Source organism: Dendrobates tinctorius, unplaced genomic scaffold (genome assembly GCF_039654945.1).
Source record: "Dendrobates tinctorius isolate UK_male_01 unplaced genomic scaffold, ASM3965494v1 ptg000483l, whole genome shotgun sequence".
Taxonomy (NCBI): Eukaryota; Metazoa; Chordata; class Amphibia; order Anura; family Dendrobatidae; genus Dendrobates; species Dendrobates tinctorius.
The window spans coordinates 430,630-718,987 of NW_027362144.1; the positions used below are offsets into that span (position 1 = coordinate 430,630).

The 288,358-nt window shown below is 48.4% G+C and overlaps 2 protein-coding genes and 1 long non-coding RNA gene across 3 annotated transcripts; 2 read left to right on the top strand and 1 right to left on the bottom strand.

Moving 5' to 3' along the window:
- Window positions 1-596: 596 nt before the first annotated feature.
- Window positions 597-128,638, top strand: LOC141077948 (T-cell leukemia homeobox protein 3-like). Its single transcript, XM_073564731.1, has 3 exons — window positions 597-1,344; window positions 85,898-86,132; window positions 127,426-128,638. The coding sequence occupies exons 1-3, from the start codon at window positions 954-956 to the stop codon at window positions 127,613-127,615; spliced, it is 816 nt and encodes a 271-aa protein (XP_073420832.1). The 5' UTR covers window positions 597-953; the 3' UTR covers window positions 127,616-128,638.
- LOC141077949 (uncharacterized) lies at window positions 30,861-32,257 on the top strand. Its single transcript, XR_012227627.1, has 2 exons — window positions 30,861-31,644; window positions 32,160-32,257. It is a non-coding gene; the product is annotated as an uncharacterized lncRNA (long non-coding RNA).
- A 36,763-nt stretch (window positions 128,639-165,401) lies between the features above and the next one.
- On the bottom strand, window positions 165,402-213,616 carry LOC141077945 (matrix metalloproteinase-21-like). The gene is made up of 9 exons (XM_073564728.1): window positions 213,399-213,616; window positions 211,972-212,007; window positions 211,245-211,462; window positions 196,859-197,609; window positions 196,460-196,599; window positions 195,037-195,178; window positions 178,009-178,260; window positions 167,753-167,925; window positions 165,402-167,545 (listed from the first exon to the last, which is right to left on the bottom strand). The coding sequence occupies exons 3-9, from the start codon at window positions 211,386-211,388 to the stop codon at window positions 167,252-167,254; spliced, it is 1,896 nt and encodes a 631-aa protein (XP_073420829.1). The 5' UTR covers window positions 211,389-211,462; window positions 211,972-212,007; window positions 213,399-213,616; the 3' UTR covers window positions 165,402-167,251.
- Between the last annotated feature and the right edge of the window lie 74,742 nt (window positions 213,617-288,358).

Below are 288,358 nucleotides of genomic sequence, written 5' to 3' on the forward strand. Positions count from 1 at the left end.
TTAAGGACAATGTCAAGATCTGGGAAATAAAAATGTGTACAGGAGCATTCAGACCAAACATTTACATGACCTTAGAATCCAGTGATTATGAAGTACCAACCTCTCTCTGCCTCTCCACTGGTTCTCCACTCAGCACCAACCCAACATATAGCTCTCGTCCATGAGAATTTGTGGTTACATGAACAGGCTGTGACCTAATCCTGGGATACTTGTTGGACACTAAAGGAGAACCGGTCAGTCATTGAGACGGAAAGATATTCATGAACAGTAGTTTATATTAAGCCGCACATTCTCTATACAATATCGAATAATGATGACATTGAAACTGAACCAAGCCAAGTGGTAAACGCTCCACCTCCAGGACGCTGTGGCTTCAGTCATTGTCCTGTAGAACAGTTGGTTTCCTGCATTGCTTCGTAATACAATGGAAACCCAAAGATGCTTCAAAAATTCTCTTGTGACATCTATTAAAAGGCTACTTCTGGACAATTAGGCCATTAAAATAGTCTTTCAAGATTCGGCCTAATCAAAAATTCTCACTATTCTGGCTGGAGGTGAGCTACTCATGGTCGAGAGTAAGGCTGGATTATTGTGAAACATGCTTATCGCCTCAACCACGAACCCCAAGATAAGTCTGTATTCCATCAATGACCTTCACAGAGGAGATCCCTGGCCTGCACCCAATGAGATCTTCAGTGCACATCATTACCAGTATTAATCCCACCAAAATAATATTCTCCTGCAACAGAGTGGAGTAACTCCGTGCACCCCTTGACATCGTCATCTGTATTCTCACTATGTCCTAATCCCCCACAACTACACATCTAAACTTTGTATGAATCCAGTGGTTCCATGGTATAGATGCAGAGCCAGCGTCAAACTCCCCACTTTTTCCACCAAACAGATTAGAAGTGTGCCAGACATAATGCAAAGAACTTCATAACTCAAACTTCATGGATCTTATGGACATGGCCCAAAACTCCACAACTCACCATGAACCCATCAACTTTGGAATTGACCAGATCCTATATAGCCCAGAGCAGACTGCAGGCTACCAGTATACAAGGACGGAGGAGCAGGAGCTTCAGGGAGCTGGAGCCTACAGCGCCATGTTTGCTCCAGCCAGCTCTTCCTACAGCCTCAACATGAGGATGGACGTCAGTATGAATGTCAATGTCCGACAAGCAGGGGTGATAAGAGTGCCAGCTCACAGGCCGCTGCCGCAAGTTGCCCCTGCACAAGGATCCCCAAACCTCCCCACAATGACGAGGATGTCAGGATTCTCTGCTATCTCATTCCCATGGATGCAAACCAGCAAGAGACCCCCAAAGGAAAGGATGACAGGTGAATGGGAAATGGGATATGGGGAGAAGAGAATGCAGATGAAGGACATACATACTAATAATATATTAACATATCTGGGTGTTATCTGCTGTAGTCGGGGATTATATTCTGTATATATGAATATATTGGGGTGTTATCTCCTGGAGTCGGGGGATTATAATCTGTATATATGAATATATCGGGGTGTTATCTGCTGCAGTCGGGGATTATATTCTGTATATATGAATATATCGGGGTGTTATCTCCTGGAGTCGGGGGATTATATTCTGTATATATGAATATATCGGGGTGTTATCTGCTGTAGTCGGGGATTATATTCTGTATATATGAATATATCGGGATGTTATCTGCTGTAGTCGGGGATTATATTCTGTTTATATGAATATATCGGGGTATTATCTACTGGAGTCGGGGATTATATTCTGTATATATGAATATATTGGGGTGTTATCTCCTGGAGTCGGGGGATTATATTCTGTATATATGAATATATCTGGGTGTTAACTCCTGGAGTCGGGGATTATATTCTGTATATATGAAGATATCGGGGTGTTATCTGCTGCAGTCGGGGATTATATTCTGTTTATATGAATATATCGGGGTATTATCTCCTGGAGTCGGGGATTATATTCTGTATATATGAATATATTGGGGTGTTATCTCCTGGAGTCGGGGGATTATATTCTGTATATATGAAGATATCGGGGTGTTATCTGCTGCAGTCGGGGATTATATTCTGTTTATATGAATATATCGGGGTATTATCTCCTGGAGTCGGGGATTATATTCTGTATATATGAATATATTGGGGTGTTATCTCCTGGAGTCGGGGGATTATATTCTGTATATATGAATATATCTGGGTGTTATCTCCTGGAGTCGGGGATTATATTCTGTATATATGAATATATTGGGGTGTTATCTCCTGGAGTCGGGGGATTATATTCTGTATATATGAATATATCTGGGTGTTATCTCCTGGAGTCGGGGATTATATTCTGTATATATGAATATATTGGGGTGTTATCTCCTGGAGTCGGGGGATTATATTCTGTATATATGAATATATTGGGGTGTTATCTCCTGGAGTCGGGGGATTATATTCTGTATATATGAATATATCGGGGTGTTATCTCCTGGAGTCGGGGATTATATTATGTATATATGAATATATCGGGGTGCTATCTCCTGGAGTCGGGGGATTATATTCTGTATATATGAATATATTGGGGTGTTATCTCCTGGAGTCGGAGGATTATATTCTGTATATATGAATATATTGGGGTGTTATCTCCTGGAGTCGGGGGATTATATTCTGTATATATGAATATATTGGGGTGTTATCTCCTGGAGTCGGGGGATTATATTCTGTATATATGAATATATTGGGGTGTTATCTCCTGGAGTCGGGGGATTATATTCTGTATATATGAATATATCGGGGTGCTATCTCCTGGAGTCGGGGATTATATTATGTATATATGAATATATCGGGGTGCTATCTCCTGGAGTCGGGGGATTATATTCTGTATATATGAATATATCGGGGTGTTATCTCCTGGAGTCGGAGGATTATATTCTGTATATATGAATATATTGGGGTGTTATCTCCTGGAGTCGGGGGATTATATTCTGTATATATGAATATATTGGGGTGTTATCTCCTGGAGTCGGGGGGATTATATTCTGTATATATGAATATATCGGGGTGTTATCTCCTGGAGTCGGGGGATTATATTCTGTATATATGAATATATCGGGGTGTTATCTCCTGGAGTCGGGGATTATATTCTGTATATATGAATATATCGGGGTGTTATCTCCTGGAGTCGGGGATTATATTCTGTATATATGAATATATCGGGGTGCTATCTCCTGGAGTCGGGGGATTATATTCTGTATATATGAATATATCGGGGTGCTATCTCCTGGAGTCGGAGGATTATATTCTGTATATATGAATATATCGGGGTGCTATCTCCTGGAGTCGGGGGATTATATTCTGTATATATGAATATATCGGGGTGTTATCTCCTGGAGTCGGGGGATTATATTCTGTATATATGAATATATCGGGGTGTTATCTCCTGGAGTCGGTTATTATATTCTGTATATATGATTATAACGGGGTGTTATCTCCTGGAGTCGGGGGATTATATTCTGTATATATGAATATATCTGGGTGTTATCTCCTGGAGTCGGGGGATTATAATCTGTATATATGAATATATCTGGGTGTTATCTCCTGGAGTCGGGGGATTATATTCTGTATATATGAAGATATCGGGATGTTATCTGCTGTAGTCGGGGATTATATTCTGTATATATGAATATATCTGGGTGTTATCTCCTGGAGTCGGGGATTGTATTCTGTATATATGAATATATCTGGGTGTTATCTCCTGGAGTCGGGGATTATATTCTATATATATGAATATATCTGGGTGTTATCTCCTGGAGTCGGGGGATTATATTCTGTATATATGAATATATCTGGGTGTTATCTCCTGGAGTCGGGGGATTATAATCTGTATATATGAATATATCTGGGTGTTATCTCCTGGAGTCGGGGGATTATATTCTGTATATATGAAGATATCGGGATGTTATCTGCTGTAGTCGGGGATTATATTCTGTATATATGAATATATCTGGGTGTTATCTCCTGGAGTCGGGGATTATATTCTGTATATATGAATATATTGGGGTGTTATCTCCTGGAGTCGGGGGGATTATATTCTGTATATATGAATATATTGGGGTGTTATCTCCTGGAGTCGGGGGATTATATTCTGTATATATGAATATATCGGGGTGCTATCTCCTGGAGTCGGGGATTATATTCTGTATATATGAATATATCGGGGTGTTATCTCCTGGAGTCGGAGGATTATATTCTGTATATATGAATATATTGGGGTGTTATCTCCTGGAGTCGGGGGATTATATTCTGTATATATGAATATATCGGGGTGCTCTCTCCTGGAGTCGGGGATTATATTCTGTATATATGAATATATTGGGGTGTTATCTCCTGGAGTCGGGGGATTATATTCTGTATATATGAATATATCGGGGTGCTATCTCCTGGAGTCGGAGGATTATATTCTGTATATATGAATATATCGGGGTGTTATCTCTTGGAGTCGGGGATTATATTCTGTATATATGAATATATCGGGGTGTTATCTCCTGGAGTCGGGGATTATATTCTGTATATATGAATATATCGGGGTGCTATCTCCTGGAGTCGGGGGATTATATTCTGTATATATGAATATATCGGGGTGTTATCTCTTGGAGTCGGGGATTATATTCTGTATATATGAATATATCGGGGTGTTATCTCCTGGAGTCGGAGGATTATATTCTGTATATATGAATATATCGGGGTGTTATCTGTTGGAGTCGGGGGATTATATTCTGTATATATGAATATATTGGGGTGTTATCTCCTGGAGTCGGGGGATTATATTCTGTATATATGAATATATCGGGGTGTTATCTCCTGGAGTCGGGGGATTATATTCTGTATATATGAATATATCGGGGTGTTATCTCCTGGAGTCGGGGATTATATTCTGTATATATGAATATATCTGGGTGTTATTTCCTGGAGTCCGGGGATTATATTCTGTATATATGAATATATTGGGGTGTTATCTCCTGGAGTCGGGGGAGTATATTCTGTATATATGAATATATCGGGGTGCTATCTCCTGGAGTCGGGGATTATATTCTGTATATATGAATATATCGGGGTGTTATCTCCTGGAGTCGGAGGATTATATTCTGTATATATGAATATATTGGGGTGTTATCTCCTGGAGTCGGGGGATTATATTCTGTATATATGAATATATTGGGGTGTTATCTCCTGGAGTCGGGGGATTATATTCTTTATATATGAATATATCGGGGTGTTATCTCCTGGAGTCGGGGGATTATATTCTGTATATATGAATATATCGGGGTGTTATCTCCGGGAGTCGGGGATTATATTCTGTATATATGAATATATCGGGGTGTTATCTCTTGGAGTCGGGGATTATATTCTGTATATATGAATATATCAGGGTGTTATCTCCTGGAGTCGGGGATTATATTCTGTATATATGAATATATCGGGGTGCTATCTCCTGGAGTCGGGGGATTATATTCTGTATATATGAATATATCGGGGTGTTATCTCTTGGAGTCGGGGATTATATTCTGTATATATGAATATATCGGGGTGTTATCTCTTGGAGTCGGGGGATTATATTCTGTATATATCAATATATCGGGGTGTTATCTCTTGGAGTCGGGGGATTATATTCTGTATATATGAATATATCGGGGTGTTATCTCCTGGAGTCGGAGGATTATATTCTGTATATATGAATATATCGGGGTGTTATCTCTTGGAGTCGGGGGATTATATTCTGTATATATGAATATATCGGGGTGTTATCTCCTGGAGTCGGGGGATTATATTCTGTACATATGAATATATCGGGGTGTTATCTCTTGGAGTCGGGGATTATATTCTGTATATATGAATATATCGGGGTGTTATCTCCTGGAGTCGGAGGATTATATTCTGTATATATGAATATATTGGGGTGTTATCTCTTGGAGTCGGGGATTATATTCTCTTGGAGTCGAGGATTATATTCTGTATATATGAATATATCGGGGTGTTATCTCCTGGAGTCGGAGGATTATATTCTGTATATATGAATATATCGGGGTGTTATCTCTTGGAGTCGGGGGATTATATTCTGTATATATGAATATATTGGGGTGTTATCTCCTGGAGTCTGGGGATTATATTCTGTATATATGAATATATCGGGGTGTTATCTCCCGGTGTCGGGGATTATATCCTGTATATATGAATATATCGGGGTGTTATCTCCTGGAGTCGGGGGATTATATTCTGTATATTTGAATATATCGGAGTGTTATCTCCTGGAGTCGGGGGATTATATCCTGTATATATGAATATATCCGGGTGTTGTCTCCTGGAGTCGGGGGGATTATATTCTGTATGTATGAATATATTGGGGTGTTATCTCCTGGAGTCTGGGGATTATATTCTGTATATATGAATATATCGGGGTGTTATCTCCCGGTGTCGGGGATTATATTCGGTATATATGAATATATCAGGGTGTTATCTCCTGGAGTCGGGGGATTATATTCTGTATATTTGAATATATCGGAGTGTTATCTCCTGGAGTCGGGGGATTATATCCTGTATATATGAATATATCCGGGTGTTGTCTCCTGGAGTCGGGGGGATTATATTCTGTATGTATGAATATATCGGGGTGTTATCTCCTGGAGTCGGGTGTTATATTCTGAATATATGAATATATCTGGGTGTTATTTCCTGGAGTCCGGGGATTATATTCTGTATGAATATATCGAGCTGATATATCCTAGAGTCGGGGGATTATATTCTGTATATATGAATATATCGGGGTGTTATCTCCTGGAGTCGGGGATTATATTCTGTATATATGAATATATCGAGCTGTTATCTCCTGGAGTCGGGGGATTATATTCTGTATATATGAATATATCGGGGTGTTATCTCCTGGAGCCGGGGATTATATTCTGTATTTATGAATATATCGGGGTGTTATTTCCTGGAGTTGGGGGATTATATTCTGTATATATGAATATATTGGGGTGTTATCTCCTGGAGTCGGGGATTATATTCTGTATATATGAATATATCGGGGTGTTATCTCCTGGAGTCGGGGGGATTATATTCTGTATATATATGAATATATCGGGGTGTTATCTCCTGGAGTCGGGGGATTATATCCTGTATATATGAATATATCGGGGTGTTATCTCCTGGAGTCGGGGGATTATATTCTGTATATATGAATATATCGGGGTGTTATCTCCTGGAGTCGGGGGATTATATTCTGTATATATGAATATATCGGGGTGTTATCTCCTGGAGTCGGGGGATTATATTCTGTATATATGAATATATCGGGGTATTATCTTCTGGAGTCGGGGGATTATATTCTGTATATATGAATATATCGGGCTGTTATCTCCTGGAGTCGGGGGATTATATCCTGTATATATGAATATATCGGGGTGTTATCTCCTGGAGTCGGAGGATTATATTCTGTATATATGAATATATCGGGGTGTTATCTCCTGGAGTCGGAGGATTATATTCTGTAAATATGAATATGTCGGGGTGTTATCTCCTGGAGTCGGGGGATTATATTCTGTATATATGAATATATCGGGGTGTTATCTCCTGGAGTCGGGGATTATATTCTGTATATATGAATATATCGGGATGTTATCTCCTGGAGTCGGGGGATTATATTCTGTATATATGAATATATCGGGGTGTTATCTCCTGGAGTCGGGGGATTATATTCTGTATATATGAATATATCGGGGTGTTATCTCCTGGAGTCGGGGGATTATATTCTGTATATATGAATATATCTGGGTGTTATCTCCTGGAGTCGGGGATTTTATTCTGTATATATGAATATATCGGGGTGTTATCTCCTGGAGTCGGGGGATTATATTCTGTATATATGAATATATCGGGATGTTATCTCCTGGAGTCGGGGGATTATATTCTGTATATATGAATATATTGGGGTGTTATCTCCTGGAGTCGGGGGATTATATTCTGTATATATGAATATATCGGGGTGTTATCTCCTGGAGTCGGGGATTATATGCTGTATATATGAATATATCGGGATGTTATCTCCTGGAGTCGGGGGATTATATTCGGTATATATGAATATATCGGGGTGTTATCTCCTGGAGTCGGGGGATTATATTCTGTATATATGAATATATCTGGGTGTTATCTCCTGGAGTCGGGGGATTATATTCTGTATATATGAATATATCTGGGTGTTATCTCCTGGAGTCGGGGGATTATATCCTGTATATATGAATATATCAGGGTGTTATCTCCTCGAGTCGGGGGATTATATTCTGTATATATGAATATATCTGGGTGTTATCTCCTGGAGTCGGGGGATTATATTCTGTATATATGAATATATCAGGGTGTTATCTCCTGGAGTCGGAGGATTATATTCTGTATATATGAATATATCTGGGTGTTATCTCCTGGAGTCGGGGGATTATATTCTGTACAGTATATATGAATATATCGGGGTGTTATCTCCTGGAGTCGGGGGATTATATTCTGTATATATGAATATATCGGGGTGTTATCTCCTGGAGTTGGGGGATTATATTCTGTTTATATGAATATATCTGGGTGTTATCTCCTGGAGTCGGGGGATTATATTCGGTATATATGAATATATCGGGGTGTTATCTCCTGGAGTCTGGGGATTATATTCTGTATATATGAATATATCTGGGTGTTATTTCCTGGAGTCCGGGGATTATATTCTGTATATATGAATATATCGTGGTGTTATCTCCTGGAGTCGGGGCATTATACTCTGTATATATGAATATATCGGGGTGTTATCTCCTGGAGTCGGGGGATTATATTCTGTATATATGAATATATCGGGGTGTTATCTCCTGGAGTCGGGGATTATATTCTGTATATATGAATATATCTGGGTGTTATCTCCTGGAGTTGGGGGATTATATTCTGTATATATGAATATATCGGGGTGTTATCTCCTAGAGTCGGGGGATTATATTCTGTATATATGAATATATCGGGGTGTTATCTCCTGGAGTTGGGGGATTATATTCTGTATATATGAATATATCGGGGTGTTGTCTCCTGGAGTCGGGGGATTATATTCTGTACAGTATATATGAATATATCGGGGTGCTATCTCCTGGAGTTGGGGGATTATATTCTGTATATATGAATATATCTGGGTGTTATCTCCTGGAGTCTGGGGATTATATTCGGTATATATGAATATATCGGGGTGTTATCTCCTGGAGTCTGGGGATTATATTCTGTATATATGAATATATCGGGGTGTTATCTCCTGGAGTCGGGGGATTATATTCTGTATATATGAATATATCGGGGTGTTATCTCCTGCAGTCGGGGGATTATATTCTGTATATATTAATATATCGTGGTGTTATCTCCTGGTGTCAGGGGATTATATCCTGTGTATGAATATATCGTGGTGTTATCTCCTGTGTGACGCCTCTGGCTAATACGTCCAAGAGTGGACCCTCTGGATCGCGGATCCGGAGCCCCTGGGCCGAGCGCACCTGGTGAAGACCGACCCCTGTACAGGGATCGTTAGGGGCAGGACCGCAGGGGGCGGAACCGCGACAGCCGGAGCCAGCAGGGACGACTCGGAGGACAGGCAGACAGAGCAGGAATAGCGGGGTGGAAAGGCGGAAGGTAATGGCTAGGAGACTACAGGAAAGGTTCAGCGGGGACCACGGGGAGGAGACAGACAGACGGAAATGGACCAGGAACAGGGCAGACAATGGAAACGGCAAGGATAGGCAGGGTACACTGGAAAAGGTATGGCCGATGAGTGCTGCAAGTCACAAACAATCACCAGGCGCCCTCAGAATAGAGCGGACGCCTGATATATGCGGAGACCGGAAGTGCGCCCTACAGACCCTCCCCTAGCGACGCCCCCTACCAACAGAAGAGGCCGGGGGAACGCGCGTGCGCGGCCTAAGGCCGGCGCGGTTACCCGTAGCAGAGCGGTGAGCAGCGCGGAAGAGCGCGCGGACAGGGGGACGCAGGTGAGAGGAAGCTGCGGCGGGCACCGCCGCTGAAGGGGCATCGGCGGGCACGGCCGCCGATGTCACAGTACCCCCTCCCATATGTCCTCTCCTTCTGAGGTTGGTCAGAAATCTTTTCATGATAAGGGGGGCATCGACATTCTCTCGGGGCTCCCAGGACCTCTCCTCTGGGCCAAAACCCTTCCAGTCGATAAGAAAAAGAGTCTTACCCTTGACCCTTTTCATAGCCAGAATGTCCTTTACTTCAAAGACATTGTTAGAACAAATTGGCGAGGGAGGGGACATGGAGGTTGGTTGGAACCGATTCAAGACCACAGGTTTAAGGAGCGAGATATGGAAGGCGTTAGGGACCCGGAGTGATGCCGGCAACCTCAATTTGTAGGCTACTTTGTTAATGCGCCCAAGTACTTCAAAAGGCCCGATGTACCGAGGACTTAATTTGTAAGCAGGGACTTTCAGGCGGATATGTTTGGTAGAAAGCCAGACTTTGTCCCCGGGATGGTACGGGGGTAGATCCCTTCGTCTTTTGTCCGCGTGTTTCTTAATTCGGATGTTGGCTAGCTCGAGCGCCTCTCTGGTCTCCTTCCAAATTTGCGAAAACTCCTTGGCGAGAGTGTCTGCTGCAGGAACTCCAGACGATGCGGAAAAGGGCAATGGAACCCCAGGATTTAGCCCAGTTACCACAAAGAACGGTGTCTTGGACGTTGATTCGCTGGAATGATTATTATGAGCGAATTCCGCCCAAGGTAGAAGAGAGACCCAATTATCCTGATGGGCGTTAGAAAAGTGGCGTAAGTAGGTGGTCAGAATTTGGTTAATCCGTTCCACTTGGCCGTTGGTTTGAGGATGATACGCTGAGGAGAAGTCGAGAGACGTGCCCAGGAGCCGACAGAGGGCCCTCCAGAATCGGGAAGTAAACTGGACCCCTCGATCGGTCACGATTCGCAGAGGAAGACCATGTAGCCTGAACACGTGGTGGATAAAGATCTCGGCCAACTTTGGAGCAGATGGCAGTCCGACCAAGGGAATAAAGTGGGCCATCTTGGAAAAGCGGTCTGCGACGACTAAGATGGTAGTACATCCAGCAGAGCGAGGCAGATCAGTCACGAAATCCATGGCGATTTGCTGCCAAGGGGCCTCTGGCACAGGCAACGGATGAAGGAGACCGGAGGGCAGAGTCCTTGGAACCTTGTTCTGAGCACAAGTTCTGCAGGAGGCTACAAAGTCCTTTGCATCCTGGTGGAGAGAGGGCCACCAGTAATACCGGGAAAGAAGCAAAAGAGTCTTCTTAATCCCAACGTGCCCAGCAACCTTGGAAGAATGTCCCCAGCGCAGTACTTCCAGACGTTTGTTTGAAGGGACGAAGGTCTTGCCAGGCGGAAGGGTAGAGAATCTCACGGGGGCCACGGAGATAACTTTAGCCGGCTCGATAATATATGATGGATCCTCCTCCTTCTCCGGTGGCTGCAAAGACCTGGAAAGCGCATCAGCTTTGATGTTCTTACTGCCGGGCTGGAAGTGGAGCTTAAACTCAAAACGGGAAAAATACAGAGCCCACCTGGCTTGTCTGGAGTTGAGTCTCTGGGCAGATTGCAGGTAGGCCAGGTTCTTGTGGTCCGTGAAGATAGTAAAGGGATGCACTGCCCCCTCGAGCAGATATCGCCATTCCTCCAGCGCCATCTTAATGGCCAATAATTCCCGGTCCCCAATGGAGTAGTTGCACTCCGCCGGAGAAAAGGATTTGGAGAAGAACCCGCAGGGGACTAGACGTCCAGATGGAGCCTGTTGGGAGAGAACCGCCCCAGCTCCAGTGGAGGAGGCATCAACTTCCAGGATGAAGGGCCTACTAGCCACTGGACGGTGTAAGATCGGAGCAGAGGCAAACGAGCGTTTCAGGGCAAGAAAGGCGTCCTCGGCTTCGGAAGACCAGACGTTAGACTTCGTCCCCTTACGGGTCAGGACCGTGATGGGCTTGGTGACTGTAGAGAAGTGGGGTACAAACTGTCGGTAATAGTTAGCGAAGCCGAGGAAACGCTGGATGGCCTTTATGCCAACTGGACGAGGCCACTGGAGTACCGCGGACAGCTTCTCCGGATCCATCTTAAGACCGGAATCCGTGATGATATACCCCAAGAAGGGTAACGCTGTTTGCTCGAAGAGGCACTTCTCGATCTTGGCGTAAAGACGATTTTCTCGAAGGCGCTGCAGGACCATGCGTACACTTCTCCGATGGGAGGAGAGGTCGGTCGAGAAAACGAGGATATCATCCAAATACACCACCACGCAGGAATAGAGTAGGTCTCGGAACACCTCATTTACGAATTCCTGAAACACCGCTGGAGCATTGCAGAGACCGAACGGCATGACCAAGTATTCATAATGGCCGTCCCGGGTATTGAAGGCCGTCTTCCACTCGTCCCCCGCTCGGATTCGGATTAAGTTGTAAGCTCCCCGCAGATCCAACTTCGTGAAGATTCTGGCCCCCCTCAGCCGGTCGAAGAGTTCAGGAATCAGCGGGAGCGGGTACCGGTTTTTAACAGTGATGTTGTTCAGGCCCCGGTAATCAATACAGGGTCGCAGGGACCCATCTTTCTTCCGGACGAAGAAGAAACCTGCGCCCGCAGGGGACGAGGACTTCCGGATGAACCCCTTGGCCAGATTCTCCTGTATATATTCCGACATAGCCGAGGTCTCTGCTGGGGACAAAGGATAAGTTCTCCCTCTGGGAGGAGTGGCTCCGGGAACTAGGTCGATAGGGCAGTCATAGGAGCGATGAGGGGGTAAGGAGTCCGCCTCCTTTTTGCTGAACACATCGGCAAACGTGTGATAGGGTGCGGGTAGGCCCGGAAGGTCGGCAGGCTTCGAGCATGGACGGGGACGAGTGAGGGCCCGTAGGCAGTGCTCCTGGCAGGAGTGCCCCCAACGGAGAACTTCCCCAGAGCGCCAGTCAATCACCGGCTCGTGCCGTCTGAGCCAGGGTAGCCCTAGAAGAACAGCATGGGCTAGTTGTGGCAGGACATAAAAGGCTATCTTTTCGAGGTGGAGAGCTCCGATTTGGAGGTCTACTTCGACGGTAACCATGGTGATGAGTCCGGGTAAAGGTTTACCATCAACGGAGGAAATAGCGCGAGGGTTCTTCAATACCAACACCGGAATCTGGAGTTTGTCAACCTCCTCCTGGCGGATGAAATTACCGGCAGCACCCGAGTCCACATACGCCTCCACAGATCCACGCTCCCGACCTGTAATTAGCAAAGCTGAAAGGGTAAGGGGAAGAGAGGAATTTTGATCACCTAGGGGGTCCTCTCTTACCTGACCTAGGTGGAGGCATTTCCCGACCTCTCTGGCTTCTCCGGACAAGAACGCACAAAATGGTTGGCACCTCCACAGTACAGGCAGAGACCCTTGGTCATCCTCTCCCTGCGGCGTTGCTCGGACAGTCTGACACGATCAATCTGCATAGGCTCAGGAGCGGTACTAACAGGAGATACAGGGAAACGGGGGACAGGAGCCTGATACAGCCTAAAGGACCTTCTCTCTCCGACTGCCTCTCGAGCGCGCTCCTGAAAGCGTAGATCAATGCGAGTGGCCAGCGAAATAAGGTCCTCCAGAGTGGTGGGGGTGTCTCGCCCGGCAAGCTCATCCTTGATCTTACTGGAGAGGCCTCTCCAAAAGGCTCCCACAAGAGCCTCATTGTTCCACCCCAACTCAGAAGAGAGGGTCCGGAAGCGGATGGCGTATTGCCCCACTGTGAGGGAACCCTGGCGGAGGTTAAAAAGGGCCTCCGTGGAGGATGCTAAGCGACCCGGTTCATCGAATACCTTGCGAAAGGTTTCCAAGAAGGTCTGTATACTTAACACTACGGGGTCATCTCTCTCCCACAAGGGGTTCACCCAGGACAGGGCCTCACCCTCGAGATGGGACACAACGAACGCCACCTTGGCGCGGTCAGTGGGGTACTGAAGGGGGGCAAGCTCAAAATGTAGCCTGCATTGATTTAGAAAACCCCGGCATAACTTGGGATCTCCGCTGTACCTGGGGGGTTTACCCAGACGGGGAGCCGGAGTAGAGACTACGTCCGGGGAGGAAGTTGCAGCGCAGCAGAGGATTGCAGAGCAAGCAATCGATCATCCACGGATGCCATGTAACCTAAGATGTGGGATTGAGCGTCGCGCTGCTGCGCGAGCTCCTGCTGGAGGCTGACTAAGAGGGGAGCGTGCCCGGGGTCAGAGGTCTGCAGGGCGGACAACCGGGTGTCCATAGACTTCATAAAGGACATTATCCGGGTCTGATTTTCACGAAGAAAAAGCAATTCCTTTTGTGTGGCGGCTGCGGCACCGGCGGGATCCATGGCCTGGTGATACTGTGACGCCTCTGGCTAATACGTCCAAGAGTGGACCCTCTGGATCGCGGATCCGGAGCCCCTGGGCCGAGCGCACCTGGTGAAGACCGACCCCTGTACAGGGATCGTTAGGGGCAGGACCGCAGGGGGCGGAACCGCGACAGCCGGAGCCAGCAGGGACGACTCGGAGGACAGGCATGTGATGTACAATGCCCGAAGATATGTTTTCTGTTGCAATGTGCTAACAAATCCTCCATCCTAGGACATTGTAAACTCTCAGTAGTAGGAATTCCTTCCCCCCAGGTTTTATCAACCCTGCCACTTCCTCTGGAAGAGCAGGAATGTTAATTAGCTAGACCATCTTCCTCACACCATTTGCCTTCTCTCCTCTTCAGAGCGGGAAAAACTTCTTTGTTTGAAACGAATAAAACTATGAGAGACTATACCATAAGAACCAAATACCCTAGAGATATGAAAATCATATTTTTGTAACCTGAGCGGTCCCAGCTTCGAGACCGCGTATGTTTCGAAGTTCTACCCTGTCCAGAACATGAGATAGGATTTGCGCCCAAATGGACGGTCATATCGCATAGATGTTTGATGTTTTCTTGATGGGCTCATTACGCTGGGAAACATGATACCACTGATGAGTCCATACCAGCTTCTACCATAAAGTTATAGCTAATCTAAGTTTTGTAGCCAAAACATAACTTGGATAAGAGAGGTGGGATCAACCCAGAATGCACCTCTCTGTGATGTCACATAGGAAAGTCTATAAGGCATTTCCTGGGCAAACCAGCTCAGAACAGCTCAAGTCGTCGTGGTAGAAAGATCCAGATGAGCGGAGAAGTGCAGCTCCGCCTCCACCCACCTTAGCCGCATGGTCTGCCTAAGGAACAATATGGAACTGTGAGTGTAATCTCTTTGTTTTCTCCACTTTTATTTTATACCTGTACTGTACATATTTTATGTCTCAATTTTATAGCAACTTTTATCTGTAATCACTGTCCTCTTTCGGAAAATAAATGAAATAATTATTTAGATCTGTCTCCATGCTCTAAGACTCGAACTATACGCCTTTGATAGATAATCGCTACTAATTCAAAGGGTTTGCCACGGACCCTCTTAATTTAACACTGTGAATTAAGTAACCGTGACTGGTGGCAGCGCGTTGTGTACGGCTATTACGGCTTGCTGGCAGTACAGAAGGGTCTTATATTGCTGAATAAGGGTCTGCAGCCACAGCATTGATAATTCCCTTACTGCAGAAGCCTAATTGCCGGTTCACAACAGGCAGCCCGTCCGGCGACCAATTATCCTAGGTGCAGTTCCCTGACTGACCTGAGGGTAAGGGGGGCGCCGGAGAGCTGTGAGTTCCAAAGTGGAACTGAGAAAGTGGGATATACATAAATCCCCGCAGTACTTGGAAGATTGATAGCAGTGGTGGGGCATCCAAATTAAACTCCCCCTGCGGCAAATTGTAGAGCGAGATTAGCTTGCTGGATATTTTTGTCACATGGTGCCGGTGGTGGGATAACTAAGATAAGCCCCAACGGTGCCTGTGATAGCTGTGTGCCGGCATTGTGTCACGTCCCTCCGTCCGCTGATACACCCGTGTCAGGGGTGGGATTGTGACATAGTGGTGACACAGGGTCCGCTGTCCGTCGCGTTTTGGTGGCAGCGGGACCCCCGTTAGTGTCGCCCGTAAGTAGACGAACGGCGGTGGGCTGTTCGTCACATATTGGTGGCAGAGCGGTGGGATAATCCTAGAGCATTAGTGATTTGGTTTGAGCAATCATTCCTCTCACTAAAAACCTGCACGGTTCCTGCGGGAATCCTGCATCATAGGTTTTGGAGAACAGACTCAGTGGTTACTAGTTCTGAGACATTTGTGTGTACGTACAAGTATTCCCTCCCATTTCTTCGTTTTTCTTTTTCTATCTTTTATTTGGCAACCATGGCGGCAAAAGGAGAACCTTGGTACAACCGGCAGACAAAGGAAGTTCTTGCTGGGTTATGCACGTACCAAGGCCTTGACGCCACGAACAAAAACAGAGCTCAAATGATCGCGGCTCTAGTGCAGCTGGACAACGACCAGAATCCAGCGAGCGCAGAAGTTGGCCCAAGTGGCAATGGGGCTGCAGCAGAGGCTCCACTCCTGAGCGCTGGCCCCACATTCAACCAGGACGGGGTGGACCCCTATCTGCAAATGGCCTTGGACGCACTCCCCGCCGAAGACAGTGATGGGCGGGTGAGGCTGATCCAGCAATATCGGCAGGAGGCCCAAGCCGAGCGTCAAGCCCAGGCTGAGAGAGCTGAGCGCCGAGCGGAGGCTGAGAGAGCAGAGCAGCGAGCCGAGAGGGAGGCGCAGAGGGCCCATGAACTGGAGGTACTCCAGCGGGGTGGGAATGCCCCCACAGCCCGAAGCAGTGAGCCCAGCAGCGTCCAGACTCCTAAACCCCGGCCAGAGCATTTTCCCGTGATGGAAAAGGATGGGGACTTGGACACATTTCTGCGAGCCTTTGAGAAAGCCTGCAGACAGTACCAGCTGCCTAGAGACCAATGGGCAAGGTACTTGACCCCAGGGCTAAAAGGCAAAGCCCTGGAGGCATTTGCTTCTCTTCCGCCAGAAGCCGATGACGACTATGACGCCATAAAGCAGGCGCTGATCGCCAAATACCGGCTGACACCTGAGGTATACCGAAAGAAGTTCCGACACCTCCAACGTGGCCCACACGATAGCTACAGTGATGTGGTGCAAGGACTCAGGACCCACTTTGACCAGTGGATCCATGGACTGTCCGTTGAAACCTTTGAGCAGCTACGGGACCTGATGATCAAAGACCAGTTCCTGCATCTCTGCCCAGCTGAGGTCCGACAGTTCATCCTGGACCGCGAACCAACGAACGCGGACAAAGCGGCGCAGATCGCCGACAACCACGAGGCCAACCGGAAGCCTGAGACGCGGAGGCCAGTCGCCACCAGCTGGAAAGGGGGTAAGCCAGCAACCAACCCCAATGCCCCAGCTAGCCGTCCCTCCGGAGGCCCAGTCCCTGTTGCCAACAGCAGGCCGGCTACTGACAGTCGCCTGTGTCACCACTGCCAGCGGCCTGGTCACTTCTTTTACACCTGTCCGAATAGGCCGAAGAACCCCCCAGCCAAGGCCCCCGGGCCCAACGCCTCTGTTCTTTTGGTGGGAGGTGTGGTTGGGAGGGCTGACGACAACGTTCAACCTGTTCAGGTGGGGGCCCGTCTTGCTACAGGCCTCAAGGACACCGGGGCTGAACGAACCCTCATCCGTCCTGGACTGGCGGCCCCTGAAGAGTTTGTTGAGGGGAAAACCCTGACTGTCACCGGGATTGGAGGCACCCGTTGTCCCTTGCCAGTGGCACGAGTTTTTCTTGACTGGGGTGCCGGGAGCGGGTTGAGGGAGGTGGGAGTGTCTGAAAATTTGCCCACTGATGTTTTATTGGGGACTGACTTGGGGAGGATGGTTGCATACTATGTCCCTGACACCCTTCCCCAAACTGATAATAAGGGTAACGTTAACCCTGATGATGTTGATGATGGGAAACTGAATGTGTTACCTGCTAATGCCTTGATGAGTAATGATGCAACTAACAACCATTCTTTCCCCAGGTACGATGCTGATGCTGATGTGAATGTACCAAAGCAAACTGATAACCATTCTTCTCCTAGGAAGGATGATGATGATGTTGATGTATCTGTGCCGACTGAACCCGTTAACCCTTTCTTTGAAGCTGTAGATGTGTCCACAGGTACCGAAGTGCTCAGCCCCGTCACTCTGCGGAGTGAGACGGCTGAGGAACCCCTGGCAGGAGTAAGCAACGGTGCTCAAGGAAATGGGGAGGTGCATGGGGACCATGAGGAAGGTAATGCCATGCAGCTGACCAGTGCCACCGAGGAAGGTAACTGGCCCATAAGTAGCACTGCTCCTAAAGTGTTGGGGGTGGATGGGGAGGTAGAGCCCAGGGCAGCACCAGCTGGTGGGTCTGAAGAAATCCCCAGGGAGACAGCATACATAGCAGCTGTCACACGCAGTCAGAGTGCCCAGATCGCAGGTAACGCACTGTCTTCTGGACCCTCTGCTGCTACAGGAGAGACTGAACCAGAGGTGAACCCAGAGCCGGTTCCAGAGGGTCCCAGTAAAGAGGGGACCCTGACGTCACTTCTGGCAGCCTCCAGCATGGAGTTCCAGGCTGCTCTGCACTCAGATGCCAGCCTGGAGAAATTGAGAGGTCTCGCCGAGACGCCCACCTCCAAGTCTGATAAGGAGAGGGTGTTCTGGGAACGAGGAAGGTTGTACCGGGAGACAGTACCCGGAGATCCTAAAAAGGAGTGGTTGAGGGAAAGACAGCTGGTCGTCCCCTATCAGTTCAGAACTGAGTTGTTGCGGATTGCCCATGAGATTCCACTCGCTGGACACTTGGGGATCAGCAAAACAAAGGCACGGCTGTCTCAACACTTCTATTGGCCCAAGATGGGGACAGATGTAACACACTACTGCCGCTCCTGTGCCACCTGTCAAAAAGTGGGTAAGGCGGGGCCTGCTCTTAAGGCTCCCCTTATTCCTTTGCCGGTGATAGAGGAGCCTTTCCAGAGAATCGCGGTGGACATTGTAGGACCGCTGTCCGTCCCCAGCAGCTCCGGAAAGCGATACATTCTCACCGTGGTAGACTACGCTACCCGGTACCCAGAGGCAGTAGCTCTGTCTTCAACCAGGGCAGATAAGGTGGCTGACGCACTGGTGACCATCTTTTCGAGAGTAGGATTTCCCAGGGAGATGCTTACCGATCAAGGGCCCCAATTCATGTCTCACCTAATGGAGGCTCTCTGTGAGAAAATGCAGGTGACGCAGCTGGTATCGAGTCCGTATCACCCACAGACTAACGGTTTGTGTGAACGTTTCAACGGTACCCTCAAACAGATGCTCCGCATACTGGTTGAGACCCAAGGGCGCGACTGGGAGCGGTACCTCCCACACCTGCTGTTCGCTTACAGAGAAGTTCCGCAGGCTTCGACCGGGTTCTCCCCCTTCGAGCTCCTGTATGGCAGGCGAGTCCGGGGACCCCTTGGGTTGATAAGAGAATCCTGGGAAGATGAGCCAAACCCCACAGAAGTGTCCATCGTGGATTATGTCATGCGCTTCCGTGACAAGATGCAGACCTTGACGCAGTTGGTGCATGACAACATGACGCAGGCTCAGGCTGACCAGAAGCGCTGGTACGACCAGAACGCCCGGGAGCGGACCTACCAGGTGGGTCAAAAGGTGTGGGTGTTGGTCCCGGTACCAACGGATAAGCTTCAGGCAGCCTGGGAAGGCCCGTACGTCGTCCACCAACAGCTCAACCCGGTCACCTACGTGGTCACGCTTGACCATGCTCGGGGTAGGCGCAAGGCCTTTCACGTCAACATGCTGAAGGCGCACTACGAACGTGAAGCTTGCATCCTACCGGTCTGCAATCTGCCAGAGGATGGGGAGGAAGATTCCCTCCTGGACATGCTGGCCCAGGCCAAGGCCAATGGGTCCATTGAGGACATGGAGATAAGTGGTTCGCTCACCGTGTCCCAGCGGTTGCAGTTGATGGCCACCCTGGAACTCTTCCGGCCCGTGTTCACCAACCGTCCTGGGAGGACGGAGTTAGCGGTTCATGAGGTCGACACCGGGAATCATGCCCCATTACGGCGAACACCTTATCGGATCTCTGAAACGGTGCAACAAGTCATGCGCCAAGAGGTCGATGAGATGTTAAGGCTGGGAGTGATTCGACGGTCAAAAGGTGCGTGGGCTTCACCTGTAGTCCTCGTGCCTAAAAAGGATCGAACCACCCGGTTCTGCGTGGACTACAGGGGGCTCAACGCCATCACAACCTCTGATGCCCACCCGATGCCGCGCATCGAGGATCTGCTCGAGCGGTTGACAAACGCCAACTACATATCCATCATGGATTTGAGTCGGGGATACTGGCAGATTCCCCTGAGCCCTGAGGCACAGGAGAAATCCGCCTTTATCACCCCCTTTGGACTGTACGAGTCCACGGTCATGCCCTTCGGCATGAAGAATGCCCCTGCCACTTTCCAGCGGATGGTCAACCACCTGCTTCGGGGACTGGAGGAGTACGCAGTGGCGTACTTAGACGATATTGCCGTCTTCAGTTCCACCTGGGAGGAACACCTTCAGCACCTCCAGGAGGTGCTCAAGCGTCTTCACCAGGCAGGCCTGACCATCAAGCCGGGGAAGTGCCAGATAGGCATGCGCGAGGTCCACTACCTGGGGCACCGGGTAGGCGGGGGTTCCATGAGTCCGGAGCCAGAAAAAGTGGACGCAATCGTGTCCTGGCCCACCCCCAGGACCAAGAAACAGGTGAAGTCCTTCTTGGGCACTGCAGGGTACTATAGGCGGTTCGTACAGGACTATAGCGCCCTTGCCAAACCCTTGACTGACCTCACCAAGCAGAGGCTACCCCAAACAGTCAACTGGACAGATGACTGTGAGGCGGCTTTCCAAGCTTTGAAAGCAGCCCTGTGCAACTCTCCAGTGTTGAGAGCAGTCGACAGCAGTCGCCCGTTTCTGGTACAGACCGACGCCAGCGAGTTTGGCCTCGGTGCTGTGCTTAGCCAGGTCGACTCGGGGGACCAAGAGCACCCCGTGTTGTACCTGAGCCGGAAACTTTTGCCGAGGGAAGTGGCATACTCGACCATCGAGAAGGAGTGTCTGGCCATGGTGTGGGCACTGCAGCGTTTGCAGCCCTACCTGTATGGGCGCGCCTTCACGGTGGTAACCGACCACAACCCTCTGAGCTGGTTGCACACAGTGTCCGGAACCAATGGAAGATTGCTCCGCTGGAGCCTTGCCCTTCAACAGTACGATTTTACTGTAAAACACAGGAAGGGCCGTGAAAACGGCAATGCCGATGGGTTGTCCCGCCGGGGCGAACCCGCTGAGGTGCGCATGGCAGATTACCGAGAGGTAATGCCTCCTTAGCGCCCTCTTAAGGGGGGAGGTGTGATGTACAATGCCCGAAGATATGTTTTCTGTTGCAATGTGCTAACAAATCCTCCATCCTAGGACATTGTAAACTCTCAGTAGTAGGAATTCCTTCCCCCCAGGTTTTATCAACCCTGCCACTTCCTCTGGAAGAGCAGGAATGTTAATTAGCTAGACCATCTTCCTCACACCATTTGCCTTCTCTCCTCTTCAGAGCGGGAAAAACTTCTTTGTTTGAAACGAATAAAACTATGAGAGACTATACCATAAGAACCAAATACCCTAGAGATATGAAAATCATATTTTTGTAACCTGAGCGGTCCCAGCTTCGAGACCGCGTATGTTTCGAAGTTCTACCCTGTCCAGAACATGAGATAGGATTTGCGCCCAAATGGACGGTCATATCGCATAGATGTTTGATGTTTTCTTGATGGGCTCATTACGCTGGGAAACATGATACCACTGATGAGTCCATACCAGCTTCTACCATAAAGTTATAGCTAATCTAAGTTTTGTAGCCAAAACATAACTTGGATAAGAGAGGTGGGATCAACCCAGAATGCACCTCTCTGTGATGTCACATAGGAAAGTCTATAAGGCATTTCCTGGGCAAACCAGCTCAGAACAGCTCAAGTCGTCGTGGTAGAAAGATCCAGATGAGCGGAGAAGTGCAGCTCCGCCTCCACCCACCTTAGCCGCATGGTCTGCCTAAGGAACAATATGGAACTGTGAGTGTAATCTCTTTGTTTTCTCCACTTTTATTTTATACCTGTACTGTACATATTTTATGTCTCAATTTTATAGCAACTTTTATCTGTAATCACTGTCCTCTTTCGGAAAATAAATGAAATAATTATTTAGATCTGTCTCCATGCTCTAAGACTCGAACTATACGCCTTTGATAGATAATCGCTACTAATTCAAAGGGTTTGCCACGGACCCTCTTAATTTAACACTGTGAATTAAGTAACCGTGACTGGTGGCAGCGCGTTGTGTACGGCTATTACGGCTTGCTGGCAGTACAGAAGGGTCTTATATTGCTGAATAAGGGTCTGCAGCCACAGCATTGATAATTCCCTTACTGCAGAAGCCTAATTGCCGGTTCACAACAGGCAGCCCGTCCGGCGACCAATTATCCTAGGTGCAGTTCCCTGACTGACCTGAGGGTAAGGGGGGCGCCGGAGAGCTGTGAGTTCCAAAGTGGAACTGAGAAAGTGGGATATACATAAATCCCCGCAGTACTTGGAAGATTGATAGCAGTGGTGGGGCATCCAAATTAAACTCCCCCTGCGGCAAATTGTAGAGCGAGATTAGCTTGCTGGATATTTTTGTCACATGGTGCCGGTGGTGGGATAACTAAGATAAGCCCCAACGGTGCCTGTGATAGCTGTGTGCCGGCATTGTGTCACGTCCCTCCGTCCGCTGATACACCCGTGTCAGGGGTGGGATTGTGACATAGTGGTGACACAGGGTCCGCTGTCCGTCGCGTTTTGGTGGCAGCGGGACCCCCGTTAGTGTCGCCCGTAAGTAGACGAACGGCGGTGGGCTGTTCGTCACAAGGCAGACAGAGCAGGAATAGCGGGGTGGAAAGGCGGAAGGTAATGGCTAGGAGACTACAGGAAAGGTTCAGCGGGGACCACGGGGAGGAGACAGACAGACGGAAATGGACCAGGAACAGGGCAGACAATGGAAACGGCAAGGATAGGCAGGGTACACTGGAAAAGGTATGGCCGATGAGTGCTGCAAGTCACAAACAATCACCAGGCGCCCTCAGAATAGAGCGGACGCCTGATATATGCGGAGACCGGAAGTGCGCCCTACAGACCCTCCCCTAGCGACGCCCCCTACCAACAGAAGAGGCCGGGGGAACGCGCGTGCGCGGCCTAAGGCCGGCGCGGTTACCCGTAGCAGAGCGGTGAGCAGCGCGGAAGAGCGCGCGGACAGGGGGACGCAGGTGAGAGGAAGCTGCGGTGGGCACCGCCGCTGAAGGGGCATCGGCGGGCACGGCCGCCGATGTCACATCCTGGAGTCGGGGGATTATATTCTGTATATATAAATATATCAGGGTGTTATCTCCTGGAGTCGAGGGATTATTTTCTGTATATATGAAGATATCGTGGTGTTATCTCCTGGAGTTGGGGGATTATATCCTGTATATATGAATATATCGGGGTGTTATCTCCTGGAGTCGGGGGATTATTTTCTGTATATATGAATATATCGGGGTGTTATCTCCTGGAGTCGGGGGATTATATTCTGTATATATGAATATATCGAGGTGTTATCTCCTAGAGTCGGGGATTATATTCTGTATATATGAATATATCGGGGTGCTACCTCCTGGAGTCGGGGGATTATATTCTGTATATATGAATATATCGGGGTCTTATCTCCTGGAGTCGGGGGATTATATCCTGTATATATGAATATATCGGGGTGCTATCTCTTGGAGTCGGGGATTATATTCTGTATATATGAATATATCGTGGTGCTATCTCCTGGAGTCGGGGATTATATTCTGTATATATGAATATATCGGGGTGCTATCTCCTGGAGTCGGGGATTATATTCTGTATATATGAATATATCAGGGTGATGTCTCCTGGAGTCGGAGGATTATATTCTGTATATATGAATATATCGGGGTGTTATCTCCTGGAGTCGGGGATTATATTCTGTATATATGAATATATCAGGGTGATGTCTCCTGGAGTCGGAGGATTATATTCTGTATATATGAATATATCGGGGTGTTATCTCCTGGAGTCGGGGATTATATTCTGTATATATGAATATATCAGGGTGATGTCTCCTGGAGTCGGAGGATTATATTCTGTATATATGAATATATCGGGGTGTTATCTCCTGGAGTCAGGGGATTATATTCGGTATATATTTAAATATCAGGGTGTTATCTCCTGGAGTCCGAGGATTATATTCTGTATATATGAATGTATCGGGGTGTTATCTCCTGGAGTCAGGGGATTATATTCGGTATATATTTAAATATCAGGGTGTTATCTCCTGGAGTCCGAGGATTATATTCTGTATATATGAATATATTGGGGTGTTATCTCCTGGAGTCGGTTGATTATATTCTGTATATATGAATATATCGGGGTGCTATCTCCTGGAGTCGGGGGATTATATTCGGTATATATTTATATATCGGGGTGTTATCTCCTGGAGTTGGGGGATTATATTCTGTATATATGAATATATCCGGGTGTTATCTCCTGGAGTCGGTTGATTATATTCTGTATATATGAATATATTGGGGTGTTATCTCCTGGAGTCGGGGGATTATATTCGGTATATATTTATATATCGGGGTGTTATCTCCTGGAGTTGGGGGATTATATTCGGTATATATTTATATATCAGGGTGTTATCTCCTGGAGTCGGGGGATTATATTCGGTATATATTTATATATCGGGGTGTTATCTCCTGGAGTTGGGGGATTATATTCTGTTTATATGAATATATCTGGGTGTTATCTCCTGGAGTCGGGGGATTATATTCTGTATATATGAATATATCGGGGTGTTATCTCCTGGAGTCCGAGGATTATATTCTGTATATATGAATATATCGGGGTGTTATCTCCTGGAGTCGTTGGATTATATTCTGTATATATGAATATATCGTGGTGTTATTTCCTGGAGTCGGAGGATTATATTCTGTATATACGAATTTATCGGGGTGTTATCTCCTGGAGTCGGGGGATTATATTCTGTATATATGAATTTATCGTGGTGTTATCTCCTGGAGTCGGAGGATTATATTCTGTATATATGAATTTATCGGGGTGTTATCTCCTGGAGTTGGGGGATTATATTCTGTATATATGAATATATCGGGCTGTTATCTCCTGGAGTCGGGGGATTATATTCTGTATATATGAATATATCGGGCTGTTATCTCCTGGAGTCGGAGGATTATATTCTGTATATATGAATTTATCGGGGTGTTATCTCCTGGAGTCGGGGGATTATATTCTGTATATATGAATATATCGGGGTGTTATCTCCTGGAGTCGGGGGGATTATATTCTGTATATATATGAATATATCGGGGTGTTATCTCCTGGAGTCGGGGGGATTATATTCTGTATATATGAATATATCGGGGTGTTATCTCCTGGAGTTGGGGGATTATATTCTGTTTATATGAATATATCTGGGTGTTATCTCCTGGAGTCGGGGGATTATATTCTGTATAAATGAATATATCGGGGTATTATCTCCTGGAGTCGGGGGATTATATTCTGTACAGTATATATGAATATATTGGGGTGTTATCTCCTGGAGTCGGGGATTATATTCTGTATAAATGAATATATCGGGGTATTATCTCCTGGAGTCGGGGGATTATATTCTGTATATATGAATATATTGGGCTGTTATCTCATGCAGTCGGGGGATTATATTCTGTATATATGAATATATTGGGCTGTTATCTCATGCAGTCGGGGGATTATATTCTGTATATATGAATATATCGGGGTGCTATCTCCTGGAGTCGGAGGATTATATTCTGTATATATGAATATATCGGAATGTTATCTCCTGGAGTCGGAGGATTATATTCTGTATATATGAATATATCGGGGTGCTATCTCCTGGAGTCGGGGGATTATATTCTGTATATATGAATATATCGGGGTGTTATCTCATGCAGTCGCGGGATTATATTCTGTTTATATGAATATATCGGGGTGCTATCTCCTGGAGTCGGGGGATTATATTCTATATATATGAATATATCGGGGTGTTATCTCCTGGAGTCGGGGATTATATTCTGTATAAATGAATATATCGGGGTGTTATCTCCTGGAGTTGGGGGATTATATTCGGTATATATGAATATATCGGGGTGTTATCTCCTGGAGTCGGGGGATTATATTCTGTATATATGAATATATCGGGGTGCTATCTCCTGGAGTCGGGGGATCATATTCTGTATATATGAATATATCAGGGTGTTATCTCCTGGAGTCGGGGGATTATATTCTGTATATATGAATATATCGGGGTGCTATCTCCTGGAGTCGGGGGATTATATTCTGTATATATGAATATATCGGGGTGCTATCTCCTGGAGTCGGGGGATCATATTCTGTATATATGAATATATCGGGGTGTTATCTCCTGGAGTCGGGGGATTATATTCTGTATATATGAATATATTGGGGTGTTATCTCCTGGAGTGGGGGGATTATATTCGGTATATATGAATATATCGGGGTGTTATCTCCTGGAGTCGGGGGATTATATTTTGTATATATGAATATATCGGGGTGCTATCTCCTGGAGTCGGGGGATCATATTCTGTATATATGAATATATCTGGGTGTTATCTCCTGGAGTCGGGGGATTATATTCTGTATATATGAATATATCGGGGTATTATCTTCTGGAGTGGGGGGATTATATTCTGTTTATGTGAATATATCGGGGTGCTATCTCCTGGAGTCGGGGGATTATATTCTATATATATGAATATATCGGGGTGTTATCTCCTGGAGTCGGGGATTATATTCTGTATAAATGAATATATCGGGGTATTATCTCCTGGAGTGGAGGGATTATATTCGGTATATATGAATATATCGGGGTGCTATCTCCTGGAGTCGGGGGATTATATTCTGTATATATGAATATATCGGGGTATTATCTTCTGGAGTCGGGGGATTATATTCTGTTTATATGAATATATCGGGGTGCTATCTCCTGGAGTCGGGGGATTATATTCTATATATATGAATATATCGGGGTGTTATCTCTTGGAGTCGGGGATTATATTCTGTATAAATGAATATATCGGGGTATTATCTCCTGGAGTGGGGGGATTATATTCGGTATATATGAATATATCGGGGTGTTATCTCCTGGAGTCGGGGGATTATATTCTGTATATATGAATATATCGGGGTGCTATCTCCTGGAGTCGGGGGATCATATTCTGTATATATGAATATATCGGGGTGTTATCTCCTGGAGTCGGGGGATTATATTCTGTATATATGAATATATCGGGGTGTTATCTCTTGGAGTCGGGGATTATATTCTGTATAAATGAATATATCGGGGTATTATCTCCTGGAGTGGGGGGATTATATTCGGTATATATGAATATATCGGGGTGTTATCTCCTGGAGTCGGGGGATTATATTCTGTATATATGAATATATCGGGGTGCTATCTCCTGGAGTCGGGGGATCATATTCTGTATATATGAATATATCGGGGTGTTATCTCCTGGAGTCGGGGATTATATTCTGTATATATGAATATATCGGGGTATTTTCTTCTGGAGTCGGGGGATTATATTCGGTATATATGAATATATCGGGGCGTTATCTCCTGGAGTCGGGGGATTATATTCTGTATATATGAATATATTGGGGTGCTATCTCCTGGCGTCGGGGGATTATATTCTGTATATATGAATATATCAGCCTCAACAATGCAGACGAGCTGAAGGCTGCTATCAAAGCAACCTGGGCTTCCATAGCTCCTCAGCAGTGCCACAGGCTGATCGCCTCCATGCCACGCCGCATTGATGCAGTAACTGATGCAGAAGGAGCCCGACCATGTACTGAGGGCATTTACTGATCATACATTTCAGTAGGCCAACATTTCAGATTTCACAATCCTTTTTCAGGCTGGTGATATAAAGTATTCTAACTTACTGAGATAATGACTTTTGGGTTTTCATTGGCTGTAAACCATAATCACCAACATTACCAGAAATAAACCCGTGAAATAGATCACTCTAGGTGTAATGACTCTATAGAATAGAGGAGAGTCACTTTTTGTATTGAAGAACTGAAATAAATTCACTTTTTGATGATATTCTAATTTAGTGAGATGGACCTGTACATTATTGTTAAATTATTAAAGGCTTGGGATAAATGTCAAATCATGACAGGCAGCGCCTGCTGCAGGAGCCTCCATTATCACTGGCATTACCAGGCGGTCGTGCGACCATGTCCTTCTGGAAGTTCGACTCCTTCGGGCGGTTCTACTCCAGGATCCGGCAGCGACACTGGCGGATATCCTATTCCCAGACCAGCTGGTTTTTTAGACCCACCATCACCACGTCCAGCCGGAGGACCAGGAGGGGGAAGAGATCCAGACCGGATGCTTCTGCGCTCACAGGTAGGAGTCGAAACATAGTCGTCAATATCTCTGACTACTCTCTTTCACCACTAGAACTAGAAGTCTTAAACAAAGGGTTATCTTTCTGCCCCACTCCTAAATGGGATTCCTTCCAACTTGAGAAGGATCTCCAAACGTTCTATCGTAACATCAGACTCAAAGTACACTTCGAAGGGAACCCTTCAACTGGGGACCACAGACTTAACCTTACAGCTAACCAGAGGATTACTAATCAATTGACTATAGACAACTTGGGCTTGAGGAATCCTAGCACCTTCATCCCACCTAAAACTCATCATGCAGCTGAAACATTCATCAATCTGGTTGATAGAGATATCAAGGAGATTATCCATGACCATCGTATTGGCTTACTCCCTGTCCGCCATAATTTATCACCACTTCATAAACAGGCAATTACCTCACTTCAGAATAACAAAAATATCATTATTAAACCAGCGGATAAGGGTGGAGCAATCGTGGTTATGAATAAAACTCAGTACATCCAGGAGATTAGGAGACAGCTGACCGACACCTTGACCTATAAACGAGTCCAGATTGACCCCACATTTTCCATACGTAGGAAAATAGACAACATCACAAACGAATACATAAGAAATGGGACGATTGATACCAAGACCAAAACCTTCCTATCTAACATACATCCAATCACCCCCGTCATATACATACTTCCCAAAATCCACAAGGACCTCCATAATCCACCAGGACGCCCTATTGTGGCCTCCACTGACTCGGTCTTAAGTCCACTGTCTGTATTTTTAGAAAAGCTGTTGACTCCACATGCCCACATGACCAGATCATTCCTTCTAGACACTAGCTCCTTTCTTAAAAAATTGAAGGATCTGGGACCCATTCCACCTAATAGTATCTTGTGTACATTGGATGTTAACAGCTTATACACCTCCATTGAACATGACAAAGGTATAGAGGCAGTTTCCCTTACCCTCCAGGAGGCTAACACCGATACCAAACAAAGAAACCTATGTATTGATCTACTAAACCTGGTACTACGTGAAAATTACTTTCTCTTTGAAGATGACTTTTATGTACAGATACGGGGTACTGCGATGGGCTCGAACGTAGCCCCCGCATACGCAAATCTTTATATGGATAGGTTTGAGAGAGACCATTTATACCCCAATCCCACCTTTCAGCAACAGGCTCTCGTATGGTTAAGAACTTAAGATACATCGATGATATCTTCTGCATATGGCACGGCCCCCAGGACAGCCTCCTTGACTTCTTTAACTCCATCAATCAGATTAGACCTGAACTCAAATTCACACTATCCCATGACGCCAATAACATCAGCTTTCTGGACACAAGAGTAATAAAAGATGACCGGGGATATTTAACTACAGACATTTTTTCAAAGCCTACAGATGTCAATAGTCTCCTCCTATATGACAGCTGTCACCCACAAGCAACTATAAAGAGTTTGCCAAGATCACAATTTAAGAGAGTCAACAGAATTGTCTCCGACCCCACAATTAGAGACACACGTTTAATCGAAATGTCCAATAAATTTGCCAACCGAAATTACCCGAAAAAATTACTCACTGATGAACTACATAGAGCCCGCACTGACATTACATCGCCCAGTGACATGACAAAACCTGTGAGGCTTCCCTTTGTCCATTACCACCATCCCTCCATACTAAGGGTACATAATTTGATCCGCAAACACTGGCCACTATTGACAAGATCATACCCCAGGGTTGAGTCATTCAAAAACCCCCCTTGATGTGTCTGCGGAGACCCCCAAACATACGGGACAGACTGGTACGAGCGGACATAGGGACTAAGGAAACCATCCATTCGCTTACCCTCACTGGTCAAAGGAGGACAGGTACTTATCCCTGTCTTAGCTGTATGTCATGTTCAAATGTCACCAGAGGCAATGTAGTCACACATCCCCGGACAGGCAAATCCTACCCCATAAAGGACTTCTACACTTGTGATTCCAACTTTGTTGTTTACGTGATTAAGTGCCCTTGTGGACTGTTATATGTAGGGGAAACAACCCAGGCAATTAGGAGGAGGATCTCTAGCCATAAATCTGCAATCAGATGTGAATACACCTGGCTACCCCTACCGGCCCATTTCAAAGAAGCCAGACATAACATCTCACAATTACGCTTCCAAGTGTTAGAAAAAGTACACAGACCCAGAAGAGGGGGTAACCACATCAAACTCTTGAAAGAGCGTGAAACTTATTGGATATACACACTCGACACCCTTGCTCCTAGGGGTCTTAATCGTGAAATAGAGTGGCATAACTAACAATTGCCATTCTTTCCTAGGTCACCTAATGTATACAAATAACAGGGCACGACATAACCCTCTGGTAAGGTTAAGCATACCATTAGTATTTTGGCCATAAGTTTCCTTTCCCTTTCTTTGATTGCTTTCCTTTAACCTTAAGTTTGGACTCCTACTTGTTTTCTGATGTATTATGATCATAATGTCTATCATCATATACACTGTGCTCAACATATACCATATATATCATCAGACCTTCGGCATACTAGCATCCATACCCAGTAACATCTTTATGGCCGATACATAATGTATTTTAGCTTATATTGACCATAACACTGGTTCAATGTTGTTGAACCATTGTCCCACACTATTTACTATGATAAAATAAGTTTTTTATCATCACATAGTCATGTGACCTGTTGCGATCACATGACTTTTTCAACCAAAAACATGGCCGCCACCATGAGCCTCACACTTCATCTGAGCATGTGCGGTGATGTCACATCCTGTCCTGAGACCAGCAATTGTCATTTCCTGTCACATGGACAAAACATGTTTAAAAGGAGCTATGAACATCGCTCAGGTCACTCCTCCTTGCTACACCTGAGTGTTAACACACTCCACCGTCTCGCCACCACCGTGAGTGAACCATGATGACCCAGTCAATTAAGTACATTTTTTCCACCTATTTACACAGGCTAATGTTTATGCAACTTCCCTCCACCCCACATAGAGCGACCGCTCTGACCCTGGCTAACCTAAAGGCATAAGTGACCATTACCGAATTCAGGAACTACTACGGGTAAATATCTATAACCTTATCACTAGACCACTTTCACCAATGGGGATGATACTAGATTTCTCTAGCCGGTTCTATGACACCAATACAACCATGCTATTAGTCACTTATATTTAGCAAAAATTCTTTATCACCAGGCATTATAAGGAACCATTCATTCTAATTTAAACATACAGATCCCTCTATCCAGGCATACTCGCTGTCCCTGATCATAAGGACCACATCCTTCATGAACCACTACATTGTTCAAGGGTTTGCATGTCCTCTTGTTATTTTATGCTTCAATATTTTTTCCACACGTCTATTGACTTTGTATAATGATGCAATTATCTGTGCCCTCCGATCTCTCTCTCAGGACTTATATGTTAATACTTTCACATTTACCATAGTCTTGGCATTCCTCCTATGACCATCACCAGATGTCAGACATGATATACTAGACATATATATTATGTTGTAAATATAATGTAAATATGTAACAACAACACCTGATTGTATATATCTCCGTTTTTTTTCAGCGACTTATGTGATCAAGGTCTTGAATGACCGAAACGTCATTCTGTCGCAATCACTATAAGAGCACTTGCTTTCAATAAATTTCACTAATAAGCAAATACTCCTTAAGTGTATGTGTGCAGTGATTCTAATACACATGTCTAGTGATGGGCGAGCACTAAAATCCTCAGGTGCTCGTTGTTCGGGTCAAGCAAACTGGAATACTCGGGTACTCGGACAGAACAACGAGCCCAATGTAAGTCTATGGGTGACCCGAGTATTTTTGCCGCAATCTCCCCGGGGGTCCTTTTAAGGTCTAAAAACGTCTGAAAATGATGGAAACACTACTCAGATGACACGGGGACATCATGGGGATCGCCCCTGGAAGCATTCCTGACTCCTGGGTCACAGCTTTATATAATGTTGTCAGAGTTTCTTGCCATTTTTACTGGTGCACCAAAAAACCTACCAAAACGAAACCATAATGGCTTTTCCAGGGAAATATGTTAAGGTTCATCCTTCCCAGGTTAATGACTTTTATTTATGCCAAAATAATTAACCCAAAACAAAAATGTTCCTCCCCCACTTGGGCTTAGTTCAGACGCAGCGTTTTTGAACCGTTTTTCAACTTTTACATTGCTTTCAACCAACACAAATGCATTCGCTGTGAAATGTCATTGTAACATTTACCAACCCTAGCTGGCTATGTGGTGTGTGACACATAAGCAGACACATCTTGTTTCATTTATGAAGGAGGGACTCTTAAAGTCACAGAGCCTATTTTTAAAGGGTGTCGGGGAGCATTAATCTTCTTAAAAAGCCATTATTAATCAGTGGGTCTCCTAAACTGTTATTTCCTATGCAGTGAGTGGCTGGGCTGCCAAGAATTACAACGCACCCCAATACCCCTTTCACGAGAGGGACAGTAGGGCTTCCTGAAAAAACGTTGCATTGAATGCAAGGCCTTCCCCAAAGTTACATGCATCCCAATAAGCTTCTTGGTTTTTCAGCAAGCCTGCAAATGATACTTCAGGCTGCGCCCTCGTTCATCAGGGAGTGAAGAGCAACGGGTGGGAATCATTATGTCCCTTCTTAAAGGGGATCCCCAATCCTGGGCCTTCTCCCTGCCGGTCGATTCACCATCGTTAGAATCCGTGGATTTTTTTTGCGGCTTTGGCGCTAGTGTATGGGGATCCTGATGGCGTCTCCCTGGCGGAAATTCGACTCCGTAGGTGTAAACAGGGAGCCTGGGTTGCTGAGGAGTACTGCTCAGAGTTTAGGAGCTGGGCCACTGGCATTCAGTGGAATGACCCTGCACTTAGGAGTTAATTTGTGTCTCCAAAGTTGCAGAGATAGACGCCTTAGAGAGAGACATACACAAAATGTGCCCCCTATAGTCCTCGCTAGGGAGGAGGACCCACCAGTGCGGATGGAGGAACCCAGGCAGCCCGGTGTTGTTAGTACAAAAAAGGGGTTGTCTGCGGTTCGCCGTGGTGGGGGGTATGCTTTTCCTGTGGGAAGCCGGGCCATTTCATGGGTGCCTGCCCAATGCGTGCCAAGTCTCCAGATGAACCCATGCAAGTAGGAGGAGCTAGTTTGTGTACAGGGCTGTCTACGGTTCGGGGAGTGGTGGCGGCATGTTTTTACTGTGGGCAGACTGGTCATGTCCTTAAGGTTTGCCCAACGCGCGCCAAATTATCTGTGCCAGCTAAGAAGCCGCATTCCCCTGGTCGCTTGGAGGGAGACGACCAGGGAGTGTATATTTACTCCATTTTGCCCTCCCAAGGTACTGTGTCAGCAGAGGTGTTGGCTGGTGGGGTACCGGAGGTGATACCGGTGCTTGTGGACAGCGGAGCAGGAGAGTCAGTCTGGTGGATGCTCGCTTTGTCCAGACTAATGGCCTGAGGTGTAGGACGCTGGCCCAACCTATAAGCGTCCAGGCCATTAAATCTGTTCCACTGAGCCAGGGGAGCTTGACCCAAGTCGTAGAAAATATCCATCTGCGTATAGGACATCATGAGGAGTCCTTGCCATGCTACGTCTTGGAGGGAATGCCAGTACCTATCGTTTTAGGCCTTGGCTGAAAAAACACAACCCGGTAATAGATTGGCGGACTAGGGAAGTAGTCAGCTGGGAGCAGTCGTGTGAGGGCTGCTGCCTCGGGGCTACTGTCCCTGCTGTCTCTCTACAACCATCCCCTTCCTCTCCAGTGGGAGCAGCAGATGTGCTGCAGGAGAGTAGGGGCAAGTCTCAACCCTCGCCATTAGTCAACCCTGAGAGGCGCAGACCTCGTAGTGGGAGGGGTTGGAGGGTGGTGTACCCCTTGGTGAATTGCGGGGGTGTAAGTGTGGTGACACAGGGGGATGCCTCTGATGTCAGTTCCAGAAAGAATTCACCATATTGTGACAAACGAATGTGCGGCAATAAATGTTCAGGTCCGGACCTGTGTGTGAACAAACATGCATGGGTGGACACCAAAAAACATCCAGTGGAGGTGTGTTGCGGAGACTTACCAGCTGGAGTTACCCACAAACTTGCCCATACACCACTCGTTCCCCAGATTGGCGCTTTGGAGAAGTGTGGTGCCTCCGGAACATACATTGCCAATACCAGCGGTGTTCATTTGTCATAAACCTGAAGTTCAGGTAGTTGTTGGGGTGAACTCTGGATCTGGGCGTCCCCACTGTAGGTGTTTTTTTTAGGTGAAGAGCGGTCTTGAGGGTCCAGAGGCCATTCATTGAGAGAGGGTACTGTCATGATCCAGGTTGGATTATGACAGATTTTGCACAAGTAACCTTTTTTTGCCTTTAAGCTCTTTGCTTAAAGTTAGTTTTGCCCCCGGTGGCCATTAGGGTCATTACACTGTGGTTGTTTTAGTTCTAGTTTTGCCCCCGGTGGTCGTTAGGGTCATTGCACTCTGGTTACTTTAGTTGCCCCCGGTGGCCGCTAGTGTTATTGCACGTGATAATGAAGCAGGTGTGATTCCCTGGCTGCTACCTATAAAGGAGTTGCAGGTGGTCTCACTCACTGTTGGTGATATTGCTCATTTCCAACCAAGTCTGTTGAAGGAAGGAACTACAGAGAGGAGTTCCTGGCAGCTCAGGGGAGCTCTGGTGTAATAGCTTCAGACGAAAGCTGAATTCAGGTGTCGAGCTTCAGGGGTGAAGCTCAACTTTGGTGTCGTACTCTGTTGCTGGGAGCAATAGTAACAGAGCTAAGCTAAGTGGTGTTTTTCCCTGTTTGTTACTTTCCTTGTGTGTGTATTAGTGCAGTGGTGAGATTAGTTTCTGCACCGTCCAATTCACTAGAAAGGGATAGGTGCAGGGCGAGCTAGGGATTTGAGGTATCCAGCTCGTCACCAGGTGCGGAATCTGCCTAGGGATCGTCAGGAGTGTAGGGACACTGATTCAGGGGAGTGCAGCAGGTCTCCACGTCCCCGTTCCCTGTTGCAGGGCCCTACATTGTAACGGTTTCCCCTGTGTTTCCCTTAACTCTGTTTAAATTCGCCCTGCTGGAGGCCGTGTATCCAGGTTCACGTGATATTACATCAAATAGGCAAAATCAGGAAGCGTATACCCATGTGTGGGTGTGAAGAGGTGCATGGGAATACACCTCCCAAAAAGACACTACATTGGAGGTTATGTCTCACTGTTATCATTTGGTGGTGTTGAGAAGTCTGGCCCAATCCAGCCCTTGTTCATTTCTATAAGAGTCAGCCTGTCAGCATTTTCAGTTGACAGGCGGATGCACTTATCAGTTATAGTTCCATCAGCAGCACTAAAAACCCGCTCTGACAAAACGCTAGCGGCAGGACAGGCCAGGACCTCCAAGGCGTAGAGCCAGTTCATTCCATGTGTCCAGCTTGGATACCAAATAATTAAAAGGCACAGAGGAATCCTGGAGGACGTTGGTACGGTCAGCAAGGGACTCCCTCAGCATCCTCGAAAACATTACATTCCTTGTGAGATTACCCCACGCCTCAGGGCCAGGGCGATGGGAGTGTATGAGAAAACTGTTCCAGAACTTTACCAGTGTTCCCCTGCCTCTGCTGGATTGGAGTTGTCTCTCTCGCCTGTCCTCCTTGGTTGGCCAATGAACTGATATCTCTGCCGCCAGCATTTTAAGATGGGAATTTTTTTAATAATCCTGTGTGAGGAACGGGCGGACCGCTGCCACCAAATTGCGATGGACAGCGGACCCTGTGCCACCAATATGTCACGATCCCACCAACGACACGGGTTTGTCAGCAGACTGAGGGACATGACGCACTGCCGGCACACAGCTATCACAAGCACAGTGGGGGCTTATCTTAGTTATCCCACCACTGGCACCATGTGACAAAACACAGCAAGCTAATCTTGCTCTAACAATTTATCACAGGGGGGTATTTTGGTTGCCCCACCACTGCTAACAACCTTCCAAGAACTGCGGGGATTTATGTATATCCCACTTTCTCAGTTCCACTTTGGAATTCGCAGCTCTCCGGCATCCCCCTTACCCTCAGGTCAGTCAGGGAACTGCACCTAGGATAATTAGTCGCCGGATGGGCTGCTTGTTGTGCACGGGCAATTAGACTACTGCAGTAAGGGAATTATCAATGCTGTGGCCGCAGCACCTCATTCAGCATGTAAGACCCGTCTGTACTGCCAGCTAGCCTCGCCAGTCGCACACACCACGCTGCCACCAGCCACGCTTTACTTAATCAAAGAGTTAATTAAGAGGGTCTGTGGCAAACCCCAAATTAGCAGTGATTATCTAAAAAAGGAGCATAGTTCGTTTCTTAGAGCATGGATTCAAACTGATAATTTTACGATTTATTCCCCAAAGTCGGGCAGTGATTACAAATACAAAAGTTGTAATAAATTGAGACATTAAATATGTACAGTTGCAAATATGAAAACAACATGGATTAAAAAGCAGAAAGTAACACTTACATGTGCCTAGGTGGTATCAAGCAGACCATGCGGCTCGAGGGATGGGCAGCAGCCAAACATCCCAAGACATGGGGTAGGTCTGTTCAGCATCAGAACTCCAGCTTAACTGACTGGGATATGGTAGGGAGTACCCTATAGCCTAGGGTATGTGACCTCACGAAATGGGCGGTCTGGAGAGGTCCAACCTCCCTCTCTCCAAGTTATGATTTGGCTACAAAACTTAGAATAACTATATCTCAACGAGAAAAGCCTGTACCAACACACATAGGGCATCATTGTTTGTGATTTACCGAATAGAGTCCGAAAACACCAAGCATGCCATAATTAAGACCCTCCATTTGGGAGCAATCCATATCTCAGTTTCTGGAGAGATTAGGATTTTGCAAGAGCCACCGTAGGGAAGCTGGGTCCGCGCAGATCACAGAAATGTTCGTTTCGTTTTTCTGTCAAGGCAAGGCTCCAGCGGAGCAACCTTCCATTGGTTCCGGACACTGTGTGCAACCAGCTCAGAGGGTTGTAATCGGTAACCACCGTGAAGGTACGCCTGTACAGGTAGGGCTGCAAACGTTGAGTGCCCACACCATGGCCAGACACTCCTTCTCGATGGTCGAGTATGCCACTTCCCTCAGCAAAAGTTTCCAGCTCCAGGTACAACACGGGGTGCTCCTGGTTCCCCAAGTCGACCTGACTGAGCACAGCACCGAGGCCAAACTCGCTGGCGTCAGTCTGTACCAGAAATGGGTGACTGCTGTCAACTGCTCTCAGCACTGGAGAGTTGCACAGGGCTGCTTTCAAAGCTTGGAAGGCCGCCTCAGTCATCTGTCCAGTTGACTGTTTGGGGTAGCCTCTGCTTGGTGAGGTCAGTCAAGGGTTTTACAAGGGCGCTATAGTCTTGAACAAACCGCCTATAGTACCCTGCAGTGCCCAAGAAGGACTTCACCTGTTTCTTGGTCCTGGGGGTAGGCAAGGACGCAATTGCGTCCACCTTTTCTGGCTCCGGACTCATGGAACCCATGCCTATCCGGTGCCCCAGGTAGTGGCCCTCGCTCATGCCCATCTGGCACTTTCCTGGCTTGATAGTCAGGCCTGCCTGGTGAAGACGCTTGAGCACCTCCTGGAGATGCTGAAGGTGTTCCTCCCAGGTGGAACTGAATATGGCGATGTCGTCCAAGTACGCCACTGCGTACTCCTCCAGTCCCCGGAGCAGGTGGTTGACCATCTGCTGGAAAGTGACAGGGGCATTTTTCATGCCGAAGGGCATGACTGTGGACTCGAACAGTCCAAAGGGGGTGATAAAGGCGGATTTCTCCTGCGCCTCAGGGCTAAGGTGAATCTGCCAGTATCCCCGACAGATCCATGATGGATATGTACCTTGCTTTTGCCAACCGCTCAAGCAGATCCTCGATGCGCGGCATCAGGTGGGCGTCAGAGGTTGTGATGGCGTTGAGCCCCCTGTAGTCCACGCAGAACCGGGTGGTTTGATCCTTTTTAGGCACGAGGACTACAGGTGAGGCCCACGCACTTTTTGACCGTCGAATCACCCCCAGCCTTAACATCTCATTGATCTCTTGGCGCATGACTTGTTGCACCTCCTCAGAGATCCGATAAGGTGTTCGCCGTAGTGTGGCGTGATTCCCGGTGTCCACCTCATGAACCGCTAACTCTGTCCTCCCAGGTCGGTTGGTGAACACGGCCCGGAAGGGTTCCAGGGCTTCCACCAACTGCGACCGCTGGGATATGGTTAGCAAACCACTTATCTCCATGTCCTCAGTGGACCCATTGGCCTTGGCTTGGGCCAGCATGTCCAGGAGGGGATCTTCCTCCCCATCCTCGGGCAGGTTGCAGACCGGTAGGACGCAAGTTGCACGTTCGTGGTGCGCCTTCAGCATGTTGACGTGAAAGGCCTTGCGCCTACCCCGAGCATGGTCAAGCGTGACCACGTAGGTGACCAGGTTGAGCTGTTGGTGGACGACGTATGGGCCTTCCCAGGCTGCCTGAAGCTTATCTGTTGGTACGGGGACCAGCACCCACACCTTTTGACCCACCTGGTAGGTCCGCTCCTGGGCATTCTGGTTGTACCAGTGCTTCTGGTCAGCCTGAGCCTGCGTCATGTTGCCATGTACCAACTGCGTCAAGGTCTGCATCTTGTCACGGAAGCGCATTACATAATCCACGATGGACACTTCTGTGGGGTTTGGCTCATCTTCCCAGGATTCTCTTATCAACCCAAGGGGTCCCCGGACTCGCCTGCCATACAAGAGCTCGAAGGGGGAGAACCCGGTCGAGGCCTGTGGAACTTCTCTGTAAGCAAACAGCAGGTGTGGGAGGTACCGCTCCCAGTCGCGCCCTTGGGTCTCAACCAGGTCTCGATATCAGGTGCTTCACCTGCATTTTCTTACAGAGAGCCTCCATTAGGCGAGACATGAATTGGGTCCCTTGATCGGTAAGCATCTCCCTGGGAAATCCTACCCTTGAAAAGATGGTCACCAATGCGTCAGCCACCTTATCTGCCCTGGTTGAAGACAGAGCTACAGCCTCTGGCTACCTGGTAGTGTAGTCTACCACGGTGAGAAAGTATCGCTTTCCAGAGCTGCTGGGGACGGACAGCGGGCCTACAATGTCCACCGCGATTCTCTGGAAAGGCTCCTCTATCACCGGCAAAGGAATAAGGGGAGCCTTAAGAGCAGGCCCCGCCTGACCCACCTTTTGACAGGTGTGACAGGAGCAGCAGTATTGTGTTACATATGTCCCCGTCTTGGGCCAATAGAAGTGTTGAGACAGCCGTGCCATTGTTTTGCTGATCCCCAAGTGTCCAGCGAGTGGAATCTCATGGGCAATCCGCAACAACTTAGTTCTGAACTGTAGGGGGATGACTAGCTGTCTTACCCTCCACCACTCCTTTTGGGAATCTCCGGGTACTGTCTCCCGGTACAACCTTCCTCGTTCCCAGAACACTCTCTCCTTATCAGACTTGGAGGTGGGCGTCTCGGCGAGATCTCTCAACTTCTCCAGACTCTCATCTGAGTGCAGAGCAGCCTGGAACTCCTTGCTGGAGGCTGCCAGAAGTGACGTCAGGGTTCCTTCCGCACTGGGACCATCTGGAACCGGCTCTGGGGTCACCTCTGGTTCAGTCTCTCCTGTAGCAGAAGACGGTCCAGAAGACAGGGCGCTACCTGCGATCTGGGCACTCTGACTGCATGTGACAGCTGCTACGTATGCTGTCTCCCTGGGGATTTCTACAGACCCACCAGTCGGTGCTGCTATGGGCTCTGGGCTCTACCTCCCCATCCACCCCCAACACTCCAGGAGCAGTGCTACTTATGGGCCAGTTACCTTCCTCAGTGGCACTGGTCAGTTGCATGGCATTACCTTCTTCATCGTCCCCATGCACTTCTCCATTTCCCTGAGCACCGTTGCTTGCTCCTGCCAGGGGTTCCTCAGCCGTCTCACTCCGCAGAGCACTTCGGGGCTGAGCACTTCGGTACCTGTGGACACATCTACCTTTTCAAAGAAATTGTTAACAGGTTCAGTCGGCACAGATACATCAACATCATCAATATCATCATTCCTCGGAAAAGAATGGTTACATTGCTTTGGTACATTCACATCAACTTCAGCATCATTCCTGGGGAAAGAATGGTTGTTAGTTGCATCACTACTCATCAAGGCATTAGCAGGTAACACATTCAGTTTCCCATCATCATCATCATCATCAACACCATCATGAGGGTTAATGTTACCCTTATTATCAGGTTGGGGAGGGGTGTCAGGGACATAGTATGCAACCATCCTCCCCAAGTAAGTCCCCAATAAAACATCAGTGGGCAGGTTTTCAGACACTCCCACTTCCCTCACCCCGCTCCCAGCACCTCAATCAAGGAATACCCGTGCCACTGGCAAGGGACAGTGGGTACCCCCGATCCCGGTGACAGTCAGGGTTTTTCCCTCAACAACTCTTCAGGGGCTGCCAGTCCAGGACGGATGAGGGTTCGTTCAGCCCCGGTGTCCTTGAGGCCTGTAGCAAGACGGGCCTCCACCTGGACAGGTTGAACATTGTCGTCAATCCTCCTAACCACACCTCCCACCAAAAGATTAGAGGCGTTAGGCCCAGAGGCCTTGACTGGGGGGTTCTTCGGCTTTTCCGCACAGGTGTAACTGAGGTGACCAGGCCGCTTGCAGAGGAAACACAGGTGACTGTCAGTAGTAGGCCTGGTGTTGGCAACAGGGACAGGGCATCTGGAGAGACTGCTAGCTGGGGCACTGGGGTTGGTTGCAGGCTTACCCCCTCTCCAGCTGGTGGTGACTGGCCTCTGCGTCTCTGGCTTCTGGTTGGCCTCGTAGTTGTCGGCGATCTGCGCCGCTTTGTCCGCATTCGTTGGTTCGCGGTCCAGGATGAACTGTCGGACCTCAGCTGGGGCAAAGATGCAGGAACTGGTCTTTGATCATCAGGGCCCGTAGCTGCTTAAAGGAATCAACGGACAGTCCATGGATCCGGGTCGCCCTCCCAGGGCCGGTATCAGTGTGATGTGTCACAGCGGCGGTGACCCGGACCGTGGCCCTGGGCGCCCAAGTAATAGAATCATAGAATCGTAGAGTTTGAAGGGACCTCCTGGGCCATCTGGTCCAACCCCCTGCTCAAAGCAGGATTCGCTAAATCATCCCAGTCAGATGTCTGTCCAGCCTCTGTTTGAAGACTTCCATTGAAGGAGAACTCACCACTTCTCGTGGCAGCTTGTTCCACTCATTGATCACTCTAACTGTCAAAGTTTTTTCTAATATCTAATCTGTGTCTCCTCCCATTCAGTTTCATCCCATTGCTTCTAGTCTTTCCTTGTGTAAATGAGAATAAAGTTGATCCTTCTACAATGTGACAGCCCTTTAGATATTTGTAGACAGCTATTAAGTCTCCTCTCAGTCTTCTCTTTTGCAAACTAAACATTCCCAAATCCTGCAACCTTTCCTCATAAGACAGGGTTTGCAGACCGGTCACCATTCTAGTCGCTCTTTTCTGAACTTGCTCCAGTTTGTTGATGTCTTTTTTAAAATGTGGTGCCCAAAACTGGACACAATATTCCAGATGAAGTCTGACCAAAGAGGAGTAGAGGGAAATAATGACTTCACGTGATATAGACTGTATGCTTCTGTTAATACATCCTAGAATTGCATTTGCCTTTTTTGCTGCTGCATCACACTGTTGACTCATATTCAGTCTGTGATCTATTAGTATATCCAAGTTTTTTTCACATGTGCTGTTGCTTAGCCCTATTCCTCCCATTCTGTATATGCTTTTTTCATTTTTATTGCCCAGATGTAGTACTTTGCATTTTTCCCTGTTAAAAACCATTCTGTTAGTGCTGCCCACTGCTCCAGTTTATTTATATCTTTTTGAATCCTCTCTCTCTCTTCTCTAGTATTAGCTATCCCTCCTAGCTTTGTGTCATCAGCAAATTTAATCAGTTTACCCTCAATTCCTTCATCTAAATCGTTGCTAAAGATGTTGAACAATACAGGGCCCAGGACAGAGCCCTGTGGTACCCCACTTGAGACATTCTTCCAACTGGATGTGCAGCCATTTACGACCACTCTCTGGGTCTGATCACTAAGCCAGTTATGAATCCACCTAACAGTTGCCTTGTCCATTGCATACTTAGTCATTTTTTCAATAAGGATTGTATGAGATACTTTGTCAAATGCTTTGCTGAAGTCAAGATATACTAAATCTACAGCATTTCCTTGATCCACCCAATCAGTTATTCCATCATAGAAGGAAATTAAGTTAGTCTGACACGACTTATTAGTTACAAACCCATGCTGACTCTGTTTAATCACTTCATTCTTATCCAGGTATTGACATACATGTTGTTTAATTATTTGTTCAAAGATCTTTCCTGGTATAGAAGTCAGACTCACCGGCCTATAGTTGCCTGGGTCCACCTTCTTCCCCTTTTTGAAGATAGGAACAACATTGGCTCTTCTCCAGTCTTCTGGGACTTCTCCTGTTCTCCAAGAATTTTCAAAGATAACAGAGCGGGGTTCAGAAATTTCTTCTGCTATCTCCTTCAGTACTCTGGGGTGTAATTCATCTGGACCTGGAGACTTGAATTCATTTAGGTTAGCTAAGTGTTTCCTCACTATCTTTCTGTTTATAGATATCCTGGATTCTTCTATTCCCTTAATAGGACAGTGAAGAACAGTTGATGTTACATTTCCTTTCTGAGAGAAAACAGATGCAAAATAGGAATTTAAAAGTTTGGCCTTCTCAACATCCTGTCTTACCATTTCATCATTTTCATCCTGTAAAAATCCTATAGCATCTTTGACTTTTCTTTTACTTTTGACATATCCCCAAAATCCTTTATTATTGCTTTTGACATCTCTTGCAAGCCTCAATTCATTGTCAGCTTTAGTAATCTGATTTATGCCCTGCAGGTTCTGCAGACAACATTATATTCTTCTTTAGGTATGCATTTAGGTATCCATTTTATAAACATTTTTTTCTTCCTTTTTAGCATGTGCTTAAGTTCTGTGTTCATCCATCCTGGTTTCCTTAAATGCTTCCTATTCTTCCCTTTTTTCGGAATTGTTAACAATTGTGCTTTGAGAATTTCATTTTTCAAGATTTCCCATCCTTCCTGGACATTTTTGTCTTTAAGGATATCCAGCCATTGGATCCCTCCAATTCTCTTTCTGAATCCCTTAAAATCTGCCTTTCTCAAATCTAACCTTGACGTCTGAGTCTTCACAGGTCTTCCTCCTCTAGTTATCCAACGGCCAAAACCCTGTGATCGTTGAGCTCGCAGAGACTCTTCACTTATCCCAGAAGGCACTGGGAATATGCAAATGAGCCGAGCAGGGCGGCGTCCGGTCTCTTATACCCCGATGATGCTGTGCGGCCAGCCAATCACTGCACGACCACAAAGATGACAAAGATGGCTGTGGTGTTTCAGTGCCTGGCAGACAATCTCTGCACCGTGATTGGGTCTCTAAAGTCCGGCAATAATGCTGGGCAGAGACCCGAGTTCCCGCCGAGTAATCCCGGAAATGCTCAGTGCTCGTCGAGTACACCGAGTACCGTGATACTTGTGATATACAATGTCTGCAAGATTTGCTTTCGGTTGGAATGTGCTAAAAAATCCTCCATTTTGTCAGTAGCTGCCTGCCAGTGTCTCAGTTACATTGCACACTGCAGCAGCTTCCCTTCCCCCCCAAGTGTTATAAACCAACTTCCTGTCACACCATTTGGCTTCTCTCAGCCTCAGCTGAAAGGGAAAAAGTGCGGGAAAAAAAAAAAAAAACTCTTTGTCTGAAATCCGGAGTTAGAAGTAAACCTTTAAGAGCCTGCCCTGCGAAAACCGTACAAAGTAAAGATATGAAAATCATATTTTGGTAATCTGAGCGGTCCCAGCTCCGCTACAGTGTCACTTCCGCTGTTCTACCATGTCCAGAACATGAGATATGATTTGCTCCCAAATAGAAGGTCGTACCTATGGCGTGCATGGTATTGTTTGATTCTATTCGGTAAATTGCAACCATTGATACCACTGATGAGTCCATACTAGTTTCCCTCGCAAAGCTATGATGATTATAAGTTTTTAGTAAGATTTCTAACTTGGAAGAGGTGGGATTAACCCAGAATGCACCTCTCCGTGATTTCACATAGGAAAGTCTATAAGGCATTCCCTGGGCAAAACCAGCTCAGAAGAGCTCCAATCCTTGTGCTGACAAGAACTCCAGATGAGTGGAGATGTGTGGCTCCGCCTTCTTTCTCCGCCGCATGGTTTTGCCTAAAGAGCCATGAACAACCGTGAGTGTACTTTCTATGTTCATCCATCCTTTATTTTATATTTGTACTGTACATACTTTATGTCTCAACTTTATAGCAACTTTTATCTGTAATCACTGTCCTCTTTCGGAAAATAAATGATTTAATATTTAGCCTGTCTCCATGCTCTAAGAATCGAACTATACGCCTTTGTTAGATAATCGCTACTAATTTGTCGGGTTGGCTTCGAACCCCTCCCTTGAGTCTATAACTTAAGCGGAGAAGCCAGGAGCTGGTGGCAGCTTGTTGTGTACGGCTATTGCGGCTTGCTGGCAGTCTAGAAGGGTCTTATATTGCTGAATGAGGGGCTGCGGCCACCGCATTGATAATTCCCTTACTGCAGAAGCCTAATTGCCGGTTCACAACAGGCAGCCCGTCCGACGACTAATTATCCTAGGTGCAGTTCCCTGACTGACCTGAGGGTAAGGGGGGTGCCGGAGAGCTGCGAGTTCCAAAGTGGAACTGAGAGAAAGTGGGATGTACATAAATCCCCGCAGAACTTAGAAGATTGATAGCAGTGGTGGGGCACCCAAAATCCTCCCCTGCAGCAAATTGTAGAGCGAGATTAGCTTGCTGGATATTTTTGTCACATGGTGCCAGTGGTGGGATAACTAAGACGAGCCCCCACTGTGCCTGTGATAGCCGTGTGCCGGCATTGTGTCACGTCCCTCCGTCCGCTGATACACCCGTGTCGATGGTGGGATTGTGACATAGTGGTGACACAGGGTCCGCTGTCCGTCACGTTTTGGTGGCAGCGGGACCCCCGTCAGTCGCCTCTGTATTTGACCGAACAGCGGTGGGCTGTTCGTCACATATTGGTGGCAGAGCGGTGGGATAATCCTAGAGCATTAGTGATTTGGTTTGAGCAATCATTCTCACTAAAGACCTGCACAGTTCCTGCGGGAATCCTGCATCATAGGTTTTGGAGAACAGACTCAGTGGTTACTAGTCCTGAGACATTTTTTGTGTACGTGCAAGTATTCCCTCCCTTTTTCTCCATTTTTCTTTTCTATCTTTTATTTGACAACCATGGCAGCAAAAGGAGAACCTTGGTACAAACAGCAGACAAAGGAATTTCTTGCTGGGTTATGCACGTTCCAAGGCCTTGACGCCACGAACAAAAACAGAGCCCAGCTGATTGCGGCTCTGGTGCAGCTGGACAACGACCAGAATCCAGTGAGCGCAGAAGTTGGCCCAAGTGACAATGGGGCTGCAGCAGAGGTACCACTCATGAGCGCTGGCCCCACATTCAACCAGAGCACGCTGGACCCCTACCTGCAAGCGGCCTTGGCCGCACTCCCTGCCGAAGACAGTGAGGCACGGGGGAGGCTGATCCAGCAATATCGGCAGGAGGCCCAAGCCGAAAGAGAGGCTGAGAAAGCCGAAAGAGAGGCTGAGAGAGCCGAGCGCCAAGCAGAAGCTCTGAGAGCCCATGAGCTGGAGATGCTCCGACAAGGGGGGCATGCCCCCAAAGCCCGAAGCGGTGAGCCCAGCAGCGTCCAGACTCCTAAACCCCGGCCAGAGCATTTTCCCGTGATGGAAAAGGAAGGGGACTTGGACACGTTTCTGCGAGCCTTTGAGAAAGCTTGCAGACAGTACCGACTGCCCGAAGACCAATGGGCCAGGTACTTGACCCCAGGGCTAAAAGGCAAACCTCTGGAGGCGTTTGCTTCTCTTCCGCAAGCGCATGATGATGACTATCGCGCCATAAAGGAGGTGCTGATCGCCAAATATCGGCTGACACCTGAGGTATACCGAAAGAAGTTCCGACACCTCCAACGTGGCCCACACGATAGCTACAGTGATGTGGTGCAAGGACTCAGGACCCACTTTGACCAGTGGATCCATGGACTGTCCGTTGAATCCTTTGAGCAGCTATGGGACCAGATGATCAAAGACCAGTTCCTGCATCTCTGCCCAGCTGAGGTCTGACAGTTCATCCTGGACCGCGAACCAACGAATGCGGACAAAGCGGCGCAGATCGCCGACAACTACGAGGCCAACCGGAAGCCAGAGATGCGGAGGTCAGTCACCACCAGCTGGAGAGGGGGTAAGCCTGCAACCAACCCCAGTGCCCCAGCTAGCCGCCCCTCTGGAGGCCAGGTCCCTGTTGCCAACAGCAGGCCGGCTGCTGACAGTCGCCTGTGTCACCTCTGCAAGCGGCCTGGTCACTTCTCTTACACCTGTCCGGATAGGCCGAAGAACCCCCCAGCCAAGGCCCCCGGGCCCAACGCCTCTGTTCTTTTGGTGGGAGGTGTGGTTGGGAGGGCTGACGACAACGTTCAACCTGTTCAGGTGGGGGCCCGTCTTGCTACAGGCCTCAAGGACACCGGGGCTGAACGAACCCTCATCCGTCCTGGACTGGCGGCCCCTGAAGAGTTTGTCGAGGGGAAAACCCTGACTGTCACCGGGATTGGAGGCACCCGTTGTCCCTTGCCAGTGGCTCGGGTTTTTCTTGACTGGGGTGCTGGGAGCGGGTTGAGGGAGGTGGGAGTGTCTGAAAATTTGCCCACTGATGTTTTATTGGGGACTGACTTGGGGAGGATGGTTGCATACTACGTCCCTGACACCCCTCCCCAAACTGATAATAAGGGTAACGTTAACCCTGATGATGATGATGATGATGATGATGATGATGATGGGAAACTGAATGTGTTACCTGCTAATGCCTTGATGAGTAATGATGCAACTAACAACCATTCTTTCCCCAGGTATGATGCTGATGGTGATGTGAATGTACCAAAGCAATCTGATAACCATTCTTTTCTTAGGAATGATGATAATGATAATGATGATGATGTATCTGTGCCGACTGAACCTGCTAACCCTTTCTTTGAAACGGTAGATGTGTCCACAGGTACCGAAGTGCTCAGCCCCGTCACTCTGCGGAGTGAGACGGCTGAGGAACCCCTGGCAGGAGCAAGCAACGGTGCTCAAGGAAATGGGGAGGTGCATGGGGACCATGAGGAAGGTAATGCCATGCAGCTGACCAGTGCCACCGAGGAAGGTAACTGGCCCATAAGTAGCACTGCTCCTGAAGTGTTGGGGGTGGATGGGGAGGTAGAGCCCAGGGCAGCACCGGCTGGTGGGTCTGTAGAAATCCCCAGGGAGGCAGCATACATAGCAGCTGTCACACGCAGTCAGAGTGCCCAGATCGCAGGTAACGCACTGTCTTCTGGACCCTCTGCTGCTGCAGGAGAGACTGAACCAGAGGTGAACCCAGAGCCGGTTCCAGAGGGTCCCAGTAAAGAAGGTACCCTGACGTCACTTCTGGCAGCCTCCAGCAAGGAGTTCCAGGCTGCTCTGCACTCAGATGCGAGTCTGGAGAAATTGAGAGGTCTCGCCAAGATGCCCACCTCCAAGTCTGATAAGGAGAGGGTGTTCTGGGAACGAGGAAGGTTGTACCGGGAGACAGTACCCGGAGATCCTAAAAAGGAGTGGTTGAGGGAAAGACAGCTGGTCATCCCCTATCAGTTCAGAACTGAGTTGTTGCGGATTGCCCATGAGATTCCACTCGCTGGACACTTGGGGATCAGCAAAACAAAGGCACGGCTGTCTCAACACTTCTATTGGCCCAAGATGGGGACAGATGTAACACACTACTGCCGCTCCTGTGCCACCTGTCAAAAAGTGGGTAAGACGGGGCCTGCTCTTAAGGCTCCCCTTATTCCTTTGCCGGTGATAGAGGAGCCTTTCCAGAGAATCGCGGTGGACATTGTAGGACCGCTGTCTGTCCCCAGCAGCTCCGGAAAGCGATACATTCTCACCGTGGTAGACTATGCTACCCGGTACCCAGAGGCAGTAGCTCTGTCTTCAACCAGGGCAGATAAGGTGGCTGATGCACTGGTGACAATCATTTCAAGAGTAGGATTTCCCAGGGAGATGCTTACCGTTCAAGGGCCCCAATTCATGTCTCGCCTAATGGAGGCTCTCTGTGAGAAAATGCAGGTGACGCACCTGGTATCGAGTGCGTATCACCCACAGACTAATGGTTTGTGTGAACGCTTCAACGGTACCCTCAAACAGATGCTCCGCATACTGGTTGAGACCCAAGGGCGCGACTGGGAGCGGTACCTCCCACACCTGCTGTTCGCTTACAGAGAAGTTCCGCAGGCCTCGACCGGGTTCTCCCCCTTCGAGCTCCTGTATGGTAGGCGAGTCCGGGGACCCCTTGGGTTTATAAGAGAATCCTGGGAAGATGAGCCAAACCCCACAGAAGTGTCCATCGTGGATTATGTCATGCCCTTCCGTGACAAGATGCAGACCTTGTCGCAGTTGGTACATGACAACATGACGCAGGCTCAGGCTGACCAGAAGCACTGGTACGACCAGAACGCCCGGGAGCGGACCTACCAGGTGGGTCAAAAGGTGTGGGTGCTGGTCCCCGTACCAACGGATAAGCTTCAGGCAGCCTGGGAAGGCCCGTACGTCATCCACCAACAGCTCAACCTGGTCACCTATTTGGTCACACTTGACCATGCTCGGGGTAGGCGCAAGGCCATTCACGTCAACATGCTGAAGGCGCACCACGAACGTGAAGCTTGTGTCCTACCGGTCTGCAACCTGCCCAAGGATGGGGCATCCCCTCCTGGACATGCTGGCCCAGGCCAAGGCCGATGGGTCCATTGAGGACATGGAGATAAGTGGTTCGCTAACCGTGTCCCAGCGGTTGCAGTTGGTGGAAACCCTGGAACCCTTCCGGGCCGTGTTCACCAACCGTCCTGGGAGGACGGAGTTAGCGGTTCATGAGGTGGACACCGGGAATCACGCCCCATTACGGTGAACACCCTATCGGATCTCTGAAACGGTGCAACAAGTCATGTGCCAAGAGATCGATGAGATGTTAAGGCTGGGGGTGATTCGATGGTCAAAAAGCGCGTGGGCTTCACCTGTAGTCCTCGTGTCTTAAAAGGATCGAACCACCCGGTTCTGCATGGACTACAGGGGGCTCAACGCCATCACAACCTCTGATGCTCACCCGATGCCGCGCATCGAGGATCTGCTCGAGTGGTTGGCAAACGCCAACTACATATCCATCATGGATTTGAGTCGGGGATACTGGCAGATTCCCCTGAGACCTGAGGCGCAGGAGAAATCCGCCTTTATCACCCCCTTTGGACTGTACGAGTCCACGGTCATGCCCTTCGGCATGAAAAATGCCCCTGCCACTTTCCAGCGGATGGTCAACTACTTGCTTCGGGGACTGGAGGAGTACGCGGTGGCGTACTTAGACGATATTGCCGTCTTCAGTTCCACCTGGGAGGAACACCTTCAGCACCTCCAGGAGGTGCTCAAGCGTCTTCACCAGGCAGGCCTGACCATCAAGCCGGGGAAGTGCCAGATAGGCATGCACGAGGTCCACTACCTGGGGCACCGGGTAGGCGGGGGTTTCATGAGTCCGGAGCCAGAAAAAGTGGATGCAATCGTGTCCTGGCGCACCTCCAGGACCAAGAAACAACTGAAGTCCTTCTTGGGCACTGCAGGGTACTATAGGCGATTCGTACAGGACTATAGCGCCATTGCAAAACCCTTGACTGACCTCACCAAGCAGAGGCTACCCCAAACAGTCAACTGGACTGATGACTGTGAGGCGGCTTTCCAAGGTTTGAAAGCAGCCCTGTGCAACTCTCCAGTGTTGAGAGCAGTCGACAGCAGTCGCCGTTTCTGGTATAGACCGATGCCAGCGAGTTTGGCCTCGGTGCTGTGCTTAGCCAGGTCGACTTGGGGGACCAAGAGCACCCCGTGTTGTACCTGAGCCGGAAACTTTTGCCGAGGGAAGTGGCATACTCGACCATCGAGAAGGAGTGTCTGGCCATGGTGTGTGCACTGCAACGTTTGCAGCCCTACCTGTACGGGCGCGCCTTCACGGTGGTAACCGACCACAACCCTCTGAGCTGGTTGCACACAGTGTCCGGAAACAATGGAAGGTTGCTCCGCTGGAGCCTTGCCCTTCAACAGTATGACTTTACTGTAAAACACAGGAAGGGCAGTGAAAACGGCAATGCCGATGGGTTGTCCGGCCGGGGCGAACCCGCTGAGGTGCGCATGGCCGATTACCGAGAGGTAATGCCTCCTTAGCGCCCTCTTAAGGGGGGAGGTGTGATGTACAATGTCTGCAAGATTTGTTTTCGGTTGGAATGTGCTAAAAAATCCTCCATTTTGTCAGTAGCTGCCTGCCAGTGTCTCAGTTACATTGCACACTGCAGCAGCTTCCCTTCCCCCCCAAGTGTTATAAACCAACTTCCTGTCACACCATTTGGCTTCTCTCAGCCTCAGCTGAAAGGGAAAAAGTGCGGGAAAAAAACAACAACTCTTTGTCTGAAATCCGGAGTTAGAAGTAAACCTTTAAGAGCCTGCCCTGCGAAAACCGTAAAAGTAAAGATATGAAAATCATATTTTGCTAATCTGAGCGGTCCCAGCTCCGCTACAGTGTCACTTCCGCTGTTCTACCATGTCCAGAACATGAGATATGATTTGCTCCCAAATAGAAGGTCGTACCTATGGCGTGCATGGTATTGTTTGATTCTATTCGGTAAATTGCAACCATTGATACCACTGATGAGTCCATACTAGTTTCCCTCGCAAAGCTATGATGATTATAAGTTTTTAGTAAGATTTCTAACTTGAAAGAGAGGTGGGATTAACCCAGAATGCACCTCTCCGTGATGTCACATAGGAAAGTCTATAAGGCATTCCCTGGGCAAAACCAGCTCAGAAGAGCTCCAATCCTTGTGCTGACAAGAACTCCAGATGAGTGGAGATGTGTGGCTCCGCCTTCTTTCTCTGCCGCATGGTTTTGCCTAAAGAGCCATGAACAACCGTGAGTGTACTTTCTATGTTCATCCATCCTTTATTTTATATTTGTACTGTACATACTTTATGTTTCAACTTTATAGCAACTTTTATCTGTAATCACTGTCCTCTTTCGGAAAATAAATGATTTCATATTTAGCCTGTCTCCATGCTCTAAGAATCGAACTATACGCCTTTGTTAGATAATTGCTACTAATTTGTCGGGTTGGCTTCGAACCCCTCCCTTGAGTCTATAACTTAAGTGGAGAAGCCAGGAGCTGGTGGCAGCGCGTTGTGTACGGCTATTGCGGCTTGCTGGCAGTCTAGAAGGGTCTTATATTGCTGAATGAGGGGCTGCGGCCACCACATTGATAATTCCCTTACTGCAGAAGCCTAATTGCCGGTTCACAACAGGCAGCCCGTCCGGCGACTAATTATCCTAGGTGCAGTTCCCTGACTGACCTGAGGGTAAGGGGGGCGCCGGAGAGCTGCGAGTTCCAAAGTGGAACTGAGAGAAAGTGGGATGTACATAAATCCCCGCAGTACTTAGAAGATTGATAGCAGTGGTGGGGCACCCAAAATCCTCCCCTGCAGCAAATTGTAGAGCGAGATTAGCTTGCTGGATATTTTTGTCACATGGTGCCAGTGGTGGGATAACTAAGACGAGCCCCCACTGTGCCTGTGATAGCCGTGTGCCGGCATTGTGTCACGTCCCTCCGTCCGCTGATACACCCGTGTCAGTGGTGGGATTGTGACATAGTGGTGACACAGGGTCCGCTGTCTGTCACGTTTTGGGGGCAGCGGGACCCCCGTCAGTCGCCTCCGTATTTGGACGAACAGCGGTGGGCTGTTCGTCACAATACTAGGGCGAGTAACGTGTAGTGGCAAGCACGTTCGCTCATCACTACTTGTGTCCACTAGAAAGGTTTGGCTTCTCTCAATAGCATAGAATTGTACGCGACTTAAGTATTTTATGTACCGTATATACTCGAGTATAAACCGAGATTTTCAGCCCATTTTTTAAGGCTGAAAGTGCCCCTCTCGGCTTATACGTGAGTCATCTGCGCCAGGGGGTCGGCGGGGGTGTCAGATCATACTTCCCCCCCAGCACGGTCTCTGCAGCCCCTCCGCTTCTCCCACAGTTTCAGGCTCCTTCCTACAGCGGGCACGTGGTACCGCTCATTAAAGTCATGAATACGCGCATATTCATGACTTTAATGAGCGGTACCATGTGACCGCTGAATTAAGTAGCCTGAGACCGTGGAAGAAGCAGGGCTTCAAAGACCGCGTCAGGTGGGGGTAGGTATATGCGATATTCACCTGTCTCCCGGTCCACCGCTGCGTGCTGCTCTGTCCTCCATGTTCTCTGGCTGTGATGTTCAGGTCAAAGGGTGCGATGACGTCATAAGTGCGCGCCGTGCCTTCTGCCTGAACAGTCACTGACAGAGGACCCAGAAGACAAAGCGGCAGTCGTGGACCGGGGACAGGTGAATATCACAGGTGCTGAGGGCCCTGAGCCAGCAGTGACACCGACACTTGTCTCCCATAGTGCACCGGTGTCCCCACCTGCTCAGGACATCGGCACCTGGCCCTCGGCGACGAGAGGTGAGTATGTCTTTTTGGGGCATAATCTATGAAGCATTTTATGGGGCAGCATATGGGGCATAATCTATGGAGCATTTTATGGGGCAGCATATGGGGCATAATCTATGGAGCATCTTATGGGGCATCTTATGGGGGCATAATCTATGGAGCATCATATGGGGCCTAATCTATGGAGCATCTTATTGGGCATAATCTATGGAGCATCTTATGGGGCAATAACCTTTATGGAGCAGCATATTGGGCATATTATTCTATGGAGCATCTTATGCGGCCATTATTAACATTTGTGCAGCCTTATATGGGGTGCATTTTGTATGGAGCATCTTATGGGGCCACCATGAACTGTATGGACCATTATATGGTGCTCCTGATTCAATATGGATATTCAAAAACATTTAACCTACTGATGTCTCAATTCATTTTATTTATTGGTGTCTATTTTTATTTTTGAAATTTACCAGTAGCTGCTGCATTTTCCACCCTAGGCTTATACGCGAGTCAATAAGTTTTCCCAGTTTTTTGTGGCAAAATTAGGGGGGTCGGCTTATACACGAGTATATACAGTAAGTCTTTTCTAGTAGTGAACATATCAAAGTGAGCTGTAGGGCAGAACATAAGACCTTTATCCAGTACTTTCATCTCAATATGAGAGAAGGTCCATGAGCTTAAACTGATCACCTTTTTATTTCTTCTATTTGTTAGGCGTCGGGTTCCTGCAGCGGTTCAGCAGGAATCCAGAGCCTCACATTCTGCGGTCTCCCATTCGCAGAGGAGATTGCTCAGCAATCCCGGCGTCCCAGACTCCCTGTCCAGACCTGCTCTGTGGGTCTGGCTACTGCTGCCACCTTTGGCTCAGCAATGACAATGCAGCCTGCTCAGCAGCAAATCGCTCCAGAGGCTGTCCCTCCATCGCTCTACTGAGCATGCTCACGAGACGATCTCCCATTGGAGATCGGGAGTCACATGCCCAGGTCCTTCTCCTGAGCTGATTGGTCCATCACAGGGATCTGGAAGCTTCTGGAAGGTCCCGGCTATAAAAGGTTTGCATGGCCGCTCGGCCATGCGCTAGTATAGTCTCTAGTTGCTACTGTGTGAATGATGATGGATGCATGATTCTGGTGACTGACTAATTAAGATCCCCTCCCTCTGATATTACGTGTGTGGATAGGGACTTAGTCCTAGAGTCAGCGCCAGTCAGTGGCTCGCTACAGGCCACCTTGTACATCTACACAGTACTAGCGTCCGACAGTGCACCCCCTCTTGGGCATTGTTGTACAGCGGCTGGTTCAGTCGCCGCGCTGCAGTCAGCAGCACTTGTGGGCGTCCGCGGTAGTGACGCCGCATGCACAGTAGGTCTAGATGGACTCTGACCCTCTGCCTGGGGCCCAGCTCCTGTGACCATATACAGTGTGTGCACTTCTCTGAGACCTGTGATTCCAACAGGCTCAGCATTTATGTTAATGCCTTAGGCATCTCTGTGAAGCTAACAGAGAATGCCCAGTGCACACCGGGTGACGTTTAACCCGTGTGCGATATGCCGCCATATTGTTCGGCTGCCATTATATAGCAGCAGTTTAACACCTCTGCACGGTGGACCCCGGGTGGAGAAAGCACTTTCTATTATTTTATATTTAGTGCGTTCCGCCGTCCCTAACATTATACTAGCGCCAGGGTCTGGCTAGTAATGGCGGACCAGCAGCAGCTTCTGCAGTACATTCGGCAGCTGGAGGGCAGGTTGGCTACTCTCGAGAGTGCCACCTCAGCTGCGAAGTTTACTGAGGCTGTTGCCCAGGCAGTCGCAGAGGCTGTCTCACGTGTGTCCACCTCCATGCCTGCACCGACAGTTTCCCGCCTCCCGTTGCCCGATAAATTTTCTGACGACAGCGCCTCCTGCAGGGGTTTCGTGAGCCAGTGCTCTATCCAGCTTGAGTTACTGGCCGCACGATTCCCTACAGGACGGGCCAAGGTGGGGTTTCTCGTTTCCCTTCTGTCGGGCAGGGCGTTGGTGTGGGCCACGCCACTGTGGGAGCGTGGTGACCCAGAGATTCGGACCGCTGCTCGGTTCCTAACATCTCTGAAGCAGGTCTTTTTGGGGCCACGGGTAACTCACGACACCTCTCTCCAGCTACTAGCATTAACACAGGGATCCCTCTCGGTTAGCCAGTATGCCGTCTGTTTCCGGACATTGGCTTCCGAGCTGGAATGGCCTGATAAAACCCTCATCCCTGTGTTCTGGAGAGGTTTGGCGGAACATGTTAAGGATGCTCTATCTACCAGGGAGTTTCCCGTAAGTCTGGAAGAGCTGATTGCCATTTCCACCCACATCGATCTCCGTTTTTCGGAGCACGGGCTGGAGCGTGCTCAATCCAGACGGAAGGTTAGAGGTTAGCTTGGCTCCCAACCTCCTTGAATCTCTAGAACCACCTGAGCCGGAGAGTTTACCTCCAGAGCCCATGGAGGACTCCTGCACCGGTCTCAAGACGCGTCCGGCACAAAGCTCCACACGCTGTTACCAGTGTCGACAGTCTGGTCTCCTGGCTAACAGGTGTCTGCAGCAGTCGAAAAAACGATTGCGTCCACTGGTAATTGGTGGGGGTCTATTCGCTATGGAGACCTTCTTCCCCAAACTGGCACTCCAAGGGACAATAGATAGCGGTGCTTCCTCCTGGGAGGTTCAGGTCACGGTGGATTCCGGGGCAGAAGGGAACTTTATGTCTTCGTCCTTCGCCCAACAGCACGCTATCCCGTTGGTACCACTTCCTCACCCAGTGCCCATCAGGGTGGTCAATGGGGCGACCTTATCATCCCAGATCACCCACCAACAGCACCCCTTAGACTCTCAATTTCACCGTCTCACCAGGAGACGCTTTACCTGCTCATTATGCCAGAGGGCATCGATCAGGTGCTCCTCGGGGTTCCCTGGCTCCGTTGCCATTCCTCTCATATAGAGTGGTCCTCAGGGAGAATACTGGGATGGAGCAAAGACTGTGTGGGAAGGTGCATGGGGGGAGGCGTCCAAGTAGCCTCTGCGGAGGTGCCTGCGAATCTTTCCGCGCCCCCGACTGGGAATATGAAGACCGTGGTTCCGGTCGCCCTCGAGTCAGTGCCGCCGGGCAAGACCTTTGTCCCGCCTCACCTGCAGTCCAAGGTACTCGCGTGGGCACACGCGTCCAGGGTGGGTGGTCACTTTGGCTACAAGCAGACCACAAAACTCCTGGCAAGGTCTTATTGGTGGCTGCACAGGGTCTGGGACACTAAAAAATACATTCAGGCATGCGCCTCTTGTGCTTGGAGAAGCTCCTCTAAACAGAGGCTGGCAGGGTTACTGTATCCCTTGCCAGTGCCAGGCCGGACAATGGAGGTTCGCGACAGCTTGGGTCGCACCCCGCATGTCACTCAAGCCTCTAAAGTGAGAATGAAGACGCCCGCCGACACACATCGGCGCCCCGCTCCAACTTCTGCTCCTGGCGACTTAGCCATCCCTGACGCCTTCCACGTGTCCCTTCTCAAACCTGTTCACATGCCCTGGTTTTCCGAGTCATCTGCCGGGACATCAGACTTGTCTTCGGATGAGCCTGAGGCCTATGCCTCTGTGGGACACAAGGTGGTATGTGGCAAAAAACTTTATTTGGTGGATTGGAGGGCTCAGGGGGGGGGGCCCTAGGGGGGAGGTAATGTTAGGCGTCGGGTTCCTGCAGTGGTTCAGCAGGAATCCAGAGCCTCACATTCTGCGGTCTCCCATTGTCTCTCGACCGCAGAGTAGATTGCTCAGCAATCCCGGCGTCCCAGTCTCCCTGCCCAGACCTGCTCTGTGGGTCTGGCTGTTGCTGCCACCTTTGGGACAGCAATGACAATGCAGGCTGCTCAGCAGCAAATCGCTCCAGAGGCTAAGATCCTCCGTCGCTCTACTGAGCATGCTCACGAGACAATCTCCCATTGGAGATCGGGAGTCACATGCCCAGGTACTTCTCGTGAGCTGATTGGTCCATCACAGGGATCTGGAAGCTTCCGGAAGGTCCTGGCTATAAAAGGTTCACATGGCCGCTCGGCCATGCGCTGGTATAGTCTCTAGTTGCTACTGTGTGAATGATGATGGATGCATGATTCTGGTGACTGACTAATTAAGATCCCCTCCCTCTGATATTACGTGTGTGGATAGGGACTTAGTCCTAGAGTCAGCGCCAGTCAGTGGCTCGCTACAGGCCACCTTGTACATCTACACAGTACTTGCGTCCGACAGTGCGCCCCCTCTTGGGCATTGTTGTACAGCGGCTGGTTCAGTCGCTGCGCTGCAGTCAGCAGCACTTGTGGGTGTCCACAGTAGCGATGCCGCATGCACGGTAGGTCTAGACGGACTCTGACCCTCTGCATGGGGCCCAGCTCCTGTGACTATATACCGTGCGTGCACTTCTCTGAGACCTGTGATTCCAACAGGCTCAGCATTTATGTTAATGCCTTAGGCATCTCTGTGAAGCTAACATAGAACGCCAAGTGTACACCGGGTGATGTTTAACCCGTCTGCAATATACCGCCATATTGTGCATCTGCCATTATATAGCAGTAGTTTAACACCTCTGCACGGTGGACCCCGGGCGGCGAACGCACTTTCTATTATTTTATATTTAGTGCGTTACGCTGTCCCTAACACTATTGCTGTCTAGTGAATACCTAAAATCACATTTGCGAGGGTTGAAACGCGGTTCCCGTTCAGGGTCCGGGGTAGAGACAGAAGAGGAGGCCCCCGATATGTCACTGGCCAGGGGATCTGGTGAGATAGATGAAGTGCGATCCCTTTTTGTGTGTTGACTTGGATCTCGTTTCCACTTATAGACATTTCTAATGGAAGAATCCTGTTGTTCTCTGGCAAGTTTTGTAGATAGATTTTCTTGGATTTCTTTTTACCCATATGTCCATTTCTTTCTTCATTTGAGCTTCAGTTGACTGCAATTGTTCTGGAGAAAGATCCAATTTGGCACAATTATAAGTTTCCTCCAAATTGTTGTCAATGTCTTGCATTAATTTCAGATTACATTGGATTGGTAGTTCCATTAATCTTTTGGAGGCATGGTTACAGACTGTTTCCCAGTCCTGACGATAAAGGATGGAGTCATTCTGACTCTTAAACCCTTGGTATAAGGTGTATATTAATGTCGTTTTGAAGGAAAGCTTTGTTCCACCCTGGGCAGTGGAGTCGGAGCCCATTTTGGAGGAGTCAGAGTTGGTATAAAATGGACCAACTCCTAAAATATATAAGAAATTGGGTACAGAAGTTCAATGCAGTTTGTGGGGAATATTTTTTCATAAGAATTTGGGAAAGTTATAGAATGTCCTATAAATGTCTGTCCTATTCCTGATCTAAGGTCTAGACTTTTTGCTGAGATGAATCTGGGCTGCAGTTTATGTTCATGATAAGTAGTGAAGCTCCTCCTCTACAGATAAGGGGAAAAATAACACACACACAGGGAAGGAATGCCTGCATTCATCTCAGAACTTCTGGAGTGAACAGGAAACCAGGATTAAGGTAAGTACTTCTTAAAGTATATCTAAAGTTTCAATAAATTGTGCATAAATCAATAGTCCAATATATGTTGTCTCTGTATGCTTGATGTTTTAGTTTGTTTTTCCTCTTAGCTCATGTTTGGAGAAATTAGCTGCTCTGATTACTTATATAAACTATACATAGAATATAAGGGGAAAACTGTGTTCTAAGGCTAGTTTCACACTAGCCTTCAGCAGAGGGCTGCATAGTTCCTCCGTTAAGCCCCGCCCGCTGCTACACCTCTTCTTTCAGCTCCGCCTACGTCGGCATGCATTCCGCGTACCCTATCTTTAACATTGGGTATGCAGGTCATGCGAATGTATGCGGATGCCTGCGCATGCGTTGTTTTGACGCTGCACCGACCGCAACAAAATGCAACATCTTGCATTCGACGCAGCTCGGTGCAGAGTCAAAATGACGCATGCGCAGGCATCCACATACAGTTGCATGGCCTGCATACCCAATGATAAAAATAGGGGCCACATGCTGACATAGGCGGAGCTGAAGGAAGAGATGCGGCAGTAAGTGGGGCTTAACGGAGGAACTACGCAGCCCTCCGCAGCCATGTTGAACGCTAGTGTCAAACTAGTCTAACATCTCAAATTTGGAAATACAGTAGCAGGATCGAAGAGGACATATATATTTGTGTGTGTGTTCTGGAATATGATTCAGCACAAACATGCTCCCTTTCTCCTCCCCTCTTCATAGACTGTGAAGAAATATGATGTGAAGCATTTAGTGAGCTGTACCCTGACAAGCCTGACATTGAAAGTTCAGAGTAAAGCTATCTAACAACACGTTTTACAATCTTTATACTCATCATCTGTCCTATTGATTTATGCAAAGATTGTTTTATTTCAATCCTAAATTATACAATGCATGATTCCCTATTCTTGCAAAAATTACAATATACCTTATTTTTTAAGAGGACAAAATTATTTTGAGAGCGAATTTGCATAATTACAAAATGTCTAAAAACCATCTTATGAAGTTAGCTGTATTTGAGCATTTCACAGTGACTTAAGATAAAAAACATTGTGTGTCAGTGTATAAGTCACCCAGATGAAACCAAATGCTGTGATGCTAAATCAGTGCATACTCAGGCAGTGATAAAAATTCTCCTTCAAGAGCTTCCAATCTAAAAAGTCATTTACAACGCTGCCATCCAGAAGTTTACAAAGTTGTGATTGAAAAAGATCACAGCAGCACCAAGAACCCAGAGCCCAGCACTTCCCGCCAGGCAAAGGAGGAAGAAAGAGCATCTCAAACATCAGTTATAAGATATTTTGTAAGTGACAAAGTTACTGTAACAATGACAGCAGATTTGTTTAAAAGACAGCTCATCGAGCTTGTTGTGAAGGATGGTGTACCATTAGCATTATCTGCACAACCAGTGTTTACAGCTCTTAATGGAGAAATGGCTGCAAACTTGGTGTTTCTCTGGAAAGAGAAAGTATTAGAAAATTAGAGATCGAAGAAGCCCTAAACGAAGAGGAAGATCTTCAATAGACTCTCAAGAGATGCTTTGTGTTTGTTAAAATGGATGTCTGCACACGTCACAGTGAACTATTTTGCTATCAGTGTTCGATATATTTGTGACAACAAAAAAATAGTTACTAAGACGCTGGCAGTAAAAGAGACTAAAGCTCATCACAGCAGCCAGTTTCTCCAGACCTTAGTGGAAAAAGTTCTGCAAGATTATGAACTAAAAAAACAAGCAGGTTCTTGGTATGGTAACTGATAATGCTTCAAACATAAAGTACAATTAAACTGATGACTGAGAATAATGAAGGTGAACAGCAGCTAGAAGAACATTTCACATTCAGTATGTTGGAGATGAAGGCCACAGTCCTGTTCCCATAACGGAGGAACAAACTATTAATATTACCACAGAAGAACAGCAAAATGTTTCTTTACAATTATATGGTCTTGTTGAAGCTGCTTCACACCTCTTTCCTACTCATCACATGTGCTGTGTTGTGCACACGCTGCAGCTGGCAATAAGAGAGAGTCTGCAAGAGGGACATGCTGGAACTCTGATTAGCAAAGTGAGGAAATTGGTTATTGCCGCCAGAACGCCTAAAATTCATTCCATCTTGAAGAGACGTGCTGGATAAGAGGCAATTGTGGGGCAGCACCTATTTAATGATTGAGCGATTGCTTGAGCTGAGACCCTTCCTTGTAGATATGGCCAACGCTCAGGTAACACTACATGAAGGTCAATGGGCACAGGTGGCTGAACTGAGGGAATGCTTCATCACCCATTTACAGTGACTAAAAAGTTACAAGCTGAGGGTGTAACTCCTGGCATTTTTATAAAGGAGTGAAAGATCTTGTTTTGCCTGTCCAAAGAGGAGATTTAATCGCAGATGGCATTGCTGCGTCAATGAAATGGAGAGAGACACAGCTATTAGAAAATAAAATTCTTCTGGCAGCTGTTTATGTGGACCCGAGTCATCGTATATTGCTGGATAATCAACAGCTTACTAAAGGAAAAGAAGTTCTGATTGAGGTAGCAGTTAGGATGAGTGGGCTACAGGACGGCCAAGAGCAAGAGGACTCAGGTCCTGCCAGTGCTGCTGCTGCCGTTCCTTCATCCTCATCAAATAAGAAGTTTGATTTTGGCAAGTATTTTTATCAGTTATACGTAAACATGATCCATGTATGATGGAGTCAGAGTCGTGGAGTCGGAGTAGAAGTCTCTGTCATGGAAATGGAGAAGTCAGAGTCAGAAGTTTGGCTTACCGATTCCACAGCCCTGGTTCCACCATCTTCGCTCTTTTATACAGGAGATTCGTAATGGGATTGCATGTTGATTCAAGCTGTAAACCAATTGCTGCAGGTGTAGCGGTGCTGCCATTACCAAATACTTGGTGGACTTGTCCTTGCAGGATATTTCCCTGGCTGTAAGATTCCTGTCCAGAGAGAAGAGCCTGTGCCGATCACAGTAAGGTTAATGTTGTAAAACACTTGCTGGATGATGCAATAAATACAGCTCTGGAAAAAATTAAGAGACCCCACATCAAAATGCTGTCATGGGCAGCCCATTCTCCAGACCTGAACCCCATTGAAAACCTCTGTAATGTAATCAAGAGGAAGATGGATAGTCACAAGCCATTAAACAAAGAAGAGCTGCTTAAAATTGTGAGCCAGAAGCAGTGTGAAAGACTGGTGGGAAGCAGACAAGACGCATGAAAGCTGTGATTAAAAATCATGTTTATTCCACAAAATATAGATTTCAGAACTCTTCCTGAGTTAAAACATTAGTATTGTTGTTTCTAAATTACACTGCTCAAAAAAAATAAAGGGAACACTTAAACAACAGAATATAACTCCAAGTACGGTAAATCAAACTTCTGTGAAATCAAACTGTCCACTTAGGAAGCTACACTGATTGACAATCAATTTCACACGCTGTTATGCAAATGGAATAGACAACAAATGGAAATTATTGGCAATTATCAAGACACCCTCAATAAAGGAGTGGTTCTGCAGGTGGGGACCACAGACCACATCTCAGTACCAATGCTTTCTGGCTGATGTTTTGGTCACTTTTAAATGTTGGTTGTGCTTTCACACTCATGGTAGCATGAGACGGACTCTACAGCCCACACAAGTGGCTCAGGTAGTGCAGCACATCCAGGATGGCACATCAATGCGAGCTGTGGCAAGAAGGTTTTCTGTGTCTGTCAGCGTAGTGCCCAGAGGCTGGAGGCGCTACCAGGAGACAGCCCAGTACACCAAGAGACCTGGAGGGGGCTGTAGCAGGGCCACAACCCAGCAGCAGGACCGCTACCTCAGCCTTTGTGCAAGGAGGACAGGAGGAGCTCTGCGAGAGCCCTGCAGAATGACCTCCAGCAGGCCACAAATGTGCATGTGTCTGCACAAACTGTTAGAAACTGACTCCATGAGGATGGTCTGAGTGCCCGACGTCCACTGATGGGGGTTGTGCTCACAGCTCAACACCATGTGGCCCTACAAAGAAATGCCACCCCACACCATTACTGACCCACTGCCAAACTGGTCATGCTGAAGGATGTTGCAGGCAGGAGATCGCTCTCCATGGCATCTCCAGACTCTGTCACGTCTGTCACATGTGCTCAGTGTGAACCTGCTTTCATCTGTGAAGAGCACAGGGTGCCAGTGGTGAATTTGCCAATCCTGATATTCTGTGGCAAATGCCAATTGTCCTGCATGGTGTTAGGCTGTGAGCACACCCCCATCTGTGGACTTCGGGCACTCAGACCACTCTGGTGGGCATATTCTCTTCCCCTTCTGGATATATCTTATACATGGGCCCTTCAGTACTGACCTGACACTTCATTCTATATGGACTACTCTCCCACTGATTTTCCAGCTTGTCATGTGGACCATTCTCCCGCACGAACACTCGATCCCCAACCTGAAGATCTGTGCCCCGCAGAGGAAGCTTCTCAGACTCCTGGAGCCGTGTCTGAACCAAACGGTGTAAGGTCTGTAGATGGTGACAGTGTTCTCAGACCCAAGTAGACACCCCCATCCATGGGTAGTCCACTCCTGGATCCAGCTCCAGTTCCGTGACTTCTCCTGTTCGCCCGAACAACAATGAGTAAGGCGTGTAACCGGTGGCTTGATGGACTCGATTGTAGTAGATCCACATGAGTTCAGAGACATTTTCTGGCCATCTAGTCTTCCTATCATCTTCCAAGGTCCTCAGCATCTGGATTAGTGGTTGAATCACTCACAAGCCCCGTTTTTCTGAGGGTGGTACGATGTGGTGTGTGATCGGGCGAACTGATACATACGCTGCAATTCAGCCTTTACTCTTCCCAAGAAACAAGTTCCTTGATCCAAATGAATCCACCATTGGCATCCATGCACCTGAATAAAATGCTTACAGATGGCGTATGCAGCGGACTCGGCCACCTGGTCCCAGGTGGGCGTCACTACCGCAAACTTCGTGAAATGGTCTACCATCACTAGACAGTGGTCATATCTTTGGCCCGATAGTCAAATAATTGATGGTCAACAATTACAGGGGAGCTGAAGTTACTATCATCTGAGTAGGAGCTCTTTGTTCCGGGGACTTGGCCAACTCACTGGCCCGACAGAGTCTACAAGCCTCCTCAACCGCTGCTCTTAGCCGTGGGAGATAAACGAACCGCTGTAGCCACTGGAAAGTGTTTTCAAGACCGAAGTGAGCCCCTTTTTCGTGGGGTTCAGTAGCCACGGTAGACAGCACCGTCTCTGGAATCACTACCTGCCAGGAGGCCCCAAATTCCCTCGGTAGCTGGACCTTCTGATATAACAGCTCTTTTCTCATCTGGAGGCGCTCCCACTGTCGGAGCATCTTCAATGCTTCTGGAGTCAGAGCACTCCGCTGTTCCGGACTAGGAAGCTCATTCACCGTCACCCATTGTCCGAATAGAGCAAGTTCACGATCTTCCTGCTGCAACTGAACCCACTCATCCTGTGATTTTCCCAACACTCCTTCTAGATCTCCTTCTAGATGGGTTGGGAGTTTGTATTTGGTCCAGCATAGCCGCCACCGTCCCAGCGATCTTTCGGAACCGAGGAACCTCCTCTTCCTCTAGCATCTTATCTTTACTCTTTCCCGGTGGTGCATGTCTCGCTCTGGACAGGGGTCAGCGTGAGTGTTCTCCGCTCCCCTTTTATAGGCAATTCTGTACTGGAACTTCATCATCTGGGCCACCCAGCATTGTTCCAAGGCCCCTAATTTGGCATTCTCCAGATGCGCTAATGGGTTATCGGTGCGCACCAGCACCTCCGAGCCGGACAGGTATTCTGCGAATCTCTCCGTCATGGCCCACACCAACGCCAGCAACTCCAGATTAAAGGAGCTGTAACTATCCGGTTGTGTTCGGAATCGTGAAGGGATCAACTAGCATAGGCGATCACCCTTTCTCTCTCGTCCTACACCTGCAACAACACAGCCCCAAGTCTGTGCAGGCTGCCATCAGTGTAGAGAATGAACGGTATAGAGAAGTCCGCATAAGCCAGTACCGGTGCTTCGGTCAGCGCCTTCTTTAAGTCACAAAGCGCCTTCTCTTGCCTCTCCTCCCCATGGATGGCTCGACCCTTGGCATTTGGGGAATCCCCCTTCAAGAGTTCGAGTAACGGTTGCACCACCTGGGCAAAATTCTTCACGAAGTGACGGTAGTACCCCGTCAATCCCAGGAATGCCCTGACATTGTTTAAGTTCTCCGGGGTTGGCCAATCTCGAATCACTGCAATTTTCTCCTGTGATGGCTTCCTTCCCTTGGCGGAAAAGACATGACCAAGGTACTCAATCTGATTCCGGAACAAGTGACAGTTTTGGGGTTTCGATTTTGGCCCGTACTTCTGTAAACGACTCAACACTTGCTCCAGTCTCCGTAGATGATCTTCAAACGTATACGATGATGTCATCCAGATAGATGAGCGTGGCCTCAAAGTTCAAATCACCTATACACCTCTCCATCAGTCGCTGGAACATACCTGGGGTGTTGGCCAGGCCGAACGGCATCCTGTTGAACTCAAAGAGGCCCATGGGGAGTATAAAGGCCGTTTTCGCCCGATCCTTTTCTGACATGGGCACTTGCCAGTAGCCACTGGCAAGATCCAGCGTTGAGAATTTGGCCCTTCCCAGGCCAACAGGGACTCCTCAATCCGGGGAAGAGGGTGTGAATCCCGTACAGTATAGGCGTTAAGCTTGCGGTAGTCTACAGAGAAACTCAGTGACCCATCCTTTTTCTGCACCAGCACAATGGGAGCTGCCCACGGACTCTGGCTCTCCCTAATGACACTCACCTGCAACATCTGATCGAGCATTTCTCTCAAGTCCGGATATAACTGGGGGAGAATCTGCCGGTAACGTTCTCGAATGGGCGCTGTATCTCCTGTTGGTATTTTGAGAGTGATTACCGTGGTGCAGCCGAAGTCATCCTCATGATTCACGAAAATGGACTGATATCACCCCAGTAATGCGTCTACTTGGTGTACTTGGGTGGGAATGAGTTTAGACAGTTCAGCGTGCATCTGCTCCAAGATGCGCCAACCCTCTTGGATATTTTGAGATTCGGCCGTCAGAGAGGTAGTGACTTTCACCGACCATGGGTCTTCCGGAATCCCTGCCAACTGTATAACCTGGACCGATATGACCTTTTTGGGCATGCCCACTACCCGCACGACTTCATCCCTGCGAGGGATGACAACCTCCTGGTCTGTCAGATTGCAGTTGTTCCACTACCGAGGGTTCCAATTGGACTTCCACCCCCTCCAGCGGGGCATGTGCTCGGATGGGCAGGGTTAGTACATTCTGTCCTGGTAGTAAGGTGAGTTGAGTGGAGGCAGGCACAATCACTTTTCCTAATGTCTCCCCTTGACTAGAGAATTCCTGCACCTGAGCCGTATGAATTAACTGTTTGAACACCCGCCGCTGGAGAGTGTGTGGACTCCACTGGTTTAGAGACAAAACATACAAAAAACAAAATGAGAAAAACCCTGCTGTAATCAAATAAATAAAAAGCAAAAGTGCATCTAAGTAATTCAGAGTTCTTAGTAATACTGTATTTGATCAAATATAGCATAAAAGCCGTCCCACCATCGACAAGGTGACTCTGTGATCGGGATGGTCCTACACTGTCTAATATTAAAAACCTTATCATGTGTCAAAGTTGACGTCCGTGTGTGAATAAGGGCAGACAAAAGGACCGGGTCCCAACCAGTGGACTCCAGTCAGGGGAAGCCTTTAAATACAATTTCCCGCTCAGGAGATGGAGGCCACACCTCAGCTTACACAGAATACAAAAATACAAAGAAAAAAAACACAAAAATTGAGCTTGGTTTGCGTTGGTACACATGCAGCATATAAACGCATGTTCACATTGGCCATAAAGCTTACAAAACCTACAAAAGACAAAATGAGACAAGTGTGAGGGTTCACAACTGGGTGCAGTTTTCAACGCTTTATCATAGAATCATAGCATGGTAGAGTTGGAAGGGACCTCCTGGGCCATCTGGTCCAACCCCCTGCTCAAAGCAGGATTCGCTAAATCATCCCAGTCAGATGTCTGTCCAGCCTCTGTTTGAAGACTTCCATTGAAGAGAACTCACCACTTCTCGTGGCAGCTTGTTCCACTCATTGATCACTCTGTCAAAAAATTTTTTGTAATATCTAATCTGTGTCTCCTCCCATTCAGTTTCATCCCATTGCTTCTAATCTTTCCTTGTGCAAATGAGAATAAAGTTGATCCTTCTACAATGTGACAGCCCTTTATATATTTGTACACAGCTATTAAGTCTCCTCTCAGTCTTCTCTTTTGCAAACTAAACATTCCCAAATCCTGCAACCTTTCCTCATAAGACAGGGTTTGCAGACCGGTCACCATTCTGGTCGCTCTTTTCTGAACTTGCTTTATGCACAGTTCTGCAGATTACTGTCTCCAGCCGTGTGCTTGGTCCTCCGGCCCTGTGGTCCTGCCAACCCTCAGATGATTTGGGGTAGGCTTCTCCAGGACTCCTTTCTTACGTTCTTTCCCTGGCCGTCTCACTGCATTGGTTCCCACTTCTCCTGCCCTGCGCCTTCACACACAGTGTCCCAAGCCAGCAGACTCGAATCTTGTTGGGCGATATTGGTCAGACCCCTGGATCCTATATGTCTGCCTTTTCAGCGTATGTATGCGGAGTTGGCTGTAGCACTTGCAATGCCTACTACCTCCGGTTTCCTAGCTGAGTTTTTAGTTTCTCCACTTGTTTTGGGGCTGGTCCCCTAACTGCGACCTGGTCCCTCCACCGACCTCGCCGATGGATGCGGGCCCCCCGGATGGACCGCTCACTATCCGTGCCCCTAAGACCTCTTCTTTTTTTCCACTACTGGAGCTTCCTTCTCCTCACTCTTTTTTCTCTAGCTCCCTCTGACAGGGAGCTGCTTTCTGCATGTTTTACTTCATCTCCTTCCTTTCTCAGACTACTCACTTTCCCTCCTAATTAACTCCTCCCCTCTTGTTTCCATGACATCTCTACTCTCCACCCACATCCTCTATCTAGTAACCATCTCCATCTCCCATAAGGTACGCCCAGGTGCCCTGACTGGAGTGGTGAGGTGTTGGATGCTGGTGTTAGAGTCCTGCGTAGTGCCCCCCCTGACCTGAGAGTGGGATACCACACCATTGGATGAGGTCAGTATCTCTGTGGTGACTGAACACTCAGGGGCGCCACATAGACACCATATTCATGGGACTTTCACTACTCTTTCCTTTCCATTTTGGCTTCGGGTGACGTCCCCCAGGCTCGGAGCCCTCTAGTTTAATGGGCGTCGTGGTCGGGGGCCGGCCCGTCGTGGACATTCCCTAGCCATATGTCCTATCTCTCCGCAGTTGTGACAAGTGAAAGACCTTGGGTGACGGATCCTTCGGGCCTCGTTACGGACATTTGCCTCACCCTTGCTTCTGGCTGTGCACTGGCCGACCTCAACTTTCTCTTTCATCTGAGCCACCTCCCCTTGAATATTCAACAGTTCCTTTCTCATCTCTTCAACCCATTAGGGTTCTGCTACCAACTGTACTGCTGCCTCACCACTCTGGACCTTCCCTACCGGAACAGTCACCCCCTGCTCCTGTTCACGTGAGCGGGCCTCTCTCCCTATGTCAGAAAAAGTGACACGAGGGTCTCCCCACACCCACTCCCTGGCATGTGAGCATCACCACTGAATACAATGGGTGTGTATTTGTCCTTAAAAAATGTACCTCATACGGACACAAAAAAATGGTCGTGAGAATGGGGCCCAACAATCTTTGGGTGGGGGAGGAAACCAGAGAACCCTGAGGAAACCCACACAAACACAAGGGGGAATATAAACTCCTTGCAGATGTTGTTCTCGGTGGGATTTGAACCTAGGACCTCAACACTGAAAAACAAAAGTGTGTTAAATATACTTCCATATATTTATTTATTCAGGGCTTGTTACCAGATGTGATTCTCTAAAGGAAATTAAACAAAGTTTCTTATAAAAAAATGTTTTGGTTTATTTGGATTGCCCACCAAAAAAGATTATTACAGAAAAAACATAAAAATAGGTGAAATGATTAGAAAGAGCTTGTCCATTTGTTCATAGCAAAGCTTGTTCCACTTCTTTCCCTGGGATCCTGCATGGTAAATGGCATCTGTCTCTGTTAGGAGCTTCTCTGGAAGCAACACGTGATTAACTCACATACCAGCTGTCCATTCAACGTAGTGTCCGAGTAAGATATCCCCTCCAGTGTGTCTCATGGTAGTGAAAGAGAGAGCGACCCCCCCTCCTTCCTGCAGGCCATGAATTATATACGTCCCTCAGAGCACGTGGTCTCTATATATGGGGCTGACATTTACCATGAGCTAATGTGGCGCCCCTGAGGCTTCAGTCGCCACAGAGGTACTGCACCTCCTCCTAAGGTGGGTACCCCACCATCCAGGTAGGGTGGGAACTCCCTTCCGCATTCCAACACCTGCACCCCACACACAGGATAGTTCAGCAGGGACCCATCCATGCTTTATGCTGGAAAGGTCATAGGGTGCCTTTTGTGGTCCCTGGCTTCGTAACACGAGAGGTGCTGGGGAGGCGGGTGGAGTTAGCTATAAAAGAGAGGGTAGGTGTAGGATTTGAGTTCAGTCCGCAGAAGAGGGCGGGCGGAGTAGGAGAGGAAAGCCACTCAGTGAGGAGTGGGGATCCCTGGAAGAAGGGATGGAGGAAGGAGTGCTGCAGCTGCCTCAGTGACCTGAGCCAGCTGGCACGGGAAGGAAGAGAAGGAGAAAGAGAATTAGACCGGAGACTACAGATTCCACAAGAGAGAGAGAGAACAGATTGGAACGAAGGAGAATAGAAGGACGGTGGGAAGCAGGTTGAGAGAGAGAGAGAGAGAACCCTTCCAGTCCAGAGGGCAAAGGCCGGGGCCCGGTCCCCGAGGTTGATTGGATCTCTATGTCCGGCAACAGACACCGGAGGAGTAGTGAGCCACTAACGTCTTGCTCCCATCATAGACTTGGGACACAACAGCAACTGAATAGAGAGCTGGGACGCAGAGTGGAGTCCCCGAAGCAGGCTACAGCTGTCTGTCATACAAGTAAAGACTAGGAACACCTAGAGAGAGGCATTCCAGGGTAACTAAGTACTGGAGTGCTTCGCACCTAAAGGCGCATTGGAGGAGTCGTTCAGTGAAGGTACATATTGGCGGAGTGTGGAGGAGAGAATCCTATCCTGCCTGGAGGTTGGCTGGAGCCCTGACCTGGAGAACACAGTACGGAGGCAGTTGTGTGAACTGCAAACAGTGAGTAAAGCTTTGGAACCGCATACTCTGGTGTCCTCCAGTTATTCCCGCACCGCTACACCTGGGTACCAGCCTCCATACCATTCTGTGCCTCTCCTCATCCATTGCACCTACACTGCCCTGGGACTCCAGCTCCACCTGTGGGGAGCTACACCATCTTTGCTGCACCACACCATCAGTCCCAGTGGATCTGCATGCAGCGTTGGCTCAACATCTTACTTGCCAAACACCATGGGTGGCGTCACGAACTATCCAAATAAACTATTACACCATTAACATCACCGCCATTGATATTGGGTGCCCAGGGCCACAGACTGGGTCACCGCTGCTGTGACACACATTCCCCCTTGACACCGACCCGGTGCCGAGTACCCCGCTGCCCTGCGTTTGAGGGGCGACCCACTAAACTTACAGAAATAACATACGTAGTATCAGCGAAAGGCAATGTGGTCAGTACAGAACTGAGAATAATAAAAATATAAATCCATAATATTTAACAAAGTGCTAACCACTGAGACACCGTACAGGACTTGCCACTGTGCCACCATACAGGGCTAGCCACTGAGCCTCCGTATATTGCTATCCACTGAGCCACCCAACAGTGCTAACCACTGAGCCACCGAACAATACCAACCATTGAGCCACCGTACAGGGCTAGCCACTGAGCCTCTGTATATTGCTATCCACTGAGCCACCCAACAGTGCTAACCACTGAGCCACCGAACAATACCAACCATTGAGCCACCGTACAGTGCTAACCACTGAGCCACCGAACATTACCAACCATTGAGTCACTGTACAGTGCTAACCACTGAGCCATCGATCAGTACCATCCATTGAGCCACCGTACAGGGTTATCCACTGAGCCACTGTACAGTGCTAACCACTGTGCTGCCCATGTATGTTTCGTTTGTGTGTTATACTGGGTGGTAGATTGGAGAAGGCTTGGACTAGCTCACAGAAGAACAGGACAATCCTCAGGTGGGCCCCTGTGCAGGAGTGGGTCACCACCTTTGTATATGAGCAGTACTTGGCACTATACACTTGAATCACTACGCACAGACAGGTGGCATCTTATTCATCTAACAATCTATCCAGTTCACTTTTATATAAATCTGTGATTGAGGAAAATGTCCTTTTGCATTTAGCTGAAAAGTGGGGCCCTGGAGTTGGTGACTAGTGGGCCCTTGGCACCCCAGTCCGACACTGGAGTATGTCCTCCCATATCCCGTCTCTTTCTCTGACATGCAGTGGGGAAAAAAAGTATTTAGTCGCCACCAATTGTGCAAGTTCTCCCACTTATAAAGATGAGAGCGGCCTGTAACTGACATCATAGGTAGACCACAACTATGAGAGTCACAATGAGAAAACAAATCCAGAAAATCACCTTGTCTGATTTGGAAGATTTATTTTGCAGATTATGGTGGAGAATACGTATTTGGTCATTAGCAAAAGTTCATCTCAATATTTTGTTATATATCCTTTGTTGGCAATGACAGAGGTCAAACGAATTCTGTAAGTCTTCATAAGGTTGGCAGACACTGTTTGTGGTATGTTGGCCCATTTCTCCATGCAGATCTCCTCTAAAGCAGTGATATTTTGGTCCTGTCGCTGGTCAACACGGACTTTCAAATCCCTCCAAAGGTTTTCTATTGGGTTGAGATCTGGAGACTTCTTCTTATGAAGCCACTCCTTTGTTGCCCTGGTGGTGCATTTGGGATCATTATCATGCTGAAAGACCCATCCATGTTTCATTTTCAATGCCCTTTCTGATGGAAGGAGGTTTGCACTCAAAATCTCATGATGCATGGCCCCATTCATTCTTTCATGTAAATGGATCAGTCGTCCTGGTCCCGTTGCAGAGAAACAATCCCAAAGAATTATGTTGCCACCACCATGCTTCACAGTAGGTATGGTGTTCTTTGGATGAAACTCAGCATTCTGTCTCCTCCAAACACGACAAGTTTTGTTTCTACTAAACAGTTCTACTTTGGTTTCATCAGACCATATGACATGGGGAAGAGTCTTGAGGAGATCATTTGCATATTCCCAGTGCCTTCTGGGATAAGTGAAGAGTCTCCGCGAGCTCAACGATCACTGGGTTTTGGCCGTTGCAGCTGAAAAGAGGAAATCGGAAAACCTGGGGAAGAGTCTTGAGGAGATCATTTGCATATTCCCAGTGCCTTCTGGGATAAGTGAAGAGTCTCCGCGAGCTCAACGATCACTGGGTTTTGGCCGTTGCAGCTGAAAAGAGGAAATCGGAAAACCAGGGGAAGAGTCTTGAGGAGATCATTTGCATATTCCCAGTGCCTTCTGGGATAAGTGAAGAGTCTCCGCAAGCTCAACGATCACTGGGTTTTGGCCGTTGCAGCTGAAAAGAGGAAATCGGAAAACCAGGGGAAGAGTCTTGAGGAGATCATTTGCATATTCCCAGTGCCTTCTGGGATAAGTGAAGAGTCTCCGCGAGCTCAACGATCACTGGGTTTTGGCTGTTGCAGCTGAAAAGAGGAAATCGGAAAACCAGGGGAAGAGTCTTGAGGAGATCATTTGCATATTCCCAGTGCCTTCAGGGATAAGTGAAGAGTCTCCGCGAGCTCAACGATCACTGGGTTTTGGCCGTTGCAGCTGAAAAGAGGAAATCGGAAAACCAGGGGAATTTTGGCTCATCTTACATCGTTTTTAAGAAATCTCAAGATGGAAGAGGCCAGGAGCCATTTGGTGAGCTGCATTTCTTGCTACATGTTCACAGATTTACCAGTGGAAAAGCCAAACTTCACATGCCACAAATGCAGCTTGTGTCCCTGTTGGAGAAAAAGTTGCAAAATCTCGAAGAGAGGTTAGCTACGTTGAAGATCATTAAGGAAGGTGAAGAGTTCTTGGACAGAGCAGAATTATCTCTTCATGTTACAGAAAGAGAAGAAATTCGAAGTGCACCTGAAGAAACAGAGGAATGGAGACATGTGACCCAGAGAAGCAGGAGGATCAGGAGGCAGTCAGCACCCATACTTCTCAGGAACCAGTACCAGGCTGTCACGCAGGAAAACGATGAAGAAATACATCAGGATAAGACTTTGCCAACAAACAGCAACCTTGTACGCCTTCAGAGTCCTCCTGTATGGAGAAAGAAAAATGTTGTGAAGAAGAAACGGAGAGTGGTGGTCATGGGGGATTCACTGTTGAGAGGAACAGAGGCCGCTATCTGCAGACCGGATATAACTTCAAGAGAAATGTGCTGTCTTCCAGGTGCAAAAATTAAAGATGTGACTGACAGGATATCAGGACTCTTCAGACCTACAGATGACTACCCATTCCTGCTACTACATGTGGGGACAAATGACACCGCAAGAAACGACCTGGAAACCATCTGCAGAGACTTTGAAGACTTAGGCAAGAAAGTGAAAGAACTGGGAGCACAGGTGGTCTTCTCTTCCATCCTCCCAGTGGATGGCCATGGAACAAGGAGGTGGAATAAGATTCTGCAGGTGAACAACTGGCTACGTCGATGGTGCCGTCAGCAATGATTTGGATTTCTGGATCACGGAGTGAATTACTTATACGATGAACTACTTGCTAGAGATGGGGTGCACCTTACGAAGACTGGAAAGCATGTATTTGGAAGTCGCCTTGCTACACTTGTAAGGAGAGCTTTACACTAGAACAACATGGGAAGGGAAGAAAAAGACCAGAAAAAGCCATACACCTGACAAATGCTATTGAGAACTCTGCTAATAGAAGTGGAAAGGAAGAACAAAGACAAAAGAATCTAATTAATACAAATATTGGAGAAAGAGAAACCAATCACAAACTAAAATGTTTCTATACTAATGCACAAAGCATGGGCAACAAACAAGGAGAATTGGAACTACTAACACAGGAACAGAAATATGATGTCATTGGAATCACTGAAACTTGGTGGGACAATACACATGATTGGAATACAAGACTAGAAGGATACAACTTATTTGCAAGAAACAGACTTGATAAACGAGGAGGGGGTGTCGCATTGTATGTTAGAAACACGTATATCTGCACAGAGATTGAAGCTTCAGAGACTGGGAGTTCTGTGGAAACTGTTTGGGTAAGAATACAAGGACAGAACAATGGAAAGGACACCATTGTAGGCATTTACTACAGGCCGCCTGTGCAAGCCGAAGATATGGATGAACTCTTTATGCATCAAATGACCAAGTTCTCCAAAAAATATGACATAGTTGTCATGGGAGATTTCAACTATCCAGACTTTTGTTGGGAATCTCTCTCAGGCAAAACTAACAGGTCAAGGAAATTCTTATCCTCTCTTGCTGACAACTTTATCTTCCAAAGGTAAGGGAGAAAACAAGGGGAACTGCTACCTTGGATCTAATCCTTATAAACAGGGAGGAAATGGTTGAGGAGGTAAAAGTGGCTGGGACCCTAGGAGGTAGCGACCATGCTATTTTAGAATTTTGGATAACTAGAGGAGGAAGACCTGTGAAGACTCAGACGTCAAGATTAGATTTCAGAAAGGCAGATTTTAAGGGATTCAGAAAGAGAATTGGAGGGATCCAATGGCTGGATATCCTTAAAGACAAAAATGTCCAGGAAGGATGGGAAATCTTGAAAAATGAAATTCTCAAAGCACAGTTGTTAACAATTCCGAAAAGAGGGAAGAATAGGAAGCATTTAAGGAAACCAGGATGGATGAACACAGAACTTAAGCACATGCTAAAAAGGAAGAAAAAAATGTTTATAAAATGGAAAGAGGGAGGCATATCTAAAGAAGAATATAATGCTGTCTGCAGAACCTGCAGGGCACAAATCAGATTAGCTAAAGCTGAAAATGAATTGAGGCTTGCAAGAGATGTCAAAAGCAATAATAAAGGATTTTGGGGATATGTCAAAAGTAAAAGAAAAGTCAAAGATGCTATAGGATTTTTACAGGATGAAAATGATGAAATGGTAAGACAGGATGTTGAGAAGGCTGAACTTTTAAATTCCTATTTTGCATCTGTTTTCTCTCAGAAAGGAAATGTAACATCAACTGTTATTCACTGTCCTATTAAGGGAATAGAAGAATCCAGGATATCTATAAACAGAAAGATAGTGAGGAAACACTTAGCTAACCTAAATGAATTCAAGTCTCCAGGTCCAGATGAATTACACCCCAGAGTACTGAAGGAGATAGCAGAAGAAATTTTTGAACCCCTCTCCATAATCTTTGAAAATTCTTGGAGAACAGGAGAAGTGCCAGAAGACTGGAGAAGAGCAAATGTTGTTCCTATCTTCAAAAAGGGAAGAAGGTGGACCCAGGCAACTATAGGCCGGTGAGTCTGACTTCTATACCAGGAAAGATCTTTGAACAAATTATTAAACAACATGTATGTCAATACCTGGATAAGAATGAAGTGATTAAACAGAGTCAGCATGGGTTTGTAGCTAATAAATCATGTCAGACTAACTTAATTTCCTTCTATGACGGTATCACTGATTGGGTGGATCAAGGAAATGCTGTAGATATAGTATATCTTGACTTCAGCAAAGCATTTGACAAAGTCTCTCATACAATCCTTATTGAAAAAATGACTAAGTATGGAATGGACAAGGCAACTGTTAGGTGGATTCATAACTGGCTTAGTGATCGGACCCAAAGAGTGGTCGTAAATGGCTGCACATCCAGTTGGAAGAATGTCTCAAGTGGGGTACCACAGGGCTCTGTCCTGGGCCCTGTATTGTTCAACATCTTTATCAACGATTTAGATGAAGGAATTGAGGGTAAACTGATTAAATTTGCTGATGACACAAAGCTAGGAGGGATAGCCAATACTAGAGAAGAGAGAGAGAGGATTCAAAAAGATATAAATAAACTGGAGAAGTGGGCAGCAACTAACAGAATGGATTCTAACAGGGAAAAATGCAAAGTACTACATCTGGGCAATAAAAATGAAAAAAACATATACAGAATGGGAGGAATAGGGCTAAGCAACAGCACATGTGAAAAAGACTTGGGTATACTAATAGATCACAGACTGAATATGAGTCAACAGTGTGATGCAGCAGCAAAAAAGGCAAATGCAATTCTAGGATGTATTAACAGAAGCATACAGTCTAGATCACGTGAAGTCATTATTTCCCTCTACTCCTCTTTGGTCAGACCTCATCTGGAATACTGTGTCCAGTTTTGGGCACCACATTTTAAAAAAGACATCAACAAACTGGAGCAAGTTCAGAAAAGAGCGACCAGAATGGTGACCGGTCTGCAAACCCTGTCTTATGAGGAAAGGTTGCAGGATTTGGGAATGTTTAGTTTGCAAAAGAGAAGACTGAGAGGAGACTTAATAGCTGTCTACAAATATCTAAAGGGCTGTCACATTGTAGAAGGATCAACTTTATTCTCATTTGCACAAGGAAAGACTAGAAGCAATGGGATGAAACTGAATGGGAGGAGACACAGATTAGATATTAGAAAAAACTTTTTGACAGTTAGAGTGATCAATGAGTGGAACAGGCTGCCACGAGAAGTGGTGAGTTCTCCTTCAATGGAAGTCTTCAAACAGAGGCTGGACAGACATCTGACTGGGATGATTTAGCGAATCCTGCTTTGAGCAGGGGGTTGGACCAGATGGCCCAGGAGGTCCCTTCCAACTCTACGATTCTATGATTCTATGATTCTATGACATTCTCCCAATACTCTTATAGATAGTACAAATGCTCTCTAGCATACCTCAGACGGGCCCGGACATTTACTGGCTTAAGCAGGGGGACATGTCTGGCATTGCAGGATCTGAGTCCCTGGCAGCATAGTGTGTTACTGATGGTAGCCTTTGTTACGGTGGTCCCAGCTCTATGCAGGTCATTCACTAGGTCCCCCCGCGTGGTTCTGGGATTTTTGCTCACCATTCTTGTGATCCTTTTGACCCCACGGGGTGAGATCTTGCGTGGAGCCCCAGATCGAGGGAGATTATCAGTGGTCTTGTATGTCTTCCATTTTCTTATTATTGCTCCCACAGTTGATTTCATCACACCAAGCTGCTTGCCTCTTGTAGATTCAGTCTTCCCAGCCTGGTGCAGGGCTACAATTTTGTTTCTGGTGTCCTTCGACAGCTCTTTGGTCTTCACCATAGTGGAGTTTGGAGTGTGACTGTTTGAGGTTGTGGACAGGTGTCTTTTATAGTGATAAAAGGTCAAACAGGTGCCATTACTACAGGTAATGAGTGGAGGACAGAGGAGCCTCTTAAAGAAGAAGTTACAGGTCTGTGAGAGCCAGAAATCTTGCATGTTTTTAGGTGACCAAATACTTATTTTCCACCATAATTTGAAAAATGAATCTTGTTGTGACGAGCGTCAGCTTACGCTGAGTTGTTTTTCTTTAGAGAGTGGACCCTCTGGGCTGTGGCACCCACCCACCTTGGGCGAGCTGACCTTTGGAGAAACCACCCCCTATACAGGGAGTGTCAGGGGCAAGACCAAGGGGGTGAGCCACCACGACGGCTGGAACCAGACGGCCGGCTCACGGAAGCAAGACAAGGCGAAGCAAGACGTAAGTTGAAGATAACTTCATTACGGAACACTTCAGGGTAACAACAGGTGCAAAATGTAAACACACAGGGAACACATAACAAGGTGCGTGCAGGGCACGCCAAGATCCAAAGCATGGTATGTGCAAGATGGTAGGCAGAGGCTCGGTGACATCGGACTCCGGATAGCAAGCTACGATCAACCGGGACATCAGGTTCTGTAGCTCTGATGGCGATTGGCAGGGTCCGGGAATCCGGTAAGCAAACCAGGGTTCCGATGACGTCAGACTCCGGACAGCAAGCAAGGATCAACCGGGACATCAGGTTCTGTAGCTCTGATGGCGATCGGCAGGGTCCTGGCATCCGGTAAGCAAACCAAGGTTCCATGCAAGAAGACAAGATAAGTTAGAGACATGATGCCTGTTAAGGAACACGCCAGGGTCAGGTTCAAGGCAGCGTCCTGCACATGTAGAGAGGCATGCCAGGGTCAGGTACAAGAACGGAGGCCTGCGCGTGCAGAGGACACGCCAGGGAAGGTACAGGGACGGAGGCCTGCGTGTGCAGAGGACACGCCAGGGACGGAGGAGTGCGCTTGTAGAGGGACACGCCAGGGACAGGTACAGGGACAGAGGCCTGTGCGTGTAGAGGGACACGCCAGGGATAGGTACAGGGACGGAGGCCTGCGTGTATAGAGGGACACGCCAGGGACAGAGGCCTGCACGTGCAGAGGACACGCCAGGGACAGGTACAGGGATGGAGGCCTGTGCGTGTAGAGGGACACGCCAGGGAAAAGGATAGGACCTGTGCGTGCAAGAGGGCACGACAGGTTACATGGCAAAACCTGCGCGTACTATTATAGAAGCACGGGGAGGTATGCCAAGAGGCAGGCGAAGACCTGCGCGTGCTTTAGAGAGCACGTAGGGCGCAGTGCAGACACAGCGTGAGGTGCAAGGAAGCACAGAGAGCACAGCTGGGGCACTGGCTAGCTGATCGGGCTGCGGCACTGACAGACGGGCAAGACTCCAGCGAACCCGGCTGAGGCATGGCAGGCGACACAGCTGTCACTGACCGACGAGCACGGCTGAGGCACAAGCAGGCGGGCATGGCTAGGGCGGGCACGGCTGAGGCACAAGCAGGAGGCTAGGAAGGCCAGGCACATGCAAAGGGCACACGAAGCAACAAAACATGGCAAGACAAGAAACAAGGCAGAGCTTAAGCAGAGTACGGAACCAGGAACAGAAGCATAGGCAGAAACACAGAACGGAATCAGAGGCAAGGAAAGACTACAAGGCAGAGCAGAGACAAAACATGGCACGACGGACAAACATAAGACAAGGCACGGGACGAGATGGAGTATGAGCACAGAGCGTGTGCAGAGATGCACGACAGGGCAGAGTGCAAGGGCACAGAATAGAGGGAGCAACCCAGCAGACCAAGCAGCCATGCAGGGAAGCAACACAATACTCAGGCCCTGACCATAGGAAGAGGCGGTCTGATATAGGGCATTAGCACCTCCACTTCCGGGTCAGGACCAGGGGAGAACTTCCAGTTCAATCCTCCAGGATCACAGAGCGCAGTCACATGATGAGCGATTTCAGACATGCAGAGATGATTGCAGAATCAGACAGTGCTGGAACCTAGGAAGGACACATGATCAGGGGTTCTTGGAACACAGAGATGATCACAGAAGGCAGAGAAGAAACGCAGGCATCTCGCAGCCAAACAGTCATGAGGTGAGTGTGCACACTGCTCTAGGGAACATACAGGATAGCAGACATGAGATGCGCGTGCACACCGCTCCTGGGGTCATGAGGCAAAACAGACATGACAGACATGGCGACACTTGCCAAATCAGACAAGGTGATTTTCTGGATTTGTTTTCTCATTGTGACTCTCATAGTTGTGGTCTCTACCTATGATGTCAATTACAGGTCGCTCTCATTTTTATAAGTGGGAGCACTTGCACAATTGGTGGCTGACTAAATACTTTTTTCCCCACTGTAGCGTTCTGACCTCTCACATCCCATACTGTCACGTCCTCCCGCTTCCCTTCGGTTCCTTTGACATAGCATCCTATCCACTCACATCACGTCCTCTCTCATTTTCCCACATCAAGTCTCTTCCTTTGACATAGCATCACTTCCTCTCACATCCTGTCCTCTCTCATCCTCCCACATCACATCTCTTCATCTGACATAGCCTCCCATCCTCTCACATCCCGTCCTGTCACGTCCTCCCATATCCCATCACTTCCTTTGACATAGCATCACTTCTTCACACATCCTGTCCTGTCTCATCATCCCACAACCCGTCTCTTCCTTTGACATAGCATCACTTCTTCACACATCCTGTCCTGTCTCATCATCCAACAACCCATCTCTTCCTTTGATATAGCATCCCTTCCTCTCACATCCTGTCCTGTCTCATCATCCCACATCCCATCTCTTCCTTTCACATAGCATCACTTCCTCTCACATCCTGTCCTGTCTCGTCCTCCCACATCCCATCTCTTCCTTTGATATAGCATCCCTTCCTCTCACATCCCATCCTGTGTCGTCCTCCCACATCCCATCTCTTCCTTTCACATAGCATCACTTCTTCACACATCCTGTCCTGTCTCGTCCTCCCACATCCCGTCTCTTCCTTTGACATAGCATCACTTTCTCTCTCATTCTGTCCTGTCTCGTCCTCCCACATCCCATCTCTTCCTTTGACATAGCATCACTTTCTCTCACATCCTGTCCTGTCTCGTCCTCCCACATCCCGTCTCTTCCTTTGACATAGCATCACTTCCTCTCACATTCTGTCCTCTCTCATCCTCCCACATCACATCTGTTCCTCTGACATAGCCTCCCATCCTCTCACATCCCATCCTGTCACGTCTTCCCACATCCCATCTCTTCCTTTCACATAGCATCACTTCTTCACACATCCTGTCCTGTCTCGTCCTCCCACATCCCGTCTCTTCCTTTGACATAGCATCACTTTCTCTCTCATTCTGTCCTGTCTCGTCCTCCCACATCCCATCTCTTCCTTTGACATAGCATCACTTTCTCTCACATCCTGTCCTGTCTCGTCCTCCCACATCCCGTCTCTTCCTTTGACATAGCATCACTTCCTCTCACATTCTGTCCTCTCTCATCCTCCCACATCACATCTGTTCCTCTGACATAGCCTCCCATCCTCTCACATCCCATCCTGTCACGTCCTCCCATATCCCATCGCTCCCTTTGACATAGCATCACTTCCTCTCACATCCCGTCCTGTGTCATCCTCCCACATCCAATCTCTTCCTTTGACATAGCATCACTTCTTCACACATCCTGTCCTGTCTCATCATCCCACAACCCGTCTCTTCCTTTGACATAGCATCACTTCTTCACACATCCTGTCCTGTCTCATCATCCCACAACCCGTCTCTTCCTTTGACATAGCATCACTTCCTCTCACATCCCATCCTGTGTCGTCCTCCCACATCCAATCTCTTCCTTTGACATAGCATCCCTTCCTCTCACATCCTGTCCTATCTCGTCCTCCCACATCCCATCTCTTCCTTTGATATTGCATCACTTGCTCTCTCATTCTGTCCTGTCTCGTCCTCCCACATCCCATCTCTTCCTTTGATATAGCATCCCTTCCTCTCACATCCCATCCTGTCACGTCCTCCCACATCCCATCTCTTCCTTTCACATAGCCTCCCATCCTCTCACATCTCGTCCTGTGTCGTCCTCCCACATCCCATCTCTTCCTTTCACATAGCCTTCCATCCTCTCACATCCCGTCCTGTCTCGTCCTCCCACATCCCATCTCTTCCTTTGACATAGCATCACTTCTTCACACATCCTGTCCTGTCTCGTCCTCCCACATCCCGTCTCTTCCTTTGACATAGCATCACTTTCTCTCTCATTCTGTCCTGTCTCGTCCTCCCACATCCCATCTCTTCCTTTGACATAGCATCACTTTCTCTCACATCCTGTCCTGTCTCGTCCTCCCACATCCCGTCTCTTCCTTTGACATAGCATCACTTCCTCTCACATTCTGTCCTCTCTCATCCTCCCACATCACATCTGTTCCTCTGACATAGCCTCCCATCCTCTCACATCCCATCCTGTCACGTCCTCCCATATCCCATCGCTCCCTTTGACATAGCATCACTTCCTCTCACATCCCGTCCTGTGTCATCCTCCCACATCCAATCTCTTCCTTTGACATAGCATCACTTCTTCACACATCCTGTCCTGTCTCATCATCCCACAACCCGTCTCTTCCTTTGACATAGCATCACTTCTTCACACATCCTGTCCTGTCTCATCATCCCACAACCCGTCTCTTCCTTTGACATAGCATCACTTCCTCTCACATCCCGTCCTGTGTCGTCCTCCCACATCCAATCTCTTCCTTTGACATAGCATCACTTCTTCACACATCCTGTCCTATCTCGTCCTCCCACATCCCATCTCTTCCTTTGACATAGCATCACTTCTTCACACATCCTGTCCTGTCTCATCCTCCCACATCCCGTCTCTTCCTTTGACATAGCATCCCTTCCTCTCACATCCTGTCCTATCTCGTCCTCCCACATCCCATCTCTTCCTTTGATATTGCATCACTTGCTCTCTCATTCTGTCCTGTCTCGTCCTCCCACATCCCATCTCTTCCTTTGATATAGCATCCCTTCCTCTCACATCCCATCCTGTCACGTCCTCCCACATCCCATCTCTTCCTTTCACATAGCCTCCCATCCTCTCACATCTCGTCCTGTGTCGTCCTCCCACATCCCATCTCTTCCTTTCACATAGCCTCCCATCCTCTCACATCTCGTCCTGTGTCGTCCTCCCACATCCCATCTCTTCCTTTCACATAGCCTTCCATCCTCTCACATCCCGTCCTGTCTCGTCCTCCCACATCCCATCTCTTCCTTTGACATAGCATCACTTCCTCTCACATCCTGTCCTATCTCGTCCTCCCACATCCCATCTCTTCCTTTGATATTGCATCACTTGCTCTCTCATTCTGTCCTGTCTCGTCCTCCCACATCCCGTCTCTTCCTTTGATATTGCATCACTTGCTCTCTCATTCTGTCCTGTCTCGTCCTCCCACATCCCATCTCTTCCTTTGATATAGCATCCCTTCCTCTCACATCCCATCCTGTCACGTCCTCCCACATCCCATCTCTTCCTTTCACATAGCCTCCCATCCTCTCACATCCCGTCCTGTCTCGTCCTCCCACATCCCATCTCTTCCTTTGACATAGCATCACTTCCTCTCACATCCTGTCCTGTCTCGTCCTCCCACATCCCATCTCTTCCTTTGATATTGCATCACTTGCTCTCTCATTCTGTCCTGTCTCGTCCTCCCACATCCCATCTCTTCCTTTGATATAGCATCCCTTCCTCTCACATCCCTTACCATCTCGTCATTCCACATTTCTCATGTAAATAGGTACACTATTTATGACCATAACATGATTAGCATAATGCATTTTTCACCAATTTTCCTCTCTTACTAATTCTCTAAGTTTAGACTACCTGATATGATTTCTCCCATATGGAAATCACAGGAGGGATTCCTACTTGCTTGTCTCTTTGCAACACATGTTCAGAAGCAACAGCAGCATGCAAGATATTAATCAGCAATTCAGAACACTATAGCTGTGCATCCAGTACTGAGATGCGATGAAACACTTACCAGATCTGATAGCAGCATGGAGGACATTATATATCAGTATTGAGCTATGGAGCTGTGCATCCAGCTCTGAGGTAGAACAAGTCACTTAATAAAAGTGTTGCCAGCATGGATGACGTTATATATCAGTACTGAGCTATGGAGCTGTGCATCCAGCTCTGAGGTAGAACAAGTCACTTAATAAAAGTGTTGCCAGCATGGATGACGTTATATATCAGTACTGAGCTATGGAGCTGTGCATTGAGCATTGGGATGGAATAAAACACATATTAGAAGTATTGTCAGCATGTAGGACTTTATACATCAGTACTGAGCTATGGAGCTGTGGATCCAGCACTAAGGTGGAGTGAAATACTTCATGGCTTCATGAAGGGACATTATATGTATTGTAATGTGGCTGCCGGATATATAATGGATGGGACATAGGTATAACAGAAGTGAATGTCCTCTGTTATGTAAACCTGGAGTAATGCTCTAGTATACATAGTACTAAGAGGGGTTAATTGGACATGATAGGGCTAGGTTTTAATGTGAGCATCTAAAGAGTTAGGGCGGGACAGCTGTTCACCATATCTCCACTCCTGGGTGGTGTTCATGTGGCGCCCCTGAGGCTTCAGTCACCACAGAGGTACTGCACCTCCTCCTGAGGTGTGGTGCCCCACCATCCAGGTAAGGTGGGAACTCCTGACCACGCTCCATCACCTGCACCCCACACAATAGAGTAGTTCAGCAAAGCCACAGTGCGGCTCCTTGCTTAGAGAGTAGCAGAGCACCTTTGGTGGTTCCCTGCTTGGAACACGAAACGTGCTGGGAGGTGGGTGGAGTTTAGAATACATAAAGAGCGGGAAGGTTCAGTCAGGCAGTCAGTCAGTGAGTGGGAGAGAGAGAGTCACTCGGAGAGGAGTGAGGATCCCTGGAAGAGGGATGGAGGAAGGAGTGCTGCAGCTGCCTCAGTGATCTGAGCCAGCTGGCACAGGAAAGAAGGAGAAGGACATTGGACTGAAGCCTGAGCTTCCATAGGAGAGAGATTAGTACGGAATGAAGGACTAAAAAGGGAACACAGAGGATGTGGGTTAGAGGAAGAACCCTGCCTAGAAGTTCTAAGCACAAGGCCGGGGCCCGGTCCCCGAGGTTGTATGGACACTTATGGTTCTGCAGCAGACACCAGTGGAGTAGTGGGCTGTAAATGCACTACTCCCATCTAAGACTTGGGGCACAACAGCAACACGGATAGAGAGCCAGGACTCAGGAGTAGAGAGTCCCCGAAGCAGGCTTCAGCTGTCTGCCGTACAAGTAGAGTTCTTGGGAACATCTGTCAGGAGGAACTCCAGTGTAACTCAGTACTAGGAGTACTTCATTTAAAGGCGCTATAGAGGAGACGTTCAGAAAGGCAGATGTTGGCGGAGTGTTGGAAGGGAGCGTCCTATCTTGCCTGGAGGTTGACTGAGCCCAGGACCCGGAGGAGGACCCGGAGGACACGGCCTTGAGGCAGGCATCTGTGTGAACGGCAGACTGTGAGTAAAGCTTTGGAACTACATGCCCTGGTGTCCTCCACTTATTCCCGCATCACTACACCCCGCACTACTACATCTGGGCACCGGCCTCTACACCGCCTGTGCCTCTCCTCCATTGCTACATCTACACTGTCCTGGGACTACAGCTCCACCTGTGGGGAGCTTCACCATCTTGGCTGCAACCCACCACCAGTCCCAGAGGATCTGTATGCAGCATTGGCCTAACACCTCGCTTGCCGAACACCACAGGTGGCGTCACAAACTATTCATAAACTTTATTTCATTGTTCATTCACCCCCTTTTTGCCATGATGCCCCAGGGCCACGGGCCGGGTCACAGCTTCCGTGACAACTCCCATTGAGATCAACGGGCCCTGTACAGAGTATCCCGCTAGGCCCTGGTGGGGCGCTTCATTCACATTGTAAAATGAGGTGTTTGTCTCTCACATCTGTGTGTGAAGGTGTGCAGACCTCCAGGATTGTGTGCCTTTGTAAATGGACTAGGAAGCTGGACTCTCACTGAAGTGAACCCGCACTATTGTATGGACGGTTTATGTTCCACTTTGTGTCGGACAAGGGCTGTGTTTGAGTTTTGCTATGATGTAATGTTATTTATGAGAACTGAACTAAATCAGCCAGACTTTTCAATAGAAATGATTCCTGTGATACCTCATCTCGCTCCTCAGTGAGTAGCACTGCTACAATATGTACTGAGCTGTGCAGCTGTGCATCCATCATTGAGGTGAATAAGACTCTTACTAGAAGCAGTGGCAGCATGGAATATATTACATTGTGACTTCTCTCTTCCAGTGGAATACTATTCTATAGTGAATCGTCGGAGTGTCAGATCTTTCCGTTCTTCCATCTGTAGATTGCTGAAATCTCTACTTAGAACGTTTGACATCATTATTTATAGCAGTGAATGAAGGTGATGGGAGCGTAGAGGAATGGTTTAATGCTTCGTGTACAGATCGTCCGATGGGATTCACGTGGAGGGGGTGGATCAACTCTTCCATGGCCGAGTGGACGTATGATAATGATGGTAGACGGTAGAGGGTTAATGAGACCTTACATCATACTTGTTTTCTTATTTCAGCTACGCTCCCGGCCTTCTCGTCTCGGAGGATCGGCCATCCATATCAGAACCGTACGCCCCCAAAAAGGAAGAAACCCCGAACTTCATTCAGCCGACTCCAGATCTGTGAGCTGGAGAAGAGATTCCACCGACAGAAGTACCTGGCATCTGCCGAAAGAGCGACTCTGGCCAAATCGCTGCATATGAGCGACTCGCAAGTCAAAACCTGGTTCCAAAACCGCAGGACAAAGTGGAGGTGAGAGGACAGGAGGGTACGGGACATGGAGCCACCATTATTGATGACCTCTCACTGTAGGACATATTGACACATCTTTATGTGGTGGTACCTACTACACCGAGCCGTCTAGTGGCGTCACCGGGATGGCAAGCAGCAGACAGGGGCTGCTCACAAAATGAGAATATCACCAAAAAGTGCCCCTCCTCTATCCTATAGAGTCATCACACACAGAGTGATCTATCTCACGGGTTTATTTCCGGTACTGTTGATGATTATGGCTTACAGCCAATGAGAACCCAAAAGTCATTATCTCAGGAAATTAGAATACTTTATAACACCAGCCTGAAAAATGATTGTAAAATCCGGAATGTCGTCCTCCTGAAATGTCTGTTCAGTAAATGCACTCAGTACTTGGTCTGGCTCCTTCTGCATCAATTACTGCATCAATGCGGCGTGGCATGGAGGTGATCAGCCTGTGGCACTGCTGAGGGGTTATGGAAGCCCAGGTTGCTTTGACATGTGAGATAGATCACTCTGTGTGTAAAGACTCTATAGCAGACCTGGGCAAAGTGCGGCCCGCAGACCACATCTGGCCCTCTGACTGTCTCAGTCCGGCCCGCTGACCGGGACAGCGGAGTGGCTGGAAAACTGCAGTCCACGGGCCGCACCGTACTCGCTCACTGTCTCCATAGGCGCCACTGACTGCACTGGTGGAGGAGGGGCCTCCGGCCAATTCCTCCACTAATCAGCATGTGAAACAGCTGACGCAATGACTAGAGTTGAGCGACTTTTGCTTTTTTAGGGTCGCGTTTCGTTTCGTGAAACCCGACTTTTCCAAAAGTCGGGTCGAGCAAGATCGTCCGATTATAGGGAAAAGTCGGGGTCGTCCCGAAACACGAAACCCAATGTAAGTCAATGGGGAATAAAAGTCGGCAGTGAGAGGAGGACAGGAAACACACCTACAGTGCCCATTTGAATGCCAAAAGCATCAATTCTTCTTACTTAAGCTTGTCAACCTTAATTAACTTCATAATACAAGTTACGCACTGAAAAATGGGGGTTATTTGGCTAAATTTGTGGGGGGGGAGGGCTGGCTGCAGGTTTTCATGTGCCCTGGGCGAAAGAGCGCCCCTTTAACACATACCACAACTCATCATGCTCCGATACGGCAGAGAAATAGCGGTATAGTACAATGAAAAATACCTCACTTTTTACATTTCATGACGAGGCCCATCTATTTCTCCATACAGAATCATTGGTCCCATATAATGTTTGAAACAGTATATGATGAGCTCCACATAATGCTACAGTATATGTTGGTCCCCATGGATGAAGCTCCACTGTCTTATGGGCCCAAATAATGCTCCAAACATAATGGGCCCCATTTCTACTGCTCTAGTGTATAATGGGCCCTGTAAATGCTGCTCCAGTGTCTGATGTCCACCTTTGGAATGTTCCAGTGTATGGTGGGCCCCATCTATCATTCTCCAGAGTATAGTGCTCCCCAAAAATTGCTGTCCCAACATAGAAAACAATCAAATAAGTCTCCTCGCTAGGGAATCTCTGTACTTGTCTGGACAGGTGCTGTAGCTTGCTTAACAGCTCGCCAGCCGTTCTCACGCCCAGTATGGATTGCACGTGATTGCACAAAGGTTAGAAAGGGTACCGTATCCCTGGATAACATGTATGGATAGCGTACACATTCAAAATATATGTCTCAGGAGGCAGGCTCAGACGGTGTTAGGCCCAGTATGGATTGCACGTCATTGCACAAAGGTTAGAAGGGGTACCGTATCCCCGGATAACATGTATGGATAGCGTACACATTCAAAATATATGTCTATACAGCATGAGGCAGGCTCAGACGGTGTTAGGCCCAGTATGGATTGCACTTCATTGCACAAAGGTTAGAAAGGGTACCGTATCCCCAGATAACATGTATGGATAGCGTACACATTCAAAATATATGTCTATACAGCATGAGGCAGGCTCAGACGGTGTTAGGCCCAGTATGGATTGCATGTCATTGCACAAAGGTTAGAAAGGTTACCGTATCCCTGGATAACATGAATGGATAGCGTACACATTCAAAATATATGTCTATACAGCATGAGGCAGGCTCAGACGGTGTTAGGCCCAGTATGGATTACACGTCATTGCACAAAGGTTAGAAGGGGTACCGTATCCCCGGATAACATGTATGGATAGTGTACACATTCAAAATATATGTCTATACAGCATGAGGCAGGCTCAGACGGTGTTAGGCCCAGTATGGATTGCACGTCATTGCACAAAGGTTAGAAGGGGTACAGTATCCCCGGATAACATGTATGGATAGCGTACACATTCAAAATATATGTCTATACAGCATGAGGCAGGCTCAGACGGTGTTAGGCCCAGTATGGATTGCACGTCATTGCACAAAGGTTAGAAGGGGTACCGTATCCCCGGATAACATGTATGGATAGCGTACACATTCAAAATATATGTCTATACAGCATGAGGCAGGCTCAGACGGTGTTAGGCCCAGTATGGATTGCACGTCATTGCACAAAGGTTAGAAGGGGTACCGTATCCCTGGATAACATGTATGGATAGCGTACACATTCAAAATATATGTCTATACAGCATGAGGCAGGCTCAGACGGTGTTAGGCCCAGTATGGATTGCACGTCATTGCACAAAGGTTAGAAAGGGTACCGTATCCCTGGATAACATGTATGGATAGCGTACACATTCAAAATATATGTCTATACAGCATGAGGCAGGCTCAGACGGTGTTAGGCCCAGTATGGATTGCACGTCATTGCACAAAGGTTAGAAGGGGTACCGTATCCCCGGATAACATGTATGGATAGCGTACACATTCAAAATATATGTCTATACAGCATGAGGCAGGCTCAGACGTGTTAGGCCCAGTATGGATTGCACGTCATTGCACAAAGGTTAGAAGGGGTACCGTATCCCCGGATAACATGTATGGATAGCGTACACATTCAAAATATATGTCTATACAGCATGAGGCAGGCTCAGACGGTGTTAGGCCCAGTATGGATTGCACGTCATTGCACAAAGGTTAGAAAGGGTACCGTATCCATGGATAACATGTATGGATAGCGTACACATTCAAAATATATGTCTATACAGCATGAGGTAGGCTCAGACGGTGTTAGGCCCAGTATGGATTGCACGTCATTGCACAAAGGTTAGAAGGGGTACCGTATCCCCGGATAACATGTATGGATAGCGTACACATTCAAAATATATGTCTATACAGCATGAGGCAGGCTCAGACGGTGTTAGGCCCAGTATGGATTGCACGTCATTGCACAAAGGTTAGAAGGGGTACCGTATCCCCGGATAACATGTATGGATAGCGTACACATTCAAAATATATGTCTATACAGCATGAGGCAGGCTCAGACGGTGTTAGGCCCAGTATGGATTGCACGTCATTGCACAAAGGTTAGAAGGGTACCGTATCCCCGGATAACATGTATGGATAGCGTACATATTCAAAATATATGTCTATACAGCATGAGGCAGGCTCAGACGGTGTTAGGCTCAGTATGGATTGCACGTCATTGCACAAAGGTTAGAAGGGGTACCGTATCCCCGGATAACATGTATGGATAGCGTACACATTCAAAATATATGTCTATACAGCATGAGGCAGGCTCAGACGGTGTTAGGCCCAGTATGGATTGCACGTCATTACACAAAGGTTAGAAGGGGTACCGTATCCCCGGATAACATGTATGGATAGCGTACACATTCAAAATATATGTCTATACAGCATGAGGCAGGCTCAGACGGTGTTAGGCCCAGTATGGATTGCACGTGATTGCACAAAGGTTAGAAGGGGTACCGTATCCCCGGATAACATGTATGGATAGCGTACACATTCAAAATATATGTCTATACAGCATGAGGCAGGCTCAGACGGTGTTAGGCCCAGTATGGATTGCACGTCATTGCACAAAGGTTAGAAGGGGTACCGTATCCCCGGATAACATGTATGGATAGCGTACACATTCAAAATACAGTGGGGCAAAAAAGTATTTAGTCAGTCAGCAATAGTGCAAGTTCCACCACTTAAAAAGATGAGAGGCGTCTGTAATTTACATCATAGGTAGACCTCAACTATGGGAGACAAACTGAGAAAAAAAAATCCAGAAAATCACATTGTCTGTTTTTTTTTTCATTTTATTTGCATATTATGGTGGAAAATAAGTATTTGGTCAGAAACAAGCAAACAAGATTTCTGGCTCTCACAGACCTGTAACTTCTTCTTTAAGAGTCTCCTCTTTCCTCCACTCATTACCTGTAGTAATGGCACCTGTTTAAACTTGTTATCAGTATAAAAAGACACCTGTGCACACCCTCAAACAGTCTGACTCCAAACTCCACTATGGTGAAGACCAAAGAGCTGTCAAAGGACACCAGAAACAAAATTGTAGCCCTGCACCAGGCTGGGAAGACTGAATCTGCAATAGCCAACCAGTTTGGAGTGAAGAAATCAACTGTGGGAGCAATAATTAGAAAATGGAAGACATACAAGACCACTGATAATCTCCCTCGATCTGGTGCTCCACGCAAAATCCCACCCCGTGGGGTCAGAATGATCACAAGAACGGTGAGCAAAAATCCCCGAACCACGCGGGGGGACCTAGTGAATGAACTGCAGAGAGCTGGGACCAATGTAACAAGGCCTACCATAAGTAACACACTACGCCACCATGGACTCAGATCCTGCAGTGCCAGACGTGTCCCACTGCTTAAGCCTGTACATGTCCGGGCCCGTCTGAAGTTTGCTAGAGAGCATTTGGATGATCCAGAGGAGTTTTGGGAGAATGTCCTATGGTCTGATGGTCTGATGTTTGGTAGAAACACAACTTGTCGTGTTTGGAGGAAAAAGAATACTGAGTTGCATCCATCAAACGCCATACCTACTGTAAAGCATGGTGGTGGAAACATCATGCTTTGGGGCTGTTTCTCTGCAAAGGGGCCAGGACGACTGATCCGGGTACATGAAAGAATGAATGGGGCCATGTATCGTGAGATTTTGAGTGCAAACCTCCTTCCATCAGCAAGGGCATTGAAGATGAAACGTGGCTGGGTCTTTCAACATGGCAATGATCCAAAGCACACCGCCAGGGCAACGAAGGAGTGGCTTCGTAAGAAGCATTTCAAGGTCCTGGAGTGGCCTAGCCAGTCTCCAGATCTCAACCCTATAGAAAACCTTTGGAGGGAGTTGAAAGTCCGTGTTGCCAAGCGAAAAGCCAAAAACATCACTGCTCTAGAGGAGATCTGCATGGAGGAATGGGCCAACATACCAACAACAGTGTGTGGCAACCTTGTGAAGACTTACAGAAAACGTTTGACCTCTGTCATTGCCAACAAAGGATATATCACAAAGTATTGAGATGAAATTTTGTTTCTGACTAAATACTTATTTTCCACCATAATATGCAAATAAAATGAAAAAAAAAACAGACAATGTGATTTTCTGGATTTTTTTTTCTCAGTTTGTCTCCCATAGTTGAGGTCTACCTATGATGTAAATTACAGACGCCTCTCATCTTTTTAAGTGGTGGAACTTGCACTATTGCTGACTGACTAAATACTTTTTTGCCCCACTGTATATGTCTATACAGCATGAGGCAGGCTCAGACGGTGTTAGGCCCAGTATGGATTGCACGTCATTGCACAAAGGTTAGAAAGGGTACCGTATCCCTGGATAACATGTATGGATAGCGTACACATACAAAATATATGTCTATACAGCATGAGGCACGCTCAGACGGTGTTAGGCCCAGTATGGATTGCACGTCATTGCACAAAGGTTAGAAAGGGTACCGTATCCCCGGATAACATGTATGGATAGCGTACACATTCAAAATATATGTCTATACAGCATGAGGCAGGCTCAGACGGTGTTAGGCCCAGTATGGATTGCACGTCATTGCACAAAGGTTAGAAAGGGTACCGTATCCCCGGATAACATGTATGGATAGCGTACACATTCAAAATTTATGTCTATACAGCATGAGGCAGGCTCAGACGGTGTTAGGCCCAGTATGGATTGCACGTCATTGCACAAAGGTTAGAAGGGGTACCGTATCCCCGGATAACATGTATGGATAGCGTACACATTCAAAATATATGTCTATACAGCATGAGGCAGGCTCAGACGGTGTTAGGCCCAGTATGGATTGCACGTCATTGCACAAAGGTTAGAAAGGGTACCGTATCCCCGGATAACATGTATGGATAGCGTACACATTCAAAATATATGTCTATACAGCATGAGGCAGGCTCAGACGGTGTTAGGCCCAGTATGGATTGCACGTCATTGCACAAAGGTTAGAAAGGGTACCGTATCCCTGGATAACATGTATGGATAGCGTACACATTCAAAATATATGTCTATACAGCATGAGGCAGGCTCAGACGGTGTTAGGCCCAGTATGGATTGCATGTCATTGCACAAAGGTTAGAAAGGGTACCGTATCCCCGGATAACATGTATGGATAGCGTACACATTCAAAATATATGTCTCAGGAGGCAGGCTCAGACGGTGTCAGGCACATTATGGATTTGATGGCCCAGATTACACAGCGGAGGAGCAGGGAGAGGTAAAGATTGCAAATGCTGGGGCCCTGGCCAAGCAAGGGGGGCCCACTCGTGGGCGTCGGTACTGGCACTGGGCCCCTCATAGTACAGCGGTGTGTCTGACGGCGGGTGTGCACCACCGCCGTCAGAGACACTTGATTGCACTATGAGGGACCCTGTGCCAGTGCCCGCGCCCAAGAGTCGGCCTACCCACCTGTCCAGGGCAACGGCACTCGCACGGTGTCGTGCGCTAGGTGGTGACCCCGGCCATGGGGGGGGAGGCAGCACAGTTAGGGAGTTTTAGAAAGTGGCATATGTTGATGTTGGACATTCAACTGATGCAAAAGGCGAAATAGGTGAAGTACCAGGAAGAGGTGGACCAAAGCAAGCCATTTTTCTGTCACCCTATGTGTCATCAGGGGAAGGTGGGACAAAATCCTTGAAACCCATGCGTGGTTCATTTTAATGAAGGTTAGATCATCCACATTTTGGGTTGACAGACGGGTCCTTTTTTCTGTCAGGATTGATCCAGCTGCACTGAAGACTCTTTCCGATAGCACACTTGCAGCTGGGCAAGCGAGCTCCTGTAAGGCATATTGGGCCAATTCAGGCCAGGTGTCCAGTTTAGCGGCCCAATAGTCAAAGGGGAATGACCTGTGTGGGAGAACATCGATATGGCAGGAAAAGTAGTTTGTAACCATAGTTGACAACTGCTGTCTCCTGTCACTTTCCATCGATGCTGTATTACCAGTTGTGTGAGCGGTATTTGAAAAATCAGTCCACAACATTGTCATGAAACCCCTGTCTCCAACGCCACTTCTGCTGTGTGCACCACGAACACCTCTGCCAAGCTGCCCCCGGCCCGTACGGCTCGTGTGAGAACCATCACCGCTGCTGTGTGCTGGGAATGCCTCAAGCAACCGATTTACCAGAGTTGCTTGTTTATTAGCCAATATTAGGTCAAGGTTCTCCTGTGGCATGATGTTTTGTAATTTGCCTTTATAGCGTGGATCCAGGATGCTGGCCAACCAGTAGTCGTCATCGTTCATCATTTTGGCAATGCGGGGGTCCCTTTTTAGGATCTGCAAGGCATAATCTGACATGTGGGCCAATGTTCCCGGTGTCAATGATGCACTGCGAGTGCTGGTTGGAGGAGCACTTTCTGGCAAATCCACATCCCTCCAGTCACGCACAAACCCTGTACCAGACCTTGCCACGCCAACATTTTCACTTGCCCCACGAGATGCATCCTCCTCCCCTAAGTAATCATCCCCATCATCCTCCTCCTCCTCCTCCTCTTCTTCCTCCACCTCGTCCAGGAGAGGTCCCTGAGCAGACAATGGCTGAATGTCATCAAGGATTCCCTCCTCCTCTTCCTCCTCATCAACATTGGCTGCAGACGCCTGCTCCTTAAGGTGCGTCAAAGTTTGCATGAGCAGACGCATAAGTGGGATGCTCATGCTTAGGATGGCGTCGTCTGCGCTTACCAGCCGTGTGCATTCCTCAAAACACTGAAGGACTTTACAAAGGTCTTTCAGCTTCGACCACTGCACACCTGTCAACTCCATGTCTGCTCTCAAAGTGCCTGGCCGTGTATCCTCCCACAAATGCATTATGGCCTGCCTCTGCTCGCACAGCCGCTCCACCATGTGCAGGGTGGAGTTCCACCTTGTTGCAATGTCGATAATGAGGCGGTGGTTGGGAAGGTGGAGCAATCGCTGCAGCTTCTGCATACGAACGGAGTGTACAGGCGACCGGCGGATGTGCGCGCACAGTCTTCGCACCTTCTGGAGCAGGGCTGTTAACTCCGGATAATTTTTGAGGAAGCACTGCACCACCAGGTTCAAGGTGTGAGCCAAGCAAGGTATGTGGCTGAGTTTTGAAAGGGCTATGGCTGCCACAAAATTACGGCCGTTATCACTAACTACCTTGCCTGCCTCAAGATGTACACTGCCCAGCCATGACTCAGTTTGTCGCTTCAAGTACTCGGCCAGCACCTCGGCGGTGTGTCTGTCGCCCAAACACATCATCTGCAACACAGCCTGCTGACGCTTTCCACTAGCTGCTCGATAGGGGGACACATCGTGTGCAACAGTGGCAGCTGCAGATGGAGTGCTCGTACGACTGCGCTCTGTGGACGAGCTGTCGCTTCTGGAGGAGGAGGAGGAGGAGGAGGGTCGAACGCCTACAGCCAACTGTTTCCTATACCGTGGGCTAGGCAGCACTGTCCCCCCACCGCTGTCCCCTGTGGACCCTGCATCCACCACATTAACCCAGTGCGCAGTGATGGACACGTAACGGCCCTGGCCATGCCGACTGGACCATGCATCAGTTGTGAGGTGCACCTTTCCGCTCACTGACTGCTTGAGTGCATGGACAATGCGGTCTTTCACATGATGGTGGAGGGCTGGGATGGCTTTGCGAGAGAAGAAGTGGCGACTGGGTAGGTCATAGCGTGGTACTGCATAGGCCATGAGTTCGCGGAAAGCTGTGCTTTCCACCAACCGAAAGGGCATCATCTCAAACGAGATTAGTTTGGCAATGTGGGCGTTCAAACCCAGTGTACGCGGATGAGAGACTGAGTACTTTCTTGACCTACTCATAGTGTCTGGGAGGGTGAGCTGGACTTGAGAGCTGCATATGGTGGAAGTAGCGGTGGACAGGGCGGACTGAGAGAGGGTTGATGATGGTGATGGAGTTGGTGTTCTTTCTGATGGCCTAGAATCAGTCTTTCGTTGATATAACAGTGGGATTCCCTGACTGCTGTGGCCTTGCAACGACACCTCAACATTTGCTGCTGTGCTAACCGGTGGGCTTACAGTGGGGGAAACAATGTAGCGTTGCTGACTACCTTCGTTGTGATCAGTTGCACATGTGGCACTTGAGGTTTGGTGTTGTGTCCACGCTTGCAAGTGCATGCTGGTTAAATGTCTAAGCATGCAACTGGTATTCAAATTTTTCAGATTTTTCCCTCGGCTAAAGGTCTTTGCGCACTTCTTACAGATAACCTTGGCCTGATCATGAGGATTTTGTTCAAAAAAGTGCCACACTGCACTCTTCCTACTTTGGCAGACATTTTGCGGCCTAGCACACTGTGATCTTTTGACCCTCTGGACAAGCTGTCCAGCAACTCTTTTGATGTTTGGAACCTGTCTTTGGAGTGCTCCGGGCCTGCCAGATAACAGCTGTTGCGATGTCGATGTCTGCTGTGGATGCTCCTCATCTGAGCTATTGGAAGCAGCACCCTCTTCCCCCAATGGATGCCAATCTGGGTCAACAACTGGGTCATCCATCACCTCCTCTTCTATGTCATGTGCACCTTTCTCTGTGTCACCGTGTATGGTGGTATAGTGTGCGGGAAGGGGCACCTGAGTCTCATCAGGGTCAAAATCTGGCTCTGTACACTGCGAGGACAATGTAGTGCTCTGAGTGAATGTACCAGCAGAATCATCCATCAGCGGCTGTGCATCAGTGCACTCCATGTCAGATTCATCTTGGCCTGGGTAATTCACCATTTGACTTGATAATCCAGGCATGGTATGTGAAAACAGCTCCATGGAGTAATCAGTAGTATGGCCTGCGTCATCCTTCAATCTTGGTTGGGGTGAAGGACACAAGGAAAGGTGTGGTTCATGAACATGAGCCTCCAATGACGACTCAGTGCTTTTACTTTTTACAACTGAAGAAGAGGAGGCGATAGAGCTGGAGGCTGAGTCAGCAATGTAAGACAAAACTTTTTCCTGATGCTCTGCCTTTAAAAGCGGTTTGCCAACTCCTAGAAAACTAAGCGTTCGAGGCCTTATGTAGCCAGACGATGATGCAGGGTCAGCACCTCCTGCATTCGGTCCTATTTTGCTCTTGCCACTACCATCAGATCCACCACCAACACCATCATTACCAGCTGCCAACCCCCGCCCAATTCCACGGCCTCTTCCACCAGCCTTCCTCATTTTTGGTAGAAATGTAGACAAAATCCAACAAACTATATAGTAATGTAAAACAAGGTACAAGGTGTCTATAGGACAGGGGAGTTTTAGAATCTCTGCATACACTTTTGGACACTGGACACTTGTGGATTGTGTGCGGCCCACTGATATCTGAGCGCTATGTGACACGCTCGATGGCACAGCTGCCTGTGACCAAAGTGACGAGAGGATAATGGAGATTTTGAATCTCTGCGTACACTTGTGGACAGTGGACACTTGTGGATTGTGTGCGGCCCACTGATATCTGAGCGCTATGTGACAGGCTCGATGGCACAGCTGCCTGTGACCAAAGTGACGAGAGGATAATGGAGATTTTGAATCTCTGCGTACACTTTTGGACACTGGACACTTGTGGATTGTGTGCGGCCCACTGATATCTGAGCGCTATGTGACACGCTCGATGGCACAGCTGCCTGTGACCAAAGTGACGAGAGGATAATGGAGATTTTGAATCTCTGCGCACACTTTTGGACAGTGGACACTTGTGGATTGTGTGCGGCCCACTGATATCTGAGCGCTATGTGACACGCTCGATGGCACAGCTGCCTGTGACCAAAGTGACGAGAGGATAATGGAGATTTTGAATCTCTGCGTACACTTGTGGACAGTGGACACTTGTGGATTGTGTGAGGCCCACTGATATCTGAGCGCTATGTGACACGCTCGATGGCACAGCTGCCTGTGACCAAAGTGACGAGAGGATAATGGAGATTTTGAATCTCTGCGTACACTTGTGGACAGTGGACACTTGTGGATTGTGTGCGGCCCACTGATATCTGAGCGCTATGTGACACGCTCGATGGCACAGCTGCCTGTGACCAAAGTGACGAGAGGATAATGGAGATTTTGAATTTCTGCACACACTTGTGGACAGTGGACACTTGTGGATTGTGTGCGGCCCACTGATATCTGAGCGCTATGTGACACGCTCGATGGCACAGCTGCCTGTGACCAAAGTGACGAGAGGATAATGGAGATTTTGAATCTCTGCGCACACTTTTGGACAGTGGACACTTGTGGATTGTGTGCGGCCCACTGATATCTGAGCGCTATGTGACACGCTCGATGGCACAGCTGCCTGTGACCAAAGTGACGAGAGGATAAGGGAGATTGGATTGCTTTTAAAAAAGCAGTTTGCGGAGCAGTGGGTAAACAGCAATGCCAACGTGTCAGGAAGCCTTAAAAGGCAGCCCAACAACCAACACCGCTGATCCACCACAATATAGCCTCCCCTTGCACTGCACACACAGTGCAGTTTTTTTGTCTTCTTCCCTGCCTAACGCTCTCCCTACAGAATCAGCAGCAACCTCTCCCTATACTAAGATCGGCAGAAGTAAGATGGCGGTCGGCGTGCACGCCCTTTTATACCCCCTGTGACGCCCACCAAAGCAAGCCAATCACTTGCATGCCCTTCTGAAAGATGGTGGTGACCCGTGCCTATGTCATCACGTTGCCCACAGTGTCCGTGGATCCTGATTGGCTGAAAAAGAGCGCAAAACAAACTTTTGAAACGCGACTTTGGCGCGTAAGTCGCCGACTTCGTGGCCGACCTCATCCTAGGGTCGGGTTTCGTTTCATGAAACCCGACTTTGCCAAAAGTCGGCGACTTTTGAATTTTTTCGACCCGTTTCGCTCAACTCTAGCAATGACGTCATGTCATCGTGCCAACTGTGTGCTGCAGTGCAGAGAGTCAGCGCACCAGAGACACGGAGACAAGCAGAGAGCCATGGAACAGGACCGAGGTGAGTATGTGGTGTTCATTATTTTTCATGTGTATGGGATGTTTGGGTGGGCATGAGGAGGCTATGGGGGTACTAAGCTTTACAAGGGGAGGCTATGGGGGTGTCGGGCTGCTCAAGGGGAGGCTATGGGGGGCCTCGTGCGGCACATTGGGAGGCTGTGTGGGGCTCATGCAGTGTATATAGAGAGGCTGTGTGGGGGCTTCTGCAGTATATATAGAGAGGCTGTGTGGGGGCTTCTGCAGTGTATATAGGGAGGCTGTGTGGGGCTTCTGCAGTGTATATAGGGGGGCTGTGTGGGGCTCATGCAGTATATATAGGGAGGCTGTGTGGGGGCTCATACAGTATATATAGGGAGGCTGTGTGGGGCTCATGCAGTATATATAGGGAGGCTGTGTGGGGCTCATGCAGTATATAGGGAGGCTGTGTGGGGGCTTCTGCAGTGTATATAGGGGGGCTGTGTGGGGCTTCTGCAGTTTATATAGGGAGGCTGTGTGGGACTCATGCAGTGTATATAGGGAGGCTTTGTGGGGATCATGCAGTGTATATAGGGAGGCTGTGTGGGGGCTCATGCAGTGTATATAGGGAGGCTGTGTGGGGCTCATGCAGTGTATATAGGAAGGCTGTGTGGGGGATTCTGCAGTATATATAGAGAGGCTGTGTGGGGGCTTCTGCAGTGTATATAGGGAGGCTGTGTGGGGCTTCTGCAGTGTATATAGAGAGGCTGTGTGGGGCTCATGCAGTATATATAGGGAGGCTGTGTGGGGGCTCATACAGTATATATAGGGAGGCTGTGTGGGGCTCATGCAGTATATATAGGGAGGCTGTGTGGGGCTCATGCAGTATATAGGGAGGCTGTGTGGGGGCTTCTGCAGTGTATATAGGGGGGCTGTGTGGGGCTTCTGCAGTATATATAGGGGGCTGTGTGGGACTCATGCAGTGTATATAGGGAGGCTTTGTGGGGATCATGCAGTGTATATAGGGAGGCTGTGTGGGGGCTCATGCAGTGTATATAGGGAGGCTGTGTGGGGCTCATGCAGTGTATATAGGAAGGCTGTGTGGGACTTATGCAGTGTATATAGGGAGGCTGTGTGGGGATCATGCAGTATATATAGGGAGGCTGTGTGGGGCTCATGCAGTGTATATAGGGAGGCTGTGTGGGGCTCATGCAGTATATATAGGGAGGCTGTGTGGGGCTCATGCAGTGTATATAGGAAGGCTGTGTGGGACTTATGCAGTATATATAGGGAGGCTGTGTGGGGGCTTCTGCAGTGTATATAGGGGGGCTGTGTGGGGATCATGCAGTATATATAGGGAGGCTGTGTGGGGCTCATGCAGTGTATATAGGGAGGCTGTGTGGGGCTCATGCAGTATATATAGGGAGGCTGTGTGGGACTTATGCAGTGTATATAGGGAGGCTGTGTGGGGCTCATGCAGTATATATAGGGAGGCTGTGTGGGACTTATGCAGTGTATATAGGGAGGCTTTGTGGGGATCATGCAGTGTATATAGGGAGGCTGTGTGGGGCTCATGCAGTGTATATAGGGAGGCTGTGTGGGGCTCATGCAGTATATATAGGGAGGCTGTGTGGGACTTATGCAGTGTATATAGGGAGGCTGTGTGGGGCTCATGCAGTGTATATAGGGAGGCTGTGTGGGGCTCATGCAGTGTATATAGGGAGGCTGTGTGGGGCTCATGCAGTGTATATAGAGAGGCTGTGTGGGGCTCATGCAGTATATATAGGGAGGCTGTGTGGGACTTCTGCAGTGTATATAGGGAGGCTGTGTGGGGCTCACGCAGTATATACAGGGAGGCTGTGTGGGGCTCATGCAGTATATATAGGGAGGCTGTGTGGGACTCATGCAGTGTACATAGGGAGGATGTGTGGGACTCATGCAGTATATATAGGGAGGCTGTGTGGGGCTCATGCAGTATATAGGGAGGCTGTGTGGGGCTCATGCAGTATATATAGGGAGGCTGTGTGGGGCTCATGCAGTATATATAGGGAGGCTGTGTGGGGCTCATGCAGTATATAGGGAGGCTGTGTGGGGCTTATGCAGTGTATATAGGGAGGCTGTGTGGGACTCATGCAGTGTATATAGCGAGGCTGTGTGGGGCTTATGCAGTATATATAGGGAGGCTGTGTGGGGCTCACGCAGTATATACAAGGAGGCTGTGTGGGGGGCTCATGCAGTATATATAGGGAGGCTGTGTGGGGCTCTTGCAGTATATATAGGGAGGCTGTGTGGGGCTCACGCAGTATATACAGGGAGGCTGTGTGGGGGGCTCATGCAGTATATATAGGGAGGCTGTGTGGGGCTCATGCAGTGTATGTAGGGAGGCTGTGTGGGGCTCTTGCAGTATATATAGGGAGGCTGTGTGGGGCTCATTAAGTGTATATAGGGAGGCTGTGTGGGGCTCTTGCAGTATATATAGGGAGGCTGTGTAGGACTCATGCAGTGTATATAGGGAGACTATGTGGGTCTTATGCAGTATATATAGGAAGGCTGTGTGGGGCTCATGCAGTGTATATAGAGAGGCTGTGTGGGGCTCATGCAGTATATATAGGGAGGCTGTGTGGGGCTCATGCAGTGTATGTAGGGAGGCTGTGTGGGGCTCATGCAGTATATATAGGGAGGCTGTGTGGGGCTCATTAAGTGTATATAGGTAGGCTGTGTGGGGCTCTTGCAGTATATATAGGGAGGCTGTGTAGGACTCATGCAGTGTATATAGGGAGGTTGTGTGGGGCTCATGCAGTGTATATAGGGAGACTGTGTGGGTCTTATGCAGTATATATAGGAAGGCTGTGTGGGGCTCATGCAGTGTATATAGAGAGGCTGTGTGGGGCTCATGCAGTATATATAGGGAGGCTGTGTGGGACTCATGCAGTGTGTATAGGGAGGCTGTGTGGGTCTTATGCAGTATATATAGGGAGGCTGTGTGGGGCTCATGCAGTGTATATAGAGAGGCTGTGTGGGTCTTATGCAGTGTATATAGGGAGGCTGTGTGGGACTCATGCAGTGTGTATAGGGAGGCTGTGTGGGTCTTATGCAGTATATATAGGGAGGCTGTGTGGGGCTCATGCAGTGTATATAGGGAGACTGTGTGGGTCTTATGCAGTGAATATAGAGAGGCTGTGTGTGGCTCATGCAGTATATATAGGGAGACTGTGTGGGGCTCATGCAGTGTATATAGGGAGGCTTTGTGGGGCTCATGCAGTGTATATGGGGAGGCTGTGTGGGGGCTCATGCAGTGTATATAGGGAGGCTGTGTGGGGCTCATGCAGTGTATATAGGGAGGATGTGTGGGGCTCATGCAGTGTATATGGGGACGCTGTGTGGGGCTCATGCAGTATATAGGGAGGCTGTGTGGGGCTCATGCAGTGTATATGGGGAGGCTGTGTGGGGCTCATGCAGTGTATGTAGGGAGGCTGTGGGGGCCTCATGCAGTGTATATAGGGAGGCTGTGTGGGGCTCATGCAGTGTATATAGGGAGGCTGTGTGGGGCTCATGCAGTGTATGTGAGGAGGCTGTGTGGTTCTCATGCAGTGTACATAGAGAGGCTGTGTGGGGCTCTTGCAGTATATATAGGAAGGCTGTGTGGGGCTCATGCAGTGTATACAGAGAGGCTGTGTGGGTCTTATGCAGTATATAGGGAGGCTGTGTGGGTCTTATGCAGTATATATAGGGAGGCTGTGTGGGGCTCATGCAGTGTATATAGGGAGACTGTGTGGGTCTTATGCTGTGTGTATAGAGAGGCTGTGTGTGGCTCATGCAGTGTATATAGTGAGGCTGTGTGGGGCTCTTGCAGTATATATAGGGAGACTGTGTAGGGCTCATGCAGTGTATATAGGGAGGCTTTGTGGGGCTCATGCAGTGTATATGGGGAGGCTGTGTGGGGGCTCATGCAGTGCATATAGGGAGGCTGTGTGGGGCTCATGCAGTGTATATGGGGACGCTGTGTGGGGCTCATGCAGTATATAGGGAGGCTGTGTGGGGCTCATGCAGTGTATATGGGGAGGCTGTGTGGGGCTCATGCAGTGTATGTAGGGAGGCTGTGGGGGTCTCATGCAGTGTATATAGGGTGGCTGTGTGGGGCTCATGCAGTGTATATAGGGAGGCTGTGTGGGGCTCATACAGTGTATATGGGGAGGCTGTGTGGTTCTCATGCAGTGTACATAGAGAGGCTGTGTGGGGCTCTTGCAGTATATATAGGGAGGCTGTGTGGGGCTCATGCAGTGTATATAGGGAGGCTGTGTGGGGCTTATGCAGTGTATATAGGGAGGCTGTGTGGGGCTCTTGCAGTGTACATAGAGAGGCTGTGTGGGGCTCATGCAGTGTATATGGGGAGGCTGTGTGAGGGCTCATGCAGTGTATATGGGGAGGCTGTGTGGGGCTCATGCAGTGTATATAGGGAGGCTGTGTGGGGCTCATGCAGTATATAGGGAGGCAATATGCAGTGTATATGAGAAGGCTGTGTGCGGCTCATGCAGTTTATATAGGGAGGCTGTGTGGGGCTCATGCAGTGTTTATAGAGAGGCTGTGTGGGGCTCATGTTGTATATAGGGAGGCTGTGTGGGGCTCATGCAGTGTATATAGGTAGGCTGTGTCGGGCTCATGCAGTGTATATAGGGAGGCTGTGCGGGGCTCTTGCAGTATATATAGGGAGGCTGTGTGGGGCTCATGCAGTGTATATGGGGAGGCTGTGTGGGGCTCATGCAGTGTATATAGGGAGGCTGTGTGGGGCTCATGCAGTGTATATGGGGAGGCTGTGTGGGGCTAATGCAGTGTATATAGGGAGGCTGTGTGGGGCTCCTGCAGTATATATAGGAAGGCTGCGTGGGACTCATGCAGTATATAGGGAGGCTGTATGGGTTTCATGCAGTATATATATGAAGGCTGTGTGGGGCTCATGCAGTGTATATAGGGAGGCTGTGTGTGGCTCATGCAGTGTATATAGGGAGGCTGTGTGGGGCTCATGCAGTGTATATAGAGAGGCTGAGTGGGGCTCATGCAGTGTATATAGGGAGGCTGTGTGGGGGCTCATGCAGTGCATATAGGGAGGCTGTGTGGGGGCTCATGCAGTGTATATAGAGAGGCTGTGTGGGGGCTCATGCAGTGCATATAGGGAGGCTGTGTGGGGGCTCATGCAGTGTATATAGGGAGGCTGTGTGGGACTCATGCAGTGTATATAGGGAGGCTGTGTGGGGCTCTTGCAGTATATATAGGGAGGCTGTGTGGGGCTCATGCAGTGTATATAGGGAGGCTGTGTGGGGCTCTTGCAGTATATATAGGGAGGCTGTGTGGGGCTCATTAAGTGTAAATAGGTAGGCTGTGTGGGGCTCTTGCAGTATATATAGGGAGGCTGTGTGGGATTCATGCAGTGTATATAGGGAGGCTGTGTGGGACTCATGCAGTGCATATAGGGAGGCTGTGTGAGGCTCATGCAGTGTATGTAGGGAGGCTGTGTGGGGCTCTTGCAGTATATATAGGTAGGCTGTGTGGGGCTCTTGCAGTATATATAGGGAGGCTGTGTAGGACTCATGCAGTGTATATAGGGAGGATGTGTGGGGCTCATGCAGTGTATATAGGGTGACTGTGTGGGTCTTATGCAGTATATATAGTAAGGCTGTGTGGGGCTCATGCAGTGTATATAGAGAGGCTGTGTGGGTCTTATGCAGTATATATAGGGAGGCTGTGTGGGTCTTATGCAGTATATATAGGGAGGCTGTGTGGGGCTCATGCAGTGTATATAGTGAGACTGCGTGGGTCTTATGCAGTGTATATAGAGAGGCTGTGTGTGGCTCATGCAGTGTATATAGAGAGGCTGTGTGGGGCTCTTGCAGTATATATAGGGAGACTGTGTGGGGCTCATGCAGTGTATATAGGGAGGCTTTGTGGGGCTCATGCAGTGTATATGGGGAGGCTGTGTGGGGGCTCATGCAGTGCATATAGGGAGGCTGTGTGGGGCTCATGCAGTATATAGGGAGGCTGTGTGGGGCTCATGCAGTATATATAGGGAGGCTGTGTGGGGCTCATGCAGTGTATATGGGGAGGCTGTGTGGGGCACATGCAGTGTATGTAGGGAGGCTGTGGGGGGCTCTTGCAGTATATATAGGGAGGCTGTGTGGGGCTCATGCAGTGTATATAGGGAGGCTGTGTGGGGCTCATGCAGTGTATATAGGTAGGCTATGTGGGGCTCATGCTGTGTATATGGGGAGGCTGTGTGGTTCTCATGCAGTGTACATAGAGAGGCTGTGTGGGGCTCTTGCAGTATATATAGGGAGGCTGTATGGGGCTCATGCAGTGTATATAGGGAGGCTGTGTTTGGCTCATGCAGTGTATATAGGGAGGCTGTGTGGGGCTCATTAAGTGTATATAGGGAGGCTGTGTGGGGCTCTTGCAGTGTACATAGAGAGGCTGTGTGGGGCTCTTGCAATATATATAGGGAGGCTGTGTGGGGCTCCTGCAGTGTATATAGGGAGGCTGTGTGGGGCTCATGCAGTATATATAGGGAGGCTGTGTGCGGCTCATGCAGTGTATATAGAGAAGCTGTGTGGGGCTCTTGCAATATATATAGGGAGGCTGTGTGGGGCTCATTAAGTGTATATAGGGAGGCTGTGTGGGGCTCATGCAGTGTACATAGAGAGGCTGTGTGGGGCTCTTGCAATATATATAGGGAGGCTGTGTGGGGCTCCTGCAGTATATATAGGGAGGCTGTGTGGGGCTCATGCAGTATATATAGGGAGGCTGTGTGCGGCTCATGCAGTGTATATAGAGAAGCTGTGTGGGGCTCTTGCAATATATATAGGGAGGCTGTGTGGGGCTCATGCAGTGTATATAGGGAGGCTGTGTGGGGCTCATGCAGTGTATATGGGGAGGCTGTGTGGGGCTCATGCAGTGTATATAGGGAGGCTGTATGGGGCTCATGCAGTGTATATGGGGAGACTGTGTGGGACTCATGCAGTATATAGGGAGGCTGTGTGGGGCTCATGCAGTATATATAGGGAGGCTGTGTGGGACCCATGCAGTGTATATAGGGAGGCTGTGTGGGGCTCTTGCAGTATATATAGGGAGGCTGTGTGGGGCTCATGCAGTGTATATAGGGAGGCTGTGTGGGGCTCTTGCAGTATATATAGGGAGGCTGTGTGGGGCTCATTAAGTGTATATAGGTAGGCTGTGTGGGGCTCTTGCAGTATATATAGGGAGGCTGTGTGGGATTCATGCAGTGTATATAGGGAGGCTGTGTGGGACTCATGCAGTGTATGTAGGGAGGCTGTGTGGGGCTCTTGCAGTATATATAGGGAGGCTGTGTGGGGCTCATGCAGTGTATGTAGGGAGGCTGTGTGGGGCTCTTGCAGTATATATAGGGAGGCTGTGTGGGGCTCATTAAGTGTATATAGGTAGGCTGTGTGGGGCTCTTGCTGTATATATAGGGAGGCTGTGTAGGACTCATGCAGTGTATATAGGGAGGCTGTGTGGGGCTCATGCAATGTATATAGGGAGACTGTGTGGGTCTTATGCAGTATATATAGGAAGGCTGTGTGGGGCTCATGCAGTATATAGAGAGGCTGTGTGGGTCTTATGCAGTATATATAGGGAGGCTGTGTGGGTCTTATGCAGTATATATAGGGAGGCTGTGTGGGGCTCATGCAGTGTATGTAGGGAGGCTTTGTGGGGCTCATGCTGTGTATATGGGGAGGCTGTGTGGGGGCTCATGCAGTGCATATAGGGAGGCTGTGTGGGGCTCATGCAGTGTATATGGGGATGCTGTGTGGGGCTCATGCAGTATATAGGGAGGCTGTGTGGGGCTCATGCAGTGTATATGGGGAGGCTGTGTGGGGCTCATGCAGTGTATGTAGGGAGGCTGTGGGGGCCTCATGCAGTGTATATAGGGAGGCTGTGTGGGGCTCATGCAGTGTATATAGGGAGGCTGTGTGGGGCTCATGCAGTGTATATGGGGAGGCTGTGTGGTTCTCATGCAGTGTACATAGAGAGGCTGTGTGTGGCTCTTGCAGTATATATAGGGAGGTTGTGTGGGGCTTGTGACGTGATACAGAACCACTTAGCACCCAGAATATGTTGTGCAGTTATATGTATGGATAATAGGTTCTATGTGAGATGCATGTCCCTAATGCATCAGCATTCCCCTTTTGTCCGCCCTCCCCCCACCTTTGTAATTTCCACAGTAAACATCGGCAGGCTCCGTCCACCTTTGGCTTTTGTAATGTATGTCTGGCCTGCCGCTTTTCTATTGGCCTGCCCTCTGTATCTGTGTTATATATTCTGTGTCCTGTGAGTAAAGTGTTGTCAGACTGGAAATACGTGGAAAAGCAGTGATCTTTTATATGCGCCCATGTAAACAAGCGATTCCAGCCAGCGTCATTCATTTAGACTCCAGCCAACGCAGAGCGGACCTCCGAAAACAAGGGGTGGTACTGAAAGAGGTACCCCAGCTTGGTAGACCCCGTTACACTGGTGGCAGCGGTGGGATATGATACCCCTTCTACAGGAAGAAAGGAATGAATGGAAAATAACTACCAGAAGTTAAAGAGGACTACACTAAAAGATCTGGTGGAAGCCCGAGGGTTGATCGCCAGCATCAAAACAAAATCGGATTTGATAGCAGCAATCATGGAACACGACAGTGCAGCGCCCCCAATCTGAATGTGGAGGAGACCGAATTCCAGAGGGAGGTAAAGAACAGACTGGCGTTCTATGGCCTAAACCCTGCGGTAGAGATCATATGAGAGGTGATGGCTGATGTGCGTACTGATCTGAAGGAAAAGATGGCCGAGCGGACCAGGATAGAGCTAGCCAAGATGGAGATGGCAGAGCGGACCAAAGTGGAGCTTGCCAAGATGGAGATGGCAGAGCGGAGAGAGGAGAGTCAGCGAGCAGGGGGAGCTCTGGCCTTCGACCAGGTACCTTCAACAGTAAGCCACAAAAACATCCTGTGTAATGCCTTCTGACAGTTGGGGGAGGCAGAGGAAGACATTGATGGCTTTCTGCAGGACTTTGAGCGGCAGTGAAGCCGGAGGAACGGGTTCAGATTCTGGCCAGCAAGCTGACAGGCCGGGCAGCGGACGCCTATCGCACGGTACCTGATGAGGACTGTATGGACTATGAGCGGATCAAAGAAGTGATCTTGGCCCGGTATGCACTGACACCAGAGGCCTACCGCCAAAAGTTCCGCGGACTTATAAAACGCATAACCGATACCCACGCCGAATGGGCCTGTAAATTACGGCAGTCACTGCTACAGTGGGTACAAGGGAGCCAAGCAACCACTAAGGAGGACGTCCTCCAGCTCTTCCTGTTAGAACGATTCTTTAATGGACTAAACAAAGAAACACAGGAATGGCTTCGGGACAGGCAGTCAACAACTCTTGAGGAAGCCGCTTGTCTGGCTGATGAACATCATGATGCCAGGAGGCCGCAGTTCTCCGGATCAAAGGTGGTCACTAGGGGCCCGCCCATGGACCTGGAGGGCCCGAAACCACTGAAGATTGTAGGGGGACCAGCTAGAAACCCGGCCTACCACAGTTCCCCTGGGGTGCGATGCCACACCTGCCGTCAGCTGGGCCACCTGCAAAGACAATGTCCCAACCGGACTCATCATACCCAGTGGCCAAAGGCGGGAACAGCTACCTTCAGCCGGGCTGCTGTACACTGTCACCAAGGCGAAGCTGACCCGGCATTGGGGGCTACGACTAACCAAGGGGTGGAATAGATGGAGGAAGTGCTGCATGAAGTAGACCCCGTGCAGGCAGCCCGGGCAGATAATCGACAACAGCATCGACAGGTCGTGTGGGTTAATGGGAAACGTATGCAGGGACTAAGAGATTCCGGAGCAACTTTCACCCTTGTGAAGCCTCATCTCGTCAGGGACCAAGAGAAGACAGACTGGACAGTGACAGTCCATGTAGCAGGGGGAGCTATACATCGACTACCCACTGCCAGGATTCACCTGAACTGGGGAGTCGGGGATGGCCTTGTTGAGGTCGACTTGATGGAGGATTTGCCTGCAGACGTCTTGCTGGGAAATGACTTGGGGCCCATGTTGTCTGCATTCTCGGTGGCCCCTCTGGCTGAGACCTATTCTGTGACCACCAGGAGACAAGCTCGAGCTGCGTAGGCGGAATCACACTCAGAGGAGGCCCAGGTAAGACATCCCAGCCCTGCACGTATTCCCATAGCCAGACACATTTCTTGGGCCACCCCAGATGAATTTAAGAGGGAGTTACTTGAGGATCCTTCATTAGTGGGATATCGTGGGAAGGCACAGGAGGGGAGAGGAGTACTGGAAGGGGAACAGTTTGTATGGAAGCAGGGACTCCTCTACCGGATCACAGAGCAGCACCACACAGGGACGAGCCCCACTATAAAACAACAGCTGGTAGTTCCCAAGAAGTATAGGCAGGAGCTATTGCGAATCTCTCATGATATACCCTTGGCCGGGCACTTCGGCGTCAGTCGCACCAGGCATCGTCTGACACAAAACTTCTTTTGGCCGGGGGTAACCTATGATGTTGGTCAGTACTGCCAGACCTGTGACAGTTGTCAGCGCATTGGCAAGAGGGGGGATCGATGCAAGGCCAAATTACGCCCCCTCCCCATTGTGGAGGAACCATTTAGCCGAGTAGCGGTCGATCTGAAAGGGCCGTTAGCCAAACCCAGTCTGTCCGGGAAAAAGTATATATTGACAGTGGTAGATTATGCCACACGGTATCCAGAGGCGGTTGCGTTACTTAACATACTGGCAGAGAGGGTGGCAGCCACCCTGCTCCAGGTTTTCTCATGGGCTGTATTTCCCCGGGAGATTATCTCGGACCAAGGTACCCAGTTTACAGCAGAGGTGACCAACCAACTGTGGAAGCTATGCGGCGTAAAGTCCATTAGAAGCGCCCCGTACCACCCGCAAACCAATGGGTTGTGTGAACGCTTTAACGGGACATTAAAACAGCTCATTGGGACTTTTACCAGGACCTACAGGGACTGGGAGAAATTCTTGCCACACCTCCTGTTTGCCTATCGGGAGGTGCCCCAAGAATCCACAGGGTTCTCCCCGTTCGAGCTGGTATACGGGAGACGGGTAAGGGGACCCCTAGACTTAGTGCTGGAACACTGGGAAGGGGAGGGCCTCATAGAAGGGGTACCTATTGTACCCTATGTGCTGGAATTCCGGGACCACCTACAGGAGCTGACGCAGGTTGTACGTGAGAACCTGCAGGCGACTCAGCGGCGCCAGCGCATATGGTACGATCGGAGGGCCAGAGAGCGCACTTTGGAAATAGGACAGAAGGTCCTGGTGTTAGAGCCCACTAAGCAGAATAAGTTTCAAGCTGCATGGCAGGGGACCTACCAGGTAGTGGGGAAAATAGCCGACACAACCTATAATGTCACCGATTGCGACGACCCCAGGGTTATCCGCATGTTTCACGTGAATATGCTGAAGCCCTACCGGGAGCGCCCTGAAGAGGTAGTGGCCATCTGTGCACCTGAAGCAGAGGATTTAGCCGGACTTCCCTTGCCGGATGTCTTAGGGGAAAGGACTCAGTCTAAAACATGGGACCAGGTACACTTGGTTGAAGACCTAGGCCCCCGGGAGAGACAGCAGGCGGAGGCGTTGTTGAGGCTGCGACAGAGGATGTTTTCAGAGAGACCGGGGTACACTCGCCTGGCACAACACAAGGTTGAGACCCAGGATCAGACCCCCCTGTGACAAAACCCCTTCCGCGTCCCTGAGTCTGTACGACAGGGGATGCGACAAGAGATACAAGAGAAGTTGCGTTTAGGGGTCATTGAAGAGTCAGATAGTCCCTGGGCATCCCCCGTAGTGTTAGTGCCCAAGAAGGATGGGACTACACGGTTTTGTGTAGACTATCGTAAGCTCAATGAGAAAACAGTGACTGATGCATACCCCATGCCGCGTGTGGATGAGTTGTTAGACCGGCTGGCGGGGGCAAAGTATTTGACCACCATCGATCTATGCAAAGGCTACTGGCAGATTCCCCTTAGTCCTGACGCTATTCCCAAGTCGGCATTTGCACCCCGTTCGGCTTATTCCAGCTTCGATTTATGCCATTCGGGATGAAGAATACCCCGGCGACCTTCCAAAGGCTGACTGACCGGCTTCTGGATGGTCTCCAGGACTATGCTTGTGCCTACCTGAACGACATTGCCATCTACAGTGCGACATGGGAAGAGCATCTAAATCACCTAGAGACAGTATTGGACAGGATCCACCAGGCCGGAATCACCCTGAACCCAAACAAGTGTCACGTGGGCAAAGCAGAGGTTCAGTATTTAGGGCATTGGGTGGGAAGTGGGAAACAGCGACCAGAACCAGCCAAGATTGAGGCCATAGCCAAATGGCCCATCCCACGCACTAAAACCCAGGTCATGGCGTTTCTAGGGACAGCAGGGTATTACAGGAAATTCGTTCCCAATTACAGCAGCGTAGCCAAGCCCCTCACTGATCTGACCCGTAAGAACCAACCCCGCCAGGTAACCTGGACCTCAGAGTGTGAGGAAGCCTTCCGCCAACTAAAGGACGCCTGTTGTGAGTTCATTCTCCCCTCCGTCACTGAGGCCTGGTGAACTCCCTATTCTAGTGAAGGAAGGTAGTGAGCCTGATTATCAGACACCTGGGACTAATGAAGACGATTGGCTGAGTTGAGTCACTGACTGGATTTAAGGCAGCCTACGCCCTTTCTGCCCTGCGGGTGATTTCTCTGTGGACTCTTGGACACCAGTCTGATTCCTGCTCTCCTAAAGCTAAGTGTTCTGTTTTGCCTTTTGCATTTAAGATTTGTTTTTGTTTTTCTTGCTTTTTGGATTCTGCCACTCCCTGCTGGAGTGTGCAGTGTTCCTTGAGCTCTGACTTCTGAAAGTACCTGAGCGCTGATTTAGTTTTTGAAGCTTAGTTGTTTCAGGGCCATTTTTATATCAGCTTGTTGGCTTTTGTTTCTGATAGGGTTTTGGCAGATTGCAGACAGCAGCCTTCCTATCCGTTCCTATCTAGGTAGTTTTGGGGCCCCGTCTTTGCTCAGCCTGTCTTTCTGTCTGTGTAAGTGTTTTCATCTTGCTTCACCGTCATTATATGTGGGGGGCTGCCTATTGCTTTGGGGTCTGCTCTGGGGCAGTTAGATTTCCCCTTTCCTTCTTTAGGCCTATGTATCTCTCCGGCTGTGATCGAGGGGTCTAGGTCATCGTAGGAACCCCCCACGGCTACTGCTAGTTGTGTTGATAGGTTCAGGGGTCTGCAATCTGATAGTTGCCAACTTCTCTGGTTTTCAGGACTTAGCTAGCATTTCTGTTTTTGCCTCCTACGGTGACTCAATCATAACAGACGCCCTCACCAATACCCCTGTATTGGCCGCACCCGATCCAACTAAACGTTTCCTGGTTCACACAGACGCTTCTATGTTTGGATTGGGGGCAGTACTGAGCCAAGTCGGCCCGGACGGCCAAGAACACCCGGTAGCTTACCTGAGTCGGAAACTACTGCCCCGTGAAGTAAGCTATGCGGCCATCGAGGAGTGCCTGGCGGTAGTGTGGGCACTCAAGAAGTTGCAACCATATTTGTATGGACGACAGTTTTCCCTCCTAACGGACCATAATCCCCTAGTCTGGCTTAATCGGGTGTCAGGAGACAACGCCAGATTGCTGCGGTGGAGTTTAGCCCTACAACCCCTGGACTTCACCATCCACCACAGACCCGGCAAACAAAATGGTAATGCCGATGGACTAAGTCGACAAACGGAACTTGTACCAACCCCATAAACTTCGGTCATCCCCAAACCGATCCGTTAAGGATCAGACTGTGTATGCCGATCGCGTCGCTGAAAAGGGGAGCCGTGTTACGTGTTACAGAACCACTGAGCACCGAGAATATGTTGTGCATTATATATATGGATAATAGGTTCTATGTGAGATGCATGTCCCTAATGCATCAGCATTTCCCTTTTGTCCGCCCTCTCCAAACCTTGTAATTTCCACAGTAAACATCGGCAGGCTCCGGCCACCTGCGGCTTTTGTAATGCATGTCTGGCCTGCCGCTTTTCTATTGGCCTGCCCTCTGTATCTGTGTGATATATTCTGTTTCCTGTGAGTAAACTGTTGTCAGACTGGAAATACGTGGAAAAGCAGTAATCTTTTATATGCGCCCATGTAAACAAGGGATTCCAGCCAGCGTCATTCATTCAGACTCCAGCCAACGCAGAGCGGACCTCCGAAAACACGGGGTGGTACTGAAAGAGGTACCCCAGCTTGGTAGACCCCGTTACAGGGCTCATGCAGTGTATATAGGGAGGCTGTGTGGGGCTCATGCAGTGTATATAGGGAGGCTGTGTGGGGCTCATGCAGTATATATAGGGAGGCTGTGTGGGGCTCATGCAGTATATATAGGGAGGCTGTGTGGGGCTCATGCAGTGTATATAGGGAGGCTGTGTGGGGCTCATGCAGTGTTTATAGAGAGGCTGTGTGGGGCTCATGCTGTATATAGGGAGGCTGTGTGAGGCTCATGCAATGTACATAGGGAGGCTGTGTGAGGCTCATGCAGTGTATATAGGGAGGCTGTGTGGGCTCATGCTGTATATAGGGAGGCTGTGTGGGCTCATGCTGTATATAGGGAGGCTGTGTGGGCTCATGCTGTATATAGGGAGGCTGTGTGGGCTCATGCTGTATATAGGGAGGCCGTGTGGGGTTCATGCAGTATATATAGGGAGGCTGTGTGAGGCTCATGCAGTGTATATAGGGAGGCTGTGTGGGGCTCATGCTGTATATAGGGAGGCTGTGTGGGCTCATGCTGTATATAGGGAGGCCGTGTGGGGTTCATGCAGTATATATAGGGAGGCTGTGTGAGGCTCATGCAGTGTATATAGGGAGGCTGTGAGGGGCTCATGCAGTGTATATAGGGAGGCTGTGTGGGGCTCATGCAGTGTATATAGGGAGGCTGTGTGGGGCTCATGCAGTGTATATAGGGAGGCTGTGTGGGGCTCATGCAGTGTTTATAGAGAGGCTGTGTGGGGCTCATGCTGTATATAGGGAGGCTGTGTGAGGCTCATGCAATGTACAAAGGGAGGCTGTGTGAGGCTCATGCAGTGTATATAGGGAGGCTGTGTGGGCTCATGCTGTATATAGGGAGGCTATGTGGGCTCATGCTGTATATAGGGAGGCCGTGTGGGGTTCATGCAGTGTATATAGGGAGGCTGTGTGGGGCTCATGCAGTATATATAGGGAGGCTGTGTGAGGCTCATGCAGTGTATATAGGGAGACTGTGAGGGGCTCATGCAGTGTATATAGGGAGGCTGTGTGGGGCTCATGCAGTGTATATAGGGAGGCTGTGTGGGGCTCATGCAGTGTATATAGGGAGGCTGTGTGGGGCTCATGCAGTGTTTATAGAGAGGCTGTGTGGGGCTCATGCTGTATATAGGGAGGCTGTGTGAGGCTCATGCAATGTACATAGGGAGGCTGTGTGAGGCTCATGCAGTGTATATAGGGAGGCTGTGTGGGCTCATGCTGTATATAGGGAGGCTGTGTGGGCTCATGCTGTATATAGGGAGGCCGTGTGGGGTTCATGCAGTGTATATAGGGAGGCTGTGTGGGGCTCATGCAGTATATATAGGGAAGCTGTGTGAGGCTCATGCAATGTACATAGGGAGGCTGTGTGGGGCTCATGCAGTGTATATAGGGAGGCTGTGTGGGCTCATGCTGTATATAGGGAGGCCGTGTGGAGTTCATGCAGTGTATATAGGGAGGCTGTGTGGGGCTCTTGCAGTGTATATAGGGAGGCTGTGTGGGGCTCATGCAGTGTATATAGGGAGGCTGTGTGGGGCTCATGCAGTGTATATAGGGAGGCTGTGTGGGGGCTCATGCAGTGTATATAGGGAGGCTGTGTGGGGCTCATGCTGTATATAGGGAGGCTGTGTGGGGCTCATGCAGTGTATATAGGGAGGCTGTGTGGGGCTCATGCAGTGTACATAGGGAGGCTGTGTGGGGCTCATGCTGTATATAGGGAGGCTGTGTGGGGCTCATGCAGTGTATATAGGGAGGCTGTGTGGGCTCATGCTGTATATAGGGAGGCCGTGTGGGGTTCATGCAGTGTATATAGGGAGGCTGTGTGGGGCTCTTGCAGTGTATATAGGGAGGCTGTGTGGGGCTCATGCAGTGTATATAGGGAGGCTGTGTGGGGCTCATGCAGTGTATATAGGGAGGCTGTGTGGGGGCTCATGCAGTGTATATAGGGAGGCTGTGTGGGGCTCATGCTGTATATAGGGAGGCTGTGTGAGGCTCATGCAATGTACATAGGGAGGCTGTGTGAGGCTCATGCAGTGTATATAGGGAGGCTGTGTGGGCTCATGCTGTATATAGGGAGGCTGTGTGGGCTCATGCTGTATATAGGGAGGCCGTGTGGGGTTCATGCAGTGTATATAGGGAGGCTGTGTGGGGCTCATGCAGTATATATAGGGAGGCTGTGTGAGGCTTATGCAGTGTACATAGGGAAGCTGTGTGAGGCTCATGCAATGTACATAGGGAGGCTGTGTGGGGCTCATGCAGTGTATATAGGGAGGCTGTGTGGGCTCATGCTGTATATAGGGAGGCCGTGTGGAGTTCATGCAGTGTATATAGGGAGGCTGTGTGGGGCTCTTGCAGTGTATATAGGGAGGCTGTGTGGGGCTCATGCAGTGTATATAGGGAGGCTGTGTGGGGCTCATGCAGTGTATATAGGGAGGCTGTGTGGGGGCTCATGCAGTGTATATAGGGAGGCTGTGTGGGGCTCATGCTGTATATAGGGAGGCTGTGTGGGGCTCATGCAGTGTATATAGGGAGGCTGTGTGGGGCTCATGCAGTGTACATAGGGAGGCTGTGTGGGGCTCATGCTGTATATAGGGAGGCTGTGTGGGGCTCATGCAGTGTATATAGGGAGGCTGTGTGGGCTCATGCTGTATATAGGGAGGCCGTGTGGGGTTCATGCAGTGTATATAGGGAGGCTGTGTGGGGCTCTTGCAGTGTATATAGGGAGGCTGTGTGGGGCTCATGCAGTATATATAGGGAGGCTGTGTGGGGCTCATGCAGTGTATATAGGGAGGCTGTGTGGGGGCTCATGCAGTGTATATAGGGAGGCTGTGTGGGGCTCATGCTGTATATAGGGAGGCTGTGTGGGGCTCATGCAGTGTATATGAGGAGGCTGTGTGGGGCTCATGCAGTGTATATAGGGAGGCTGTGTGGGGCTCATGCAGTGTATATAGGGAGGCTGTGTGGGGCTCATGCAGTGTATATAGGGAGGCTGTGTGGGGCTCATGCAGTGTACATAGGGAGGCTGTGTGGGGCTCATGCCGTGTACATAGGGAGGCTGTGTGAGGCTCATGCTGTATATAGGGAGGCTGTGTGAGGCTCATGCAGTGTACATAGGGAGGCTGTGTGGGGCTCATTCTGTATATGGGGAGGTTGTGTGGGGGCTCTTACAGTATATAAGGGGGGCTCATACGATATGCAGAAGGGGCTGTACTTGTGTTTAAAAGATATTTAGGAGGATGTCAACATACTTAATTCTGCTCAATATTAAGTGATACAATTAATAATATAATTATAATATATTGATATGAATATTGAGTAGAATTAATTTCGGTATATTGGTTCAGCCCTCCACAACAGTCACGGCCTCTCATGTGGCCCCTCAAGAAAATTAATTGCCCACCCCTGCTCTATAGAATATATGAGTTTCACTTTTGTATTGAAGAACTGAAAGAAATTTACTTTTTGATGATATTCTAATTTTGTGAGATGCACCTGTATCTGAGCTCCTGCTACAACCAGAGCTGGATCCGGTCCCAGCATTTTATCTTCTCAGATTCTGGTGTCTCTAGATATAGCGGCATGTGAAGAGTTTGACAACCATCAGCACTTGATGGCGACTGGAGGCTTAACCCCCCGTCAATCCAAAAAAAGCCCTCAGTCTGATTCATCTGTGGATCTGATGATTCTGCAGATGGACTTGTCCTTTCTAATGTCTCTATATTGATTAGTGTATGTGACATAGAGTCCAGAATGTCATCTGGGAATATTCCAGTATTCAGCTGCAGTTTTAGCTCCTCGCTGTTCCTCTAACTGCAGGAAGGTGAGTGAGAATGTTTGGAGTTTCCCTACGTTTAGTTGGCATAGGTGGCTTATTGCTCCATTTGGTTCTTTATCTCTTCCCATGTAATGTTTCTATATCTTCTTCATCCTCATCACTCTCACCATCTCATGATTCTACATCTTCTCCATCCTCATCACTTTCACCATCTCATGTTTCCATATCCTCCATCCTCATCACTCCCACCATCTCATGTTTCTCTATCTTCTTCATCCTCATCACTCTCACCATCTCATGTTTCCATATCTTCTTCATCCTCATCACTCTCACCATCTCATGTTTCTCTATCTTCTTCATCCTCATCACTCTCACCATCTCATGTTTCTATATCTTCTTCATCCTCATCACTCTCAGCATCTCCTGTTTCTATATCTTCTCCATCCTCATCACTCTCACCATCTCATGTTTCTATATCTTCTTCATCCTCATCACTCTCACCATCTCCTGTTTCTATATCTTCTCCATCCTCATCACTCTCACCATCTCATGTTTCTATATCTTCTTCATCCTCATCACTCTCACCATTTCATGTTTCTATATCTTCTTCATCCTCATTACTCACCATCTCATGTTTCTATATCTTCTTCATCACTCTCACCATCTCATGTTTCTATATCTTCTCCATCCTCATCACTCTCACCATCTCAGGTTTCTATATCTTCTTCATCCTCATCACTCTCACCATTTCATGTTTCTATATCTTCTTCATCGTCATCACTTTCACCATCTCATGTTTCTATATCTTCTTCATCCTCATCACTCACCATCTCATGTTTCCACATCTTCTTCATCCTCATCACTCTCACCATCTCATGTTTCTATATCTTCTTCATCCTCGTCACTTTCACCATCTCATGTTCCTATATCTTCTTCATCCTCATCACTTTCACCATCTCATGTTTCTATATCTTCTTCATCTTCATCACTCTCACCATCTCATGTTTCTATATATTCTTCATCCTCATCACTCTCACCATTTCATGTTTCTATATCTTCTTCATCCTCATCACTCTCACATCTCATGTTTCTATATCTTCTTCATCCTCATCACTCTCACCATCTCATGTTTCTATATCTTCTTCATCCTCATCACTCTCACCATTTCATGTTTCTATATCTTGTTCATCCTCATTACTCTCACCATTTCATGTTTCTATATCTTCTTCATCTTCATCACTTTCACCATCTCATGTTTCTATATCTTCTTCATCCTCATCACTCCCACCGTCTCATGTTTCTATATCTTCATCTTCATCACTCTCACCATCTCATGTTTCTATATCTTCTTCATCACTTTCACCATCTCATGTTTCTATATCTTCTTCATCACTTTCACCATCTCATGTTTTTATATCTTCTTCATCCTCATCAATCTTACCATCTCATGTTTCTATATCTTCTTCATCCTCATCACTCTCACATCTCATGTTTCTATATCTTCTTCATCCTCATCACTCTCACCATCATCATGTTTCTATATCTTCTTCATCCTCATCACTCTCACATCTCATGTTTCTATATCTTCTTCATCCTCATCACTCACCATCTCATGTTTCTATATCTTCTTCATCCTCATCACTCTCACATCTCATGTTTCTATATCTTCTTCATCCTCATCACTTTCACCATCTCATGTTTCTATATCTTCTTCATCCTCATCACTCTCACCATCATCATGTTTCTACATCTTCTTCATCCTCATCACTCTCACCATCATCATGTTTCTATATCTTCTTCATCCTCATCACTCTCACATCTCATGTTTCTATATCTTCTTCATCCTCATCACTTTCACCATCTCATGTTTCTATATCTTCTTCATCCTCATCACTCCCACCATCTCATGTTTCTATATCTTCTTCATCCTCATCACTCTCACATCTCATGTTTCTATATCTTCTTCATCCTCATCACTCTCACATCTCATGTTTCTCTATCTTCTTCATCTTCATCACTCTCACATCTCATGTTTCTATATCTTCTTCATCCTCATCACTCTCACCATCATCATGTTTCTATATCTTCTTCATCCTCATCACTCTCACATCTCATGTTTCTATATCTTCTTCATCCTCATCACTCTCACATCTCATGTTTCTATATCTTCTTCATCCTCATCATTCTCACATCTCATGTTTCTCTATCTTCTTCATCTTCATCACTCTCACATCTCATGTTTCTATATCTTCTTCATCCTCATCACTTTCACCATCTCATGTTTCTATATCTTCTTTATCCTCATCACTCTCACCATCATCATGTTTCTATATCTTCTTCATCCTCATCACTCTCACATCTCATGTTTCTATATCTTCTTCATCCTCATCATTCTCACATCTCATGTTTCTCTATCTTCTTCATCTTCATCACTCTCACATCTCATGTTTCTATATCTTCTTCATCCTCATCACTTTCACCATCTCATGTTTCTATATCTTCTTCATCCTCATCATCACTCTCACATCTCATGTTTCTATATCTTCTTCATCCTCATCATTCTCACATCTCATGTTTCTATATCTTCTCCATCCTCATCACTCTCACATCTCATGTTTCTATATCTTCTTCATCCTCATCACTCTCACATCTCATGTTTCTCTATCTTCTTCATCCTCATCACTCTCACATCTCATGTTTCTATATCTTCTTCATCCTCATCACTCTCACATCTCATGTTTCTATATCTTCTTCATCCTCATCACTCTCACATCTCATGTTTCTATATCTTCTTCATCCTCATCACTTTCACCATCTCATGTTTCTCTATCTTCTTCATCCTCATCACTCTCACATCTCATGTTTCTCTATCTTCTTCATCCTCATCACTCTCACATCTCATGTTTCTATATCTTCATCATCCTCATCATTCTCACATCTCATGTTTCTATATCTTCTTCATCCTCATCACTCTCACCATCTCATGTTTCTATATCTTCTTCATCCTCATCATTCTCACATCTCATGTTTCTCTATCTTCTTCATCCTCATCACTCTCACATCTCATGTTTCTATATCTTCTTCATCCTCATCATTCTCACATCTCATGTTTCTATATCTTCTTCATCCTCATCACTCTCACATCTCATGCTTCTCTATCTTCTTCATCCTCATCACTCTCACATCTCATGTTTCTATATCTTCTTCATCCTCATCATTCTCACATCTCATGTTTCTATATCTTCTTCATCCTCATCACTCTCACCATCTCATGTTTCTATATCTTCTTCATCCTCATCACTCTCACATCTCATGTTTCTATATCTTCTTCATCCTCATCACTCTCACATCTCATGTTTCTCTATCTTCTTCATCCTCATCACTCTCACATCTCATGTTTCTATATCTTCTTCATCCTCATCACTCTCACATCTCATGTTTCTATATCTTCTTCATCCTCATCACTCTCACATCTCATGTTTCTATATCTTCTTCATCCTCATCACTTTCACCATCTCATGTTTCTCTATCTTCTTCATCCTCATCACTCTCACATCTCATGTTTCTCTATCTTCTTCATCCTCATCACTCTCACATCTCATGTTTCTATATCTTCTTCATCCTCATCATTCTCACATCTCATGTTTCTATATCTTCTTCATCCTCATCACTCTCACATCTCATGTTTCTATATCTTCTTCATCCTCATCATTCTCACATCTCATGTTTCTATATCTTCTTCATCCTCATCACTCTCACATCTCATGTTTCTATATCTTCTTCATCCTCATCACTTTCACCATCTCATGTTTCTATATCTTCTTCATCCTCATCACTCTCACATCTCATGTTTCTATATCTTCTTCATCCTCATCACTTTCACCATCTCATGTTTCTCTATCTTCTTCATCCTCATCACTCTCACATCTCATGTTTCTCTATCTTCTTCATCTTCATCACTCTCACATCTCATGTTTCTATATCTTCTTCATCCTCATCACTTTCACCATCTCATGTTTCTATATCTTCTTCATCCTCATCACTCTCACATCTCATGTTTCTATATCTTCTTCATCCTCATCACTTTCACCATCTCATGTTTCTATATCTTCTTCATCCTCATCATTCTCACATCTCATGTTTCTATATCTTCTTCATCCTCATCACTCTCACATCTCATGTTTCTATATCTTCTTCATCCTCATCATTCTCACATCTCATGTTTCTATATCTTCTTCATCCTCATCACTCTCACATCTCATGTTTCTATATCTTCTTCATCCTCATCACTCTCACCATCTCATGTTTCTATATCTTCTTCATCCTCATCACTTTCACCATCTCATGTTTCTATATCTTCTTCATCCTCATCACTCTCACCATCCTGCTCTGTTTCACATACTTCCACCTCCTCATGAGAATCAGTCTCATGTTTTTCTCCTAAATCCTCATGCATTGTGGGGTTTGCAACATCATCATTATCTAACAGCATCTTCACTTCATCAACATGAAGGGGTTTTGACAAATCAGACATTTTCCTCTCCATTTCAGTAGATAATGTGAGGCAAGAGAGCGAATATGTGTTAGGGGACAATACTGTATGTGCCTGAGAAGCACGCTTTCATTTGTAAGAAAACCTTACTTATTTCTATGAAATATCCACAAATGTTGTATTCTTAAAACAAGCTAAAATAACAATTGTGATGACTAAAAACATAAAATACAACCTCATATAGTGTGACGTGGTGGCGAGCAATGTGCCTGAGAAGCCAGCACAGGTCTATCTGCTCTCCTGAGCCTCCAGTAGAACTGTTATACAAGGTCTCACAAAGCATCAAGAGTCAGGAAGGTATTGGGGGGTGAGGAGGGAAAATGACACTAAGGCTATGTGCCCACGTAGCGTTTTTCAAGCGATTTTTTCCTGAGCAGAAACGCATGCCCTTGCCAGGGAAAACATGCGGTTTTTGACACGATTGTCAAGCGTTTTCACATGCGTTTTCCCATGCGTTTTCGCCCATATAATTGATGATATGCAGAATCGCGGGCGATTCCACAAAATTAATGAACATGCTGCATTTTTTACCGCTAAGCGATTCCGCAGTGGTAAAACACGCACCATTGGCACAACATGTGCATTTTCTATTATAAATGCATGGAATGCTTTTTTTAAGCGTTTCCGCAGCACAATCGCGCGTTTAAAAATGCCGCGGAAACGCTTAAAAAACGCTATGTGGGCTCACAGCCTGAAAGAGCTGCACCTGTCAGATCACTTGTCCCTGACGGACAGAGGGTTGTGAACTACTAGGACAATCCCTTCTTGTTCTTGATCTAAATGTTTGGTCCTGATAAAATAAAACAACTTACACTCCTCTTCTGTGCCGGCGCTGTTCCAGTGGTGTCGGCATTCGCGGTCTTTAGAATCCTAGAATGGTAGAGTTGGAAGGGACCTCCTGGGTCATCTGGTCCAACCTCCTGCTCAAAGCAGGATTCGCTAAATCATCCCAGTCAGATGTCTGTCCAGCCTCTGTTTGAAGACTTCCATTGAAGGAGAACTCACCACTTCTCGTGGCCGCCTGTTCCACTCATTGATCATCATCACTGTCAAAAAGTTTTTTCTAATATCTAATCTGTGTCTCCTCCCATTCAGTTTCATCCCATTGCTTCTAGTCTTTCCTTGTGCAAATGAGAATAAAGTTGATCCTTCTACAATGTGACAGCCCTTTAGATATTTGTAGACAGCTATTAAGTCTCCTCTCAGTCTTCTCTTTTGCAAACTAAACATTCCCAAATCCTGCAACCTTTCCTCATAAGACAGGGTTTGCAGACCGGTCACCATTCTGGTCGCTCTTTTCTGAACTTGCTCCAGTTTGCTGATGTCTTTTTTAAAATGTGGTGCCCAAAACTGGACACAATATTCCAGATGAGGTCTGACCAAAGAGTAGTAGAGGGAAATAATGACTTCACGTGACCCAGACTGTATGCTTCTGTTAATACATCCTAGAATTGCATTTGCCTTTTTTGCTGCTGCACCACACTGTTCACTCATATTCAGTCTGTGATCTATTAGTATACCCAAGTCTTTTTCACATGTGCTGTTGCTTAGGCCTATTCCTCCCATTCTGTATATGCTTTTTTCATTTTTATTGCCAAGATGTAGTACTTTGCATTTTTCCCTGTTAAAAACCATTCTGTTAGTTGCTGCCCACTGCTCCAATTTATTTATATCTTTTTGAATCCTCTCTCTCTCTTCTCTAGTATTAGCTATCCCTCCTAGCTTTGTGTCATCAGCAAATTTAATCAGTTTACCCTCAATTCCTTCATCTAAATCGTTGATAAAGATGTTGAACAATACAGGGCCCAGGACAGAGCCCTGTGGTACCCCACTTGAGACATTCTTCCAACTGGATGTGCAGCCATTTACGACCACTCTTTGGTGGTCCTGGGACTCTCGGGCAGTTGTTATGACATATGATGCCCGCCGCCCAATCAGCGCTGGCCTCACTGTCCCCGCCATCAAATGAATTGACCAGGAAGAGGAAGTGAGAGATCAGATGCAGCTCGGACTTTATCTTCATGTTCAATTAGTATAAAGGCGGGGAAAATGACACCAGCACTGATTAGACGCCGGACATCATGTGTCATAATAACAGCACTAAAGCCCCGGGACCCCGAGTACTGACAACTTTGGAACGGTGTAACATCGGCGGCCGTGCCCGCCCTGGCGTCTTCTGCGGCGGAAACTGCTGCTGCCCCTTCTTACCGGCATTCCCTCTGCAGTGCGCACTCTCACTCAGCGTCCAGCTCTGCGGCGTCCCGGCGCTTCTCCCTTAGGCTGCGGGCGCGAGCCAGCGCTCCATCTTCTGCCGGCGGTGGGCATCGCTGAGGGCGGTGCTCGCTTACCCACTTCCTGATCCTAAAGTATTTCAGGCGTCCGCTCTGTAGAGAGGACGCCAGATGATTGTGTGCTAATCCACGTGTTGTTCTGGCCGCTATAGTGTTACTATAGTTCTCTGGTTATATTCCTCTCGCCTTCTCCCTGTCAGCCTCTCTCTTGTCCTGCTTCCTCCCTCGCTCTCCTGGTTCCCTGGTGCTCTCCCCTCCTGCCTATCCATCTCTATATCTCCTCCTGGGCTCTCCAAGTCTGCATTCCCCCTGCTTCTGTGGCTACTCCTGCTGGCCCTTCTAGTAGCTGCCGCAAGGTTTCCTGCTCTCCCTATAACCCTGTTCAGGTACGCTTATCTCTGCCCAGTGTTCCTGGCCCTCCTCTGGTCCTCCTTGTCCCTGAGCCGTCCCTCTTGGTACCGGCTGTCGCGGTTCTATCCTCTGCGGTTTTGCCCCTAACGATCCCTGTATAGGGGTCGGTCATCACCTGGCGCGCTCGACCCAGGGGCTCCAGATCCGTGACCCAGAGGGTCCACTCTCGGGCATTGTCCATTCCCTGAACATCACACTATCATCAGGCCATGGACCCCGCCGGTGCCGCGGCCGCCACGCAGAAGGAACTGCTTTTCTTGCGTGAAAATCAGACCCGGATAATGTCCTTCATGAAGTCCATGGACACCCGGTTATCCGCTCTGCAGACCTCTTATCCAGGGCATGCTCCCCTCCTAGTCTGTCTTCAGCAGGAGCTCGCGCAGCAGCACGACGCCCAGTCTCACATCTTGGGTTATATGGCGTCCGTTGACGATCGACTGCTTGCCTTGCAGTCCGATGCAGCCGCCTCTACCCCACCCAGGGACGCAGTTTCGTCTCCGCCACCTCATCTGGGAAAGCCTCCCCGGTATGGCGGAGATCCTAAGCTATGTCTGGGTTTCTTAAATCAGTGCAGACTGCACTTTGAGCTTTTGCCCCAACAATACCCCACTGATCGTGCCAAGGTGGCGTTCAATGTGTCCCATCTTGAGGGAGAAGCTCTGGCCTGGGTTAGTCCTTTATGGGAGAGGGATGATCCCGTCGTGTCTAGTATCCAGAACTTTCTGGAGACGTTCCGCAAAGTGTTCGACGAACCCGGATGCTTAGCGTCTACCACAGAGGCCCTCTTTAACCTTCGCCAGGGGTCTCTTACTGTGGGACAGTACGCCATCCGCTTTTGGACATTGTCGTCAGAACTCGGATGGAATAATGAGGCACTTGTAGGTGCCTTCTGGAGGGGCCTCTCAGGTAAAATCAAGGACGAGCTTGCTGGATGAGATACCCCAACCACTCTGGAGGATCTCATTTCCCTGGCTACTCGTATAGACCTGTGGTTCTTGGAGCGCGCTCGAGAGTCAGTTAGGGAGCGCAGGCCCTTTAGGCTGTATCAAGCGCCCATCCCGCGCTCATCTACTCCCTCTACTAGCGTCGCTCCCGAACCCATGCAGGTAGATCGGATCCGGCTGTCCGAGCAGCGACGCAGGGAGAGGGTGACGAACGGGCTCTGCCTGTACTGCGTGGAGCCAATCACTTTGTGCGCACCTGTCCTGAGAGACCGGGAAACGCCTCCACCTAGGCCAGGTAAGAGAGGTCTCCCTAGGTGATCATAATTCATCCTCCTAGTGGTGACTGACCCTCACAGTGATGACTGACCCTCCCAGTGGTGACTGACCCTCATAGTGATGACTGACCCTCACAGTGGTGACTCACCCTAATAGTGATGACTGTTATGAATGAGTCACCGGAGGAGGAAAAAACAAAAATACAAGCTAAGTCCAGAAAACCAGAGAGGTTGGTAACTAGCGGATTGCAGACCCCTGATCCTATTCACAACAACTAACAGTAGCCGTGGAGCGTGCCTACGGTGGTCCTAGACACCTCGTCACAGCCGGAGAACTAAACAAACATAAAGAAAGAAAGGGAAAATCTAAACTGCCCCAGAGCAGACCCCAAAGCAATAGACAGCCCCCAACATGTATTGTCGGTGAAAACAGATGAAAACACAAACACAGACAGAAAGACAGGCTGAGCAAACGATGGGGCCCAACTAACTAGATAGGACAGGAAAGAAAAGCTGCTGTCTGCAATCACGGAAAAACCCTGCCAAAAATAATGTCCAACACATCTGATAGAAAAGGCCCTGAAGTCACTAGACTTCAAAATCACTATATCAGCACTCAGGTATATTCCGAAAACAGAGCAAAGAGATCAACTGATCAGAGACAAAAATGGAGTTCAGCCCGTCCCAACCAGGGCTGGCTGAACACAAACACTAAGTAAACCAGACAAAATCTCATGGAAAAATAGCAGAGCAAAAACTTAGCTTTAGTAGACAGGACTAAACTGGAGGCCAGAGCTCAGAGCAGAGAGGATCACCAGCAACCCAGCAGGGCGTCGGCGGCCTTATATCCACTCAGAGATTCCGGATGTCCAATCACACTCCACCTGTTCAGATGACAGGTTTTTCCCATCCAAATCAATTTCACTACCTCCTTTCACCAGCAGAGGGAGTTCATCGGACATCAAAGGTGAAGGAGAAAATGAGCTCATAACAGATGACTGATCTTCATAGTGGTGACTGACCCTCATAGTGATGACTGAACCTCACAGTGGTGACTGACCCTCACAGTGATGACTGACCCTTATAGTGGTGACTGACCCTCATAGTGATGACTGAGCCTCACAGTGATGACTGACCCTCACAGTGGTGACTGACCCTCATAGTGATGACTGACCCTCACAGTGGTGACTGACCCTCATAGTGATGACTGACCCTCACAGTGGTGTCTGACCCTCATAGTGATGACTGACCCTCACAGTGGTGACTGACCCTTATAGTGGTGACTGACCCTCACAGTGATGACTGACCCTCACAGTGGTGACTGACCCTCACAGTGATGACTGACCCTCACAGTGGTGACTGATCCTCATAGTGATGACTGACCCTCACAGTGGTGACTGACCCTCACAGTGATGACTGACCCTCACAGTGGTGACTGACCCTCATAGTGGTGACTGACCCTCACAGTGATGACTGACCCTCACAGTGGTGACTGACCCTCATAGTGGTGACTGACCCTTACAGTGATGACTGACCCTCACAGTGGTGACTGACCCTCATAGTGATGACTGACCCTCACAGTGGTGTCTGACCCTCATAGTGATGACTGACCCTCACAGTGGTGACTGACCCTCATAGTGGTGACTGACCCTCACAGTGATGACTGACCCTCACAGTGGTGACTGACCCTCACAGTGATGACTGACCCTCACAGTGGTGACTGATCCTCATAGTGATGACTGACCCTCACAGTGGTGACTGACCCTCACAGTGATGACTGACCCTCAGAGTGGTGACTGACCCTCACAGTGATGACTGACCCTCACAGTGGTGACTGATCCTCACAGTGGTGACTGACCCTCACAGTGATGACTGACCCTCACAGTGGTGACTGACCCTCACAGTGGTGAGGTGACTGACCCTCATAGTGGTGACTGACCCTCACAGTGATGACTGATCCTCATAGTGGTGACTGACCCTCACAGTGGTGACTGATCCTCACAGTGGTGACTGACCCTCACAGTGATGACTGATCCTCATAGTGGTGACTGACCCTCACAGTGATGACTGACCCTCACAGTGGTGACTGACCCTCACAGTGGTGACTGACCCTCACAGTGGTGAGGTGACTGACCCTCATAGTGGTGACTGACCCTCATGGTGATGACTGACCCTCACAGTGATGACCCTCATAGTAGTGAATGACCCTCATAGTGATGACTGACCCTCACAGTGATGACCCTCATAGTGGTGACTGACCCTCAAAATGGTGAATGATCCTCATAGTGTGTTGACTGATCCTCATTGTGGTGACTGATCCTCCACATACTGTAGATTCCCATTAATTGCTTCCCATGTAGTAAATCAGGTAGTTTTTGTGTTTTTTTTGCACGATTGATTGATTGTATTTATGTCCTCAGGCGTCAAACAGCTGAAGAAAGGGAATCTGAGCGTCAGCAGACTAATCGTATGATGATGCAGCTTCAGCAAGAAGCTTTCCAAAAAAGTCTACAGCAGTCTCTTCCACGGGACCCTCTATGTACTCATAACTCCTCGCTCTGTGCTTTGCAGAACCTGCAACCATGGGCAGACGAGACGGCCATCTTGTGACTTACTGTTGGGGCATCAAGGACATATGAGATACAAGAGATGATGTTTTGATGTTCTCGACGAGGCCGGGATTACCTATGGACATCTCAGACTCTGCTTAGTGCAACTTCTGATTTTCATGGAAATTCAATTCTGAATCTAGAAGATAATGATGGTAAATGCTCACAAGCAGAGCATGGATGTGGAGCGCATGGCTGAGATTTATGCTGAAAAACCTTCTGTTTTGTACACCAGATCTTCACATTCTCAAACTCATTTAGACTAATGGGATCTCCAATACTTTCTCTTTGAGTATGGGCAGGATGAGGTGGTCATCTGTGTCTTTTTCCTTTCATCCATTTATTCCATGTACTATATGTCAACCATCTACTTCATCTCCTTCTTCTCCACCGTTGCTGCCATTTATTCCTTTCCGTTTGCCTTTTTAATCACCATGTCCTTTATCCTCCATTCCTCACTCCTCCCTTTCTTACATTTCTCTCTATACCATGTAATCCACATTCCTGTTCTTCACCATCACCTTTATTTTGTCCATGTTCTCCATTACTTTCTATTTTCTTTATTAAGCCTATTCTCATCCACGTCCATATTCTACCTGCTCCACTACGCTTGCCAAGTCCTCTCTTTCCTCCATTGGCTAACTCTCTGCCTTCCCTTCCACCATCTTAATCTCCTCCATCCTCTCCACATTCCTAATATATCCCATCTGTCTCCATCTGTTTATAGACATGATTTTCCCTGTGATCGGTGACGTGTGAGGAGCTTGTCTCCTCCATCTGGAACCTCACCAGGCTGTCTGGCATTAGACGTTTGGTTACCTAGAACTTCCACCTTCATTGATCATATCTCACCTCTTTTGTGAACTTGGATTCCTGCCTTATATGTATGGTATAAGAAGGGTTTATGACTAGCCAAGTGGTTTGGTTGCTCCCAGTTTTTGGCTCATTACTATGTTATGACTCTGTTCTCTTTTTTCTGCAGTTTTACATTTTATGAATCCAATAAACCAGTATTTTTATTTCTTCAAAATTGCTCTTGTTCTAGCCCTAGCGTCAGCCACCACCCAACATATATGTTCCCTCTTAGCCCTTCAGGATGAGTGGGGAAGTAATGGACCTGTACAATGCTCCATATGCAGGAAGCCATCCTTAAAGAATGTCATACATTCTGTCATATGCCCTCCCGAGTAATCATTCATACGTCAGCCATTACTGAGCAGAGTTCTACTGTTAAGAATGTTACCACAACTAGATAAGGATTGTACAGATCCTCACTAGAGAATAACATATTTATCAAGTACACTTTATTTACCCTTTAGAGTGCCAGGAGGTAGACCATAGCCCCATCACCCTTACAAAGCCAGGGAGACAACCTGGAGTCTCCACAGTTCAGCTGAGGAATTAGAGATTGCAGGCGAAGTGCCCACAGGACTGCTGGTTGTAACAGAGAATCCAGTTCTTGTTTATGTGGCCGAATGTGCTGAATTGCTATTGTATGTATGAGAACTGGAGCCAAAGAATACCTGGGTCTGAGCGAAATAGTAGGAGGACCAGTTGAAGAAAATGTGAAATGGAGTCAGAAGCTGGAAGTTACTAACATTGTGCTCTGACCTTCCGGGACAGCGAGACATAGCTCTGACCTCCCGGGACAGCGGGATATAGCTCTGACGTCCCGGGTCAGCACAACATAGCCCTGACCTCCCAAGACAGCGTGACATAGCCCTGATGTCTTGATCCATTTTTGGATCTGTGGCAGATTGGATTCTCACATATAAACTTTTTCCTTTCTGGCCATCGGGGGTTAATGTCAGTTTTTTCCCTCGGTGGCCACTGGTGTAATTACATTGCTCCTGAATTTGCTGATCCAGGTGGTGACCACTCCCACTATCCTTTAAAAGGTCACCTGATGCATCAGCTAACCGTCGGTGTTAGAGATCATGCTACAGCGACCGAACTGGATGAAGGAGCTTGCTGAGAGCGGTGGTGCCTCAGCTGTTTATGGTGTATCTGGTGTCGTGACCCTGCTGTGCGGTGTTTTACAGCAGAAAGGTAAGTGTTGTATTTTTGTTACCCTGTTCCTTTTACTGTTTGTCTATCCTTACCTTGTGTTGTATTAGTGCAGTGGTGGGACCAGTGTCCTCAATTGCCAATTCCCTAGTTAGAGATAGGTGCAGGGCAAGCGAGGGCTAAGGTATCCTGCTCGGCGACAGATTGAAAGAACCTGTATAGGGATGCTAGTAAGAGCAGGGCACAACCTCAGGAGAGTGCAGGAGGTGTCCATTTCCCTGTTCCCTATCGCAGGGACCACCGTTGTAATTGTGTCCCTGGTGTGCCCTTGTTCGTTTGCTGTTTGGTGGCCAACCAATCGTTGGGTCAAGTCACACTGGTCAGTCACTCCGTGACATTAACACCGACCTTACCATTTTTTCTGGTGAGCCATGGCTCAAATGCAGGCCTTTGCCCAACTGCTTCAGACCCTCACCGATGAACTTAGAGTACTGCGTGGTGAGGTGGTGCAGCAATTACAGCAGTTGGTGGGGTTCGGGGCCTCAGCTCAGGTGCAGGCTCAACCAGAACCCAAGATATCTCTCCCAGACAGGTTTTCTGGAGGGAGAGATACATTTTTCTTTTTTCAGGAGGCCTGCAAGTTGTACTTTGGGCTCCGCCCTTGTTCATCAGGGAGTGAGGAACAACAGGTGGGAATCATCATATCCCTTCTTAAGGGTGATCCCCAATCCTGGGCCATCTCCCTACCAATCGGTTCTCCATCTTTACGGTCGGTAGATGAGTTTTTTGCGGCATTGGCGCTGGTGTATGGGGATTCACATGGCGTCGCTCTGACGGAATCCTGGCTCCGTAAAATCAAGCAAGGGGGCCGGCCAGGTGAAGAGTACTGCTCAGAGTTCGGGAGGTGGGCCACTGACATGCAGTGGAATGACCCTGCCCTTAGGAGTCACTTTAATCAGGGTCTGTCTCCAAGGTTGCAGGATACTCTGGTGCAGTAATGCCGCCCCCAGGTCGTTGGAGGCCACCATGTCCCTTGCCATCCGGGTTGATAGACACCTTGGGAGAGGCATACACCAAATGTGATCCGGTGGTCCTTGTTAGGGACGAGGACACACCGTTGCAGATGGATGAACCAATGCAGGTGGGAGGAGTTGGTTCCCAAACGGTGTTGCCTGTAGTTCGTCGTGGTGTGGGGGCATGTTTTTACTGTGGGCAGACTGGTCATTTCATCGGTGTCTGCCCAGCTCACGCCAAAGTATCTGTACCATCTAAGAAGCTACGTTCCCTTGGTCGTGTGGAGGGAGGCGACCAGGGAGTGTATATTTCCTCCATTTTTCTCCTCAGTGTACCTTATCTGCTGAAGTGGTGGTTGGCGGGGTAACTAGGAGTATACCGGTGCTTATAGACAGTGGCACAGGTGTCAATCTGGTGGATGCTCACTTTATCCAGACCCATGACCTGAGGTGTAGGACGTTAGCAAAACCCCTAAGCGTCCAGGCCATTGACTCTGTCTCACTTAACCAGGGGAGGGTGACCCAAGCCGTAGATAAGATACATCTGCGTATAGGGACTCTTCATGAGGAGTCCCTGTCATGCTACGTCTTGGGGGGATTGCTATCACCTATCGTTTTAGGCCTCCCTTGGTTGAAAAGACACAACCCAGTCATAGATTGGCGGTGTAGGGAAGTAGTCAGCTGGGATCAGTTGTGTGAGGGCTGTTGCCCGAGAGCTACTGTCTCTGCCATCATTCTACAACCATCCCCTTCTTCTCCAGTAGGGGCAGCAGAGGTGCTGCCAGGAAGTCGGAGCAAGTCTCAACCCTCACCACAAGCTAACCCTGAGTGTCGGAGTCCTCTTCGGAGGAGGAGTCAGAGGAGGGTGGTGACTCCTGAGCATTGTGGGAGTGTGAGTGTGACGACACAGTTGGACACCTCTGTTGTCGGTTCTGTGAAGAGTTCACCATCTTGGGGCAAACGTGTGTGGCAATAAACATTCAGGTCCGGACCTGTGTGTGAATGAGTACGTATAGGTGTCCACCAAAAACATCCAGTGGAAGTGTGCTGCTGGGGTCTGGAGTTCTAGGGTAATCGGGCCATATTGGTTGTCGGCCATTCTCAGCCCGGGGACTTACCAGCTGGAGTTACCCCCAGTAATGCCCGTGCACAACTGTTTCCCCAGGTCGGCTCTCTGGAGATTTGTGTCGCCTCTGGAGCATACGTTATTGTCACTTCCATCAGTCCGTGTTTGCCATAAACCTGAGGGTCAGGTGATTGTCGAGATGAACTCTGGTGGATCGAGGCATCCTCACTGTAGGTTGCATTCAGGTGAGGTCTGGTGTTGAGGGTCCAGAGGCCCCTCATTGAGGGAGGGGTACTGTCACAATCCATTTTTGGATCTGTATTCAATGGGAATTTTGCAGTTAAAACTCCGCGCTGCTGTAAGGATAAATTCCAGGAGTGAGATGTCTTGGATTCACAGTGGCTTTATTCAACGCATTTCAGGGGTCTCAAGCCCCCTTCATCAGGAAAATACCACACAGATGTACAGGTATCACAGGTATAAATAGTTCTGAGAGGACACTGAGTTTCAAAAAAATGAGCGCCAAGAGATCAGATGACACAATGTCAAAGTTCAGACATCACAGGGTTAACTCCTCCAATAGGTCACATTACAGAGATGTGCAAAATGAAAAAAAACAATTATTAATATCACTAATAATATCTCCAATTCCAGGTATTAAATCGAGAATACTAATTTAACCCGATCTCCACTCGAACGGACACGAACTAATAGTAAAAGGATCATGCGAGGTCCGGAGCAGACGCCTTACAGCTGGACCGTCACGCAGAACATGCAGCGCGCCTAAACCAAGCCAATAGAATCTTTATTTTAAATATATAATAAAATCATAGTTTTTATTATTAAAAATCATATATATAACAAAGTGATTTGTGGTCGGTGTGATAATATAAAGAGATTCATATTTCGATAGATATATGTGAATTAAAATGATATCTGATAAAAATGTGCATAATAAGAATAGAAAAATAGCAATTAGCAGCAGACTAGCGCTCCAGAAGAGAGAACATATGACAGAGAGAAAACCACGATCTCAGAGCAGCGAGTCACTCTGTGTCCCAGAGAGGGGAGCAGGACGATAAAACCCCTTCACCCGGAGAGAGAAGCCGGCAGGATGGAAGTAACAAGAAGGAACTGATCGGTCATCAGAAGAATCATTAGTCTCTCTATTCTAATGTGACAGGAGCCGGCCTATCAGTAGCACTAAGGCATAATGACCTGGAGTGGCCCTGATGAGACGTGCCGCCAGGACGTTCTCCCCCCAGGGGAACTCCACCATTAGGTGCAGGGGCCAATGCAGAAATGATAAGACCCCTAAATAGCAAATAATCTGTGTGACATTAGAGGACGCGGAGGGCTGTGCCACAGAGAGGACCGGCACCCTGCCAGCGCCCACCACAAAAAAACAAGACCAAGGAAAACCTTTTTGTACATGAAAAGAAAAAATATATAAACAGGACAGTATAAAAATACAGCAAAAACAACAAGTCGGCACATTATCCCACGGTGAACTAAGAAGATATAAATTAGTCATAATAAATATATACTACAGGAATGAATATAAACAGCTGCACAGGGTCTCACACTATAAATATAGAACACTCCTTTGGTCCTGTTTTTTTCTGGTGGGCGCTGGCAGGGTGCCGGTCCTCTCTCTGGCCCAAATGGCCCATCCCACGCACTAAAGCCCAGGTCATGGCTTTCTGCAGTACTTATAAAACGCGTAACCGATACCCACGCTGAATGGGCCTGTAAATTACGGCGCTCACTGCTACAGTGGGTACAAGGGAGCCAAGCAAACACTAAGGAGGACGTCCTCCAGCTCTTCCTGTTAGGCTAGTTTCATACTAGCACTTTTGAGCGCAGCGACGGCCTGCGCACAGCCGCCACTAAGCCCCGCTCCTGCCACGCCTCCACCGGTAGCTCCGCCTACCAGCGCATGACGCTGCATGCGTCCTGCGTCCCCTATCTTTATCACTGGGGGCGCAGGCCGTGCGCAGTATGCGTTTGGCGGCACATGCGCCTTTTTGACGGTGCGCCGGCGCAACCAAACTGCAGCAGGTTGCGTTTGGCGCAGGTCGGCGCACCGTCAAAAGGACGCATGCGCTGCCAAATGCATACTGCGCACGGCCTGCGCCCCAGTGATAAAGATAGGGGACGCAGGACGCATGCAGCGTCTTGCGCCGCTAGGCGGAGCTACCGGCGGAGGCGTGGTAGGGGGCGGGGCTTAGCAGCGGCCATGCGCAGGCCGTCGCTGCACTCAAAAGCGCTAGTGTGAAACTAGCCTTAGAATGATTCTTTAATGGACTAAACCCCGAGACACAGGAATGGCTTCGGGACAGGCGGCCAACGACTCTTGAGGAAGCCGCTCGTCTGGCCGATGAACATCATGATGCCAGGAGGCCGCAGTTCTCCGGGTCAAAGGTGGTCACTAGGGGCCCGCCGATGGACCTGGAGGGCCCCAAACCACCGAAGATTGTAGGGGGACCAGCTAGAAACCCGGCCTACCACAGTCCCCCCTGGGGCGCGATGCCACACCTGCCGTCAGCTGGGCCACCTGCAAAGACAATGTCCCAACCGGACTCAGCATACCCAGTGGCCAAAGGCAGGAACAGCTACCTTCAGCCGGGCTGCTGTACACTGCTACCAAGGCAAAGCTGACCCAGCATTGGGGGCTACGACTAACCAAGGGGTGGAAGAGATGGAGGAAGTGCTGCATGAAGTAGACCCCGTGCAGGCAGCCCGGGCAGATAATCGACAACAGCATCGACAGGTCGTGTGGGTTAATGGGAAACGTATGCAGGGACTAAAAGATTCCGGAGCAACTTTGACCCTTGTGAAGCCTCATCTAGTCCGGGACCAAGAGAAGACGGACCGGACAGTGGCAGTCCATGTAGCAGGGGGAGCTATACATCGACTGGCCACTGCCAGGATTCACCTGAACTGGGGAGTCGGGGATGGCCTTGTTGAGGTCGGCTTGATGGAGGATTTGCCTGCAGACGTCTTGCTGGGAAATGACTTGGGGCCCATGTTGTCTGCATTCTCGGTGGCCCCTCTGGCTGAGACCTATCCTGTGACCACCCGGAGACAAGCTCGAGCTGTGGAAGCGGAATCACACTCAGAGGAGGCCCAGGTAAGACATCCCAGCCCTGCACGTATTCCCATAGCCAGACCCAGATGAATTTAGAGGGACATCGTGGGAAGGCACAGGAGGGGAGAGGGGTACTGGAAGGGGAACAGTTTGTATGGAAGCAGGGACTCCTCTACCGGATCACAGAGCAGCACCACACAGGGACGAGCCCCACTATAAAACAACAGCTGGTAGTTCCCAAGAAGTATAGACAGGAGCTACTGCGAATCTCTCATGATATACCCTTGGCCGGGCACTTCGGCGTCAGTCGCACCAGGCATCGTCTGACACACAACTTCTTTTGGCCGGGGGTAACCTATGATGTTGGTCTGTACTGCCAGACCTGTGACAGTTGTCAGCGCATTGGCAAGAGGGGGGATCGATGCAAGGCCAAATTACGCCCCCTCCCCATTGTGGAGGAACCATTTAGCCGAGTAGCGGTCGATCTGATAGGGCCGTTAGCCAAATCCAGTCCGTCAGGGAAAAAGTATATATTGACAGTGGTAGATTATGCCACATGGTATCCAGAGGCGGTTGCGTTACCTAACATTCTGGCAGAGATGGTGGCGGCCGCCCTGCTCCAGGTTTTCTCACGGGTTGGATTTCCCCGGGGGATTATCTCGTACCAGGCTACCCAGTTTACAGCAGAGGTGACCAACCAACTGTGGAAGCTGTGCGGCGTAAAGTCCATTAGAAGCACCCCGTACCACCCGCAAACCAATGGGTTGTGTGAACGCTTTAACGGGACGTTCGAGCTGGTATGCGGGAGACGGTAAGGGGACCCCTAGACTTAGTGCTGGAACACTGGGACGGGGAGGGCCTCATAGAAGGGGTACCTATTGTACCCTATGTGCTGGAATTCCGGGACCGCCTACAGGAGCTGACTCAGGCTGTACGTGAGAACATGCAGGCGACCCAGCGGCGCCAGCGCATATGGTACGATCGGAGGGCCAGATAGCGCACTTTGGAAATATGACAGAAGGTTCTGGTGTTAGAGCCCACTAAGCAGAATAAGTTTCAAGCTGCATGGCAGGGGCCCTACCAGGTAGTGGGGAAAATAGCCGACACAACCTATAATGTCGCCGATTGTGACGATCCCAGGGTTATCCGCATGTTCCACGTGAATATGCTGAAGCCCTACCAAGAGCGCCCTGAAGAGGTAGTGGCCATCTGTGCACCTGAAGCAGAAGATTTAGCCGGACTTCCCTTGCCGGATGTCTTAGGGGAAAGGACTCAGTCTAAAACATGGGACCAGGTACACTTGGGTGAAGACCTAGGCCCCCGGGAGAGACAGCAGGCGGAGGCGTTGTTGAGGCTGCGACAGAGGATGTTTTCAGAGAGACCGGGGTACACTCGCCTGGCACAACACAAGGTTGAGACCCAGGATCAGATCCCCCTGCGACAAAACCCCTTCCGCGTCCCTGAGTCTGAGTCTGTACGAGAGGGGATGCGACAAGAGATACAAGAGATGCTGCGTTTAGGGTTCATTGAAGAGTCAGAAAGTCCCTGGGCATCCCCCGTAGTGTTAGTGCCCAAGAAGGATGGGACTACACTGTTTTGTGTAGACTATCGTAAGCTCAATGAAAAAACAGTGACGGATGCGTATCCCATGCCGCGTGTGGATGAGTTGTTAGACCGGCTGGTGGGGGCAAAGTATTTGACCACCATCGATCTATGCAAAGGCTACTGGCAGATTACCCTTAGTCCTGACGCTATTCCCAAGTCGGCATTTGTCACCCCGTTTGGCTTATTCCAGTTTCGAGTTATGCCATTCGGGATGAAGAATGCCCCGTCGACCTTCCAAAGGCTGGCTGACCGGCTTCTGGATGGTCTCCAGGACTATGCTTGTGCCTACCTGGACGACATCGCCATCTACAGTGCGACATGGGAAGAGCATCTAAATCACCTAGAGACAGTATTGGACAGGATCCACCATGCCGGAATCACCCTGAACCCAAACAAGTGTCACGTGGGCAAAGCAGAGGTTCAGTGTTTAGGGCATTGGGTGGGAAGTGGGAAACAGCGACCAGAACCAGCCAAGATTGAGGCCATAGCCAAATGGCCCATCCCACGCACTAAAACCCAGGTCATGGCGTTTCTAGGGACAGCGGGGTATTACGGGAAATTCGTTCCCAATTACAGCAGCGTAGCCAAGCCCCTCACTGATCTGACCCGTAAGAACCAACCCTGCCAGGTAACCTGGACCCCAGAGTGTGAGGAAGCCTTCCGCCAACTAAAGGACGCCCTCACCAATACCCCTGTATTGGCCGCACCCGATCCAACTAAACGTTTCCTGGTTCATACAGACGCTTCTATGTTTGGATTGGGGGCAGTACTGAGCCAAGTCGGGCCGGACGGCCAAGAACACCCGGTAGCTTACCTGAGTCGGAAACTACTGCCCCGTGAAGTAAGCTATGCGGCCATCGATAAGTAGTGCCTGGCGGTAGTATGGGCACTCAAGAAGTTGCAACCATATTTGTATGGACGACAGTTTTCCCTTCTAACGGACCATAATCCCCTAGTCTGGCTTAATCGGGTCTCCGGAGACAACGCCAGATTGCTGCGGTGGAGTTTAGCCCTACAACCTCTGGACTTCACCATCCACTACAGACCCGGCAAACAAAACGGTAACGCCGATGGACTAAGTCGACAAACGGAACTTGTACCAACCCAATAAACTTCGGTCATCCCCAAACCGATCCGTTGTGTATGCCGATCGCGTCGCTGAAAAGGGGAGCCGAGTGTAACGGGGTCTACCAAGCTGGGGTACCTCTTTCAGTACCACCCCGTGTTTTCGGAGGTCCGCTCTGCGTTGGCTGGAGTCTGAATGAATGATGCTGGCTGGAATCCCTGGGTTACTTGGGAGCATATGAAAGATCACTGCTTCTCCATGTATTTCCAGTCTGACAGCACTTTACTCACAGGACACAGAATATGTCACACAGATACAGAGGGCAGGCCAATAGAAAAGCGTCAGGCCAGACATGCATTACAAAAGCCGCAGGTGGCCGGAGCCTGCCGATGTTTACTGTGGAAATGACAAAGGTGGGGGGAGGGCGGACAAAAGGGTAATGCTGATGCATTAGGGACATGCATCTCACATAGAACCTATTATACATCCATATAACTGCACAACATATTCTGGGTGCTAAGTGGTTCTGTAACAGTGACCTATTGGAGGAGTTAACCCTGTGATGTCTTTGAACTTTCACATTGTGTCATCTGATCTCTTGGCACTCATTTTTTTGAAACTCAGTGTCCTCTCAGAACTATATATACTAGGGTGACCGGATCTCATATGGGGGGGAAAAAATGTCAGAATCTTGTTCGTCTGGACCCCACAAAACGATTCCCCTTTCCAGATATTGAGAGAGCCAAAATTTGAGCTCGATCAAACGACGTTAACCCGTGCCGCTCGTCGCTCAAAGTTTGAAAAAATCCAAATTGAGGTATTTTAAGATTTAGGTAGTTTGCATAGTCTGTTAGACTATAAAGAATGTGACAACAACATTGCAGAAATAGCCCTGACCAAATTTTCGAACCATTTGTGGTATTTGAATGCAGAGTTGGTGGGATTATCGTTTTTTGATCCCACCATTACAGACAATGAAAAGTTGTTAATGGCTAATAAATTGCTCAGTAGCACAGATGAACCATCAGAGCACGCTAACCTACATGAGCTGATAATGTTACATAGTTATCTAATCTATTCTAGAGCTTCTGTTAAAGTAGTTTTTGAAACGTCAGAATATAATGCTCGGCATTTGCTTACAACTTGCAGGACATATTGCTTTTGTTCTTCATCTTTTGTCAGAAGGTCGTTAAAGTCGGTTACTTCCTACCTCTTTTAATTTTTCTTTCCTAACTTTTGGCTTTACAACCCTAGCGTGCTCTGATGGTTCATCTGTGCTACCGAGCAATTTATTAGCCATTAACAACTTTTCATTGTCTGTAATGGTGGGATCAAAAAACGATAATCCCACCAACTCTGCATTCAAATACCACAAATGGTTCGAAAATTTGGTCAGGGCTATTTCTGCAATGTTGTTGTCACATTCTTTATAGTCTAACAGACTATGCAAAATACCCAAATCTTAAAATACCTCAATTTGGATTTTTTCAAACTTTGAGCGACGAGCGGCACGGGTTAACGTCGTTTGATCGAGCTCAAATTTTGGCTATCTCAATATCTGGAAAGGGGAATCGTTTTGTGTGGTCCAGACGGACAAAATTCCGACATCAATTTTTTGCGGTCACCCTAATATATACGTCTGATACCTGTACATCTGTGTGGTATTTTCCTGATGAAGGGGGCTTGAGACCCCTGAAACGCGTTGAATAAAGCCACTGTGAATCCAAGACATCTCTCTCCTGGAATTTATCCCTGCGGCAGCGCAGAGTTTTAACTGCAAAATTCCCATTGAATACATGATTTCTTCTGGTCTCTGAGGACCTGTCGATCTGCAGCAGCCACCAGACTATATGCGCTTATCTCATTCTAATCAGGTGAGCAAGTTTCTTATTTCATTCCTCCTTTGTAACGTGGATAAGACCCTATTGCGCTTCTTTTGTCTCCCCATTCTTTTACAATTTTTGGATCTGTGGCAGATCTGGATTCTCACATATAAACTTTTTTCCTTTCCGGCCATTTGGAGTTAATGTCTGTTTTTCCCCCCTGTGGCCGCTGGTGTAATTATATTGCTGCTAAATATGCTGATGCAGGTGGTGACCACTCCCACCATCCTTTAAAAGGTCACCTGATGCATCAGCTGACCGTTGGTGTTAGAGTTCATGCTACAGTGACTAAACAGGAGGAAGGAGCTTGCTGGGAGCGGTGGTGCCTCAGCTGTTTATGGCGTATCTGGTGTCGTGATCCTGCTGTGCGTTGCTTTACAGCAGAAAGCTAAGTGTTGTATTTTTATTACCCTGTTCCTTTTACTGTCTGTCTTACCTTACCTTGTGTTGCATTAGTGCATCGATGGGACCAGTGTCCTCACTTGACAATTCCATACTTAGGGATAGGTACAGGGCAAGCGAGGGCTAAGGTATCCTGCTCGGTAACAGGTTGAAAGAACCTGTATAGGGATGCTAAGAGCAGGGCACATCCTCAGGTGACTGCAGGAGGTGACCTTTTCCCCGTTCCCTATCGCAGGGCCCACCATTGTAATTGTGTCCCCGGTGGTCCCTGTTTGGTGGCTGTTTGGTGAACGACCAATCGTTGGGTCGTGTCGCACTGGTCAGTGAATCCGTGACACCTGACCTCCCAGGACAGCGTGACATAGCCCTGACCTCCAAGGACCGCGTGACATAGCCCTAAACTCCCAGGACAGAATAACGTAGCCCTGAACTCCCAGGACAGCGTGACATAGCCCTGAACTCCCAGGACAGAGTGACATAGCCCTGAACTCCCAGGACCGCGTGACATAGCCCTGACCTTCCAGGACCGCGTGACATAGCTCTGACCTACCAATAGAGCGTGACATAGCCCTGACCTCCCAGGACAGAGTGACAAAGCCCTGACCTCCCATTACAGCATGACATAGCCCTGACCTCCCAGGACAGCGTGACATAGCCCTGACCACCCAGGACAGAGTGACATAGCCCTGAACTCCCAGGACAGCGTGACATAGCCCTGAACTCCCAGGACAGCGTGACATAGCCCTGAACTCCCAGGACAGCGTGATATAGCACTGAACTCTCAGGACAGCGTGACATAGCCCTGACCTCCCAGGACAGCGTGACATAGCCCTGAACTCCCAGGACAGCGTGACATAGCCCTGAACTCCCAGGACAGCGTGACATAGCCCTGACCTTCCAGAATAGCATAACATAGCTCTGACCTCCCAATACAGCGTGACATTGCCCTGACCTCGCAGGACAGCGTGACATAGCCCTGACCTCCCAATACAGCGTGACATAGTCCTGACCTCCCAAAACAGCGTGACATAGCCCTGACCTCCCAATACAGCGTGACATAGTCCTGACCTCCCAAAACAGCGTGACATAGCCCTGACCTCCCAGGACAGCGTGACATAGTCCTGACCTCCCAAAACAGCGTGACATAGCCCTGACCTCCCAATACAGCGTGACATAGCCCTGACCTCCCAGGACAGCGTGACTTAGCGCTGACCTCCCAGGACAGCGTGACATAGCGCTGAGCTCCCAGGACAGTGTGACATAGCACTGACCTTCCAGGACAGCGTGACAAGAAACGACCTGGAAACGCAAGAAACGACCTGGAAACCATCTGCAGAGACTTTGAAGACTTAGGCAAGAAAGTGAAAGAACTGGGAGCGCAGGTGGTCTTCTCTTCCATCCTCCCAGTGGATGGCCATGGACCAAGGAGGTGGAATAAGATTCTGCAGGTGAACAACTGGCTACGTCGATGGTGCCGTCAGCAACGATTTGGATTTCTGGATCACGGAGTGAACTACTTATACGATGGACTACTTGCTAGAGATGGGGTGCACCTTACGAAGACTGGAAAGCATGTATTTGGAAGTCGCCTTGCTACACTTGTAAGGAGAGCTTTAAACTAGAACAACATGGGAAGGGAAGCAAAAGACCAGAAAAAGCCATACACCTGACAAATGCTATTGAGAACTCTGCTAATAGAAGTGGAAAGGAAGAACAAAGACAAAAGAATCTAATTAATAAAAATATTGGAGAAAGAGAAACCAATCACAATCTAAAATGTTTCTATACTAATGCACAAAGCATGGGCAACAAACAAGGAGAATTGGAACTACTAACACAGGAAAAGAAATATGATGTCATTGGAATCACTGAAACTTGGTGGGACGATACACATGATTGGAATACAAGACTAGAAGGATACAACTTATTTGCAAGAAACAGACTTGATAAACGAGGAGGGGGTGTCCCATTGTATGTTAGAAACGCGTATATCTGCACAGAGATTGAAGCTTCAGAGACTGGGAGTTCTGTGGAAACTGTTTGGGTAAGAATACAAGGACAGAACAATGGAAAGGACACCATAGTAGGCATTTACTACAGGCCGCCTGTGCAAGCTGAAGATATGGATGAACTCTTTATGCATCAAATGGCCAAGTTCTCCAAAAAATATGACATAGTTGTCATGGGAGATTTCAACTATCCAGACATTTGTTGGGAATCTCTCTCAGGCAAAACTAACAGGTCAAGGAAATTCTTATCCTCTCTTGCTGACAACTTTATCTTCCAAAAGGTAAAGGAGAAAACAAGGGGAACTGCTACCTTGGATCTAATCCTTATAAACAGGGAGGAAATGGTTGAGGAGGTAAAAGTGGCTGGGACCCTAGGAGGTAGCGACCATGCTATTTTAGAATTTTGGATAACTAGAGGTGGAAGACCTGTGAAGACTCAGACGTCAAGGTTAGATTTCAGAAAGGCAAATTTTAAGGGATTCAGAAAGAGAATTGGAGGGATCCAATGGCTGGATATCCTAAAAGACAAAAATGTCCAGGAAGGATGGGAAATCTTTAAAAATGAAATTCTCAAAGCACAGTTGTTAACAATTCCGAAAAGAGGGAAGAATAGGAAGCATTTAAGGAAACCAGGATGGGTGAACACAGAACTTAAGCACATGCTAAAAAGGAAGAAAAAAATGTTTATAAAATGGAAAGAGGGAGGCATATCTAAAGAAGAATATAATGCTGTCTGCAGAATCTGCAGGGCACAAATCAGATTAGCTAAAGCTGAAAATGAATTGAGGCTTGCAAGAGATGTCAAAAGCAATAATAAAGGATTTTGGGGATATGTCAAAAGTAAAAGAAAAGTCAAAGATGCTATAGGATTTTTACAGGATGAAAATGATGAAATGGTAAGACAGGATGTTGAGAAGGCTGAACTTTTAAATTCCTATTTTGCATCTGTTTTCTCTCAGAAAGGAAATGTAACACCAACTGTTATTCACTGTCCTATTAAGGGAATAGAAGAATCCAGGATATCTATAAACAGAAAGATAGTGAGGAAACACTTAGCTAACCTAAATGAATTCAAGTCTCCAGGTCCAGATGAATTACACCCCAGAGTACTGAAGGAGATAACAGAAGAAATTTCTGAACCACTCTCCATAATCTTTGAAAATTCTTGGAGAACAGGAGAAGTGCCAGAAGACTGGAGAAGAGCAAATGTTGTTCCTATCTTCAAAAAGGGGAAGAAGGTGGACCCAGGCAACTATAGGCCAGTGAGTCTGACTTCTATACCAGGAAAGATCTTTGAACAAATTATTAAACAACATGTATGTCAGTACCTGGATAAGAATGAAGTGATTAAACAGAGTCAGCATGGGTTTGTAACTGATAAGTCATGTCAGACTAACTTAATTTCCTTCTATGACGGTATCACTGATTGGGTGGATCAAGGAAATGCTGTAGATATAGTATATCTTGACTTCAGCAAAGCATTTGACAAAGTCTCTCATACAATCCTTATTGAAAAAATGACTAAGTATGGAATGGACAAGGCAACTGTTAGGTGGATTCATAACTGGCTTAGTGATCGGACCCAAAGAGTGGTCGTAAATGGCTGCACATCCAGTTGGAAGAATGTCTCAAGTGGGGTACCACAGGGCTCTGTCCTGGGCCCTGTATTGTTCAACATCTTCAGCAACGATTTAGATGAAGGAATTGAGGGTAAACTGATTAAATTTGCTGATGACACAAAGCTAGGAGGGATAGCTAATACTAGAGAAGAGAGAGAGAGGATTCAAAAAGATTTAAATAAACTGGAGAAGTGGGCAGTAACTAACAGAATGGTTTTTAACAGGGAGAAATGCAAAGTACTACATCTGGGCAATAAAAATGAAAAAAGCATATATAGAATGGGAGGAATAGGGCTAAGTGACAGCACATGTGAAAAAGACTTGGGTATACTAATAGATCACAGACTGAATATGAGTCAACAGTGTGATGCAGCAGCAAAAAAGGCAAATGCAGTTCTAGGATGTATTAACAGAAGCATACAGTCTAGATCACGTGAAGTCATTATTTCCCTCTACTCCTCTTTGGTCAGACCTCATCTGGAATATTGTGTCCAGTTTTGGGCACCACATTTTAAAAAAGACATCAACAAACTGGAGCAAGTTCAGAAAAGAGCGACCAGAATGGTGACCGGTCTGCAAACCCTGTCTTATGAGGAAAGGTTGCAGGATTTGGGAATGTTTAGTTTGCAAAAGAGAAGACTGAGAGGAGACTTAATTGCTGTCTACAAATATCTAAAGGGCTGTCACATTGTAGAAGGATCAACTTTATTCTCATTTGCACAAGGAAAGACTAGAAGCAATGGGATGAAACTGAATGGGAGGAGACACAGATTAGATATTAGAAAAAACTTTTTGACAGTTAGAGTGATCAATGAGTGGAACAGGCTGCCACGAGAAGTGGTGAGTTCTCCTTCAATGGAAGTCTTCAAACAGAGGCTGGACAGACATCTGACTGGGATGATTTAGCGAATCCTGCTTTGAGCAGGGGGTTGGACCAGATGGCCCAGGAGGTCCCTTCCAACTCTACGATTCTATGATTCTATGATTCTATGATTCTATGACATAGCCCTGACCTCCCAATATATGCGAGATATTCTTACGAAGCACTGGGCCATTTTGAAATCTGAACCGGCATTGAATCAGGCTGTTGGTGATCATTCCTTGATGACTGCAAGAAGATCTAAGAATTTAAGGGATCTTTTGGTTAAGAGCCATTATGTCCCTGATACAATCATCCCGTTTGGCACTAGGGGCCCTGTGGCTGGTTCGGTCCCGTGCGGCCACTGCCTGGCCTGCCGCAATGTCTCACAGTGCTCAACATTCCATAATTCGAACAGGTCGAAAGAATTTCAAATCACAGAACGGATATCATGCGGCAGTGATAATGTGGTGTATTATGCCGTTTGCGGGTGTTCTCTTATATATGTGGGTTTAACCTCGAGAGAACTCCGGGTGAGGGTCCGGGAGCACGTTCGTGACATTCTGGGGGCTAAGACAGTGACCGATCTTTCTGTTTTAAAGACGATCCCTTGTCACTTCAAATTGGTGCACAACTGTGACCCACAGACATTCATGGTGAGGGGGATTGATAGGGTTCATCTAGGGATCAGAGCCGGTAACTATAAGAAAATTTTGGCGCAAAGAGAATCTAAGTGGATTGTTATGCTGGATACGATAACCCCGAAAGATCTTAATGAGTCTCTGAGCTTTGCCTCTTTCCTGTAAAATAAGTTCTCCAAAAAATATGACATAGTTGTCATGGGAGATTTCAACTATCCAGACATTTGTTGGGAATCTCTCTCAGGCAAAACTAACAGGTCAAGGAAATTCTTATCCTCTCTTGCTGACAACTTCATCTTCCAAAAGGTAAAGGAGAAAACAAGGGGAACTGCTACCTTGGATCTAATCCTTATAAACAGGGAGGAAATGGTTGAGGAGGTAAAAGCGGCTGGGACCCTAGGAGGTAGCGACCATGCTATTTTAGAATTTTGGATAACTAGAGGCGGAAGACCTGTGAAGACTCAGATGTCAAGGTTAGATTTCAGAAAGGCAGATTTTAAGGGATTCAGAAAGAGAATTGGAGGGATCCAATGGCTGGATATCCTTAAAGACAAAAATGTCCAGGAAGGATGGGAAATCTTGAAAAATGAAATTCTCAAAGCACAGTTGTTAACAATTCCGAAAAGAGGGAAGAATAGGAAGCATTTAAGGAAACCAGGATGGATGAACACAGAACTTAAGCACATGCTAAAAAGGAAGCAAAAAATGTTTATAAAATGGAAAGAAGGAGGCATATCTAAAGAAGAATATAATGCTGTCTGCAGAACCTGCAAGGCACAAATCAGATTATCTAAAGCTGAAAATGAATTGAGGCTTGCAAGAGATGTCAAAAGCAATAATAAAGGATTTTGGGGATATGTCAAAAGTAAAAGAAAAGTCAAAGATGCTATAGGATTTTTACAGGATGAAAATGATGAAATGGTAAGACAGGATGTTGAGAAGGCTGAACTTTTAAATTCCTATTTTGCATCTGTTTTCTCTCAGAAAGGAAATGTAACATCAACTGTTATTCACTGTCCTATTAAGGGAATAGAAGAATCCAGGATATCTATAAACAGAATGATAGTGAGGAAACACTTAGCTAACCTAAATGTATTCAAGTCTCCAGGTCCAGATGAATTACACCCCAGAGTACTGAAGGAGATAGCAGAAGAAATTTTTGAACCCCTCTCCATAATCTTTGAAAATTCTTGGAGAACAGGAGAAGTGCCAGAAGACTGGAGAAGAGCAAATGTTGTTCCTATCTTCAAAAAGGGGAAGAAGGTGGACCCAGGCAACTATAGGCCGGTGAGTCTGACTTCTATACCAGGAAAGATCTTTGAACAAATTATTAAACAACATGTATGTCAATACCTGGATAGGAATGAAGTGATTAAACAGAGTCAGCATGGGTTTGTAACTAATAAGTCATGTCAGACTAATTTAATTTCCTTCTATGATGGTATTACTGATTGGGTGGATCAAGGAAATGCTGTAGATATAGTATATCTTGACTTCAGCAAAGCATTTGACAAAGTCTCTCATACAATCCTTATTGAAAAAATGACTAAGTATGGAATGGACAAGGCAACTGTTAGGTGGATTCATAACTGGCTTAGTGATCGGACCCAAAGAGTGGTCGTAAATGGCTGCACATCCAGTTGGAAGAATGTCTCAAGTGGGGTACCACAGGGCTCTGTCCTGGGCCCTGTATTGTTCAACATCTTTATCAACGATTTAGATGAAGGAATTGAGGGTAAACTGATTAAATTTGCTGATGACACAAAGCTAGGAGGGATAGCTAATACTAGAGAAGAGAGAGAGAGGATTCAAAAAGATTTAAATAAACTGGAGAAGTGGGCAGCAACTAACAGAATGGTTTTTAACAGGGAGAAATGCAAAGTACTACATCTGGGCAATAAAAATGAAAAAAGCATATATAGAATGGGAGGAATAGGGCTAAGTGACAGCACATGTGAAAAAGACTTGGGTATACTAATAGATCACAGACTGAATATGAGTCAACAGTGTGATGCAGCAGCAAAAAAGGCAAATGCAATTCTAGGATGTATTAACAGAAGCATACAGTCTAGATCACGTGAAGTAATTATTTCCCTCTACTCCTCTTTGGTCAGACCTCATCTGGAATATTGTGTCCAATTTTGGGCACCACATTTGAAAAAAGACATCAACAAACTGGAGCAAGTTCAGAAAAGAGCGACCAGAATGGTGACCGGTCTGCAAACCCTGTCTTATGAGGAAAGGTTGCAGGATTTGGGAATGTTTAGTTTGCAAAAGAGAAGACTGAGAGGAGACTTAATAGCTGTCTACAAATATCTAAAGGGCTGTCACATTGTAGAAGGATCAACTTTATTCTCATTTGCACAAGGAAAGACTAGAAGCAATGGGATGAAGCTGAATGGGAGGAGACACAGATTAGATATTAGAAAAAACTTTTTGACAGTTAGAGTGATCAATGAGTGGAACAGGCTGCCACGAGAAGTGGTGAGTTCTCCTTCAATGGAAGTCTTCAAACAGAGGCTGGACAGACATCTAACTGGGATGATTTAGCGAATCCTGCTTTGAGCAGGGGGTTGGACCAGATGGCCCAGGAGGTCCCTTCCAACTCTACGATTCTATGATTCTAAGTTACCCTTTTGGGTTGTCCATGTCCACCACTGCCCATCATTTTCCCCGTTTGTATTTTTATTGTTCTTAATTTCTAATTGTTTCTCACTTTTTATCTCTTAGTTTTATTGTTCCTGCCGCTGTTCTGGTATACATGGATCCACCGTTTTCTTCTTCACCGGCTCCAGCCATTCAGTTGCCATCGATTGGATACTGTATTTGAATCTCCCCCTGCTCTATGTATTGAACACTTTTTTACCTTTGGTTATATCTGTTAATGGAGCTGGGGATGTAGAGATCTATTCTATATCTTTGATTTTGATGGCATTCTGTGTGGGGTGGGACTGTGTGGGTGTAATCGTTACTTGATCTGTGTGCTTTTTTGACTTCTCCATGTTTGTATGTAGCCTTATTAATAGCTGTCACATCTGTACCGTGACTCTGCGGTTGCGCGCATGCATTGTGTGCCCTCCCGTGTTCCTCCCCATGGGGGCGGTGCCCTTTATACTTGTGACGTGAGCGCTGATTTTGAGCGCGCGTCCAACGATGGGCGTCTGTCTTTATGTGAGAGGACTGGCCGGCGCCGCGGCGCATGCGCCGCTATAACCGCTTTTCATTGGTTCATTCATATCACATGGTCAGACATGTGACGATCGTTATGGTTACAAAAGGTCCTGCGCCAGTACTAGCGGCATCTGCTTGAGAAAGCGCTAGTGGCAAGCGCGAAACGCACGTTGGAGATTCCTTTTACAACCGGGGGCTAGTGGGCACCATCTGGTAAGCGTTCGCATTATAATCTCTTTACCTTTTTGCCATAATTATGTATTGCTGAACTCTTACCGTTGTTTTCATTTCCATAATGTCAGCCCGCTTTGGGAGCTCTCTGCCACCCTAGACATATTATGGTTACGATAGGATTTTTACATAGGCAGTAGTTTGCTAATTATATCCCATAAGGGCTATTATATCTTAGGCATTTTTGTGGGTTGGTGCCTCCTATCATTGTTGTGTATCTCCTCTTCTGGTGTATGGTGTCATATTTTATGTGTAATTATATTATGATCATTGTGCTTTTCTATACTTACCAATTATAATAAAATTTTCATATTTTTATAATAAAAAACTGTTGGATTCAGTCACTCCTTTTTCTCCTTGTGTATGCATAGTCTCATGGAGTGGAACCACTTATCATGGCAGACCATATATTTAGGTTACTGCCATTTGTGTTCTGTAAAGTATTGGTCTATTGTGTTTTACTAATTGCTTTTTCTGTGTTTTTTACAGAATTTCTCAGCCCTACTATGGATTTTCGGGCGCGCGACCTTACTTGGCGCGCACAACTTAATGATGCCTTCCAGGAGGGTGATAGTGTGGGCAGTGGTGGATTTGGTGTTGACATGCAGGAGATCATGGCCGAGTTCAGAGATCTCTTAAGGAAACGTACCAGAGTTTGGTGGAATTGCGAGTTTCTGGATAAATATATCCAAAAAGATCTTAACCCGAGGGGACTTCGTATCCAAGTCTTTCCCTCCTTCCCGATTCAGGATAATGACTTCAAAGATAAATGGGAAATCCTGGTTAATACCTGTTCTAAAGGGTTTCTGAATCTATTGAGAGAATATGATTTAAAAACATTAAGCTCCCTCGAGAGCGAAATTGAAACCTTACAAGTACAACTTCAGAAGGATCTTACTAGTGATGTTTTGAAAAAAATTGACCTCCCAGGACAGCGTGACATAGCCCTGACCTTCCAATACAGCGTGACATAACTCTGACCTCCCAGGACAGCGTGACATAGCCCTGACCTTCCAATACAGCGTGACATAGCCCTGACCTTCCAATACAGCGTAACATAACTCTGACCTCCCAGGACAGCGTGACATAGCCCTGACCTCCAAGGACAGCGTGACATAGCCCTGACCTCCCAGGACAGCGTGACATAGCCCTGACCTCCAAGGACAGCGTGACATAGCCCTGACCTTCCAATACAGCGTAACATAACTCTGACCTCCCAGGACAGCGTGACATAGCCCTGACCTTCCAATACAGCGTGACATAGCCCTGACCTTCCAATACAGCGTAACATAACTCTGACCTCCCAGGACAGCGTGACATAGCCCTGACCTCCAAGGACAGCGTGACATAGCCCTGACCTCCCAGGACAGCGTGACATAGCCCTGACCTCCCAGGACAGCGTGACATAGCCCTGACCTTCCAATACAGCGTAACATAACTCTGACCTCCCAGGACAGCGTGACATAGCCCTGACCTCCAAGGACAGCGTGACATAGCCCTGACCTCCCAGGACAGCGTGACATAGCCCTGACCTTCCAATACAGCGTAACATAACTCTGACCTCCCAGGACAGCGTGACATAGCCCTGACCTCCAAGGACAGCGTGACATAGTCCTGACCTCCAAATACAGTGTGATATAACCCTGACCTCCAAGGACAGCGTGACATAGCCCTGACCTCCAAGGACAGCGTGACATAGCCCTGACCTCCCAGGACAGCGTGACATAGCCCTGACCTCCCAGGACAGCGTGACATAGCCCTGACCTCCCAGGACAGCGTGACATAGCCCTGACCTTCCAATACAGCGTGACATAGTCCTGACCTCCAAATACAGTGTGATATAACCCTGACCTCCAAGGACAGCGTGACATAGCCCTGACCTCTCAGGGCATCGTGACATAGCCCTGACCTCCCAGGACATCGTGACATAGCCCTGACCTCCCAGGGCATCGTGACATAGCCCTGACCTCCCAGGACAGCGTGACATAGCCCTGACCTCCCAGGACAGCGTGACATAGCCCTGACCTCCCAGGACAGCGTGACATAGCCCTGACCTCTCAGGGCATCGTGACATAGCCCTGACCTCCCAGGACATCGTGACATAGCCCTGACCTCCCAGGACAGCGTGACATAGCCCTGACCTCCCAGGACAGCGTGACATAGCCCTGACCTCCCAGGACAGCGTGACATAGCCCTGACCTCCCAGGACAGCGTGACAAAGCGCTGACCTCACAGGACAGCGTGACAAAGCGCTGACCTCCCAGGACAGCGTGACATAGCCCTGACCTCCCAGGGCATAGTGACATAGCCCTGACCTCCCAGGACATCGTGACATAGCCCTGACCTCCCAGGACATCGTGACATAGCCCTGACCTCCCAGGACATCGTGACATAGCCCTGACCTCCCAGGACAGCGTGACATAGCCCTGACCTCCCAGGGCATCGTGGCATAGCCCTGACCTCCCAGGACAGCGTGACATAGCCCTGACCTCCCAGGACATCGTGACATAGCCCTGACCTCCCAGGACATCGTGACATAGCCCTGACCTCCCAGGACAGCGTGACATAGCCCTGACTTCCCAGGACAGCGTGACATAGCCCTGACCTCCCAGGACAGCGTGACATAGCCCTGACCTCCCAGGACAGCGTGACATAGCCCTGACCTCCCAGGACAGCGTGACATAGTCCTGACCTCCCAGGACAGCGTGACGTAGCCCTGACCTCCCAGGACAGCGTGACGTAGCCCTGACCTCCCAGGACAGCGTGACATAGCCCTGACCTTCCAATACAGCGTAACATAACTCTGACCTCCCAGGACAGCGTGACATAGCCCTGACCTCCAAGGACAGCGTGACATAGTCCTGACCTCCAAATACAGCGTGACATAGCCCTGACCTCCAAGGACAGCGTGACATAGCCCTGACCTCCAAGGACAGCGTGACATAGCCCTGACCTCCCAGGACAGCGTGACATAGCCCTGACCTCCCAGGACAGCGTGACATAGCCCTGACCTCCCACGACAGCGTGACATAGCCCTGACCTTCCAATACAGCGTGACATAGTCCTGACCTCCAAATACAGTGTGATATAACCCTGACCTCCAAGGACAGCGTGACATAGCCCTGACCTCTCAGGGCATCGTGACATAGCCCTGACCTCCCAGGACATCGTGACATAGCCCTGACCTCCCAGGGCATCGTGACATAGCCCTGACCTCCCAGGACAGCGTGACATAGCCCTGACCTCCCAGGACAGCGTGACATAGCCCTGACCTCCCAGGACAGCGTGACATAGCCCTGACCTCTCAGGGCATCGTGACATAGCCCTGACCTCCCAGGACATCGTGACATAGCCCTGACCTCCCAGGACAGCGTGACATAGCCCTGACCTCCCAGGACAGCGTGACATAGCCCTGACCTCCCAGGACAGCGTGACATAGCCCTGACCTCCGACATCGTGACATAGCCCTGACCTCCCAGGACAGCGTGACAAAGCGCTGACCTCACAGGACAGCGTGACAAAGCGCTGACCTCCCAGGACAGCGTGACATAGCCCTGACCTCCCAGGGCATAGTGACATAGCCCTGACCTCCCAGGACATCGTGACATAGCCCTGACCTCCCAGGACATCGTGACATAGCCCTGACCTCCCAGGACATCGTGACATAGCCCTGACCTCCCAGGACAGCGTGACATAGCCCTGACCTCCCAGGGCATCGTGGCATAGCCCTGACCTCCCAGGACAGCGTGACATAGCCCTGACCTCCCAGGACATCGTGACATAGCCCTGACCTCCCAGGACATCGTGACATAGCCCTGACCTCCCAGGACAGCGTGACATAGCCCTGACTTCCCAGGACAGCGTGACATAGCCCTGACCTCCCAGGACAGCGTGACATAGCCCTGACCTCCCAGGACAGCGTGACATAGCCCTGACCTCCCAGGACAGCGTGACATAGTCCTGACCTCCCAGGACAGCGTGACGTAGCCCTGACCTCCCAGGACAGCGTGACGTAGCCCTGACCTCCCAGGACAGCGTGACGTAGCCCTGACCTCCCAGGACAGCGTGACGTAGCCCTGACCTCCCAGGACAGCGTGACGTAGCCCTGACCTCCCAGGACAGCGTGACGTAGCCCTGACCTCCCAGGACAGCGTGACATAGCCCTGACCTCCCAGGACAGCGTGACATACCCCTTACCTCCCAATACAGCGTGACATAGCCCTGACCTCCCAGGACAGCGTGACATAGCCCTGACTTCCCAGGACAGCGTGACATAGCCCTGACTTCCCAGGACAGCGTGACATAGCCCTGACCTCCCAGGACAGCGTGACATAGCCCTGACCTCCCAGGACAGAGTGACATACCCCTTACCTCCCAATACAGCGTGACATAGCCCTGACCTCCCAGGACAGCGTGACGTAGCCCTGACCTCCCAGGACAGCGTGACGTAGCCCTGACCTCCCAGGACAGCGTGACGTAGCCCTGACCTCCCAGGACAGCGTGACGTAGCCCTGACCTCCCAGGACAGCGTGACGTAGCCCTTACCTCCCAGGACAGCGTGACATAGCCCTGACCTCCCAGGACAGCGTGACATAGCCCTGACCTCCCAGGACAGCGTGACATAGCCCTGACCTCCCAGGACAGCGTGACATAGCCCTGACTTCCCAGGACATCGTGACATAGCCCTGACCTCCCAGGGCAGCGTGACATAGCCCTGACCTCCCAGGACAGCGTGACATAACCCTGACCTCCCAGGACAGCGTGACATAGCCCTGACCTCCCAGGACATCGTGACATAGCCCTGACCTCCCAGGACAGCGTGACATAGCCCTGACTTCCCAGGGCATCGTGACATAGCCCTGACCTCCCAGGGCAGCGTGACATAGCCCTGACCTCCCAGAACAGCGTGACATAACCCTGACCTCCCAGGACAGCGTGACATAGCCCTGACCTCCCAGGACATCGTGACATAGCCCTGACCTCCCAGGACAGCGCGACATAGCCCTGACTTCCCAGGGCATCGTGACATAGCCCTGACCTCCCAGGACATCGTGACATAGCCCTGACCTCCCAGGACATCGTGACATAGCCCTGACCTCCCAGGACAGCGTGACATAGCCCTGACTTCCCAGGACAGCGTGACATAGCCCTGACTTCCCAGGACAGCGTGACATAGCCCTGACCTCCCAGGACAGCGTGACATAGCCCTGACCTCCCAGGACAGCGTGACGTAGCCCTGACCTCCCAGGACAGCGTGACGTAGCCCTGACCTCCCAGGACAGCGTGACGTAGCCCTGACCTCCCAGGACAGCGTGACGTAGCCCTGACCTCCCAGGACAGCGTGACGTAGCCCTGACCTCCCAGGACAGCGTGACGTAGCCCTGACCTCCCAGGACAGCGTGACGTAGCCCTGACCTCCCAGGACAGCGTGACATAGCCCTGACCTCCCAGGACAGCGTGACATACCCCTTACCTCCCAATACAGCGTGACATAGCCCTGACCTCCCAGGACAGCGTGACATAGCCCTGACTTCCCAGGACAGCGTGACATAGCCCTGACTTCCCAGGACAGCGTGACATAGCCCTGACCTCCCAGGACAGCGTGACATAGCCCTGACCTCCCAGGACAGAGTGACATACCCCTTACCTCCCAATACAGCGTGACATACCCCTTACCTCCCAATACAGCGTGACATACCCCTTACCTCCCAATACAGCGTGACATAGCCCTGACCTCCCAGGACAGCGTGACATAGCCCTGACTTCCCAGGACAGCGTGACATAGCCCTGACTTCCCAGGACAGCGTGACATAGCCCTGACCTCCCAGGACAGCGTGACGTAGCCCTGACCTCCCAGGACAGCGTGACGTAGCCCTGACCTCCCAGGACAGCGTGACGTAGCCCTGACCTCCCAGGACAGCGTGACGTAGCCCTTACCTCCCAGGACAGCGTGACGTAGCCCTGACCTCCCAGGACAGCGTGACATAGCCCTGACCTCCCAGGACAGCGTGACATAGCCCTGACCTCCCAGGACAGCGTGACATAGCCCTGACTTCCCAGGACATCGTGACATAGCCCTGACCTCCCAGGGCAGCGTGACATAGCCCTGACCTCCCAGGACAGCGTGACATAACCCTGACCTCCCAGGACAGCGTGACATAGCCCTGACCTCCCAGGACATCGTGACATAGCCCTGACCTCCCAGGACAGCGTGACATAGCCCTGACTTCCCAGGGCATCGTGACATAGCCCTGACCTCCCAGGGCATCCTGACATAGCCCTGACCTCCCAGGACAGCGTGACATAGTCCTGACCTCCCAGGGCATCGTGACATAGCCCTGACCTCCCAGGACAGTGTGACATAGCCCTGACTTCCCAGGACATCGTGACATAGCCCTGACCTCCCAGGGCATCGTGACATATCCCTGACCTCCCAGGACATCGTGACATAGCCCTGACCTCCCAGGGCATCGTGACATAGCCCTGACCTCCCAGGGCATTGTGACATAGCCCTGACCTCCCAGGACATCGTGACATAGCCCTGACCTCCCAGGGCATCGTGACATAGCCCTGACCTCCCAGGGCATCGTGACATAGCCCTGACCTCCCAGGACATCGTGACATAGCCCTGACCTCCCAGGACATCGTGACATAGCCCTGACCTCCCAGGGCATTGTGACATAGCCCTGACCTCCCAGGACAGCGTGACATAGCCCTGACCTCCCAGGACATCGTGACATAGCCCTGACCTCCCAGGGCATCGTGACATAGCCCTGACCTCCCAGGACATCGTGACATAGCCCTGACCTCCCAGGACAGCGTGACATAGCCCTGACCTCCCAGGGCATCGTGACATAGCCCTGACCTCCCAGGACAGCGTGACATAGCCCTGACCTCCCAGGGCAGCGTGACATAGCCCTGACCTCCCAGGACAGCGTGACATAGCCCTGACCTCCCAGGACAGCGTGACATAGCCCTGACCTCCCAGGACAGCGTGACATAGCCCTGACCTCCCAGGACAGCGTGACATAGCCCTGACCTCCCAGGACAGCGTGACATAGCCCTCACCTCCCAGGGCATCGTGGCATAGCCCTGACCTCCCAGGACAGCGTGACATAGCCCTGACCTCCCAGGACAGCTTCCCTAAATCGTGACAATCCCCCTGAATCCAGTACAGCTGGGGGTGATGCAATAAGCTCAGAATTGTCTTTATTCATGAGGGGTTATCAGTATATGAGTATACAGATAGGAAATCTCAATATTGTCTACCACCAATAGGGGGCACTGGAGTTCTAGTTCTGATCCCATATGATGAGACATTTATATGTGTGAATTCCCCGAGCCCAGAGCATTGTGGGGTGCACTGTCCACCAGGAGAAACGTTACCCCTTGGACCCATCAGAGCCCTTCACGCAGTTATCCGATTCTCCTGCACTGCACTGATGAGAGGCATTAACCCTTTATTTTGCCAGGTGTTAGAATCTTGCTTCCTGGAGGATGATCCTCTGAAGTATTTTACAGTCCTATGATACTGTAAGGAGGTGGCAGAGTACCTCATTGCCTCCCCTCTCTCTCGGGTGCTGGGCTCATGCACCATATGTGGCACCTGGAAGGAGTACCTGTACCTGGGCAGCATGGTGGCTCAGTGTTTAGCGCTGCAGCCTTGCAGCGCTGGAGTCCTGGGTTTGAATCCCACCAAGGACATCTGCAAGGAATTTGTATGTTCTCCCTGTGTTTGCGTGGGTTTCCTCCCACATTCCAAAGACATACTGATAGATATGCGCATCTACTCCCCCTCCAACCTCCAACTGGCTGTCATCTACCGCCCCCCAGGGCCAGCCACCACCTTCTTTGACCACTTCACCACCTGGTTACTTCATTTCCTTTCCGCGGACATCCCTACTATCATCATGGGCGACTTCAACATCCCCATTGACACTTCCCTCTCAGCTGCCACTAAACTTCTATCTCTCACTTCCTCCTTCGGCCTCACTCAATGGTCTTCTACAGCCACCCACAAAGATGGCCACACACTGGACCTCATCTTCACCCGCCTCTGCTCCCTATCTAACCTCTCTAACTCACCTCTTCCTCTCTCTGACCACAACCTGCTCACATTCTCTTCCCTCTTCACTCCATGTCTACAATCCCCACCCCACAAACTTTCACACCCTCGCAGGAATCTTAAACACCTTGACCTACACTCATTCTCCGAATCCCTCCTCCCTCTTACAGATATAAGTTCCTTACACAATGCGGATGACGCTGCCGCTCTATATAACACCACAATAGCTGTAGCTTTGGAATCCGCTGCCCCACTTACACATACCAAAACTCGCAAAATCAACAGACAGCCCTGGCACACCAGCCTGACCAAAGAGCTGAGGCGAGCTTCCAGGGCTGCTGAGCGCAGATGGAAAAGATCCCACTCCAACGAGCATTTCATCGCATTCAAACAGTCCCTCACTACTTTCAAGACCACACTCGCCACAGCTAAACAAACCTACTTCTCATCTCTCATATCCTCCCTGTCTCACAACCCTAAACAGTTATTCAACACCTTCAATTCTCTCCTCCGCCCCCCAGCACCTCCTCCCTCCCCACTCATCTCAGCTGAAGACTTTGCCTCATTTTTCAAGCAGAAAATTGATAACATCAGGGACAGTTTTGGTCAACAACCCCCAGAGCCCTTCCTCCCGACTTCCCAGCCCTCCACCTTCAAAACCAACTTCTCCACCATTACAGAAGATCGACTCTCCACTCTACTCTCAAGATCACATCTCACCACCTGTGAACTCGACCCGATCCCATCCCACTTCATCCCAAACCTCACCACAGTCTTCATCCCAACCCTAACCCATCTCTTCAACCTATCACTAACAACTGGTGTTTTCCCCTCAAGCTTTAAACATGCCTCCATCACACCTATCCTCAAAAAGCCCTCTCTTGACCCATCCTCTGTATCTAGCTATCGCCCTATATCACTTCTCCCATACGCCTCCAAGCTACTGGAACAACACGTCTACCTTGAACTGTCCTCCCATCTCTCTTCTTGCTCCCTCTTCGACCGCTTACAATCTGGCTTCCGGTCACACCACTCCACTGAAACTGCCCTTACTAAGGTCACCAATGACCTCTTAACTGCCAAGAGCAAGCGACACTACTCTGTCCTCCTCCTCCTGGACCTGTCGGCTGCCTTTGACACAGTGGACCATTCCCTATTATTACAGACCCTCTCATCCCTCGGCATCACAGACTTGGCCCTCTCCTGGATCTCATCATACCTAACAGACCGGACATTCAGCGTCTCCCACTCACACACCACCTCCTCACCTCGCCCCCTATCTGTCGGAGTCCCACAAGGTTCAGTCCTAGGGCCCCTGCTGTTCTCTATTTACACCTTTGGCCTGGGACAGCTCATAGAATCTCATGGCTTTCAGTATCATCTTTATGCTGATGACACACAGATCTACATCTCTGGACCAGATATCACCTCCCTACTAACCAGAATCCCTCAATGTCTGTCCACTATTTCATCCTTCTTCTCCACTAGATATCTGAAACTCAACATGGACAAAACAGAATTCATCATCTTTCCCCCATCTCACGTGACCCCCCCTACGAACCTATCAATTACAGTAAATGACTGCCCACTCTCCCCAGTCCCACAAGCTCGCTGCCTCGGAGTAATCCTTGATGCTGATCTCTCCTTCAAACCACATATCCAAACCCTTTCCACTTCCTGCCGACTTCAACTCAAAAATATTTCACGCATCCGTTCATTCCTTACCCAAGAATCTGCAAAAACCCTAGTCCATGCCCTCATCATCTCTCGCCTTGACTACTGCAACCTCATGCTCTGCGGCCTCCCCTCAAACACTCTCGCACCCCTCCAATCTATTCTAAACTCTGCTGCCCGACTAATCCACCTGTCCCCCCGCTATTCCCCAGCTTCTCCCCTCTGTCAATCCCTTCACTGGCTCCCAATTGCCCAGAGACTCCATTACAAAACCCTAACCATGACATACAAAGCCATCCACAACTTGTCTCCTCCATACATCTGTGACCTCGTCTCCCGGTACTTTCCTGCACGCAACCTCCGATCCTCACAAGATCTCCTTCTCTACTCCCCTTTTATCTCCTCTTCCCACAATCGCATACAAGATTTCTCTCGCGCATCACCCCTACTCTGGAACTCTCTACCACAACATATCAGACTCTCACCTACCATCGAAACCTTCAAAAAGAGCCTGAAGACCCACCTCTTCCGACAAGCCTATAACCTGCAGTAACCACCGATCGACCAAACCGCTGCACGACCAGCTCTACCCCCGCCTACTGTATTATCACCCATCCCTTGAAGATTGTGAGCCCTCGCGGGCAGGGTCCTCTCTCCTCCTGTACCAGTTATGACTTGTACTGTTTAAGATTATTGTACTTGTTTTTATGTATACCCCCCTCACATGTAAAGCGCCATGGAATAAATGGCGCTATAACAATAAATAATAATAATAATAAATAATAATAATAATAGGGAGTTTAGATTGTGAGCCCCATCGGGGACAGTGATGATAATGTGTTCAAAACTGTAAAGCGCTGTGGAATATGTTAGTGCTATGTAAAGATTGTTATTAAATAAAGATTATTATTACCTGTATACTAATGTGTAGGTAGGTGAGCCGACTGGGGGGTGGTCCTCTTACTGCCGCAAACAGGTCCTTTCGACGAACCACAGCAGCTGCTTGACACTTTCCGCACACAGGCCCGGGTACCTTAGACTTCCTTCCTTTCCTGTTTGACGTCCCTCGCGGCTCTTTCACTGTGGCTGCCCTAGGCCTACCACCACAGCGCTTCACCTGTCTGAGTCCATCTTGTGGTACCCCAGGCTCTGCATCCACGGTGACCTGGAGTGGGGCTGCAGTGGCGGCAGGCCTAGTTGGATCTGCCACCGCCGACAGGTGAAGGGCGGCAAAAGAGGCCTCGGGTCAATTCCGCGCTGGAGACGCAGGGCGGCTCAGGGTCGTGGGCGGGAGCATCAGTCGGCCCGACAGAGGACACAAAGCCATCAGGAGGCTGAGTGGTGGGTGCCGAGCCAGGGGAATCCTCACCTACCCCGGCGCCGCGGCTCCCAACAGGCCATCCCGCAGCCGATGGTCTTCACCCCGACGTCCGGCAGGGCCAGCCTCCAGGCCCGATGGTTCCGCGGGGAGTCTCCAGGCTGCTGGTTCCAGCAGGGCCCGGGGTCGCTCCTCCTCTCTGGTACGCGTCCGAGGCACCGACAGTAGCTCCCAGGGGCAGGTCTCCCGACGGGGTTCAATCTCCTGACGCCACCTCCACTCCAGGCGTCGCATCCCGCCGATGTCCAGAAGCACAATGGCGCCAAGCAGCCGCACCCAGCCTCTCCACCTGGGCCACTCCCACTCTTGGGTGAGGCGTTGGTCAGCCTCTCCACCCATCTTTCAGGGGGCGGCTATCTCCTGAGGTACGCCGCTCCCCCCAGGGGCGAGTGCGACATAGCCCCAGACTGTCCAAAGTAGCTGCAAACTCCTGTGCTTCTTTCTGGCGCTGGACTGCCACAGCCATTTTATCAAGTCCTTTTCCGCTTCGGATCTGCCTGATGGAAACCGACAATCCTGGTCACAGTCCAGTTTTGTAATCCACAGGGAAAATCTTCAACCCGTTCAGCTTGGGTCCTTTGGTTCCTCGGTGCAGGCTTACTGCTGAAGTTGGGGTATTGGCGGTGATGATCCTGCCGACTACGCCAAATGTAGGTAGATGAGCCGACTGGGGGGTGGTCATCTTACCGCCGCGAACAGACTGAGACAGAGACTGGAGTGTGTCCAACAGGTCCTTTATTGGCCGTCCTCTCGACGACACGCAGCACTACACAGCAGCTGCTTAACACTCTCCGCACACAGGCCCGGGTACCTTTCGCTTCCTTCCTTTCCTGTTTGACGTCCCACGCGGCTCTTTCCCTGTGGCTGCCCTAGGCCTACCACCACAGCGCTTCACCTGTCCAAGTCCATCCGTTTTGTGGTACCACAGGCTCTCTCTGTCTGTGGCTTCTCCCGTCAGGGCTACCCCCCTGACTGTCTCTGTCGTCAGTCCCTTCCGGAGCTCCTTCTCTGTCCACTTCTCCCTTTGGTCTTCTTCTCTCCTGAGCTCCTCTCCCTGGACTGACCGCTTCTAGAACTCTCTGTCTTCCTTTTATCCCCCTCCTTGGGAATTCCCCCTAGAGTCCTTGTAACCGCGCCCCCCATGACTGCGGTTTCGTAGCCCTAAGCTGATGTTCAGTCCTTTTCTCACAGCTCTCTACTGCAATCTTGTGGCCAAACTTCAGTATTACACCCATCTCCACTATCTCCAGCTGTCTCCCATTTATTATTATTATTATTATTATTATTATTTATTTATATAGCACCATTAATTCCATGGTCTGTACATGAGAAAGGGTTACATACAGATTACAGATTCACTTACAGTAAACAAACAAACAATGACAGACTGATACAGAGGGGAGAGAAGACCCTGCCCTTTCGGGCTTACATGCTACAGGATGGTGGGGAAAGAGACAGTAGGTTGGTAGGTTGCAGCAGTTCCGGTGTTGGTTGAGGTGATATCACCAGTAGTGGTGAGAGAGAAGGAGGTAGCGGGGATCACTGCAGGCTGTAGGCTTTCCTGAAGAGGTGGGTTTTCAGGTTCCGTCTGAAGGATCCAAATGTGGTTGATAGACTTTTTGGGGCAAAGAATTCCAGAGGATAGGGGCAGTTCGGGAGAGGAGCGAATAAGTGTGGAGGAGAGGAGGTCTTGGGAGGACCGGAGATTACGTGAGGGAAGGTATCGGGAGATTAGTTCAGAGACATGGGGGAGACAGGTTATAGATGGCCTTGTAGGTCAGTATTAGTAATTTGAACTGGATTCGCTGAGGGAATGGGAGCCAGTGAAGAGATTTGTAGAGGGGAGAAGCGGAGGAGTAGCGAGGAGAGAGATTAATTAGTCGGGCAGCAGAGTTAAGGATGGAGAGGTGCGAGGGTGTTAGCAGGGAGACCACAAAAAAGGATGTTGCAGTAGTCGAGGCGGGAGATGATGAGGGCATGCACAAGCATTTTAGTAGATTGAGGGCTGAGGAAAGGACGGATTCTGGAAATTTTTTTGAGCTGGAGGCGACAGGAGGTAGAAAGAGCTTGGATATGTGGTGTGAAGAACAGGGCAGAGTCAAAGGTTACTCCGAGGTAGCGGACTTCCGGTACTGGGGAAAGCGTGATGTCATTAATTGTTATAGCTAGGTCGGGTAAGGAAGATCTGTGAGATGGAGGAAAGATGATGAGTTCAGATTTGTCCACATTGAGCTTGTGGAAGCGAGAGGAGAAGGAGGATATGACTGATAGACACTCTGAGATTCTGGACAGCAGAGAGGTGACGTCTGGGCCAGAGAGGTAGATCTGAGTGTCATCAGCATAAAGGTGGTACTGGAATCCGTGGGACTTTATGAGTTGCCCCAGACCAAGTGTATAGATTGAGAAGAGTAGGGGTCCTAAAACAGAGCCTTGGGGGACTCCAACAGAGAGAGAGTGGGATGAGGAGGTGGTGTGGGAGTGGGAGACGCTAAATGTACGGTTGGAAAGGTATGAGGAGATCCAGGATAGGGCAAGGCCTTTGATGCCGAAGGAGGAGAGGATCTGTAGTAGGAGGCAGTGGTCAACTGTGTTGAATGCAGAGGACAGGTCTAGAAGCAGGATATAGAGTAATGTCCATTTGATTTGGCTGTAAGTAGGTCGTTAGTAATTTTGGTCAGGGCTGTCTCAGTGGAGTGATGGGGCGGAAACCAGATTGTAGATTGTCAAAGAGCAAGTTAGATGAGAGGTGGGAGGAAAGTTCAGCGTGGACGTGCTGTTCCAGGAGTTTGGAAGCGAATGGGAGCAACGATATTGGGCGATAGCTGGACATAGCGGTTGGGTCGAGGGTTGGCTTTTTAAGGATAGGCGTGATTGTGGCATGTTTGAAAGCAGAAGGAAAGGTACCGGACGTTAGTGATAGGTTGAAGAGGTGGGTTAGGGATGGGATAAGTGTTGTGGTGAGGTTGGAGAGGAGGTGGGATGGGGTCGAGTGCACAGGTTGTGAGGTGCGATTTGGAGAAGAGACGATTAAGCTCCCCTTCAGTGATGTTGGAGAGTGAGGTTATGGGGTTTGGGCATTGGTCTGGTATACAAAGGGGTTGTGGTGGTTGAGTGATGAAGACTTGCCTTGTTTGGTCAATCTTCTGTTTGAAGTGTGTGGCAAAGTCCTCGGCAGAGATAAGGGAGGTTGGAGGAGGCAGTGGTGGGCGGAGGAGGGAGTTAAAAGTTTTGAATAACTGTTTGGGGTTGTAAGATAGGGAAGATACGAGGGTTGTGAAGTAGGCCTGTTTATCAGAGGTGAGGGCAGATTTGAAATCGAGTGTTGCCTGTTTGAATGCAGTGAAGTCATCTTGCGAATACAACAGTCCACCTAAAGCACACTATACCTTACCCTCCTTCTGCAGACAGGTCCGTATCAGTCCACTTCCCCTACAAATGTCTCAATGTTCTGAATGTTTGTATCCCTTATGCCTTAATGTTATATTCATGTGATGTGCTGTGTTTGTCTTGTTTCAATGTGCTGCTCTTATGCTGTGACTGTGTTTGATGTGTGATTAGTTCAGGCTAAACACAGGATAATTTAGGGGCTGGACCAGCAGCCTCAAGGGAACAGGAAGCTCTGGCTTGCTGGTCAGATCCCAGGCAGGACTGCCTGAGACAGGACGTGTGTCCCCTTCTGGGACGGAAGGGACCCCTGTCTTGGGAAGATGTGTGTCCCTGTCTGGGATGGACAAAGATCCCTAGCTGGGTAGAACACTGGCTGCCAGGACTGTTGGGCACCGGGACTGGATGTGTGTGTAAGGGGGTGAAGTGCAGAAAGAGTCAGGAGAGGGCTGCCTCCTCTGCTCCATGCCTGGAACCATTGAACAGGGCAGTAGGTTCCCCAGGGGACAGAGGGGGCCTGAGGACAGAAAGCCAGCAAGCAGAGAGCAGGAAAACAGCGCAAACTTTCCTGAGAGCAACCTGGACAGCTGAAGGGGAGGACGCTGACACAGACTGGGGAAGAGCCAGAGCCCCCGGTCACAGAGTAAAGTCCGGGGTACCGCGCACAGAGACAGCAGACCGTGAGTATGTGAGACTGTGTTCTGCGGAGACAGCAAAGGTGCGTCCTGATCCCTGTGGAAAGAATGAGACCCACAGAGAAGCGGAGGCCCGTATACAGACTGAGGCCAGAGCAGAGACCGGAGCCCGTGACTACGTAAAGCTGGAGTCTGCAGTGACAGATGAGGTGTGTCCTGTCCCTGTGTGAAGTCTGTGTCTAGTGTGAAGGTGGCAGCTAGTGCAGAGACAGCAGCACATGCAGAGGCAGTGATCCATGCTGAGAGATCTAACAGGGGACGGAGTGTTGTTTCCCCTGGGAGAGACGATGTGCTGTGATAAGACGTTTCCTGCAAAGAGACTGCGCCCAGTGACAGGGCTGTGACCTTTGTGTTAATGCAGAGCCCCTGATTCCGGTGGTAAAGCACCGCTGTGGAGTTGGAAAGAAGGACTTGGAGCATAGGGGATATCGTTTGTCTCATGCCCCTCTGGCTCCCGCAGCAACCCTACATATTTCGGCTGGACATTACTAAAGTCACAGGATACAAAATACTTCAGACTACAAGCGCTGCTAGTGATTCAGCGTCAACGTTGGAGAAGAACGATTCCATCCCTCAAGACCCCTGCAGATTGATAAGTTCCCCATAGGAAAATTATCTTTATTGCTGTTCAATACTGTTCATGCTTTTTGGCTGCTTGCCTAACTTGTTTTCATATTTTATCAATACTTCACCGTTATTTTGCCTGTATTATTCCCTGTAAATAAACCACCCTTTAACTGTTAGTCCGACTGTTCCGTGGTGACATACTCATCCCTGCACCATTATTACATGTGCCCCACCAGTGACTTTTAGCTCCGGAGAGCTCACTGGGAGTTATGGACTTTGCGGTTGCAGCCATTGCTGTGACTAGGTGCAGAACAGGAATTATACATCTCTTGTTTATTTCTACCTCCTCATCATTAAAATACAAGTTGCCACTGTTGGGCCCTATACAGTGTGAAGTGTGGTTCATCCGGAGGACACAGTCCTATCATGGAGAACAGCGGCAGGACTGAGGTAACCCACTGTGACCAGGGGCTGGTATTAGAACTGTCATTTTATGTACAAGGGGTCGGGGTGTGGGATGACTCTGCTGAAGTGGACTCGCCCGTGACTACCGCCCCTTGCCACCTTGTTACAATGCACCGGAATTTATGATTTTCTTAACTGGAGAACAATCAAGGAATGTTATGTAGACAACTGAGTTTTGCATTGGGATGATCAAATTCTGGCTGCGTGGATTACTCATCAGGCGTGGAGGAAGCCTTCTCCTAGCTAGTAAGTAACTCTACTTCCTGTGAGTGCCATTCTCCTGTTTCCCAGACCATACACAACCTCAGGGGTACATTTTGGTTTATCTTGGCATCTATGAGCGTTCAAACAACATGCATAGTTTGTCCTTCATATTTGCAGAGCAACAATTTGTAATCAACATATTAACAGAGATCAGTTGTTCAATTACCCTGCGTCCCTGTCCATCAAAGATAGCAGACAATGAGCTGCTGCAAGCAGCAAATCAAAAGTCAACATCCAGGCTCCTACTAACAATAGTCTATGATTCTTGACCAACCAAAGAAAAAAACTTAAATTCAATAGTCAAGATAACAGCCTATGTCTTCTGGCCTACTGAAAATAGACATCTGAATAATTAAGATTAATTGCTGTCTCGACACAGTTTAAATTCCATTTTTTAGTTCATCCTCTCCTTATATCTAGTAATACATGAAATGGTCAGAGGAGCGCTCGAATTTGTGTTTTCACCTTATTGTTCATTGTACATCATTTTACTGGGGAACAGTTTTACCTCCTAATCTGTGACTTTAGGTAAGAGCTAATAATCTGGCTTCTTCCCCCATGTTGCCTCTCTAGCTCCCCACCAGCACTACCAGTACTGGATCATCTACATTTGAAATGAAGGACGATTGTTTGAAATAATTAATATTATAATTTATTGGAACAAGAAGTATTGTTTGCCTGAGTAATTCCTGGAAGGAATCTTGTCCTAGATGGATATAATACACTGAGACCAAGAAGGCCTTGGGTCTATTTGTCTTGGGTAAACCGTGCTCAGTTTGCCATGGTCTGTCTTATGAAAGGGTATGAGAAAGGCTCTGGAACCAACAACTTTGGATTTTGTGTTCTAGTGGGCCGTTGTAGACATATCTAATGGCCATAACAAGCATTTTGGCCTGCACTGTGTGACGATGACCCCGCCAAGTGATGACCCCACAAATGATGAGCCTACAAATGATGACCACCGAGTGATTACTCCATCAAGACTTCAGTGGTTTAATGTCCGACTAAACCACCATCCCCCCCGTTGTACAAGAGATGATCCCACTGAGCCATCTGTCCTATGTTGTATGAGAGGTGATCCCACTGAGCCATCTGTCCTTTGTTGTACAAGAGATGATCCCACTGAGCCATCTGTCCTATGTTGTATGAGAGGTGATCCCACTGAGCCATCTGTCCTTTGTTGTATGAGAGGTGATCCCACTAATGGTTTGTGCGCACAACATTTTTTCCAGGCAGGCAAAACCGACGAGGATTACAAGTAGAAGTCTCACTTGTCTTTTTCCACAGATTTAGTCGTTTTCAAAAACGGTTTGAAAACATTTTTTGTTGATGACTTATGAGTATTTTTTTCTTTTGTAGTATCTTTTCAGGTGGTTTTACAAGTCCATTAAGCAATGAGTAAAATGTGAGCTTGCTATTTTTAGGGTGAAAACACTCATAAATCACTTCAAAAGTCTCTTATTAATCTTCTGAGTGTCTTTTTAGCCTTTCCGTTGAATTGTAAGTAAGGAGCATCATCCAAGTGAAATCACCTGGAGAATGGTCCACTCCTTTTAACCGATTGGTGTTTTTGAAAACTTGAAGATGTTCAAAAGCCAGAATTTATGACCAGAAAGACATTTTCCATATAATTTTTTGTTAGCATTTTCAGACTGTTATCAGAGCAGACAGCTCTAAATTATCCTGAAAAAACATAATATGCACATACCTAAAGCCTCCTTTTGTGTGGACAAGGCATAAATAGAACATTCATCAGTTATTGTAATGATGGGTCCTGTGAAAATTCTGCTCCAGGATATACTTAGCCAGATGCACAGAATTATTGATCAGGTCCAGAACATGCAATGTCAGGTCCAGAAAGTCCTTGGTCAGGTTCAGAACGTATAAGATCAGTCAGTTCTATAGTACCTTTGGCTAGCTATAGAATAGCTTTGATCAGGTCCATAGTATCCTTGGTCAGATCCATAGTACCCTTGGTCAGGTCCATAGTACCCTTGGGTCAGGTCCATGGTGTCCTTAGCCAGGTCCATAGTGTCCTTGGCAAGGTCCATAGTTTCAATGGTCAGATTCCTAGTATCCTTAGTCAGTCCCATAGTGTCCTTGCTCAGGTCTATAGTGACCTTGGTCATGTCCATAGTGTCCTTGGTCATGTCCATAGAGTCCTTGGTCAGGTCCATAGTGTCCTTGGTCAGGTCCATAGTGTCCTTGGTCAGGTCCATAGTGTCCTTGGTCAGGTCCCTGACATCCAAGGTCAGTCAGATCCATAGTATCTATAAGGTGCACAGACCATAATTGGTCAGGTCCATCATGTGCTCAGCCAGGTCAGTATTATGCTTGGTCAGGTCCATAGTATCCTTATTCAGGTCCATAGTATCATTGGTCAAATCGACAGTGTCCATAGTATTGTTAGTCGGGCCCATAGAGTCCATGGTCATGTCTATAGTATCCTTTGTCAGGTCCGTTGTACCCTTGATCAGGTTTATCATCTGGGTGCACTCAGCATTGATGGATGGACATCACATATATCCAGCCACTGCTCATTAATAGGGATTCGTGGAAGAAGGCCATTATGGTGTCCACCATCCTGCAGACCTCCAGCCATCCTCCAGACATATACACCCTTGATGAAGAATATGTTCCGATGAGTGAATGAGTAGTAGACAGCATCCAGGTCACTCTGGGGATGATCTCCAGGAACATAGGCAGGGAACACATCAATGATGGCTTTAGGGTAGCCAGGGACCACCTTATAGCTATTCACACTGAAAGCTGTGACCTGGGGAAAGAGGAAACCATATAAAGCATGAGATCAGTGTGGAGTACGATCACGCTGAGGGATCTAGAGATATCTCTGGGTGAGGCAGGAGAGGCAGATATCATTGAGATCATTAGTTTGCTGAGGACACAATGTTTCTTAGAAATTGTGCATTATAATTGCCCCTATAACTTTCTAGGATTTAAGCTGACTAAATCATAAACTTACATTCCTTCCTCGGAAAAAGTAAATGTTCCTCTCCTCATGGTTATAGAAAGCCGTGTCGATGGGTCCACTGACACCGGGGAAGCCTTCAGAAATGAGGCGTGGATAAACATGGCCATCAGGGTCCTGCACATAAGCCCTATCGTTCTCATTGTCATAACGCCAGTACTGGATGCCTGGAGTGGGAGAAAAGAAAGTTCTTAATACTGAGCTACAACCTGTAGATCTTTTATTATAAAAATGAAAAACGTAAGAATAATAATAACAGAACATAACAGGAATATCAGCCAGACAATACTCCGCATACTGAACACTGGTCCGGCCGCTCATTCTCTCTTCTCACACATATTATACGTATATACAGAATAATAACTGATAATAACTTACACCTTCTGGTCCGGTCACCAACAAACTAATAACAAACAAATAAAATAAACAATAGCAAACAAAGCTATGTACATACATTTTTTTAAAATTTTAAATAAAATAACCACAAACTATACAAATATATACTATAATAAGCTAATCACCACCCCGCACTCAAGCCCCCCACTCCCAACCCCTGCACTGACCTGAGAGCTGGTCCTGCGCCTCATGCCTCAGTCCATGTCCATCGTTCATAGGCCAGATCAGGCAGTGCCAGTGTTTCCCCAAACACCCCAGTGTCCCATAGTGCCACAAGATAAACCCACCTCCCCCCTTTTCCCACCACCCAACCTAACACCTACACCCAAATCTATATCCCTATATACAGAAACAAGCACTACAACACCCACAAATCACAAAGCCCAAGTTCGGCGCCTGCTGCCCTACATCACTGTATACCGATCACAAAACAAAGATCTACAGTGTCAGCGGCAGCCCACCACCATGAAAGGAGATGACCAGACTAGGGCACACTAAAAGCCCCTCCCGAGGAGAGCGGCCCTACGTGTGCCCAGTCTCCCATACTCCAGAGAGCGCACCTTCACCAGGTCACCCAGTATGGTCCTAAACACATCGATACTAAGCACCGTGCGTTCCACGTGTGATACCTAACCACTGCGCTAACTAGAAGTAAGGTGCAGCGGTCCCGGCCACCCAGGTCTCCGAATGCTCCATAGGCCCACTCCGCATAGGAGAGGCCGGCCAGCCGAGACCAGCCAATGGAGGCGCCCACCCTGTTGTACACCTCTGTGTTGAAATATATAAAAAAATCGGGTAGGGGATAAGGAAAGTCAGCTCACCACAGCATGCTGGTCTGTAATAGTGGAAGTCCTCTGCACGGAGCCGCCCCTGGCCAGGGCGCCAGCAATCAGCAGAAAAGAAGAAGAGATGTGCTCCAGCGATGCAACAATCCACTAATATATTAGAAAAAAGGGTTTTTATTTGCTTCTTAAAAACATGAAAAAACAATGTGGGTAACACAAGAGGCAGAACTATGACCGACGCGTTTCAGCCTTTAAGCCTTAATCATGGTATACACACACACCAAGTCATCTGAGTGATATACTCTGCCATAGAGCGCATCAGGTGGAACTTCACATCACACATCGAGAAATTAACCCTTCCTGGTAAAGAAGGAAAATAGGAAAAAAAAATTATATAAACATCCGTATAACAACCAGGAAAATAATTAAAAACATATATTAATATTGCAGATCTTGTCCCCAATGGGACCCTGGTGTTTAGGGTAAAGACCCAATCAGATTCCCTATTGAGGATTTTTCTTTTGCGGTCTCCTCCTCTCTTGGGTCTGAACACCCGCTCTATACCTTGGAATTTAAGGCACCTAGTATCTCCATGCAGGACGCGATCTCATAGTCTTTTTGTGGCTAAAAAATCGCAAATTCTGGGAAACGTTGTTTCGCCCAGTTTTTTTCCTGAACCGAGCGCATCCACACAACCCGCATGGCTTCTGCAGAAAGGTTTCTATAAATGTGGACATTTATCCTGCAAAGCCTGTGAACATGCAGATTATAATAATCGGAATTTTTCTTGATCGGCAGCGATAGTAATTGCAGCACGACTGGTGTATTTGGTGGAGTTCAGTGCGACTTCCAATACGTGGGCTGCACCACTGGCCCATTACGAAAGCGCATGAGGAGACGTATACCAGACCCCAATAGTCCGACTGCGCTAAAGATCTCTGCGGTTTCCAAACATTTTAAGTATATACATAATGGAGATACTAGGTGTCTTTATAGAGCGGGTGTTCAGACCCATGAGAGGAGGAGACCACAAAAGAAAAATCCTCAGTAGGGAGTCTGATTGGATCTTTACCCTAAACACCAGGGTCCCATTGGGGATGAACTCTAGGCAATAATAATATGTTTGTTTCAGTGTCCTGTTTTTATTGTATTATTTTCCTGGTTGTTATATGTATGTTTATTTCATTTTATTTTTCTGTTTATTTTTCTTTCTTTACCAGGAAGGGTTAATTTCTCGATGTGTGATGTGAAATTAACCTTCCACCTGATGCACTCTATGGTAGAGTATATAACTCAGATGACTTGGTGTATGTGTATACCATGATTAAGGCTTAATGGCTGAAACGCGTTGGTCATAGCTCTGCCTCTTGTGTTACCCACATTGTTTTTTCATGTTTTTAAAAAGCAAATAAAAAAACTGTTTTTAATACATCAGTGGATTGTTTCATCGCTGGAGCACATCTCTTCTTTTTTTCCTCTGTGTTGAAGGGACAATGAAGCAGGAAGTGGTCCATGCTTTCCAGCATGGTACCACAATGCTCCCGAGGACAGTTCCTGTCCTCAGAGCTCCTACAGTTCAGATTGTCCCTCACACACAGTTTCCCATGGAAGCAGCACCAAGCCAAGTCCCAAAACTTCGAGGGGATCCTGATAGAATTCAAAAGATGCAAACCCACCACAAGATCCCGACTTGGGCAATCCCTGAGCACCAGAGGCCTCTGGAAATGGGTCAACAGAACGCTATTGTCAAGGAGTTACCAAGGAGTTTCCTTGGCAGAGTCCTGATCTCCCACATTCCCAGACCCCACCGGTGAATTACTTTCAGAACCAAGGTAGCGTAAGCCGGAAGATGTCCATGCGGTGTGTAAAGATCTTTCACTTGCCCTCCTGTCTCTCATTCCTGGAAGAAAGGCTGAAACCATCCCCTACAGGAGAAGACCCACGGAGGAGCCCTCTCTTTCCAGAGGTTTGCAAAATTGATATTAATGAAGGTATCCACAAGGAATACCACAGGGTTGACCATACCCAACCCTCCTAGTCTCTTCGTACGGTAAGTAACCTCCCTCTTAACCAGGTTCAGTCTATTCCCCCATAACAGTTGGAAGAACAAACTGTAGACCCAAGTCCAGAAAGACTCTGGCAAGATGCACACTCTGCCCAGATAAATCAGTAAAGGGAGCAGGTAAGTTTTGATCAGGTTTACCCTTTCCCTTAGGGTCAAAGACCAACCCTTCCATTGGTTCACCGTCTGACTGGCGATCTCTAGCCTGCTGTTCCAATTTTTTGGGGGGTAATCCCCCTGGCCAAATTCGATGCCAAGGACTTTTGCAGAGAATTTGGGTCCTGGAAGGGTGTCCGGGAGATCAAAACAAGGATCTACTCTTCTCAGCCAGAGACTCTCACACTTATCCCAGTTGATCTTGGACCCGGATGCCTCAGAGTAGCGATCTACCTCTGACATCAGCCACCCTGCCTCCTCGTGAGAGGAAACAAAAACAGTGACTTCATCGGCATACGCCACCACCCTCAGAGTGGCTTCCGGTGCTGCCCGGTCCATCCTGATCCCGGCCAACGGTCCAAGCTCCACCCTCCTAAGAAGTGGGTCAATCGCAAACACGTACACGCCACCACCCTCAGAGTGTCTTCTGGTGCTGCCTGGTCCACCCCAATCCCGGCCAACGCTCCACCCTCCTAAGAAGTGGGTTAATCGCAAACACGTACAGCAGCGGGCCCAAGGGACAACCCTGGCGAACACTAGATCCAACCTCAAAAGAGCTGCCAATCCAATCGTTCACAAGCGGGAAACTATCTGTCCCACCGTAAAAGGTCTTAAGCCAATCAACAATCTCCCCCGGCAGGCCATATCTCAGAAGGACCAACCAGAGGTACTCGTGATTAATCCGATCAAATGCTTTTGCCTGGTCCAGTGACAGCATGTACCCCTTCCAGTGACCAGCTCTACCCTGCTCCACCACCTCCCGGACACCAAGCACAGCACTAAATGTGCTGCGACCTGGAACAGAGCAATGCTGGGCCCCTGAAAGGAGTTGGGGTGCAAATTTCACCAGCTGATTAAATAGCACCTTTGCCAGAAACTTCCTGTCTGCATTAAGAAGTGCTATGGGACGCCAATTCTCAATGAAAGGTGGGTCCTTACCCTTTGACAAGATGATCAAGGCAGACCTCCTCATTGACTTTGGCAGAGTGCCCGAGGTAAGACACTCATTGAATACCTCAGTCAAGAGGGGAACCAAAGCGTCCTTAAACATCTAATAGAACTCAGATGTTAAGCCATCTGGACCGGGCAATTTTTTTTTTTGGGGGGGGAGCCCTGCAATCGCCAACTTAACTTCCTCTTCCCTGATCATCTCTGTTAAAATGTCAAGAGAGGGGTCTACCCCTGGTTCGGGAACAGCTTCAGCCAGGAAAGCCGACATCTCATCCCAATCAAGATCCCTCTTCCCCAAGTGGTGCGAGTAGAAGGATCTGACAACTTCCAGGATCCTGATCTGGATCGCCTCAGGGACCCCGTATTGTCGACCAGTCCTGTAACCACTTTACTATTCACTGATGTTACAGAACCACTCAGCACCCAGAATATGTTGTGCAGTTATATGTATATATAATAGGTTCCATGTGAGATGCATGTCCCTAATGTATCAGCAGTGTCCGCCCTCCCCCCACCTTTGTAATTCCCACAGTAAACATCCGCAGGCTCCGGCCACCTGCGGCTTTTCTTGATGAAGGGTACACTGCCGCTCAAAGTCCTGCAGAAAGCCATCAATGTCTTCCTCTGCCTCCCCCAACTGTCGGAAGGCATTGTACTGGATCTTTTTGTGGCTTACTGTTGAAGGTACCTGGTCAAAGGCCAGAGCTCCCCCTGCTCGCTGGCTCTCCTCTCTCCGCTCTGCCATCTCCATCTTGGCCAGCTCCACTTTGGCCGCTCTGCCATCTCCATCTTGGCTAGCTCTATCCTGGTCCCCTCGGCCACCTTTTCCTTCAGATCAGTGCGCACATCAGCCATCACCTCTCGTATGATCTCTACTGCAGGGTTTAGGCCATAGAACGCCAGTCTGCTCTTTATCTCCCTCTGGAATTCGGTCTCCTCCACATTCACATTGGGGGGCGCTGCACTGTCGTGTTCCATGATGGCTGCTATCAAATCCGCTTTTGTTCTGTTGCTGGCGATCAACCCTCGGGCTTCCACCAGATCTTTTAATGTAGTCCTCTTTAACTTCTGGTAGTTATTTTCCATTCATTCCTCTCCTCCTGTAGAAGGGGTATCAAATCCCGCGGCTGCCACCAGTGTAACGGGGTCTACCAAGCTGGGGTACCTCTTTCAGTACCACCCCGTGTTTTCGGAGGTCCGCTCTGCGTTGGCTGGAGTCTGAATGAAGGACGCTGGCTGGAATTCCTCTGAGTGCATGGGCGCATATAAAAGATCACTGCTTCTCCATGTATTTCCAGTCTGACAACACTTTACTGCCAGGACACAGAATATATCACACAGATACAGAGGGCAGGCCAATAGAAAAGTGTCAGGCCAGACATGCATTACAAAAGCCGCAGGTGGCCGGAATCTGCCGATGTTTACTGCAGGAATTACAAAGGTGGGGGGAGGGCAGACAAAAGGAGAATATCGTGTCCCCTCTGCCTAGAGGTGCAGTCTTTGGGCTGATACATTAGGGACATGCATCTCACATGGAACCTATTATATATACATAAAACTGCACAACATATTCTGGGTGCTGAGTGGTTCTGTAACAACTGACATCTTGCAGTTTCTGTAAGGGTCAGGCGAGCGGTACTTCCCGTAATCCCTCTCAAAAGCCAAAGATGCATGTCTATCGTACTGACACCTCATGAGCAAATAGATAATAGAGATGGTTAGCACTGGACTGGAAGGTTGAGTACACGGTGCTAGTGAAAAGTAGCCAATGGTCCCGTAAGTATAAGTTCAATATAGAATCACTGCACACGTAGATTATGCTCAAAGTGAAGTATTTTTATTAATTTATTAATCACTGCTCAGGCACGGCGGTGCCTGCATCCCCCACTGCGCCACCAATGATCCTTTGGCACACCTCTGTAAACCCGGCTCCTCAGGAACCAGGATCACTGGCCACATTGGATAATCTGCAACCCTTTGAAACATTGCCTAGCAGTGACATTATTTACCCGGTGACCACAGGCATTCTTCTCAAAAGGGCGACTATGTGATAAAGGCCGTTGTCAGGCCGAAACGTCAGCTGTCGCTTCTTCACCGTCAATTAATAAAAATACTTTATCTCATGAGCAAAGATTTCACTCTGGAGATCTCCTCGCGGCTACCTCCAGTTGAGACAAGATGCTCGAGTTTCCTCCTCAGACTCTGATACAGGCGGTACCTGTTCAGACTCCTGAGGCTCGAGAGCTGGCGGAAGAATCTCACCAGCCTTTTCTTGAACATCTCCCATCACTCTGACTTACTACTACAAAGATCCAGTAAGGGTACCTTGTTCTGAAGAAAATCCTCAAAGGACTGTCTTATGTCCGCTTCTTCCAAGAGAGACGAAATGAGCCTCCAAAAGCCTCTTCCCATCTGGAGGGTCTCTGGAACATTCAGAGAAAACAAAATTGAACAGTGGTCGGAGAACTCCACCTCAACAACAGACACTGCTGAAGAGACAGCTTCCTCCTTTAAATAAAACCTATCTATTCTGGACCTACAGTTACCTATATGATAGGTGAAACCCTCGTGACCTGGGGTGTGCTGAATGTGGACATCCACCAGGCGAGCCTCGCTAGCTATACAATTAAGGGAGACGCTATCATAAGTCAGCTTGTCTCTGGAACCTTCTCTATCTCGGGGCCTCGTGACAGTATTGAAGTCCCCTCCAAAGACAACCTGCCGACTTGTAAAAAGGTAGGGCTTGATCCTCATAAAGAGACACTTCCAGTCCCACTTAGATTGGGGAGCATAGATGTTAATAAACCAGAGCTATTGTCCCTTCATGACGACATCTAAGATCAGTCACCTCCCCATTTCTAACTCAATAACCCGTCGGCATTCCACCGCTGCAGTAAAAAGGACCGCCAATCTGCTATACGGCTCGGCCGCAAGAGACCAATAGGAGGGCCCGAGTCTCCAATCCCTCTTGGCTTTAAACACGTCTGCCATGTTTGGTAGTCTAGTCTCTTGCAAAAAGAAAATGTCAGCTTCAACATGGCTGAGAAAATCAAAGGCCGCAAATCTGGCGGTATTTGACTTTATGCTGGTGACATTAATGGACGCCAGCGTCAACGGAGTGGGTACCGCAATCATTGGTGATTGAGTTAGATGGCTTTCTTCTCCCCACTCCCCTTATCCTCTGCCTCCGAGGAGGAATCCTTACTCCTCTTTAACGACACAGAGGTGTCCTTTCCCACATTTTTTTTCTTTTTGTTGTCCTCGTCTGCAGACTCTGGGCCAGTGCCTCCCTCCAAGGACCTTACATTCCCGGAAGAAGGAGACTTGGCACCCCCTGTAAGCTCCGCCGAAGCTGGAACCTCACCCTCAGCCTCCTCCTCAGAGGAAGAGATGTTCTCAATGGCTTGGAACCGGTTAGAAGGACGAACCAGAGGGGACTCAGTTTTTCCTTGCTTAGGTACCTTGGTCAGAGCGGGAGAAGATGTTTTATCTCCTTTCTTTCTCTTCTTTTTGGTGCCGAGCTTACGCTTGTCCTCTAGCCACTGCCTATTAGCCTCATCCATACTTTCATAATGGGAGGATTCAGAGGCAGGGGCAGTTTCCTCCCTGTGGATCCTCCTGACCTCCTATCCAACTCATCAACCCTTGGGGCCTCAGCAGCAAGACTGGCATCCAGGACAGGGGTCACCTCAGTAGCCGGGGCTCGCCCAGCTCCCTCTCCTGTCTGCGCTTGTCTAGATGCCTCAGCTGGGCAATCGTCTTTTTATTGCTTTTCCTCCTTGGCCCCTCAGCTCCCTCACCCCTGCTAGTCCCTTCCTCAGCAGAATCAGCCTCAAGGCTTTCTCCCACCGGGGTCACGACTGCCTTTGCGAAGGAGTGAGGACAATGGCTGATTGGGTGACCTAAGTCACCACACAGGTGGCACCTAATCTCCACACAAGATGCAGCAAGATGGCCAATATCCCCACACAATGCACATTTCTGCACAGTGCAGTTTGCACTGAAGTGTGTGGGGTCGCCGCACTTGTGACAGAGCTTCGGTTGCCCCTGGTAGAAGACCTGGATACGATCCCTAACCAGGAAGGCAGATGATGGAATGTGGGCAACCGTACCACCTGAACGCTTAAGTTTTACCATAAACGTCCAGGCCCCTGACCAGATACCATACTCGTCACGGTTTTTCTTTGGCATCTCCACCACTTCTCCATATCGGCCAAGCCAAATCATGATGTCATAACAAGAAAGCGACTCGTTACAAGTCATCACGGTCATTTTCTTGACTTGATTTTGGAGAGACACCGCCTGTATGGCAAAGTCTCGCCAGCCGGGCTCGTTTTTTGCCAACTCATAATTCGACAAGAAGAGCTCAAGCCCCTCCAGCCGAACAAAGCTGACATCAAACTCAGGTGTGGAATAGGGATGGATCAAGGCGTAGATGTCAATAGCCTTGAAGCCCATCTTCAGCAGGAGCTCCACTACCTTAGACCTTGGAGGACACGCATCACTGCCCCTCCACCAAAGACGGACCACATTCCTATGAACACTACCTGGCCCGTCTGTCGGGAGGGACCGCACTGTATTTCCCCCCTTTTGCTCTCGGAAGGCCCAGAGGCCATGCCTCTCTATCCAGAAGGATAGATCAACCTCTCGACCCTCTACCATTAGTGATCTCTCCCCCTTCTTTAGAGCCCCCAAGCCCCCAGGAGACGCCGCTGCAACATGCCGTCCCCAAAGCCCGGAGACGAGGTGGATGCCCTATTTACCCCGGAGGTGACAAAGGCATAACTCATGATGGGTTCTGCCACCACCAGGGGGGCAACTGAACCAGTGACCACATAAACACCACTATTACCCACCTCCATAACCCCCTCAACCTCCACCAAACCAGCAACCACACCACTAGACAAAGAAATTTCCTCATCCACACCTCCCACCACATTCACTCCTGCTGGACCAGTGACAACAGGGGGTGACATTTTGACCTTCACATCATCAGGCACAAGGGGCTCAGTCTCCTCCACATAACTGAAGGCGACCTCACCCCTGGACTTACGTGTGCCCTCCGCATCATCAGTTGGTAATTTTCGTTGCTTCACTGTTGATACCAGGCACCGCTGATCTTTTGTCGCTGTGAGGTGCCGCTGATCCTTTATATCAGGATCTGCTAACACAGAATAGGACTTTGGGAGGACCGGAATTACCGGCCCCGGAAACCCCCTCACACTGCGGCCGCTTCTCAACTAAGTGATCACTGGCAACAGTATTCAGAGATGCTGAGGCTACTGGAGCTGTCCCTGACACTGGGCCGCTCCCCGTTCCACTAAGGAGTGCACCACAGCATCGTGGCCTAACCGTATGCCCGCCGCCGGGCCCCCTCACTGTCCAGCCTCTCGGCTGATGCACCTCCTGCTACTACAAGCAGAGACGGAGCTCTGCGCCTCACTACCGTGCTTTGTAGTCTCCCCGTGCCTTTGCATTGGATCCACAGCAGAACCCGGGCTGGGCTGGGCAACGGGGCTTAAGCGGCGAGTTGACTCTACAGGGGGTAAAGGGAGGAGGGCCGTTTGCTGGTTTCTCCTGCTCCCCGCCGACCTTGTCCGGGAAACAGAAGCCAGGGACTTGGCTCCATTGGTCATCACAGGAAACCTACTCCCTCCCTGTGTAAGAGAGAGAGCAGGTCCCCGGGTGGAGCTCAGTAGCACACAACAGGATCAGCAGTGAACACACCCACAATTAGCACAATGAGCAACAGCTGAGCAGAGCTGCACTCACTATTCTGCTGGTGCAGTCACTGTGTGTTGCATGTGAAGCTTAGCTGTGGTAAACGCACTAATAGAGATGTGGTGGAATACAACACCCATCATTTATGCTACAGAGCTTGGGGAATAAGCACCTCATACCTTTAAAGAAAAGAGTGAGGTCCTTGTCTCTCATCCAGAATTGTACAAATGCGTCGATGTCGGAGTGCGGGATCCCCCTCCAGCCACTGGATACTACCCGGGGGTCTCGATAACGAGTGCGATTGTTGCGGTTTTCATACATCCAGTACCAGCTCTTCCGGAAGAAATACGTCTGGAAGACCCAGCTGCCGGGCATGCTGCGGTTTGGGAGAAGCCAGTCAAATACAGTACTGAACCGCCCAGAACATCGCCCTGTGCAAAAGACAGACCACAGTCAGATGCTGGTACTCACCCTACTGGTCCTGCTTGGTCTCCCAGACCCACACCCCGGAAACAAGAAGTTATTACCACCTATTATGAATGGGTCACCGAGGAGGATGACAGGAACAGGCTAAGCCACCAGGAAACCAGAGAGGTTGGTAACTCAGTGGATTGCAGACCCCTGATCCTAACAACACAACTAGCAGTAGCCGTGGGGGGTTCCTACAATGCCCTAGACGCCTCGGCACAGCCGGAGAACTAACTAAGCCTAAAGCCAGAAAGGTGAAATCTAAACTGCCCCAGAGCAGACCCCAAAGGAATAGATAGCCCCCAAGCATATATTGTCGGTGAGACAAGAAGAGACACAAACATAGGCAGAAAATAGACTGAGCAAATTATAGGGCCCAAACTGTCTAGACAGGACAGGACAGAAAAGATACTGTCTGCAATCATGCAAAAACCCTAAAAAATCCAACACATCTGATATACAAAAAAACCTGAGGCCAGCACTCTGGTGTGAACTGGAAGCAAAGAAAAAGATACTAATATAACAGGGGACAGAACAAACTGGCGCAAGCTGTAACATATGGTGCGGGGCTCAGCGCTGCCCCCAGCAGGGAGTACGCTGAACCTTCACAACAAAGCAGAAAGCAAAAAAAGGCACAACCAGATTAGGTGCAAAGGATTAGCAAAAGAATCCAAGGAAGGAAAAAGTCCAGCTCCAGGAGATAAAATTCAAACTTTTTATTAAATCATGTTTAAAAATAAATCCATGGCTGCTTGTGATCAAATGTCGGTACACAGATAAAGTTACCGCATGGGGGTATTCCCAAGAACTCTGTACGCACTTCGAGCACGAGTGCTCTTAGACTCAGAGTGACAATGAATTCCAGTCATATCCCAAGACTGACAATTTTGGTATATGGACGAGACATCCTTTTTCCAAACTTCCATCCTCCAGCCTCATATTTAAGTGACACACACCCGCCATTTGGACATGCCCCCCGAGGAAGCAGGGCGAAACGTGCGCGTCGGGGCTGGGTGACAGGACTCCGGGCTCGTCTCTATACACTGCAAGGATCCAGGTAATGTGACCAGGGTGGCTCACTATGAGTGACAATCATTAGTTTGGTACATCTTCCCTCTATTTTAACCCCGCACGGTATAATCAGAGTTGGTAACCCGGTTGTGATAGTAGGAGTGTTTATGGAGGGTTTAGAACATTGGTGCTTTCTTGTTGGGCAATTCCCAGGTGGTAGCATGGGGTTAGCAAGTTCACACAGCAATGCACACCGGATGTCTGCTTTATACAGTTAGGTCCATATATATTTGGACAGAGACAACATTTTTCTAATTTTGGTTCTAGACATTACCACAATGAACTTTAAACAAAACACTTCAGATGCAGTTGATGTTCAGACTTTTAGCTTTCATTTGAGGGTCTCCACATTAACACTGGATGAAGGGTTTAACAGTTTCAGCTCCTTAACATGTGCCACCCTGTTTATAAAGGGACCAAAAGTAATTGGACAATTGACTCCAAGGCTATTTCATGGACAGGTGTGGGCAATCCCTTCGTTATGTCATTCTCAATTAAGCAGATAAAAGGCCTGGAGTTGATTTGAGGTGTGGTGCTTGCATTTGGAAGGTTTTGCTGTGAAGGAAACATGCGGTCAAAGGAGCACATGTTAAGGAGCTGAAACTCCTAAACCCTTCATCCAATGTTAATGTGGATACCCTCAAATGAAAGCTGAAAGTCTGAACTGCAACTGCATCTGAATTGTTTTGTTTAAAATTCATTGTGGTGATGTCTAGAACCAAAATCAGAAAAATGTTGTCTTTGTCCAAATATCTATGGACCTAACTGTGTTTAGGGGCATGATTTTTGTGATGTTAGATGTACATCGGGTCACATGCCATGCAGCAGGATTGAGTTCTCATGGAGTCGATCAGTCATCTTGTTGTTTCTGCACTTGTTTCATACAATCATGTAAATGTTTTAAATGTTAACTAATGAAATTTGATAATCTTTATCTTTTGGTTTCATGCTCATGTGTGTTGGGTGCTGTAAATGCATTGACCATTAGGTGGATACATGTCTATAAATTGTGAGCTTACTTTTAGAGATAATTGGCAGTTATAGGTGTATTTAAACTTCCAGACTGGCCAGCTCCACTACTCCTAGTAACCACCAGAGGGAGCGCCAGACAAAAGTCTGAGCAAGTGAATTCACAGCAACCACCATCATAGAAAGGGATCTATAAGGTAAGAGCGGTCACACTATAGAGCTCTGTACTGTAAGAGCGGTCACTCTATAGAGCCGTGTACTGTAAGAGTGGTCACACTATAGAGCTCTGTACTGTAAGAGTGGTCACACTATAGAGCTCTGTACTGTAAGAGCGGTCACTCTATAGAGCCATGTACTGTAAGAGCGGTCACTCTATAGAGCCGTGTACTGTAAGAGCGGTCACACTATAGAGCTGTGTACTGTAAGAGCGGTCACACTATAGAGCCATGTACTGTAAGAGCGGTCACACTATAGAACTCTGTACTGTAAGAGCCATCACACTATAGAGCTCTGTACTGTAAGAGCGGTCACACTATAGAGCTCTGTACTGTAAGAGCGGTCACACTACAGAGCTCTGTACTGTAAGAGCGGTCACACTATAGAGCCGTGTACTGTAAGAGCAGTCACACTATAGAGCTGTGTACTGTAAGAGCGGTCACACTATAGAGCTGTGTACTGTAAGAGCGGTCACACTATAGAGCCCTGTACTGTAAGAGCGGTCACACTATAGAGCTCTGTACTGTAAGAGCGGTCACACTATAGAGCCGTGTACTGTAAGAGCGGTCACACTATAGAGCTGTGTACTGTAAGAGCGGTCACACTATAGAGCCGTGTACTGTAAGAGCGGTCACACTATAGAGCTCTGTACTGTAAGAGCGGTCACACTATAGAGCCGTGTACTGTAAGAGAGGTCACACTATAGAGCTCTGTACTGTTAGAGCGGTCACACTATAGAGCTCTGTACTGTAAGAGCGGTCACACTATAGAGCTGTGTACTGTAAGAGCGGTCACTCTATAGAGCTGTGTACTGTAAGAGCGGTCACACTATAGAGCTGTATACTGTAAGAGCGGTGACACTATAGAGCTCTGTACTGTAAGAGCGGTCACACTATAGAGCTCTGTACTGTAAGAGCGGTCACACTATAGAGCTGTGTACTGTAAGAGCGGTCACACTATAGAGCTGTGTACTGTAAGAGCGGTCACACTATAGAGCTGTGTACTGTAAGAGCGGTCACACTATAGAGCTCTGTACTGTAAGAGCGGTCACACTATAGAGCTGTGTACTATAAGAGCGGTCACACTATAGAGCTGTGTACTGTAAGAGCGGTCACACTATAGAGCTGTGTACTGTAAGAGCGGTCACACTATAGAGCTTTGTTCTGTAAGAGCGGTCACACTATAGAGCTGTGTACTGTAAGAGCGGTCACACTATAGAGCTCTGTACTGTAAGAGCGGTCACACTATAGAGCTGTATACTGTAAGAGCGGTCACTCTATAGAGCTGTGTTCTGTAAGAGCGGTCACACTATAGAGCCCTGTACTGTAAGAGTGGTCACACTATAGAGCTCTGTACTGTAAGAGCGGTCACACTATAGAGCTGTGTTCTGTAAGAGCGGTCACACTATAGAGCTCTGTACTGTAAGAGCAGTCACACTATAGAGCTCTGTACTGTAAGAGCGGTCACACTATAGAGCTCTGTACTGTAAGAGCGGTCACACTATAGAGCTCTGTACTGTAAGAGCAGTCACACTATAGAGCTGTATACTGTAAGAGCGGTCACTCTATAGAGCTGTGTTCTGTAAGAGCGGTCACACTATAGAGCCCTGTACTGTAAGAGTGGTCACACTATAGAGCTCTGTACTGTAAGAGCGGTCACACTATAGAGCTGTGTACTGTAAGAGCGGTCATACTATAGAGCTGTGTACTGTAAGAGCGGTCACACTATAGAGCTGTGTACTGTAAGAGCGGTCACACGATAGAGCTCTGTACTGTAAGAGCGGCCACACTATAGAGCTGTGTTCTGTAAGAGTGGTCACACTATAGAGCTCTGTACTGTAAGAGCAGTCACACTATAGAGCTCTGTACTGTAAGAGCGGTCACACTATAGAGCTCTGTACTGTAAGAGCGGTCACACTATAGAGCTGTATACTGTAAGAGCGGTCACTCTATAGAGCTGTGTTCTGTAAGAGCGGTCACACTATAGAGCCCTGTACTGTAAGAGCGGTCACACTATAGAGCTCTGTACTGTAAGAGCGGTCACACTATAGAGCTGTGTACTGTAAGAGCGGTCACACTATAGAGCTGTGTACTGTAAGAGCGGTCACACTATAGAGCCCTGTACTGTAAGAGTGGTCACACTATAGAGCTCTGTACTGTAAGAGCCGTCACACTATAGAGCTCTGTACTGTAAGAGCAGTCAAACTATAGAGCTCTGTACTGTAAGAGCGGTCACTCTATAGAGCCGTGTACTGTAAGAGCGGTCACACTATAGAGCCCTGTACTGTAAGAGCGGTCACACTATAGAGCTGTGTACTGTAAGAGCGGTCACACTATAGAGCTGTGTAGTGTAAGAGCGGTCACACTATAGAGCCATGCACTGTAAGAGCGGTCACACTATAGAGCTCTGTACTGTAAGAGCGGTCACTCTATAGAGCCGTGTACTGTAAGAGCGGTCACTCTATAAAGCCGTGTACTGTAAGAGCGGTCACTCTATAGAGCCATTTACTGTAAGAGCGGTCACTCTATAGAGCTGTGTACTGTAAGAGCGGTCACACTATAGAGCCCTGTATTGTAAGAGCGGTCACACTATAGAGCTGTGTACTGTAAGAGCGGCCACACTATAGAGCCCTGTACAGTAAGAGCGGTAACACTATAGAGCCGTGTACTGTAAGAGCGGTCACTCTATAGAGCCATGTACTGTAAGAGCGGTCACTCTATAGAGCTGTGTACTGTAAGAGCGGTCACACTATAGAGCCCTGTACTGTAAGAGCGGTCACACTATAGAGCTGTGTACTGTAAGAGCGGTCACACTATAGAGCTGTGTACTGTAAGAGCGGTCACACTATAGAGCCCTGCACTGTAAGAGTAGTCACACTATAGAGCTCTGTACTGTAAGAGCGGTCACTCTATAGAGCCGTGTACTGTAAGAGCGGTCACTCTATAGAGCCGTGTACTGTAAGAGCGGTCACACTATAGAGCCCTGTACTGTAAGAGCGGTCACACTATAGAGCTCTGTACTGTAAGAGCGGTCACACTATAGAGCTGTGTACTGTAAGAGCGGTCACACTATAGAGCTGTGTACGGTAAGAGCGGTCACACTATAGAGCTCTGTTCTGTAAGAGCGGTCACACTATAGAGCTCTGTGCTGTAAGAGCGGTCACACTATAGAGCTCTGTACTGTAAGAGCGGTCACACTACAGAGCTGTGTACTGTAAGAGCGGTCACACAATAGAGCTGTGTACTGTAAGAGCGGTCACTCTAAAGAGACATGTACTGTAAGAGCGGTCACTCTATAGAGCCGTGTACTGTAAGAGCGGTCACACTATAGAGCCCTGTACTGTAAGAGCGGTCACACTATAGAGCTGTGTACCGTAAGAGCGGTCACACTATAGAGCTGTGTAGTGTAAGAGCGGTCACACTATAGAGCCATGCACTGTAAGAGCGGTCACACTATAGAGCTCTGTACTGTAAGAGCGGTCACACTATAGAGCCGTGTACTGTAAGAGCGGTCACTCTATAAAGCCGTGTACTGTAAGAGCGGTCACTCTATAGAGCCATTTACTGTAAGAGCGGTCACTCTATAGAGCTGTGTACTGTAAGAGCGGTCACACTATAGAGCCCTGTATTGTAAGAGCGGTCACACTATAGAGCTGTGTACTGTAAGAGCGGCCACACTATAGAGCCCTGTACAGTAAGAGCGGTAACTCTATAGAGCCGTGTACTGTAAGAGCGGTCACTCTATAGAGCCATGTACTGTAAGAGCGGTCACTCTATAGAGCTGTGTACTGTAAGAGCGGTCACACTATAGAGCCCTGTACTGTAAGAGCGGTCACACTATAGAGCTGTGTACTGTAAGAGCGGTCACACTATAGAGCTCTGTACTGTAAGAGCGGTCACACTATAGAGCCCTGCACTGTAAGAGTAGTCACACTATAGAGCTCTGTACTGTAAGAGCGGTCACTCTATAGAGCCGTGTACTGTAAGAGCGGTCACTCTATAGAGCCGTGTACTGTAAGAGCGGTCACACTATAGAGCCCTGTACTGTAAGAGCGGTCACACTATAGAGCTGTGTACTGTAAGAGCGGTCACACTATAGAGCTGTGTACTGTAAGAGCGGTCACACTATAGAGCTGTGTACTCTAAGAGCGGTCACACTATAGAGCTCTGTTCTGTAAGAGCGGTCACACTATAGAGCTCTGTACTGTAAGAGCGGTCACACTATAGAGCTCTGTACTGTAAGAGCGGTCACACTACAGAGCTGTGTACTGTAAGAGCGGTCACACAATAGAGCTGTGTACTGTAAGAGCGGTCACACTATAGAGCTCTGTACTGTAAGAGCGGTCACACTATAGAGCTCTGTACTGTAAGAGCGGTCACACTATAGAGCTCTGTACTGTAAGAGCGGTCACACTATAGAGCTGTGTACTGTAAGAGCGGTCACACTATAGAGCTGTGTACTGTAAGAGCGGTCACACTATAGAGCTGTGTACTGTAAGAGCGGTCACACTATAGAGCTGTGTACTGTAAGAGCGGTCACACTATAGAGCTCTGTAATGTAAGAGCGGTCACACTATAGAGCTCTGTACTGTAAGAGCGGTCACACTATAGAGCTGTGTACTGTAAGAGCGGTCACACTATAGAGCTGTGTACTGTAAGAGCGGTCACACTATAGAGACCTGTACTGTAAGAGCGGTCACACTATAGAGCCGTGTACTATAGGAGCGGTCACACTATAGTGCCGTGTACTGTAAGAGCGGCCACACTATAGAGCTGTGTACTGTAAGAGCGGCCACACTATAGAGCTGTGTACTGTAAGAGCGGTCACACTATCGAGCTCTGTACTGTAAGAGCGGTCACACTATAGAGCTGTGTACTGTAAGAGCGGTCACACTATAGAGCTCTGTACTGTAAGAGCGGTCACACTATAGAGCTGTGTACTGTAAGAGCGGTCACACTATAGAGCTCTGTACTGTAAGAGCGGTCACACTATAGAGCTCTGTACTGTAAGAGCGGTCACACTATAGAGCTGTGTACTGTAAGAGCGATCACACTATAGAGCTCTGTACTGTAAGAGCGGTCACACTATAGAGCTGTGTACTGTAAGAGCGGTCACACTATAGAGCTGTGTACTGTAAGAGCGGTCACACTATAGAGCTCTGTACTGTAAGAGCGGTCACACTATAGAGCTGTGTACTGTAAGAGCGGTCACACTACAGAGCTGTGTACTGTAAGAGCGGTCACACTATAGAGCTGTATACTGTAAGAGTGGCCACACTATAGAGCCCTGTACAGTAAGAGCGGTAACTCTATAGAGCTGTGTACTGTAAGAGCGGTCACACTATAGAGCTCTGTACTATAAGAGCGGCCACACTATAGAGCTCTGTACTGTATGAGCGGCCACACTATAGAGCTCTGTACTGTATGAGCGGTCACACTATAGAGCTGTGTACTGTAAGAGCGATCACACTATAGAGCTCTCTACTGTAAGAGCGGTCACACTATAGAGCTCTGTACTGTAAGAGCGGTCACTCTATAGAGCCGTGTACTGTAAGAGCGGTCACTCTATAAAGCCGTGTACTGTAAGAGCGGTCACTCTATAGAGCCATTTACTGTAAGAGCGGTCACTCTATAGAGCTGTGTACTGTAAGAGCGGTCACACTATAGAGCCCTGTATTGTAAGAGCGGTCACACTATAGAGCTGTGTACTGTAAGAGCGGCCACACTATAGAGCCCTGTACAGTAAGAGCGGTAACTCTATAGAGCCGTGTACTGTAAGAGCGGTCACTCTATAGAGCCATGTACTGTAAGAGCGGTCACTCTATAGAGCTGTGTACTGTAAGAGCGGTCACACTATAGAGCCCTGTACTGTAAGAGCGGTCACACTATAGAGCTGTGTACTGTAAAAGCGGTCACACTATAGAGCTCTGTACTGTAAGAGCGGTCACACTATAGAGCCCTGCACTGTAAGAGTAGTCACACTATAGAGCTCTGTACTGTAAGAGCGGTCACTCTATAGAGCCGTGTACTGTAAGAGCGGTCACTCTATAGAGCCGTGTACTGTAAGAGCGGTCACACTATAGAGCCCTGTACTGTAAGAGCGGTCACACTATAGAGCTCTGTACTGTAAGAGCGGTCACACTATAGAGCTGTGTACTGTAAGAGCGGTCACACTATAGAGCTGTGTACTCTAAGAGCGGTCACACTATAGAGCTCTGTTCTGTAAGAGCGGTCACACTATAGAGCTCTGTACTGTAAGAGCGGTCACACTATAGAGCTCTGTACTGTAAGAGCCGTCACACTACAGAGCTGTGTACTGTAAGAGCGGTCACACAATAGAGCTGTGTACTGTAAGAGCGGTCACACTATAGAGCTCTGTACTGTAAGAGCGGTCACACTATAGAGCTCTGTACTGTAAGAGCGGTCACACTATAGAGCTCTGTACTGTAAGAGCGGTCACACTATAGAGCTGTGTACTGTAAGAGCGGTCACACTATAGAGCTGTGTACTGTAAGAGCGGTCACACTATAGAGCTGTGTACTGTAAGAGCGGTCACACTATAGAGCTGTGTACTGTAAGAGCGGTCACACTATAGAGCTGTGTACTGTAAGAGCGGTCACACTATAGAGCTCTGTAATGTAAGAGCGGTCACACTATAGAGCTCTGTACTGTAAGAGCGGTCACACTATAGAGCTGTGTACTGTAAGAGCGGTCACACTATAGAGCTGTGTACTGTAAGAGCGGTCACACTATAGAGACCTGTACTGTAAGAGCGGTCACACTATAGAGCCGTGTACTGTAAGAGCGGTCACACTATAGTGCCGTGTACTGTAAGAGCGGCCACACTATAGAGCTGTGTACTGTAAGAGCGGTCACACTATAGAGCTGTGTACTGTAAGAGCGGTCACACTATAGAGCTGTGTACTGTAAGAACGGTCACACTATAGAGCTGTGTACTGTAAGAGCGGTCACACTATCGAGCTCTGTACTGTAAGAGCGGTCACACTATCGAGCTCTGTACTGTAAGAGCGGTCACACTATAGAGCTGTGTACTGTAAGAGCGGTCACACTATAGAGCTCTGTACTGTAAGAGCGGTCACACTATAGAGCTGTGTACTGTAAGAGCGGTCACACTATAGAGCTCTGTACTGTAAGAGCGGTCACACTATAGAGCTGTGTACTGTAAGAGCGATCACACTATAGAGCTCTGTACTGTAAGAGCGGTCACACTATAGAGCTGTGTACTGTAAGAGCGGTCACACTATAGAGCTGTGTACTGTAAGAGCGGTCACACTATAGAGCTCTGTACTGTAAGAGCGGTCACACTATAGAGCTGTGTACTGTAAGAGCGGTCACACTACAGAGCTGTGTACTGTAAGAGCGGTCACACTATAGAGCTGTGTACTGTAAGAGTGGCCACACTATAGAGCCCTGTACAGTAAGAGCGGTAACTCTATAGAGCTGTGTACTGTAAGAGCGGTCACACTATAGAGCTCTGTACTGTAAGAGCGGTCACACTATAGAGCAGAATTATCTCTTCATGTTACAGAAAGAGAAGAAATTCGAAGTGCACCTGAAGAAACAGAGGAATGGAGACATGTGACCCAGAGAAGCAGGAGGATCAGGAGGCAGTCAGCACCCATACTGCTCAGAAACCAGTACCAGGCTCTCACGCAGGAAAACAATGAAGAAATACATCAGGATAAGACTTTGCCCACAGACAGCAACCTTGTACGCCTTCAGAGTCCTCCTGGATGGAGAAAGAAAAATGTTGTGAAGAAGAAACGGAGAGTGGTGGTCATGGGGGATTCCCTGTTGAGAGGAACAGAGGCCGCTATCTGCAGACCGGATATAACTTCAAGAGAAATGTGCTGTCTTCCAGGTGCAAAAATTAAAGATGTGTCTGACAGGATATCAGGACTCTTCAGACCTACAGATGACTACCCATTCCTGCTACTACATGTGGGGACAAATGACACCGCAAGAAATGACCTGGAAACCATCTGCAGAGACTTTGAAGACTTAGGCAAGAAAGTGAAAGAACTGGGAGCGCAGGTGGTCTTCTCTTCCATCCTCCCAGTGGATGGCCATGGAACAAGGAGGTGGAATAAGATTCTGCAGGTGAACAACTGGCTACGTCGATGGTGCCGTCAGCAACGATTTGGATTTCTGGATCACGGAGTGAACTACTTATACGATGGACTACTTGCTAGAGATGGGGTGCACCTTACGAAGACTGGAAAGCATGTATTTGGAAGTCGCCTTGCTACACTTGTAAGGAGAGCTTTAAACTAGAACAACATGGGAAGGGAAGCAAAAGACCAGAAAAAGCCATACACCTGACAAATGCTATTGAGAACTCTGCTATTAGAAGTGGAAAGGAAGAACAAAGACAAAAGAATCTAATTAATACAAATATTGGAGAAAGAGAAACCAATCACAAACTAAAATGTTTCTATACTAATGCACAAAGCATGGGCAACAAACAAGGAGAATTGGAACTACTAACACAGGAAAAGAAATATGATGTCATTGGAATCACTGAAACTTGGTGGGACGATACACATGATTGGAATACAAGACTAGAAGAATACAACTTATTTGCAAGAAACAGACTTGATAAACGAGGAGGGGGTGTTGCATTGTATGTTAGAAACGCATATATCTGCACAGAGATTGAAGCTTCAGAGACTGGGAGTTCTGTGGAAACTGTTTGGGTAAGAATACAAGGACAGAACAATGGAAAGGACACCATTGTAGGCATTTACTACAGGCCGCCTGTGCAAGCTGAAGATATGGATGAACTCTTTATGCATCAAATGGCCAAGTTCTCCAAAAAATATGACATAGTTGTCATGGGAGATTTCAACTATCCAGACATTTGTTGGGAATCTCTCTCAGGCAAAACTAACAGGTCAAGGAAATTCTTATCCTCTCTTGCTGACAACTTTATCTTCCAAAAGGTAGGGGAGAAAACAAGGGGAACTGCTACCTTGGATCTAATCCTTATAAACAGGGAGGAAATGGTTGAGGAGGTAAAAGTGGCTGGAACCCTAGGAGGTAGCGACCATGCTATTTTAGAATTTTGGATAACTAGAGGCGGAAGACCTGTGAAGACTCAGACGTCAAGGTTAGATTTCAGAAAGGCAGATTTTAAGGGATTCAGAAAGAGAATTGGAGGGATCCAATGGCTGGATATCCTTAAAGACAAAAATGTCCAGGAAGGATGGGAAATCTTGAAAAATGAAATTCTCAAAGCACAGTTGTTAACAATTCCGAAAAGAGGGAAGAATAGGAAGCATTTAAGGAAACCAGGATGGGTGAACACAGAACTTAAGCACATGCTAAAAAGGAAGAAAAAAATGTTTATAAAATGGAAAGAGGGAGGCATATCTAAAGAAGAATATAATGCTGTCTGCAGAATCTGCAGGGCACAAATCAGATTAGCTAAAGCTGAAAATGAATTGAGGCTTGCAAGAGATGTCAAAAGCAATAATAAAGGATTTTGGGGATATGTCAAAAGTAAAAGAAAAGTCAAAGATGCTATAGGATGTTTACAGGATGAAAATGATGAAATGGTAAGACAGGATGTTGAGAAGGCTGAACTTTTAAATTCCTATTTTGCATCTGTTTTCTCTCAGAAAGGAAATGTAACACCAACTGTTATTCACTGTCCTATTAAGGGAATAGAAGAATCCAGGATATCTATAAACAGAAAGATAGTGAGGAAACACTTAGCTAACCTAAATGAATTCAAGTCTCCAGGTCCAGATGAATTACACCCCAGAGTACTGAAGGAGATAGCAGAAGAAATTTCTGAACCACTCTCCATAATCTTTGAAAATTCTTGGAGAACAGGAGAAGTGCCAGAAGACTGGAGAAGAGCAAATGTTGTTCCTATCTTCAAAAAGGGGAAGAAGGTGGACCCAGGCAACTATAGGCCGGTGAGTCTGACTTCTATACCAGGAAAGATCTTTGAACAAATTATTAAACAACATGTAAGTCAATACCTGGATAAGAATGAAGTGATCAAACAGAGTCAGCATGGGTTTGTAACTAATAAGTCATGTCAGACTAACTTAATTTCCTTCTATGACGGTATCACTGATTGGGTGGATCAAGGAAATGCTGTAGATATAGTATATCTTGACTTCAGCAAAGCATTTGACAAAGTCTCTCATACAATCCTTATTGAAAAAATGACTAAGTATGGAATGGACAAGGCAACTGTTAGGTGGATTCATAGCTGGCTTAGTGATCGGACCCAAAGAGTGGTCGTAAATGGCTGCACATCCAGTTGGAAGAATGTCTCAAGTGGGGTACCACAGGGCTCTGTCCTGGGCCCTGTATTGTTCAACATCTTTATCAACGATTTAGATGAAGGAATTGAGGGTAAACTGATTAAATTTGCTGATGACACAAAGCTAGGAGGGATAGCTAATACTAGAGAAGAGAGAGAGAGGATTCAAAAAGATTTAAATAAACTGGAGAAGTGGGCAGTAACTAACAGAATGGTTTTTAACAGGGAGAAATGCAAAGTACTACATCTGGGCAATAAAAATGAAAAAAGCATATATAGAATGGGAGGAATAGGGCTAAGTGACAGCACATGTGAAAAAGACTTGGGTATACTAATAGATCACAGACTGAATATGAGTCAACAGTGTGATGCAGCAGCAAAAAAGGCAAATGCAGTTCTAGGATGTATTAACAGAAGCATACAGTCTAGATCACGTGAAGTCATTATTTCCCTCTACTCCTCTTTGGTCAGACCTCATCTGGAATATTGTGTCCAGTTTTGGGCACCACATTTTAAAAAAGACATCAACAAACTGGAGCAAGTTCAGAAAAGAGCGACCAGAATGGTGACCGGTCTGCAAACCCTGTCTTATGAGGAAAGGTTGCAGGATTTGGGAATGTTTAGTTTGCAAAAGAGAAGACTGAGAGGAGACTTAATTGCTGTCTACAAATATCTAAAGGGCTGTCACATTGTAGAAGGATCAACTTTATTCTCATTTGCACAAGGAAAGACTAGAAGCAATGGGATAAAACTGAATGGGAGGAGACACAGATTAGATATTAGAAAAAACTTTTTGACAGTTAGAGTGATCAATGAGTGGAACAGGCTGCCACGAGAAGTGGTGAGTTCTCCTTCAATGGAAGTCTTCAAACAGAGGCTGGACAGACATCTGACTGGGATGATTTAGCGAATCCTGCTTTGAGCAGGGGGTTGGACCAGATGGCCCAGGAGGTCCCTTCCAACTCTACGATTCTATGATTCTATGAGAGCTGTGTACTGTAAGAGCGGTCACACTACAGAGCTGTGTACTGTAAGAGCGGTCACACTATAGAGCTGTGTACTGTAAGAGCGGCCACACTATAGAGCCCTGTACAGTAAGAGCGGTAACTCTATAGAGCTGTGTACTGTAAGAGCGGTCACACTATAGCGCTCTGTACTATAAGAGCGGCCACACTATAGAGCTCTGTACTGTATGAGCGGTCACACTATAGAGCTCTGTACTGTAAGAGCGGTCACACTATAGAGCTGTGTACTGTAAGAGCGATCACACTATAGAGCTCTGTACTGTAAGAGCGGTCACACTATAGAGCTGTGTACTGTAAGAGCGGTCACACTACAGAGCTGTGTACTGTAAGAGCGGTCACACTATAGAGCTGTGTACTGTAAGAGCGGCCACACTATAGAGCCCTGTACAGTAAGAGCGGTAACTCTATAGAGCTGTGTACTGTAAGAGCGGTCACACTATAGAGCTCTGTACTATAAGAGCGGCCACACTATAGAGCTCTGTACTGTATGAGCGGTCACACTATAGAGCTCTGTACTGTAAGAGCGGTCACACTATAGAGCCCTGTACTGTAAGAGCGGTCACACTATAGAGCTGTGTACTGTAAGAGCGGTCACACTATAGACCTGTGTACTGTAAGAGCGGTCACACTATAGAGCCGTGTACTGTAAGAGCGGTCACACTATAGAACTCTGTACTGTAAGAGCCGTCACACTATAGAGCTCTGTACTGTAAGAGCAGTCACACTATAGAGCTGTGTCCTGTAAGAGCGGTCACACTATAGAGCCGTGTACTGTAAGAGCGGTCACACTATAGAGCTCTGTACTGTAAGAGCCGTCACACTATAGAGCTCTGTACTGTAAGAGCGGTCACACTATAGAGCTCTGTACTGTAAGAGCGGTCACACTATAGAGCTCTGTACTGTAAGAGCGGTCACACTATAGAGCCGTGTACTGTAAGAGCGGTCACACTATAGAGCTCTGTACTGTAAGAGCGATCACACTATAGAGCTCTGTACTGTAAGAGCGGTCACACTATAGAGCCGTGTACTGTAAGAGCGGTCACACTATAGAGCTGTGTCCTGTAAGAGCGGTCACACTATAGAGCCGTGTACTGTAAGAGCGGTCACACTATAGAGCTGTGTACTGTAAGAGCGGTCACACTATAGAACTCTGTACTGTAAGAGCCGTCACACTATAGAGCTCTGTACTGTAAAAGCAGTCACACTATAGAGCTCTGTACTGTAAGAGCTGTCACACTATAGAGCTCTGTACTGTAAGAGCGGTCACACTATAGAGCCGTGTACTGTAAGAGCGGTCACACTATAGAGCCATGTCCTGTAAGAGCGGTCACACTATAGAGCCGTGTACTGTAAGAGCGGTCACACTATAGAGCTCTGTACTGTAAGAGCGGTCACACTATAGAACTCTGTACTGTAAGAGCCGTCACACTATAGAGCTCTGTACTGTGAAAGCAGTCACACTATAAAGCTCTGTACTGTAAGAGCGGTCACACTATAGAGCTCTGTACTGTAAGAGCGGTACTGTAAGAGCGGTCACACTATAGAGCTGTGTACTGTAAGAGCGGTCACACTATAGAGCTGTGTACTGTAAGAGCAGTTACACTACAGAGCTGTGTACTGTAAGAGCGGTCACACTATAGAGCTCTGTACTGTAAGAGCGGTCACACTATAGAGCTGTGTACTGTAAGAGCGGTCACACTATAGAGCTGTGCACTGTAAGAGCGGTCACACTATAGAGCTGTGTACTGTAAGAGCGGTCACACTATAGAGCTCTGTACTGTAAGAGCGGTCACACTATAGAGCTCTGTACTGTAAGAGCGGTCACACTATAGAGCTGTGTACTGTAAGAGCGATCACACTATAGAGCTCTGTACTGTAAGAGCGGTCACACTATAGAGCTGTGTACTGTAAGAGCGGTCACACTATAGAGCTCTGTAGTGTAAGAGCGGTCACACTATAGAGCTCTGTACTGTAAGAGCGGTCACACTATAGAGCTCTGTACTGTAAGAGCGGTCACACTATAGAGCTCTGTACTGTAAGAGCGGTCACACTATAGAGCCGTGTACTGTAAGAGCGGTCACACTATAGAGCTCTGTACTGTAAGAGCGGCCACACTATAGAGCCGTGTACTGTAAGAGCGGTCACACTATAGAGCTCTGTAGTGTAAGAGCGGTCACACTATAGAGCTGTGTACTGTAAGAGCGGTCACACTATAGAGCTCTGTACTGTAAGAGCGGTCACACTATAGAGCCGTGTACTGTAAGAGCGGTCACACTATAGAGCTCTGTACTGTAAGAGCGGCCACACTATAGAGCCGTGTACTGTAAGAGCGGTCACACTATAGAGCTCTGTACTGTAAGAGCGGCCACACTATAGAGCTGTGTACTGTAAGAGCGGTCACACTATAGAGCTCTGTACTGTAAGAGCGGTCACACTATAGAGCCCTGTACTGTAAGAGCGGTCACACTATAGATCTCTGTACTGTAAGAGCGGTCACACTATAGAGCTCTGTACTGTAACAGCGATCACACTATAGATCTCTGTACTGTAAGAGCGGTCACACTATATAGCCCTGTACTGTAAGAGCGGGCACACTATAGAGCTGTGTACTGTAAGAGCGGTCACACTATAGAGCCCTGTACTGTAAGAGCGGTCACACTATAGAGCTCTGTACTGTAAGAGCGGTCACACTATAGAGCTCTGTACTGTAAGAGCGGTCACACTATAGAGCTCTGTACTGTAAGAGCGGTCACACTATAGAGCTCTGTACTGTAAGAGCGGTCACACTATAGAGCTCTGTACTGTAAGAGCGGTCACACTATAGAGCTGTGTACTGTAAGAGCGGTCACACTGTAGAGCTCTGTACTGTAAGAGCGGTCACACTATAGAGCTCTGTACTGTAAGAGCGGTCACACTGTAGAGCTCTGTACTGTAAGAGCGGTCACACTATAGAGCTCTGTACTGTAAGAACGGTCACACTATGGAGCTCTGTACTGTAAGAGCGGTCACACTATAGAGCTCTGTACTGTAAGAGCGGTCACACTATAGAGCTCTGTACTGTAAGAACGGTCACACTATGGAGCTCTGTACTGTAAGAGCGGTCACTCTTTAAACATTTGTAGTTCCGAGCTGAGACTTCTCACCACTTTCATTTCTCACCATAAACCCTCTGGATCTCCCTACGATCAGCGTCATCCAGCTCCATCCTGTTGTTGGCCGGGATGTAGTTTGGCTGCATGACAGAGGTCACGTCATTCATGTGACTGAGGCCGAGGACGTGTCCAATCTCATGTACAGCAACCTGCAGTCAAGAGGAGACACATGAGAGCAGACATCAGCACAAGAACGTCTGGAAGGCACGTACTGCACCTCATGGTAGTCACATATGACCCTCACACTTCACTGGAGGTGCACACAACCCTCACACCTCACTAGTTGTACACATGACTCTCACACCTCACAGGAGGTTCACATGACCCTCTCACCTCACTGAAGGTGCACATGATCACTAGAGGTGCACACTACTGTGACATCTCACTAAAGATGCAAAAAAAACCACACACCTCACTTGAGTCACACATGATCCTCACACCTGATTGCAGGTGCACAGAATCCTCACAGATCACTGAAGGTGCACATGACCGTCACACTTCATTACAGGTGCACAGGACCCTCACACCTCACTGGAGGTGCACATGACCCTCACACCCCACTGGAGGTGCACATGACCCTCAACCCTCATTGGATGTGCACATGACCCTCACACCTTACTGGAGATGCACATTGCCCTCACACCTCACTCGTAGTGCACATGACCCTCACTGGAAGTTTACATGACCCTCGCATCTCACTGGAGGTGCACTTGACCCTCACACATCGCTGGAAGTGCACGTGACCCTCACTGGAGGTGCACATGACCTTCACATCTCACTAGAGTAGAGGTACACATGACCCTCACACCTCAGTGGAGGTGCACATGACCCTCACACTTCACTGGAGGTGCACATGATCCTCGCAATTCAGTGGAGGTGTGTATGACCCTCACATGTCACTAGAGATGCAGATGATCTTCACAACTTAGTGGATGTGAACATGACCCTGACATTTCACTGGAGGTGCATATGACTCTTAATGGAGGTGCACATGACTTTCACAACTCACTGGTGAAGCACATGGCCCTCACACCTCAGTGGAGGTGCACATGACCCTCACACCTCAGAGGAGGTGCACATGACCCTCACACCTCAGAGGAGGTGCACATGACCCTCACACCTCAGAGGAGGTGCACATGACCCTCACACCTCAGAGGAGGTGCACATGACCCTCACACCTCAGAGGAGGTGCACATGACCCTCACACCTCAGAGGAGGTGCAAAATGACCCTCACACCTCAGAGGAGGTGAAAAATGACCCTCTAACATCACTGGAGGTGCACAATGACCCTCACACCTCAGTGGAGGTGTACATGTCTGTGGTATGTCACTGGAGGTGCACATGACCCTTACTGGAGGTGCACATGACCCTCACAGCTCACTGGAGGTGCACATGACCCTCACACCTCTTCAACAGTGGCAGCTCTCACCTTCAGTAGACTGATCCCCTGCTCACTATTGGGAGGCACAAAATGTTCATCATCGTCAAAATGTATGTCCCCCAGACGCCAGGCATGAGCAAACTCCCTGCCCGTCCCATCAAAGAGCTGAGAGCAGCCCAGGTGCCGCCCTGGAAGGGAGAGAGAAAGAAGGACAGAAAGTCAAGAGCCCACGTAACTAACAAAACACTCTGTCACTGTTATTACGGGGGCACTGTGGATATCACTGTTATAATAACCACAAGTTTCTACAATGTAGGCCTCCCCAATAATACCATTATCTGCGCGGGAAAGACTTTCTACCTCTCTAGTCAGGGTCAAATATTCTGGGCAAGAAAGACGCCTGTCGTTACTCCTCAGAAGAGAAATCGGTGACGTTCTAGTACTCACGGGTCCCGAAGCCCAGCTTTATGTCTATGAGGTGGGCAGGAGATATCAAATCTTCTTCAAAGTTGAGGGGGACGACTTCACTCCAGATCCTGAAGGCTCGCATTAGTATGGACCTCTGTTGGTTAGTAGTCAGCCACACGCTGTACCCCTCCCCCAGCAACCTCCATTTTATTGTAGGCTTAGAGAAGGCCCCCTTCTTGGTTCCTGCCTTGATGAGGTCACTGCGTTTCTTCCTAACGTGACGTCCCAGCTCTTGGTTGTCCCTCAGTTGTGATTGAATTCTCTTTTTTGCCTCCATAATTTCCCTCCGGATTCTCTCACTGGAGGGCATGATGGGGGTGGCAGAGGAGGTAAAATGTAAATATTCAGCTTTTTGGCCACTATATGGTATTGAAGTGGCACTTTCAGTTGGGTTCACATATTCGTTCTTTTCTACCTCTGGGATCTTACGGTCAGGGACCCCACAACGTGGTGCACTCATGGCCTCCTGAGTGGCTTCATCCAACTCCCCCGTCACTTTCAGCCTGTTAGCCTCCTGGAATTTCTTCAAGGCTCTGATGAATCTAGGATTTATTGATGTTTCTGGAAGCTCATGAATGACTGGTTGAGTAGAAGAGAAAGACTTGTCCTCACTCAGAAGGCTGGAGATGTCGGCTGGGTCCACATTCTCCCCAGAAGCTGATGGAGTAGTGCGGGATAGCAAAGAGTCCCAGCGGACTGGCTCGATCCAGCCATACTTCCAGAGGTATTTCTTCAAGAAACAAAAAAATGAATAGTTATAGCAAAGGGAAGATATTTCCATCAATACCTCAGTCCAAAACAGTCATCATCGTCTTCACCGCACCCTATCAACTTCACCAATACCCAACTCCAAGACAGTCATCATCACCTACACCACACCCTGTTATCTCCACCAGCACCCCATTCCAAGACAGTCATCATCACCTACACCACACCCTGTTATTTCCACCAACACCCCACTCTAAGACAGTTATCCCTGCCTGCACTGCACCTCGTCATACCCATCAGCACCTCATTCCAAGATCATCATTATCGCCTACACCACACCCTGTCATCTCCAACTACACCCTATTCCAAGACAATCATCACTGCCTTCACCACACCACTTCACCACCGTCTACACTCCAATCCAAGTCAGTCACCATTGCCTACACCACACCCCATAATCTGCACCTACAACATACTGCAAGACAGTCATCTCTGTCTACACCACACCCCATCATCTCCACCTACACCACATTCCAAGACAGTCATCACTGCCTTCACCACACCATTTCACCACTGCCTACACTCCAATCCAAGTCAGTAACTGTTGCTTAAACCTGACCCCATAATCTGCACCTACAACATACTACAAGACAGTCATCTCTGTCTACACCACACCCTGTCATCTCCAACTACACCCTATTCCAAGACAATCATCACTGCCTTCACTACACCACTTCACCACCGTCTACACTCCAATCCAAGTCAGTCACCATTGCCTACACCACACCCCATAATCTGCACCTACAACATACTGCAAGACAGTCATCTCTGTCTACACCACACCCCATCATCTCCACCTACACCACATTCCAAGACAGTCATCACTGCCTTCACCACACCACTTCACCACTGCCTACTCTCCAATCCAAGTCAGTAACTGTTGCTTAAACCTGACCCCATAATCTGCACCTACAACATACTGCAAGACAGTCATCTCTGTCTACACCACACCCTGTCATCTCCAACTACACCCTATTCCAAGACAATCATCACTGCCTTCACCACACCACTTCACCACCGTCTACACTCCAATCCAAGTCAGTCACCATTGCCTACACCACACCCCATAATCTGCACCTACAACATACTACAAGACAGTCATCTCTGTCTACACCACACCCCATCATCTCCAACTACACCCTATTCCAAGACAGTCATCACTGCCTTCACCACACCACTTCATCACCGTCTACACTCCAATCCAAGTCAGTCACCATTGCCTACACCACACCCCATAATCTGCACCTACAACATACTGCAAGACAGTCATCTCTGTCTACACCACACCCCATCATCTCCACCTACACCGCATTCCAAGACAATCATCACTGCCTTCACCACACCACTTCACCACAGCCTACACTCCAATCCAAGACCGTCATCATCGACTACACCGCATCCGTCATCTCCACTTACAGTGCACCCCATTGTCTCCACCTGTACCCTACCCATCCCATCATCTTCACCAATACCTCACTCAAAGACAGTAATCACTGCCTAAACCGCCTACAACGTCAAGTAACAAAGGTCAGTAACTGGGGTGACGAAACAATAGACTGAATAATGAAGTCAGGGGAATAACTGGGATCCAATACCAGTGAGTCAGTCACAATAAGGTGACACTAGGATAAGACACAGTTAGGGTACAAGGGTCAGTCTGAGGAACAGCTGGACAACCAGAGACCCGTGTTTAGAGAGTGATCAAGGCCTAATATCTGGCCATAAAAGGATGTGGTACTGTCCCACTGGCCAAAGCAGAAAGCTCATTACATTGGCAGGACACCTGGACTCCACATAACCTATTAGTCTAGTGCAACCACAGTTGTCAGACATTCCTGGATGCACAACATGTGTGGATGGAAGCAGATGTAGTTGGGAACAGCATGCGGAAGACCCCTGAAAGCATCTCTGAATCCCAGGACGGTGCTGAGAACAATGTTATCAGATTATTACGCCACTTTTACGGACTGACAATAAAACATACAAAACCAAAGTTAAAATTGATTTTACTGAAAAAAATGTTAAGAAACATTTCATATAATTACTTGTACAGTTGAAACCAGAAGTTTCCATCCACTATATAAAAAGACACATCTGCAGGTTTATCTCAATATCTGACATGAAATCAGAATAAACTTTTCCCGTTTTAGGTCCATTAGGGTTACCATAATTATTAATATTTGCCAAATGCCAAAATAATGAGAGAGAGAGAGAATGTTTAAGGCATTTTTATTACTTACTGCAAAGTCAAAAGTTTCTATCCACTAAGATTATTATGCCTTTAAACAATTCTGGACTGCCTATATGATGATATCATGTGTTTGTAAGCTTCTGATAAGTTTTTTGGCAATGTCTTAGCAAATTAGAGACATTCAAGTGGATGTATTGTAATGCTCACCTGAAACACACTGCTTCTTTGTGTAGCATCTTGGGAAAGTCTCAAGAAATCAGCCAAGATATGAGGAAGATTTGCGCAAGTCTGGCTCATCCTTGGGTACAATTTCAAGATACCTGAAGGCGCCTCATTAATCTGTACAAACAATTATATGCAAGTACAAACAAGATGGGAATGTCCATCCATCACACCGCTCAGGAAGGAGATGGGTTCTGTGTCCCAGAGAAGAACAGGCTTTGGTCCGACATGTGCATATCAACCCCAGGGCAAAAGCAAAACACCTTGTGAAGATGATGGCGGAAGCTGATAAGATTGTGTCAATTTCTACAGTGAAATGAGCACTGTATCAACATGGTTTGAAAGGCCACTCTGCCAGGAAGAAGCCATTACTCCAAATGATACAAAAAACAAAACTAAATGTTTACAAATGCACACAGGAGCAAAGACCTTAGTTTTTGGAGACATGTCCTGTGATTGATGAAACTAAAATTGAACTTTTTAGGCATAATGACTATCGTTACATTTGGAGGGAAAAGGGAGAAGCCTGCAAGCCTAAGAACACCATCCCAACTGTGAAACATGGTGGTGGCAGCATCATGTTGTAGGGTTGTTTTGATGCAGGAGGGATTAGTGCACTTCACAAAATAGATGACATCATGAGAAAAAAAGATTATGTGACAACAGGGATTGAAATTCAGCCCTGGCATTTGAAATCACACAGTCCCATGCTGTCACTTTCCGCAAGAACCAGATGGCATATATTATTAATATTACTCTGGATGAAGTAAAGCAAGATCTACTACAAGCCAGTATTTTCAATGATACCCGTTGCTTGCTGGGGTAAGTGACAAAGTCAGTAACTTTGTGCTTTATCAAAGCTCTTAACAGTATGGGAGTCTTGAGAATACCGAATCTGTTTACAACGTAGTTTCCAAGCGGCCCACTACCAGACAGGCCCTTCTAGCATTTGCCAGAATTGCCAGATGGCAAGTCCTGGCCTGCCTACACCAGACTCCATGACATACACCACACTCCATCACTTACTCCACACTACATCACCACACCACACTCCATCACTTACTCCACACACCATCACCTATACCACACTCCATCACTTACTCCACACACCATCACCTACACCACACTCCATCACTTACTCCACACTCCATCACCTACACCACACTCCATCACCTACTCCAAACTCCATCAGCTACACCACACTCCATCACCTACACCACACTCCATCACTTACTCCACACCTCACCACACTACATCACCTACACCACACTCCATCACTCACACAATACTACTTCACCTACACCACACTCCATCATTTACTCCACACTCCATCATCTGCACCACACTCCATCACTTACTCCACACTCCATCACCTACACCACACTCCATCACTTACTCCTCACTACATCACCTCACCACACTACATCACCTACACCACACTCCATCACTCACACAATACTACATCACCTACACGATACTGCATCACTTACTCCACACTCCATCACCTACACCACGCTCCATCACTTACTCCACACTCCACCTACACCTCACCCCATCACTTACTCTACACTCCATCACTTATACCACACTCCATCACTTACTCCACACTCAATAACCTACACCACACTCCCTCACTTACTCCACACTCCATCACCTATACCACACTCCATTACTTACTCCACACTACATCACCTACACCACACTCCATCACCTACACCACAATCCATCACCTACACCACACTCCACCACAATCCATCACCTCCACCATACTCCATCTCCTACACCACACTCCATCTCCTACACCACACTCCATCACCTTCACCACACTCCATCTCCTACACCACACTCCATCACCTTCGCCACACTCCATCACCTACACCACACTCCATCACCTACTCCACACTACATCTCCTACACCACACTCCATCACCTTCACCACACTCCATCTCCTACACCACACTCCATCACCTTCGCCACACTCCATCACCTACACCACACTCCATCACCTACTCCAGATTCCATCACCTACACCACACTCCATCACCTACTCCACACTCCATCACCTACACCACACTCCATCACCTACTCCAAACTCCATCAGCTACACCACACTCCATCACCTACACCACACTCCATCACTTACTCCACACCTCACCACACTACATCACCTACACCACACTCCATCACTCACACAATACTACTTCACCTACACCACACTCCATCATTTACTCCACACTCCATCATCTGCACCACACTCCATCACTTACTCCACACTCCATCACCTACACCACACTCCATCACTTACTCCTCACTACATCACCTCACCACACTACATCACCTACACCACACTCCATCACTCACACAATACTACATCACCTACACGATACTGCATCACTTACTCCACACTCCATCACCTACACCACGCTCCATCACTTACTCCACACTCCACCTACACCTCACCCCATCACTTACTCTACACTCCATCACTTATACCACACTCCATCACTTACTCCACACTCAATAACCTACACCACACTCCCTCACTTACTCCACACTCCATCACCTATACCACACTCCATTACTTACTCCACACTACATCACCTACACCACACTCCATCACCTACACCACAATCCATCACCTACACCACACTCCACCACAATCCATCACCTCCACCATACTCCATCTCCTACACCACACTCCATCTCCTACACCACACTCCATCACCTTCACCACACTCCATCTCCTACACCACACTCCATCACCTTCGCCACACTCCATCACCTACACCACACTCCATCACCTACTCCACACTACATCTCCTACACCACACTCCATCACCTTCACCACACTCCATCTCCTACACCACACTCCATCACCTTCGCCACACTCCATCACCTACACCACACTCCATCACCTACTCCAGATTCCATCACCTACACCACACTCCATCACCTCCACCACACTCCATCGCCTACACCAAACTTCATCACCTTCACCACACTCCATCACCTTCACCACACTCCATCACCTACCCCACACTCCATCACCTCCACCACACTCCATCACTTACACCACACTCCATCACCTACTCCAGATTCCATCACCTACACCACACTCCATCACCTCCACCACACTCCATCTCCTACACCACACTCCATCACCTTCACCACACTCCATCTCCTACACCACACTCCATCACCTTCGCCACACTCCATCACCTACACCACACTCCATCACCTACTCCAGATTCCATCACCTACACCACACTCCATCACCTAAACCACACTCCATCACCTACTCCACACTACATCACCTCCACCATACTCCATCTCCTACACCACACTCCATCACCTACTCCAAACTCCATCACCTACACCACACTCCATCACTTACTCCACACTCACTCCACACTCCGTCACCTACACCACACTCCATCACTTACTCCACACTCCATCACTTACTCCACACACCATCACCTACACCACACTCCATCACCTACACCACACTCCATCACCTACTCCAAGCTCCATCACCTACACCACACTCCATCACCTACACCACACTCCATCACTTACTCCACACTCCATCACCTACACCCCACTCCATCACTTACTCCACACTCCACCTTCACCTCACCCCATCACTTACTCCACACTCCATCACCTATACCACACTCCATCACTTACTCCACACTCCATCACCTACACCACACTCCATCACCTACCCCACACTCCATCACCTCCACCACACTCCATCACCTCCACCACACTCCATCACCTATACCACACTCCATAACCTACCCCACACTCCATCACCTATACCACACTCCATCACTTACTCCACACTCCATCACCTACACCACACTCCATCACCTATACCACACTCCTTCACTTACTCCACACTCCATCACCTACACCACACTCCATCACCTACCCCACACTCCATCACCTACCCCACACTCCATCACCTCCACCACACTCCATCACCTACCCCACACTCCATCACCTCCACCACATTACATCACCTATACCACACTCCATCACCTATACCACACTCCATCACTTACTCCACACTCCATCACCTATACCACACTCCATCACTTACTCCACACTCCATCACCTACACCACACTCCCTCACTTACTCCACACTCCATCACCTATACCACATTCCATCACGTACACCACACTCCATGACCTACCCCACACTCCATCACCTATACCACACTCCATCACTTACTCCACACTCCATCACCTACACCACACTCCATCACCTATACCACACTCCATCACTTCCACACTCCATCACCTACACCACACTCCTTCACTTAATCCATCACTTACTCCACACTCCATCACCTACACCACACTCCATCACCTGCACCTCACTCCATTACCTACACCACACTCCATCACTTCCAACACACTCTATCACCTATACCACACTCCCTCACTTACTCCACACTCCATCACCTATACCACATTCCATCACCTGCACCACACTCCACCACACTCCATCTCTTACACCACACTCCATCACCTCCACCACACTCCATCACCTACACCACACTCCACCACAATCCTTCACCTCCACCACACTCCATTTCCTACACCACACTCCATCACCTCCACCACAATCCATCACCTCCACCACCTTCACCACACTCCATCACCTACACCACACTCCATCACCTACACCACACTCCATCACCTACCCCACACTCCATCACCTCCACCACACTCCATCACCTCCACCACACTCCATCACCTACACCACACTCCATCACCTTCACCACACTCCATCACCTACACCACACTCCATCACCTACTCCACACTCCATCACCTCCATCACCTCCACCACACTCCATCACCTACACCACACTCCATCACCTTCACCACACTCCATCACCTACACCACACTCCATCACCTACACCACACTCCATCACCTCCATCACCTTCACCACACTCCATCACCTACACCACACTCCATCACCTACACCACACTCCATCACCTACCCCACACTCCATCACCTCCACCACACTCCATCACCTCCACCACACTCCATCACCTACACCACACTCCATCACCTTCACCACACTCCATCACCTACACCACACTCCATCACCTACTCCACACTCCATCACCTGCACCACACTCAATCACCTACACCACACTCCATCACCTCCATCACCTTCACCACACTCCATCACCTACACCACACTCCATCACCTACACCACACTCCATCACCTACCCCACACTCCATCACCTCCACCACACTCCATCACCTCCACCACACTCCATCACCTACACCACACTCCATCAGCTTCACCACACTCAATCACCTACACCACACTCCATCACCTACCCCACACTCCATCACCTGCACCACACTCAATCACCTACACCACACTCCATCACCTACCCCACACTCCATCACCTGCACCACACTCCATCACCTATACCACACTCCATCACTTACTCCACACTCCATCACCTACACCACACTCCATCACCTATACCACACTCCATCACTTACTCCATCACTTACTCCACACTCCATCACCTACCACAGACTCCATCACCTACACCACACTCCATCACTTCCACCACACTCCATCACCTATACCACACTCCCTCACTTACTCCACACTCCATCACCTATACCACATTCCATCACCTACACCACACTCCACCACAATCCATCACCTCCACCACACTCCATCTCCTACACCACACTCCACCACAATCCATCACCTCCACCACACTCCATCACCTACACCAAACTCCATCACCTTCACCACACTCCATCACCTACCCCACACTCCATCACCTCCACCACACTCCATCACCTACCCCACACTTCATCACCTCCACCACATTACATCACCTATACCACACTCCATCACCTATACCACACTCCATCACTTACTCCACACTCCATCACCTATACCACACTCCATCACTTACTCCACACTCCATCACCTACACCACACTCCCTCACTTACTCCACACTCCATCACCTATACCACATTCCATCACGTACACCACACTCCATGACCTACCCCACACTCCATCACCTATACCACACTCCATCACTTACTCCACACTCCATCACCTACACCACACTCCATCACCTATACCACACTCCATCACTTCCACACTCCATCACCTACACCACACTCCTTCACTTAATCCATCACTTACTCCACACTCCATCACCTACACCACACTCCATCACCTGCACCTCACTCCATTACCTACACCACACTCCATCACTTCAAACACACTCTATCACCTATACCACACTCCCTCACTTACTCCACACTCCATCACCTATACCACATTCCATCACCTGCACCACACTCCACCACACTCCATCTCTTACACCACACTCCATCACCTCCACCACACTCCATCACCTACACCACACTCCACCACAATCCTTCACCTCCACCACACTCCATTTCCTACACCACACTCCATCACCTCCACCACAATCCATCACCTCCACCACACTCCATCTCCTACACCACACTCCATCACCTCCATCACCTTCACCACACTCCATCACCTACACCACACTCCATCACCTACACCACACTCCATCACCTACCCCACACTCCATCACCTCCACCACACTCCATCACCTCCACCACACTCCATCACCTACACCACACTCCATCACCTTCACCACACTCCATCACCTACACCACACTCCATCACCTACTCCACACTCCATCACCTACACCACACTCCATCAGCTTCACCACACTCAATCACCTACACCACACTCCATCACCTACCCCACACTCCATCACCTGCACCACACTCAATCACCTACACCACACTCCATCACCTACCCCACACTCCATCACCTGCACCACACTCCATCACCTACACCACACTCCATCACCTTCACCATACTTCATCACCTACATCACACTCTATCGCCTACACCACACTCCATCACCTACCCCACACTCCATCAGTTACTCCACACTCCATCACCTACACCACACTCCATCACCTACACCACACTCCATCACCTACACCACACTCCATCACTTACTCCAACACTTACTCCACACTCCATCACCTACACCACACTCCATCACTTACTCCACACTAGATCACCTACACCACACTCCATCACCTACACCACACTCCACCACAATCCATCACCTCCACCACACTCCATCTCCTACACCACACTCCATCACCTCCACCACACTCCATCACCTCCACCACACTCCATCACCTACACCACACTCCACCACAATCCATCACCTCCACCACACTCCATCTCCTACACCACACTCCATCACCTCCACCACACTCCATCACCTACACCACACTCCATCTCCTACACCACACTCCATCACCTCCATCACCTCCACCAAACTCCATCACCTTCACCACACTCCATCACCTACACAACACTCCATCACCTCCACCACACTCCATCACCTACCCCACACTCCATCACCTATACCACACTACATCACCTATACCACACTCCATCACTTACTCCACACTCCATCACCTATACCACACTCCATCACTTACTCCACACTCCATCACCTACACCACACTCCCTTACTTACTCCACACTCCATCGCCTATACCACATTCCATCACGTACACCACACTCCATGACCTACCACACACTCCATCACCTATACCACACTCCATCACTTACTCCACACTCCATCACCTACACCACACTCCATCACCTATACCACACTCCATCACCTACACCACACTCCTTCACTTAATCCATCACTTACTCCACACTCCATCAACTACCACAGACTCCATCACCTACACCACACTCCATCACCTGCACCTCACTCCATTACCTACACCACACTCCATCACTTCCAACACACTCTATCACCTATACCACACTCCCTCACATACTCCACACTCCATCACCTATACCACATTCCATCACCTGCACCACACTCCACCACACTCCATCTCTTACACCACACTCCATCACCTCCACCACACTCCATCACCTACACCACACTCCACCACAATCCATCACCTCCACCACACTCCATCTCCTACACCACACTCCATCACCTCCACCACAATCCATCACCTCCACCACACTCCATCTCCTACACCACACTCCATCACCTCCATCACCTTCACCACACTCCATCACCTACACCACACTCCATCACCTACACCACACTCCATCACCTACACCACACTCCATCACCTTCACCACACTCCATCACCTTCACCACACTCCATCACCTACCCCACCCTACATCACCTACCCCACCCTACATCACCTACTCCACACTCCATCACCTACACCACACTCCATCACTTTCACCACACTCAATCACCTACACCACACTCCATCACCTACCCCACACTCCATCACCTGCACCACACTCCATCACCTACACCACACTCCATCACCTACCCCACATTCCATCACCTCCACCATACTTCATCACCTACATCACACTCTATCGCCTACACCACACTCCATCACTTTCACCACACTCCATCACCTACCCCACACTCCATCAGTTACTCCACACTCCATCACCTACACCACACTCCATCACCTACCCCACACTCCATCACCTACCCCACACTCCATCACCTTCACCATACTTCATCACCTACATCACACTCTATCGCCTACACCACACTCCATCACTTTCACCACACCCCATCAACTGCACCACACTCCATCACCCACCCCACACTCCATCAGTTACTCCACACTCCATCACCTACACCACACTCCATCACCTTCACCACACTCCATCACCTACCCCACACTCCATCAGTTACTCCACACTCCATCACCTACACCACACTCCATCACCTACACCACACTTCATCACCTACACCACACTCCATCACCTACACCACACTCCATCACCTACACGACACTCCATCACTTACTCCAACACTTACTCCACACTCCATCACCTACACCACACTTCCTCACTTACTCCACACTCCATCACCTACACCACACTCCTTCACTTAATCCATCACTTACTCCACACTCCATCACCTACCACAGACTCCATCACCTACACCACACTCCATCACCTGCACCTCACTCCATTACCTACACCACACTCCACTTCCACCACACTCTATCACCTATACCACACTCCCTCACTTACTCCACACTCCATCACCTCCACCACTCTCCATCTCCTACACCACACTCCATCACTTACTCCACACTACATCACCTCCACCTCACTCCATCACCTACACCACACTCCATCACCTATACAACACTCCATCACTTACTCCACACTCCATCAGCTACACCACACTCCATCACTTACTCCTCACTACATCACATACACCACACTCCATCATTTACTCCACACTCCATCATCTGCAGCACACTCCATCACCTACACCACACTCCATCACTTACACCACACTCCATCACTTACTCCACACTCCATCACCTAGACCACACTCCATCACCTACACCACACTCCATCACCTACACTACACTCCATCACTTACTCCATACTCCATCACCTACACCACACTACATCACCAACTCCAAACTCCATCACCTACACCACACTCCATCACCTACACCACACTCCATCAATTCCTCCACACACCATCACCTACACCACACTTCATCACTTACTCCTCACTACATCACCTACACCACACTCCATCGCTCACACAATACTACATCACCTACACCACACTCCATCATTTACTCCACACTCCATCATCTGCACCACACTCCATCACCTACACCACACTCCATCACTTACTCCACCACCTACACCACACTCCATCACTTACTCCACACTAGATCACCTACACCACACTCCATCACCTACACCACACTCCACCACAATCCATCACCTCCACCACACTCCATCTCCTACACCACACTCCATCACCTATACAACACTCCATCATTTACTCCACACTACATCACCTACACCACACTCCATCACCTACACAACACTCCATCACCTCCACCACATTCCATTATCTACACCACACTCCATCACCTACACCACACTCCATGACCTACCCCTCACTCCATCACCTCCATCACACTCCATCACCTACACTAAACTCCATCACCTTCACCACACTCCATCACCTACACCACACTCCATCACCTACCCCACACTCCATCACCTCCACCACACTCCATCACCTACACCACACTCCATCACCTACCCCACATTCCAACACCTACTCCACACTCCATCACCTCCACCACACTCCATCACCTACACCACACTCCATCACCTACACCACACTCCATCACCTACACCACACTCCATCACCTACACCACACTCCATCACCTACCCCACATTCCACCACCTACTCCACACTCCATCACCTCCACCACACTCCATCACCTACCCCACATTCCACCACCTACACCACACTCCATCACCTTCACCACACTCCATCACCTTCACCACACTCCATCACCTTCACCACACTCCATTACCTACACCACACTCCATCACCTACCCCACATTCCACCACCTACTCCACACTCCATCACCTCCACCACACTCCATCACCTACCCCACATTCCACCACCTACACCACACTCCATCACCTACACCACACTCAATCACCTACACCACACTCAATCACCTACACCACACTCCATCACCTTCACCACACTTCATCACCTACCCCACACTCCACCACCTACACCACACCCAATCACCAACCCCACACTCCATCACTTACTCAATCACTTACTTCACACTCCATCACCTACACCACTCTCTATCACTTACTCCACACTCCATCACCTACATCACAATCTATCGCCTACACCACACTCCATCACCTTCACCACACTCCATCACCTACACCACATTCCATCACCTACACCACACTCCCTCACTTACTCCACACTCCATCACCTACACCACACTCCATCGCCTGCACCTCACTCCATCACCTTCACCACACTCCTTCACCAACACCACCCTCCATCTCCTACACCACACTCCATTACTTACTCCACACTCCAACACCTCCACCTCCACCGCACTCCATCACCTCCAACTCTCTCCATAGCCAACATCTACACCACTCCTCTTCACCTCCACTTACGCCACACTCCATCACTTGCACCAAACTCCACTCCATCACCTACACCCACATCACAATCATTACCTGGGCATATGTCTCTGTGATGATGGACTGTGCCTTGTCCTTGGATTGACTCTGTATACCGGAGCCATCTCTTGCATAGAACAGTCTCTCTCCTGTGCTCAGATGTATGAAGAGCAGGGTCAACAGAGCTGGTTTGGGCTCCATGAAACCAATGTTCGTTTCATAGAAGATTTCTCTCTTTTATTGGCTGAGTTTTATCTTCTCAACGAGTGTCGTTTCTGTTGTGTGAAGCATGAAAGGGCCAATTTCAGGAGAGCGGCATATAGACACTGATCCAAGGCTGGGTTCACATCGCGTTAGTTGCCACTCGTTTGACGGATCCGTTACTAAGTGGCAATATCGCATTGTAACTCATCCGTTAATGCACCCATTGCCATTCATTATCGTAACGAATCCTAACGCATGTCAATATCGGCAGGTATTAGTGATAGTCCGTTACTTTGTGACGCAACTTCGAACGCCGTCTAACGCGTTTTCGGCTACGTTAGGTCGAACGCACAGCGAACGGAAGCATTCGCTGTGCATAGACCTCTATTACTAACGCATGCCGACGCAATTCTACCATGCATTAGCGCGATCGTAGAAAAAATTAGATTTTGTGCATCACCGTTAGCGCATCCGTTTAACGGATCCATTAAACGGATGACACTAAAGCGATGTGAACCTAGCCTGTGGCTGGTATAGAGACACCCTGGGCCATACTTTACACCGTGTCCCAAATTCTCACCTTTTCTTCAGTATCTGTTTCACTTTCGTAGCAGATCTGTAAAGTAATCACATCTTATGGTTAGACTGTGTGGCCCCTGAGTTTGGCCCCTGGTACCAGGACCTTCGTCTCTACCTCTAAAGCTCCTTGTCATCACCCATCTCTCAGCTTGGGATTATGTCCTCTAACAGTCATTTACCTCGGCCTGAGGTTTCTCTTTTGGCTTTTGTTGCCCGTATGTCTTTCACCCATATCTGCGGAGCTGTCACTTACTTGTATATGATGAGGTTGTCTCTCATCTGTTCATAAACAGCCTTCTGAGGTCTGGGGTCCAGACAGTCTATTTACTACATTGCAGGTGACTCTTTGATGTCTCAAGTCAGGGCAGTCTATTCCTTACATTTCAGGTTGCTCTCTGAGGTCTCAGGTAAGGGAAGTCTTCTTCATACATTTCAGGTGTCTCTCCGATGTCTTGAGTTGGAACAATCTACTCCTTTCATTTTAGGAGTTTCTCCTGCATCTTGTATCAGGACACTCTACTCCTTACATTGGAGATGTCTCTCTGACGTCTCGGTCAGTCTATTCCCTACATTTCAGGTGTCTGATTCTTGGGTCAGGTCAGTCAATTCCTTGCATTTGAAATGTCACTCTGATTTCTTAGGTTAGGGCAGTCTATTCTTTACATTTCAGGTGTCTCTCTGATGTCTACGGTCAGGAAAGTCTTCTCCCTACATTTGAAGCATCACTGAAGTCTCAGGTCAGAGCAGTCTACTACTTATTTTTCAGGTGTTTCTCTGAGGTCTTGGATCAGGGCAGTCAATTCCTTATATTTTAGGTGTCTCTCTGAGGTCTCAGTTTAGGGCAGTGAACTCCTACATGTCAGGTGTCTCTCTGATGCTTGAGTTGAACACTCTGCTCCTTAGATTTAAGGTGACTCTTTTGCCTCAGGACAGGGCAGTATCTCTCATGTCTCAGGTTAGGACAGTCTATCACTTACATTTGAGGTGTCGCTGAGGCTTTGAGTCAGGGGAGTCTACTCCCTACATTTCAGGTGTCTCTCTGAGGTCTCAGATTAGGGCAGTCTGCTCCCTACATTTCGAGCGTCTCTATAAGGTCTTGGGTATGGGCAATCTATCCCCTACATTTGAGGTCTTTGGTCAGTGCAGTCTACTCCCTACATTTCAGGTGTCTCTCTGAGGCCTTGTGTTAGGGCAGTATATTTCTGACATTACAGGTTTCTCTCTGAGGTCTCAGATTAAGGCAGTCTACTCCCTACATTTCAGGTGTCTCTCTGAGGCCTTGTGTTAGGGCAGTATATTTCTGACATTACAGGTTTCTCTCTGAGGTCTCAGATTAAGGCAGTCTACTCCCTACATTTCAGATGTCTGTCTGACGTCTTGGGTCAAGACACTCTACTCCTTACATGTGAAGTCAGAGCGGTCTCTCACCTGTGTCTGCGGTGTCGATCTTCGCTCCCTGCTCGGAGCTGCGTAGCTTCTACCTCTCAGTATGTCTCTCACATCTGGAGAGCGTTTCTTACAGTTGTGTCAGGGAGGAAGGACTGAATCTTCAGCCAATGAGGCCAGGGAACGTTATCTGACATTTTCACTCTATTTTTGAGTCACCTAATCAGGTGCCCACACATCGGAGACTGGCAGCCCCTAGAAATGGCAATCCTCCACATGGCTTAATCATAATCTGTAGTGTAGTAGCAGACAACATACCCACGCTGCTCGGATCTACACAGCTCCACACCTTCAACTTCTGCGAGTCTGGAAACCATCTTCACACGTAGAATAAGCAGATAATGAGAGTCATGACTTAACCAGTTATGTCTCCTCCTGAAAGCTCTTCAGTGACATCACCAAGAAAGTTTCCAAAGGATTGGGCTACCCTAAAGTTACCCAGAGACATCACCAAAGGATTGTGTGACATCACCAAGAAAGTCTCCAAGGATTGTGCTGCCCCATAGCTTCCCGGAGACACCAGGAAAGTCTCCAAAGGATTGTGCTGCCCCCAAAATTACTCAGTGACATCACCAAGAAAGTCTCCAAAGGATTGGGCTACCCTAAAGTTACCCAGAGACATCACCAAAGGATTGTGTGACATCACCAAGAAAGTCTCCAAGGATTGTGCTGCCCCCAAAATTACTCAGTGACATCACCAAGAAAGTCTCCAAAGGATTGTTCTCCCCCCAAACCCACCCAGTGACATCAACAAGAAGGTCTACAAAGGACTGTGCTGCATCACTCCCTACTGACATCACAGAGCACGTATCCAAAGGATTGTGTTGTCTAATAGCTACTCAGTGACATTACCAAGAAAGTCTTGTAAGAATTCTGCTGCCTCTACAACTTAACAACACAAAGGAAGTCTCCAAAGGATTGTACTACCCTAAAGCTACCCAGAGATATCACCAAGAAAGTATCCAAAGGACTGTGCTGCCTCAAAGCAACCCAGTAACATGAACAAAAAGGTCTTCAAAGAATGCTTGCAAACTGTGGAGTCCTTGTTGAATTTAATCAGAGTAAGTCTGTCTGCATTTTCCATGGAGAGGCGTGTGCGCCTATCAGTGATGATTGACCCAGCGGAACTGAAAACGCTCTGACATCACAGTAGCAGCCGGGCAGGCCAGCACCTCCAAGGCATATAAGGAGAGGTCGGGCCAAGTGTTCAGCTTGGACACCCAATAATTAAAGGGAGCTGAAGCGCCAGAAAGGACACACATATGGTCACATAAGTACCCTTTTACCATCTTCTGCAACTTCTCCCTCCTTGGCTTTGTTACAGGAACAGGTAGCCCTTGCTGTTGTGCTGGTTTATTGAAAATTGCCCAATTTGTGCACATTTTCCCCCCACCTGTGTTGGACCTGATGTTCATGTCTCTCACTATGGTGTTGAAAACAGCCGCTACCTCTGGCACCAGCATTGTCTGAGGGTGAGCCTACCTCATGTATGATATGGTACTGCGACCCCTTCTGGGAATTACCATTGCCTTTTATTCATGTTTTATTGTTCTTACTTGCTAGAAAAAACAAAAATGGAAAGCGCACATAGGGTGTATTGTCTAGAAGAACCACAATAGCAAGCAAGCCCAGTCAGTTAGACTCACCTGCTGAAGTTGTGTGAGTCACAACAAACTGGGAATCACTCATAAAGGTCCGGTCGTCGCTGGTAGTAAATGAAACAAATCCAAAGCGGAAAAAAGAGCCGGGCTGAATAAACCGCGCTGAGCAGAAGAAAGCGCACCTTCGGCAGTCCATATAATGAAAAACATCTCTAATAAGCCTACGCGTTTCGTGGCAAAACCAGCCACTTCATCAGGGCATAAAAAGCAATCACAAATTCAGGATCTAAATACAATCACCTTTCTGACATCATATTCTGAAATCATTCAATGAGTGGGGTATTTGCTACATCTGAGGATCTCACGGGGTTTGTGGATTTGGTATGGTCCAGTGGGCTAAGACACGTAAACTACATTTTTGAGTTGTTCTGAAGTGCTGGGTTCGAGTTCATTTTTTTGCATTTTATTTTATGATATATTTTTTGTTATTTTGGTGTATAAAATTTCCATGATATTAATAGATATGTTATTGGATTTGAATCACAATATTTAAGTATTTTTTATTTATATACATAGAATCATAGAATCATAGAATCATAGAATGGTAGAGTTGGAAGGGACCTCCTGGGCCATCTGGTCCAACCCCCTGCTCAAAGCAGGATTCGCTAAATCATCCCAGTCAGATGTCTGTCCAGCCTCTGTTTGAAGACTTCCATTGAAGGAGAACTCACCACTTCTCGTGGCAGCCTGTTCCACTCATTGATCACTCTAACTGTCAAAAAGTTTTTTCTAATATCTAATCTGTGTCTCTTCCCATTCAGTTTCATCCCATTGCTTCTAGTCTTTCCTTGTGCAAATGAGAATAAAGTTGATCCTTCTACAATGTGACAGCCCTTTAGATATTTGTAGACAGCTATTAAGTCTCCTCTCAGTCTTCTCTTTTGCAAACTAAACATTCCCAAATCCTGCAACCTTTCCTCATAAGACAGGGTTTGCAGACCGGTCACCATTCTGGTCGCTCTTTTCTGAACTTGCTCCAGTTTGTTGATGTCTTTTTTAAAATGTGGTGCCCAAAACTGGACACAATATTCCAGATGAGGTCTGACCAAAGAGGAGTAGAGGGAAATAATGACTTCACGTGATCTAGACTGTATGCTTCTGTTAATACATCCTAGAATTGCATTTGCCTTTTTTGCTGCTGCATCACACTGTTGACTCATATTCAGTCTGTGATCTATTAGTATACCCAAGTCTTTTTCACATGTGCTGTCACTTAGCCCTATTCCTCCCATTCTATATATGCTTTTTTCATTTTTATTGCCCAGATGTAGTACTTTGCATTTCTCCCTGTTAAAAACCATTCTGTTAGTTGCTGCCCACTTCTCCAGTTTATTTAAATCTTTTTGAATCCTCTCTCTCTCCTCTCTAGTATTAGCTATCCCTCCTAGCTTTGTGTCATCAGCAAATTTAATCAGTTTACCCTCAATTCCTTCATCTAAATCGTTGATAAAGATGTTGAACAATACAGGGCCCAGGACAGAGCCCTGTGGTACCCCACTTGAGACATTCTTCCAACTGGATGTGCAGCCATTTACGACCACTCTTTGGGTCCGATCACTAAGCCAGTTATGAATCCACCTAACAGTTGCCTTGTCCATTCCATACTTAGTCATTTTTTCAATAAGGATTGTATGAGAGACTTTGTCAAATGCTTTGCTGAAGTCAAGATATACTATATCTACAGCATTTCCTTGATCCACCCAATCAGTGATACCGTCATAGAAGGAAATTAAGTTAGTCTGACATGACTTATCAGTTACAAACCCATGCTGACTCTGTTTAATCACTTCATTCTTATCCAGGTACTGACATACATGTTGTTTAATAATTTGTTCAAAGATCTTTCCTGGTATAGAAGTCAGACTCACCGGCCTATAGTTGCCTGGGTCCACCTTCTTCCCCTTTTTGAAGATAGGAACAACATTTGCTCTTCTCCAGTCTTCTGGCACTTCTCCTGTTCTCCAAGAATTTTCAAAGATTATGGAGAGGGGTTCAAAAATTTCTTCTGCTATCTCCTTCAGTACTCTGGGGTGTAATTCATCTGGACCTGGAGACTTGAATTCATTTAGGTTAGCTAAGTGTTTCCTCACTATCTTTCTGTTTATAGATATCCTGGATTCTTCTATTCCCTTAATAGGACAGTGAATAACAGTTGATGTTGCATTTCCTTTCTGAGAGAAAACAGATGCAAAATAGGAATTTAAAAGTTCAGCCTTCTCAACATCCTGTCTTACCATTTCATCATTTTCATCCTGTAAAAATACTATAGCATCTTTGACTTTTCTTTTACTTTTGACATATCCCCAAAATCCTTTATTATTGCTTTTGACATCTCTTGCAAGCCTCAGTTCATTTTCAGCTTTAGATAATCTGATTTGTGCCCTGCAGGTTCTGCAGACAGCATTATATTCTTCTTTAGATATGCCTCCCTCTGTCCATTTTATAAACATTTTTTTCTTCCTTTTTAGCATGTGCTTAAGTTCTGTGTTCATCCATCCTGGTTTCCTTAAATGCTTCCTATTCTTCCCTCTTTTCGGAATTGTTAACAACTGTGCATTGAGAATTTCATTTTTCAAGATTTCCCATCCTTCCTGGACATTTTTGTCTTTAAGGATATCCAGCCATTGGATCCCTCCAATTCTCTTTCTGAATCCCTTAAAATCTGCCTTTCTGAAATCTAACCTTGACGTCTGAGTCTTCACAGGTCTTCCACCTCTAGTTATCCAAAATTCTAAAATAGCATGGTCGCTACCTCCTAGGGTCCCAGCCACTGTTACCTCCTCAACCATTTCCTCCCTGTTTATAAGGATTAGATCCAAGGTAGCAGTTCCCCTTGTTTTCTCCCTTACCTTTTGGAAGATAAAGTTGTCAGCAAGAGAGGATAAGAATCTCCTTGACCTGTTAGTTTTGCCTGAGAGAGATTCCCAACAAATGTCTGGATAGTTGAAATCTCCCATGACCACTATGTCATATTTTTTGGAGAACTTGGCCATTTGATGCATAAAGAGTTCATCCATATCTTCAGCTTGCACAGGCGGCCTGTAGTAAATGCCTACAATGGTGTCCTTTCCATTGTTCTGTCCTTGTATTCTTACCCAAACAGTTTCCACAGAACTCCCAGTCTCTGAAGCTTCAATCTCTGTGCAGATATACGCGTTTCGAACATACAATGCGACACCCCCTCCTCGTTTATCAAGTCTGTTTCTTGCAAATAAGTTGTATCCTTCTAGTCTTGTATTCCAATCATGTGTATTGTCCCACCAAGTTTCAGTGATTCCAATGACATCATATTTCTTTTCCTGTGTTAGTAGTTCCAATTCTCCTTGTTTGTTGCCCATGCTTTGTGCATTAGTATAGAAACATTTTAGTTTGTGATTGGTTTCTCTTTCTCCAATATTTTTATTAATTAGATTCTTTCGTCTTTGTTCTTCCTTTCCACTTCTAATAGCAGATTTCTCAATAGCATTTGTCAGGTGTATGGCTTTTTCTGGTCTTTTGCTTCCCTTCCCATGTTGTTCTAGTTTAAAGCTCTCCTTACAAGTGTAGCAAGGCGACTTCCAAATACATGCTTTCCAGTCTTCGTAAGGTGCACCCCATCTCTAGCAAGTAGTCCATCGTATAAGTAGTTCACTCCGTGATCCAGAAATCCAAATCGTTGCTGACGGCACCATCGACGTAGCCAGTTGTTCACCTGCAGAATCTTATTCCACCTCCTTGTTCCATGGCCATCCACTGGGAGGATGGAAGAGAAGACCACCTGCGCTCCCAGTTCTTTCACTTTCTTGCCTAAGTCTTCAAAGTCTCTGCAGATGGTTTCCAGGTCGTTTCTTGCGGTGTCATTTGTCCCCACATGTAGTAGCAGGAATGGGTAGTCATCTGTAGGTCTGAAGAGTCCTGATATCCTGTCAGACACATCTTTAATTTTTGCACCTGGAAGACAGCACATTTCTCTTGTAGTTATATCCGGTCTGCAGATAGCGGCCTCTGTTCCTCTCAGCAGGGAATCCCCCATGACCACCACTCTCCGATATATGGGTGTTTCCACAGGAAATGATGTCAAAGAAAGGTGTATTGAAACAGTTTGTGATTGTATTTATATCCTGAATTTGTGATTGTTTTTTATGCCCTGATGAAGTGGCTGGTTTTGCCACGAAACGCGTAGGCTTATTAAAGAAGTTTTTTATTATATGGACTGCCGAAGGTGCGTTTTTTTCTGGTCAGCGCGGTTTATTCAGCCCGGCTCTTTTTTCCACTTTGGATTTGTTTCATTGTTCTTACTTGCACATAGTTGTGGTAATGTTCACTACATTTCATGTACAGTATAGGGAAAGCGTAGTGCTCTTGTTTAGACACTAGAGGGAGCACTCTAGTATACAGAACAGTTAGTAGTTACTATAGGGTTAAGTGTAGGAGGGGCTGCCAGGAGTTAAGGTTAGAGTAGAAGGGAAGTTATTCAGACAGAACCAGGCTGCCCAAAGTGTCCACATGGGCTATAGGCCCAGGACGTCTCAACAGCCATGCAACGTTAAGCAGCGAAAGCCCACGTTATCCACAGCCACTGGGCAACATTGCAATGGGCCAGTACAGTAGGAAGAAGATGTGGTGACTCATAGCCTGGGCGGACGCCTTTAGGGCGGGAGTCGGTTGGAGTGAGGAACAGAAGGAAGTTGAAGCTTCGCAGGGAACGGTACAGACGGGCTGGATGCTTTATCAGAGGCAACTAAACCGGGTGGCGGATGATTTCAAGTCTGGGGCGAAACAGGCAGAAGGAATTGTCATCATGGTGAGATTAGGCCAGGAAGAAACTAGGAAGCAGTCTAAGACGGTCCAGTCCGGACGTGTGCACAGTAGGGAAAGATGAGGAAACAAGTGAAGTTGAATGTGTATCTCATGATGTGCCAACTGTGGATATAATGTGTGAAGTCATAAGTAAAGAAAATGTTCAATTTATTCTGGACTGTGTCTCCATTACTGAGGGTCGCCTCAGAGAAGGGTCATCGCCGCTTGGGATGTGCCCTGGGGGACCCGAACATGAAGACACAGGTATGCTGAGCAGTGGATTACAGTTTTCTGTGAGGGAAGGTCGGGACACAGATGCTTCTGTGTCTCTGGCGATGACTATAGTCTTCGCCTCCCCTTACAATTGTTTCAAGAGACACAACAGCAAGATGGTTATGCTAGCCTGATCACTGCTCACGAGGTTGGTGCAGTAATCAAAGTTCTCAAGAGCCTCACAAATGTCAGCGATCCACACCCACTCAACAGTTGTTATGTGTGGGGGCTGACTCTCAGTCTGACGGGCATGTTGAAGTTGGTATTCAGCTACAGCTCTCTGCTGCTCACTAATCCTCGCCAACATATGATGAGTTGAGTTCCACCGTGTGGACTAATGTGGACAGAAGAAGGCAGGCTGTGACCACAAAAACAGTGGGGAAAATGGCCTGGTGCATGCTTGGTAGCAGGCAGTAGGAAAATTAAGAAGCCCACGGAGGGACATCCGAATATAGCGAGGCGAGGACACAAATACTCGCAATGTAACGAGTAACCCGATTACCAGACTGTCCCTACGAATAGCGAATACGCTCGCTCATCACTAGTTGTGTTCTTTTGGTGGCTCATTTGATACCTGAAGCAGGGAGCTAAACTGCTGCACTCACAGTAGCACCGAGCTCCGGATGAACTGCTGCCAGCCTCACATTACTTCTCTGTGTCTGTGATCTCTCACAATGAGGGAGTAGACATGAGAAGTGCTGAGAGATGGTTGGGAGCGATGCAAAACACATCTGCTTCATTACTGCCAGAAAACAGAAAGTGAAACAAGGTGGTGAGAATGTGGAGGGTTAAGGTTAGCTGATGAGAAGGTTAAGGGCCATTGTTTACTGGTGAGAAGGTGGAAGATCAGGGTTAGCGACTGAGAAGGAGGAGGGTCAAGGTTAGCTGATTAGAAGGTGTATGGCCAGGGTTAGCATGTGAGAAGGTGGAGGGTCAGGGTTAGCATGTGAGAAGGTGGAAGGTCAGGGTTAGCATGTGAGAAGGTGGAAGGTCAGGGTTAGCGACTGAGAAGGAGGAGGGTCAAGGTTAGCTGATTAGAAGGTGTATGGCCAGGGTTAGCATGTGAGAAGGTGGAGGGTCAGGGTTAGCATGTGAGAAGGTGGAAGGTCAGGGTTAGCATGTGAGAAGGTGGAAGGTCAGGGTTAGCATGTGAGAAGGTGGAAGGTCAGGGTTAGCATGTGAGAAGGTGGAAGGTCAGGGTTAGCGACTGAGAAGGAGGAGGGTCAAGGTTAGCTGATTAGAAGGTGTATGGCCAGGGTTAGCATGTGAGAAGGTGGAGGGTCAGGGTTAGCATGTGAGAAGGTGGAGGGTCAGGGTTAGCATGTGAGAGGGTGGAGGGCAGCGTCGGACTGGAACACCTTGGGCCCACCAGAGAAAATCATTCTTGGGGCCCACTATGTAGCTGCATAGAGTTAAATACCAGACCACCAATTATGCGGTAAAACACGCTAATATCCGGGTATAATATAAGGTTGTACATGTCTTAATTATGTAGCAGGAGTTGGGGTAGCCCCCTCATAGAATATAAAGCAGCCCCCTCACATAGTATAATGCAGCCATCTCATAGAATATAATGCAGCCATCTCATAGAATATAATACTGCCCCCCTCATAGGGTATAATGCACCCCCTCATAGGGTATAATGCACCCCCTCATAGGGTATAATACTGCCCCCCTCATAGGGTATAATACTGCCTCCTCATAGGGTATAATGCACCCCCTCATAGGGTATAATACTGCCTCCTCATAGGGTATAATGCTGCCCCCCTCATAGGGTATAATGCTGCCTCCTCATAGGGAATAATGCTGCCCTCCTCATAGGGTATAATACTGCCCCCCTCATAGGGTATAATGCTGCCCCCTCATAGGGTATAACGCTGCCCCCTCATAGGGTATAATACTGCCCCCCTCATAGGGAATAATGCACCCCCTCATAGGGTATAACGCTGCCCCCTCATAGGGTATAATACTGCCCCTCTCATAGGGAATAATGCACCCCCTCATAGGGTATAACGCTGCCCCCTCATAGGGTATAATGCTGCCCCCTCATAGGGTATAATACTGCCCCCCTCATAGGGTATAATACTGCCCCCCTCATAGGGAATAATGCACCCCCTCATAGGTTATAATGCTGCCCCCTCATAGGGTATAATACTGCCCCCCTCATAGGGTATAATACTGCCCCCCTCATAGGGTATAATACTTCCCCCCTCATAGGGAATAATGCACCCCCTCATAGGGTATAACGCTGCCCCCTCATAGGGTATAAGGCTGCCCCCTCATAGGGTATAATACTGCCCCCCTCATAGGGTATAATACTGCCCCCCTCATAGGGAATAATGCTGCCCCCCTCATAGGGAATAATGCTGCCCTCCTCATAGGGAATAATGCTGCCCCCTCATAGGGTATAATGCTGCCTCCTCATAGGGTATAATGCACCCCCTCATAGGGTATAATGCACCCCCTCATAGGGTATAATGCACCCCCTCATAGGGAATAATGCACCCCCTCATAGGGTATAATGCTGCCCCCCTCATAGGGTATCATGCTGCCCCCTCATAGGGTATAATGCTGCCCCCTCATAGGGTATAATGCTGCCCCCTCATAGGGTATAATGCACCCCCTCATAGGGTATAATGCACCCCCTCATAGGGAATAATGCACCCCCTCATAGGGTATAATGCACCCCCTCATAGGGTACAATGCTGCCCCCTCATAGGGTATAATGCACCCCCCTCATAGGGTATAATGCACCCCCTCATAGGGTATAATGCTGCCCCCTCATAGGGTATAATGCACCCCCTCATAGGGTATAATGCTGCCCCCTCATAGGGTATAATGCTGCCTCCTCATAGGGTATAATGCTGCCCCCTCATAGGGTATAATGCTGCCCCCTCATAGGGTATAATGCACCCCCTCATAGGGTATAATGCTGCCCCCTCATAGGGTATAATGCTGCCCCCTCATAGGGTATAATGCACCCCCTCATAGGGAATAATGCACCCCCTCATAGGGAATAATACTGCCCCCCTCATAGGGTATAATGCACCCCCTCATAGGGAATAATGCACCCACTCATAGGGAATAATACTGCCCCCTCATAGGGTATAATGCACCCCCTCATAGGGTATAATACTGCCCCCCTCATAGGGAATAATACTGCCCCCCTCATAGGGTATAATGCTGCCTCCTCATAGGGAATAATGCACCCCCTCATAGGGAATAATACTGCCCCCCTCATAGGGAATAATGCACCCCCTCATAGGGTATAATGCTGCCCCCTCATAGGGTATAATGCTGCCCCCTCATAGGGTATAATACTGCCCCCCTCATAGGGTATAATGCACCCCCTCATAGGGAATAATGCACCCCCTCATAGGGAATAATACTGCCCCCCTCATAGGGTATAATGCACCCCCTCATAGGGAATAATACTGCCCCCTCATAGGGTATAATGCACCCCCTCATAGGGTATAATACTGCCCCCCTCATAGGGAATAATACTGCCCCCTCATAGGGTATAATGCACCCCCTCATAGGGAATAATGCACCCCCTCATAGGGAATAATACTGCCCCCTCATAGGGTATAATGCACCCCCTCATAGGGTATAATGCACCCCCTCATAAGGAATAATACTGCCCCCCTCATAGGGTATAATGCACCCCCTCATAGGGTATAATGCACCCCCTCATAGGGAATAATACTGCCCCCCTCATAGGGTATAATTCTGCCTCCTCATAGGGTATAATGCACCCCCTCATAGGGAATAATACTGCCCCCTCATAGGGTATAATGCACCCCCTCATAGGGAATAATGCACCCCCTCATAGGGAATAATACTGCCCCCTCATAGGGTATAATGCACCCCCTCATAGGGAATAATACTGCCCCCCTCATAGGGTATAATGCTGCCCCCCTCATAGGGAATAATGCACCCCCTCATAGGGAATAATACTGCCCCCTCATAGGGTATAATGCACCCCCTCATAGGGTATAATACTGCCCCCCTCATAGGGAATAATACTGCCCCCTCATAGGGTATAATGCACCCCCTCATAGGGTATAATGCACCCCCTCATAGGGAATAATGCACCCCCTCATATTGAATAATACTGCCCCCTCATAGGGTATAATACTGCCCCCCTCATAGGGTATAATGCTGCCCCCCTCATAGGGTATAATACTGCCCCCCTCATAGGGAATAATACTGCCCCCTCATAGGGTATAATGCACCCCCTCATAGGGTATAATGCACCCCCTCATAGGGAATAATGCACCCCCTCATATTGAATAATACTGCCCCCTCATAGGGTATAATACTGCCCCCCTCATAGGGTATAATGCTGCCCCCCTCATAGGGTATAATGCTGCCCCCCTCATAGGGTATAATGCTGCCCCCCTCATAGGGTATAATGCTGCCCCCCTCATAGGGTATAATGCTGCCCCCTCATAGGGTATAATGCTATATAGATATATAGATATAGAGTTAGATAGATATAGATAGAAAGATAGATGTAGAAATAGATAGATATAGAGATAGATAGTAGATAATGGATAGAAAGTAGATAATGGATAGAGATAGATAGAAAGATTCATAGAGATAGATAGAGATAGATAGAGATAGATATAAAGATAGATATAGAAAGAAAGATAGATCGATAGGTAGATAGATAGAGATAGATAGAAAATAGATAATGGATAGATAGATAGCTATAGATAGAAAGATCTAGAGATAGATAGATATATATAGATAGAGATAGATAATAGATAGAGATATACAGATATAATAATAATATAGACATATATAGATAGATATAGAGATAAATATATATAGATAGATGGCTATAAATAAAAATAGATCTAGAGCTATATATAGAGATAGATAGATATAGAGATAATAGATATAGAGATAGATAGAAAGATAGATATAGAGATAGATGTAGAGATAGAAAGATAGATAGATAGATAGATAGATAGATAGATAGAGATAGATATAGAGATAGATATAGAGATAGAAAGATAGATAGATATACAGAGAGATATATATATATAGAGATAGAGATAAATAGATAGATATAGATATAGAGATAATATATAGAGATAGATATAGAGAGAGATAGATACAGAGAAAAGATATAGAGATAAATAGATAGAGAAAGATAGATATAGAGATAGAGCGATAGATAGATATACAGAGAGATAGATATAGAGATAGATAGATAGATAGCTATAGATATAGAGATATAGAGATAGATAGTGAGAGATATAGATATAGAGATAGATACAGAGAAAAGATATAGAGATAGATAACGGATAGATAAATAGATAGATAGGTATAGAGATAGATAGATATAGATATTAGATAGAGATATATATAGATAAAGATAGATAGATATAGATGGTAGCTAGATAGATAATAAATATAGAGATAATAGATATAGAGATAGAGTAAGATAGAAAGAAAGATATAAAGATAGAGCGATAGATAGAGATAGATATATAAATAGATAGATAGATATAGATAATAGATAGAGATAATAGATAGAGATAGATAGATATAAGAGAGATAGAGAGAGATATATAGAGATAGATAGAGAGAGCGAGAGAGATATAAAAAAAAAACAAAAAAACACAATACTCACCTCTCCTCCTCGCTCCCCCGCTGATCCCGGCTTCAGTGTCAGGAGCTGCTCCCTCTGCCAGACACACAGCGGGTGTGTGATGTAGTGACGTCATCGCGCACTGGCTGTGAGCCAGGAGCAGAGAGGACTGAGGGCGGCGCCGGCCCTGATGCAGAGCGGCTTACTGGGCTGGGGGCGGGGCCTCTGGGGGCGGGGCCTCTGGGGGTGGAGACCTGAAATGATATGCTTCGCAGTGAATATTCATTTCTCTTTAGCAGCGGGGACAGGGGCTCCTGCCTCCTGACACCCGCTGCTGCTCCGCTGGCAGGGGCCCCCATAGCAGCTGCATGGTGTGCGACACACCACTGGCTGGGGGCCCCTGGAGCAGCGGGGGCCCTAGGCAACTGCTGGCCCTGTATGCCAGCAGGTGCCAGGGCCCACCAGATGCCAGGGCCCACCGGAGAATCCACCGGTTCTCCGGTGGGCCAGTCCGACGCTGGTGGAGGGTCAGGGTTAGCCAGTGAGAAGGTGGAGGGTCAAGGTTGGCTGATTAGAAGGTGCACCGTCAGGGTTAGCTAGTGAGCAGGTGGAGGGTCAAGGTTTGCTGGTGAAAATGTGAAGAGTTAGAGATAGCTGGTGAGAAGGTGTAGGGTCAGGGTTAGCCAGTGAGAAGGTGGAGGGTCAGGGTTAGCCAGTGAGAAGGTGTACGGTCATAGTTAGCCAGTGAGAAGGTGGAGGGTCAAGGTTAGCTGATTATAAGGTGTACAGTCAGGGTTAGCATGTGGTAAGGTGAAAGGTCAGGGTTAGCCAGTGAGGAGGAGGGTCAAGGTTAGCTGATTAGGTGTACGGTCAGGGTTAGCATGTGAGAAGGTGGAAGGTCAGGGTTAGCCAGTGAGAAGGTGGAGGGTCAAGGTTAGCTGATGAGTTGTGTGGTCAGGGTTAGCATGTGAGAAGGTGGAAGGTCAGGGTTAGCTGGTTAGTACATAGATGGTAACGTGGGGGTTGAGTGAAGAGTCAGGTGGAGAGCCTGCAGCAGGATCACAGTTAGCTAAAGGCCTCGTCACACACAGTGAGACCGCGAGATTGCTGATTTTGTGACGGGGATCAGCGACCGGCCCCCCCTGCCGGGTATCGCTGATCGTGCAGGATCGTCCTGGGCCGTTTTTTGATCGTTGGTCTCCTGCTGGCCAGAACGCATCGCTGCGTGTGGCAGCAAGAGACCAGCGATCAGCGACGCTGGACGCTGGTTTCCAACGTAAACATTGGGTAACTAAGAGCCGCGCGGCATCTTATACAATAAGTTGGATTTTTTGTGACGCTGGACCTTTTATCCATTTTGTTCTGACTACTGCGTGATGACTGTGTAGGGTCGGTGGGCCGGGCTGGGGGGGTGGTCCCTCTTTATACCGCGCAGAGATGTAACAGAGACAAGATGGAGGCAGGTTCTGGGTGCAACAGGTCCAAGTTTATTCACGCTCGCCGTCCGCCTGACGGCCTCAAAAGTACACTGTACTTCCTTTACCTCACGGCCCTCCGTTTCCAGGGCCGCTTCTCACACACCGCACGTTACACTGGGGGACGTGTATGCACACACCGTCCCCTCCTCACTCGTCGACGCTCCTGACAGGTCCGTCACTGTGGCCGCCTTAGGCCCGTAAACCAACAGCGCTTCCACTGATCAGTCGTCGTGTCACATACGGTGTCTCACACCCAGTACCTCGTCCCTTCTGCGGTTCTTCCTGTCAGGACCACCCCCCTGACGTTCTCTCTCCTCACAGCGCACAGACTGTCGCAGTCCTCCTGTCACTGGAGCTCCCCCTGGGGACTGGAATGTTCTGGAACCCTCCCTCAGTATTTATAGCTCTCCCGGTCCCCTGTCACTGTAACCCTGCCCCCTATGACCAACGGTTTCTAAAGCCCTAAGCTGATGTCAAGTCCTTTGCTCACACTCCTCCCTGCCATCTAATGGTCAACCCAAGGTACTGCACGTCTACTACACTTTCCTAGCTGTTTCCCCACTGTAATAACTGACACCTACCTACACTGTGCAAACCTTTCCTTCTTTACTCTGACTAGTCCGTCCGTCAGGTCACCTTCCCTACACTCCCCCTTCCTTTGTCCATTGTCGTGCTCGACAATCATCATCCCTGCCTTCGTCGTTCTGAAGCTTCACCTACACTCTGTTGTCGGACCAGCTGTTGGGCCAAACCCACTACCTGCGGGGGGCCAACCCATACTGGGAGCACCATGCTCTGAGCAGCCTACTGCTACTCAACAGCGCGCACGCCACATGACAACGTCTTTCAAATTGGGCTAGGTACACCCATATTCTCTCTATGGCGTGTACCTTCCCCTACTCTCCCCTACTGTCACCTTCCACTATTCGGTACGCCATGATCGAGGTCTCTTACCTTCCAGATCATTACCAGCGCCCGCCTTCCTCCTTCAGGGGTGTCCGTGCTGTTGGGGACCTGACTTAGGATGGCTGTCTCTCTCACGTCTTCTAACTCATTTACCCTTCTTTCAATTACATGTCATGGTCGGCGTCCCGGTCTCCCAGACCTCCTCAACTCTTAGATCCCTACCGGATCTCACACTTTCCTTTGGTCCCGCAGACCTTCCCTTACCCGGACCTGTTGCATTTTACTTTGGCATATTATACATTAAACAACTTTATAATAGCACAAGTTCCCATTTTTATATTTTTTTTTTCATTTTCTTTTGCTCATTTTCTTTAAACCAGCATTTAACAAATAAACATCACATGTTTTTTTCTTCTCCCCCCTTCCTTGGACATATGTACTCCCTCACTTCTTGACGCCCCGCTTTGCCAGGCTTAATACAACCAACAACTTTAACTTCTTATATCAAACTTTTCATTAACATATACATCAACTGTCCTTATGCTTTGGCACAACGGTGCAACCACTCCCAGACGGCTGGCAGTGAGGGGCCCACAGCCGTGGAGCGCCCGGGGTATAGGGAGTGTCCTAGGAGTTCTTACTACGGGGGTTCACGGCCCTCTGGCTCAGCAACCACAGCTACCGCGTAGTAGCCACGGGGGCAGTGCTCCTTGTAGTACGACACCCAGTCCCCCTCATGTAGAGCCCGGCCGTGACGAATGGATGCCACATTAATATAGACCTTTTGTCCAGTCTCATCCCGGATAAAACCGTATCCTCTATCGATGTTGGTGTACACCAGCCGCCCCCGTGATCTCTTCACCGCCATGCCAGCCTCCCCCTTTTCATGCAGCTGTTTCCAAATCGTTTGCTCCCGAGCCTTCTTCCCCTTAATAACCTCCGCTACCCAAACGGAGGGTGTCGCGCCAGTCCCAGAGTCTGGTGGGCGGGGCTTTGCCGAAAAAGCGCGTGGGGCAGAGGCGGCCGATGATATCTGCGGCCCAGCAGCCGCTGGAGCCAGATGATGGATGGGGGTAGCCGTGCTTCCGGGGGTCTGCTTATCCAGGCCGGTCACATGGGCCGCTACCGATTCTAGCATCGGCATTCCCGCGGCCACAGAACAGGCCTCTTTCAGAACTTTTAACGGGGCCGGAGTGACTGCCAGTTCCAGTTCCAATGAAACCGCTGTTGCCGGCAAGGAGAGCACAGCAGCGTCGTCTAATCGAGCTCTGCACTGGTGGCTCCGGGTAGGGAAGCTCAGGAACGTGGGCGGGGGCCTCGCTCAACTCCGCGTACGCCACAGGGCCCGGTGTAATTAGGCCTTCCGGGGCGCAGAGGACGGCGCGCTGTGGCAGAAGAGTGGGGGCCGCTTGTGAGGTCGCTGGTGGGGCCGAAGGTACTCTCCCCTTCCCCGGCACCGTGACCTCCACCACGTCCTCACGCGGCTCCTTCCGTGGTCTCCGCTCCGCGATCTGCTGCTCAGTGTAGTCGGCCTCCAGGATCAGGGACTCCACAGAGAGGCCTTCCGTTGGTACTGGTGGCGGCCGTTCTCGCTGGTTCCGCACAGGCTCCGCTTCCCAGCTCAGCACCCCGCTGCCTGCCCGGGGCCCTGGGGGTGACATTTTCTGGCGCAACTCAGTCTCTCGCCGCCACTGCCACTCCAGGCGGCCGATGCCCCGACACCCGCAGCGTCTCAAACCGTCCGTTGGGCAACAATCGAATGGCGCCAGACAGCCGCAGCCAAGCTTTTCCTCTGTGCCACTCCTCCTGCTGGGTGGGGCGTCGGCAGGCCTTTCCACCCATCTGCCAGGGTCCAGTACATGGGAGCCAGAGGCGTATCTAGGCTTTCTGGCACCCGGGGCAAGAATTTGGTTCGGCGCCCCCCCAAGAACATATGTGACTTGCACACTTAGCCATGTACCCACGAGCTGCTCCTCCTAATGCTCTCAATGTTCAGTAAAAAACTGAAAGCAGGAAGAGAAGCTCGTTGTCACAGGACCATAACTATGGAAATCGCATATGAGTGAAGTGTCCGTGTGATGACTACTGGAACCTGCAGAGCTGAGTCCTGACATTGCAGCTTCTGAATTCTCACAATGAATGCACTGCACACTTTTAGGATTCTCCCTTGCCAATGTACAGTCATGTCAGCACAAGCATGTGATTTATATACTTCTGGCCACATTCCGACTAGACGTGCCCGGCCTCGCTCTGTTCATTTTCATTGAGTGAGGCCACACACGTCTAGTCAGCATGTGACCGCATGTATGTAAATTACCGGCACGAGAGAATCCTGACAGCGTTCAGTGAGCACTGTGAGAATTCAGAAGTCTGCAGTCACATAGAATGTCTGCAGACTCAGCACAAACCTGGAGAACCCCTGTAATGTTCCTAACAAATAAAAACATGAGAATTAGTCAGAATCACAAATAACATTTACATCCAGGTACCTTATAGATGACGTCGTCTCTGCAGTCAGTCACCTTTTCTTCTAGACCCCATGAGGAGTTTTCTCATCCACATCTCGTCTCAGCAGACTTCCATCTTCTCCGGTCTTCTGCAGCAAATCTCCACACGACGCCCTTAAAGATAGAAGTGTCATTATAATGCTCCGAAATAAAAATATCTGCAATATACTGTCACCTCACACTATTCCCCTCCTCTAACATCCCTCTGTTCACCATACTGTCTCCTCATATATTTACCCCCTCACTCTCTATACTGTCTGCTCACACATATCCTCGACTCCCCATACTGTGTCTGCACACATCCCATCACCCACACTCCCCATACTGTGCCCACATAAATTCATCCGTTCGCACCCCTTACTGTCTGCACCCATCCCCCATACTGCTTCCTCATATATGCCCTCATACATACTCTTCATTTTGTGTCCTCAAATCTCCCCACACACGTTAAATACCATCCCCACTCCAAATCCCCCATCCCAAATCCACCACACACATTAAGTACCCCCCATCCCCACTCCAAATCCCCCCACACATTAAGTATCCCCCATCCCCACTCAATAATCCCTTGTCCCTACTCCCAAATCCCCCCACACATTAAGTATCCCCCATCCCCACTCCCAAATCCCCCCCACACATTATGTACCCCCACTCATTAACCCCCATCCCCACTAATTAACACCATCTCCACTCATTAACCCCCACACTCATTAACCCCCCTACACATTAACCCCCCCACTTATTAACCCCCATCCCCACTTATTAACCCCCATCGCCACTCATTAACCCCCACACTCCTTAACGCCCCACTCATTAACCCCCATACTTTAACCCCCACATATTAACCCCATCTCCACTCATTAACCGCCATCTCCACTCATTAACCCCCATCTCCACTCATTAACCCCCATCTTCACTCATTAACCCCCATCTCCACACTAACCCCCATCTCCACTCATTAACCCCCACACTTTAACCCCCACTCATTAACCCCCCGACTCATTAACCCCCCCACTCATTAACACCCCCCCCATCTCCCATCTTCGGTGGTTCTTCAGCTCCACAGAGGAGCACACTTACCACCAGCGTTTGCTCTGGGCGCCGGGAAGTGATGTCAGCAGCGTGATCACATGACCTGATCACGCTGCTGACATCTCTCTGACCCGGTGGTCAGAGCTAATTGTACAGGCGTCTGTATAGATGCCAGTACAATTGCTGCCTGGTAGCCGGTGCGGCCTCCTTCTCTGCGCCGGCTGTCAGCTTGACAGCCGTCACAGAGAACAGCCGGCTCACAGGATGGGGGGCGGCAGAGCGCAGCCGCCGGGGGGGAGACACTGCGGACCGCTGCATTAGGCGGCCCGACTGCGCCCCCCTGCTGCCTGCGCCCGGGGCAACTGCCCCGGCTGCCCACCCTGGATACACCCCTGATGGCAGCGTCGGCCTCCGGGCACATACCGCTGTCCACGGGGGTACGTTGGAGGGGGCCCCAGTCCATTCAACACGACTGCAAACACCCGGACCTCTCCCCTGCGCTGTGGCAATGCCGCCATCTTGCGCAGCACCTGGTACCGCCCCGGATCTTCTGTCAGCACCACGGAGTCACCACAGCGCTCCCAATTTGTAATCCCGGCAGTGTAGTCCAAGTCCTCCTCCACTCCTTGGGGCCGGCCGGCCGCAGAAGATGACGTCTTAGCGGCGATGATCCTGCCGACTACGTCAGGTGTAGGGTCGGTGGGCCGGGCTGGGGGGTCCCTCTGGATACCGCGCAGACACAAGATGGAGGCAAGTGTCGGGTACAACAGGTCCAAGCTTTATTCTCTCGCCGTCCGCCTGACGGCCTCCGCAGCACACCGCACGTCACTTATCGACCCTCCGCTTCCCGCACACCGTACGTTACACCGGGGGCGTACATATACGCACCGTCCCCTCCTCACTCGTCGACGCTCCTGACAGGTCCGTCACTGTGGCCGCCTTAGGCCCGTAACCAACAGCGCTTCCACTGGTCAGTCGTCTCTCAGTACGGCGTGCTTTACCTCAGTGCCTCGTCCCTTCTGCGGTCCTTCCTGTCAGGACCACCCCCCTGACGTTCTCTCTCCTCACAGCGCACAGACTGTCGCAGTCCTCCTGTCACAGGAGCGCCCCCTGGGGACTGGAACCTTCTGGAACCCTCCCTCAGTATTTATAGCTCTCTCGGTTCCCTGTAACTCCGCCCCCATGACCAACGGTTTCTTAAGCCCTAAGCTGTTGTCAAGTCCTTTGCTCACACTCCTCCCTGCCATCTAATGGTGAACCCAAGGTACTGCACGTCCACTACACTTTCCTAGCTGTTTCCCCACTGTAATAACTGACACCTGTCTACACTGTGCAGACCTTCCTCTCTCTATTCTGACCCGTCCGTCCGTCACCTTCCCTACAGCATCATCACCAGCTAGCGGCAAGGGAGTGCGATGGTCACCTTCCCTACAACTGCACGTGGTCCGTGCTTCCCACAACACATCCAACAGGCGGTCACCAGAGACTGATGATGGAGGTGATGGGCGGTCACCAGATACTGATGATGGAGGCGACGGGCGGTCACCAGATACTGATGATGGAGGCGACGGGCGGTCACCAGAGACTGATGATGGAGGGGACGGGCGGTCACCAGATACTGATGATGGAGGGGACGGCGGTCACCAGATACTGATGATGGAGGGGACGGGCGGTCACCAGATACTGATGATGGAGGCGACGGGCGGTCACCACATACTGATGATGGAGGGGACGGGCGGTCACCAGATACTGATGATGGAGGTGATAGGCGGTCACCAGATACTGATGATGGAGGCGACGGGCGGTCACCAGATACTGATGATGGAGGCGACGGGCGGTCACCAGATACTGATGATGGAGGCGACGGGCGGTCACCAGATAGTGATGATGGAGGGGACGGGCGGTCACCAGATACTGATGATGGAGAGGACGAGCGGTCACCAGATACTGATGATGGAGGAGACACGCGGTCACCAGATACTGATGATGGAGGCGACGGGCGGTCACCAGATACTGATGATGGAGGCGACGGGTGGTCACCAGATAGTGATGATGGAGGAGACGGGCGGTCACCAGATACTGATGATGGAGGAGACGGGCGGTCACCAGATACTGATGATGGAGGAGACACGCGGTCACCAGATACTGATGATGGAGGCGACGGGCGGTCACCAGATACTGATGATGGAGGTGATAGGCGGTCACCAGATACTGATGATGGAGGCGACGGGCGGTCACCAGATACTGATGATGGAGGGGATGGGCGGTCACCAGATACTGATGATGGAGGCGACGGGCGGTCACCAGATACTGATGATGGAGGGGATGGGCGGTCACCAGATACTGATGATGGAGGCGACGGGCGGTCACCAGATACTGATGATGGAGGTGACGGGCGGTCACCAGATACTGATGATGGAGGGGACGGGGGTCACCAGATACTGATGATGGAGGAGACGGGCGGTCACCAGATACTGATGATGGAGGGGACGGGCGGTCACCAGATACTGATGATGGAGGGGACGGGCGGTCACCAGATACTGATGATGGAGGTGACGGGCGGTCACCAGATACTGATGATGGAGGTGATAGGCGGTCACCAGATACTGATGATGGAGGCGACGGGCGGTCACCAGATACTGATGATGGAGGGGATGGGCGGTCACCAGATACTGATGATGGAGGCGACGGGCGGTCACCAGATACTGATGATGGAGGCGACGGGCGGTCACCAGATACTGATGATGGAGGGGACGGGGGTCACCAGATACTGATGATGGAGGAGACGGGCGGTCACCAGATACTGATGATGGAGGGGACGGGCGGTCACCAGATACTGATGATGGAGGGGACGGGCGGTCACCAGATACTGATGATGGAGGTGACGGGCGGTCACCAGATACTGATGATGGAGGTGATAGGCGGTCACCAGATACTGATGATGGAGGCGACGGGCGGTCACCAGATACTGATGATGGAGGCGACGGGCGGTCACCAGATACTGATGATGGAGGTGATAGGCGGTCACCAGATACTGATGATGGAGGCGACGGGCGGTCACCAGATACTGATGATGGAGGGGATGGGCGGTCACCAGATACTGATGATGGAGGCGACGGGCGGTCACCAGATACTGATGATGGAGGTGACGGGCGGTCACCAGATACTGATGATGGAGGGGACGGGCGGTCACCAGATACTGATGATGGAGGGGACGGGCGGTCACCAGATACTGATGATGGAGGGGACGGGCGGTCACCAGATACTGATGATGGAGGGGAAGGGCGGTCACCAGATACTGATGATGGAGGCGACGGGCGGTCACCAGATACTGATGATGGAGGTGACGGGCGGTCACCAGATACTGATGATGGAGGAGATGGGCGGTCACCAGATACTGATGATGGAGGCGACGGGCGGTCACCAGATACTGATGATGGAGGTGACGGGCGGTCACCAGATACTGATGATGGAGGTGACGGGCGGTCACCAGATACTGATGATGGAGGCGACGGGCGGTCACCAGATACTGATGATGGAGGCGACGGGCGGTCACCAGATACTGATGATGGAGGCGACGGGCGGTCACCAGATACTGATGATGGAGGAGACGGGCGGTCACCAGATACTGATGATGGAGGCGACGGGCGGTCACCAGATACTGATGATGGAGGCGACGGGCAGTCACCAGATACTGATGATGGAGGCGACGGGCGGTCACCAGATACTGATGATGGAGGCGACGGGCGGTCACCAGATACTGATGATGGAGGAGACGGGCGGTCACCAGATACTGATGATGGAGGGGACGGGCGATCACCAGATACTGATGATGGAGGAGACGGGCAGTCACCAGATACTGATGATGGAGGAGACGGGCGATCACCAGATACTGATGATGGAGGAGACGGGCGGTCACCAGATACTGATGATGGAGGTGATGGGCGGTCACCAGATACTGATGATGGAGGAGACGGGCGGTCACCAGATACTGATGATGGAGGTGATGGGCGGTCACCAGATACTGATGATGGAGGAGACAGGCGGTCACCAGATACTGATGATGGAGGTGACGGGCGGTCACCAGATACTGATGATGGAGGCAACGGGCGGTCACCAGATACTGATGATGGAGGAGACAGGCGGTCACCAGATACTGATGATGGAGGAGACAGGCGGTCACCAGATACTGATGATGGAGGTGATGGGCGGTCACCAGATACTGATGATGGAGGAGACAGGCGGTCACCAGATACTGATGATGGAGGTGACGGGCGGTCACCAGATACTGATGATGGAGGTGACGGGCGGTCACCAGATACTGATGATGGAGGTGACGGGCGGTCACCAGATACTGATGATGGAGGTGATGGGCGGTCACCAGATACTGATGATGGAGGAGACAGGCGGTCACCAGATACTGATGATGGAGGAGACAGGCGGTCACCAGATACTGATGATGGAGGTGATGGGCGGTCACCAGATACTGATGATGGAGGAGACAGGCGGTCACCAGATACTGATGATGGAGGTGACGGGCGGTCACCAGATACTGATGATGGAGGTGACGGGCGGTCACCAGATACTGATGAAGGAGGTGATGGGCTGTCACCAGATACTGATGATGGAGGTGACGGGCGGTCACCAGATACTGATGATGGAGATGACGGATGGTCAGTAGATACTGATGATGGAGGTGATGGGCGGTCACCAGATACTGATGATGGAGGAGACAGGCGGTCACCAGATACTGATGATGGAGGTGACGGGCGGTCACCAGATACTGATGATGGAGGTGACGGGCGGTCACCAGATACTGATGAAGGAGGTGATGGGCTGTCACCAGATACTGATGATGGAGGTGATGGGCGGTCACCAGATACTGATGATGGAGATGACGGATGGTCAGTAGATACTGATGATGGAGGTGATGGGCGGTCACCAGATACTGATGGGATTTACATTTCTCTTGTCTTCACTTTGTATTTTTTTTCTTTGATAAATAATGACTATATTTGCATAAAGTAACGATGTCCGCTCTATCAATGGTCCGCATTAGTCTGCACCACTGAAATAGTTGCAAATGAAGAGGAAAATGGCAAAGAATGACAGAATGGAAATTAAATCTAGCTTTTATTGATCTGTAAAGGGTTACGATATGACAGCGGGTGACACGGCGTCCCTGCAGTTACGCTCATCCTCAGTCACGATGGTCACCCTGCGGCGCTGTACAGACTCCGCGCGTCAGGCACATGGAGCGCCGGCTGCGTTATCGGCATCTGCTGGAGGAACGCGCCTGAGACTTTTGCACAGTCCGGTGTGACGGCACCACCATGGAATCCTGCTCCGTACAGCGACCTGCGTCTGTACATGGACGGTGTGGTGGAGCCTGTGACAGAGGGTTAATGGGATCTGTGGTATGTGATCTGTAAACAGCAGCTCATGGAGGAGCTTCCAGTGCTGGCGTGGGAGGATAGGAAGACCTGAGGAAGGTGGATACGGGACACACGTCTGAGCACAAGGTCGGAGGTACACCGTCACACACTGTGCACTGGGGAAGGGGTGGAAGAAAGCCAGACCTCCATGTCCCCTTCACATTGCTCTGACTCATCCAGACCCTTCTACTCCTTTCCAGACTCCTCTGTTCATCTCCTCCAGACTATCTACATTCCTCCCTCTGCCAGACTCCTCTGTCTTCCTCCTTCTCCAGTCTCCTCTGCTCATCTCCTCCAGACTCTTACAGTATGTCTGTCACGGGTGTGTCAGATCCTACAGACAGTCATTCTGTATCTGGCTGCAGAAGGTCTCTGCGCTTGGCATTGCAGACGCCTTCTTAATCCTTCTGACTCTTGGACCCAGCGGCAACCTCCCTCTGGCTCTAGTTGACACACCTGGACCTGGGTGTTTATAGACTCCCAGTCTGCGTCAGGGAGTCGCCGGTGATATTCACATTTTCCCCTGGTGAAGGCTTGGAGCTCTAGCAGTTGTCTTCCTCTCTTGTGCAGTTGGAGGACATTTGCTGTCATCTCTCTGAGTCTGCTCATTTGTCTTCATTTGGCTCATCCTCCCTCCCGCTATTCAGGGCCCAGCTCTTGGGATATACAGGGCTTATCTTCCTGCTCAGTGATTGGTGTGGAACCAATATAGGGATGGTAGGGGAGGCAGCGTGCTATTAGATGAACCTAGGGGTCTCCACTTCCCCTTTTCCATAGCATTTCGGCTTCCTTAACCCCTGACTTATTTGTGTTCTTTTCCTTTTCTTCCTTGGTTATGATCCGGTTGCAGGGCTGGCAGAGCAGCTACGCTGTCTGTGTCTGGAAGTGAATGACCTCCGCTATCAGGATCAGCAGCAGCGACAGCGGTGACTGATGCTGGGGTCTCTGCAGGTAGGCCGCTCCAGCTGGAACCCGAGGTTGCCCTCCCGCACAGGTTTTCCAGAGGTAGAGACAAGTTTTTGGTGTTCAAGGAAGCTTGCAAACTGTATTTAAACTTCTTCCTCACTCTAAGGAAATGAGGAGCAACGATTGGTATTGTGATCTCTCTGCTGCAGGAGGTCCTCGAGCCTGGGCTTTCTTTTTGGGTATGTACCGATTTGCACGAAAAAAGGACGAGTGCAATCCGATAAAAAATCAGACCAATGTTATTCAATGAGTGACATCTCATCGGCGATTTATTTCTTCTCAGCTGAAATCGGACTGCTGCAATTTGCTGCATGCTGTGTATTGCTGTGTATGTGGGACGAGACTCGCCAATGCCAGTCAATGAATGGAGATAAAGCGCATAACACTCGCACCATGCATATGCCGTCCATCTTTTACAGATACCTTACCATTCTGTGCCGTAGAACACTGCATGTGGTCCTGTAAATGATTGCAGAAAAATAGTTGCAGAGAAAAAAGCTCATGTCAGTCCAGTTCAACTTTAAACGGAGCAACTTTACTGAGACTTGCACACAGCATATTCATATTCTTTCCAGCATCATCAGGGTTCAAAGCATAAAATTCCTCTTCTGTCCCTCTTCTTCTTTCTCTATCACTAAGCACGCTTCCGGGGTGGACCATGCCAAACGGTCCCACAGCATCTTCAGTGCCCAGCCACACTCTAGTCAGGTGTTCCCTCAGCCGTTTTGTCCCTGCTTTGAAGGCATCAGCCCACGAGATAAGCTGCCACATGTTGAGTGCTGTGCCTGTACTGCCTCGTCTTCACCAGCAACTGCAGACCCACTTTACCTGCACTGCCAGCACTGCTGCTGCAACTCCTTCCTGTGACGATCCCGGTCACAAATATATGCTGGGTCCTGTGCTTGCGAAACGTTACGTGGCACGGTGTTGCCCAGTGCTAGCCAGCCCTCCTGAGCTAATGGGCGCCCTTTCCCCGACTCCCTCCTGTCAGGAAGTTCTCTCTGTCTTAACCCACTGTGCCCCTCCTATATTAACTATCTACACCCCCAACAATGTTTCCTGACTACAGTGCCCCATCTAGTGGCCAATCTGAGGTAATACTCCCCATTAGCAATATGCCCCCATCTAGTGGCCGACCCGGGGTAACTCACTTTTCCTAGCAATTCTACAACATTAAATATACATATATATTATATTAGCGGCATAGAAAAGCATGAAGGACAAGTATAAATGTCGCAACCCCTTTCACTGTCATCCACATGTTGTTGCCACGGTCCCTGGCCGCTCTCACCTCTATGGCCAGTTGGATTCTCCTGCCACACCGGTAAACCATTCTTGCTAATTAAACCTCCGGTATATAGACGCTATGGTTTGGATCCCAGGGCGCTCTTTCTTCTATGACGGCGATCCGCCTGGGCTCTCCCACCCACTCCTTTCTTTAGGTCCTGCCAACCATGGCAGCGTCTTGGGGCTTCCCATGTGTCTTCCGGTATGCAGTATATATTCCTCAGCTCACTTCCTTGGCCTTTCCTCCTGTCAGGACATTTCCGGCTTTTTTCCCTCCTCCAGCAGTGGTGAGCATTAACCCCTTTACCCCCGAGGGTGGTTTGCACGTTCATGACCGGGCCAATTCTTACAATTCTGACCACTGTCCCTTTATGAAGTAATGACTCTGGAGCTTCCATGGATTCCGGTGATTCTGACATATTGTCCTTCATGTTAGTGGGAACATTTCATTCATAGAACTTGCGTTTATTTGTGAAAAATTGGAAATTTGAATTCGGTGAAAATTTTGCAATTTTCCAACTTTGAATTTTTATGCCCTTAAATCACAGAGATACGGGACACAGAAAACTTTATACAGTCATATGTAAAAGTTTGGGCACCCCTATTAATGTTAACCTTTTTTGTTTATGACAATTTTGGTTTTTGCAACAGCTATTTCAGTTTCATATATCTAATAACTGATAGACTCAGTTATATTTCTGGATTCAAATGAGGTTTATTGTACTAACAGAAAATGTGCAATCTGCATTTAAACAAAATTTGACCGGTGCAAAAGTATGGGCACCCTTATCATTTTCTTGATTTGAACACTCCTAACTACTTTTTACTGACTTCCTGAAGCACTAAATTGGTTTTGTGACCTCATTGAGCTTTGAACTTCATAGCCAGGTGTATCAAATCATGAGGAAAGGTATTTAAGGTGGCCACTTGCAAGTAGTTCTCCTCTTTGATTCTCCTATGAAGAGCGGCATCATGGGCTCCTCAAAACAACTCTCAAATGATCTGAAAACAAAGATTATTCAACATAGCTTTTCAGGGGAAGGATACAAAAAGTTGTCTCAGAGATTTAACCTGTCAGTTTCCACTGTGAGGAACATAGTAAGGAAATGGAAGAACACAGGTACAGTTCTTGTTAAGCCCAGAAGTGGCAGGCCAAGAAAAATATCAGAAAGGCAGAGAAGAAGAATGGTGAGAACAGTCAAGGACAATCCACAGACCACCTCCAAAGACCTGCAGCATCATCTTGCTGCAGATGGTGTCACTGTGCATCGGTCAACAATACAGCGCACTTTGCACAAGGAGAAGCTGTATGGGAGAGTGATGCGAAAGAAGCCGTTTCTGCAAGCACGCCACCAACAGAGTCGCCTGAGGTCTGCAAAAGCACATTTGGACAAGCCAGTTACATTTTGGAAGAAGGTCCTGTGGACTGATGAAACAAAGTTGAGTTGTTTGGTCATACAAAAAGGCGTTATGCATGGAGGCTAAAAAACACAGCATTCCAAGAAAAACACTTGCTACCCACAGTAAAATTTGGTGGAGGTTCCATCATGCTTTGGGGCTGTGTGGCCAATGCCGGCACTGGGAATCTTGTTAAAGTTGAGAGTCGCATGGATTCAACTCAGTATCAGCAGATTCTTGACAATAATGTGCAAGAATCAGTGACGAAGTTGAAGTTACGCAGGGGATGGATATTTCAGCAAGACAATGATCCAAAACACCGCTCCAAATCTACTCAGGCATTCATGCAGAGGAACAATTACAATGTTCTGGAATGGCCATCCCAGTCCCCAGGCCTGAATATCATTGAACATCTGTGGGATGATTTGAAGCGGGCTGTCCATGCTCGGCAACCATCAAACTTAACTGAACTGGAATTGTTTTGTAAACAGGAATGGTCACAAATACCTTCACCCAGGATCCAGGAACTCATTAATAGCTACAGGAAGCGACTAGAGGCTGTTATTATTGCAAAAAGGAGGATCTACGAAATATTAATGTCACTTTTATGTTGAGGTGCCCATACTTTTGCACCTGTCAAATTTTGTTTAAATGCAGATTGCACATTTTCTGTTAGTACAATAAACCTCATTTGAATCCAGAAATATAACGGAGTCCATCAGTTATTAGATATATGAAACTGAAATAGCTGCTGCAAAAACCAAAATTGTTATAAAGAAAAAAGGTTAACATTAATAGGGGTGCCCAAACTTTTACATATGACTGTAAGTAACATTTCCCACATGTTCACTTTACATCAGCACAATTTGGGAACCAAAATTTTTGTTGTCAGGAAGTTATAAGGGTTAAAAGTTGACCAGCAATTTCTCATTTTTACACCATTTTATTTTTAGGGACCACCTCACATTGTGACAATTGAGGGGTCTATATGACAGAAAATATCCAAAAGTGACACCATTCTAAAAACTGCACCCCTCAAGGTGCTCAACACCACATTCAAGAAGATTATTAACCCTTCAGGTGCTTCACAGGAATTTTTGGAATGTTTTTAAAAAAATGTGACACCATTTTGGAAAGAGGCGGCAGAGCAGGTGAGAATGATGAGAGCCGCGTTCAGCACCCGGCACCGGGGAACAGTGCTTACTGTAACGCTTCGTCCCTGGCACCTGTCCTTGTGGTACTACATGTGCCGCAAGTATTGCACACAGGGACACTGACATCTCCGGTACCGGAAATATCAGGACGTGTGAAAGAGACTTTATGGCGGTTTTTATGTTTGGCGGCTGTCACACGCTAAAAGACGCTTTTTATTGTAAAAATAGTTTTTGCATCACCACATGTTGAGAGCTATAATTTTTCCATATTTTCACCCACCGAGTCATGTGAGGTCTTATTTTTGCGGGACGAGTTGACGTTTTTATTGGCACCATTTTCGGGCACGTGACATTTTTTGATCGCTTTCTATTCTGGTTTTTGGGAGACAGAATGAAAAAAAACAGCAATTCAGGAATTTGTTTTACACCGTTCCGCGTGTGATAAAATTGATAAAGCGGTTTTATTCTTCGGGTCAGCACGATAACAGCGATACCTCATTTATATCATTTTTTTATGTTTTGTCTCTTTTACACCTTAAAAACTATTTTATAGAAAAAAAATAATTATTTTTGCATCGCTTTATTCTGTGAGCTATAACTCTTTTATTTTTCCGCTGATGACGCTGTGTGGCGGCTCGTTTTTTGCGGGACAAGCTGACGTTCTCAGCGGTACCATGGATATTTATATCCATCTTTTTGATCGCGTGTTATTCCACTTTTTGTTTGGCGGTATGATGATAAAGCATTTTTTTAATTTTTTTTTTTATTTTTTCACTAAATGGGTTAACTAGTGGGACAGTTTTATAGGGCGGGTTGTTACAGACACGACAATACCAAATAGGTGTACTTTTTATTTTTTTATTTATTGGGAAAATGTATTTTTTTCTTTATTTAGGGATTTTTAAAGAAATATTCTAACACAGTATAACATTTCTTTTTACGTCATTACATTGTCCCAGTATGGGACGTCACTATATTACCTCAGATCGCTGATGTTCTGCACAGCACAGTATCAGGATCTGACCGGCAGGGAAGGAGGCGTCTCAGGTCCTGCTCTCAGCAGGCACTCACAAGCCACCTTCTCTGCAGGACCCGGAAGGACCCCGCGGCCATCTTGGAGCTGGGTGTCTACATGGAGAACATCAAGACAACGCGATGGCATTGTGTAGTCCGGATTGAAGGAGCCCCCTCCTGCATCATGCCCCTCTATGTCGCTGTCACTAATGACAGTGGCATCAGAGGGGTTAAATGCCGATCGTGGGCATTGGTGCCACATACAGCTGACACCTGCATGAAACTGCCACGGTGCTCAGCATGAGGCCGCGTGTTCATGCCACCTTGCTTGTACTGCTGTTTGCAGGAAAGCACCTCCCGCAGAGCAGTACTAGTATGGCGCATGTCGGGAAGGGGTTAACTATTGGTTGTCCAAGCTGCACACTTGGCCCGACCTCTCCTTGGTGCTGCTGTGGCGCCCCTGAGGCTCAGTCACCACAGAGGTACTGCACCTTCTCCTAAGGTGTGGTGCCCCACCATCCGGGTAAGGTGGAGGCTCCTGACCACGCTCCAACACTCGCACCCCACACACTAGAGTAGTTCAGCAAAGCCACAGTGCGGCTCCTTGCTTAGAGAGAGGCAGAGCACCTTTGGTGGTTCCCTGCTTGGAACACTAGAAGTGCTGGGAGGTGGGTGGAGTTTAGAACACATAAAAGAGTGGGATGGTTTAGGATTACAGGTCAGTAGTGTTGAGCGATACCACCCGATATTGAGAAATATCGGATCGGAATGGATCGGCCGATCTAAAAAAAAGTGTCGGGTATCGCCGATTCCGATCCCAGAAGTCCCATTCAAGTCAATGGAACAGAAATATCGGAATTAAAAAACCCCTTTCTTTCCTTGTAGGTTAATTCTACATGAAGAGAAACAACTAATAATAATGTAGAATGTATTGTGGGAGGTGGAGGAGACATTAAAGCCATAGAGGTTTAGCCCAATCAAATGGAATAGCAGGAATAATTTTTTTATTTTAAAGACGTTCGGAGTTACAAAGATATTGACTATGTTAGCTCCTTTATATTTTGTCAGATATGTATGTTTCATTACTTCCATGCTCTTCACCTTCTTTTTTACTTCTCCCACACTTTCTCCTTCATCATCCTCAGCAGCATCTTTTTCATCACTTTTTCTTCACCTTATTCATCTTCTTCTTCTTCACCTTCTTCCTATTATTCTTTTTTTTACATTCTTCATATTCTACTTCTTCATCTTCTTCTTCTTCTTCTTCTTCTTCTTCTTCATCATATTCTTATTTGTGTCAGGCATTCCTGTAGTTGTTATCTATAAAAGTTAGAAGTTTACACCTTCCGTTCTGCCTGTCACAAAAGATTTACAACAGGATTTGTCCGGGTTCACTTTGGCCTGCAGAAGCAGGCATTTTCCAGGGGCACCACGAGGAGAAACGGACTCACCCCCATACACTGCTTAGTCTTCTTCTGCTTATAATTTAGATAATATCATTTGCTCTTATTTTTAGTATTATGCTTAATGTTCTTCTGCTTTTGGTTTTTCTGCTTCTTGGTCTTCTGTCTCTTGTTGTTCTGCATCTTGGTGGTTGTCTTCATGTTCTTTGTCCTCTTGGTGATCTTCTTGAGGGTCATCTTTTTTGGTCTTCTTCGGTGTGGTCTTCAGGGTCGTCGTCTTCAGGGTCATCGTCAGGGAGATCCAGAGTGAGAATCAAAAAACAATTCCGCAAGCTTGAACTTGGAAAAGTAGGAGAAGGTACAAGAAGGCTGAGGTGCTCCACTATGGCCTCTGACTCTACTGTCTCTAGTATTTCCCCTGGCCTCCAACCCCGCCAGTTACAGCTCTGAAGTGGCGTCTGCACAATCCACACTTGTTCCTGTGTAACTGGGGCTCAGTCACGTCAGTTGATCCCCTGATGTGTGTCCGGCAATATCTCCTGCTCTGTCCACATTCCCATTACTAGTAGTGTGAATGAGGACAGAGCAGGAGACCTTGCTGGACACACATGAGGGTATCAACTGACGTGACTGAGCCCCAGTTACACAGGAACAAGTGTGGATTGTGCAGACCCCACTTCAGAGCTGTCACTGGCGGGGTTGGAGGCCAGGGGAAATACTAGAGACAGTGGAGCCAGAGGTGTTGTTAGTTCATTTTCCCCTTCGTCACTGAGGTCTGGTGAACTCCCTATTCTGGTAAAGGAAGGTAATGAGCCTGATTATCAGGCACCTGAGTCTAATGAGGATGACTGGCTGAGTGTAGTCACTGACTGGATATAAGGCTGCCGACGCCCTTCTGCCCTGCGGGTGATTTCTCTGTGGACTTCTAGGACACCACTCTGATTCCTGCTCCTCTAAAGCTAAGTTTTCTGCTTTGCCTGTTTGCATTTATGTTTTGTTTTTGTTTTCCTTGCTTTTCTGGATTCTGCCATTCCCTGCTGGGATGAGCTGAATCTCCTTTTGCCGGTTGCTCTGTCTTCAGAATATTCCTGAGTACTGACATAGCTTTTTTGAAGCCTAGCGTCTTCAGGGCCTTTTTCACTGTCAGTCTGTTGGCTCTTATTTTCATAGGGTTTTTCACGGATTGCAGACAGCAGCCTTCCTGTCCTTTCCTATCTAGTTAGCTTGGGCCCGTCTTTGCTCAGTCTATCTTTCTGTCTGTGTTAGTGTTTTCATCTTGCTTCACCGTCATTATATGTTGGGGGCTGCCTATTGCTTTGGGGTCTGCTCTGGGGCAGTTTAGATTTCCCCTTTCTTTCTTTAGGCCTATTTATTTCTCCGGCTGTGATCGAGGGGTCTAGGCCATCGTAGGAACCCCCCACGGCTACTGCTAGTTGTTGTGATAGGATCAGGGGTCTGCAATCCGATAGCTGCCAACCTCTCTGGTTTTCTGGACTTAGGTTTTTGTGTATATTCTTTCCTCTATATCTCTGAGGCCGTAGGGGGAATTTTTTTTCTCTCAATGGAGATAAAGCAATTGTCTGATCGTGTGGAGCAGCTCGCTGTGGAAGTGCTGGGAATTTCCGCCTACCTTGCTCGTTCGCATGCTGTTGAACCAAAGATCCCTACACCTGATGTATTTTTTGGGGATCGATCTAAATTTTTGAGTTTCAAAAATAATTGTAAATTATTTTTTGCCTTGAAGCCTAACTCGTCAGGGAGCTCTGCGCAGCAGGTTGAAATTGTCATCTCTTTGCTGCGTGGCGATCCCCAGGATTGGGCCTTTTCTGTGAAACCAGATGATCCTATTCTGACTAATGTGAACGCATTCTTTCAAGCTTTGGGGTTGTTGTATGACGAACCTAATGCTATTGATCAGGCTGAAAAGACCCTGTTGGCATTAAGCCAGGGTCGGAATTCGGCAGAGTTGTACTGTCAAAAATTCCGAAAGTGGGCGGTCCTTACTACCTGGAATGATGGTGCCTTGGCAGCCCTCTTTCGGAAGGGTTTGTCAGAAACTGTAAAATATACTATGGTGGGATTTCCTGTTCCCTCTGGTCTTGACGATTCTATGTCATTAGCCATTCAGGTGGATCGGCGTTTACGTGAACGCAAAACTACATGAGAGATGTTGCCACCTGTTGAACAAATGTCTGAACCTATGCAATGTGATAGAGTTTTGTCTAAGGCGCAACGTCAGGAGTTCAGAAGGCGTAATAAGCTGTGTTTTTTCTGTGGAGATGCCTCGCATATTATTTCTGTTTGTCCTAAACGAGAGAAACGCTTTGCACACACGTTTTCTGTTGGTGGTGTTCAACCTAAGTTTCTTCTGGCAATTACTCTGATCTGCTCCCTGTCCACATTTTCCGCCAAGGCTTTTGTGGATTCGGGAGCAGCGCTAAACCTAATGGACTTGGATTTTGCTAAACGTTGTGGATTTCCGATGACACCTCTGCAGACGCCTATCCCTTTGAGGGGGATTGATGCTACTCCTTTGGCTAAAAATAAACCTCAGTTTTGGACCCAGGTTGTCATGCGGGTCGCCCCAGACCATCAAGAAAATTGCAGATTTTTGGTGTTGCATGGTCTGCATGATGCCGTTGTTCTGGGGTTTCCCTGGTTGCAAATTCATAATCCAGTTTTGGATTGGAAGTCTGTGTCTGTGGTGATTTGGGGTTGTCGGTGTTCCTTTAGTGAGGCTCCGGTTTTTTCCACCTCTCCTCAGTCGCATGATGTTCCTGACTATTTGGCGGACTTTTATGATGTATTTAGTGAGAATAAGTCTGCGTCCTTGCCTCCTCATAGGAGTTATGACTGTGCAATTGAACTAAGCCCGGGGTGTAAATTTCCCAAGGGTCGGCTCTTCAATTTATCTGTACCCGAGCACGAGGCTCCTGCAAAACATCCGGGGGCGAACTGCTGGGGATGAAACATCCGGGGGCGAACTGCTGGGGGCGAAACATCCGGGGGCGAACTGCTGGGGGTGAAACATCCGTGGGTGAAACATCCGGGGGCGAACTGCTGGGGGCGAAACATCCGGGGGCGAACTGCTGGGGGCGAAACATCCGGGTACGAACTGCTGGGGGCGAACTGCTGGGGACGAAACATCCGGGGGTGAACTGCTGGGGGCGAACTGCTGGGGGCGAAACATCCGGGGGCGAACTGCTGGGGGCGAAACATCCGGGGGTGAACTGCTGGGGGTGAACTGCTGGGGGCGAAACATCCGGGGGCGAACTGCTGGGGGCGAAACATCCGGGGGCGAAACATCCGGGGGCGAAACATCTGGGGGCAAAACATCTGGGGGCGAACTGCTTGGGGCAAAATGTGCGGGGGCGAAATGTGCTGGGGCAAAACAACCTGGGGGCGAAATGCTGGGGGCGAAATATTCGGGGGCGAAGTGTACCTGGGGGCGAACTGCTGGGGGCGAACTGCTGGGGGCGAAACTTCCTAAAACCGTGTGGACGGCAAAGTCTCCTGCTCCATCCACATTCAAACTACTACTGATTTTTAACCGTGCTCCACTTAGGCCTCTGTGTTATGATTAAGTCACCGTAGGAGGCAAAAACAAAAATGCTAGCTAAGTCCAGAAAACCAGAGAGGTTGGCAGCTATCGGATTGCAGACCCCTGATCCTATCACAACAACTAACAGTAGCCGTGGGGGGTTCCTACGGTGCCCTAGACCCCTCGATCACAGCCGGAGAATTAAATAGGCCTAAAGAAAGAAAGGGGAAATCTAAACTGCCCCAGAGCAGACCCCAAAGCAAAAGGCAGCCCCCAACATATAATGACGGTGAAGCAAGATGAAAACACCTACACAGACAGACTACCTAGATAGGAAAGGACAGGAAGGCTGCTGTCTGCAATCCGTGAAAAACCCTATGAAAATAAGAGCCAACAGACTGACAGTGAAAAAGGCCCTGAAGACGCTAGGCTTCAAAAAAGCTATGTCAGTACTCAGGAATATTCTGAAGACAGAGCAACCGGCAAAAGGAGATTCAGCTCATCCCAGCAGGGAATGGCAGAATCCAGAAAAGCAAGGAAAACAAAAACAAAACATAAATGCAAACAGGCAAAGCAGAAACTTAGCTTTAGGGAAGCAGGAATCAGACTGGTGTCCTAGAAGTCCACAGAGAAATCACCCGCAGGGCAGAAGGGCGTCGGCAGCCTTATATCCAGTCAGTGACTCCACTCAGCCAGTCATCCTCATTAGACTCAGGTGCCTGATAATCAGGCTCATTACCTTCCTTTACCAGAATAGGGAGTTCACCAGACCTCAGTGACGAAGGGGAAAATGAACTCACAACAGTACCTCCCCCTTGAGGAGGGGTCATCGAACCCTCAACCACGCCACCAGGGCGATCAGGGTGAGCCCAATGAAAGGCACGCACCAATCTTTTGGCATGAATATCAGAGGCAGAGACCCAGGAATTATCCTCCTGACCATAACCCTTCCAATTAACCAAATACTGGAGTCTCCGTCTAGCCAGACGGGAATCCAGTATTTTCTCTACCTCATATTCCATGTTACCTTCAACCAATACAGGGTCTGGAGGTGCCACCCCAGGAACAACTGGTTCAACAAACCTCTTCAACAAGGACTTATGGAACACATTATGGATTTTAAATGTGACAGGAAGAGCCAAACGAAAAGAGACCGGATTAATAATCTCCAAAATCTTGTAAGGTCCAATAAATCTAGGCTTAAACTTAGGAGAAGCCACCTTCATAGCAATATTTTTTGAAGATAACCACACCATATCACCAATCTTAAACTGGGGACCAATGGTCCTATGTCGATTGGAAAACCGCTGGGCCTTTTCCTGGGATAGAGATAACTTATCCACCACTTGGTCCCAGATCTGGTGCATTCTCTCCACCACAGTGTCAACACCTGGGCAGGCAGAAGGCTCCACCTGCCCTGAAGAAAATCGAGGATGAAACCCAAAGTTACAAAAAAAAGGTGACATCAAAGTGGCAGAACTAGCTCTATTATTTAAAGCAAATTCGGCCAAGGGCAAAAATGAAACCCAATCATCCTGATCAGCGGAAATAAAACATCTCAAATACGACTCCAAGGTCTGGTTTGTTCTCTCTGTCTGCCCATTGGTCTGAGGGTGAAAAGCAGAGGAGAAGGACAACTGAATTCCCAGCTTGGAACAGAAAGTTCTCCAAAATCTAGACACAAACTGAACTCCTCTGTCAGATACAATGTTCTCAGGAATCCCGTGCAAGCGAACCACCTGTTGCAAAAACAGGGGCACCAACTCAGAGGAAGATGGCAACTTAGGGAGTGGTACAAGATGAACCATCTTAGAGAACCTATCACAAATCACCCAAATAACAGTCATTCTTTGAGAGACCGGCATATCAGAGATGAAATCCATTGAAATATGGGTCCATGGCCTCCTGGGCACCGGCAAAGGCATCAACAACCCACTAGAGCGAGAACAAGATTTAGACCGTGAGCAAGTCCCACAGGACTGCACAAAATTCCTGACATCATGAGACTAGGTGGGCCACCAAAAAGAGCGACTCACCAGATCTCTAGTACCAAAAATACCTGGATGACCAGCCAATGCAGAGCAATGAACTTCAGACATCACTCTTCTTCCACTGGTCAGGAACATACAACTTTCCACTGGGACAACGCTCAGGTTTGTCCTCCTGGAACTCTTGCAGAGCAAGTCTCAAATCGGGCGAGATGGCAGAAAGAACTACCCCTTCGCCTAAGATGGTAGCAGGCTTGGTCACCACAGGAGAATCAGCAAAGAAACTCCTAGAGAGGGCGTCTGCCTTGACATTCTTAGTTCCAGGAAGAAAAGAGACCACAAAATCAAAACGTGTAAAAAACAAGGCCCACCTAGCCTGTCTAGGGTTCAAGCGTTTAGCCGACTCTAGGTAAATCAAATTCTTGTGGTCAGTGTGGACCACAACTTGATGTTTAGCTCCCTCCAACCAATGTCTCCACTCCTCAAATGCCCATTTCATGGCCAACAGTTCCCGATTCCCCACATCATAGTTACGTTCAGATGGAGAGAACTTTCGGGAAAAGAAAGCACAGGGATTCATTTTAGATTACAGGATCCTTTTGGGACAAAACAGCTCCTGCACCAATCACAGAAGCGTCCACCTCTACCTGGAACGGGAGTGAGACATCCGGTTGCCGCAAAACCGGGGCGGAGGTAAATCTTCGCTTCAGCTCCTGAAAGGAAGAAACAGCCTCTGGAGACCAATTTAACACATCAGCACCCTTCTTAGTCAGATCAGTCAATGGCTTGGCAATACTAGAAAATTTTGCTATAAATTTCCGATAAAACTTAGCAAACCCCAAAAACTTCTGGAGGGCCTTCAAAGAAGTGGGCTGAACCCAATCATAAATGGCCTGTACCTTGGCCGGGTCCATTTCAATAGTTGACGGAGACAAAATAAATCCCAAAAATGAAATCCTCTGTACTCCAAAAAGGCATTACGATCCTTTGACATACAGGGAATTCTCCCTCAAGATCCGGAACTCAGTCCGAATATGTTCCACATGAGAATCCCAATCCTTGGAGAAGATCAAAATATCATCCAGATAGATAATCAAAAATTTATCGACAAAGTCTCGGAAAATATCGTTCATGAAGCACTGGAAGACAGAAGGGGCATTAGTGATCCCAAAAGACATCACCAGGTACTCAAAATGTCCCTCCGGAGTATTAAACGCCGTCTTCCATTCATCCCCCTGCTTAATGCGGATAAGATTATACGCCCCCTGAGGTCAAGCTTGGTAAACCAGCAAGCACCTCTAACTCTAGAGAATAGATCCGAAATCAGGGGTAACGGATACTGATATTTAATAGTAATTTTGTTGAGGGCACGATAATCAATACAAGGCCTTAAAGAACCATCCTTTCTGGCCACAAAAAAAAAAAACGGCACCTAAGGGTGAAGAGGATGGTCTAATATGACCCTTCTCCAACGCCTCCTTAATATAGGACCGCATAGCCTCCTGCAAAACATCTGGGGGCGAACTGCTGGGGATGAAACATCCGGGGGCGAACTGCTGGGGGCGAAACATCCGGGGGCGAACTGCTGGGGGTGAAACATCCGTGGGTGAAACATCCGGGGGCGAACTGCTGGGGGCGAAACATCCGGGGGCGAACTGCTGGGGGCGAAACATCTGGGTACGAACTGCTGGGGGCGAACTGCTGGGGACGAAACATCCGGGGGCGAACTGCTGGGGGCGAAACATCTGGGTACGAACTGCTGGGAGCGAACTGCTGGGGACGAAACATCCGGGGGTGAACTGCTGGGGGCGAACTGCTGGGGGCGAAACATCTGGAAGACAGAAGGGGCATTAGTGAGCCCAAAAGACATCACCAGGTACTCAAAATGTCCCTCCGGAGTATTAAACGCCGTCTTCCATTCATCCCCCTGCTTAATGCGGATAAGATTATACGCCCCCCTGAGGTCAAGCTTGGTAAACCAACAAGCACCTCTAACTCTAGAGAATAGATCCGAAATCAGGGGTAACGGATACTGATATTTAATAGTAATTTTGTTGAGGGCACGATAATCAATACAAGGCCTTAAAGAACCATCCTTTCTGGCCACAAAAAAAAAAAACCGGCACCTAAGGGTGAAGAGGATGGTGTAATATGACCCTTCTCCAACGCCTCCTTAATATAGGACCGCATAGCCTCCTGCAAAACATCTGGGGGCGAACTGCTGGGGATGAAACATCCGGGGGCGAACTGCTGGGGGCGAAACATCCGGGGGCGAACTGCTGGGGGCGAAACATCTGGGGGCGAACTGCTGGGGACGAAACATCCGGGGGCGAACTGCTGGGGGCAAAACATCTGGGTACGAACTGCTGGGAGCGAACTGCTGGGGACGAAACATCCGGGGGTGAACTGCTGGGGGCGAACTGCTGGGGGCGAAACATCTGGAAGACAGAAGGGGCATTAGTGAGCCCAAAAGACATCACCAGGTACTCAAAATGTCCCTCCGGAGTATTAAACGCCGTCTTCCATTCATCCCCCTGCTTAATGCGGATAAGATTATACGCCCCCCTGAGGTCAAGCTTGGTAAACCAACAAGCACCTCTAACTCTAGAGAATAGATCCGAAATCAGGGGTAACGGATACTGATATTTAATAGTAATTTTGTTGAGGGCACGATAATCAATACAAGGCCTTAAAGAACCATCCTTTCTGGCCACAAAAAAAAAAACCCGGCACCTAAGGGTGAAGAGGATGGTCTAATATGACCCTTCTCCAACGCCTCCTTAATATAGGACCGCATAGCCTCCTGCAAAACATCTGGGGGCGATGTTTTGCCCCCAGCAGTTCACCCCCGGATGTTTCGCCCCCTGCTTTTTGCCCCCAGATGTTTCGGCCCCAAATTAGGCAGGAAATTTTGGCCTTGTGTTTTAGCCCTAAGACCGCTTTCACAGTAGCCACTTTCCCAAGTGCTAAGCACTGGAAAATCGCTAAGAAGATTGCCAATTTTGAATATACTACATGGTGGCCCGATTCTAATGTATCGGGTATTCTAGAAGGCACAGCCACGTGGTATGTTGCACAGGTTATGTAGTATATTGGACAGTCCACGTAGTATATAGGACAGCCGACGTAGTATTTTGGACAGCGCACATAGTAAATTACACAGCGCACATAGTATATTGGCCAGCCAACGTAGTATATTGCACTGTCCACGTAGTCTAGGAATGTGGGCACTATATTCGTGTTTAAAAAAAAATAATAAAGATATACTCACCTCAGCCACGGGCCCTGAAGTCCTCGCGCCTCTCTGCAGTGCTGGCGGTGGCTTCCGGTCTGAGCGTAGGACCTGCGATGATGTCGCGGTCACATGACCGTGACATCATCGCAGGTCCTGGACGGTGTGCATTGGAGAGAGGCGCGGAGGACAGCGCGACGTTGGAGGGGGTGAGAATAACTTTTTTTTTTTTATCATTATTATTTTTAGCATTACATCTTTTCACTATTGATGCTGCATAGGCACCATCAATAGCGAAAAGTTGGTCACACAGGGTTAATAGCAGCGTTAACGGAGTGCGGTACACCGCGATCCGTTAACGCTGGCATTAACCCTGTGTGAGCGGTCAGCGGTGAGTGCAGGGCAGTGAAGCAGCGGCCATTTTTATGGCAGACTGTGACCGTCGCTGATTGGTCGTGGGCGTTTTGCCAAGAGTTCTAAAACAGTGGCAGCATAAGGGTGCTTTCACACTTCCGCTACATATGCACTACAGGCAGCCCGATCGCTTCTGTAATGCCGCATTCCGCTAACCTGCAGCGGAACGAAAAGAAGAAAATGCTCTTCTTTTTGTTCTGACACTGATAGCGGAATGCGGCATTACAGAAGTGAACGGGCGGCTGCAGATCGCGGAACCCAGCCGTTCACTTCTATGGGCAATGCAAGCGGAATGCCAGCATTCAGCCAGCATTGCCCCGGGGTCAGCTGGATGTCAGATCCAGAGCGGATCGACCTCTGGCGGCCACAAACACAAGTGTGAAACCACTCTAAAATTACAGTGTGCAAGAGGCCTAAAATCTAAACAATTTTGAACTTTTACCTGACCCAGCACTGACCTGCTCTGCTGCAAGTTTTGTTGCAGATGTAACAAGTAGCATGGTCACATGTCCTGCAAGTTACATTAGACGAGCTTTTATTCCATCTGTACATCAGAATATAGCAGTGTCTGAAATCTCCACAAAGAGAGACGTGTACTGCCACAAAAAATCAGTCAGCTTCCACAGCAATTCACTTTCTACAACTATGAATTCAGTTCTGTCCAAACGTGGAAGGAGGAAGTTGTTCCATGAGAATCACAATTACTTATTTTCCAAACGAACCGCTGATGATGTTCATTCCATCTGGGTATGTGAAAAACGGTCGACTTGCAAGGGACGTGTTTGGACCAATGAAGAATCTGGCGAAGTTGTGAAAGTAGTCAATCTTCACAATCACGCAGCACAAGCTGCAAGACCTGAAGCAATCCGACTTGTCAATGAGGCTGTGACCAGGGCAAGGACAACACAGGAGACACCACAACAGGTTCTCACAGACGTCGTTTCAGGAGCCCATTCTAATGTTGCAGCACTTCTCCCAAGGAAAGCATCACTGAAGAGGACAATACGATTAGCAAGGCAACTTGGCAATATCCCAAGGTTACCTCAAACCCTTGATCAACTTGTTATCCCCCTGGAGTTCCAGGAGATCAGTATTGATGGTGTCCAGCAGCAGTTCCTTCTGCATGACTCTGGTAAGCTACTTAACCATTTAACATTGTATTAAAACAATTCCATTATGCATAATTATTGCAAAGTTTATTTTGCACAAATGTGAAAAATGCTACACTATAAGGTGCTGATATAAAATACTATGTGATTTTTGCCTTCAAGGGAAACTTTGAGGGTAATATAATGTAGTGAGGCCTACTGATTCCAACTAGTGTTGGCCGATCACTGGAAAGATAGGATCAGATCGGGCTGATCATACCGAAAGATTGGAATTAATTCAGATCCAATCTCCAGAGCTAGATGTAGAGATATATATATATGCACACTGTACGCCCGAACAGTGTGTGTGTGTGTATATATATGCATATATGTGGGTGGGTGATGGTGGTCTGGCACTTTTGGAACTTTGAAATGCAATAAAGGATTTGTATAGGACTTCAGGAGCGCGGAGGTCTTTCTTCATGGATGCATGTTAAGTACGGGCAGACGCCAACCCCTGCTCTAGCAGCACACTGAGTCCTCAGCAGCAATCTCAGTTGAGCCACTCTTCTTCCAGCTTTCTTGCATATATATAAAGGCCTCAAGCTGCGCTGTTAAAAAATAAACAAACCCAGTTATTCAACTCTCTCTCCGGTGTCCAGCACTGTCTCCGGCGGTGCAGGGAATTCCGAAATCCCAACGCTATGCATTCTGGGTTGTGCATCACCACCTCTGCACATGTGCCGGGCTGTTCTGTGACGTGATGTGGCGCTTTCCCAGGACCGTCTAGTGAGCGGTCCTGGGATCACTCTCCACTGTAGTTATAGTACGGCAGGCACAGAGGCGGCGATGCGCCGCCTGGATTTCGGGATTCCCTGCACTGCTGGGCTAGGAGCCGGAGCCAGTACTGGACACTGGAGAAAGAGGTGAGTAACTGGGTTTGTTTATTTTTTAACAGCGCAGCCTGGAGCCATTTACTAAAGCTAAATATGCACACACGCTGTACACCTGTATACTGTGTGTGTGTGTATATATATATATGCGCACACTGTTCGGGAGTGTATGCCCGGACAGTGTTTTCAGATTACGGAGGATTCCGATTTCTAATTCAGATCATCATCATGATCTGGCTACAAATCGGATCGTAATTTAAAATAAGGATCAGCCTGAAAATCGTAATAAATTACGATCTTCAGTGATCGGACCGGCCAACACTAATTCCAAATATGCAGCATTGTACTGGCCATACCTGTCCTGGATGCTGCCCCGGAGTTCGGCCTCGCCTGTCTGCGGCATGCACGGACTGAACTGCCATCGCCGGCTGATTCCTCGGCTCTCGTAGTTCAGTCCTGCAGATCCGTGGACAGGTCGGGCTGAACTCCGGAGCTCAGGTGAGATACGCCATGATTTGCAGATGCGTTTTGCCTGCTGCTTCCAAGCACTTTTTAAGCACTTTGCAAGCGCTTTGGCAAAACGCTTCTGCAAATAGGGGACGTGGCAAGCTCTGCTATGGGCGTGGCCATGCCCTGCTATGGCCTAAACCGAGCGTATTTGGCGTGGTTTGCAGGCATTTTTCAGGAGGTTTCCCTCTTGCCCATTCCCATTCCTTCCGGGATCCGCCGGAAAAATAGCTTTGAAGCTATTTTCCGGTGGGGCGTTTACCGGTCCCGGCCGTAATCCTCCCGCAACCCGCACCATAGACATGAAAGGGCGGGTTTCAGGCAGGAAACACAGCACGGAATACGCCTGTAAATCCAGCTTGTCTGGATAAAGCCTGAGGCCTCGTGCCCACTGACGGAAGGGGATTGTGGAGCGGCATCTCCGCAGCGGCTGTAATTGCGGTAGCAATTGCAGATCCCACAGGAATCTATTTGTGCCTGCAATTGTGGCCACTATTGTGGTACCCTAATTCTGTATCAAAATCTTCACTTACCTCTATGGATTTAGGTGCAGGTTTTAGTGCAGGATTTCAGCCCCTTGTCTGAATGGCTGGAATTTTGTTGGTATAATGGCAGCATACATTGACATGCTGCACTGCATGGTTTTTTTTTGTAAACAAAATTTTTTCATCAGCATGTGGATGGGATTTACACATTAATGCTGCATATGACCCCAGCCTAATGGACCATTCAGTTATGCCTTAGGCCAAAAGCTACTGGTGGTTTTACTGGCGTTTTTTGCGTCCTGCACAATCCTCTTAATGAGACAACATAGGCAGCGCGGACGTCACGAACGTCCGCGCTGCCCACCCGACGGCTAGCGTGCCCATCCGCCTGAATGGAATGCCCCATTCAGGCGGGCGGACCGCCCAGTCGTTCATTTAGACGTCCAGCCGCACGCCGCGTCTGGATGCGGCTGTCAACTAGACGGCCCGTTCAGCATAGTGGCGATCGGCCGTGCTGAACGGCCGTCTAGTTGAAGGGTCTAAAGGTACCCTAAAAATGTGACCTATTTCAAGTTTGGAAGTAATTTTAATTTTAAACAAAAATATATAATTTTCCACTGGGACAATATATGTTATAGAAAACTATTGGTTGGCCCCTTCACACTAGATTTTGCTTCAGTTTTTTTATTATGAAATCAGAAAATCTGGAGCAAAATGTGAGTATTTAATGTGAGATATGAACAGAGGCTTCTGATTAGGATATTTTTTTGTGAATTTATCCCAAAACTCTGTCTGCTGCTTGTTACACTTTTCCTGTTATTTCCTCTACTAATACTTTCATTTTAAATTAGGAAATGGACACAGCCGTATGTTGATATTTGGAACAAGAGACAATCTCCATCTACTGGCACAAAGTAAAGAGTGGTTTGCTGATGGCATGTTTTTCACTACACCAGCCTTGTTTAAGCAACTTTACACAATCCATGTAGTCCACAGCGGCCTTGTTGTTCCTGTAGTGTTCACCTTGCTGACAGACAAGAGCCGTTCTACATACCAGAGGTTGCTGCAAGAGCTGAAGAACTTGCAGCCTGGACTGCAGCCAGACAACCTGATGTTGGATTGTGAACTAGCTGCAATACAGGCATTTGAGAGTGAATTCCCCAACCTTGTGAAGACTGGTTGCTCTTTCCACCTTTCACAGTCGGTTTGGCGTAAAGTTCAAAATGAAGGACTCAAGATGCGATACCAAGGTGACCATGAATTTGGCCGTTGGATACGCATGATACCTGCCCTGGCCTTTCTACCACCACAGAATGTTGTGCAATCATTTGAAGAATTGGTGGAAGATCCTGACTTTCCACAAGAAGCCATACCCATTGCCAGCTATTTGGAAGATAGCTATATCGGTCGAATGACTCGCAGAGGACGTCAAGCACCTTTGTTTCCAGTTCAATTCTGGAATGTGTATGAACGAACATTGAAGGATCAACAGCGAACAAATAATGATGTGGAAGGATGGCACCGTAGCTTTCGAGAAACATGTGGTACTCTTTTCCAAAATATATCCCGGTTCATTAACTGTCTGAAACATCAGCAAGAGCTCCACAGTCTAGAAATTATTCAGATAATAGCAGGAAATCCCATCGCTGCAAGAAACAAAAAGTATGCTGCAATTTCAGCAAGGGTTAAACGTATCGTGCAAGATTTCGATAATAGAAGCTGGATGGATTATCTGAGAGGCATTGCCTACAGCTTTGATTTTTAGTTCATGGTCACATATTGTATGTTTTGAGAGCAGTGTTTTTAGCTGTAAAATAATTCAAGCATTATAACCTGCAATTTGTATTTTCTCTTTTTCTCTACTCCTTCCCCTCTATACCTTTTTATGTTTCTTGTTAAAACAGTTTTGATATATACAGTTAAAGCATAACTCTGCAAAAAACATGTTATGTTATAGTACCTGTGCCCATGATATTCATTTCCAAAGGAGACCTTCCAGCAGCTTCACTTCTGTGTGAAAAGTCTCATCCAAGTTAAAGCTCCATGTGCTGCAGGATTTCAGTGGTTGCTCAGGAGGTTGTTTCTCCTTAGTAGCAGTACTTGTGGATGGACTCTAGAGGGCGTGGCTGCACAGGAGCATGCAGCTAACAATATATTCCCTATGATGTATAAAGGGCTGCTGGTTTACAGCCCTCTGCAAAGCCCCCCTATGTGTTCCGTCCTGTAACGGCTTTACACAGGCAGGGGGAGCCCTCCTCTTGTCCAGGACAGAGCACATGAGCGGAGGGTGAAGGGGAGCTTTGCAGAGGGCTGTGAACAAGCAGCCCTGAATGTATCATAGGGAGCCAGGATCCGTTCTGCTCCCAAGGGGGCACGACCTCCTTAGTAACCAATGAAATCCTACTATTTTCCTGTCTGTAAAATTACTCATCTAGAAAACAAAGTTTGAGAATAAAAAAAACTAATTTGATCAGAATTGTATATCTTAGACTCATATGGTGTATTATTAGTGATAAGCAAACCTGCCAATGTTCAGTTCAGGCAGGTTTTTCCCGGATGCGAAACATCCAGGAGCAAATTGCTAGAGGCAAAACATCCAGGGATGAACTGCTGGGGGCGAACTGACAGGGGGCGAAACATCCAGGGGCGAAACATCCGGGGGCGAACTGCTGGAGGCGAAACATCCGGGGGTGAACTGCCGGGGGCGAAACATCCGGGGGCGAAACATCCGGGGGCGAACTGCTGGGGGCGAAACATCCGGGGGCGAACTGCTGGGGGCGAAACATCCGGGGACGAACTGCTGGGGGCGAAACATCCGGGGGTGAACTGCCGGGGGCGAAACATCCGGGGGCGAACATCCGGGGGCGAACTGCTGGGGGCGAAACATCCGGGGGCGAACTGCTGGGGGCGAAACATCCGGGGACGAACTGCTGGGGGCAAAACATCCGGGGGCGAACTGCTGGGGGCGAAACATCCGGGGGCGAACATCCGGGGGTGAACTGCCGGGGGCGAAACATCCGGGGGCGAACATCCGGGGGCGAACTGCTGGGGGCGAAACATCCGGGGGCGAACTGCTGGGGGCGAAACATCCGGGGGCGAACTGCTGGGGGCGAAACATCCGGGGACGAACTGCTGGGGGCAAAACATCCGGGGGCGAAACATCCGGGGGCGAACTGCTGGGGGCGAAACATCCGGGGGCGAACATCCGGGGGTGAACTGCCGGGGGCGAAACATCCGGGGGCGAACATCCGGGGGCGAACTGCTGGGGGCGAAACATCCGGGGGCGAACTGCTGGGGGCGAAACATCCGGGGACGAACTGCTGGGGGCAAAACATCCGGGGGCAAAACATCCGGGGGCGAACTGCTGGGGGCGAAACATCCGGGGGCGAACATCCGGGGGTGAACTGCTGGGGGCGAAACATCCGGGGGCGAACTGCTGGGGGCGAAACATCCGGGGGCGAAATGTGCGGGGGCGAAACAACCTGGGGGCGAAATGCTGGGGGCGAAATGTTCGGGGGCGAAGTGTACCTGGGGGCGAACTGCTGGGGGCGAACTGCTGGGGGCGAACTTCCAACTCCCGTCCACACAGCAGGGGAGCAGCTGGCGTTACTGAACCCCACTAACACAGGAGCTAGTGTGTTTTTCTCTGTGAAGACAGCACTTCAGAGTGACAACTGGCTGTGTTGAAGCCCAGGGATTATAGTTCAGGTGGTAGAAACATGAACACAACAGGAGACCTGGATACAGTTGCCAGCCAATTATTTAGTCGGGAAGAGGACTGGCAAATTCTGGTGAGATCCAGGCCTCGTTCATTTTCACAAAAGTAAGCCGGTCGACGTTATCGGAGGATAGTCGCGTGCGACGGTCTGTTAGTACACCACCTGCGGCACTAAAGACGCGTTCCGATAATACCCTGGCAGCAGGGCAAGCCAGCACCTCCAATGCATACTGGCTAAGCTCTGGCCATGTATCCAGCTTAGAGACCCAAAACTTGAAGGGGAAGAGCCATCTGGGAGTACACTCACAGGGAAAGACATGTAGTCTGTCACCATCTGACAGAAACGTTGCCTCCTGCTGACTGGAGCCGTCTGTGATGGTGTAGACAATTGTGGCGGACACACAAAACTTTGCCACATTTGGGCCATAGTGGTCTTGCCTTGTGCTGAGGCGCTGCCTCTGCTACCTCTTTGTGCCAAGTTTCCTCCACTGCCTCGACACAAGAGCTGCTTTGTAAAGCACTAGCACCACTGCTGTCGGGTGGAATGGAGAACATGATGGCCTGCACCAGTGTGTCTTGGTACTCCCGCAGTTTACGCTCCCGGGTCAACGGTGTTATGAGGCTTTGCAAGTTGTCCCGGTAGCGAGGATCTAGGAGGGTGTACACCCAATAATCAGACGTGTTGAGAATGTGGGCGATGCGGCGGTCGTTTCTCAGGCACTGCAGCATGAAATAAACCATGTGCTGCAGACTCCCAACTGCCCAAGAAGCATTGTCCCCTGCTTGAGGCGTGATCTCTGCCTGCTCTGCATCACCCCACCCTCGCTGTACATACTGACTAGAGCTTTGTGTACCTCCCTCCTTTGGAGAGATGTCTTCCTCCTCCATCGACTCCTCCTCATCCTCCTCACAAAGTGTCCCCTGCCTAGGCCTTTGTGAGGAACCATGTTGCACAGACTGTCCAGAAGCAGATGGCATTTGGGGCTCCGCATCCTCCACCTCTTCCAAAACCTCATCCCTTAGTGCTTGCAGTGTTTTTTGAAGCAGGCAAATAAGGGGGACAGTCATGCTGACTAGTGCATCATCTGCTCTCACCATCCATGTGGAATCATCGAAGGCACGCAAAACGAGGCAGATGTCCTTCATAGAGGCCCACTCAGTGGTGCTGAAGTGTGACCGGCGCACATTGCGACTTGTTTGCGCCTGATGCAGCTGGTACTCCATGACTGCTGCCTGCTGCTCACACAACCGCTCCAACATACTGTATGTAACGTTGAATTCCACCTGGTGGGTAGGTCACATATGATGCGATGTTCCGGAAGGAGTAATCGGCGCTGCAGAGCAGCAAGGCGCGATCTTGCCGTGCTGGAACGCCGCAAGTGAGCACACTCTATGCGGACCTTGTGCAGCAGTGCATCAAGATCCAGATAGTCCCTCAGAAAGCTCTGCACGACCAAGTTCAGCACATGTGCCAGACATGGGATGTGAGTGAGGTTGCCTAGGCCAAGAGCTGCCACCAGATTTCGGCCATTGTCACACACTAACAAGCCCGGCTGGAGATTCGCTGGCACAAACCACACGTCGCTCTCCTGCTTGATGGCATCCCAGAGCTCCTGCGCTCTGTGGCTTCGATTCCCCAAAGAAATTAATTTGAGTACGGCCTGTTGACGTTTGGCCACGGCTGTGCTCATATCGGTCATAACAGGCTCCTGCTGCACTGTTTCTGAGGAACTTGAGTAGGAGGAGGAGTCAATATGTACAGACTGGATTCCTGCAATCTGAGGAGTTGGCAGAACACGTACAGCGCCACTCTCCATATCTGTACCCGGCTCCACAACATTGACCCAATGGGCAGTGAGAGAAAGGCGGCATCGTCCCTGTCCATGGTTACTGGTCCACGCATCGGTGGTCAGGAGGACCTTGCTACTGACGGCATTTAGTAGCACATGTTGTATTTTTCCCTCCACCTGTTTTTCAGGGCAGGGACGGCTTGCCTGCTGAAATAAAAGCGGCTCGGCCAATGCCATCAAGTCCCGGAAGGTGTCAGTCTCCACCAGCCTAAATGAGAGCATTTCAAGTGCCAGTAGTTTGGTAATGCCAGCATTCAGAGCCTGTGCTCGGGGATGGTTTGCCGAGTATGGCTGCCTTTTCTCCCATGCCTGTGCTACCGATGGCTGTAGAGTGGCCTGGGAGTGTGAGGAGAACTGGGAACGTGGTGCTGTGGGTGGAATGTCACTGGGTCTCCAGACAACAGTGCCAGAGGTTCTACCTTGGCGATCCTGTGAGGAAGCCGAACCAGCTGTGTGTGAGCTGGAGGAAGAGGACCCAACACGAGCTGAAGAGGTGGTAGGTGGTGCTGTACGTTGGCCTACGTCTTCAGTGTGTCTGTGTAACTCCAGCTCGTGCTTGGTCTGCACATGTTTCCACATATTTGTGGTATTAAGGTTGCTGACATTTTTCCCTCTGTTGACTTTCTGATGACACAGCTTGCATTTGACAAAGCAAATGTCATCTGCAACTGTGTCAAAAAAGGACCACGCACTGCAAGTCTTGGGAGCACCCGTTTTGCCTTTTGAAAGAGGAATGCTCCTACCAGGTGCCGAAGTGGAGGCTACAGGCAACCAAGTCTGCCCCCTCCCTCTCCCTCCTGTTTTGGCCGTTCGGGGAATCTCTTCCTCAGAGCTGCTCCCACCACCTTCCTGTTCCTCACGCCATGATGGGTCAAGGACCTCATCATCTACACTCCCCTCTTCAAACACCTGCTTCTCCTGGGTTGTCTCGCCAGCACCGTACGTACCAGAAAGTGGTAACTGAGTCTCGTCATCATCTGATGCATACTGAGGTGTGCTGACCATAGGCACTGGCCCACCCGCCTCTTCAGATTCCGAGGGACAAAGAAGTTGCGCATCACTGCATACTCCCTCTTGTTCACATTCTTGAATGCTGCTTGGCTGGCCCCCTCTTTCCAAGCCAATAGATTCAGAGAACAGAAGTAAAGACTGTGATGGCTCCTGTCCAGGGCTCTCTGACTGCCTAGGCACTTTGGCAGGTGGTGAAGAGACAGATGGTTGCTCTTTGGTGCTCTGGCCCTGAGAGGACGTGGAAGTCATTGAAGTCGATGCGTTAGCTGCCATCCATCCGACAACGGCTTCAATTTGTTCCTCCCGCAGCAGTGGGGTACGGCGAGGTCCTACAAAGCTGCGCATAAAGGACTGTTGCCTGCTAAAACTGGGGGCTGCTGACTCACTGGTGCCCGCAGCAGGCACAGAATCCCCACGTTCTCTCCCTGCAGAATCCCCACGTCCTCTCCCTGCTGAAACTCCACGCCCACGGCCACGTGCCTTACTCCCTGCCTTCCTCATCTTGCTAGACTGACAAAGATAGGCAGAAAAGTACAAAGGGGGGCCTTAGTGTGCTTATTCCTGAACAGCTGGTAACAGGTATAAGAAACACTAATTTTATGAAGTGTGTGTGTCAACTACACTTTAATGGGAGCTAATGTGGCCTACACAACTTTCAAATGTAGTGTTTGGTGAACTTTGTTGTTTTTTTTGGGGAGAAAAAAAACTAAAAGAATGTGACCAAAGATTTGAAAGTCAGAGTATCACCAACTTTCTGGAGCTATTACAATGCAGGCAGGTAACCTACAATGCAAAAGATGAGGCTCCAAAAAAATTGGGTAATACTAATCTGGCTGCAGCTGAAGGGCACAAGCCAGGAAAAATGCTCCTCTATCTACTCCTATATAGTGTTTGCAACCAACCAATGTAGATTGATATGGATGGATGCACACTAATAGGAGAAAAAGAAAGGAGCTGCTATAAAAGAAAAATGTGTGAGGCAGTGACGCACGCTGAGCGGCCTACAACCAGACGTAGCTGCAGGACACACTACTCAGCGTGAGCTGCACTCGCACAGAGTCAGTGACCTCACAGACAGCCATGAACAGTGCAGAGAAGTGGGCACTAGCACTGACAGGCTGCAGAAAGGCTCCGCTGTCTACTACTAGTGTTTGCAACCAACGTATATGGATACGGATGGAAGCACACTAGATATAATTTATGAAAAATAAGCAGCTCGAAAAATAAAATATGTATGAGGCAGCAGTGAGGCACGCTGGGCGGCCTACAACCAGACGTGGCTGAAGGACCCACTCCACAGCGTGAGCTGCACTCACACAGCCCTTGCAGACAGCCGTGAACACTGCTGCTAGGGAAAAGCAAGCTACAGTGGTGGTTTATGTAGCCTGGGTAAAGCACAATATTGTTTTGAGAATCGCTATTTCTAACTGTCACTCACAGTCTTCAACAGCAGCCTGTCCCTAACTGAATTCACAGCAGAGTGACCAGAAATGGCAGCGGCAGCTGCTTTTATAGTGCATCATGACATCATTTCAGCAGCCAATCACAGCCATGCCAGTAGTTAACATGCCTACATGCTTAACAGGATGTGCCCACACTTCTGAGGATTCCCATTGGCTGAATCAATTCGAGCGGGCTCATAGCATTATGGGAACTTCCGATTCCGGTATTCGATATGAAAAAAGTATCGGAACTAAGTATCGGAATTCCGATACAGCGAATATCGGCTGATACTTGCGGTATCGGAATGCTCAACTCTACAGGTCAGTCTGACAGGTCAGTTTGTCAGGGAGTGAGACGGGAGAGTCTGAGGGAGGAAGCCACTCGGAGAGGAGTGGGGATCCCTGAAAGAGGGATGGAGGAAGGAGTGCTGCAGCAGATCTGAGTGATCCAGGTCTGCTGGCACGGGAAAGGAAAAGAAGGAGAAAGACGTGAACTGAAGCCTGAACTTCCATTAGGAAGAGAGATTAGCACGGAACATAGGAGTAAAAGGGAATACAGAGGACGTGGGTTAGAGGAAGAACCCTGCCTAGAAGTTCTACGCGCAAGGCCGGGGCCCGGTCCCCGAGGCTGTATGGACACTAATGGTTCTGCAGCAGACACCGGTGGAGTAGTGGGCTGTAAATGCACTACTCCCATCTAAGACTTGGGGGGCACAACAGCAACACGGATAGAGAGCCGGGACTCAGGAGTAAGGAGTCCCCGAAGCAGGCTACAGCTGTCTGCCGTACAAGTAGAGTTCTTGGGAACATCTGATAGGAGGAACTCCAGTGTAACTCAGTACTAGGAGAGCTTCACACTTAAAAGCGCTATAGAGGAGATGTTCAGAAAAGGTACATAAGTTGGCGGAGGGTTGGAAGGGAGTGTTCCATCTTGCCTGGAGGTTGACTGAGTCCCTGACCTGGAGGACACGGCACGGAAGCGAGCACTACAGACTGTGAGTAAAGCTTTGGAACTACATGACCTGGTGTCCTCCATTCCTTCCTGCGTCCGCCAGCCTGACACTGCTACATCCCCTGCGCCAGACACTACCCCACCTATGTGTCACTTCACCTATTCTGCCCTGGGGCTACAGCTCCTACAGCTCCACCTGTGGGGAGCTTCACCATCTTGGCTGCAACACACCACCAGCCCCAGAGGATCTGCATGCAGCGTCAGCTTAACATCTCACTTGCCGAACACCACAGGTGGCGTCACAAACTATTCTATTACACCATTTCACATTACATTCCCCGCCATTACTAGGGCGCCCAGGGCCACGGACTGGGTCACCGCTGCTGTGACACATCCCGCTGACACCGGCCCGGTACCGAGTTCCCCCCATGGCCCTGGGAGGGCGACCCAACTTGGCGTCATGAACAGGATGACGAGACCCGATGCCATCGGGTTCTGTGTGCCTTGGACTTAAAGATGTGCAGAAGACCCAATTTAATAGACTGTAAAATGAACATTAAAAATGGCCGTTGGCATGGAGAAGAAGGGCGTGAAGAGATGGGAGGTCCTAGGAAAAGATCGTAAAAAGTCTTGGGCCTCCCCTGCCTGAATTACTATGTGACAGCGACATGGCCCACCCCCCGAGGGGTTCGTATGCTGGCTTGGTATGGAGACGCTGGAAGAAGATGCCGCCCCAAGAAGGAGGGGCAGAAGCTAGTGGTGGGAAAGGGACCGAGGCAGGAAGAAGAACGCCAGTACGCCATTTTGGAGAGCGAGGGGAGGAGGCCTGCGGAGCGCGGGGAAGCGGATCTCCCCGGCGCCATGGCTGAAGGCTCCAACCCAGTATCTAAGATGAATCGCCAACAGCTGGAGGACGAGATTGCCCAGCTGACACGCCGCCTGCAACTGAGGCAGGAAGCGCTATGGACATTGAATCTGCAGCGCACCCAGGAGGGGCCTAAATATGCGGTACCCGCGACACCGGTACCCGCCACTGCTGCACCGAAACTATTCCAGGCAGACCCTGCAACCGCTGCCATACCACCAGCAGCGTACCTTGTTCCCTCGCTGCCGCTACTACCGGAGGAGTTGTACACCGCAAGAGGAGCTGAAGCGGAGGAGGAGAAGCTCCCGTCCAGACCTGACGTGGCCGCGCAGGTCCCTACAGAGACCCCCGCGGATCTGGAACCGCCCTTAGCTCCACCGCCATCCCTGGTATCGCACCACCCAGCATCCGTTGCCACTACGCCGGCACCAGAGCAGAACCCACGCCGCCAGGAGACACCAGGTATATACCCTGGCCCTCCTAATGGGTTGCCCCCTGACTTCACGTTGTCGGAGGCTGGCTTGCGGGAACTCGAAACGGGGCAGTTGGAAGAGTGGGCTGGGGTCACTGGACTATCAGAGATGGGGAGGTGGAGAAGGTCCCTACTGAGGAGGGTGCGGCTGGAGCAGGCGCGCACGATTCAGCATCTTCGGGGATTGGAGGAATCTAGGTCGCTTTGGGATAGTGACCTCGGGATCCCTTGGCTGCAAAACCCCCGCATAGCCGCTTATCAGCACCAACAGGCTATGGCTTCCCCAGATGTCAGGCCATGCACCAGAGCACCAGAACTGTCAAGCAACCAGCAACAGGATGAAGACACTCAAAGCATCACATCTGGTAGCAGTTCTCCATCATCAGCTTCCAGAACCCCAGGAGGGGCCCACCAACCTTAAAGAAAATACAGTAAATCTCGTTACCCAGGAGGGTATTTGCACCGCTGTGCTTCAAAATTATTTTTGCATCATGTTTTTCCAGAGTTGCCCTGTTTTGTTGGCAGCCTTTCCATTAAACTGCAGAGATCATGAACGCTGAATGGCCCAGAACTGTAATTGTAAATAGTTGCACCTCTTTAGGTGCCCTCTCTTGGTTTTACATAGAACACTTTGCGAAGATAAGGTCTACCTCATCAAAGGACACTGCAAGAGATCCAGGCTGGGAGCAGTGCTCAGCACTTACAAGAATAATTGAACGTTTTAATGTGAAGTATTTGATAATGATGTATCTTATGAGAGTAAAATGGCTTTTATATAGAATGTTTTAATAAAGAGATAAGAGATTTGGATAGAAAATAATAAAGAGTTGCAAATTTAGATGATGAACCAAGTATATGGAAAAGCAGAGAGTGTGAAAGAGGAAAGATGATAAAGAAATGTGTTGATGAAAAATACTGAAGTGATAGTGAGTAACAGACAATAGCACTTTGAATTGAGTATGGAAAATTTGCACTTTTTACTTAGGATTTTAGATAGTTAATTAAGAATTGTTTGCAACGTTCAAGAATGAGTGCCTTTCACATTGGGAAGTGTAGTATAAGAAATGTTTATTCAGCATTACAAAATTTGTATGTTCCTGTATTGTCAACTTTGTTTGCCTTGCAGCCCGTGGATGTGCTGTGTTTAACAGGGGGTATGTGGCTCCCCTGAGGCTCAGTCGCCACAGACGTACTGCACCTTCTCCTAAGGTGTGGAGCCCCACCATCCATGTAAGGTGGGAACTCCTGACCACACTCCAACACTCGCACCCCACACAATAGAGTAGTTCAGCAAAACCACATTGCGGCTCCTTGCTTAGAGAGAAGCAGAGCACCTTTGGTGGTTCCCTGCTTGGAACACTAAACGTGCTGGGAGGTGGGTGGAGTTGATGATACATAAAAGAGTGGGAAGGTTTAGGATAACAGGTCAGTCTGACAGGTCAGTCTGTCTGGGAGTGAGACGGGAGAGTCAGAGGGAGGAAGCCACTTGGAGAGGAGTGGGGATCCCTGAAAGAGGGATGGAGGAAGGAGTACTGCAGCAGATCTGAGTGATCCGGGTCTGCTGGCACGGGAAAGGAAAAGGAGAAAGACGTGAACTGAAGCCTGAACTTCCATTAGAAAGAGAGATTAGCAAAGAACGAAGGAGATAAAGGGAACAGAGAGGACAAGGGTTAGGAGAGAACCCTGCTTAGAAGTTCTAAGCGCAAGGCCGGGGCCCGGTCCCCGAGGTTGTATGGACACTAATGGTTCTGCAGCAGACACCGGTGGAGTAGTGGGCTGTAAATGCTCTACTCCCATCTAAGACTTGGGGGGCACAACAGCAACACGGATAGAGAGCCGTGACTCAGAAGTAAGGAGTGCCCGAAGCAGGCTACAGCTGTCTGCCGTACAAGTAGAGTTCTTGGGAACATCTGATAGGAGGAACTCTAGTGTAACTCAGTACTAGGAGATCTTCACACTTAAAGGCGCTATAGAGGAGACGTTCAGAAAAGGTACATAAGTTGGCGGAGTGTTGGAAGGGAGCGTTCCATCTTGCCTGGAGGTTGACTGAGTCCCTGACCCGGGGGACACGGCACGGAAGCGGGCACTACAGACTGTGAGTAAAGCTTTGGAACTACATGCCCTGGTGTCCTCCATTCCTTCCTGCGTCCGCCAGCCTGGCACTGCTACATCCCCTGTGCCAGACACTACACCACCTAAGTGTCACTTCACCTATTCTGCCCTGGGGCTACAGCTCCACCTGTGGGGAGCTTCACCATCTTGGCTGCAACACACCACCAGCCCCAGAGGATCTGCATGCAGGGTCGGCTTAACATCTCACTTAGAATCATAGAATCGTAGAGCTGGAAGGGACCTCCTGGGCCATCTGGTCCAACCCTGTGCTCAAAGCAGGATTCGCTAAATCATCCCAGTCAGATGTCTGTCCAGCCTCTGTTTGAAGACTTCCATTGAAGGAGAACTCACCACTTCTCGTGGCATCCTGTTCCACTCATTGATCACTCTAACCGTCAAAAAGTTTTTTCTAATATCTAATCTGTGTCTCCTCCCATTCAGTTTCATCCCATTGCTTCTTGTCTTTCCTTGTGCAAATGAGAATAAAGATGATCCTTCTACAATGTGACAGCCCTTTAGATATTTGTAGACAACTATTAAGTCTCCTCTCAGTCTTCTCTTTTGCAAACTAAACATTCCCAAATACTGCAACCTTTCCTCATAAGACAGGGTTTGCAGACCGGTCACCATTCTGGTCTCTCTTTTCTGAACTTGCTCCAGTTTGTTGATGTCTTTTTTAAAATGTGGTGCCCAAAACTGCACACAATATTCCAGATGAGGTCTGACCAAAGAGTAGTAGAGGGCAATAATGACTTCACGTGATCTAGACTGTATGCTTCTGTTAATACATCCTAGAATTGCATTTGCCTTTTTTGCTGCTGCATCACACTGTTGACTCATATTTAGTCTGTGATCTATTAGTATACCCAAGTCTTTTTCACATGTGCTGTCACTTAGCCCTATTCCTCCCATTCTGTATATGCTTTTTTCATTTTTATTGCCCAGATGTAGTACTTTGCATTTTTCCCTGTTAAAAACAATTCTGTTAGTTGCTGCCCGCTGCTCCAGTTTATTCATATCTCTTTGAATCCTCTCTCTCTCTTCTCTAGTATTAGCTATCCCTCCTAGCTTTGTGTCATCAGCAAATTTAATCAGTTTACCCTCAATTCCTTCATCTAAATCATTGATAAAGATGTTGAACAATACAGGGCCCAGGACAGAGCCCTGTGGTACCCCACTTGAGACATTCTTCCAACTGGATGTGCAGCCATTTACGACCACTCTTTGGGTCCGATCACTAAGCCAGTTATGAATCCACCTAACAGTTGCCTTGTCCATTCCATACTTAGTCATTTTTTCAATAAGGATTGTATGAGATACTTTGTCAAATGCTTTGCTGAAGTCAAGATATACTATATCTACAGCATTTCTTTGATCCACCCAATAAGTGAATCCGTCATAGAAGGAAATTAAGTTAGTCTGACATGACTTATTAGTTACAAACCCATGCTGACTCTGTTTAATCACTTCATTCTTATCCAGGTACTGACATACATGTTGTTTAGTAATTTGTTCAAAGATCTTTCCTGGTATAGAAGTCAGACTCACCGGCCTATAGTTGCCTGGGTCCACCTTCTTCCCTTTTTTGAAGATAGGAACAACATTTGCTCTTCTCCAGTCTTCTGGGACTTCTCCTGTTCTCCAAGAATTTTCAAAGATTATGGAGAGGGGTTCATAAATTTCTTCTGCTATCTCCTTCAGTACTCTGGGGTGTAATTCATCTAGACCTGGAGACTTGAATTCATTTAGATTAGCTAAGTGTTTCCTCACTATCTTTCTGTTTATAGATATCCTGGATTCTTCTATTCCCTTAATAGGACAGTGAAGAACAGTTGATGTTACATTTCCTTTCTGAGAGAAAACAGATGCAAAATAGGAATTTAAAAGTTCAGCCTTCTCAACATCCTGTCTTACCATTTCATCATTTTCATCCTGTAAAAATACTATAGCATCTTTGACTTTTCTTTTACTTTTGACATATCCCCAAAATCCTTTATTATTGCTTTTGACATATTTTGCAAGCCTCAATTCATTGTCAGCTTTAGCTAATCTGATTTCTGCCCTGCAGGTTCTGCAGACATCATTATATTCTTCTTTAGATATGCCTCCCTCTTTCCATTTTATAAACATTTTTTCTTCCTTTTCAGCATGTGCTTAAGTTCTGTGTTCATCCATCCTGATTTCCTTAAATGCTTCCTATTCTTCCCTCTTTTCGGAATTGTTAACAATGAGAATTTCATTTTTCAAGATTTCCCATCCTTCCTGGACATTTTTGTCTTTAAGGATATCCAGCCATTGGATCCCTCCATTTCTCTTTCTGAATCCCTTAAAATCTGCCTTTCTGAAATCTAACCTTGACGTCTGAGTCTTCACAGGTCTTCCACCTCTAGTTATCCAAAATTCTAAAATAGCATGGTCGCTACCTCCTAGGGTCCCAGCCACTTTTACCTCCTCAACCATTTCCTCCCTGTTTATAAGGATTAGATCCAAGGTAGCAGTTCCCCTTGTTTTCTCCCTTACCTTTTGGAAGATAAAGTTGTCAGCAAGAGAGGATAAGAATTTCCTTGACCTGTTTGTTTTGCCTGAGAGAGATTCCCAACAAATGTCTGGATAGTTGAAATCTCCCATGACAACTATGTCATACTTTTTGGAGAACTTGGCCATTTGATGCATAAAGAGTTCATCCATATCTTCAGCTTGCACAGGCGGCCTGTAGTAAATGCCTACAATGGTGTCCTTTCCATTGTTCTGTCCTTGTATTCTTACCCAGTTTCCACAGAACTCCCAGTCTCTGAAGCTTCAATCTCTGTGCAGATTTACGCGTTTCTAACATACAATGCGACACCTCCTCCTCGTTTATCAAGTCTGTTTCTTGCAAATAAGTTGTATCCTTCTAGTCTTGTATTTCAACCATGTGTATTGTCCCACCAAGTTTCAGTGATTCCAATGACATCATATTTCTTTTCCTGTGTTAGTAGTTCCAATTCTCCTTGTTTGTTGCCCATGCTTTGTGCATTAGTATAGAAACATTTTAGTTTGTGATTGGTTTCTCTTTCTCCAATATTTTTATTAATTAGATTCTTTTGTCTTTGTTCTTCCTTTCCACTTCTAATAGCAGAGTTCTCAATAGCATTTGTCAGGTGTATGGCTTTTTCTGGTCTTTTGCTTCCCTTCCCATGTTGTTCTAGTTTAAAGCTCTCCTTACAAGTGTAGCAAGGCGACTTCCATTTACATGCTTTCCAGTCTTCGTAAGGTGCACCCCATCTCTAGCAAGTAGTCCATCGTATAAGTAATTCACTCCGTGATCCAGAAATCCAAATCGTTGCTGACGGCAACTTGCCGAACACCACAGGTGGCGTCACAAACTATTCTATTACACCATTTCACATTACATTCCCCGCCATTACTTGGGCGCCCAGGGCCACGGCGCCCCCAGGAGTATGGTCACCACAATGGCATTGCCTTCCTCCTAGGGAGTGTGATGACATGCTTGGAAGCAATAAAGTATCTCTCTGGCAGTTAACCACAACACACAACACAGTTCCCATGCCAGGTTAGCAGAGGGAGCTCTGAACCAAACCTGGGGGAGGAGCTACTCTCTGGGGGCCAGGAGGGGAGATTATGAGTACGTGTGAGGAGGGCAAAGTGTTATGATGAGTCACAGAAGGAGGAAAAAACAAAATACTAGCTAAGTCCAGAAAAATCAGAGAGGTTGGCAGCTATCGGATTGCAGACCCCTGAACCTATCCACAACAACTAGCAGTAGCCGTGGGGGGTTCCTACGGTGCCCTAGACCCCTCGATCACAGCCGGAGAACTACATAGCCTAAAGACAGAAAGGGGAAAAACTAAACTGCCCCAGAGCAGACCCCCAAAGCAATAGGCAGCCCCAACATATAATGACGGTGAAGCAAGATGAAAACACTAACACAGATAGAAAGATAGGTTGAGCAAATGATGAGGCCCAAGCTAACTACATAGGACAGGATAGGAAAGCTGCTGTCTGCCATCCGCAAAAACCCTATCAAAATAAGAGCCAACAGACTGATAGGAAAAACAGGCCCTGAAGTCGCTAGGCTTCAGAAGACTATATCAGCACTCAGGTATATTTTGAAGACAGAGCAAAAGATCAACAGATCAGAGACAAAAATGGAATTCAGCTCACCCCCGGCCGGGGATGGCAGAACTCCCAAAAAACAAGGCAAAACAAAAACAAAACTGAAGAGTACAAAGCAGAGCAGAAAAACTTAGCTTTGAGACGCAGGAATCAGACTGGTCTCCAAGAATCCAGCAGGATCACCAGCAAGGCAGAAGGGCGTCGGCTGCCTTATATCCAGTCCTCAATTCCAGCCACCCAGTCATCATCTAGCTGCCCAGGTGTTTGGTAATCAGCCTCACTACCTTCCTTCACCAGAGGAGGGAGTTCATCAGACCTCAATGGTGAAGGGAAAAATGAACTCACAACAGTACCTCCCCCTTGAGGAGGGGTCACCGAACCCTCATCCATGCCACCAGGGCGATCCGGGTGAGCCCGATGAAAGGCACGAACCAATCTTTCGGCATGAATATCAGAGGCAGAGACCCAGGAATTATCCTCCTGACCATAACCCTTCCACTTAACCAAATACTGGAGTCTCCATCTAGCCAGACGGGAATCCAGTATCTTCTCTACCTCATATTCCATGTTACCTTCAACCAATATAGGGTGAGGAGGTGCCACCACAGGAACTACTGGTTTAACAAACCTCTTCAACAAGGACTTATGAAACACATTATGAATTTTAAATGTGACAGGAAGAGCCAACCGAAAAGAGACCAGATTAATAATCTCCAAAATCTTGTAAGGTCCAATAATTCTAGGCTTAAACTTAGGAGAAGCCACCTTCATAGCGATAATTTTTGATGACAACCAAACCATATCACCCACCTTAAACTGGGGACCAACGGTCCTACGCCGGTTGGAAAAACGCTGGGCCTTTTCCTGGGAGAGAGACAACTTATCCACTACTTGGTCCCAGATCTGGTGCATTCTCTCCACCACAGTGTAAACACCAGGGCAGGCAGAAGGCTCCACCTGCCCTGAAGAAAATCGAGGGAGAAACCCAAAGTTACAAAAAAAAAGGTGACATCAAAGTGGCAGAACTAGCTCTATTATTTAAAGCAAATTCGGCCAAGGGCAAAAATAAAACCCAATCATCCTGATCGGCAGAAATAAAACATCTCAAATACGACTCCAAAGTCTGGTTTGTTCTCTCCGTCTGCCCATTGGTCTGAGGGTGAAATGCAGAGGAGAAGGACAACTGAATTCCCAGCTTGGAACAGAAAGTCCTCCAAAATCTAGACACAAACTGAATTCCTCTGTCAGATACAATGTTCTCAGGAATCCCGTGCAAGCGAACCACCTGTTGCAAAAACAAGGGCACCAACTCTGAGGAAGATGGCAACTTAGGGAGTCGTACAAGATGGACCATCTTAGAGAATCTATCACAAATCACCCAAATAACAGTCATTCTCTGAGAGACAGGCATATCAGAGATGAAATCCATTGAAATATGGGTCCATGGCCTCCTGGGCACCGGCAAAGGCATCAACAAGCCACTAGAGCGAGAACAAGGTTTAGACCGGGAGCAAGTCCCACAGGACTGCACAAAATTCCTGACATCATGAGACAAGGCAGGCCACCAAAAAGACCGACTCACCAGATCTCTAGTACCAAAAATACCTGGATGACCAGCCAATGCAGAGCAATGAACTTCAGACATCACTCTCTTCCTCCACTGGTCAGGAACAAACAACTTTCCACTGGGACAATGCTCAGGTTTGTCCTCCTGAAACTCTTCCAGAGCACGTCTCAAATCGGACGAGATTACAGAAAGAACTACCCCCTCGCCTAAGATGGTAGCAGGCTTAGTCACAACAGGAGAATCAGCAAGGAAACTCCTAGAGAGGGCGTCTGCCTTGACATTCTTATTGCCCGGAAGAAAAGAGACCACAAAATCAAAACGTGTGAAAAACAAGGCCCACCTAGCCTGTCTAGGATTCAAGCGCTTGGCCGACTCCAGGTAAATCAAATTCTTGTGGTCAGTAAGCACCACAACTTGGGGTTTGGCTCCCTCCAACCAATGTCTCCACTCCTCAAATGCCCATTTCATGGCCAACAGTTCCCGATTCCCGACATCATAGTTACGTTCGGATGGGGAGAACTTTCGGGAAAAGAAAGCACAAGGATACATTTTAGATGTCACAGGATCTTTTTGGGACAACACCGCTCCTGCACCAATCTCAGAAGCGTCCACCTCCACCTGAAACGGGAGTGAGACATCAGGTTGCCGCAAAACCGGAGCAGAAGTGAATCTTCGCTTCAGCTCCTGAAAGGAAGAAACAGCCTCCGGAGACCAATTCAGCACATCAGCACCCTTCCTAGTCAAATCCGTCAATGGCTTGGCAATGCCAGAAAAATTAGCTATAAATTTCCGATAAAAATTAGCAAAACCCAAAAACTTCTGGAGGGCCTTCAAAGAAGTGGGCTGAACCCAATCATAAATGGCCTGTACCTTGGCCGGGTCCATTTCAATAGTTGACGGAGACAAAATAAATCCCAAAAATGAAATCCTCTGTACCCCAAAAAGGCATTTCGATCCCTTGACATACAGGGAATTCTCCCTCAAAATCCGGAACACAGTCCGAACATGTTCCACATGAGAGTCCCAATTCTTGGAGAAGATCAAAATATCATCCAGATAGATAATCAAAAATTTATCCACAAAGTCTCGGAATATATCGTTCATGAAGCACTGGAAGACAGAAGGGGCATTAGTGAGCCCAAAAGGCATCACCAGGTACTCAAAATATCCCTCCGGAGTATTAAACGCCATCTTCCATTCATCCCCATGCTTAATGCGAATAAGATTATACGCCCCCCTGAGGTCAAGCTTGGTAAACCAGCAAGCACCTTTAACTCTGGAGAATAGATCAGAAATCAGGGGTAACGGATACTGATATTTAACAGTAATTTTGTTGAGGGCACAATAGTCAATACAAGGTCTTAATGAACCATCCTTTTTAGCCACGAAAAAAAACCCAGCACCTAAGGGTGAAGAGGATGGTCTAATATGACCCTTCTCCAATGACTCCTTAATGTAGGATCGCATAGCCTCGTGCTCGGGTACAGATAAATTGAAAAGCCGACCCTTGGGGAATTTACACACCGGGTTCAGCTCAATTGCACAGTCATAACTCCTATGAGGAGGCAAAGACGCAGACTCATTCTCACTAAATACATCATAAAAGTCAGCCAAATAGTCAGGAACATCATGCGACTGGGGAGAGGTGGAGAAAACAGGAGCATCACTAAGGGCACACCGACAACCCCAACTCACCACAGACAAAGATTTCCAATCCAGAACTGGATTATGGATTTGCAACCAGGGAAACCCCAGAACAACGGTATCATTCAAATTATGCAACACCAAAAATCTGCAATTTTCTTGATGGTCTGGGGCGACCAGCATGACCACCTGGGTCCAAAACTGAGGTTTATTCTTCACCAAAGGAGTAGCATCAATACCCCTCAAAGGGATAGGCGTCCGCAGAGGTGTCAAAGGAAATCCACAACGTTTAGCAAAATCCAAGTCCATCAGGTTCAGAGCTGCTCCCGAATCCACAAAAGCCTTGGCAGAAAATGTGGACAGGGAGCAGATCAGAGTAATTGCCAGAAGAAACTTAGGTTGAGCACCACCCACAGAAAACGTGTGTGCACAACGTTTCTCTCGTTTAGGGCAGACAGAAATAGTATGCGAGGCATCTCCACAAAAAAAACACAGCTTATTACGCCTTCTGAACTCCTGACGTTGTGCCCTAGACAAAACTCTATCACATTGCATAGGTTCAGACATTTGTTCAACAGGTGGCAACATCTCTCATGTAGTTTTGCGTTCACGTAAACGCCGATCCACCTGAATGGCTAATGACATAGAATCGTCAAGACCAGAGGGAACAGGAAATCCCACCATAGTATCTTTTACAGTTTCTGACAAACCCTTCCGAAAGAGGGCTGCCAAGGCACCATCATTCCAGGTAGTAAGGACCGCCCACTTTCGGCATTTTTGACAGTACAACTCTGCCGAATCCCGACCCTGGATTAATGCCAACAGGGTCTTTTCAGCCTGATCAATAGCATTAGGTTCATCATACAACAACCCCAAGGCTTGAAAAAATGCGTTCACATTATTCAGAATAGGATCATCAGGTTTCAAAGAAAATGCCCAATCCTGGGGATCGCCGCGCAGCAAAGAGATGACAATCTTAACCTGCTGCGCGGAGTTCCCCGACGAGTTAGGCTTCAAGGCAAAAAATAATTTACAATTATTCTTGAAATTCAAGAATTTAGACCGATCCCCAAAAAACACATCAGGAGTAGGAATCTTTGGTTCAGCAGCATGTGAATGAGCAAGATAGGCGGAAATTCCCCGCACTTCAGCAGCGAGCTGCTCCACACGATCAGACAATTGCTTCATCTCCATTGAGAGAAAAATTCCCCCTACGGCCTCAGAGATATAGAGGAAAAAATATACACAAAAAAAAAATTCTGACACACTTTTTTTTTTTTTTTTTTTTACAATTCTCTCCTGCTATTGAGTAACCTACCATCTGCGGTATGGCTGGTGATTCTGTTATGATGAGTCACCGAAGGAGGAAAAAACAAAATACTAGCTGAGTCCAGAAAAACCAGAGAGGTTGGCAGCTATCGGATTGCAGACCCCTGAACCTATCCACAACAACTAGCAGTAGCCGTGGGGGGTTCCTACGGTGCCCTAGACCCCTCGATCACAGCTGGAGAGCTACATAGCCTAAAGACAGAAAGTGGAAAAACTAAACTGCCCCAGAGCAGACCCCAAAGCAATAGGCAGCCTCAACATATAATGACGGTGAAGCAAGATGAAAACACTAACACAGATAGAAAGATAGGTTGAGCAAATGATGGGGCCCAAGCTAAGTAAATAGGACAGGATAGGAAAGCTGCTGTCTGCTATCCGCAAAAACCCTATCCAAAATGAGCCAACCGACTGACAGGAAAAACAGGCCCTGAAGTCGCTAAGCTTCAAAAGACTATATCAGCACTCAGGTATATTCTGAAGACAGAGCAAAAGATCAACAGATCAGAGACAAAAATGGAATTCAGCTCACCCCCGGCCGGGGATGGCAGAACTCCCAAAAAACAATGCAAAACAAAAACAAAACTGAAGAGTACAAAGCAGAGCAGAAAAACTTAGCTTTGAGACACAGGAATCAGACTGGTCTCCAAGAATCCAGCAGGATCACCAGCAAGGCAGAAGGGCGTCGGCTGCCTTATATCCAGTCCTCAATTCCAGCCACCCAGTCATCATCTAGCTGCCCAGGTGTTTGGTAATCAGCCTCACTACCTTCCTTCACCAGAGGAGGGAGTTCATCAGACCTCAATGGTGAAGGGAAAAATGAACTCACAACACTAAGTCCTCTGTTCCCTCTACTGAGCATGCTCATGGGATGAGCTCCCTTTGGAGTTCGGGAGTCACATGCTCAGGTCCTGTGTTGAATCCTATTGGCTCCTCCTGGAGCCTTGGAGATTTCCGGAAGGTCCCGTTTGGTATAAAAAGCGTGCATGGCTGTTCCGCCATGCACTAGTATTTCATACTTGCTGCTGTATGTTTGCTGATGGATGCTTGGACTGGTGAATGACTCATTAAATTCCCCCTACCTTGGTTATTACGTCTGTGTGAGTGATTGAGTTCTACCAGTAGCAGCGCCAGCGAGCCTAGCTCCATCTTCGTCAGCAGCTTAGCGTCTGCATTGCGCCAGCGTGTTTGCAGCGCATTGCCAGCGGCTCAGTTCTTGCCGCACTGCAGTTGCAGCTTACGTCGGCGTCTGCAGTTGCGACCCCACGGACCTTATTTTTACAGTAGGTCTAGACGGAGTAGTCCTGTCGTCTAAGGCTACTCCTGTGACCAGGAATACCATGTCTGCTTCGCTGGGGTCTGTGACCTTGAACAGACACAGCGTTTCTGTATGCTTTTGCCTGCAGCTCTGTGAATATAACAGAGTCTGCTTCAGTGCACAGTTGGTGTAGTTTAAACCTGTACACATTTCTGCCATAGTGCTCTGCCTCATCTAGCAGCGGTTTTTCCATCCACTGCACGGTGGATCCCGAGTGGCGAAGGAACTTTAATTAAATATTTTTTATTTAGTGTCTTCCGCCACTCCTAACAATAATGGGCCCCATATGATGCTGCAGTATATGATGGGCCCCATGGATGATGCTCCAGTATATGATGGGCCCAATGGATGATGCTCCATTGTATGATGGGCCTATGTAATGCTCCATATATAATGGGCCCCATATGATGCTCTAGTATATGATGGGCCCCATATGATGCTCTAGTATATGATGGGCCCCATATGATGCTCCAGTATATGATGGGCCCATGGATGATGCTCCATTGTATAATGGGCCTATATAATGCTCCATATAAACAGGCCCCATATAATGCTCTAGTATATGATGGGCCCCATATGATGCTCCAGTATATGATGGGCCCCATGGATGATGCTCCAGTGTAAAATGGACCTATACACTGTGTGCAGAATTATAAGGCAAATGAGTATTTTGATCACATCATCCTTTTCATACATGTTGTCCTACGCCAAGCTGTATAGGCTTGAAAGCCAACTGCCAATTATGTAAATCAAGTGATTTGCATCTCTGTAATGAGGAGGGGTGTGGTCTAATGACATCAACACCCTATATAAGGTGTGCTTAATTATTAGGCAACTTCCTTTCCTTTGGCAAAATGGGTCAGAAGAGAGATTTGACGGGTTCTGAAAAGTCAAAAATTGTGAGATGTCTTGCAGAGGGATGCACAGTCTTGAAATTGCCAAACTTTTGAAGCGTGATCACCGAACAATCAAGCGTTTCATGGAAAATAGCCAACAGGGTCACAAGAAGCGTGTTGATAAAAAAAAGGCGCAAAATAGCTGCCCATGAATTGAGGAAAATCAAGCGTGAAGCTGCCAAGATGCCATTTGCCACCAGTTTTGCCATATTTCAGCGCTGCAACGTTACTGGAGTATCAAAAAGCACTAGGTGTGCCATACTCAGGGACATGGCCAAGGTAAGTGTGACGACTCCTGGAGTGGACCCTCTGGGTCGTGACACCAACCCTCCCAGGGCGAGCTGACCTAGTGAAGACCACCCCCTATACAGGGAGTGTCAGGGGCAAGCCCCAGGGGGTGAGGCACCACGACTGCTGGCACCAGGCGGCCGGCTCACAGGAGACACGAGTGGGTGAGAGTGTCTGCAGGAACGTGTAAAGTGTGGACACGGGAACACGTGGTATACAGAGACTTCGTTCGTCCGGGTGTGAGTGAAGCAGGAAGCGTGCAAGGAGCACGTCAGAGCACTGAGTCAGGCAGCAGGTGTGCCAGGAGGTGTAACAGAGTAGGAGACTGAGTACAGGATCAGAGTGTGTGCCCGGAGGCACAACTGAGTATAAGACAGAGCACGGAATCAGAGTGTGTGCCAGGAGGCACGACTGAGTATAAGACAGAGTACAGGGTAAGAGCGTGTGCCAGGAGGCACAACCGAGTATGAGACAGAGTACAGTGTCAGAGCATGTGCCAGGAGGCACAACCGAGTACGAGACAGAACACAGGGTCAGAGCGTGTGCCAAGAGGCACAACAGAGTGCAAGGCAGAGGACCTGAGTACAGCGCACAGCCAGGCAGGGACACGGCAGACCAAGCCAGGAAGCACAACAATAATCAGGCACCTCCCCTAGGGGGAGGTCATCTGATATAGCACTTGACTACTACTGGTTCCGGGTCAGGACCTAGCCAGAAAGCACATGACCACTACAGGTTCCGGGTCAGGTCCTCCATTACCATAGAGAGGACCGAGCCCTATACTGCACTGACAGGAGCGCGCAAGCGCAAACGTGACATGTAGGAGGAGGCCCGGGGACGAGAGCTGCGCGTGCGCACCCTACGGGACCCCCGGAGTGACCGCAGCTCCGGAAGAGATGACGTCGGGACCGAGGTCCCGCCCCCAGGTGAGCACGGCGTGACAGTACCCCCCCTTTACGCCCCCTCTTTCTAAAACTGGAGAGGAACTTAGACAAAATCTGGGGTGCGTGGATATTCTCCCTGGGTTCCCATGACCTCTCCTCGGGGCCAAAACCCTTCCAATCGACCAGGAACATGGTTCTCCCTCTTACCTTCTTCATGGCCAAAATGTCATTCACCTCAAACTCATCCCCCAAGCCAACAGGCTGGGGTGTGTGGCCTGGAGAAGGATGAAATCGGTTAAGAACCACAGGTTTTAGGAGAGACACATGGAAGGAATTGGGAATACGGAGTGAAGGAGGCAGCTTCAATTTGTAAGCAACATCATTAATCCGCCTGAGGACCTCAAAAGGACCAATGTAACGGGGACCCAGTTTGTAAGATGGTACCTTAAGGCGGACGTATTTGGTGGAGAGCCACACCTTGTCACCAGGGAGAAATGGAGGAACGTCCAGGCGCCTCTTGTCAGCGTGTAATTTCATTCTGTCCCGTGCTTTCTCGAGAGCGGTTTTGGTCTCCTGCCATACCCTGGAGAACTCCACAGACTGAGAATCGGCAGCAGGTACCCCCGAGACAGGAAGTACCGGTAGAGGCACATGGGGATGCTGTCCAAAGACGATGAAGAAAGGAGACTTGGTAGACGATTCACTGGAGTGATTATTGTAGGCGAACTCAGCCCAAGGAAGTAGACCGACCCAGTCATTCTGATGAGCATTAGAAAAATGCCGGAGATAGGATGTAAGGATCTGGTTGGTACATTCCACCTGCCCATTGGTTTGGGGGTGATAGGCGGAAGAGAAATCCAATGACACTTTCATGAGTCCGCATAGAGCTCTCCAGAACCGGGAGGTGAATTGGACCCCTCTATCCGACACGATGTGCTGGGGGAAGCCGTGAATCCTGAAGATATGGGAAATGAAGATCTTCGCCAAGTCAGGAGCAGAGGGTAGTCCGGGAAGAGGAATGAAGTGAGCCATCTTTGAAAATCGGTCTACAACCACCAAGACCACAGTACAACCGGAAGAACAAGGCAGATCAGTAATGAAATCCATGGCTATGTGCTGCCATGGAGCCGACGGAATGGGAAGCGGGAACAGAAGACCGGAAGGTGGTTGTCTGGGTATCTTGTTCTGGGCACAGGACGGGCAAGATGCTACAAAGTCTTTAACATCCTGGGAGAGTGAAGGCCACCAATAATGGCGAGAGATTAAATCCAAAGTCTTTTTGACACCAACGTGGCCGGCAATCTTGGACGAATGTCCCCAATTTAGCACTCGTTTTCGGTTATTCTCAGCCACAAAGGTTCTTCCCGGAGGTAACGTGGTTAACTTGACAGGAGCCACAGTAATTACTTTGGATAAATCAATGATATGAGAGGGTTCTTCCTCTGCATCAGACGACAGGAATGATCTTGACAACGCATCCGCTCTAACGTTCTTATCGCCGGGCCGAAAATGTAGCTCAAAGTCAAAGCGGGCGAAGAATAGGGACCACCTGGCTTGCCGAGGATTGAGCCTCTGTGCGGACTGGATGTACGCCAGGTTCTTATGGTCTGTGAAGATCTTGAATGGATGTATGGCACCCTCCAGTAAGTACCTCCACTCCTCCAAGGCCAACTTAATGGCCAATAGCTCTTTGTCGCCAATGGAGTAGTTCTGCTCAGTGGAGGAAAATACTTTAGAAAAGAAGCCACAGGTGACAAAACGTCCAGAAGAGAATTTCTGCAGAAGGACTGCACCAGCCCCAGTAGAGGATGCGTCTACCTCGAGAGTGAAAGGTCTACTAATCTCAGGTCGGTGAAGCGCCGGAGCAGCGGCGAAGGCTTGTTTCAATGACTGGAAGGCCTCTTCAGCCTCAGAGGGCCAAGCCTTTGGGTTAGCTCCCTTGCAGATAAGGGACGAGATGGGGCGAACCAACGAGGAAAAATGAGGAACGAACTGTCGGTAGTAGTTCGCAAAACCAAGGAAGCGTTGGATTGCCTTCACCCCATGGGGCTGTGGCCAATCGAGGACGGCGGACACTTTTGCCGGATCCATGCATAGACCTGATTCTGAGATAATGTACCCCAAGAATGGCATGGATGTTTGCTCGAAGGCACATTTCTCGAGCTTGGCATAAAGGCGGTTCTCCCTCAGGCGCTGGAGGACTTGACGCACGTTCTTTCTGTGGGCGGAGAGGTCTGGAGAAAAAACGAGGATGTCATCCAGATAGACTACCACGCAGGAGTACAGCATATCCCAGAAGACGTCATTCACGAACTCCTGAAAAACCGCTGGGGCATTGCAGAGGCCGAAGGGCATGACCAAGTACTCGTAGTGACCGTCTCTGGTGTTAAAGGCGGTCTTCCACTCATCCCCGGAACGAATGCGGATCAAGTTGTAGGCCCCACGAAGATCCAGTTTGGTGAAAATTCGAGCTCCTCTAAGTCGGTCAAAGAGCTCCGGGATCAATGGCAATGGGTACTTGTTCTTGACCGTGATATTGTTCAGGCCTCGGTAGTCTATGCAAGGATGGAGGGAGCCGTCCTTCTTTTTTACAAAGAAAAATCCCGCTCCCGTGGGCGAGGAGGACTTACGGATGAAACCTCTAGCAAGGTTCTCCTGGATATAGTCAGACATAGCTTGGGTCTCAGCAGGGGATAGCGGGTATATCCTACCCCTGGGTGGCGTAGAACCAGGAATGAGGTCAATCGGACAGTCATATGGCCGATGGGGGGGAAGAGTCTCGGCCTCCTTCTTGTCGAAGACATCTGCAAAGGACCAGTAAGCCAACGGCAGACCTGTAGGTGCCGGGGATGGACCGGCAGAGTTCATCAGACGGACGGGCAACAGGCACTTCTCCTGACAGAACGGTCCCCACCGGAGAATCTCGCCCGACCGCCAGTCCAGGGTTGGCTCATGAGTCCGTAGCCAAGGGAGGCCTAGAAGAAGTGCGTGAGACATGGTGGACAAGACAAGGAAGGAGATCTTCTCCAGGTGCAGGGCTCCGATCTGCAGCTCGATCTCTTCGGTGGCCTGGGTAACGGACTCCAGCATGGACGTACCATTGACCGAAACAATCGACCGAGGAGTCTCCAGGGATCTGACAGGAATCCGGTATTTTTTAACCGCCTCGAGTGTGATAAAATTCCCCTCCGTGCCAGAATCCAGGAAAGCCTCCTCAGAATAACGCTTGGCACCGAGATTCAATAATATGGACACGAGCAGGGGAGGAGAGGAATCACGTACACATAGGGAGGCCTCTCCTATCAACCCTAGGCGGAGAAGTTTCCCGGCTTCTTGGAGCAGGAACGGAGGAGGTCAGAGGAGCTCCTCTCTCTGGCTAATTCACGGGCACGTTCCTGAAACCGCAGGTCGATGCGTGTCGCCAGTGAGATCAGATCCTCTAAAGAGGTGGGAGTATCCCGACCTGCCAGTACGTCTTTGATCCGACTGGACAGGCCACGCCAAAAGATCCCTACGAGAGCCTCGTTGTTCCAACCAAGTTCGGAGGCCAAGGTACGAAAACGGATGGCATACTGTCCTACCGGTAGCGTAACCTGATGGAGGTTAAAGAGGGACTCGGTGATAGAGGCCAGCCGACCCGGCTCGTCGAACACCTTGCGGAAGGTGTCCAAAAAGGTGGAAAGCCGAGAGACGAGTGGGTCATTGCGCTCCCAGAGGGGGTTCACCCATGCTAATGCTTCCCCCTCTAAGTGTGAAACAATAAAGGCAATTTGGGCGCGCTCAGTGGGATAGTGCTGCGGCAAAAGCTCAAAATGTAACCGGCATTGGTTCAGAAATCCTCGACAAAACTTAGGGTCCCCGCTATATCGGGGTGGCTTGCCGAGGCGCGGCATCGGGTGCGGGGCAAAGGACTGGGCAGAAAAGGATTGTATGGCCGACAAACGAGACTCCATGGATTTCAAAAAGAACATAATCCTGGTCTGACTCTCCCGTAGGAACACCAGTTCCTTTTGGATGGAGGTGGTGGCACCAGCGGGGTCCATGGCCTGATTATACTGTGACGACTCCTGGAGTGGACCCTCTGGGTCGTGACACCAACCCTCCCAGGGCGAGCTGACCTAGTGAAGACCACCCCCTATACAGGGAGTGTCAGGGGCAAGCCCCAGGGGGTGAGGCACCACGAATGCTGGCACCAGGCGGCCGGCTCACAGGAGACACGAGTGGGTGAGAGTGTCTGCAGGAACGTGTAAAGTGTGGACACGGGAACACGTGGTATACAGAGACTTCGTTCGTCCGGGTGTGAGTGAAGCAGGAAGCGTGCAAGGAGCACGTCAGAGCACTGAGTCAGGCAGCAGGTGTGCCAGGAGGTGTAACAGAGTAGGAGACTGAGTACAGGATCAGAGTGTGTGCCCGGAGGCACAACTGAGTATAAGACAGAGCACGGAATCAGAGTGTGTGCCAGGAGGCACGACTGAGTATAAGACAGAGTACAGGGTAAGAGCGTGTGCCAGGAGGCACAACCGAGTATGAGACAGAGTACAGTGTCAGAGCATGTGCCAGGAGGCACAACCGAGTACGAGACAGAACACAGGGTCAGAGCGTGTGCCAAGAGGCACAACAGAGTGCAAGGCAGAGGACCTGAGTACAGCGCACAGCCAGGCAGGGACACGGCAGACCAAGCCAGGAAGCACAACAATAATCAGGCACCTCCCCTAGGGGGAGGTCGTCTGATATAGCACATGACTACTACTGGTTCCGGGTCAGGACCTAGCCAGAAAGCACATGACCACTACAGGTTCCGGGTCAGGTCCTCCATTACCATAGAGAGGACCGAGCCCTATACAGCACTGACAGGAGCGCGCAAGCGCAAACGTGACATGTAGGAGGAGGCCCGGGGACGAGAGCTGCGCGTGCGCACCCTACGGGACCCCCGGAGTGACCGCAGGTCCGGAAGAGATGACGTCGGGACCGAGGTCCCGCCCCCAGGTGAGCACGGCGTGACAGTAAGGAAGGCTGGAAAGTGACCACCTTTCAACAAGAAACATAAGATAAAACGTCAAGACTGGGCCAAGAAATATCTTAAGACTGCTTTTTGTAAGGTTTTATGGACTGATGAAATGAGAGTGACTCTTGATGGGCCAGATGGATGGGCCCGAGGCTGGATCAGTAAAGGGCAGAGAGCTCCACTCCGACTCAGACACCAGCAAGGTGGAGGTGGGGTACTGGTATGGGCTGGTATCATCAAAGATGAGCTTATGGGACCTTTTCGGGTTGAGGATGAGAGAAGCTCAACTCCCAGACCTACTGGCAGTTTCCGGAAGACACCTTCTTCAAGCAGTGGTACAGGAAGAAGTCGGTATCGTTCAAGAAAAACATGACTTTCATGCAGGACAATGCTCCATTACATGCATCCAAATACTCCACAGCGTGGCTGGCCAGTAAAGGTCTAAAAGAAGAAAAAATAATGACATGGCCCCCTTGTTCACCTGATCTGAACCCCACAGAGAACCTGTGGTCCCTCATAAAATCTGAGATCTACAGGGAGAGAAAACAGTACACCTCTCCGAACAGTGGCAGGGAGGCTGTGGTGGCTGCTGCACATTGCAATGGTGATCGTAAACAGATCAAGCAACTGACAGAATCTATGGATGGAAGGCTTTTGAGTGTCATCATAACGAAAGGTGGCTATGTTGGTCCCTTTTTTTGGTTTTGAATGTCAGAAATGTTTATTTCTACAGTTTGTGTTGTTATATTGGTTTACCTGGTGAAAATAAACAAGTGAGATGGGTAGATATTTGGTTTTTATTAAGTTGCCTAATAATTCTGCACAGTGATAGTTACCTGCACAAAGAGATATCCTCCTAAGATAGCCAAATCTAAAAAAAACCACTCCAACTTCCAAAAATATAAAGCTTTGATATTTATGAGTCTTTTCGGTTGATTGAGAACATAGTTGTTGTTCAATAATAAAAAGAATCCTCTCAAATACAACTTGCCTAATAATAATTATGCTAACAGTGTATAATGCTCCATACATAATGGGCCCCATTTATAATGCTCCAGTGTATGATGGGCCCCATTTATAATGCGCAGGTGTATGATGGGCCCTATGGATGATGCTCCAGTGTATGATGGGCCCCATTTATAATGCTCCGGTGTATGATGGGCCCATATAATGGGCCCCATATGATGCTCCAGTGTATAATGGGCCCTATCTATGATGCTCAAGTGTATGATGGGCCCCATATATAATTCTCCAGTGTATAATGCTCCCCATATATTGCTCCAAACATTAAAATAATGAAATACCTCTCCTCACTGGGCACTGCTCTACTCTAGACTCCTCAGCATCGCCATATTCCAGCTCTCTGCACTTGGACTGTTTAGGCAGAGGGCGTACAGACGTGACGTCAGCGCGCTCTCTGACCTGAATGTCACGGTCAGGAATTGCAGAAGAGGTCACAGCGGTGGAGCAGGGAGAGGTAAGTATTGCAAGTGCTGGTGCCCTGAGCAAGCAGGGGAGCCCACTCGTGGGCGACAGCACTGGCACAGGGCCCCTCATAGTACGACGGTGTCTCTGATGGCAAGTGGGCCCCCCACCGTCAGAGACACCGGCGTACTGTGAGGGGCCCTGTGCCAGTGCCGTCACCCACGAGTGGGCCCTCCACCTGCTCAGGGCACCGCCACTTGCCCGGGTGCGCCAGGTGCTGACGCTGGCCCTGGGGGGGTACAGCCCAGTTAGGGAGGTGGAAAACTGGCATATGTTGAGGTGTAGGCTGGACGTTCAGCAGCTGCAAATGGAGGAATTGGAGAAGTCGGAGGAAGAGGAGGACAAAGCGAGCCATTTTGCTGGCAACCTATGTGTCATCATGGGAAGGTGGGACAAAATCCTTTGAAACCCATGCATGGTTCATTTTAATGAAGGTGAGATCAATAACAGATTGGGTCGACAGCCGGGTCCTTCTTTCTGTCAGGATTGATCCAGCAGCACTGAAGACTCTTTCCGATAGCACACTAGCAGCAGGACAAGCGAGCTCCTGTAAGGCATATTGTGCCAATTCAGGCCAAGTGTCCAGTTTAGAGGCCCAATAGTCAAAGGGGAATGAACTGTGAGGGAGAACATCGATAGGGGAGGAGAGGTAATTTTGAACTATAGTTGACAACTGCTGTCTCCTGTCTGTTGCAATCGATTCAGTATTAACCGTCGTGTGAGCGGTCCTCGAGAAATCAGTCCACAACATGGTCATGAAACCCCTGTCTCCAATGCCAGTTCGGCTGTGTGCACCATGAACACCTCTTCCATTTGGCCCAGTACGGCTTGTGGTAGAACCTGCCCCGCTGCTGTGTGCTGGGAATGCCTCAAGCAACCGATTTACCAGAGTTGCTTGTTTATTAGCTAATATTAGGTCAAGGTTCTCCTGTGGCATGATGTTTTGTA

What these genes read in the sequence shown, in the direction of transcription:
- LOC141077948 (XM_073564731.1), top strand. Translation starts at nt 954, where the DNA reads ATGGATCTTATGGACATGGCCCAAAACTCCACAACTCACCATGAACCC. An exon ending in CCCAAAGGAAAGGATGACAG is followed by an intron (nt 1,345 to 85,897) that starts GTGAATGGGAAA and finishes TTCTTATTTCAG; the next exon opens with CTACGCTCCCGGCCTTCTCG. An exon ending in AACCGCAGGACAAAGTGGAG is followed by an intron (nt 86,133 to 127,425) that starts GTGAGAGGACAG and finishes TTATGTCCTCAG; the next exon opens with GCGTCAAACAGCTGAAGAAA.
- LOC141077945 (XM_073564728.1), bottom strand. Translation starts at nt 211,388, where the DNA reads ATGGAGCCCAAACCAGCTCTGTTGACCCTGCTCTTCATACATCTGAGC. An exon ending in AAAGCTGGGCTTCGGGACCC is followed by an intron (nt 196,600 to 196,858) that starts GTGAGTACTAGA and finishes TCTCCCTTCCAG; the next exon opens with GGCGGCACCTGGGCTGCTCT. An exon ending in CCTCACTCTTTTCTTTAAAG is followed by an intron (nt 167,926 to 178,008) that starts GTATGAGGTGCT and finishes CTCCCACTCCAG; the next exon opens with GCATCCAGTACTGGCGTTAT.